The sequence below is a fragment of the Trichosurus vulpecula genome, chromosome 2 (assembly GCF_011100635.1).
Source record: "Trichosurus vulpecula isolate mTriVul1 chromosome 2, mTriVul1.pri, whole genome shotgun sequence".
NCBI lineage: Eukaryota > Metazoa > Chordata > Mammalia > Diprotodontia > Phalangeridae > Trichosurus > Trichosurus vulpecula.
The window spans coordinates 375,127,866-375,393,645 of record NC_050574.1 but is presented as its reverse complement, the minus strand read 5'-3'; the positions used below and the strand labels follow the sequence as shown (position 1 = coordinate 375,393,645).

The window sequence follows — 265,780 nt, the reverse complement described above, 5'->3', positions numbered from 1 at the left end:
AGTATACCGTGCTAAAGCACTTTACAAATTTTACCTCATTGATCCTTACAACAACGCTGGGAGGTAGGTACTACTATTATCCCCATTTTACAGCTGAGGGAACTGAGGCAAACAAGTTAAGTGACCTGCTGGGAGTCACAAAGCTGGTAAGTATCTGAAGCTGAATTTGAAATCAGGACTTCCTGACTCTAATTTTACCAAACTAATTTGCGCACACGTGTGCTTATCAGTGTGTAAAAGAACACAAATCATAGCCCAGATGAAAAACCATTAGGTTGGCTATGAGATCTCAATCTGCTTCACTCAGGGTTTTGTTATGTTTTCTCCTGCTCACTTACTACCATATTCCTGAAGTTTTTGAGCAGCCTCATTGTGTAAGTATCCTGTCTTTATAAGAGACACTTAGAAGGACAGATACAGAGGGCATGTGGTATATGATATCCTTGGGAAACCAGCCATGAACTGATCCAATCTCCTTTCATCCCCTTAACCAATTTCAATTAAGCCATCAGAAAGCCCAAAGTTAAGATCACTTCTAAAATAGTGTCTGAAGTTAGCCATTATGTAGTTTATTACAAGCTTAAAAAAAAAAACAAAAACTGACCAGTTACAAGTTTGACAGAAAACCTTTTTATACAAAAAATACACTTTTAATCACTTTTTGATTAACAATCAGATAATAACCAAATCTATTAACTTGCTGCTTTTTTTGTGGGGGGGAGAGGGGGAATCTTAAGTACCATAAAAATTTTAATATCTTAATATGATCTACATGTATTTTATGCATACCTTATAAAAGTAGTCTATACAAGTATTGAATTGTTCAAGAAAAAATAAAATAAATAAGTGATTTGAAAAAACCCCACATTTTAATTGAGAAAAATATGGTTCTGAATTGTTTATATACATATACATGCTGTCATGTGTAATAGAAACAGCCATCTCTTAGAAATCCCACCAAAATGCAGCAAACACAAAGCATAACAATGCGATATGGTATGCAATGGTATAATACTAGAGCAACAGTTCCAATTTAACCTAAAAATAATGAATATTTAAGTTGGTAACCTAAGAATGCAGTATTGCTAAAGAGATCACCCAGCAAACGTAAGAAGTAGCCTAAAGTAGGCTGCAAAGAAACTTAAAAAAATTAAAAATAAATAGAAAATCACACTCATTTTTTACAGGAAGACAAAAATGAGTTTCATGATTTTTATTAGATATTTGATATAATAAACCCTCTTATTTTCTGATACTTAAGCTTATCTATCCATATTTTTACACTTTAAAAAAAAAACACTTCCATAATTCAACATGATTGGCAATCTCTGCAGGAGAAAATCCTACTAGTGAAATTAAAACAGGACCAAAATGAAACCTTATAACCACTATTATTGCTAGCTTGTTTTAAAGAATGTTCAATTTCAGGGACAGGAAATCATCTAAAGGAAATCTAACAGCCATTTACTAAAGATGGTTCACAAAGCAGGCACTAATCTCAGTCATAAACAGGTAGATTAAAGTAAAAATTCCCAAAGATTCTTTATATAAGAAAGCTAAAAGGAAAACTTTCCATTTAAATTGTGGCACAATCCTCATTTTAGGAAAAAAAAATATAATTTGAGGGACTGGAAAGATTGCACAAAGGTCTGAGGTGATCAGAAAAGCTCTTGGTGAAAACACTTAAGTCCCCAACATCATCATAAAAAATATATGCAGACTTAATTATAAATACATTTATATTTGTAATACAATTTCTGGCTAAAGATCAACACCTTTCAGTATTTTTAAAAGTTATGACAAAGTATCCACAGCATTTGTGGAAATATTTGAGTGCATAGAGTATGTATTTTTTCCAGTAGGCATACATAGTACTTTAGTTTATTACTTTCTGTACCTTTACAAAAAGAATAATATTGCCTACATCTTGAAAACTGTACAACAGAAATACTGAGAAAATTGTTTCACATAAAATATATTTTACGTACTACTGATTTCATGCATTTGTTCAAGAACTTGTCCTAAAATTTCATCAACTACATCAACATCATAATTTACTTGCTGTAGATCTAGATCAGGCACAATCGAAGCCAGCAGCTGGCCCACATTAACTCGAAGGGATCGAAGTTTGAGGCTGCAAATACAGACATAAAACATAAAGGTATAAATCTTATCTAAGACTTAGACTAAAGTGAAATAGTAAAATGTGCGTTGCATATTTAATTAAACCACTATAAAAAATTAAGCCACTACAGAAAAATAAATTTTAAAACAAGGGAAAGCTTCATTTAAAATTTTGGAGGATCAAACATAATGACAGTTATATTTGAGTCTAGCAAAAATGTACGCATTTAGCAACTATAAGAAACAAGGGTTCTTAAGTTTCATTTTTCAAATACTAATAAAGAGAACACAATATTTTAAGTCCAGAGAAAATCTTATACAAATTAAAAAGATGGTTATTTGCATGAATATTTTGGCAAGAGTCAGTCTATCATTTATAAGTTACAGAGTAGCTCACAAAGATAAGATTCCAGATACCTGCACTCTTGACCATCTTATCAAATTTCATGTCTTCCCTGCTTTTTTTTTCTTCCTTTTTTCATTACCATGCCCCTAGGATCTCAATTCTTTTCTATTATGCTTTCCAGAAATAGCAAACAAGCCAAATTCTCACCAAGAACATATTCATTACATTCTGCACTTTTTGGCTAGGATGGCAAAATTTTTTAAGCACATAAAATATTTATATTTTACTTTTTCCCTAGCACCCTTATAGATTCTCAAATTTCAATAGGCCTATCAACAAAGGAGTAAGCCATATATGGTCTTAAGCAGGAATTCTCAACTTTTTTTGGGTCATGGACAGTCTGGTGAATCTATGGATCTCTCCCACGTGGGAGCAATTAAGTAGTGGAGTGCAGAGCTACTTCTACACAGCAAACTCAGCCACACCAGTGCTGCTCCTCCCGCAAGAACCACCAACCCGGACCATATTTTTTAAAGGAAGATCTAAGAACTCTGCCTTCAATTCAACTAATATTTCTTAAGTGCCAATGTGTAGCACCATTCTAGGAACCTGATCACATACATATGTCCAGTATTAATATATTTACTATACTCGTGATTTGTGCAAAAGGATAACAGTTTGAGGTGTTATCTTCCCAAAATAAAATCTGTTCATTTTAAGTGGAGCCTTATCCATGTGCCTTAAACCATAAGGCAGATTAATGTTGGAAAATTAGATATCATGGCAGGCTGGGGGAGCAAGATGTCAGGGATAAGGTTCCTTTTAGGTGCTAAAATTATTACACAGATAGGGAACTGACCTGGCATGACTATGGTTGGGATCAAATCCCACAAAAGAATGCCACAGCCCATTTGCAGTCCTTTTGAACCAGAGTAATGTTAATGTTACATCCATTAATTGCCATATTTGTCTAGTGGAAGATAGCCTTCCAAATAACTGCTTGCTCAAAGGGAATTAAAAACCTCTCTCTGGTAATCAATAAACATTTTTTACACGAATGTCTGTGTATTTCCTGGAAGGCCAGAGGACTAGGAAGGGAATGATGAAAAGGAAACAAAGGAACAAGAAGACAGGAGCAGAAAGTGGCCTAAGAAAAATTAGAGGGGTCCAAAAAACTACTTATCTCAAATATGACACTTTGCCCATACTGAAGAGTTTTAAGAAATATTTTTCTCAACCTATGGTAGAAAAGTTTATACTCCATGTTCTTAGAAAAAAGAATTATAAACTATTAATAAAATAATTTTAAAATACCCAACAGAAAATAATTTTCAAAAAATAAAACATTAGGAATGCTCCTCTCCTGTCACCTTACAGCCTTCAAAGTCCAATACATCCCATCTCTAGAAAGCCTTCCCTTACTGTTATGAATGATCAATAACCTCATCAATCTCTAAGTTAAAAATTTTCTTTTATCATTCTCAAAATTTTCTTCTAAATTCTTGGTTTTGCCTGCTAAATGAGATTCAAAGCAACCTGGGAAAAGGGAGAGTTTAAACATTATTATTTTGTAGCCTCTGCAATCAATCTATAGTGAAGAATGCCGGATCACACAAAAATTCAAAAGCTCCTGAATGACAGAGAAGAATCACTGGAGTATATATTTAGAACTGGAAGGAATCTAAGATTATCTAATCCAGGGGTGGGGAACCTGCAGCCTCAAGGCCACATGTAGTAGCCTTCTTTTAGGCCTCAAAGGCACCCTGCAACCTGAAGTGCCCTTTGACTGAAACCAAACTTCACAAAACAAATCCCCTTAATAAAAGGATTTGTTCTGTAAAACTTGGACTCAGTCAAAAAGCCACACCCAAGTCCCTAGAAGGCCACATGTAGCCCTGAGGCTTCAGGTTCCCCATCCCTGATCTAGTCCAACCCCCTTACTCTAATGATAAGGAAAACTGAAGCCCAACGAAGTGAAGTGATTGTCCAAGGCCACAGACAGTAAGTGGGAGAACAAGAATTTGAACCCAAGTCTTAGGATTCCAAATCCAATGACCTTTTTAGTTTAAGCTTGATGGGTTATTTGCTATCATGGCTGCAAAAATAAGACTTACACACAAATGTGTTATCTAGTAAAGAGGTGCTCATTATTACCTTTCCCTATTAGAATAACTGACAGAAGCTTCAATGTTACTAGTTGTTGAATCATCTGATCTTGTCATTTGCGAAACTGTGGCCTTTAGTTGTTCGACTTCAGCTTTGAGTTCTTCACATTGAAAGCCTATTTGTGTTTTTTCCATTTCTAATAATTCCACCTATCAGAAAAATGAAAATAAATTAATACTCTATTTCCATAACCAAAAATGCTATGAAGCACAGATATGACCAATTCCACAAAACTTCTGTGATCACAAAACACTAAAAAATTTTAGAAAGTGGTTAAGGGAAGAGGAATAACCTTCTATAAAGGAAGTTCAATAAATGCTTGATAAATTTGCTGACTATAAAATCTAAGCAAAAAAAAAATCAATTAATGTGAAACTCATTAAAAACAAATGTGATTTTGCTTAAGTCACGTAAGAGACAAGGAGGAGGAGGACGACGGCAAGAACTACAAGGGAAAGATAAATGGATATTATTAGTTTTTGTGGTCTTTGGCATAATAATAATAATAATAATAATAATAATACAAGAATAAATTTCCTATAGAACACGTTAAAGGTTTGAAGAAGTGTTTTGCAAATATTATTTTATCCTTACAATAATTCTAAGAAGTAGGTGCTATTATTATCCCCAGATAAGGAAGGTGAGGCAGACAGAAATTAAGTGATTTCCCCAGAGTCACACACTTAACAACTGAGGACAGTTTTTAACTTTGTCTTCCTAGGTCTAGCACTTTATCCACTGCATTAGTTATTTGTTTGCTTGTTTGTTTGTTTAGAGATGCACTTGCTAAATATAGTGACAAAGTAGCTTTGGTCTTTGTATCATTTCAAATTAAATCTAGAGCTAGAGTTAGTGAGCATTATAAGACAAGTACTTCAGAAATATATTAATGAACATCTACCATTATATTAATGATTTTAAATTAGAATAATGCCTAGCACTTTATATAGCTCATTATGCTCTAAATCCCAAATAACCATATTTGACTTTTACTGTTTTGTCTCTTCTTTATGTTGATTCTGTATCTTACCTCGTTTTTATACTGGTCTCTTTCAACACTGCATTTGTCCAGCTGTCTGAAAACATCATCAAGTTGCACAGCCATTTCATCCACTTCAGTTTTGTTCTGATTGCTTGAACATTTACTGCATTCCGCTTTTAAATTTTGCAAAGTGTTACAGTGTTCTGTCAGCTTTTCTATCTCCTTCAGAGTCTGCTCAAATTGAAATGCCATCTGATCTTGACTTTCAGAATTTCCATTAACACTTTCAAGTAAAAATGTAGCATCAGTTTCAGTTGATTGGTGACAAGTTTCCTTTTTCACATATTTATCATTCATCTCAACTATCTTAATTTCCAATTCTTTCACTTTTTCCATTAACATTTCACATTGTCTTTTATAATTTTCTTTTTCTTCACTGACAAACTGCAACTCATTTCTAAGTTCATTTAATTGGTATCCAATGTCACCTGCAGCTAGATCAGATACATTCAGGGCATACTGCTTTGCTTCAGCTTCTACAATGGCTTGCTGTGTGCCATCTTGGCCGTCCATGTCACCTTCAAGAGCTTCTTCCTTTTTAACTGGTAAATTTGGAACTTCAGTTTGTGTTGCAGCAGACTTCGGCTCATTGTCACATCCAGAATTGGATACTGAACTGATCAGTGAATTATTTACCTCAGAAGGCTCTCTGTCAGCAACATTCTCAGACTGAATATTACTTTGCTCTGTATGAATCTGTTCAGTTTTTACTATTGTAACATCAGCATCTACAGAAGGTTTGGGGGTACTGTTCTCTTCTAAGATAATCACATCATCATCATCATATTTTGTCATCTTTGCATTCGAAAGAGTCATGGCACCAGAAGATCTCCGTTTTAAGCTGGAAAAGGATAAATTGTTTGGTTGTATATGTGTGTTTTAAGATAAAATATGGAAAGCTTGTGTCAATTAAACAATTTTATTTAATGAATATCCGATCACTCTTACTGGACAATCTAAAGGTTTCTGCAAAAACTGCTTCAAGGATAATGAATTAATGTCAAATTACACAGGATTAGTCAAAAACTTAATGCCATTAAAGAGTAAGTCTCAGATACTGAAAAATGGAATGTTTTTTAAAAATTAAGGCAGCATTTTTAGAGGAGTCAATTTCCACAAATTCTTTTTTTCTTTTTTTTTTAAACAATTCATAGGCCTCTTACTATATTTAGAAAAATACTACTTTCTGAGTCAAATAATTATTTTGCCCAAGTATAACAAATTAAAGATGCAACAGTAAAAATTTAAAGATGAAATAAAGATTTTAAAGGAATCTGGGGATCAAACAAGTACACAACTAACTATATTTTAAAAAGCTGAAATCACAAAGCAGTGGAGCTGGAAGTAATTCTTAAACATCAACTAGATTAATCTTTTCTTTTACCAGTTGAAAAAATTGAGACCAAAGCAAGTTAAATAATTTTTCCCCAATTTTCCACCATGGAACTAGATCGAATGAGCCTTTAATTCAAATGCTGTAAAATGAGCTGGAGAAAGAAATGGCAAACCACTCCAGTATCTCTTTCAAGAAAAGTCCCCAAAAAGGGAGTCACATAGAGTCAGACATAGCTGAAAAGACTAAACAACAGCAAAATATGTGAGTATGTGTGCACACCCACACCCACATATGATTCTGCCATTTCCTTCTCCATCTACTCTACTTGTAGTTTCACTGGATCAGGAAAAAGTGGTTTTCTCCCTACTTCCTTCCCTTCACCTCCCCCTTCAACATGCTGGGTAGATTCCTTATGGCAAATTTATAGAAATTAATGATTTTACAAAGGTGGGAATGGATAAATGGATGTTTTGTGATATGCATCATTAGAGAGTTGATCCACAATGATGGGATCATAGATTTACTGAGTAAACTTCTATTTCAAATTCATGCAAAAAACAACCGCCCCTCATTGCCTGTGGCATCAAGTTCAAGATCTCTGATAACTTGGTCTCAGTCTACTCAAACTGCATTGAGAACCCTTCCCCCTCGGTGAGTTGGTCTGTGCTCCCCTCACACACCACACCTCTTCTTATTTCCATGTCTTTAGCTCACGCGGTCATTAGCAATCAGTCACACCACTAACTACCCAAACCTTACCCCATCCATAGAGGCCTAGATTAAGTCCCACATTTTCCATTAAATCCTTCTGTAGAACTCTAATTCATGTTCCTCTCTTCTCAACTATTATAAATTCTACACCACAAAATTGTACTCTATTATTCTTTACATATTTCTTGTTCTTAAATCTATTATTCCTAAATCAAGTTGCTAAACTACATGAGACTGTCTTAAAATACTTTTATTCCCTACAATATAAAGCACATAAAAAGAGACTGAATGGGTGTATATATGCCGACAAATCAGTCAACATATATACACACAAAATCAGGTCAAATATCATAACTGATACTAATTTAAGTATCGTGGTCTAATTTTATTGAAGAGGAAAGAAAACTTTTAGAAATTAAATAAATACTATGTAATTTGTGCTCATTATAAGATTTTACACAAATACAACTAAATATATCTGGAACTACTGTTGCCCAAAGTAGCAAAGAAAAGTTATTCTCATAATTAAGGAGAAAAACATAACCTAGTAAAAACTAACCTGTTGTTGTCAAGATCCAACGGAGATGACAGATGTGATCTTGGAATGCTTTCCTTCACTGGGATGGTGAAGTCTTTAATTGAAGGGACAGGGGGACTTTTCATATGTAATAATTCATTACAAGGCTGCACAAAGATCAGAATTTTCTTACTTACTATGTTACCACAATATAAAAATTTTTTTTAAAAAAAGGAATGTACTGGTTTTACATTTTTTTTGAAACATCACAAAACTATACGTATTAAAACCAAAGTTGCACATATTTCTCTATAAAATCATTCCAAACTATATTGGATTACCTGAGGGTTAAACTCCGGTCGTTTCATCTTGAATTTTTCTTTATCTCTTAATATTGGAAGGAAAATGAACAAAAATTAAAAATCTAAATGAAATGATCTAAGCAATAGTATGCCCTAACAACATATATGACCAGTTGGGCACAAAAAAAGGATAAGCAAAGCTTATCTAACTTCAGTTCCCTTCCTAGAAACAGTCACAATATCTACTAGTATAACAACATAAGATAAATTACTAAAGACTCAGTAACTTGGATTACACATATTTGGAATCTGAATTTCATCAAGGCTGGCTAAGTTCCAGGGACTATACCTAGCAAAAGCTGACTAGAAGGTATTGTCAAGTGCCTTAAAAATCTTATCAAAAAGGCTTTAAACCAAAAAAGGACAGGGGAAGGATAAAATTGCACTGTTTATTTACCAAGGGGGAAAGAATACAATAAAGGAAGAAGAAATGACAGCCTTCTAAGTTAAGCTATTCATTTCAAAGGAGGTAAAATCCAAAAAAGGAGCCAGTAATAAAATCTATGGCTCAAATGACCAAATACAAATGCCCAAAGTCTAGGGAACAGGTGAAAGGGAACTAAATAGAAGTCCTAACAAGAAGGGAAAAGCTGACCTCATAGATAAATAACAAGATTTTGGTAGAATGAAAACTTTGATGAGAACATGGCTCTGGAATGGGTTATCTCTTATTCAAAGACAGTCTATAAAAAGTAGGCAGAATAAAAATAGGTCACATTGTATATTAAGAAGGTAATTACTTTATTCAAGAAAACTCAGTAAGAAAGCATTTGGGTGAAGATCGATGGAAAGAGAACAAGAAGTGATTTTATCAGCTGAAAAATATCCTAAGCTTGGTACAGAGGCATGACATTGCAAGTGCATCTGCAAATATTCTTTCTACCAAAAGCTGAGCAGCTAATAACTTCATGTTTTTAAAAGTGGAGGAACTAACACAGGAAATTCTATACTGAATATGATTCTTACCAACAGGGAAGAGCTGAGTGCTAGGGTAGAAATGATGAGCACACTGGGAGAAGGTGACCGCTCCCTTCTACAGTTTGTGATAGCCTGGACTAGTCTGATGCGTACTTCAGATTTCATGAGAAAATTTCAAAAGGTTCCATATTAAAATTCTATAGAAGTCGACCCTGTAGGGCTGGGAAACTCAACTAAAGAAATTCTAAAGACACAAATGGAAAGAATTCCGATGCAAATGAAAAAAAATTGTCTAAGAGTCCAATGTGGCTGCACATGGAAATCACAAATCGATTCAGATTTTACAAATACTTGTAAAGAAGATAAAGAAGGCAGGTCAGAGAGGATGAATATAGAAGCATACCAGCCTTTAAAAATAGTACCAGGGATGCTAAAGCTTAGAATGAATGAGCTAAGGCTATCAAAGGAAGCTAAGAACAAAAGAAAAGTTTATTAAACTATACTATTGGGGAAAAGGAGGATGAAAAAAGGAATAAGACCACAGGGTGGAGTGGATGTTATGAGGATAGCTGACAACAGTGGAAAGGCAGAATGATCAGTTGTTAGTGTCCTCCCTGCACTTGACAAATTCATGTCACCTGAACCCTACAAGGTACACTTTGGGGTACTAGAAGAAATGGTGGCTATGACCCGTGAACTTTCTATTTGAATGTCACTGCATGCTCTACACCAGCAACCATGCCATAAAGAACCTAATCCTTTCAGCTCTGGAACTTCTATCCTGTTCTGATTGGTGAATGTTTCATATGGCTCAGTATATCTAGCCAGCTCTAGATTATCTAGATTTCTAGAAGCTCATTTTACATTTATGTGTATAGAAGCTTCTTTTATACAGAAGAACACAACAATCCTCCCTAACCTCCATGTTCTTTTCCAGCTCTGGTGTCACATCAAATCAATTCTCCTCTTTCTACTAAAAAGGCTCTCAATCCCTATGATTCCACTCACCATCCCTGTGACTGTCCAAACCAAATTCCCCTCCCCATCCACTGCTCCTCTATACATGTTGTCTTCCCTTTTTAGAATATAAACTCCTTGAGGGTGAAGACTATGTCCCTTTTATATTTCTATCGTCCATGTTTAGCAAATAATGAATACTTAATAAATACTTTTTTACTCATTCATGGGATTGTAGAAGAGTAAATGTTCTGATTTTCAAAAAAGGGAAGAAAATAGATTGCAAACTATGGACCAAAAAATTTGACCTTGATTCTTGGGAAGAAAATTCTATAACAGATCCTTAAAGATGTGATTAGTGAACATCTACAAAAAGAAGTAGTAGAGGTTATGCAGAATTAGCATGGCTTCATGCAGAACAGTTCATTCTACACCGAACTTATACTAACCTTCAGCAAGGTTACTAAACTAGTAGATGAAGGGAATACTTGTAGATACTGATGTACTCTCCCTATCAAATGGTTCCTTCCATATTGCCTTCAACATACCCAAGTCTCCCCAATCTTAAAAAAAAAAAAATCTTTATCAGACTCTACCAATCCATATTACATCTGTCCTCTTTCTCAAGCAAAATCCTACAAACTGTGTTCATTCACTACTTCCACTTCCTCTCCTCTCACCACTCTGTAATCTGACTTCTGACATTGAAATGAAATTCATCTTTCCAAAGCTAATCTTAAATGATGTACTCTGAATTGCCAAATCTTATCTTTTCTCAGTCTTCATCCTTACCAACCTATCTGCTGCACTGACACTTGATTTTCATGACAATATTCTCTCCTGGTTCTCCTCCTACCTGTCTACCCCCTCCTTCCATCATGTTTTCTAATTGTAGATGTTCCCCCCAGGTTCTCTCCTAAGACTTCTCCTATCCTACCCTTGATCTCTTGGTAACCTCATCAACTCATGTATCCTCTCTATGTAGATAACTCACAAAGCTATTTCTACAGTCCTACCCTCTGCCCTGAGCTTCAGTCTTCTATCACCATCATCATTTACTTACTGGACATTTTAAACCTGAATCCCAAAAACACCTCAAATGTAACAAGTCTAAAATTGAAATAATTATCCACCCCACCCCCACCCCAACACCTCTGCTCTTCCAAACTGTCTCATTTCTGTCAAAGGAAATTAAGATATGATATAATTAAGATATATGATATATCTATATGATAGATATCATATATCCATTCTCCCATGTCTATAATCTCAGTATTATCTAGGATCACTCAATGTTTCACTACATGTTTGATCAGGTGTCAGTCTAGCTTCACAACATCTTTTACATGTAACTCCTTCTTTCCACTCACAAAAGCATCATGTCTCACACAGATTATTTCAACAGCCTCCTAATTGGTCTTCCTGCCTCAAGTCACTCACTATTTCAAAGAGTCAATCCTATGCAATGTCCCATGCCCAAGTAATATTCCTTAAGTATAGATCTAACTATATGACTCCTCTCTTTATTCAACTTCAGTAGCTTTCTATTGCCTCTAGTATGAAATATAAACATCTCTTCAGCTCTTAAAGCCGTTCATAACCTGATACCAGACTATCTTTCCAGCCTCACTGCGCTTTCCCTCTCTGATCGTCTTCTTTTTATCTCTCCTATACAACACTACAACTCCCATTTCTATGCCTTTGCTCTGGACATCCCATATACCTAAATATGAACTCCCTTTTTACCTCTGATTTCATCCTTCTCTTTCCTCAAGATGCTGCTGAAGCACTACCTTCTGCAAAAAGCCTTTCCTAATCTCACCAAACTGCTAGTGTGCTGCCTTTCTAAATCACTCTGTATTTAAATACTTTATATTTATTAGTAATATATTATCTTTAATAAGGAATCAAAGAATAGTTGTTTATGATTCAATGCTAACATGGTAGGAAGTCCCTAGTGGATCTGTGCTTGTCAGTGGGAGGATCCATATGAACTGATATGGAGTGAAAAGAGTAGAACAAAGGAGAACAATTTACATAGTAACCACGGCATTCTAAAGACAACTTTGAAAAAATTAACAACTCTGATCAGGGCAGTGCCCCACCATTATTACAGATGGCCAATATTCAAGAAGCATGCTACCCACCTCTTAAGAGAAAGGTGACAGACTCAAAATGCAGAATGAGGCATATATTTTTGGATACTGCTAATGTGAGAATTTGTTATAGGGTTTTTGTTTTTCTTTTTTCTTTTGCTTCAGTGGAGATAAAGGGAAGGTGAGAGAATGAGAAAATAAATGCTTTTTAAATGAAAAAAATTTTTAAGAAAAAAATTTACAGATAGCACAACGCTAAAAAGGATAGCTAGCACACTGAATGATAGTCAGGACTCAGAGACATCTTGATAAGCTTGAGCACTGGGCTAATTCTAAGCTAAAATTCAACTGAGACTAATGTAAAGTCTTAGAAGCTTAGTTGGAAAAAAAAAACTTCCTAAGTCCATAATGCATGGTTAGACAGCAGTTGAAAATATCTAATTGTTTGAAAAGACAAGTCTGACACATCAGCAGTATTACACAGTAGCCCTTGCTAACACGATCTTGGGCTACGCTGACATGCATGGTTTACAACAGAGGGGTTATAGTCCCATTGTACTCTGCCCTGGTCAGATGACATGTGGAACAATGTTTAATTCTAAACACCATTTAAGAAAGGCATTAATAAACTAATGAGCATTCAAAGTGAGGCACCAAAGGTGGTGAAGTGCCCAGAGTCCATCATATAAAGATTAATTTAAGGAAATGGGTCACGTTTATGAAAGAAAAGAACAGACTCAAAAGGGACATGAGAGCTGCCTTCAAATATCTGAAGGACTATTATGGGAAAGAGATCATCATTGGACTTATGATGGCCCTAGAGGAAGCCATCGTTTACCCAGAAGCAATGAGTAAAACTTACAAAGGGCCAAGTTTAGACTTAATGCCAAGAAATATACTTCCTAAAAATCAGAGCTATTCAAAAATGGAATAGATTAAGAGGCTCAAAATTCTCCTTTACGGGAGATCTTCAAACGGAGGCCAGATGATTATTTTAGCATATATTATAGCAAAGTCTGATTAGACTAGATGGTTACCTGAGGTCCCTTCCAACTCTAAAAATGCCTAACTTTGTCAAATTAACTCATCTAAGAAGGAAAATTGGTAGTATAAAAAAATGATTCAAAGCACAAGTTCAAATTAACCTGATAGCAGTGTGTACACACACACACACACACACACACACACACACTTTTAAGTAAAACCACGTCATATTATGTAGAAGCTTCTAAGAGTTACAGTAGCCAAGAAATCCTTTACCAACTCTAAGATATAACAAGCACAGGAAGATGCTGCCACAATTCTCTGCCTTAAAGGTTAGTTGATGCTGCCAGCCACAGAAAAGACAAGAAATATATTCTTTATCAATTAATTACTTTTTGCCTAGAATAGCACTTTCAGTAGACATGGGACAACTTAGATTAATCCAAATATCGAATTTTCAAGTCCAACATTTTTCATGTAGCAGATCATAACAAACACTGCTGTGACCAGGACAGGCATTTAAATTTCTTTGTTATGAAGGCACTGGTATACTACTTACTTTTTTTTGTAGGTTTTTTCATATGTGGGATGCACCAAATCATCATCTTCAGGTTCTTCTGGTACAAGGCAATTCCTATTTAGAAAAGCATATGGCTAAAGTGTCAATACTGCCTTTTCACACATGTCTACCTCTATTGCAAAATGAAGTCTAAAAACTAACTCTACCTGAACTGTGGGTCTGGGTTCAAGGAGCAATACCATTTTTCAGGAAGGTGATCTATTCCATCTGGTAGTTTTCGCCATTTTAGGCAGGAATCACACTGAACCCATGTCTGGTCAGGCCGTTTCCTGTAAGATAACACAAAATCTTAGTGTGAGAAGCTGGCTAATTTTCCTCACAAAATGATGCTATTCTCTTAGAAATTTCCCCAAATTTTAACTAAACAATTTTAGAACAACTCAGTCAGGTGAAAGGTCTACCGAAGTGAAGAGGTTCAAAATACAGTCTATAACACTAGTTAACACCGTAACTAAGTCTGGAAAGGCTCATTACCACTAAGATGACTACTAGGTGATGAATCGTTTAGCCATGGCAAGCAAATAAAAATAGAAAATTGTCCTTAAGCTGTACATCCTCCTCTTTATTCCCAAAGTGGCAGTAGGAAAAGCAAAAAAGCAGTCAAAGAATAACCATTTTTAGAACACCTATAAACATTCAAGTGCTTTTTGGTACTCTAAATGAGAGACTTTTGTCCAATGACCAATAAATTGATACACTTCTGAAAGAAATGAACCACATCAGTACTGTCTGATAATAATATATGTGTGATATATAGTGATATATATGTGATATACATATACAAATATATAAAAATAATATATAACATAATAATGATATAATAATAATTCCAGATTAATGGAAAGTTAGCTCACTAATTTTTCTTGAAAAGGTGAATAAGAAAATTAGCAGTTAGTTTCATACTGTGCCTCAAAGGCAATAAAATCATTTCATGGGACAAAGCTACCAGTGATCTCTCAACTGCCAAATCCAATTGCCTCTTTCTCAAATCTCATTCTTCTCAACTTCTTGGCAGCCTTTAGTACTTTTGATACTCTTCTTGACACCCTCTTCATTCAAGGTTTTCAGGATAGCCACCACTCTCTCCTGGTTCAGACAGTCTTCTTTGCTGGGTCCTCATCTACATCATGTCCTCTAACCACAGGTGTCTCACAGGGTTCTGTCCTGTGCTATCTTCCCTTCTGCTTTTCGGACATCTCAAACAGGATGTCCAGGAGACATCTTAAACATGTCCAAAACGGAACTTTTTTTCCTCCAAATCTTTCTCCCCCAGTATCTCCACCTATCTTAATTTCCCTATTGGTCTATATAGAAGTCAAATTCATCCTCCCTGTCCTGTAGGCTCACAACCTAGGGGTCATCTTAAACTCCTCGATCTCTAACCCCCCCCTTATTGAATCTGTTCCTCTGACACTGCCACCACTCCTCTGCAGGTATTCATCACCTAAAACCTGGACAATTATACCTGCTTGAGGGTCAGCATGCCTCAAGTCTTCTCTTCATTCGAAGCCATCCTACTCCATTCAGCCACTAAAGCACTAAAACAATTTTCCTAAAGGAGAGGTTTTATAACCCCTCCTCCCCACTTCAATAAACTCCACCAGCTTCCTGTTGTCTCCAGGAACAAATACAAAATGCTCTGTTTGGCATTCGAAGCCCTTCATAACTGAGACCCCTCCTACTTTTCTAGTCTCCTTACCCTTTAGTCCCCCCATCACTTACTTTTTGACCCAGTTAACACAGGCATCCTTGCTGGGTTTTTTGTTTGTTCATGCTTTTATTTTAATTGACTTTTTATTTTAGTGTACTCACAGTAGTTGAATACAAAAGCAAAGCCAGCATGTTTCTCAAATCCTATCAGATCTGAGGGAATTTTGAGAAACAGAGAAACAATACAACCTAAGCTAGTTTTAAGTAATGCCAACTTATTTTAAATATTATGGAATTAAAAAAGAAATATATTATGTAAATATGTGCATATACATATATACATACACATACAGGCAGGTATACTTTTATTTTTAATTTATTATTTTTCAATTTTTGTTTAATTTTCAATTGCAAATTCTCTCTCTCCCTCTCACCCCTCCACCACTCATTGAAAAGGCTTTCTTTCTTTCTTTTCTTTTTCCTTTCTTTCTTGGTCTTCCCCTCTTCCCCTTGCAGTTTGAGTTTTTTTTTTTAAGTTAAAGGAGCCATCCCTTGACTTCTTAAAGAGGCCTAATCAATGAATGGGTGTTACCTCACTCAAACTGAGAACCTGAAAAGGCCTTGGCCTAAAGGGCCAGGGTCTCCCCTTGCCATCTCCAGTCATCTTGATGAATATCAGGTCACTGGACCCAGATGGCACTGGAGAAGAAAGTGAGGCTGGTGACCTTGCATAGTCCTCCCCCACTCAAATCAAAATCAACGGCAAGTCACGTTGTCATTTCCCTGATGTCATGGTCCTCTTTGAGAACGAAGGACAGACACAACTGCAAGGAGAGCTGCGATAGATATTTTTGTACATATTGGTTCTTTTCCTTTATCTTTGGGATCTTTGGGATCTCAGATCTAGCAGTGGTTTTGCTGGTCAAAGGGTACGTACAGTTTGACAGCCCTTTTGTCGTAGCTCCAAATTGTTCTCCAGAATGGTTGAACAAGCTCACAACTCCAGCTACAATGCACTGGTGTACATATTTATCTACATGCCTACCAGCATTTGTCCTTTTCCTTTTCATTCACATTAGCCAATCTGATAGGTATGAGGTGGTACCTCAGAGTTATCTTTTAACTAGGTCTATTTTTTCTTTTATATAGTCTGAGGAGTGACAGCTAGCTAGCCCAGCCTTTTTACATTGGCCCAGCAGAATAAAAAGATTCTGCTCCAGGCTACTATCTTAATTCTCTGTCTGCCTTTCTATTTCAAATATGTTTCTTGTAAACAACATATTGTTGGGTTCTGGTGTGTTTCTAATCTATTCTATTTGTTTTTATTTGATGAGTGAGTTCATCATGTTCATAGTTAAAATTATTGTGCATTCCCCTCCATCCTGTTTTATTCTGTTTATCCTTCAGTCTGTCTTTTAACCCTGTACCTCTGGAAAAGTCTGTTTTGCTTCTAACTGTTACTTCCCTTAATCTCTCCTTTCTAAAATATTTTATGGAACAGAGATAAGGAAAAACGGTTTGTAAAAAAAAACTGGCAACAATAAACTTTTGTTTTAAAAAAGGCAATAATAAAGCTCAAAAGAAAAACACTCTTTTGCCTCAAAAGGCAAGACAAGAATTTACATTTTTATGGATATCTTTTGTAGAGATATCTATTGTGAATTTTTTCTTCTTAATCATCAGTTTCTCTTCATATTCCAGGTACACTGGTCTTGTTTTCAGAAATACTTTTACAATTTTATATGAACAAAATTGTCAGATTTGTCCTTTGTATTCTCCATGAATCTCACTATCTCTTTCCATTCTCTGCTAGTTTTAAAATATGACCTATTATATAAAGGTGGTTTATCCATTTAAAGCTGATACCGTAACACACTGTAAAATGCTAGTCTAAAACTTTCAGCCCAACTTTTATTCCCTAGTAGTGCGTGTTGAATAGGAAGTCCTTCCTTTAGAAGTTACCATGTCTAATTCTTCTGACATTCTCTTTCTTATTTACCTTTTATTCCTGTTTTTCTCCTTCCTGCTTTATTTTTACCTCCCTAGAGATTTTTGCCATAAAATTATTCTGCCCATAGCTTCATTCATTCCTCTTTGGCCACAGACCATGCCCTACTAGGCCTTGGGGTCTTACTATTTCAACAGAGAGCACAGGTATGAGTCAGTTATGTTGAGATGATCTCAAATGGTACAGCATCCAAACTCTTAAAAGAAAAAAACGAATTAAAGGAGGAAAAAGATAGCAAAACTATTCTAGTAGGGTACCTCAACTTTCCCCTCTCAAAATGAGATTTTATGGCATTTTAGGAAAAAAATGCCATTGCAAAAGGCAGGTATGGACTAGAATATCCCCAGTTCGGAAGGAGTAGTTATACATTTTACACACACACACTCACACACACACACACACACACACACACACACACACACACACACACCCCATAAAGATCCAGTGATAGAGTACGTACTAAATCTCTGACTTCATTGCTAGAGAATAAAAGAATGATGAAAAAATTCCCTCTACTAGTGCAGGTTGACACCTTCTCTGCAACTTACTGTCTTAAGAGCAGAGGGAGGAAACCTTCAGCCTCGAGGCCACATGTGGCCCTCTAGTTTCTCAAGTGCAGTCCTTTGACTGAATCCAAAGACAGCGATACAGTAGAAAAAGCAACAGATTTGGAGCCAAAAGAGACTAGAATTCAGATCCCCTCTGCCAGTTACTAACAACGTGACTGCAGATAAGTGACAACAGCTAAGTCTCTGTTATTACCTACATCACAGGGTTTTTGTAATGACCAGAAGGGAAAATTAATGTACTTGGCAAAACATATATCAATTTCAGTTATTGCTTCTATAAATCATATTTCACCAAAATCTGGAAAAATCTAGCCAGATCTCAAAACCTAATGCTGTACAACAACTGAGAAGTTGTGATTATCTGCAACTCTGCAACACGAAATTGCACAGGAAATTACTTGAAGGTAAAAACTAATCAGAAACCAATTTCAAAGAAGGAAATGGAAAACCACTCTAGTATCTTTGCCAAGAAAACTCCAAACAGGGTCAAGAATAGTCAGACAGGATTAAAAGGACTGAACAACAAAAGAAACTGATTTACATCAAAAAAAAGGTTAAGCACTTATATAAAAGATTGGTTCAAATTTGGTTCTATAGAGCATTATAAGATGTTTATCAATGTCTCCTCTCCTAGATTAATCCTTATCAGGGTGGAGAGGCTTGCATTGCTCAATGAAACTATGAGCTATATTGTACAGGGTTACCCAAGGTAGACAGGTCATAATGGAAAGTTCTGATAAAAGATGACCCTTTGGAGAAGGAAATGGCAAGTCACTCTAGTATCTTTGCCAAGAAAACCCAATGGACCCAATGGAAAACCCAGCATTAAGATGATAAAAGATATGATACCAGAAGATGAACCCTTCATGTTGGAAGGTGTCTAACACATTGCTGGGGAAGAACAGAGGGTAACTACAAGTAGCTGCAAAAAAGAGCTGGTCCCAAAAAAGTAGCTGGTCCAAAACAGAAAGGAAGCTCAGCTGCAGATATGTCTGATGATAAAAGGAAAGTCCAATACTGTAAAGACCAATATTGTATAACAACACGGAATGGAAGATCTGTGAAATGAGGCAAGTTGGAGGTGGTCAAACAGGAGATAAAAGATTTACACATTGACATCATCGGTGTCAGTGGATTTAAATGGGTAGGAATGGGTGAACTTAATTCTGGTGATCACTAAATATAATACTGTGGGAAGGAATTCCTTTGAAGAAATGAAAAGGAGAGAAAAACAGTACTGGGGTACTGTTTTTACAAAAATGACAAAATGATTACATTTGAATCCAAGACAAACATTTCAACATCACAGGACTGATATGCTCCAACCACTAACGTCAAATAGGCCAAAGTTAATCAGTTCTGTGAAGACCTACATCTTCCAGAAATCACATCAAAAAAAAAGATGTCATCCATCACAGGGGATTACAATGCTAAAATAGGAAATAAAAAGACAATTGGAATAATAGGCAAATTTGGCCCTGGAGTACAAAATGAAGCAGGTAAGAGACTACTATTGTATCAAGATAACTCACTGGTCATAGCAAACACTCTTTTTCAACAACCCAAAAGACAACAGTACACATGGACATCACCAGACGGTCAATATTGAAATTAGACTGATTTGCAGCCAAAGGTGGAGAAGCTATACAGTCAGTTAAAACAAAATCTGGAGGTGATTGTGGCTGAGATGATGAACTTCTTATTGCAAAGTTCAGACCTAAATTGAAGAAAGTAGGGAAAACCATCAGACTATATAGGTATGACCTAAAAAGCAACCCTTATAATATGAAGTAGAAGTGACGAAGAGAATATGAAAGTAACAAAAAGATTTTAAGAGATTAGACCTGGTAGAGTGCCTGAAGAACTATGGACAAAAGATCACAATACTGTATAGGAGGCAACAACAAATAACATTCTAAGGAAAAAGAACAAAAAACCAAAATGGATTTCTGATGAGGCTTTGCAAATAGCTGAGGGAAGAAGGAAAATAAAAGGTAAAGGAAACAGGGAAAGATATAGCCAACTGAATGTAGAATTCCAGAACACAGCACAAAGAGACACTTAATGTTACCAATAACCATGATGGTGTAGTTACTGATCTAGAGCCAGACATACTGGAGAATGAAGTCAAGTGGGCCTTAGGAAGCATTGCTAACAAGAAGGTTGGTGGAGGTAACAGAATTCCAAGTGAACTATTTAAAATTCTCAAAGATAATGCTGTAAAAATGTCACACTCAATATGCCAGCAAGTTTGGAAAACTCAACAGTGGCCACTGGATTGGAAAAGATCAGTTTATGTCCCAGTCTTAAGGGAAGGAAGCAAAGGAACAAAGAATGTTCAAATTATCAAACAACTTCACTCATTTCACTGGCCTGCAGGGTTATGCTTAAAATTCTGCAAGTGAGGCTTCAGCAATATGTGAACTGAGAATTACCGGAAAAGCAGACTGGTTTTCTAAGAGGCAGAGGAACTAGAAACCAAACTGCCAACATTCAATTGGATTATGGAGAAAGCAAGGAGTTTAAAAACACTTCTACTTCTGCTTCATTGACTACACTGAAGTCTTCAATTGTGTGGATCACAACAAAATGTGGCAAATCCTCAAAGAGATGGGAGTACGAGATCATCTTGTCTCCTGAGGAACCTGCATGTGGGCCAAGAGGCAACAATTAAACCAATCAGTTGTTTGGTTTAAGATCGGGAAAGGAGTACAACAAGGCTACGTATTTTCACATATTTGACTTATATGCAGAGTACATCACGTGAAACGTCAGGCTGGACAAATCAAAAGCTGGAATAAAGGTTGGCAAGAGAAATATCAACAACCTCAGATATGCAGATGATACCACTGTAATGGCAGAAAGTGAAGAAGAATTAAGAAACTTCTTGATGAGAGTGATAGAGGAGTGTAAAAACCGCCTTGAAGTTTAACATTAAAAAAAACTAAATTCTTGGCAACTGGTCTCATCCCTTCCTGGCAAACAGAGGGAGAAGAAATGGAAGCAATCCCAGCAACTGCAACCATGAAATTAAAAGACACTTGCTCCTTTGGAAGGAAAGCTATGGTAAATCTGGAGAGCATGCTAAAAAGCAGAGACATCACCTTGCCAACAAAGGTGTACATATTGTCAAAGTTATGGTTTTTCCAGAAAAAATGTAGACTTTTTAAAAGTCCCCTGGACATCAAGGAAATCAAATCAGTCAAAACTTAAAAAAAAATGAATTCAGACTACTCACTGGAAGGACAAATACTGAAGCTTGAATATTTTGGTTACATAATGAGAAGATATGACTCATTAGAAGAATCTCTGATGCTGGAAAAAACTGAAAACAAAATGAGAAGGGGACAACAGAGGAAGATGAAATGGATAGTGTTTCATGGAAGCAATAAACATGAGCCTGGACAGACTTTGGGAAACAGTGAAGGATCTGCTGGCGTGATATGGTTCATGGGGTCACAAAGAGTCTTAACACAACTGAATGAATAAACAACAATATCAAGTTATTTCTAAATAATAGGTATTATGAACAATTCCAGTTCATGTATCATCATAAAGTATACCTTGGTGTTTTCACTTGTATATACTTACTGTATATCTTCAACAGGCAAATTCAGAGGATATTCTGCATTTTTTTTCACTTTCATTTCATTCCAATAATCATTAAGCTTTTCTCCCAGTGCTGCTATGGTAAGCCTAACAAAATAAAAAGAAACCTTCTAAAGATCAATAACATACATTAACGTAAAACTCAGATTACACCAAGAAAAAGCATTAATACAAGAATTATTATTAGCAGAGACCACAGAATTTTGAAAATCCCACATATTAATATTGTTGCTACATTCTATCAGAACTGTTTTTTTTAGGAAAACACTTCTGTGTTTTTGTTGCTTTGAACTATCAATTGACCGAGTCATTTGGGCAGGATCATGACGAAGTTACAAGAATACTTATTAGTTGCCTGGAAGTACAAATTAATCAGTATTTAAAGGAGCAGGTATCAACAAACATGTCCAATATTACTTCAGCAATGAAAGTTCCCTTCATTCTAGTCTTTCCTCTATAAATTTTAAAAGCTCAGATGATAGTAGGAAAAGAACATTTGGTTTAGAGAAATTACTTGCTAGCATCTAACTGAACATCAGCAAGAAAACACTGAAAACTCTTTTCTGAGCAACATGTCACTTCTGCCTCCCTGGCCCCCGAAATAATTGTACTGTTATTCTCTTCAGCTTTATAACAAACTGAGCTTTTCCCATGATCTAGTATATTTACTGAGAATTATATTCTAAATTATACTGTATTCGCTCAGGGTAATACCACAGGAACTCAGAAATGGCTATAGACCCACTAATGAAGTAAAGGGGATGTACAATTTGGTATTATTCTAAATTTCACATAAGAGGTAAGAGATAAGGAGCCGGTTTGTGATTTTATTGCTAGAAGAAATTCCCTGTCCTATAGGTAGGCACCATCTCTGTAACTTAAGAGTATTAGAAAGCTCTCTAAAGCCCTGAGAGCTAAAGTAACGTGGCTAGGGTCACACCACCATTGTATGTCAGAGGCAAGCCTTGAAACAAGGCAAGAAGGTTTTCCTGACTCCTAGGCCAGCTTTCTATCCACTACACCACACTGCATCTCAAATTTCAGATAAAACTTCCAATGAACACAATGAAAGCTATTTTAAAACAATTATACACTGATAACTGAAAAATTAATATTAGACTTTGTATCTTACAACATTTTATATTTGTACTTAAAGCTGCCTGTTTTAATAAAAACTTCCAGATTAAAATTCAGATGACATTTTAAGATTAAGGCAAATTTCCAAGTTAGGATATTCAAGGCTATGTTCAAATAAATGTATCATTATATATTACTAAAGCACGTTTCTATTTTTAAAAGTTAATCACATTTTAATTCTAATGGAATAAATTCAAAGACAAGCCTATGAAATTAATGCACCCTGAATTTCAACTAATCTTCAAAGAAACATAGAATGCAGTTAAAGAAGTGAATTCCACATATTAAAATTTAGTGTTTTTAACTGACAATCATGTAAAATATTAGAGAAAGTCCCTTAGGTTTAAGAATGTCTAATTTACCAATAGACCACTGCAGTAATGTCAAATTCTAAAAGTTCAACAAAGAGACTTAAAATCCTATCTAAATAATAAGAATGAGATTTGGATTTGTGGAATACTAAGTAATATCCCAGAAAGCAACCAGCAAAATAAATCCATGGCACAAGTAAGGAGGAAAATTTGACATTACAAGTATCTGAGGTTTTGTTAGAAGATGGAAGGGCTAGGTAAGAAAGAAGAGGAAAAACAGAAAAGGACCTTATCCTATACTCCACCAGAGACCTACAGAGAAACTACAAATGGTAAACTTAATGAAGTGCAAAAGTAGAGAAAAAGAGTGAGAAGATATGGTACCCTAAGGATCAGGGCAACAAAAGGGGTCTCTAGACTGCAAACAGTGAACACAGAATGAACTTGTTAGTATTCCACCTGTGGTAGGATTAGGTGTTTTAAGCCTGAGTCAAGCTTATTTAGCAAATAAAATTCATTTCTGAGATACTTCTTCTGTATATAGTTTGTACACCTGAAATTACCTCAAACTGATAACAAAAGCAAAGTAGATAAAGTCTAGACTTGGGAGTCAGAGAAAGCCTGAATTTGAATCTCACCTACCAGAGATTTAACCTGGGCAAGACATAACCTCCATTGGCTTCTGTTTCTTCATCTTCCAAATGGAGATGCTTTCCTTGTTCAAAATTCCTACAAATGTCACTTCAAATCATGCTGGGGTAGAGTGCTATCAGAGTTGATATAGGGGAACTATGCCAATTTGGACATCTCTCCAAGCTAAAAATGGCTTGGAAATAGAATGTTAAGTAAAATTGTTTCTAGGAGACTTGTGCCTAAAACACAGAATACTCTATTAATATTTTTTATTTAACACATCTAAGCTATATACATATGCTAGACTGTGATAATCTAGATAGGATAAAAGTATTATTCCCAGAGAAATCAGAGTAAGAGAAAGATCAAGACTAATTAGTTGTCTGATTTTGCATCAACACCACCATAATAATGGTTTTATATAGCAAAAACAGAATCAAAAATCAAATAGGAGACAAAAAAGGGTACTAGACCTTATTTCATTACACAGGAGGATCCTTTGGGAGACGCTAGGACTCTTCCCTTTTTCAGCCTATTTCTACAATGTTCCACAAAACCTATCCATCAGAAGAAAAATGGCAGAATTTCTATGCTACTGAGATGAAGAGGGGGACAGCTATACGTTTACACAGAACAGGTACTTAATATTTGTTGAATATTAAACTTGTGAGAAATAATTATTTGGATCCCTACTCTATTCCCATCAGTATTAATCAGTTTGATAGTTTACATAAATCATATGGGAATAGATAGCTTCTTACAGTGGGCCTCAAACTTTAATGTAATCTTTAGTGTAAACACTGCTTGTTTATCAAGTTATGAGACTCACTTGCACAGTCACAAGAATGCTGACAAAGACATCACTATCCTGTTTTACTCAAATTCCATGTCCAAACCCATCATGGGTGGAAGGCCTTGAAAAGTCCCCCAACTTATTTTTGTACCTCCATACCATTCTCTCTTGTCCAGCATAAGCAGGTGACCATCTTATGACCACTTAGTGATGCTCCATGCTTCACCCAACCTCTTCTCCCAAGAACAAGGTCATTTTTGGCCCTCAAGAGCGAAGTCTATCAACCAATGTATTTTATCATGCCTCTTTTGCATATTTGGGTATCAAACCCTATAAAAACAAGGTCCTGGAAGGAGGCAACTTAGATCATGAGGGAGATCAGGGGATCTACTTCACTGAAGGGGACTATGGACTGTTTAATAAAGTGCCACTGGCTCAGAGCTCTGCCTCAGTCTCTTTTATTGTAGGTTGGATGATTTTAATACCCACAAACTTACTGTTTTACCCATTTAGAAATGGTCAGTCTACAGGGACAGAAAAATTCATGACAAAAAGGAGGTATAGGTACCAAATGAGGAAAGTAAATGGTAACACCCTGATAAGCACTCTGCTATTTCCTGCATCCCAGAGTATGCATGTTTATCTCCCCTCCAGATAATTTTCTCCATCTTACTCTGGCAGGTTGGGGTCCTAAAGGGATAGTTATCCCCCTGCCCCATTCATACTCTGTGGCTCCCAGAGTCCTAAAACTATGAACATGAGCCCCCACTGGTATCTTTAATTTGTCTCTCACCAAAGAACAAAATTAGCTCAAAGCAGAAGGATTTACTGATAAATCATAGTAATAAGAGCGGCAGCAACAAAGTATCTCCCCAGGAGATCAATGGGAGAAGTGGGAGGAATTATTAGGACTTACCGTAGACTTCATGGAGAATATCCCATGACCTAGTAAAAATTTCCAATTTAGGATACAAAAAACTGAGCTAAAAACACAGCTATAAGAAACTTTTTCTAAGATATAGTTTAGATGCTCATAAAGAGAATGTAGTGAGTTGTGATGTACCTGTACTCATTTGTGTAGTCAAAATCTTGTTTATTGTGAGTTGGTTTTAGGAAGTTACACTCTATAATTCCAACTACGCCAAGACCCATGTTGTTTGCCTAAAAAAGAAAATAAGGCAAAACATAAAATAAAGCTTTGGGAAGGTAATGATTTTATCTACAAAATGCCAAGGTGGAAGAGGGTGGAAGAGCAACCCTTTAAAACCAGTGTGGTAGAGTGAAAACAACACTGGCCTCAAAGTCAGAAGGCCTATATTCAAGTCCATGCTCTGCTATTAGCTAAATTATATTACTTGGGGCAAGTCATTAACCTTTCTGGTTCTCAGTCTTCACTTGTAAAATAAAGAGGGTTTAACTAAGGTTACAATTTTAGAATTTCCAGTTAAACTTAATGTTATATTTTACTTATTAAAATCACTAGCAGCAAAGAATGTCCCAATATGGCCCACTAAATGGCAAGGTATAACAGAAAATGGTACTGTAGTAGAAAGAATAATAGGACTTCAAATCACAGGACCTAAGTGAAACCTAACTCCACCATTTACTCTACCTTGGACAGGTCAATTACCTACTCAGGGCCGTTGCACCTTCACATTAAAATGAGGAGGTTAGACTAGATCAGGGGTTCTCAACACTGTGCCACAGACCTGTTTGCCGGTCTGATAAAGTCTATAGAGTCCCTCTCAGAATGTTTTTAAATGCATAAAATGTGTAGGATTACAAAGGAAACCAATTATATTGAAAGATAGTTACCAAAACATTTTCTAAAAACGAGTTTATAGATACCAAGTTAAGAACCCTTAGACAACAACATGATGTCTAAAGTCCCTTTCCGGCCCTAAATCTATGACCTTAGAAGCCTAAAGCCCTTCTTCTGGGTCCATATAGTATAATGTTTTCTAATATGTTTTATATGATTGCACATATATAACCCACAATTGAATTGCTTGCCCAACCTTAGGGAGAAAATTTAGAATTCAAAATTTCTTTAAAAAATGAATGTTAGAAATTGTCATTACGTGGAATTGGAAAAAAATACTATTGAAGGAAAAAAAAGTTTTCCAAAGTGGAATGGATTCTTTGACCTCCAATATTGGATTATGGAAGCATAATCCTCCATCTCCATAATCCTCCATCCCCATAATCCTCCATCCCCATTCCTACTTTAGGCTACACATTACAAAATGATATTAGGACAATGATTTAATCCTTGGTCATACCTGGGTAAGAAACCTTAAGAGTTAAGAAAAGACTAATTCCAAAACAATTCTCTGAATTAAAGTTCAGGGAGGAACTCTGATCTCCTTAATAATAGAATTAGAACATTGGTTAAGGGCTAAAGAGGACTTTGATCCAATATACTCGTCTCCTGACCCCCAACTCCCCCAGGCTTGACAAAATTAAGACAATGAGAAGGAAAAAGTGTTTGATTTCTTCAGTTAATGGAAGTATGAACAGCTAGAAAGGTGACTCCTTATAGAAAGTAGGCAAAGAGACCCCTCTAGGGGTCTTAACCTGGAATCCATGAATAATGAAGGGAGTACATCAATAGATTTCATAAATCCATAATTTTTTCTTTATTACTGTGAAAATATTTCAACATAATTGTCTTCTTTTATAATTCTATGCATTTTATTTTAAGCACTTAAAAACATGATTCTGGAAGGATGTCCATAAGCTTTACCAGACTGCCAAAGGGGTCCAAGACACACAAAAAAGTTAAGAACGCCTACTCTGGGGTGTGCCAAAAGTTAAGTGACTATTGGACTGTTGGATGAAGCAAATTTTAAAACTATCACTTCAACTCTGAATCCTTTGTTTGACCTTGACTATAGAATTTTGTCTATTGTCTGGGAATGCTACAACTTATAATTCCAATATAGCTTGGGGGAAAGGAGGTTTTCAGGAGAAAAAGTAACTCTGATTAGCTGGACCTCTTTTCAGGCTAAGTTGAAATGTTTTCAATTTAAATGAATTTAAATTGTTTGTCAGGTTTGTACCTAAAATGAAGAGTACAGCATTTCCCCCTCACAGAATGTATTTTCACTCATGAACCTTGGAAATTTAGCAAAGAGAAGTAGGCATGATTCTTGTTCTTCACTTTCCCTTCTAGACCTCCCTACCACCACCAAATCTTCCTCTGTGGTTCGCTCCATTCAGATATATCATCCTATCCAGATCCTAACCCCTGTTATCGACAGGCTCCTAGGTTATTCATTCTCATACTCTAGTATACCAGGTTTTCAATCTCAGCTTCTACAATCTGCCCCTTTATTTCACTATAGCCATTCATAAGGGTGCTCATACTCTTAGTATCTCTCATCCGTAGTAGTAGTAGCAGCAGCAGCAGCAGTAATAGTAGTAGTAGTCATCATAGTTGTTGTTCAGTTGTTTCAGTCATGGCTGATTCTTGGTTTTATGTTTTCTTAGCAAAGATACTGGAGTAGTTTGCAGTTTCCTTCTCCAGCCAATATTACAGATGAGGAAACTAAAGCAAGGCAAATGGCTTACATGACCTGCCATGGGCACAGAGCTAGTAACTGTCTGAGGCTGGATTTGAACTCAGGAAGATGAGTTTTCTTGATTCCAAGCAGAACACTGTCCACTATACCACTTAGCTGCCTGTCCTAAGACCAAACCTTCACAGTCTGTAACTCTGATTGTCCCTTTAAGGTGATCATAACCTCTGTCTTTCCAACTGTCCCGGTAATTCACTTGTCCTAAAATTTGTTCTCTATCCTTGCCATAACGTCCATTTATTTACCCTACCTTCTTCCAGCTTTCTAAGGCTATAACCCCTGCCTCTGGCCTTACTATTGTCCCATCAAAACCTTTACGCTGTCCTTGACCCTTGAATTCCCTGCCCCATTGTGCTATTCCTACTCATTCTTTTCCAAACTCAAACCTTGGTAATTCCCACAATCCACCTTCTCTACTCCTGCTTGAGTCACACAATCATGCTATTAACTAATCTCAACTTGATCTCAACTGCTATACACTGATCCTCTTAACTCTTCTCTGATCAAGTTTCACACTCCATCAGGGCAACTGTCCCAAACCTCTTTTATACTTAAGCAATCAAGAGCATACTTTACCTCTTCCACCTGGATGGCCTCCCCCCATACATCACTGAGAAAACAGATCATATGTCTCAAACTCCTCTCCATGCCAGTTCTACATCTCAACATCATCCCCATCATGTTCTCTTTTCTCTAGTCCAAAAAGATGAGGTAATTTTTCTTGTCACTGCTATATTTAAAACCTTGTGCCTTTGATCCTTTTCCCTCAATTCCTCTGGGAGTTTAGCCCTTCAATCTCTCCACAATATTCAACCTCTTCTTATTCAACAGTTCCTTTCCTGTCACCTAAAAATAAGCCTAATATGTATTTTCCCATCCTTACAAACCTTTCACTTGATCTAATCAGTAGGATCACTCTACAACCTGTCCCCAGCCTTCTTTTCCCAAATGTCTCAAAAGTCTTAGTTTAAACTACAATAACTTAAGGTATACTATTTTTCCTTTTACTTAGAAGGCTTCTGACTGAAATTTATTACCTTGCAGGGAAAAAAATGGCATTTCCATTCCTTTATATAATCATAATTTTGATTGAAGCTTACGAGAGCCTAAAACTACACTAAGACTTTTGGGACATCCCATATATTACTTGCCTTTCTGGAATGCCCTGGTCAGTCAAAAAGTCTTTCCTCACACCAACTACTAGTGTCTTTCCCCTCAAAATTGCCATGTATTTATTTTGAACATACCAGGACAAGAAATGTTTTACTTCTGCCTTTCTATCTTTAGCACTCCGCATATAGTGCTTTAAAAAAATTATTATTGATTAAATGCAGTAATAATTTTCACATGTGACCCATTTACTAATCCTATAGCATAGTTGTTTTTATTTTTTTACAAATACTTACCTTTAGTTGACAACCAACTCTTTCATATGCTTTGATGAGCCGATTTTTGTGATACATCATTATCCCATAATGATCTTTGTTTCTGCAGTTAAATCCAAAGGTAATTCTTACCGTTTTAGCCTTAAAAAATTAAGGAAAATTCTAACTAGTAGCAAGTGCCTGAAAAATTCCTATACATATATTTTCCAAACTTACTCACTTGCAAAACAAACCAATAAAATCAAAAGCAAGCAAAAACCTTTCCATATGAAAAGCTTCCTTACTATGTCATGACTGAATTGACCAGATAACTATACTGCAAAATGGTCAATTTCAAAGTAACTATGAGTGAGTCATCAAAAGGAATCTAGGGACTAGTCTCTATACCCCATCTCTATCCTCCCCCACTTTTCAAGATTACTTTAAGATAAAGAATGCTAAAGTAGGGTAAAAATTGGGGAAGATAAGGTCTATTTCAAATGCTTTTCTTATATACAAAGACAGCTTGCTTAAATCAGAATTAAAACCCAATGATATCATTGCCTTTTCACGAATTTGAGAATTATAATTTTTCAAGTTGTCATTTTCCATAAAACTGTTGCAGAACCATGGCCCCTAGTTGATTCCTTTTGTAAAAAAAAAAAAAAAAAAAAAAAAACCAACATTTAACTTTCCTGTTACTTGAAATGTGTTACAAGATATAATCTTAGCTTGCCTCTATGCAATATAACATAATGGAAACTCAAAGGATACAGCTAAAAATTTGGGTCTGTAAACATCACGTTCGATGTAAGCAAGACTTTTGGAGACCAACTGTGTCTTCACTTTCTGTCCTCGTAAAATGATCTGCATTCTTGGTTTTAAATATAGTATACTGCAATAAGCCTGAAAAATAACAATGATTTCTATTTTAGACAAATAATAAACTCATATTTATATATCATTATTGATGGATTTAAAAATAAACAAACCCTTGTTGTTCACAGAAGGATTAGATGAAAACAACATCAAATATATTAATCTATAACTCTCATTTGATCTGCTTTTAGTGAGAAATAATCTTAATTCTTAAACTTAAAAATGAATGGGATTACTGTAATAAGCTTTTAAGGAAAAAAATTTCAACTTCAAAAGGACAAAATTTGAAAGCTGTAAATAGTTTTTTAAAAAAAAGCATTTTTCTTAAAAGCATTTTATGGTGTTCACCATTCATTTTATGTCTTTAAAACTTAAAATACACTGAAGAGTTTATTTTCAAATTCCTGATTAGTATTGCAAAATGTTACCTGTTTTCAAGTCTAAGCAAAAGTTTTACTGACAAACCAGATGTAAACATTTTCAAATTACCGACATTGATGAACTGCCAAGTAATATATACAAAATGAAGCATATTCAAATCACCAGTAATTCTTAGCATAAAAAAATTACATGAAAATATCTTAGCTGATACAAAAATTGACAGTTAAAATCTACTTTTGAACCTTCAGATCTACAAATTTAACAGTTCAATGATCTTTGTTTCAAAGTAAATTAACACATTTTCAAATTAAAGAATAAAGTAAATGTACTTTAATGCATCTACACACTTTCATTCATTGAAACATTCCAATGGGGGGGGGGGGGGTCACACAACATTCATAGGTTAATGGTGGCCAGGGATGGATTTTTGTTTTGGAAAATACAGGGGATGGTTAGTGGACTAAACTGACAAACCCTTACTGGGAGCAGTGGCAAAGCTGACTTGATCATGGTTCCAGGAAAGGTATTGGGGGTGGGGTGGGGTAGGAGAAGAGTGTTAAGGGAGGAGGGAGAGAAGATTAATGATTGTATGGAATTAATGGGTAAAACCAAAGAACTGGCTATGCGGTAGGGTCACAATTGGGGGTGGGGGGGAGACAAGGTTAGAGGGGGGTTCTGCCAGTAATAGCAGGCAAGGTGAGGCTCTTACCAGTCAGAGAAGAAGAGCCAGAGATTAAAAGGTTCACGTATCCAGACGTTTTTATGTCATTCAATATTTTTTGGCATTAAATAGCATGATTTTATTAAGAATAAATTTATTTTAAAATGTTTTTTTTGGGGGGGGGGGGTTAGTTACCCAAACAAAGAGCTATAGTGCAGACAAAAGAATTGAAAAAAGATTCAAAACAAAATGATTCAATTGTTGAAAAAAGATTATTAAAGAGCTCTGCAGATACCACACTTCATATCTGAGAGTACAGTGTTTACAACTACTGAAGTAAATAAAATCTTTATTGACTATATCAAAAGTATATTCTAATAAGGAAATGTAGAAAATGACAAATTGCCTCAACTTATTTATAGGCATAATTCAAGAGATGAAAATGTATTAACTGATGAGAAAAGATTAAAAGTAGGATAGATAGAAGCATCATTCCTCAAGATATATACCAATATAGTATAACAACTGCAAAGGAAACTAAACAAATCTTGGAAATTAAGGTAGAAGGAAACAAACACAAAAACCAAATCTCCAATAAACTAGATTTCTCAAAAATACTAATTTTGATTCCACAGCTACCAGAAGACTTATTATGAAGCAAAGTGTTCTTTAGTGGTTCTTAAATAGTAAGAAGAAAGAAGAGACATTCAATGCAAAGCTAAATATTTAATATTTTTTATTTTCAGATTCCTGATGTTAATAAGGAAGCTGGGCCAGAGGAGTTCAGAAATGGTGTTTTAGGATGGGTTTTTGTTTAATATCCTATCTGTTTTAATATTATGTTCATGGTACACTAAAGGACACCACCTACCTCTGGAATCCTCCAAATAAGCTTTCTTAGTAACTACTGCAACAAACAATGACACACACTTGGGATATCATTGAAGTAGCCTAGATAATCTCCAAGTTAATTTTTAAAAAATCAATAGATAAATTTTAAACTGTCAGATATTTATGGAGCTTGAGTTTATGGAGTAATTTTACCCCACATAATGAAATAAAAGCCTAGCTTATCTTATCTCACAATAACAGAGATCTAAGTATATATGTGGTCACATTCTTCATCTGACTCCAGCGTACCTCAAAAATTGGCTCAAAAAACTTCTTTCAGCTAAAGAAATACACCAAGTGTTCATCAAGTGTAATTAATAAATTCAATTCATGTCTAATAATCCCTATTTTTAAAAAGAAGTTTCTGAACCCCTAAAAATGACTATAACATTTTTACTATATATAAAGTTCATCATTCTTTCATAATTTACACTGTTAAACTTTTATTGGTTTTTCCACCACCACCACCACCACCTCCTATACTTCCAACATTTCCAGAATTCAATGAGGTAAATACATACCCTCAGGGAATAGTCACTTTCAGGGACAACTTGGTCCATTCTTTCTTGTTTTTTGTACCCTTTTTTCCCTGTTTCATCTAAATCTTCAGGAATTCTAATGTCATATTTATCTTTATCAAATTCAAATTCCGTTACTCCATTGTTGTCTCTGCATTTTTTTAAAAGAGAGAGACTGTTAGACAAGTTCCATTTTTCATGGTGAACCAAATGCAAACACAGATAGTTAAAAAAGTAATCAGAGTAGTAAGAAATAACAAGAATTTTTAGACTTTTAAAATTTATCATTTCCTGGAAACATTTTCAATAGGGTTTGGTTTGTTAATGTTAACTAAATCCTCAAAGTTTCAAAACTGTATTTGAGTAAGACCTTGATATTTCAAACAGTGAATACATATTTTAACATCTTAATTTCTCATCAATTAATCACTTACCTCCAAAAATAATGTCTCTGTGCAACGGCGATAAGAAAATAGATTACCCCCACACCCATCCTAAAACTTCAGGTTTATTTACTTAGTAACCAGTATTCCCTTTTTTTTTTATTCCTTTTTGAGGTTTAAGGACTAGTGGTTGGGATGGAAAGTGGTTAGCATGGAAAAGTGACTGGGAAACAATTTGCACAAAAAACATAATTTTTAGTAATTAGTCATTAATGTCCCTTATGAATTTATTTTAGAAAAAATGAAACTGTGATGGAGCCATAATTCTGAGTACTTTTCAGTGTACATCCATTTCTATATTTCAACTTTATACAATTAAGGATAAATTCAATAAAAGTACTATAAATATTTCGTTCAATGTACCAATAATTAACAGCTGATTTATACATTACCTCCTAAGATTCCAAATGATGATTCTCGTTCCTTTTTTACCCATAATAGCATCAAGTTCAGCCAATAATTTCTGTTCCGTAGAAAACAAAGAATGTTCCAGAATTGCTCTAAGACTGGCTTTTGACTCAGTTGAATTAAAGAGCTGTCGTATGTCCCGAGTTAAAGATTTAATATCATGAATATGTTTTAACAAAATGAGATCAATCCACTGCTTAGTAAAACAAACACTATTTCCACATTTTAAAAAAAAAATAGTTCAAACAAAAACTGAATAGATACACAGGTATTCTAGAATTAGCCTGGAATTTTCTAAAATAAGCCCATTTCTTTTCTGTAATTTCTAGAATTGCTAAGAATTTATGCATGGCTTAGCTTATGTTGGGGTATTTTTTCCAAACCAGTACTACACTTTCCCTTTTTCTTCCCTTTTAGATAAATAGACTTTACAAGTGCTACACTTTTATTTCTTTGGAATATGAGCATTCAATCATTGCAGTATTAATGGATGGTAAAATACCAACGAAAACACCATGGTCATGGCTTCTCCAAATACTAAGTCTTTTGAATTTTTTAATCTCACCTAGAGTTTGTATTTTTTAAAAATCAGATTAGTCTGTAAATATGTATCATATATATATTTAAAATGTGTTACTGGGTGAAATCGTAAGTAAATAAGGAGAGCAAAAAAATGTATCTGTCAGGTCTATAGATAAGGGAAATTTATGACTAAGAGACAGAGAGGATCACAGGAAGCAAAATGTTTAACTTTGATTACATAAAATTGAAAAGTTTGCTAATTCAGCCAAAACTGGAAGAAAAAAAGGAAACTGGGGAAGAAATTTACAGAAAGTTTCTCTTCTACAGGCCTCACTTCTTAAACATAGAGGGAACTGAGCCAAATCTATTTAAAAAAAAAAAAGAGCCATTTCCCAATTCACTTATAAATTGGTCAAAGGGTACGAACAAGCAGTTTTCAGAAGAAATCAAAGCTATAAACCTTCACATGAACATGCTCTAAAACATTATTGATTAGAAAAATGCAAATTAAAACAACTCTGAGACACCACTTATACCTATCAGATTGCCTAACATGACGGAAAAGGAAAAAGGACAAATGATGGAGGGGATGTGACACAAATGGGCTAGCAGTGGAGTTGTGATCTAGTCCAATCATTCTAGAGAACAATTTTGGAACATCAAACTGTGCCTACCTTTTGACCCAGCAATACCACTATTTGGTCTATATCCCAAAGAAATCAAAGAAAAGGGAAAAGGGCTTTTTTATGTACCAAAACATATAGATAGCGGCTATTTTTGTGGTGTCAAAGGACTAGAAATTGAGGGGATGCTCATCAATTGGGGAATGGCTGAACAAGTTGTGGTACATAATTGTGATGGAGTACTACTGTGCTATGACAAATGATGAACAGGATGGTTTCAAAAACACCTTGGAAGATGTATGAACTCATACAAAGTGAAACGAGCAGAACCAGGGGAACTCTGTACACAGTAACAGCAATACTGTAAAGATGATCAACTGTAAAAGACTCAGTTATTACTCAGATCAAGACAATGATCCAAGATAATTCCAAAAGACCTGTGATGAAAAGTGTTATCCATCTCCAGAGAAATGATGAACTCTGACTAAAGATAGAAGCATAGCTTCTTTTACTTTATTTTTCTTGTGTATGTGTGTGTGTGCATGTATGTGTGTGCGTTTTTTCTCCCACAACGTGGCTAATATGGAAATGTTTTAAATTACTTCACATGTATGATCGATATCATATTGCTTGCCTTCTAAAGGGATGAGGGAGGAGAGAGAAGAGGAAAATGTGGAACTTAAGAATTTTTTAAAATGAATGTTAAAAATTTTTACATGCAATTGGTAAATATTTAATGAAATAAAAATATATTTAAATTTGTGCTACCAACAGTTATATGAAAAGTAATTCATGTGGTATTTACAATCTGTTTAGTAATTTTCTTTTTGTAACTTAAATTTTTATATCAAAAGAATATGGTCCAAATAAAATCTTGTCAAAAAGACCACTTTAATTCATCAAAGAAAGCAATTTATACATTATGGCCAAGTTACATTTATACTAGGGATGCTTCAACAGTAAGAAAAACAATTGACAATAATTAATCATTAAGAACAAACATTCAAAAGGATATGGTCCTTGCTGAATGCTACTATTGGGACAACAACATGTTCTGCTTTTGTAGATTCCAGGTAGGTCTGTGACAGTAAGCCCACACTCATAGTTTCACCATTTTTGGTAAAAATAATTGCATCTTTACCTAGGCGCATTGAACCTGACTTGAATCCATTTCCATATAATCCAATTGGGACACGACCATTCATTGAAACTTTATCACTAAAGCCAAAACTGGAATCAAAGAGATTAAAAATATAAGTAAATATACATACTATTCATCAAAATTCAATACATTTCATACAAAGAGAAAATTAATAGTGTAGGAAAAGAGGTTCAAACCGTACTGAACAAAGTAACTCCTTGAAAATTAGAATCAGTCGGGGACCTAGGAGTGACTGTTTCAATAACCTAAAAAAAAGAATGAAAAAAGTGGAGAAGAAGAAAACACTGGGAGAAAATGGGAAGGGAGAGGAAGAATGGGGGAAATTATCTCACAAGTGGATGGGGGGGGGTGATAAGAAAAACTTGAACCTCATTCTCATCTAAAGTGGTTAAAGGAGGGAAGAATATATGTACATACAGAGATGGGCATAGAAAAGCAACTTAATGAACAGGGAAATCACAGAGAAAGGGGTTAAGAAAAAGAGAGTGGGAATAAGGGAGGGAAAATTAAAGGAGGCATTAATTAGATGCAAAACATAAAGAGGGAGTAGGTTTTTAAGAGAAAGTATAATACAATAAGACAAAGGGAAATAGACTTGTAGTTAAGTGTAAATGTTTAGTGTAAACTCACCCATAAAACAGAAGACAGTAGAATGGATTAGAAACAAGAATCTAACAATGTGTTTTTTACAAGAAACAAACTCTAAACAGAAAAATGCAGAGTTAAAATAATGGCTAGAACAAAAGCTATTATGCTTCAGCTGAAGTAAAAAATGCATAAGTAACAATCATTATATCAGAGCAAGTAAAAGTAAAAACAGACCCAATTAAAAAGAGATAAAGAAATATTTTAGTGAAAGGTAACAATTAATTGATGTCAATATTAAAATACACACAAACACAATATATGTGTATATATGTATGCATATATATATACAAAATGGCATTGCATCTAAATTGTTTTAAAAGTTAAATGAGTTAAAGAAAAAAAATAGTAAAATTATAACAATGGGTAACCTAAGTTTATTTCCCTCAGACATAGGTAAATTCAGCCAAAAACTAAGCAAAGTTAAGGATCTGAAGAGTTTTATTAAAGTTGGATATGCTATTAAATGGAAATACAAAGCAGTATGCATATTTCTCAGCTATGCATGGTATCTTCAGAAAACTGTGTATTATATTAGCACATCAAGACCTCCCAAATAAATACATAAAAGCAGAAAGATTAAATTAATGTCTCACCAACTATAATTCAGTAATTCAAAAGGATCTTTGATGTGAAGGTTAAAAATTATTTGAAAACTAAACAAGTTAAACTTAAACATAAATAAGTTAAACTAAAAGAATAGCCAACTTGAAGAACAAATCAGAGAAATAATAATTTCATTAAAGATAATGACAACAGTGAGACAACAAATCAAAATTTGTAGGATGCAGCCAAAGGAGTCCTTGTGGGAAAATCTGTATCTCTAAACACTTTCATCAATTAAAGACAAGAATAAAAGATGAATGCAATTGAGCATGCAACCAAAAATAAAAACTAGAAAACAAATAAATCTAAAATACTCAATTAAATGCCAAAATAGAAATAACTGAAAATCAAAGAGATCACCAAAATTAAGGGTTTTTCTTAACCTAATAAATAAAACCAGGAGATGGTTTGAAAAATAATAATAATGACTGATAAAAGTCCTAAGGCTAATTTAGTTTTTAAAAAAACCAAGCTATTGGTATCGAAAATTAAAAAGGAGAGTTAATTAATAAAGGAGAAATAAAAGCAATTATTAGTTATTTCTTCCAACTACATGCCAAGAAAACTGACAATCTAAATAAAATAAATGAATATTTTTGAAAAATACAAATTATCCAGATTAAAAGAATGGGAAAGAGAATACTTAATGCTTAATACTCTATCACAGAAAAAAGAAACTGAACAATCAATAAATGAACTGACACTAAGAAAAAACCCCAGAAACCAGAAGGATTTACAAGAAAATTCTATAAAACAATTGAGTCCAATACTTTATAAATGGTTTGAAAAAACATATAAAGAAGAGATCCCACCAATTTCCTTCTATGATACAAATAGTCTTGATATCTAAATCAGGGAGGCTCAAAAAAGAGAAAACTATAGTTCAATTTCCCTAATGAATACTGGTTAAAAAAAAAATTATATAAAGTATCAGCAAGGAGACTATGGCAATATATCACAAAGATCATACACTGTGCCAGGCTGGATTTATACTAGGAAAACAGGACTGGTTCAATATTAGGAAAATCATAAACACAATGACCACATTAATATAAAAAAATGATTATTTCAATAGATGCAGAAAAAGCTTTTGACAAAATATAATACCCATTCTGTTGAAAACACTAGAAAACAGAAAAATAAATGGTACTTTCTTTAAAATGATACCTAGTATATATTTAAAATTAAAGGCTAACATTACCTGTATTAGGGATATGCTAGAAGCCTTCTGAATAAGATCAACTAATAAAGAAACAAAAGAAATTATTAAAAGCTATTTCACCCAATCATATGCCAGTGAAACTGGCAGCCTAAATGAAATGGACAAATCTTTACAAAAATATAAAATGCCAAGATCGACAAAAAGAAATAGAGTAGTTTAATTGCCCAATCTCAGAAAAAGAAATTAAACAAGTCATAAATAAATTCTCAAAGTTAGGGAGGAGGGAATCCAGGGCCAAATAGGTTTACAAGTGGATTCTATCAATTGATAATATATCAATAATCAATATGTAATAATTCCAACATTACATAAGCAGTCTGAAAAAACAGGAAGAGAAAAAGTTCTCCCATAATATCCATCTAAAACCAAGAATCCTTTTACATCTTACTTTACCGCGTAACTTACTGGAAAGGCCTCTTATTTATCCTTATTACAAGTAATAGGGGCTCAGTACAATATGATATGCCAATAGCAGCATCTGGACGAGCTTATCATCCACAAGATTCTGTACTATTCTTCATCACAGTGCAAGTATCTTTGGCAAGCATATTACCTCCCAGTTTTGTGCTTCGTTAGAGAGTTTATAATTAGGGTGACCCCATGCCACGATGAAGCTTTAGAGTAGGATTTTGCAGAGAACTGTAATCAGTTTATGAAATTTATTATCCTAAAGTGATATACAATAAATACAGAATCAGAAAAGAACGACTGGATCTTTATCAGAAATGTGGGGCAAGCAAGAACCTTTCCTTTCATCCTGTGCTGCTAGGAAATTGCTGGGTAATTGAGCACACCTGCATCTGGGAGAATAACTAATGGTATATAGATAACGTATTTCCTTTAATTGTGCAAGGACAGCTAGTGGTAGAGAGATAACAAATTTCCTTTAACTAAAAGTGATTTACAGGACAGCTGAACTTTTAAACTTAACCCAGAGAGAAAAGCTGGGCAGTATAGGAAAGCTGAACTTTTAAACTTATAAATTTCTGAACTTAAAGGTAAAGAAACGTGGCTTTTGGCAGTTTTACAAAATGTTGTTGGTGACAGAGAAACAATTATGAAAGGGAATCAGAATTAATTTGATGTTCCCACTAACCAACAGGGAATATAGTAGCAGATATATTAAAGCATACACAAAAAAGGAGGGGGATTGGAATTAGAGATTAAAAGCTGTAACAAAGCTCAGAAAGAGAGCATTTCATTAATTTCATCAAATTTCAAGGGACTGACAAAGAATGAGTATATTGAGAAAATAGATGAATTGACACCACATTGCTTCTTCCAAAAAATTTTGGAGGAAAAAGTGTTTCAAGCAAAAATAGTAATATGAGGAGGAACCATTAATGGAGACAGAGAAAGAGCAATCAGAAGGCTAGGAGAACCTTAGAGGTGAGGTATATTCACAGGAGCCATGGAAGATGAAAGGGGAACTGGTCATTCCGTATAATTTACCATCAATAAATTCAAAGAGTAGTTTTTATAGATAAGTAATGAGATGATAAAACAGCCCTCTCTTACACAAGTACAGTTACAATAGTTAGATTGCAGTTGTAGTGGAACTTGGAAGATCTACCCTTGCCCTTGTGACACTTTTTCCTATGACTTTGATGAAAGGTATGGATGACATGTTTATAAAATTTACAAATGAAACAAAGTTGGCGGGGATAGCTAACATGGTAGAAGATAGGAGCCAAACTATTCTCCCAAGACTACAAAGCTGGACCAAATCTAATCAGATGAAATTTAACAGGCATAACTGTGAAATCCTGTTCTTAAGTTCCAAAAGTCAACTTCTTAAGCATAAGATGCAGAAGCAGTTTATATGAAAAGATTCTAGGGATTTCTAAAACTCAGTAATACACAGCTTCCCGGGAGTAAGTCTTCTAATTTTCCCCTTCACTTTAATCTCTGACTAGAAACCACCAGTTACACTTCAGTCTTAGCTGGTCACACTGCTTGCTGAAAAGTTTCTGGTAACTAATGTTCAGTGGTTGCCATTTAATTTCATCAAACCACATTCAACATGGTCCCCTGCAACTGTCATCTAAACAACTAAAGAGAGCACTCTGGGAGAAATCCAAAATTTAGGTAGGACAAAATTACTGCCTCAGGAGAAGTCAAAATCAATTTATAAAAGATGACACAAAGTACTGGATGAGGTTGTAATGTTAATACAATTTGAAGATCTTTCCCATGGAAGTCTGTCACATGAACCTGTGGTGGGAGGAGCTTGCTGAACAGGTGGAACAGGAAGGGGTGGAGTAGTAGGTTGGTGTGGGTCAGAGCTGGGAGAGAAACAGTGGGAGCGCGAGCTTGGAGAGGAGGCAGTCAGAGAGCAGAGCAGCTAGCATGGGTGAGAGAGGGGCATATTTGTCTAAGGGAGCTTGGTTTGTGGGAAAGCTGGATGGAAAGAAGGTAAGGCTTGGGGATGTTGATGCCCCCTGCATTGCTAATGTGTATAGATTTCTTTGTTGCTATGATGGATTTGGCTTTCTGCTGTTTGAATAAATGTTTTGGTTTCACCTTCAATGAAGAGTCTGTTATATTTTGTGATTCAGAACTATGCTGGCATATTCATAGCAGCCGTAGCCGCTCTGGGTATCACACTGGCACTACAGATGTCCAAAGGGAGAACCTAACAGAAGGATAAAAGAAAGCTTCATGGAGGTAGTGGCATTTGATTTTCTAAAAAAATTCAATAGACCAAAAGCAGGTATAAGGAGATTCAAGAAGTGAAGGCACAGAAGGAAGGGACGTGGAACATTTGGAGGACAGAGAAAACCAGTATGGCTAGAAATGTAGTATACGTGGGAATTACTAATATAAGATAAGGCTGGAAAAGAATGGTGGGGTTGAGAGGGCCTTGAAATCCAAGTAAAAAATTTTTTACTGAACTTTACTTGGTTGATAATGGAGAGACACCAAAGATTTCTGAACAGAATAATACCATAACCAGAGTTGTGCCAATGAGACATGCCTTTCTTGGGTAATTAAAAAGTGGAAACACAATAAAAGGTTAATAAATGCTTGTTGATTGACTAGCTATACTAATAATAAAATGATGGTCAAGCAGAGTAGAGTACTGAGGAAACAGGGAAAAATCAAATGAATTAGAGGGGTATCAATAGAGGCATCAAATACGAATGGAGAGAAGGGAATAACTGAAATGTCACTGGACCAAAAGATCTAAAGCTGGAAGATACCTCAGCAGCCATCTAGTCCAGCCCCCTAATTTTACAGATGAAGAAAGGAAGACCTAGGGAGATTATGGCCCAAGGTCATGTTATCAGGTGGGATTTGAACTCTTATCCTCACTCCAGAGCCCCATACTCTTTCCACTGTGCTGCCTGTCTCCCAATAACAATAGCTGACATAATCATAGAATTTTGCACTTTTGTTGTCGCCACGGTGGCGGTGGTGGTGGTTACTAAAGTGATGGATAGAGAAGAGTCAAAAATAACTTTGTAGACGTGGAAGAGTCAGAGAACTGACATAACAGAAATAGTAAAGTAGAAAGGAAAACCAAATTTACGTGAAAGATGAAATCTTTCTTGGACATAATGAGCTTGAGATGCCAATGGAACTTATAGGAGAAAATGTCCTATAAACATAAATTTGAAGATCTTTCACACCCATTAAAAGGCCCATGTGACCATGGTGGGAAGAGCTTGCTGAATGAGTGGAATTGGAAGGGTGGAGCAGGAAATGCTCAAAGGGAGTTAGAACCCTGGGACCAGAAGGACACAAGCAAGGAGTCAGCTAGGATTTGAGTGTTTGTGGAAAGGCCCCAGCAGGGGGGAAGGCAAATGGGATGGCAATGCCTCCATGCTGTGATATTGTGTCTTAAGTTCCTTGCTGTCGTGATGAAGTGGGCTTACTGGTTTTGGGAATTAGTTTGCTGGTGTCTGAATAAATGTTTTACTACTTCTGCCTTCTATATGGAGAGTCTCTTATATTTTGTGATACAGAACTACACAGGTATATTCACAATTATCATCTATGTTGTGATTACTGCCTTGTTGATATGGAGGTAGGGAAATAATGCAGAATTTTAAAAGGCGTTGAAATTGAAATTTGAAAATCATTAAAATAGATATGGCAGGTGAAATCATGCAAGCAAATGACAATATCAAGGGAGTAGAGTGAAGAAGATGTGGCCAAGGAAGCATACTTGGAAAAGAACACAGAAGAGAAGCACAAAAAATTGCATATTTCTGTCGCTAGTTTTTTGTAAGCATTATGTAATTGGGGGGGGGGGGGGAGCGCGACGCGCTCGCACCAGGGCAATTGGGGTTAAGTGACTTACCCAAGGTCACACAGCTAGTAAATGCGTCAAGTGTCTGAGGTCAGATCTGAACTCGGGTCCTCCTCACTCCAGGGCCAGGGTTCTACTCTCTGCGCCACATAGTTGCCCCCAAATTAGTGACAAAATTTGTCTCCCTACACTTTTTTCTCATGTGCATTTCAAAATCTCTTTTATTGATACTCTTCCTTTTTTCTATCACTACCCACTAACTCACCTTACTTTCTACCCTAAGTAGAAACTTTCCTTGTAACAAATACGTGCAATCAAGCAAAACAAATCTGTACGTCAGCCACAGTTCATACCATACCTGATTCTATAATTCTAGCCCATCAACTCTCTGCCAAGACACAGGAGGTAGGCTTCACCACTGATCTTTTGAAGTCATGACTGTCTTGCTTTGGTCAGAGTTCAGAGGTCTTACGAAGAATTATCATGTAAATAGTTTTCCTGGTTCTACTCATTTCACAACACATTAGTTCATAGGTCTTTCAGTAGTTCCGAGTTCAGCCTCTTATCATTACTTAAATCAAGATAATATCATGTTACATTCATTCCCTGATTTTTGTTTCTAGTTCTTTGCTATGAAGACAAAATGCTGCTATACATTTCCCTCCCTTGATGTCCTCTGATGATACAGAAAAATATTCTGAAAGAGCAATTAGATGAATGCATTATAAGAAATAATAAAGAATTCAACCAAACAAAGATTTATATGAATTTATGTGAGCAAGGAAACAAGGAACCAGGAGAATAATATGCACTCTGATTATGTAATGGCAAGGATGGGACTTTTTGTTGTTTTTTGTTTTGTAGCGCTTCTCAGCACTAAGGCAATCAAGTGCCTTTGAGTCTAGTCTTTGTTTCAATCAAGAGTCCTCCACTGGAGATAATATATACCACACCCTTTTGCTAAGTAGAAGCTAAGCTTTAGGCCTCAACATTTCGCTAAGTAGTCCCTAAGCCCCAGGGCCCTAAACAGGGTATATATGTTCTGAGGTTGGCATTTTGCTTTGGGGGCTTACTCACAGGAAGTGTTCATGTGATTTGGCTAGCCAAGACTCTGGGTAGCTGTTGGATCCACCCACCCCTACCCCATCCCCGCCCCACCCTGGCTTTGAAAATGCAGATGTTGGTGCTTCTCCCTCTGGTAACTATGTATGTAATGTCAGTCAGACAGCTAGAAGCCTGTCTGTTGATTTGTGTTTATTTGCTGTTTATATAATTTCTGTTTGCGTTTTCTCTGATGTTCAGGTTGCTGACTTTTCCCCCCTAAACTAAGTGAATGATATATGTATGTTTAATTAAAGAGAGTGTGTAAACCCCTTTAAAGTTCCTTAGAAAAGCAGATCAAAGAACCTGTGCTAGCAGCCCTTCTATATGCTGGTGTTATTGGCCTTACACAGCCACAGTTGCTGCAAGTAACCTTGTTATTACAGATTATCATAAAGTAAATGAAAAATAAACTAAAAGGAAGTTCAACTATGACTAAAAGTGATAATCAGTCATGTTCTTAGAGAATAAAAGACAAAACACAGTTCCCTTCATTTACTACAGAGGTAAGGGAAGAAGAATGTGCATTGTTTCACGTGAATAGAGCACAGTGGAATAACTAGTAGGTCTAGAGTCAAAAGACCCAAGTTCAAATCCAGCTTCAGACACTTACCAGCTGTATAACCCTGGTTTGTCTCCGTTTTCTCAAGTGTAAAATGCAGATAATAATAGCACCTACATACTAGGGTTTTTTTGAGGATGAAACAAAATAATAATTGTAAAGTGCTTAACATAATGCCTGGCACATATTAAGAGCTATAAAAACATTATTATCATCATCATCATCATCATCATCATCATCATCATTATTATTATTATTATTATTATTTCCCATATGTCTTCTTTTCCCCAGATTAAATGTCTCCACTTCCTCTAACCAGTGAGTTCCAGCAGATGTCTAAATTGCTGGAAGCCCTAAATTCATGCTTCCAGGTAAGTCATACAAATGTAAAATGCCTCTTGTAATTCCTCATTCTGCTCCGGTATTTTGTAACATACCCCTAAAACTTTATTTCTCTTCACACTTCTACTGATTCTCACCCAAGGGTTTTTCTCCACTATGATTCTCCCCTCAAGTTTCTGGGTTTCCCCAAATGACTATATTCCAAAGTTAACCATGCTATCTTCTCACGGATGAGATTTATATTGTAAAGAAATGTAATTTCCTACAAAATACCCCTTCTCAGTTATAATCTAAGATAAATAATGGACTGGATAGATCTGGCAAATATTTAAAACTTTACACACATATATAATATACAATTGCTCACAAATTCTCAAAGTATGTTTCAGACATCTAGCAAATGATCAAAATAAAAAAATGGAAGAGTTTTATAATTCAAGAACTATTCATGAAATGTTCTACATTCCATCAGCTCACTAAAAGATGACTCAAAAACATGATCTTTACTATAGTAAAACTATGCCATCAGAAGGCAAAAAATAAATAAATAATAATAATAATCTTTAGGTGTCCGATCTCTCTAAACACTGCAATCTAATCTGATCAAATAAAGTGGCCTCTGATAATATATTCTGAAATGTCTACGAATATAAAAGTCAAATAGAAACTACAGCAGCCAAGTTTGGTCACCTACAAATTCTTTGCTTCCTCAGGGGATCTCTTCTTCAGACTTACCTGCCTTCTGTTTGCCATTGTCCCATCAAAATCTGCTCTCAGTTAGCAATAGCTTAGTTGAGAACATGGGAACAGCTCAGTGTCTTCTACTACTACTCCAGGGTTATCTACAACCTTAACCCAAGAAATGACACAAAAATAGCAGGGAAAGTTACAGGTTAAAAAGCAAAGTGTCACATTTATGGATTTTGTATCACACTTTGAAACAAAAGACATAACCTAAGCCAAGAAACTAAACATACGAACTAACAGTTTCAAGGAATTATATACATTTTTACCCACCTTAGCATTTTGTATAACTTTTCTGAAGTCATGCCATTTCCATTGTCAGTAAATGTCAAGCATACGATGTCATTTATAACAGTCTTATCAATCCATATCTGCTTAGCATTCACATCAGGATCATAAGCATTATCTAAGAATCATCAAAAAGAGAGTGTTGTTTTCTATCAAGCAATTCATGGTTGTTGTTGTTGTATTTGAATCTAACAGTTGGTTAAGACACTTCAGACACTGGTTTAAAAGACAGTATTAATTTTAAAAAAGAGAACGCTAATTAAAAAGTTTAAAATGCTACATTTCCAGAAATGTATGACATGTAATCTTTAGCTAACACAATTTCTACAATAACTTTACATTAAATATTGACTACAGCAAAATTCCTATTATATTTAAAATTTATTAAAGGTGAGTTTTGGTAGTGGACAATGGTGGCCTGAATCCAGCGCTTAATATGAAACTAGAGTAACTAAACCAAAGCCACGGTACAAGAATATTTCAATCCCTTAAAGTGTTAGATTTGATCATGTGACAATTTATACTTTTGTCAAAAGGATATGGACAGAGGGAAGGCAGTAAAGGAAGCTGGCAAGTTGTTTTTCAAACAACTCATAGTACAATTACTCAAATTGAGAGTAATCAGTTGGTCACAGTTTCTGAGGGCTTTCACCCTTCTACAGCTGTCTCTGATAATAACAAAAATAAAAGAAAACCCAGGTTAACTGGTACAAAAATTTAACTTGTGAGAGAAAAATACAAAAGTCATGGAAAGAAAAACAAGATTATTACACTTCATTAAATAGCTCCACCTGGAGACTGTCTTCACCTTCACTGAGCACTTTGTCTTGGCTCTGGGTTTCTTAGTCTCTATGACACTATGTCACTATGACAGTCTAGAGAAGCCTACCCCTTCTCAGAATAAAGTCTTTAAATACTTAAAACTACAAAAGAAAATAGCAATATTGAAATATGGTTATCAACTTTTTTTGAAGTTTACAGATCCAGGTTAAAAACCTCTGCCGTACTTAGCAAGAATGTACTAACTGATGATCTAAGGTTCCTAATGTGGCCAGAGTGACCTTTGTTTTCTTTGAGTGACTCAGTTTATCTCATTGAGCCCTGCTGGGTGCTGGGTCTGCTGCTTCTCTTCCGGGGCAGGAAGCCCAGAGACCCATGCCTGGGAGCAGAGAACTACCTGTGTGATGATTCATGGGGCTGGCTGAGGGGAGGGGCCAACTCAAGAACCAATCAGCCCTGGTCATTCAGGAGGCGCTTGATGATGTCAAAAACTCTATAAGAGGGGAGAAGACAGCTTGAAGATCCCTTTTTCATTTCCAATTGGTGCGGCAGCGGTGGCGAGCGTGACCCTGGGCCAGCCCAAGCTCTCGGGCTGAACCTAGATGTTGGTAACTAGGAATTGTATTGGGTCTGTCTGTTGGTATTTGTAATTTATTTGTATTTTGTTCTGAAGTTCAGGGTGCTGGTTTTTTCCCCCAAACTAAATGAATGTTCTAAAGTTAAGGGTGCTGGCTTTCCCCTGAAGTAAGTGAATGAATCTGTATTTGGTCTGTCTGTATGCTGCCTGAATGCTGGATTAAAGTAAGCTGGTCAACCCCTTCACCGTGCTTTCCTTGTTTAAGCAGATAAAAAGAACCTATGCTTTCCCGGCGTGCCGGCAGCCTCCAGAGTGCTGGCTGTGGGTGGATCTTACACCCCCACAGAAGCTGCTAGCTTCTTGTTAAAACACCTAAGCAAAAAGCTCACTAGAAGAAAAGGCAAGGAGTCCTAGCCCAGACAAAAACTGTTGTCAAAAAGCAGTTTCACAAATGACATAGACTTTAAGAATTATCCAAGATAGCACAAAAATGGATGACAGAATAAGGATGGCACTTCCAAAAATATAAAGTGCAAGCTAAAGGGCAAGAAGAATTTGTCACTGATTGGCAAAGAATGTGCTATGTTTATTGCTTCTTAATATCGTAATAGCCACATGTACACAAAGTATAAATCAGTGTCTGTCCTAAAAGAGAAAGTGAAAATTTTGGAAAGAAACCTTCTACTCTCCAACTTAAAAGGGAGAAAAAAAAAGGTCTGACAAACAAAAAGGATATGAAGAGACAGTGAATATCCTAATCAGTATTGAGGTAGTTAGAAGTAGGAAGAATAAGATGTAAAAAACGGGAAAAGGTTTCTATAACATCTGTAGCTAAGTAATAGATAGAAATGTTTTTCCTGTAGAACAGGCCATCACAACATTCAGTCTGCAGGCACTGTGAAAGGATTTCCCTGAAAAGACATAGAGGAGATAAAACAGGCCTGCACAACATACTAGCCACAGGCCACTTTGGCCACATGTTATGCAGGCTGGCTGCATAGTATAAGCCTCCTAAAAAAGGACTGCCTCACATTTATATATCCAGCCCTTCATATAGTGTATGAATTGTTAACTGGTTGATCCCCAGAGAGGAGGGTTCTTAATTTGGGAACATGGATAGGGGCCATGGGCAGTTTTCAAGGGGTCCATAAACTTGGAAAGGGGGAAAAATCTTTATTTTCTCTAGGACCTAAATGAAATTTAGCACTTCCTTCAATAACAAATGTAGGCAACAAACCACAGTTGTATTAAGTTTCTCCAGACTGTCATGATACAAAAAAGGGTACGAGCCCCTGCCACAGAGGCAGGAACTGGATTGTCTGAAGTAGAAACTTTCTGTACTCCAATAAATGTTTGTAACAATCCACAGGTGCTGTGTGAAATCTAATCCTACTTAGAAAGTGATGAGTATTGATTACTGGTACCTTAGCACTAAACTTTAGCAGGGTATCATTTTGTCATCCTGAGAGAGCAAGGTCCCTCAATGAGCTGAAGTCTAAGTCTAAGGCAGAGATCAAACACATGGCCAGTACTCCTTCCCCCCAAACTAAATTAAAATGTAAATGGGAAATACTTAAAATAAATATACAATAGAAAAGATAATATTAATATGTGGTTTTCTAAATCAATATGAAGCCAGCAGGGACCTTTAAGTATGGTTTAGTGTCCCCATTTTTATTTGAGTTTGACACCACTAGTCCAAAGGAACTGTTATCATATAGCACCCAGTTTATTTAGAACCATAATTCTGTAATTGCTGAGCTACTATGATTGACCTTTTTTGAAAGATGTTGGGAGAAAAACAGAGGTACCATAGGACTAGAAAAGGGCAAATGTTCTCATATGCAAAAATGTAAAGAATACTGAATAATTATATTACTGAAAAATTATAAGCCCATAGGCTAAAGTACCTGGCAGAATTCTAAACACACTATTAAAGGGGTTGTTTCTGAGTATTTTAGAAAAGGAAGCAGTGATCATCAAAGGCCAAAAAAGCTTTATCAGAAACAGGTCATGACAAAATAAGCACATTTACTTTTCTGACAGGGAAGTAGGCCACAGGGAAAGGAGGCTGAATCTTGAGTCAGAGGATATGGGTTCAAATTCTAACTCTACTTACTAGTTTTGTAACCCTCAACAAGCCACTTAACCTCACTGGGTTTCAGCTTTGTCACCAGTAAAATGAGGAAGTGGGACTAAATGATCTCTGAAACGCCTTCCAAATCTATCATCCCATAATCCTAAACTGGCGGATCAGGATTTAGAAATTTAAAAAGCAGTATTTTCCATATTCATGAAAAGGCAAGTAAAGTCTTGTGGCTTCCTAATCATTACTATGACTCATCCTAATGCCTTCTGAACTGAGCAAGAATTTATTCTTTTTTCCTATCATAAAGTCAACATACTTCCTTTATCACCAGAAGGATAGCTTATTTTGAAATGAGAAGCATTTCCTATATAGACTTTTGGCAAAAGTGAATCAATCTTCAAACTATACATATGTATGTAAATTGAGCTTTCATGGAGTCTGTCTTGAGTAAATAAGCTTACAGCGTAAGTCAATAATGGAAATAGTTTTGGAACCTTTCCCCAGATTTCACTCACCTTGTACTGAGAAGAAGCAAATCTAGTTATCCCACTTTGTCTTTATGCAAACATATTTTAAGTTGAGTTTTCAGTCTCATTTATGAACCATTCCATGAGCTCTGCCATAAAAATTCATTTATCTAAACCCATGCTATATAAACACATATAAATTTCTTTTGTTAAACAGGTGTAAAAAAACCTATTACTGAAATTGCAAGTTACATACCTATTAGTTCAGCAACTGCACTGAAAGGCCACGTATGACTGGTAGAATTTGTATGCAAAAACTTTGGACACAGCTGAAACAAAAGAAAAAAGGAAGTTATGTACAATCTATATTTTCTCAAGTCTTAAACAAGAGCAATCTTTGGGGTTCTACGAATTTGAGTCAACTGGTTTCCAAAAACAAACAAAAAACCCAGTGTTCCTGACACAAATTTTAAACTATTTTAAAGGAACAAAAAGCCAGTATTGTCTCTAGATTAGAGTCCCTCTCTACTCATTTTTTTTTTTTTTACAAAATTGCATTAGGAAATATTAAAGGAATACTACAGTAACTTTTCCTACTAACCATGTACAAATCAATTCCTCACTAGAAGGGAGCTCCACAACCCTTTCCAAAGTCTTATGTACTAAAACAAACATGAAGCATTTCAAATTAGTGGATGATGGTTGAATTAAGTTAAGGCTTGTTAGTCTTTTTATGGACTTCCTCACTTTGAAACATTTTCCTATAAAGTTACTGTAGTGATTTAAGATTTGAACATTTTTCCTGGCATAAAAGCCATTCAAAGTTAAAGCACCACCTGAGGATGTATAAATCCTCTTATAGTCTATAATAACAACACATCCCCTCTTTTCACCTCTCAGAGCTCAGAGACCTGGGGCATGGGACCTTAGAAGTAATCTAGTCTAATCCATTCATTTTGTAGATAAACAAATGAGGTATACAGAGGTTAAATGAATTGTATGAGGTCGAACAAGTAGTGTTAAAGGAATCTGAATCTGAATCCTCTGATACAAAGTCCAATGGTCTTTCCAGTACTGCCTCTTAATGTTTTCTTTCCTAAGAGTTATCTAAAAATTACTTTTAAATAGATCCTTTTTTCCTTTTTACAATAAGCATCTTAACTTAAATTCTAATCAGATTTGATATTTTAATTTATTTTTGCATCTACCTATTTAGGTAGAAAATTACTGAATTGAGGCAAAAGTTGATTCACAACTGTTTTGAAATGGTAGATGAAATGCAAACTCAATCCAATTCATTTCAACAAGCACCTACAACATACAAAGTATTAGGATTTGGGCATACAAAAAAAAAAAAAAAGGAAAACAGTTCTTGCTCTCAAAAAACTTAAATTTTATTAGAACTGTTCAGAGCATGAAGATCCACAGTGAAATAAATAATAGCAACACCAAAGTGGAAAAACTTTCCAGACTTTTACCATGTTTTATAACTACCTCTGAATACCTTACATCAACATTAGCACCATATTGATTACATAAAAGTTTCTGATAAAGGCATCATTTCCTAGATATATAAGGAAGTGATTCAAATTTTTAAGAAGGGCCATTCTCCAATTGATAAATAGTCAAAGGAGAGTCAAAGTTGTCAAAGGAAAACATTCAAGATACCTACAGATATATGATAAGATGCTCCAAATCATAAATAATTTAAAAATGCAAATTAAAGCTACTCTGAGGTTCTACCTCACACTCATCAGATTGGCAAATCAATCAATAAATATTTATTAAACTCCTACTATGTGCTAGGAGCTATGCTAAGCACTGAGGATACAAAAGAAGACAAGACAGTCTAGATGCTCAAGGAGCTCACAATACAATGGGAAGGGAGATAACATGCAAATACATACAAACAAGCTATACATAGAATAAATGGAAAATAATTAACGAAGGGAAGGCTCTAGAATTAAGAAAGGTTGAGGAAGCTTAATGCAGAAGATGGGATTGTTTTCTATTTATCCCCTATATAGCATGTTTGTACATATTTGTTTGCATGCTATCTCCCTTCCCACAGTACTGTGAACTCCTTGAGCACCTAGAAGACAGGGAAGTCAGTAGGCGGAGTTGAGGAGGGAGTATGACAGCCAGAGATGGCCAAGGAGTGTCTTGTTCTGTCGTTCCTGAAACAACCAAGAGGCCAGTGACACTAGATCAGAGTCAGTAGAGGAAAATATAAGAAGACGAAAGGTAGGAGGGGGTTAGGTTATAAAAGACTTTGAATGCCATACAGAGCATTTTTATTTGATCCTGGAGGCAACAGGGAACCGCTGGAGTTTACTGAGGGGGAAAAGAGAATAACAAGGACATATCTGTGCTTCAGGAAAATCACTCTGGTAGCCAAATGAAGGATGGATTAGAGTAGGGAGAGACTCTGTGTCAAATAATTAATTTGACCCCTAATTTATTTCAATCATTATTATTCAATTAAGTGTGATTCCATAGGGGTAGTGGTTACTTTTATTATACGTGTCCATTAACATACATTAAGTCAGTCTGACCAGTTAACATTAGTATATATTTTACATATATTTAGAGATAATTAGATAAGGTTAGCTGGATTCATTTTTATACTCTTATATCAGGCCTGTCCAACCTTAGGTTTTTATTGAAACAATACACAATATATATATACATACATATATATATATATATTTTTTTTTTTTTGCTTTTTGGCAGGGCAATTGGGGTTAAGTGACTTGCCCAAGGTCACACAGCTAGTACTTGTGTCAAGTGTCTGAGGCCGGATTTGAACTCAGGTCCTCCTGACTCCAGGGCCGGTGCTCTACTGACTGCGCCACCTAGCTGCCCCAATACACAATATATTTTGATCTGCCATTTTAGTGAGAGCCCTGCAGTAGCTCAGCTTCATTTACTAAAGCATTTATGTAAATTTCTATGCTTGTAGGCAGGCTGCATTTTGGACAACTGTGCTCTTATATCATAAAGTTCTGTATATTAGGCTCCAGAGCCAAATGTAAGTTCACTTTAACCAAAGAAAGTGAACTAGAAGACCTTTACCCTTTTCTTTTTTTGGTTCTTTGGAAGGGACAAAATGCAGTCAAGGTGACCAAGCCCAGGAGTAGTAGAGATGCCCCATGTGGGGGAGATGGCTTAATGATATGGAAAGCCCAAACCCATTTATTTTTGTCCTTCCATTCCTCTACTGCCCAACATGGGTAAATGGACATGACCATGTAACCAATGGATGACCTTTGCCTTGCCATCCTATGACCATTACTATCTGCCATGAGCTCAATAACCCTAGGCTGAACTGTAGGTTCTCCTGGAGGGTCAAGGTACAGGTTTGTCAACCAATGAGATCCTATATTTTACTCTGCATTATCTCTGTATCATCTTACCACATACTATAAAATCAAGGCCCTAGAGAAAGGGGGAATCTCAGATCACGAGGAAATGCAGTCCTATTCATTAAAGGGGTCCAGGTCCTTTTAATAAATAGTTATTGGCTCAGACTTCTGCCTCAGTTTCTTTTACTGTAGATTGGACGTATTTTGGGGCCCACAACTCCAGGCAGGCAGTCCCACCAGAAGGCTACTGCAATAGTCCAGGTATAAGATGATGAGGAACCTATATCACACACAGAGGGCATATTCAGAAATGTTGCAAAGTTAAAATTCACAACACATGCTAAGTTCCAGAGTTAAAATAATAAATTTTTTTTGGGTTTCACAATATACAGAAAAAAGCAGAAGGAAGTTCAGAGATGGACAGACAAGTTGGAGAGTGTCAGTACTGCCATGCTAAATTTAATACTTAGGAAGACAACCAATGACAGTAGCAGTCTCCCAGATGGTAACTGGCAACATCTACATTATGAACTAGACATACTGAGGAAAAGTAGCTTCAGTACTCTAAGAAAAACCCAGAAAATAACTTATACCTGAGGGAAACTTCATGAGGACATCACAAAGATTTCCAGTAACCAAGAAATCTGAGTTGTCCTTTTGCCTTACATGTTCTTTTTCGTTTTTAATTAACAAATTTTTTTTCTCTTCTCTCCTTCACCTCCCTCACTGAAAAAAAAAGAGCACCCTTTTAACAAATATGTTAATCAAGAAACAACAATTCTCAAATGGATCATGTCCAAAAATATGTTTCATTTTGCATCTTGAGTATACCACCTTTCTGTCAGGAGTAAGGTTCATCATCATAAATCATAGATCATCAGTCCTCAGTAATCATGGTTGGTCACTGATCAGATTTAAGTCTTTCAAAGTTGTTTATCTTTACAAATTTATTGTACAAATTGTTCTCCTGATTTGCTAACTTCACTCTGCAAACTAGTTTTTACATTTACATACTAGTTTACATACAAGCATTCCCAGATTTCTCAAAAACTGCCCCTTTCATTATGTAAGGCACGATAGTATTCCATTACATTCACACAATTTATTTGTATTCTCTGACACATGTACCTCATCATTGTTGTATTTAAAGTCTATGCCTATTCTCCCCAACTCCAGATACTCTGTGCATGTGAAAGGTGCCCCAGACTTTTGGGAGACTGTCTTTGTGCTATTATGTGCTTAGTAAGTGCCATTTCTAAAAGTAATTAAGCCTGCTTCTTAATCAACAGGAAGTCCATGGGAGGTGCAGCTCCCTCAGGAGTTCTAGCCCATGGTGGTATCCTTACCTAGAACTCTAAAAGGAAAAAGTCTGACCACCACAAGTGGGAATTGGGGAAGTAACCTCAAAGTAAGTAATCCAAAGATGCTATGTAGAAAAAAGATTCACGGTTTCGTATTTACTTCTCTTTTTCTGTTCTTTGTATACAGAAAGTTCATGTTTGTCAAACTCATAATTTTTTGAAAGATTTATAAGCATGCATTTACATAAGAGGTGTCAGGGTACAGTGAAATGAGTGCTGTATCCAGAGTCAAAAGACCTGGGTTTAAACTTTGGCTCTACTGCTTATTCTATGTGGCAAATCATTTCACTTCTCTGGACCTCAGTTTCTCAATTTGTAAAATGAAAGGTTTGAACTATATGATCCTTAAGACCTCTTCCAGTTCTAAATCTATGAGCCTAAAATTTTTAAGCCTGGCATGAATTGGCAGTATTTTAAGATAATCAAGAGCCCCAGAACTGAAGACCTCATTCAAATTTTGGTCTGCCACCATGTAGTGACTTAATTTCTAAAGTGCGGACAGTATCTATATAATGTACTTCACAAGGCTGTTGTAAGGACTGAACAAAGTAATGTATGTGTGAAAGGACTATCTCAAGTAAAGTGCTTAATAAACTTGAACTATCATGTTTATTCCATCAACCAAGGCTTTCCATGAGACCATACTTTACAAAATCTAGACAGAATACAGTTTAGTCAGCCTTTGATTAGAGAGTTCTTTTTACTTAAATTCACACTATGATCTGTAAAGAATTCTGAAAGAAGTCTACATTCCAAAAAAACACCTATGTTAACTGAATTATACAATATTGTGCTCTCTCTCCTCTAGTCTCTCAATCCATGCTCTGAGGCCTCCCACCCTCACTCCACCAGAAAAAAAAAAAAAACACCCTCCAAGTGAAAGTAGAACATATAAGAGACCACTTCCACCATCTGGGGGCTTGGCTTGAGACTTCAGAACCCCAAGAGGAGCGCTTTGCCCCACTCTGCCCACCTGCCTATGTGTTCAGGCTCTGCTCTGGTAGTGTATGTCTGTCCCCATGTCATCCCTCTTCCTGTCAGTATCCACACCAGGGCCCCACGTGTCTGCCATCCCAGCCTTGTTCTTCCCCTCGATTCCAGCCAGGTCCTACATTGCTGGCCTAGACATGTTCCTCCTTCTGTTCTGGTTTGTCCCCATGAGTTCTTAAACCATCTGCTGGCCCCCTCCCTTCACAGGGACACAGCCCTGCTTCTTCCTGCCTCCTTGGCCACGTCTGTGGCAAATTCATATTACATAAAAATCTAGAGGTCTACTTACATAAAGGGATAACTGTCTATTTCTATGTAAAGCCCATTATTTCTCCTGTCGTTGCTTCTAATTTCTCAATTTCACCTCTGTCAAAGGTTAAGAAGTTAGGTCAAGTAAAATCAGCCAATTTTGTGTGAAAGATGAGTGAAAAGGAGGGTTAAGTTGTTAAGTATTTTAAGATTAAATTTGGATCTGGTTTGCTAATTTTATTTATTAGTGCTATATTCCTTGAGTACCTGTTAATAAAAACAGCAGGAATGGTGGCTCAGGAATATAATCCCAACTATCCTGAAGGCTCAGACTGGTAGATCTCTTGACCTCAGGAATTTTGAGCTGACACTGGAGGGGGAGGGGTATGGAGGGACACTGGGTTGCTTTAGGAGGGGTAAAATTGGCCTACATCAGAAAATAGAACAGATCAAAATTTCCATGCCTATCAGTAGTGGGATCAGGCCCATGAGGAGCTCCTCTACTTCAATTGTAGGCAAGATGGGAAGACCCAATCTTACTCATCTTCCTGAGTACAAATCTGGCCTCAGACACTTACTAGCTACATGACCCTCAGTCTCCTTATCTGTAAAATAAGCTGGAGAAGGAAACAGCAAACCACCCCAGTATCTTTGCCAAGAAAACCCCCTATGGGGTCACAACTGAAAAATCAATGAACCACGAAATTCCGATACATGGCAATTAAAAATAAATTTAGCAGGAAGTCAAAATGATTTTTAAAAATAATTGATTATTTACCAAATCTGTAAATTTCAAAAGGTTCTAGGTGCTAGTTGTCTCTCTGGAGAGCTTTAAGATATATATTTGTTTAGTAATTAGACATAGATTAGTGGCTAGAACTAAGTTCAATGTCTGCCTCTGACCTATACTACTGGTGTGATCCTGGGGTAGGAGCTCAAAGGTAGGCAGAATTGAGATACCAATCAATGAACAAACCTTAATTAAATGTTTACTATGTGTTAGGCACTTTGCTAAGCACTGGAGTACAAAAAAGTGACAAAAGTCTATATTCTCAAGGAACATATTTTCTGGTACATCCTAATAGGGAAGAGGTACACACCATACATACAAAATAGATGGAAAATAAACTTTAGAGGAGAGAAGGCTTCTAGAACCTGGGGGGACCTGAAAAGGCCTCCTGCAGAAAACATAATTTAAGCAGGGTCTTGAAGGAAGCCATATAAATTCTAACAGGTAGGTGTGTGCTTGTTTCACAGGTAACACACAGGAAGCAATGGAGTTTTGGAACTCCAGCCTCTAACAGGTTCACTCTTGATCTGGTCAGACAAGCAGACATCTTCCGAGGGGTTAATAATCAGCTTTATTCTAGCCCAGTCTTCTCAAAGGAAGCTGCTGATAATGGGAGCACTAGCTCCTACAGCATTCCCTAAAAACCCTTCTCACTCCTACCACCTAAAACTTCTATTTAAATTTATTTGTATTTAAATCTAAAATCACTATTTTGTTTTCAGTATATTGCAGCTTAGATGTTCTTAGTTTAGAATGCCAGTCAGCTTGAGGCCTTCATCACCCAAAAGCCTGGCTGGCCAATCAGAGAGGACGATTTGAGCCCTTCTGGACTGACATACCAATAAATCTCTATGAAGCTCCATGAGTGAACCTGAAATACTCTTCCTGTGTCAGACCCTACAAGACCAGATTAAGCTTGCAAAGACATCCTAAGTCAGGGGCACCTCCTTGCTTTAAGGCTTTATAATCTGTGCAGCCTAACCCAAAAGCAAGCTCAGTTCCAACTGTAGCTCCACATCCACCCATGAGAGCTCGAGAGAAATAAAAGCATGCATACAACCTAATTCAACTAAACTTAAGAACCAGATCTTGAAATCCCTGCATCACAAACTGAATTCAACTGCATTGTTCTCAATAAAAATACCTAAATATTTTAGTAAGACCAATACATGTGTATTGAGCAATAATATATGTAGTAAAAGCAACACATGTGTGTACATATATGTATTGCATATATCTGTACTGCTCTGACTACATACATATGTATGTATGTCCAAAAAAATTTTTTACTAAAGGGCTGTGATCAAATAAAGTTCAGAGTGATGGGGTGCTTAGGCCCCAGCACAAAGACCATTTCTCTGGCAATAACTCAGAAGTGGCCCCAGTGAAGCAAACTATCTCTTCCTGTTCAAGGTGACCTCTGTAGAATTTCTCTTGCATAAACAGGGCTATTTTATACTGACTCCCTCAGTCACAGTATACATTTCAGAAGACAAGATATACATCCACTCCCCAATCCATCTTGCCTAACAAGACATTGATTCTTGATAGACAGGATGGCCATTGGTTGGTTGACTTAATGACACTGCAGGCCTAAAAACATACCCCTCATTGGGCTCCCTCTCAGCTATGCCTCCACCCCATCCATTCCCAACCCAGGCTTCTCATAATGGGGTTTCCCATAGTAAACTCTGCACTAATTACAAAGATTGCATGTTCCTTTAAGAACTGACCACTCAGGGCAGCCAGGTGGGGCAGTGAGTAGAGCACCAGCCCTGGAGTCAGAAGGACCTGAGTTCAAATCCAGCCTCAGACACTTGACACACTAGCTGTGTGACCTTGGGCAAGTCATTTACCCCCAACTGCCTGCCTTCCCCCCTGCAAGAAAAAAAAAAGAACTGACCACTCCTTAATTCCTGTCTAATCACCTAATTAGCATCCTTGGCCCACCATTCACTGAATTTTTCCTATATAAGCTTTAGCATTGCCCTGCCCCCCCCCATCAGGTTGAGAGTTCCCTAAGGAACTCTGCCCACTTTATAAGCATCACAATAAACTTTTACCACTTGACTAGAAGATGGGTTGAGTCTGTGAATTCTTTCCAGACAACCCCATGACCCCAATAGTTTTGGGTTCCCTCTGAACCTCATCTAGAGGACACTAACAAAAACAGTTGCTGCATATAACTGACCTTCAAATTTTCCCCCTTTTTCAATGCTCTTTCAATTCTTCTGATGACTCAAAGAAGCATGTTATAGTTGACAGAGAGCTGACCTTGGAGCAAAGAACACTTAGGTTCAAATCCCACCTCTGACTTGTACTCCTGGGTAGCCCTGAGTTACATAATTTAACCATTCAGGGTTCTGTTGCAGCTTCCAAATTCAAGTTGTGAGAAGTTGTCAACCCTCCTCTACAGGAACTCCCTATACCAACTGACCTTTCACTACAACAGAGGTTCTTAACCTTTTTTGTGTCATGAGCCATTTTGGCAATCTAGTAGAGCTTATGGACCTCTTCTCAGAATTTTTTAAAATGCATAAAATAAAATGCAAAGGATTACAAAGGAAAACAATTCTACTGAAATACAATTATTAAAATATTTAGGAAAAAGAACCCTTGCTCTACAGAGAGGGCCCTATACCAATGAACCTGTCTCTACTACGGGGAGGTACCTAAACTTCTTCCTCTACAGCAGGGGTTCTTAAGCAGAGACTTATGAATGTTTCTTTTTTTTTCTTTAATTTTATTTATTTCTTTTTAGTTTTCAACATTCATTTCTATAAGATTTTTGAGTTCTAAATTTTCTCCCCCTCCCTCCGATACCCCCTTCCCAAGATGGTGTCCAATCTGATATAAACTACATATATACAATCATACTAAATAGATTTCCACATTAGTCATGTTGTAAAAAAGTATTAGAACCAAAGGGAAAAACCACAAGAAAGAAAACAAAAGAGAAAACAGTATGCTTCTATTTGCATTCAGACTCCACAGTTCTTTCTCTGGATGTGAATAGCATTTTCTTAAAAAATAGTTCAATACATTTGATCCTCAGAAGCACCTGAAAACGTACATGCTATTTTGAGGCATAGAGACATTAAGTGACTTGTGAAGATCAGTTACTATATGTCTCAGACCAAGTTTAAAATCAGGTCTTCCTGAACACTTCAAGTCCAGTGCTCTATCCACATGGGAGAGAAGTTTAGTATAAAATTTATTCAAAGGGATCATATTTGAGTTAATTTCTAGAAAATATTCTTTTCAATATTATCACTTTATTTTTGAGAATTCTGGTACAATAAGGCATCATTGTATGCATTTGGATAGTATGTGTTTACTAATTCACTAATTACTAAAAGCAAATTCAGGGATAATGCATTTTTACCAGATTAGTAAAATATTTTGAAATGAAATAAAAATGTTCATATGATCCCTCCTCCCAAAAAAATATTTTGATAATTTTATTTCAATGTAATTGTCTCCCTTTATAATTCTATGTATCTTATTATAGTTTAAAATGTTATACTGAGAAGGAGTCCATAGGCTCCAGACTACCAAAAGGGTCCATAACACAAAAAAAGTTAAGGAACCCTACTCTCCAGGGAGGTCTCTAGACTAATGAAATCATAGGTCCTGCCAATCAGATCCCTACTCAAGCAGAAAATCTAAATTGGGTGCTCCTTCATTCAAGTCAACAATTTGTTAAGAGCCAAAGTAAGCTTATATACTAAGGGGAAAGGTGGGGAAAGATTCAACTTGTATACAAACTTAAATACATAAAAAATTATTTTCAATACCAGTCTGTTCTAGCTAGATGGAACAGGATAGACAGGAAAGTGAGGCAATTGGGAGCAGAAGCCAATAAAAATAAACATTTGATTCAAAATATTAACTGTTATTCAATACTCAACCAATTTATGTGATCAGGTCCTGAACAAAAAGTGAAAAACATATGCTTAGTAGTGTTATTTTTTTCACAGTTTTTCTGATTTGGGAGGTGGGGGGAGTTATGTAGGAGGGACTATTCGCTAATTATGGATAATGAAAATAATAATAGCTCACTTTTATACAGTGCTTACTATGTGTCAGGCACTGTGCTAAGTACAGGGTGAACCTAAAGTCTGGACACATAAGAAAATTGACGGTAATGTGGAGCTATTTTATCGAGTTCACGTGAATCTTGCAAAGTGCACCAACTTTGCATCACAAATAATAGGAATCATATTGAAGATGTTATTTGTTAATATTCCAATTAAATAAAATGTGGTTGAAAATTTCATTAATTTCTTAAAAATATGTATTTTTGCCTGTGTCCAGACTTTCAGAACACCCTGTACTTACAATTATTATCTTATTTCATCCTCAGAAAATCCTGATAGGTAGGTGCTGTCATTATCCACACACTTTACTGTGGAAGAAACGGAGGAAAACAGAGGTTAAGTGACTTGTACAGGGTCACACAGCTAATAAGTATCTGAGGTCAAATGTGAACTTAGGTCTTCCTGATGCTCTATGTACTGCACCACCTAACTGTATGAGGTTAAATCAGTATTCCCCCAACATATACTGTGTTCCTAAAGATAACTGTCAAAGAGTATCTGAATAGGCACACAGGGCATTTTATTTCTAATTAAGTATAACACAGAATTCCAGAATAAATTCCAAGCTTGAACACACTTAATTAGTATCAAACTCCTGCATGTATGACTGATACCAAATCTAATCAAAGAGAGCCAATGGTTAGAAAAACAGATTTGTACGGTACTTTCTACAAATGTGAATGAATCATATGATTTAACTATAATTTAATACATAATTTAACTGATTTCCATGTAAACTATATGGAAAGCCAAAAATCAAGGCTAAAATTCTGGCATCATTCACCTAACTAAAAAGATAACCACATTTTTATTACTGAAGCTAAAATAGTGTAACAACAATGCTACTTGCCGCAACTATGGCTGCATAAGGCCAATAATACCAGCACACAGGAGAGCTATTAGCACGGGATCTTTGATCTGCTTTTCTAAGGAAAGCAACTTTAAGGGGTTTACAATTCACTTTAGTTAAACATACATATATCATTCACTTAGTTCAGGGGAAAAGTCAGCACTCCGAACTTCAGAGCAAATACAAACAGAAATTACCAACGGAGAAAATATCAATCTACAGGCTTCTGTCTAACCATAGCAATACATACGCAGCTACCAGAGGGAAAAGCACCAACATCTGTGTTACCAAAGCTGGGAGGATCCTTAACAGCTACCCAGAGTCTCGTCTGGTCAAATCACTGGACACTCTTCCAGTGGGTAAGCCCCAAGCAAAATGCTAACCTCAGAGTATATATACACTTCTTCAGGGTCAGAGGGCATCACAACCATGCAACTCAAACCCATGTGACCTAAGCAGGTCATCAAAGACTCCCAATTCAATCAAAGATTCTTGACTGAAACAATGGCAAGCTGGCAGAAACAAAGGCAAGCTGGTGGAACCAAAACGGTGGCTGGAAAGCAGGGACTTGCCTAGGGCTCTCCCCCAGGACCCTCCAAACATTGATGAAAAATAGCTCTGAACAAATTCTAGAACTGCAGAACCCACGAAATAGCAGAGGCAAGCAAGGCTCCAGCCGAGGACAGCCTGGATGGTCGCTGGGTGAGGTCTATCGTGCACAAAGCTGGGAGCAGAGCCCAGCGTGGGTTGTGCCCGGACCAACCAAACCAGGAGCTGGGCAGAACAGGCCCTAGCGCCCTGAATCAGTGGGCTGTGGCAATTACCAGACTTCTCAACCCACAAACACCAAAGACAACAGAGAAGGTTAGTAGGAAAAGCTGCAGGGACAGAGTGAAAGGGGGCACAGTGAAAGGAGTTCGTGGTTCAGCCATGGGGCTGGGGGTGCGGGCGGGGGGTGTACAGCTACAGAACTACAGCTGCAGTTGCTTCCAGCCCCAGGCCCACCTGGTGGGAGGAACTAAGTGGCAGATCAGAGCAGGAGTTCAGAGCCTGCTTAAGATCTGAGTCAGGTCCAGGTTGCTGGTTCTTGCAAGAGGAGTGCTGGTGTGGAAGAGCTGGCTGTATAGAAATAGCTCTGAAAACAACAGCACATCCCCTCAAGCTTGGAACAAAATACTCTTTACAAGCAGTCATAACCAGACAAAAAACTCAAGGGTCAAGTAGTTGGCTGGGAACATGGCCAAGCAGCAAAAACACACCCAGATACAGGCCCAGACTTTGGAATCTTTCTTTGGTGACAAAGAAGACCAAAACATACAGCCAGAAGAAGTCAACAAAGTCAAAGAGCCTACAACAAAAGCCTCCAGGAAAAACATGAACTGGCCCCAGGCCATAGAAGAACTCAAAAAGGATTTGGAAAAGCAAGTTAGACAAGTAGAGGAAAAATTGGGAAGAGAAATGACAAGGATGCGAGAAAACCATGAAAAACAAGTCAATGACTTGCTAAAGGAGACCCAAAAAAATACTGAAAAATACACTGAAGAAAACAACACCTTAAAAAATAGACTAAATCAAATGGCAAAAGAGCTCCAAAAAGCCAATGAGGAGAAGAATGCCTTGAAAGGCAGAATTAGCCAAACGGAAAAGGAGGTCCAAAAGACCACTGAAGAAAATACTACCTTAAAAATTAGATTGGAGCAAGTGGAAGCTAGTGACTTGATGAGAAATCAGGATATTATAAAACAGAACCAAAGAAATGAAAAAAAGGAAGACAATGTGAAATATCTCATTGGAAAAACCACTGACCTGGAAAATAGATCCAGGAGAGATCATTTAAAAATTATTGGACTACCTGAAAGCCATGATCAAAAAAAGAGCCTAGACATCATCTTTCAAGAAATTATCAAGGAGAACTTCCCTGATATTCTGGAGCCACAGGGCAAAATAGAAATTGAAAGAATCTACCGATCACCTCCTGAAAAAGAGCCCAAAAAAAAAACTCCTAGGAATATTGTCACCAAATTCCAGAGCTCCCAGATCAAGGAGAAAAATACTGCAAGTAGCCAGAAAGAAACAATGAGTATTGTGGAAACACAATCAGAATAACACAAGATCTAGCAGCTTCCACATTAAGGGATCAAAGGGCTTGGAATATGATATTCCGGAGGTCAATGTAGCTAGGATTAAAACCAAGAATCACCTACCCAGCAAAACTGAGTATCATGCTCCAAGGCAAAATACGGATTTTCAATAAAATAGAGGACTTTCAAGCTTTCTCAGTGAAAAGACCAGAGCTGAATAGAAAATCTGACTTTCAAACACAAGAATCAAGAGAAGCATGAAAAAGTAAACAAGAAAGAGAAATCATAAGGGACTTACTAAAGTTGATCTGTTTTATTTACATTCCTACATGGAAAGATGATGTGTATAATTCATGAGACCTCAGTGTTAGGGGTAGTTGAAGGGAATATCTATCTATCTATCTGTCTATCTATACAGATAGAGAGAGAGAGACAAAGAGACAGAGGGCACAGGGTGAGTTGAATATGAAGGGATGATATCTAAAAAAATAAAATAAAATTAAGGTATGAGAGAGGAATATATTGAGAGAGGGAGAAAGGGAGAGATAGAACGGGGTAAATTATCTCGCATAAAAGTGGCAAGAAAAAGCAGTTCTGTTGGGAGGGAAGAGGGGGCAGGTGAGGGGGAATGAGTGAATCTTGCTCTCACTGGATTTGACCTGAGGAGAGAATACCATACACGCTCAACTGGGTATCTTACCCCACAGGAAAGAAGGAGGAAGGAGATAAAAAAGGGGGGACGATAGAAGGGAGGACAGATGGGGGAGGTGTAATCAAAAGCAAACACTTTCGAAAAGGGACAGGGTCAAGGGAGAAAATTGGACAAAGGGGGATAGAATAGGAAGGAGCAAAATATAGTTAGTCTTTCACAACATGAGTATTGTGGAAGGGTTTTGCATAATGATACACATATGGCCTATGTTGAATTGCTTGCCTTCTTAGGGAGTGTGGGTGGGGAGGGAAGAGGAGAGAGAATTTGGAACTCAAAGGTTTAAAAGAAGACGTTAAAAAAAAAAGTTTTTGCATGCAACTAGGAAATAAGATATACAGGCAATGGGTCATAGAAATCTATCTTGCCCTACAAAAAAGGAAGGGAAAAGGGGATGGTGGGGAGCGGGGTGACAGAAAGGAGGGCTGACTGGGGAACAGGGCAACCAGAATATATGCCATCTTAGAGTGGGAGGGAGGGTAGAAATGGGGAGAAATTTGTAATTCAAACTCTTATGAAAAATCAATGCTGAAAACTAAAAATATTAAATAAATAAATAATGATTTAAAAAAAAACAAAGGCAAGACTCAGAGGCACTTGATTGCCTCAAGTGCTAAGAAGCACTCCAAAACAAAGGACAACAAAAAGTCCCTCTTTACTTGCCATTACAAATAGAAGTTACAAAAATGAGAGAATTAAAATGCTAGGAGGCTTGGTTTAAAATCAACAGATAGCCAGAGCATGGGAGTAATTTTCATAAGCTCTTGTTTTAAATGAATTATTACTTCACAATGCACTATTACCATCATACTGAAGAAAAACAATTTGTGATTTATCTAGTATGTTTTACACGTACAAATGAAATATGGAAATATAAGAAATTATATGGATAAATCACAAGTCTATACAAAAATTTAAAGAAATGCTATACCACAACTCAATGGCTATAGCATATGTTCAATAAGTCTATATAAGAAAATATAAAAATAGTACAAAAATGGAATACCCCACTTCTTGATGAAACATGCTCTCCACTTCCAGACAGATGAGACTAAAGAGTCCAGATTGAAGCATTTTTTTTCTTTTCTTTGCTTTTTGTTGGGGGGGGGGGGGTTGGGGAGAGCAGATATGACTAATGAAGAAATTTGTTTTACATGACTATACATATTTGTAACAGATTTTGTTTTTCTTGCCTTCCCATTCAGTGGAGGAAGGAGTAAAGGAAAAAATTCTGTGCTTTAAAAAAAATTTTATGTAATTTACAATTACCAAGAGGTAGTCAAACTAGTTCCTATTTCTTTTACCCATACAATGTGAAATGGTAAGGACTTGATGACATTGTAGCTAGGCCATACGAAATGAAGTAAATTAAACTATGCAGAATGCTCTTTTCCCCCCTCCAAAAAAAACCCCTCAATGGGTGGCTATCTGTACCCAAAAATATGCCAAATCATAGAAATACACAAATCATCATGGATCCAAATAAGTACTTTTTTTTTTAAAAAAACCCTCAAAAGTACAAGCACTGGTCTTGGGGGGAAAAGACCTGAGTTCTAATCCCAATTCTGACACTTGTGTGACAGACAGCAAGTCACAGTACCTCCTCAAGCCTAAATTTCTCTACTTGTAAGAGGCGGATACTATTCTCACAAATTCGTTGTTTTTGTTCAGTCAGTTCAGATTGTTCATGACCCCATTTCAGATCTTCTGGGCAATGATACTGGAGTGGTTTTGCCATTTCCTTTTCCAGCTCATTCTACAGACAAAGCAAACAAGGTTTAATGACTTGTCCAGGTTCACACCACTCCTAAATGTCTGAGGCCAAATTTGAACTCAGGAAGACTCTATCTACTCTGCCACCCAACTGCCCTCAGTGAGAAAAATAGTTTATAAGGAGTAAATGTGAACTACAATTACTAAATCGTATCCATATTATTTGAAATAGCTTTGGTCTACCTCTCCAGCACTGTAGATAATGGACTGCACTGCACTTTTCCCTTTCTACTTCTACTTCCAACAATCTTAATTTCTTCTGGAATAAGTTCCTGTGAATGGCTTCCAGATTGGTCATTATCTGCTAACTTCTTCTATTCAAGCTTTAAAAAGACAACTGAAAAAGATGCCTTCTTCAAAATGCAAACTTCAAAAAGTTCATTATCTTAGACCATCAGAGAGTCTACAATGCCAATTTCCCCTGAGGGCTTTAGTGTCAGGATAGAAACTGAAGAAACAAAGGTTAGAGTTTCCAGCAAATCAATTTAATAGCAAGGCTAGCAACTACCTATTGTAAGAAATGGGAGGAGGAGTTTTGTTTCCACAGAACTAAAGGTGTGCTTCCCTGCCCTCCCCACCCCAGCTTTAGCAGAGACCAGGCCTCAAGGTCGGTCAGGTGAGAGGTCACAGGCTTGTACACATGTGCATGCTTTTTGAGAAGGCAGTCGGGAATTAGAGAGGCCAAACACACTTGAACCAGTTCAAGCTTATCTAGGGTCTGGTCTTGGTCAAGAATCCAGGCCTACTGATCTGCATAATTTGCAAGTAGGGGAAGTAAAAGAATATAATTTAATCCTAAACTAAGACAAGGAAAATCTAATTGTAGTTGCTAGCCTTGCTATTAAATTGATTTGCTGGAAACTCTTAACCTTTGTTAGAAGAGGAAAAGAATTTGCCATGCAAATATTGGGAAGAATATTTTGTTTCTATATGCCAATCTTCCTTCCATAAGAAAAATATTCTGCAGAACAACAAATTGTGAAATTTAAATTTAAAACTTCAAATTCAATATGTACCAATAGAAGTGCGGTGGGGAAGTCTAGGAATTGAAGAAGATCTAGAACGATGGCTAAGATTATAGAGGTAAAAGGTGTTCTAGGCAGTCAAAATGACATCCCACCTAGGTCTTCCTACCTCAAATCACTTCCTTTTCCAATCAAGATAATCTTGGAGTTTATAGGTTCTTTCTTAAGGACCAAGCCTTAAACCCAAATCACTCAGGCCTCACAGACTGCCCAACAATAGGTCCCAGGCCAAGCCCTACTTCATTGATTGGCCCCAGATTGACTGAATGTAAATAACAATTGTTTCTGTTCCTGCCAGAAACCCCGAGGGTCTTCCCCTTCCAGTTTGATTTTTTTTCCTGGACTAGGTTAAAGAGGCCACATTTTTTTACTTTAGCTTTAAGTCACTCAATGGGTGTTTCCTCAGTCAAACAGATCCTGGATAAAGACCTTAGCTTTAAAAGATCTTCCACCTTATCTGGGACCATCTCCATGGTCCGGAGATGTATCTCGTAACTGGCCTCATGTGGCTCCAGAGGAGAAAGTGAGGCTGATGACTTTGCACAGCCCTTCCTCACCTAAATCCAATTCACTTGCATGTCATGGCATCACTCCATCATGTCACCATCCTCTTCAAGAATTAAGGACAAACAACAACAACTCTTTTCCAATCTATCCTCCAGACTGTGGCCAAAAACATCTTAATACCAAAGATACTACATCAGTCAGTACCCTGCTCAAAAACTGTCACTGGCTCTACCTACTACATAGAATTATTCTGAGGACCAAGTCAAATAAAACATGTAAAGCATTAAATAAAATGTAAAAGATAATAATGAGTGATGGCGGAGGGGGGAGAAGAGAGCATCAAGAAAATCTTAAAAATACAACCCGGAAGAATACAATATTTAGTTTGGAAAAGGACACAAACAAGGCAATTTTGTTACTTTCAAGTTAAATTTAATATACACTTTAAGAAAAAAAGACTACATAACAAAATTTCACAATTTCAGTACCAGTATCTTTTCTGTTCTTTGATTATTAAATGATTCACAAGAAGAAAATGTTAAAACATTTAAGAACAAAATGTAAATTGGTACAGAAATATGAAGCAGTATTAATGTTCAGCTTGTAGGCAGGTAGGACCTGGATTCAAACACCACTTATGACATTGATTGCATGGCTATGGGCAGGTCACTTGGCCTCTCTAAGTCTATGTGCAAAATGAAAATACCATTTCATATCACCTACTATCTCACAAGGTTGTAGTACAGCTCAGTGACATAAAGCACTTTACAGGTTTTAAAGTGCTATGTAATGGATTCAGTGGAAAGTTTATTGAAAGGGAGAGAATATCCCCTACAGTTACAGATTTAAAGCAGGAAGGAACCTGAGAAGTCAGAGTTCAACCCATTTTTATTTTGCAAAAGAAAAACGAAAGTGAAGAACAGAGAAGTTAAAAGTCTAGCCCCTGGTTACAAAACAAAGGAGGTGCAGAAAATAGCAGAGCAGGGATTCAAACTCCTTAGGATCCAAATCCAGCATACTTTTCTGTTGTGCCATATGGTTTCCCTCAGAGAACAGCCTATACATACCTGATTCTTCCCAAGTAGGGTCTCCTGAATGCTTAAATCTGCGGCAGGTCCTACCTTAACTGTGGTTGTTTAATTCCACTATCAACAAGACTAAGAATACTTTAAGCTAGTGAGCTGCCATCTGCTTTAAAGAGAGGAGGCAATCCTTTCAACCAAATGACCCATGGATGTGGATTGGTTTGGCCCAGGAACCCGGTAAAATGGACCCTGTAGATCTGAGGTAGTACTTTTAACAAATCATTTTGAAAATAAGCAGAAGTCTAGACTATAACACAGAATTACTTCTTTTTATCCACAACAACCTCAAATATCAAAGCAACTAAAAGCAACTAAATACCACAGCCTTTGAGTAGATCTATTTTATGCCATAATAAATTATATTTATTAGTCAATAAATAATGCATAACCCTCTTTTAAAAAGTTTGATAACTTTCATAACAACCTGGAAAACCCCACACAACATAATGCTGAGTGAGCGGAGCAGAGCCAGGAGAATATTATATACAACCACAGATATATGAATTCTGTGAGGGCTAACTCTGACAGACTTTGCTCTTCTCAGCTACACAATGTACAGAGCCAGCTCCAAAGGACTCACGATGGAGAGTGCTATCTACACCCAGAGAAAGAACTATGAAGTATGAATGCAGATTGAGGCACACTTCATGCTTGCCTTTTTCTCCCCTTTTTTTTTCTCCCCTTTTTTTTTCTCTCTTTTGTATTTGTTTTTTGGGTTGTGTTTTGGTTTTCTTTTTTGGTTCTGTTTCTTCTTTCTCATGATTCATTCCATTGGTCATAATTCTTCTCCACAACTTGATTAATGTGTAAATTAAAAAAAAATTAAAAAAAAAGTTTTATAACTACAGTTTTACTATTCCCTGGGAAATATCCTGAAGCTTCTATTAACTGTAAACTCATTTTAAAATCAAGTTAAAAAAAAAAAGCCAGAACTTCTCTCAGAGAACAAGATTTCAAAATTTGGAAAAAAAAAATATGAGTAGGTCCTGTAAGTAGGAAGGAAAAAGGAATCTTTGTTTTATCTGCACCTCTCATGACAGTCAAGATGACCTGAGTTCAAATCCAGCATCAGTGTGACCCTGAGCAAGTCAATTTAACCTGTCTGCCTCAAGTTTCCTCAACTGTAAAAAGGGGATGGTAAGGGTTGTTAGTCTCAAATAAGATAATCTTATAAAGTGCCTAGCACACATAGTAGGAGCTTAATAAATGTTTGTTCTCTTCTGTCCCCATAATAGCTGAAATTTACAAATGTTTAAGGTTTACAAAGTGATTTGAATATATTACCTCATTAGAGCTTCACAGTAACCCTATGTGACCATGCATTTATTAAGCACCTACTATGCCAGTATCAGGCTCAGCACACAGGGATTACAAAGAAAGGATAAAAATAACTCAGTCTCTTATCTCTAGGCTAGCAACTAGCAATAAACAAGATATATCTCTATAGATAGACTGATGATAATCTCGGCATTACAGAGGACCTGGAAAAGCTTCTTGCAGAAGGGAGAATTTTAACTGATATCTGAAGGAAGACAGGTGGAGAAGAGAAGGAAGAGTTTCAAGCATGTGAGATAGGCATTGAAATTGCCTGGGGCCAGGAGATGGTGTTCCGTGTTCGTGAAATAGAAGAGGCCAGTATCACAACACCGAAAAGTACTGGGGGGGAAGAAGGGGAAGGGAAGATGGTGTAAGAATACTGAGAGGGTAGTTTGAGACCAGGTTATAAAGGGCTTTAAAAGCAAAACAAAACTTTTTTATTTGATCCTGGAAAGGTCACGGGAAACCACTAGAATTTGCAGAATTGGGGGTTGATGACTGATTTATTTTGGTGGGACAGTGGAAATAATTCACCGGAAAAAGGCATCTGGCATACGCTAAAAAAGACTTGGGAATAATTTGGCTGGAGTCGATTTGAGATTTCGGAATCCTAAATAAATGCAGCGCCTCCGGGCAGCTAGGTGGCGCAGTGAGCAGAGCACCAGCCCTGGAGTCTGGAGGACCTGAGTTCAAATCCACCCTCAGACACTTGACACGCTAGCTGTGTGTGACCTTGGGCAAGTCAAGTTAACCCCAATTGCCCTCCTTCTCCCCCTCCGAAAACAAACAAAAATAAACAGATACATAAATAAATAATGCCGCGCCTCATTCCCTAGCTTTCTACACCAAAACACAGCTCAATCTATAGACTGCTCCGTATCCCAGTTCGGAGTAACTTGAAACACTACTTAACTTCCTCCAGCTTCTCAAGACTGACGCACGGGAGAGAAGAGACCATTTGACCAGGGCGCTTTTTTTGCCTAGGTGAGAGGCCACGAGTAAGGGAATTAAAAAAAAAAATAGAAAATACGAATTAGAATCAGGAAAACGTAAACAAGTTTCATATCTAGCGAGGGCCTACCCTTCTCGGCTTTCACTTCCCTAAACTCATAAGCCTCTTACCAAGGGCCCGCTTTTTTAGGGGTCTCCGGACAGAATGGCCCCGTCTCTCCATTGCGCCTTACCTTGTCTTCCCTCCCCACACACACCCCGGCCCCTCAAAGTCCAGACTGAGCAGGGGCGCCCGAGACCCGCCCTCCCGGAGTCAGAAAACTCAGAGCCCGAGGAAAGGAAATCGAAACTATGCAGCGGCGCGGCGCCCCGCCCACTCGGGGGCCCGGAGGCCGAGTAAGCCCGGTCCGCAAACTTGGCCGCTGCGCCCTCCCGTCCAGGGGCGCCCGGGGAAGCTGCTCCCGGGAGACGGGCGCGGACGTTCCACTCTCCAGTACGAGCGTCCCCCCGTCAAACCGCCAGCCTCGCTCAGACCCGCCCCGGCCAAGGCTTTCCCCAGTGCTCCGGGCAGGCCCACGGCCAAGGTGGAGTGACGAGCTGTCACCAGCCCCCGCCTCTGCCCTCGCCTCCCACACGCCGCCGTGATAGCTCACCGCGCTCAGCAGAATCCCGCTCTGTGTCGGTGCCGTCATCTTGGGTCAGCTACAAAGCCAAGAACAGCGTCCAGGGCAACCCGACTTGCAGTCCGCACCTACGCTTCCCCACCTACTTCCGGGGCGGAGCCTTTGGCTGAGACGAGACTCCTCCCACTCACTTCCCATGACCCCCCGCGTAGCTCTAGGAACGCCATCCCAGGACAGGTTAAATGAAAGGAAAGGGCAAGAAAATGGGCGGGGCAGCGCATGCTCATTGTGTAGGCAGAGTCTCTTTCCGGCTCTACCTTTTAACCCTTTCCTGCCTTTAGGCAAGGTGGGCCTGGGCTTCTAAGACCCAAGGCTTTTCATGCTGAGTACAGAAGTAGGGGATTAAGACCTTTGGCTTCCAGCCCTCCCTGTCATCTTAACCATGATTTTATAGCCTGATACCACCAAGTGACTAGAAAGGGCTTTTTTTTGAACCTGAAAATAATTTTCATTTTAAAAATTCTTTAAAACACAGTAATGTAAATATTTGTCATATTGCTAAATAATTACAAATGTTAAAATTGAATTAATTGCGTTCAATTTTAGTTGGTTTTGTTGATGCACAACTGATGGCGGTGTGAAAGAGGTTATGGACTAGGATATTCTCATGTATTGCAGTCAACATATGTTGTGTGTCGTAGTAAGAAACTGGAAGTAAAGGGAGCACTTGTAGATTGGGCAATAGCGGAGTACATGCTAAAAAAAAAGTGGTAAGGGGGCCTCAAAGTACCAGATCTCAAACTTTACTATAACATAGTGATCACCTAGAAATCATACAAGTGGGAAACGGACCCATATGTTCAAATATATTTATAGCAACTCTTTTTGTGCTGGCAAAGAATTGGAAATCAAGAGGATGCCCATCAATTGGGGAATGGCTGAACAAATTGTGGTGTATGAATGTAATGGAATACTGTTGTGCTATAAGAAATGAGGAGCAGACGGACTTCATAATAATCTGGAAAGACCTAGGTGATGTGATGCTGAGTGAGGCGAGCAGAACCAGAAGAACATTATACACGGTTACAGACACATGGTATCTGCGATGACTAACTTTGATTGACTTGGCTCTTCTCAGCAATGTGAGGTTGTAAGACAACTCCAAAAGACTCATGATGGAAAAGACTATCCACATCCAGAGAAAGAATTACGGGGTCTGAATGCAGATTGAAGCAAACTATTTGCTCTCTTTTTTTGTTTTTGTTTCTCTTTTGTTTCTTTGTTCTCGTGGTTCATTCCATTGGTTATAGTTCTTCTTTACAACTTGACTATTGTGAACTTATGTTCAGTGTGAAGGTATATGTAGAACCTATGTCAGATTGCATGCCATCTTGGGTGGGGAGGGGGGAGGAGAGGAAGGGGGAGAAAATTTAAAACTCAAAAACTTGAGGAACTGAATATTGTAAACTAAAACTATAAATCAAGTAATTGAGTAAAAAGTAAAATTTTTTAAAAACCATAGTAATCATCAGAATGATTTGGTACTGGTTAAAAAATAGATTAAGGAGTGGAGCAGATCAGATACACAACACTCAGAAGCAAATGAACATAATAAAACTGCTGGGAAAGATTGAAAGCCGTCTGGCAGAAATTAGATATAAACCAGCACCTCATACCACATACCAAGATAAACTCCAAATAGATATGTGGCTTAGAGGTAAACACATTATAGGAGGATAAAACATTGTACATTTTGCAGATCTGCATAAGGGAAGAGTTCATGATCAAACAAGAAATAGAGAGTATCACAGAAGATTAAATGGACAATTTTGATTTCATAAAATTGAAATGCTTTTTCACAAACAAAATCAATACAATTAAAACAGAGAAGAGATAATTAGATGTAGAAAAAAGTCTTTGCAGAAAGTTTCCTTAATAAAGGTCCCATATACATAAGGAACTTATTCAAATATAAAAGAATAAGAGACATTCCCCAATTGGTAAAGTAAAAAAATATGATCCAAGTTCTATATATTCTATATCTATATCTCTATCTGTATCTATATCTGTATATATATTCTATATATATCTGCAGAGTCCTTATGGCTCTGAAGAGAGGTTGGAATCTCTTGTACCTTCTCTCTTGACACTGTAAGCCAGAAACACTCAAAGGGCCCAGAGTGTCAAGATATCAGGAGACACCCTGTTTTCCAGAGCAAAGGCCCAGCAAACAAGCTGTGCCCTGAGCTTGGCATAACAACAATCCTTTGCCCTCACCCTCTGGCAAAATCACATAATTATTGTATTGCTTTGACCAGCACCAGGTGTTCTCTAAGCTCAGACAAGCACTGGACAAGCTTGGACAAGTACCCATGCTTCCTTAATGAACCCCTGCTATAAGTATTGAGATCTCCCCACACTGCCTCAGGTCACCCCACTAATCTGCCCCCTTCCTAGCCAGCTCTTTCCCTCACTTTGATATTAAACTTTTATTTCATTACTGATTTTCCTGTCTCCAGGCTGCTCTGTTCTGCTCCAACCATCCACAGGTTAGAGCCTGGTTCAGTCCGGTTGACAAGAGCTTAAAGAGAATGGAGAGGCCAGATTTTTCTTCTCTCTCTCTCTCTCTCTCTCTCTCTCTCTCTCTCTCTCTCTCTCTCTGCCTCTCTCTCCCTCTCTCTCCTTCTCTCTCAATAACTCTGCCCTGCCCTCATATAAGTACCAGGCATTGACCTCCACCAGTGGTGAGAGAATACCATAAAAACGGGCTTTGAGGCTTAGGTCATACTAATAACAAGACAGTAGTTCCAGAAGGGTCAATGGAAATGTGACATTTAAAAAGTTCGAGCAATATAATTTCTGGGTAATTTAATCATTTTATAAATAAGACTAGCATGTTAATAAAAGAGGTCAGTGGCACTCTTGAATGCCAAAGACAGTGGCATGGTACAATGCCAAAGACAGCCCATGGTAGTGGGCTCACAGTTTATATGCCCTTGGAAGAGCAAATATTCTTGAGGATAGTAATCAACTCTGATTGGTTAATGTAAGAAATGGGAGGAGGAGTTTTGTTTCCACAGAACTAAAGGTGTACTTCCCCCCCCCTTCCCCCCCCCCCCCCCCCCCCGCCCCCAGCTTTAGCAGAAACCAGGCCTCAAGGTCGGTCAGGTGAGAGGTCACAGGCTTGTACACATGTGCATGCTTTTTGAGAAGGCAGTCTGGAAAATTAGAGAGGCCAAACTCTCTTGAACCAGTTCAAGCTTATCTAGGGTCTGGTCTTGGTCAAGAATCCAGGCCTACTGATTTGCATGATTTGCATATGTTAAAGAGGGAAAGTAGGGGAAGTAAAAGAATATAATTTAATCCTAAACTAAGACAAGGAAAATCTAATTAACTTCACTTTTGCTTCTGTATCCTTATTATCCTATCTGTGTAAAGTGTATAACCCAGGAAAACTATGTAAAAAATAAAGATTGTAAACTAACTGTAATTCTAGCAGGAGTGGAGGGAATGGTTACCCCTGCTCCTGCAGCTGTATCAGTGTGAGTGTTCCCATGAGCACTACACCTGCTCTCTCAAGGAGTGTAATAAAATGCCTTCCTCTGCCCACTCTGGTCTTTGGGTGAGAATGGGTAAATCACATGGATCTTCCTAAGGTCAAGTGAAGGGAAGTAATGGGCAGTGGAAACTTGCCCCCGGCTTACTCCCAGATCTTGCCTTGGGGTGTCCTGTGATCCCCACTGCTGTGTTAAGAGGGCTACCACTCCATATTCCCTTGGGGAACCCTGTGGTCTGCACAGCCTTCTTAAGGGGACATCACTTGGGACTTCCAGCCCTGTCTCGGGAGCCTTGTGATCTTACCACCGTCCTAAGGGGCCATCACTTGGGTCCTCCTTAGGGTCTGACCCCTAGGAGGCCCTGTGATCCCCACAGATTAAGGAGGGGCTACGACTTGGTCTTCCTCTGGGAGTCCTGTGGTCTATACAGCCTTCCCTAGGGATTATCACAGGGCTCTTCCTCAGGATTTTGGCCCTGCCTAGCAAGTCCAGTGATCCCCAAAGCCTCATGTTCTCACAATTTGGGGAAGTCCAGTGATCCCCAAAACCACGTTTCTCGCAATTTGGGGGTTCGTCCAGGATTCTGAAGACCCCAGGAAGGGTGAGTAAGATAGGGCAGAGGGAAGAGCGCTCCCGCTTCACTGTTAGAGTGGTCCCACTGTCCAAGCTGAAAACCCCCTGGACGCTCTGAAGGACCCGAGACCTTATTTGAACAAGAAGAGTGTGCAGACATTTTCTTTTGGGTCTCTGTATCTGTATTTACAAAGGTGACTGCCCCCTTTGATTTGTCAAGGCGTCGATCAATCCTTCCCATATTTAAAGAGGTGATGAGTAAGGAGAAAAATTCAGATGAGAAAGAGAGTAAGGGAATATTAAAAATGTGGAAACAAAAGTTTGAATAAATGAAGAGGGGGAAATTGTAAGAAATGGGAGGAGGAGTTTTGTTTCCACAGAACTAAAGGTGTACTTCCCCCCCCCCCCAGCCCAGCTGTAGCAGAAACCAGGCCTCAAGGTCGGTCAGGTGAGAGGTCACAGGCTTGTACACATGTGCATGCTTTTTGAGAAGGCAGTCTGGGGAATTAGAGAGGCCAAACCCTCTTGAACCAGTTCAAGCTTATCTAGGGTCTGGTCTTGGTCAAGAATCCAGGCCTACTGATTTGCATAATTTGCATATGTTAAAGAGGGAAAGTAGGGGAAGTAAAAGAATATAATTTAATCCTAAACTAAGACAAGGAAAATCTAATTAACTTCACTTTTGCTTCTGTATCCTTATTATCCTACCTGTGTAAACTGTATAACCTAGGAAAACTATGTAAAAAATAAAGATTGTAAACTAACCGTAACTCTAGCAGGAGTGGAGGGAATGGTTACCCCTGCTCCTGCAGCTGTAACACTGTGAGTGTTCCAGTGAGCACTACACCTGCTCTCTCAAGGAATGTAATAAAATGCCTTCCTCTGCCCACTCTGGTCTTGAGTTCTTTGGGTGAGAATGGGTAAATCACATGGATCTTCCTAAGGTCAAGTGAAGGGAAGTAATGGGCAGTGGAAACTTGCCCCCGGCTTACTCCCAGATCTTGCCTTGGGGTGTCCTGTGATCCCCACTGCTGTGTTAAGAGGGCTACCACTCCATATTCCCTTGGGGAACCCTGTGGTCTGCACAGCCTTCTTAAGGGGACATCACTTGGGACTTCCAGCTCTGTCTCAGGAGCCTTGTGATCTTACCACTGTCCTAAGGGGCCATCACTTGGGTCCTCCTTAGGGTCTGACCCCTAGGAGGCCCTGTGATCCCCACAGATTAAGGAGGAGCTATGACTTGGTCTTCCTCTGGGAGTCCTGTGGTCTATACAGCCTTCCCTAGGGATTATCACAGGGCTCTTCCTCAGGATTTTGGCCCTGCCTAGCAAGTCCTGTGATCCCCAAAGCCTCATGTTCTCACAATTTGGGGAAGTCCAGTGATCCCCAAAACCACATTTCTCACAATTAAAGAAAATGAATATTACAATGAAAGGTGGACTATATTATTAATGAGGTCAGAGTTGGGAGAGCTGGTTTACCAAATGTGAATGAATTCACTTAGACCTTCTCTGTAGCCATTGGGAGCTTTATTGACACAAAAGCAGTGGGCTAGCCCTGGAAGAAGGACTAGCCAGGACTAGCAATTTACAGAAGGACAGGGGCTTGTTTTTATAAGGACAAGATAAGAGAGACAAGGAGGAAAATTTATGACCCAGGATGGGGGGTGGGGAGACAAGGAATTCCATGGTCCAGGATAAGGGGAAGTTTTATGGTAACTCAAGATAAGGGAAAGAGACTCCAACGCACCTTCAGGTTAGAGAGTAAACTAGGGGCTTCACAAAGTCAGCTATTAATTTTAACTCTTAGGCCACTGTTTGTATCCACATCTTTACCATGAGGGTCTTAAGGTATGTGACACTGAGCATCCAAATCTTAGTCAAAGAGACTTAGCAATTTCTATATTACCTGTCTGATGAAAGGGAAAATCAACATTTTCCCAGAACTGTCTGAGTAAATAAGATGAGCAAGAATCCAGTCATTACTACCTAGCCACCAGTGTCCTCTGGTATTTTCATCAGGTAAGTTATTGTTTCTGTTCAGTCAGGTTTCAGTTACGATACTCTTCTTTCTCCTGAGCATCTCTGCTGAATTGTTCTTTGTTCTGCTCATCTTCAGCTGTGTACCATCTTTAGGTCCTCTGTTCTCTGCTACCACCTTCTGGAGTACGACTGCTAAATAGCCTCTTGCCTGCAATTGAAGGGTCCAGAAATTTCAGTTTAGAGGTCATCTAGTCTATCTGAAGAATGCTATAACCAGAAAACAGAGCTTCCATCTAGAAAAAAAATCCTTCAAGAAGTGAGGAAGACAAAATTAAATACCCAGAAACCATATTGAAGATCATATGAGATTTGTCAACTGTTACAATAAAGGAGGAAAAATCTCAGAACACAATATTCCAAAAGCCAAAAGATAAAAGCTTACCACCAAGAATGATTTACCATGAAAGATTAGTGAAATAGAACAGGAGGCAAAAATGAATCTTATATGTAACAGACAACTTTTAAGCATATCAAAAAGGCCAGAACTGAGTAAAAAACTCTGAAATGCTAACACAATTGAGAAAAATGTAATAAAGGTACAGGTATTTGAAGAATTGGAAGAGACCAAAAAAAAAAAAAACAAGAATTCACTCATTAGCCTAAACTTAGAATTTCTTTTACTGTCTTTCATTAGATCTCTAGTCTGGGCAAGTCTTTAATAAAGATTCCCCACATTGGTTGATCTCTGGATGAGTAAGTAGAAAAAGGGAAAAACCTTGGTCCTGGTTCAATAATTAGTTATTAATACAAGAGAGAAACAAACATTTTTTTTCAGAAAGGGAAATGAAAGCAGTATTGGGACTGGGGAGGGATAGACCAGAGACAGATGGTAATGAGAAACCCAAGAGTGATAGTAGGGTAAATGGTGTTTTGCCTTGTATGATGATAAGTCTGAATCACAAGTGTTAGAGATGGAGGAGGTAGGCTCATACCATCTGATTAGCTAAGATGATAGAAAAAAGGAAATGATAAATGCTGGAGAGGATGTGGGAAAATAGCTATACTAATGCACTATTGTTGGAACTATGAACTAGTCCAACCATTCCGGAGAAAAATTTGGGACTATGCCCAAAGGGCTATAAAACTGTGCATACCCTTTAACCCAGCAATACTATTTACTAGGTTTATATCCCAATAGTTAAGAAAAAAAAGAAAAGGACTCATCTGTACAAAAATATTTTTAGCAGGTCTTTTTGTGGTGGTAAAGAATTGAAAATTGAGGGAATGCCCATCAATTGGGGAATGGTTGAACAAATTATAATATGTAATTGTGATGAAATACTATTGTTCTGTAAGAAATTACAAAGGGTATGATTTCAGAAAAACCTGGGGAGACATATCTGACCTGATGCAGAGTGAAGTAAGCAGAACCAGAAAAACAATATACACATTAACAGCAATATTGTAAAGATAATCAACTATGAAAGGCTTAGTAACTCTAATCAATACAATGATCTACCACAATTCCAAAGGATTTATGATTTTAAAAAAATGCTATCCACCTCCAGATAGAGAACTGATGGTCTCAGAATGTGGACAAAAGCATATTTCTTTTCCTTTATTTTTCTTGCTTTGGGGGTGGGGGGAGAGGGAGGAGATGAAGGAACATGACTAATGTGAAAATACATTTTGCATGATTTCATACGTATAGTGGGTATCATTTCTTGTCATCTCAATGGGTGAAGGAGGGAGAGAATTTGGAACTGAAAATAAAAATGAAACTCAAAAAAAAAGTTGGAGAAGGTATGGATCTGCCAGCCATAGGTTGGGAAAAACACCATTTGACTGGGACTTCAACCCTCAAAATCCTATGATTATGGAAAACAGTTTCAGTCCATTTTCTGTCAAACACTAAGTATGAAAGGATAGAACTACCAGGAAGGTGGAATTGGTTATCTGGATTAAGAAAAACCCAATCATTGGGCATAACTGAAGCCACACTTGGTTCTAGTTCCTATGCTTTTTCCCTGGATGATGGGATATGATGCATACCTGCACATAACTTCTGGTTAGGCATGGTGTCTGAGATTCTCTTCCTAGAAAGGGGTGGCAAAGAGTGTGAGGTCTCAATGCTAGACAGTTACGCTCTGCTTCTTCCAGATTTTCTTGCAGGCATGTGTTCATCTTCTATGATAATTAAGTTAGTTCAGTGCTGGAAGGTACCTTAGAGATATGATACCCTTCAACTCTTTCATTTTAAGCATGAGAAAATTCATGCACATTGTATAAATTTATGTATCTGTGCAGTAAAAGCCCTTGGTTATTCGTAAATGCTGTATTGTGTTAGCTGCATTTCATTTGTTCATTTAACAAAATTGGGCACATCTTGCTTGCAGAGTCCTGTGCCAGACACCATAGGAATAGAGAAATGAATGACATCTCCTTGCCCTCCAGAAGTTCACTGACACCCTGGGAAAATGATGTCAGCCATCTGTCATACACCCTACAAAACAGATAACAAAAGACCAAAAAAAGGCACTATTATCAAGCTAGTCAATTCTTTAATACTTTTCTCAGAGCAAATTAAAAAGAATGAAACAAATGATGACAAGAGCACCATGATGTATACACATCTGTGAGGTCTGTCCATGGCCTGAATGTAGAAAATGCAAAGCCTAGTGATGGTATGTAGTTAAATATGGGATAGAAGAAGCAAATAGACTGGGCAAGAGATGTGCTTGAATCTGATTGTGCAAGAGGCTGATGAAGATAGTTGATGATAATAACCTGAAATAATAATTCATCTTTGCAGCCTTTCTCCACCTTCAAGCTTGGAAAAAGAAACAGAAGAGTCTCTTCTCCTGGTTTGGAGTTGCAACCAAATAATGGAAATAAAGTTCATTATCAGAAGGTATGCACTGAACCTGAAAACCTGAGACTTGTTTACAGACAGTGAGAGAATTTCTGTCAGCCCTGTTGATCCACTAAACCTTTATTACTTAGCAAGTGTTAGGTTTACTGCCAGCACCATGATAGCTCAAGTTTGGGAAGAAATTAGTCACTCACAAGTCATTGAACAGCTAATAAAAGGAAGCATACTTTGCCTTAACAAAGCCTGATTACGCAACAAGAATGTATGACCATTTAGCTACTATAGACACAACACATCCGATCAGTGTAGCGGTTTGAGTGATCTTCAGGCATCCACCAGATAGGAAGGACACCAAACTCCATATGGTTGGGACTTTTTATAACTTTAGGTGACCAGGAATCTGGAGTTAATCAGGTCCCAAAGATAGCTCTATGGCCTTTTAGAGAAAACAAATCTCTATCGTAAAGAAATGGGGTGGGGGGAGGGGCGGGGATCTTGGTGCTGTCACAGCAAGAATAACTTTGGGAAGATAGCAGTACACAGAAACTTTATGCTCATGGGTTCTGTTCTTGGAGACAAAGTCAGACCTTTTGGATCTCATCTCAGATCAAATGATATGATATTTCTAAAGCACTTAGCATAGTGCCTGGCACATAGTAGGTGCTATATAAATGCTTATCCCTTCCCTTCATTTTCCTTTCCTTCCCTTCTCTCTTCTTTCTAGATGAATGTGAAGACATAAATCTTGGTTTCTCTCTCCTTCCTCCTCTGAAACAGCTTAAGGCATAGTTCTGGGTATTGCCCTAGGCTAATCCCCTGACCCCGCCTTCCTCATGATTCAGCATTCTGTATATTCTCTCTTGCAATTTCTTTTTTCTTGTTCTTTTTCTTGATTACTTTTCATGTTTCTCTTGATTCTTGTGTTTGAAAGTCAAATTTTCTATTCAGCTCTGGTCTTTTCACTGAGAAAGCTTGAAAGTCCTCTTATTTTACTGAAAGTCCATATTTTGCCTTGGAGCATGATACTCAGTTTTGCTGGGTAGGTGATTCTAGGTTTTAATCCTAGCTCCATTGACCTCCGGAATATAGAATTCCAAGCCCTTCGATCTCTTAATGTAGAAGCTGCTAGATCTTGTGTTATTCTGATTACGTTTCCACAATACTCAAATTGTTTCTTTCTGGCTGCTTGCAGTATTTTCTCCTTGATCTGGGAGCTCTGGAATTTGGCGACAATATTCCTAGGAGATTTCTTTTTGGGATCTATTTGAGGAGGTGATTGGTGGATTCTTTCAATTTCTATTTTGCCCTGTGGCTCTAGAATATCAGGGCAGTTCTCCTTGATAATTTCTTGAAAGATGATGTCTAGGCTCTTTTTTTGATCATGGCTTTCAGGTAGTCCAATAATTTTTAAATTATCTCTCCTGGATCTATTTTCCAGGTCAGTGGTTTTTCCAAGGAGATATTTCACATTGTCTTCCATTTTTTCATTCCTTTGGTTCTGTTTTATAATGTCTTGATTTCTCATCAAGTCACTAGCTTCCACTTGCTCCAATCTAATTTTTAAGGTAGTATTTTCTTCAGTGGTCTTTTGGAGCTCCTTTTCCATTTGGCTAATTCTGCCTTTCAAGGCATTCTTCTCCTCATTGGCTTTTTAGAGCTCTTTTGCCATTTGAGTTAGTCTATTTTTTAAGGGTGTTGTTTTCTTCAGTATATTTTTCAGTATTTTTTTGGGTCTCCTTTAGTAAGTCGTTGACTTGTTTTTCATGGTTTTCTTGCATCCTTCTCATTTCTCTTTCCAATTTTTCCTCTACTTCTCTAACTTGCTTTTCCAAATCCTTTTTGAGCTCTTCCATGGCCTGAGACCAGTTCATGTTTTTCTTGGAGGCTTTTGATGTAGGCTCTTTGACTTTGTTGACTTCTTCTGGCTGTATGTTTTTGTCTTCTTTGTCACCAAAGAAAGAATCCAAAGTCTGAGACTGAATCTGGGTGTGTTTTCGCTGCCTGGCCATATTCCAAGCCAACTAACTTGACCCTTGAGTTTTTCAGCAGGGTATGACTGCTTGTAGAGTTAAGACAACGATGTTCCAAGCTTGGGGTGATACGCTAGCTCTGCCACACCAGCACTCCTCCTTCCCCAAGAACCCCCAACCCGAACTGGCCTTAGATCTTCAGTAGGCTCTTCATTCCTGCTCTGATCCGCCACTTAATTCCTCCCACCAGGTGGGCCTGGGGACAGAAGCAACTGCAGCTGTATTTCTGTAGCTGCCCTACCGCCGCTGCCCTGGGGGCGGTGGCCAAACCGAACTCCTTTTTTCATTCTGTCCCCTGCAGCTTTTCCCACTAACCTTCTCTGTTGTCTTTGGTGTTTGTGGGTTGAGAAGTCTGGTAACTGCTGCAGTTCACTCATTCAGGGCGCTAGGGCTCGCTCCACCCGGCTCCTGGTCTGGTTGGTCCGCGCCACCCATGCTGGGCTGTGCTCTGCTCCCAGCTCCGTGCGGGATAGACCTCACCCAGAGACCATCCAGGCTGTCCTGTGCTGGAGCCCTGCATCCCTCTGCTATTTTGTGGGTTCTGCAGTTCTAGAACTGGTTCAGAGCCATTTTTTATAGGTTTTTGGAGGGATTTGGCAGAGGGCTTCGGCTAGTCCCTGCTTTCCAGCTGCCATCTTGGCTCCACCCCACCAGACTCCCTGTATATTCTCTCTACATCAGCATTATGTGCAAGGATCAGTTGCTAGGGTAAGGCATAAGTTTATTTTAAGGGGAAACGCCCCAGGTACCAAACAGCCCCACACCCTGGGTTATGGTGCTGCTATTCTGCTAGGTCCCTCCACTCAGACCATAGTTGATCAAATAGGGGTTACTTTCTGGGAAATTCCACCCCGTACCCTCTACCCATCACAACCTAAGAGGGCCACCCATCCTAGGAAACTGACCACCCTGTGTCACAGGATGGTCGCACCCCTGAATATCGCCATATTCCCAAATTAGCTCTGAGCTGATGAATCTAACCAATAGCTGATCTTTGCTTCTGTAAGCCATTGCTTCTGCTAGCGACCCTCTCTAATTACGAAATTGTGGTTTTTGCCTTTATAAGCATTGTAGTCCCTCAGGTCGGGGGCTGCCTGATTTGAGTGCATACTCCAGGTAGTCGCGCCCTTGATCAATAAATCCACACACTAAATTTACCTTGAACCCAGGTCTCGTCTCGCTGTTATTTTCTACACAACACTTCCAGAGTCTAGTAATCATAATCTTGGCATTACCCCCGACTCCTCAATTTCCCTCAGTCCATATATCCAATCAGTTGCCAGTCTTGCCTTTGGTCACTTCTCTCCCTCACACACCTATCACCCTAGTTCAGACCATCATCACCTTTCACTGAAATCATTGCAACAGTTTTCAAACTGGTCTTCTTCATTTAAGATACTCTCCAATTTAAGTTCATTCTGCACACTGTTGTCAAAGTAATGTTCCTTAAGCGCATATCTAACCCTGTCTCCTTTACTTAACCAACTCCTGTGGCTTCCTGTTGCTTCTAGGCAACAATTATAAACTTAGCTTTTAAAGCTCCAAGCCTCATTAGATTTCTTCTCCTTCATTCTGCATTGCAAACCAGCCTTCCTTTGTTATTTTCTTTTTTTTTTTTGAGGAAAAAATTAGTTTTTTTAATGTGTCTTAGTGGTTTTTCATGTACATGCTGCTTGATTGATGTCAAGGGGAAGATGCATGATCACAGTTCATTATGACAGCTTGCATTTTAAACAGATTCCCCCACCATGTCATCAAACAACTTTCCTTTCCAAGAGGAAGGTGAAGGCCAGAGAATAAAGGCTACAGACATAATGGAAGAAGTCAAAAGAGTTCCCAATGGGAAAAAAATGGACCCAAGTGCATGAACACAATTTGTCATTCATATTTGGCAGTGAGTTCCTTAAAAACACAAAAAAACCAAACATGACAAAGAATGTCTTTCAGTTCTTCTTAATAAAAATTTGAGAAACAGCAGCCCACGTAAAAGGAGTGAGTGCCAAAAGGGTTTTTGTCTTCCAAATAGCATTCCCCAAAAGAAGATTCTCTCCTCCCCACTCCTTGTCTCCAGGAAGCAGAGGGTTAATTCTTGGCTGAAAATTGAGGAAGGAGGGATAGATCTCATTTTATGGGTGGATGCAATCTGTTGCTTGATCAATGTCAGTTTCTTGTAGACATTTACCCTTCTTACTGTTACTATTTCTACCATAAAAATTATTAGAAGCATTCAAAATTATGACCATTGGGCTTCTTGACTTCCTGAAAAGGAAACTGATTTGAAAAAAGTGCTATGATGGGTAATTCTATTAGAGATAATGTCATAGTAGACAGAAGCCAAAAAACTCCTTAGAGCCAAGCATCAACATTGATTGCTTGGATCTAAATAAGTAGTCTGCTGAAGGGTTTATTTTAAAAACTTTAGAGCATCAAAGATTGATTTGTACAAACACACAAATAGATGCAGAAAATTGTATAGCAGCTGTTTCATTATGTAAAGAATAAAGTAGGAGGGGGCGGAGCCAAGATGGCAGCTGCTAAGCACGGACTAGAGTGAGCTCCGTACCCTGAGTCCCTCCAAAAACCTATAAAAATGGCTCTGAACCAATTCTAGAACGGCAGAACCCACAGAACAGCAGAGGGAAGCAGGGCTCCAGCCCCGGACAGCCTGCATGGTCTCTGGGTGAGGTCTATTCCACACGGAGCTGGGAGCTGGGAACGGAGTGGAGCAGAGCTCAGCCTGAGCGACGTGGACGATCCAGACCAAAAGCTGGGCGGAGGGGGCCCTAGCGCCCTGAATATGTGAGCTGCGGCAGTTACCAGACCCCTCGACCCACAAACACCAAAGACTGCAGAGAAGGTTAGTGGGAAAAGCTGCGGGAGTGGAAGGAGTTCGCGGTTCGGCTTCCAGCCCCGGGGGGCAGCGGAGGTGGGACAGCTACGGCTGTTGCTGCTTCTGGCTCCAGGCCCACCTGGTGGGAGGAATTAAGTGGCGGATCAGAGCAGGAGTGCAACAGCCTGCTGAAGATCTAAGCCCAGTCTGGACTGGGGGTCCTTGGGGAAGGAGGAGTGCGGCTCTGACAGAGCTGGCACCTCCCCCCCAAACGTAGAACATAGAACTCGTTAGTCTACAAGCAGTCATACCCCACTGAAAAACTCAAGGGTCAAGTTAGTTGGTTGGGAATATGGCCAGGCAGCGAAAACGCGCCCAGATTCAGTCTCAGACTTTGGATTCTTTCCTTGGTGACAAAGAAGACCAAAACATATGGCCTAAAGAAGACAACAAAGTCATAGAGCCTGCAACCAAAGCCTCCAAGAAAAACATGAACTGGCCCCAGGCCATAGAAGAACTCAAAAAGGTTTTGGAAAAGCAAGTTAGAGAAGTAGAGGAAAAACTGGGAAGAGAAATGAGAAGGATGCGAGAAAACCATGAAAAACAAGTCAATGACTTCCTAAAGGAGACCCAAAAAAATACTGAAAAATACACTGAAGAAAACAACACCTTAAAATACAGACTAACTCAAATGGCAAAAGAGCTCCAAAAAGCCAATGAGGAGAAGAATGCCTTGAAAGGCAGAATTAGCCAAATGGAAAAGGAGCTCCAAAAGACCACTGAAGAAAATACTACTTTAAAAATTAGATTGGAGCAAGTGGAAGCTAGTGACTTTATGAGAAATCAGGATATTATAAAACAGAACCAAAGGAATGAAAAAATGGAAGACAATGTGAAATATCTCCTTGGAAAAACCACTGACCTGGAAAATAGATCCAGGAGAGATAATTTAAAAATTATTGGACTACCTGAAAACCATGATCAAAAAAAGAGCCTAGATACCATCTTTCAAGAAATTATCAAGGAGAACTGCCCTGATATTCTAGAGCCACAGGGCAAAATAGAAATTGAAAGAATCCATCGATCGCCTCCTCAAATAGATCCCAAAAAGAAATCTCCTAGGAATATTGTTGCCAGATTCCAGAGCTCCCAGATCAAGGAGAAAATACTGCAAGCAGCCAGAAAGAAACAATTTGAGTATTGTGGAAACCCAATCAGAATAATCCAAGATCTGGCAGCTTCTACATTAAGAGATCGAAGGGCTTGGAATGCGATATTCCGGAGGTCAATGGAGCTAGGATTAAAACCTAGAATCACCTACCCAGCAAAACTGAGTATCATGTTCCAAGGCAAAATATGGATTTTCAATAAAATAGAGGACTTTCAAGCTTTCTCAGTGAAAAGACCAGAACTGAATAGAAAATTTGACTTTCAAACACAAGAATCAAGAGAAGCATGAAAAGGTAATCAAGAAATGGAAATTGCAAGGGACTTACTAAAGTTGAACTGTTTTGTTTACATTCCTACATGGAAAGATGATGAGTATGATTCATGAGACCTCAGTATTAGGGTAGTTGAAGGGAATATGCATATATATATGTACATATATATATATATATGTATATATGTATATGTTTATGTATCTATGTGGGTGAATGTGTATGTATGTATATATCTATGTGTATGTGTATGTATGTGTATATATATATGGGTTTATATATATATATATATATATATATATATATGTAAAAGAGAGAGAGCAGACACAGGGTGAGTTGAAGATGAAGGGAAGATATCTAAAAGAAATAAAATGAAATTAAGGGATGAGAGAGTAACATACTGAGAGAGGGAGATAGGGAGAGATAGAATGGGGAGGATTATCTAGCATAAAGGTGGCAAGAGGAAGCAGTTCTATGGGAGGAGGGGAGAGGGCAGGTGAGGGGGGAATGAGTGAACCTTGCTCTCATCAGATTTGGCCTGAGGAGGGAATACCATACATACTCAGTTGGGTATCTTACCCCACAGGAAAGAAGAGGGAGGAAGATAAAAAAAAATAAAAGGGGGGGGATGATGGAGGGGAGGGCAGATGGGGGTGGAGGTAATCAAAACAAACACTTTGGAAAGGGGACAGGGTCAAGGGAGAAAATTCAATAAAGCGGGATGGGTTGGGAAGGAGCAAAATGTAGTTAGCCTTTCACAACATGAGTATTGTGGAAGGGTTATACATAATAATACATGTGTGGCCTAGGTTGAATTGCTCAACTTCTTAGGGAGGGTGGGTGGGAAGGGAAGAGGGAAGAGAATCTGGAACTCAAAGTTTTAAAATCAGATGTTCAAAAACAAAAAAAATTTTGTATGCAACTAAAAAATAAGATACACAGGCAATGGGGCGTAGAAATTTATCTTGCCCTACAAGAAAGGAAGGGAAAAGGGGATGAGAGGGGAGGGGGGTGATAGAGGGGAGGGCTGATGGGGGAACAGGGCAACCAGAATATAAGCCATCTTGGAGTGGGGGGGAGGGTAGAAATGGGGAGAAAATTTGTAATTCAAAATGTTGTGAAAATCAATGCTGAAAACCAAATATGTTAAATAAATAAATTGCATTTTAAAAAAAAAAGAATAAAGTAGTGGTATAGCATCAAAAAGAGAAATTAAACTTTAAAAATAATTTTAAAGAAAACACACACTCTACAGAAAAGTGTACAGGATAGTTCATTTTTTGAGTATCAGGAGGTGGAGGGCTGGGAAATAGACACTTTTAGCAAATGAAGTTGGTTTCTGTCAGGCAAAGTGGACAATGACACTTGGCTTCTTTATATCCTGGTTTGTCAGTCTTTTATTGGCTTTTTGAAAAATACGATTAATGAGCCAAGATGGTGGCTGGAAAGCAGGGGCTTGCTTAAGTTCTCCCCCAAATCCCTCCAAACACCTGTAAAAAATGTCTCTGAACAAATTCTAGAGCTGCAGAACCCACTAAATAGCAAAGGGAAACAGGTCTTCAGCCCAGGATAGCCTGGATGGTCACTGGGAAGGGTCTATCTCACAGCGCTGGGAGCTGAGCACAGCCCAGCATGGGCCACACCAAGACAGACCAGACCTGGAGTCAGCCAGCTGGAACAGGACTTAAGGCCATGAATCATTGAGCTGTGGCAGTTCCCAGAGTTCTCAACCCACAAATGCCAAAGAGCAGGTTAGTGGCAAACTGTGGGATTGAGTTTAGTTTAGAGTGGTCCGGCCCCATCCCTGGGGGTGGTGGAGGTGGTGCAGCAGTGGCTGTGGCAGTAGCAGGAAGCACCTGAGGTTGCTTCCAGAGCTCCAGCCTCAGCTGCTTCCCGAGTCCCTGGCCCACACAGTGGGAGAAATCTAGCAGCGGATTAGAGCGGGAATACAAGGAGCACGTTGTGGGCACAGAGGCAGTTTCTTTTGCTGTGCCCTTCTTGGATCTGGATTGTGGTCCTGGTTGGTGGTTCTTGGGGGAGGAGGAGCACTGCTGTGACAGAGCCTGGGGTGATGGTGGAGTAGAAGTAGCTCTGAAAACAACAGTGCTTGGACCCTAAAGCTTGGGACAAAGTACTCTCTACTCTACAAGCAGTCATACCCTAACAAAAAGCTCGAGGGTCAAGTAGCTGCCTGGGAACATGAACAGGCAGTGAAAACGAACTCAGACTCAAACTCACACTCAAACTCAAACTCTAGATTCCTTTTTTGGTGACAAAGAAGATCAAAACATACAGCCAGAAGAAGTCAACAAAGTCAAAGAGCCTACATCAAAGCCTCCAAGAAAAATATGAATTGGTCTCAGGCCATGGAAGAGCTCAAAAAGGATTTGGAAAAGCAAGTAAGAGAAGTAGAGGAAAAATTGGGACACGAAATGAGAGTGATGCAAGAAAACCATGAAAAACAAGTCAATGACTTGCTAAAGGAGACCCAAAAAAAAAAAACTGAAGAAAATAACACTTTAAAGAATAGACTAACCCAAATGTCAAAAGAGCTCCAAAAAGCCAATGAGGAGAAGAATGCCTTGAAAGGCAGAATTAGCCAAATGGAAAAGGAGGTCCAAAAGACCACTGAAGAAATACTACCTTAAAAATTAGATTGGAGAAGATGGCGGCTGGTAAGCAGGGACTAGAGTGAGCTCCGTACCCCGAGTCCCTCCAAAAACCTATAAAAAATGGCTCTGAACCAATTCTAGAATGACAGAACACACACAACAGCAGAGGGAAGCAGGGCTCCAGCCCAGGACAGCCTGGATGATCTCTGGGTGAGGTCTATTCCACACGGAGCTGGGAACTGGGAGCTGGGAGCTGGGAACGGAGTGGAGCAGAGCTCAGCCTGAGTGGCGTGGAACAACCAAACTTGGAGTCGGGCGGATGGGGCCCCTAGTGCCCTGAATATATGAGCTGCGGCAGTTACCAGATCCCTCGACCCACAAACACCAAAGACTGCAGAGAAGGTTAGTGGGAAAAGCTGCGGGAGTGGAAGGAGTTCGCGGTTCGGCTTCCAGCCCCGGGGGCAGCGGAGGTGGGGCAGCTACAGCTGCTGCTGCTTCTGGACCCAGGCCCACCTGGTGGGAGGAATTAAGTGGCGGATCAGAGCAGGAGTGCAACAGCCTGCTGAAGATCTAAGGCCAGTCTGGGCTGGGGGTTCTTGGGGAAGGAGGAGTGCGGGTCTGACAGAGCTGGCACCTCCCCCCCAAACGTGGAACATAGAACTCGTTAGTCTACAAGCAGTCATACCCCACTGAAAAACTCAAGGGTCAAGTTAGTTGGTTGGGAATATGGCCAGGCAGCGAAAACACACCCAGATTCAGTCTCAGACTTTGGATTCTTTCTTTGGTGACAAAGAAGATCAAAACATACGGCCTAAAGAAGACAACAAAGTCATAGAGCCTACAACAAAAGCCTCCAAGAAAAACATGAACTGGCCCCAGGCCATAGAAGAACTCAAAAAAGATTTGGAAAAGCAAGTTAGAGAAGTAGAGGAAAAATTGGGAAGAGAAATGAGAAGGATGCGAGAAAACCGTGAAAAACAAGTCAATGACTTACTAAAGGAGACCCAAAAAAATACTGAAAAATACACTGAAGAAAACAACACCTTAAAATACAGACTAACTCAAATGGCAAAAGAGCTCCAAAAAGCCAATGAGGAGAAGAATGCCTTGAAAGGCAGAATTAGCCAAATGGAAAAGGAGCTCCAAAAGACCACTGAAGAAAATACTACTTTAAAAATTAGATTGGAGCAAGTGGAAGCTAGTGACTTTATGAGAAATCAGGATATTATAAAACAGAACCAAAGGAATGAAAAAATGGAAGACAATGTGAAATATCTCCTTGGAAAAACCACTGACCTGGAAAATAGATCCAGGAGAGATAATTTAAAAATTATTGGACTACCTGAAAGCCATGATCAAAAAAAGAGCCTAGATACCATCTTTCAAGAAATTATCAAGGAGAACTGCCCTGATATTCTAGAGCCACAGGGCAAAATAGAAATTGAAAGAATCCACAGATCGCCTCCTCAAATAGATCCCAAAAAGAAATCTCCTAGGAATATTGTCGCCAAATTCCAGAGCTCCCAGATCAAGGAGAAAATACTGCAAGCAGCCAGAAAGAAACAATTTGAGTATTGTGGAAACCCAATCAGAATAACCCAAGATCTGGCAGCTTCTACATTAAGAGATCGAAGGGCTTGGAATGCGATATTCCGGAGGTCAATGGAGCTAGGATTAAAACCTAGAATCACCTACCCAGCAAAACTGAGTATCATGTTCCAAGGCAAAATATGGATTTTCAATAAAATAGAGGACTTTCAAGCTTTCTCAGTGAAAAGACCAGAACTGAATAGAAAATTTGACTTTCAAACACAAGAATCAAGAGAAGCATGAAAAGGTAATCAAGAAACGGAAATTGCAAGGGACTTACTAAAGTTGAACTGTTTTGTTTACATTCCTACATGGAAAGATGATGTGTATGATTCATGAGACCTCAGTATTAGGGTAGTTGAAGGGAATATGCATATAAATATATATATATATATGTATGTTTATGTATATATATAAGTGAATGTGTATGTATGTATATATCTATGTGTATATGTATGTATGTGTATATATATATGTGTGTGTGTTTATATGTGTATATATATATGTAAAAGAGAGAGAGCAGACACAGGGTGAGTTGAAGATGAAGGGAAGATATCTAAAAGAAATAAAATGAAATTAAGGGATGAGAGAGCAACATACTGAGAGAGGGAGATAGGGAGAGATAGAATGGGGTGGATTATCTCCCATAAAGGTGGCAAGAGGAAGCAGTTCTGTGGGAGGAGGGGAGAGGGCAGGTGAGGGGGGAATGAGTGAACCTTGCTCTCATCAGATTTGGCCTGAGGGGGAATACCATACATACTCAGTTGGGTATCTTACCCCACAGGAAAGAAGAGGGAGGAAGATAAAAAAAAATAAAAGGGGGGGGGGGATGATGGAGGGGAGGGCAGATGGGGGTGGAGGCAATCAAAACAAACACTTTGGAAAGGGGACAGGGTCAAGGGAGAAAATTCAATAAAGGGGGATGGGTTGGGAAGGAGCAAAATGTAGTTAACCTTTCACAACATGAGTATTGTGGAAGGGTTATACATAATGATACATTGATAATTGCTCGACTTCTTAGGGAGGGTGGGTGGGAAGGGAAGAGGGGAGAGAATTTGGAACTCAAAGATGTTCAAAAAAAAAAAGTTTTTGGCATGCAACTAAAAAATAAGATACACAGGCAATGGGGCGTAGAAATTTATCTTGCCCTACAAGAAAGGAAGGGAAAAGGGGATGAGAGGGGAGGGGGGTGATAGAGGGGAGGGCTGACTGGGGAACAGGGCAACCAGAATATATGCCATCTTGGAGTGGGAGGGAAGGTAGAAATGGGGAAAAAATTTGTAATTCAAACTGTTGTGAAAATCAATGCTGAAAACCAAATATGTTAAATAAATAAATTTAAATTAAAAAAAATTAGATTTGAGCAAGTGGAAGCTAGTCACTTTATGAGAAATCAAGATATTATAAAACAGAACCAAAGGAATGAAAAAAAGGAAGACAATGTGAAATATCTCACTGGAAAAACCACTGACCTGGAAAATAGATCCAGGAGAGATTATTTAAAAATTATTGGACTACCTGAAAGCCATGATCAAAAAAAGAGCCTAGACATCATCTTTCAAGAAATTATCAAGGAGAACTGCCCTGATATTCTAGAGCCACAGGGTAAAATAGAAATTGAAGAATCTACCAATCACCTCTTGAAAAAGATCCCAAAAAGAAAACTCCTTGGAATATTGTCACCAAGTTCCAGAGTTTCCAGGTCAAAGAGAAAATACTGCAAGCAGCCAGAAAGAATCAATTTGAATATTGTGGAAACACAATCAGGATAACACAAGGCCTAACAGCTTCTATATTAAGGGACTGAAGAGCTTGGAATATGATATTCTGGAGGTCAAAGGAGCTAGGATTAAAACCTAGAATCACCTACCCAGCAAAACTGAGTATCATGCTCCAAGGCAAAATACGGATTTTCAATAAATAGTGGACTTTCGAGCTTTCTCAATGAAAAGACCAGAGCTGAATAGAAAATTTGACTTTCAAACACAAGAATCAAGAGAAGCATGAAAAGGTAAACAAGAAAGAGAATTCATAAGGGACTTACTAAAGTTGAAATGTTTTGTTTACACTCCTACATGGAAAGATGATGTGTGTAATTCATGAGACCTTTCTCAGTATTAGGGTAGTCGAAGGGAATATACATAAATATAGACAGAGGGCACAGGGTGAGTTGAATATGAAGAGATGATATCTAAAAAATAAAATAAAATTAAGGGGTGAGAGAGGAATATATTGAGAGTGGGAGAAAGGGAGCGATAGAATGGGGTAAATTATCTCACATAAAAGTGGCAAGAAAAAGCAGTTCTGTTGGAAGGGAAGAGGGGGCAGGTGAGGGGGAATGAGTAAATGTTGCTCTCCTCGGATCTGACTTGAGGAGGGAATAAAATATACACTCAATTGGGTATCTTACTCCACAAGAAAGTAAGGGGAAGGGGACAAAAGAGGGGATGATAGAAGGGAGGACAGATAGTGGGAGGAGGTAATCAAAAGCAAACTCTTTTGAAAAGGGACATGGTCACTGGCTTGGATCTCGGGCACACTGACTGGCAGGTGAGAGGTGGCTGCAGGAGTGGAGCTGTATAATGCCCACATGATGGACAAAGAATTAGAAGCTGAGATCCACCCTTTGAAGCATGATGACAGAAAGCCTTGGGGGAGTTTGGAAAACAGAACTGAAAAGGACAGATCTTTTAAGAAAGCACCTCCTCATTCCTGGTTTGCCCAGTACTGCACAATTGCTTTTTTCTTTCTGTTATTTACCTGCCTTTTTGTGGTATTCATCATTTCATTCATCATCCCATGTCCAGATCGGCCTATATTGGAAAAAATGTGGGAAATAAATTTTAACACAGCAGTAACCTATGACTTCATGGCATTTAAAGATACAAATGAACACACCATTCAAGATATTATTTTTCTTTATAAAGACAGAAACAGCAGCAGCAGTTTTAACATATCCTGCACAGATGAAGGTAATTTTGCTTGTTGGTAGGAAGAAGGAAGAGAACCTACAGTGCCTTCTCAGGCACTATTCTGAATAATCAGATACAAAAATTCCTTTCCTTTTTCTGGCAGAAACATTAGTTGAGAGAGTAAGTGTTTGGCACTGAGTATATAGGTTGGCTGAATTTGTAGGTAATGATTTTGGAGCAGTGTTTCTGCTGATCAGTTGAAGACATAAACCTGGAAAATGAGGAGGCATACATGATATGTTCATTTGACAAATGTTTGTTAAGTGTCTAAGGTGTGTAGATCAGTAATATCAAACTCAAATAGAAATGGAGTGCTGCTCCACTTATTGACTTACAAAATCACAAATTAACATTATCTGTGTTATGTTGTATTTTTATTTGTAAAATCTATTTGTAAAATAAAAATTCATGTTTATGTGTAAAAAAAAAAAGAAAAGGGACAGGGTCAAGGGAGAAAATTGAATAAAGGGAGACAGGATAGGATAGAAGGAAATATAGTTAGCCTTTCACAACATGAGCATCGTGGAAGTGTTTTACATAATGATACATGTGTGACCTATGTTGAATTGCTTGCCTTCTTAGGGAGGGTAGGTGGGAAGGGAAGAGGGGAGAGAATTTGGAACTCAAATTTTTAAAAGCAGATGATCAAAGAAAGGTTGTTTTTGCATGCAGCTGGGAAACAAGATATATAGGGAATGGGGCATAGAAATCTATCCTGCCCTACAAGAAAGTAAGGAGAAAGGGCATGGGGGTGGGGTGACAGAAGGGAGGGCTGACTGGGGAACGAGGCAATCAGAATATATGCCATTTTGGAATGGGGGGGAGGGTAGAAATGGGGAAAAAATTTGTAACTCAAAATCTTGTGGAAATCAGTATTGAAAACTAAAATATTAAATAAAAATGATAAAATTAAAAAAAAAAAAAGAAAAATACGATGAATACTCTGACATGCAGAATCGATACATCAAGGCCGCAATGTAACATCAACTGCTATTATCATCAAGGGTATTAACTAAAATATCTGAAGGTTTCTTTATTTTGCATCTGTCATCTGGATCATGATGTATGTCTTGGATAATTCAAGGGCGTCTGTGGAATGCCCAACATGCTCAAAGTTTTCAGTTGCATCCCCTCCAGCTTGCTCCCTTGGAACTTCTCCACCAGGATGGTCCTCCAGGAATTTGGTCAAATCGTAGACTTTGTAGTGCAAGATGAGCCAGGTGCTCTTGCTGTGGTTGTGCTTCTGGACCTCGTCCAGTGCATAATACTTCACCTTCTTGTCCCACTGCTCTGCCATCGCCACCCATGAAGAGATCCTGCAGCATTTCACAGGAACAGCAGTTTGGCCAACCGCTCATGCAATTTTGACCCTATACTTTCTCCCACCAACTCCCCCTCTGTTCTTCACTCATGACATTCATCTTCTGTCACTGCCTTTGCACTGGCTGAACCACATGCCTGGAATAGACTCTCTCTTTTCCTCCACCTCATAAGGTTCTCTTTAAGACAAATCTCAAGCATTATCTTCGGCACTAAGCCTTAATTGACTCCTTCAACTGCTAGTATATATTGTGTGTATGCATATATGTATGTATGTGTTGAAATTTAAGTAGTGACCCCCCCATTGTCTGCAATCTGAGTTGTTTTCTGGGTACTTGTTAATCAGTGTTGGGGAAGGCTCTGGTGAGGGCAATGTCACCCAGTCTGTAGCTTTTATATTTACTGTTGTCTAGTATGTAGCAGGTCATTACCTACCTGCTAGCCAGCAAGTAGAAGCCCACTCCCCTTATCTATCATCTTATTTCCTTGTTGTTCAGTCATTCAGTTGTGTCTGACCCTTTGTGATCCCATGGACCATAGCACTCCAGGCCATTCTATCCTCCACCATCTGTCAAAGTCTGTCCAAATTCATGCTCATACTTTCCATGACACAGCTATCTCATCTGCTACTGTCCCCTTTTTCTTTTGCTTTCAATTTTTCCCCAACATCACCGTTTTTCCCAATGAGTCCTTCTCATTATGTGGCCAAAGTATTTAAGCTTCAGCTTCAGTATTTGTCTTTCCAATGAGCAACCTGAATTAATTTCTTTAAGTATTGACAGATTTGATCTTCATGCTGTCCAAGGAACTCTCAAAAGTCTTTTCCAGGAGCACAATTCAAAAGCAGTGACTCTGCAGAGCTCAGCTTTCCTTATAATCCAACTCTCATAGCCACATGTTGCTACTAGAAAAACCAAAGCTTTGGCTACATGTACCTTTGTTGGTAAGGTGACATCTCTGCTTTTTAGTATGCTATCTAGATTTATCATAGCTTTCCTTCCAAGAAGCAAATGTCTCAATTTTGTGGCTACAGCCACTATGTTCAGTGATCTTTGAGCCCAAGAATATAAAATCTGACACTGCTTCCATTTTTTTCTCCTCCTATTTGCCCGGAAGTGATGGGACCGGTTGTCCGGATCTTGTTTTGTTTTGCTTTTTATGTCAAGCTTCAAGCCAGCTTTTATACTCTCCTCTTTCACCTTCATCAAGAGGTTCTTAACTCTTCTTCTCTTTCTGCCATCAGAGTGGTATCATCTACATATTTCAGATTGTTGATATGCCTCCCAGAAATCTTAATTCCAACTTTTGATTTGTCCAGACTGGCATTTCTCATGATGCACTCCGCACATAAGTTAAATAAATAAGGCAACAAAAGATAGCTTTGTTGTACTCTTTTTCCAATCTTAAACCAATCAGTTGTTCCATGTTCAGTTCTAACTGCTACTTCTTGCCCTTTATACAGGTTCATCAGGACACAAGTAAGATGATCTGGTACTCCCATCTCTTTGAGGACTTGTCACATTTTGTTGTGGATCCACACTATCAAAGGCTTTAGTGTAGTCAATGAAGCAGAAGTAGATGTTTTTCTAGAACTCCTTGCTTTCTCCATAAGCCAGTTGAATATTGGCAATATATGTGCAGTATATGCTTCACTGTTATTAAAAATGATGTTTTGCTCTTAAGATAACTATACCTCTACATGCTCGCCTTTTTTCTTCTCTTTTGTTTTTGTTTTTGGGTTTGTTTGTTTTTTTTGGTTCTGTCTCTTCTTTCTCATGATTCATTCCATTGGTCATAATTCTTCTCCACAACTTGACTAGTGTATAAATTAATTCAATGTGAAGTTATAAAAAAAAAATTTAAAAAAAAGATAACTATACCTCATTGTAATTTTTACTTGCCACACTTTTTAACATGTGTGTGTATATTGTGACATTTAAAAAGTTCGAGTGACATAGTTTCTGGGTAATTTAATCATTTTATTAGTAAGGCCAGCATGTTTGTTAATAACAGGATGGTCATTTGGCCATTTCTCTTAGATCAAAGACCCCTCGTGGCAGTGGGCTCATAGTTTATATCCCCTTTGAAGAGTAGGTGTTCCTGAGGGGTGAAAATCTACTCTGATTGGTTAACAATTAATAAGAGAATGAATATTACAACTAGAGAGTAGGCTATATTACAATGAGGGCCTTGGGATACATGACTTGGGTCATCCAAATCTTGGTGAAAGAGACTTATCAATTCTATATCACCTGTCAGACAAAAGGGAGAATCAACACTTCCCATACTTGTCTGAGCAAACACAATGAGCAGGAATGCACCCATTAGCCCAAACTTAGAATTTCTTTTACAATCTGATTAAATTTTGGCCTGTGTAAATCTCTGCCTCAGACTTCCCACACTGGTTGATTTCTGGATGAAGAAGTAGAAAAAGGGAAAAATCTTGGTCCCAATATGATAATTACTTATTAAATAAAAGAGAGAAATAATCATTTCTCACATTCCTCCATTTGATTCTATTGAGAGATGAAATCTCCTCAACGAATCACTAATTGACATCATAAACACTTCATCAAGCGTTATTAATTAGAGGGCTTATCATGGGTAACAATGTGAGGGAAAGAAGGGGGGAAATTAATCAACACATACATAAAACCAAAGGAGACAATTCCCTCTGTTAAGTAGACCTTACAGATAAAAAGTACATTTAAGACTCAGAAGTCTTATCTCATACAACTGTCTAGTTCATGAGACACCATCCAATGCAGCTCTCTGGTTTGAACGTGATCTCAGAGCAGTTTCCAGTTGACATACTTCTCTGGTTCAGGTCACTTGTAGAGATCTTCTTTTCTTTCTAAAAAAAAAATCTCCTACAAAATTGGTCTTAACACAAGCTTAAATTTACTTTGCCAATAACCAGGTCAAATAATATAAGTTAGCTCAAACCTTATGTCTCTATTACTGAAAAATCAAATTTGGAAACTTTCAGACCAGGGGATTTACATTTTTAGGTTGGCCAATTGTCATGTTGATACATATAGGAAACTCAGATACAAACAGAAAATTAAAACCCAATTTTTATACTTGGCACTGCTCATTCCCCCATTAGGGGGATGAGATTCTGCTAAGGAATTAATAACAGAAAACATTTTATAAGAAGATGGATTCTAATACAAAAATGAACTCATTTAAAAGTTGTCATATTAACTTCAATTATAGCAAAAGATGTTAGGATGTTATGTGTAAATATATAATTTAAGAGCAGCATTTATTACATGAGTTGTTTATAATAAAACATCTTTAACTTCTAGCCACGTTTGGATTAATAACCTCTAGTAAAAGTGGATCTCTCTTTAAGTCATTTACAGATAGTTATCTTAAAAGAAAAATGGCTTGTGGTTTAAGTGTGTTGCTGTTCTTTTCATTAACACAGAACTGAGATGGTTATAATATTAACTTTACTAAATAATAGAATTATATCCTGGTTTCATAAGTCTTTGCATCGTTGTCTAATTATTCCCTTTCCATTAAGAGAAATTAAAGGACTTAAACATATACAGGGATATATAACTAATAATAAGTATCAAGGCTAAATATTTAATTACTTAGTAAAGGACTCAAAATTCTAAGTGAAATAACTCAAATTATGTACCTCTATCTCATTATAGTAACTCAGATGTAGTTCAGCATTAACCTAAGAGATCTATTTAGTTGCATTTATACTGAGCACCTCACATGATTATAGATATTTGCCATAAAGGAAGAATCAGGGACATAGGGAATAATACTTCCCTAATTTCATGTCAATTCCAGGCAAAGTTTACATAGATTGACAATTGCATTGTCAGGCTTAAAGTCAGACAGGTGGAATATTTTCCATTCAAGAGGATATGTCATACTGGGGAAATTGAGTCAAGAGACTCCTACCCCCATGCCAAGTTTCATTCTCCCAACCTTTCCCATGAAAACTCCACCTGTAGTTCATAGATGTAAACTCCATAGGGTCGCTGGCATCATCAATTCATTGGTTCAATGGCATTTCTTAACGATCATACCTGGAGGCAGACTCAAAATAATACCAGTTACAATTATTTCCCAAGGTCTTAAACAACAAATTCCAATAATCAGAGCTTCAGGTGGAGTTAGCTCTCAAGGATCATAAATCCTAGATAATAGGTATTGACTATAATCTCACATTGCTAAGAGATTCATCACAGAAAAAAAAAAATCACAACTTATCTTGATATAACTAGTACTCATGGTAAGTAGATGCTTTTTCATCCCTAGGTTCAACATCACACAAATGATTTTACGTTAAGATGCTTAATAACAAACAACAGAAGACTTAGGATAGGATGTTGAAATCTAATAATCCCAAATTGTGTACAGAGAACAGCTTAGAGTTATCTTATAGTAAAACATGTTCAGTTATTAACCATGTTCAAATGGATATAAACATAGACTACTAATCTCAAAATCCCTTTAAACAATGGAAACCTCTTTAAGGTGACTCTTACATACTTTGCATGTATTTCAGTGCATGCTCTACACACAGGTTCTAACCTCAGATTAAATAACAAACAAAAGTAAAATCAGATTTCCCCTTAAGATAACACAATATAGCTCACAAGTTACTACTCTTCACTAACATAGCTGACTGTACTGAAATCTTATTTCTTAAAATAAAAATGAAAGAGGTTCTTGACTTTAACCTCACAACTTAATAGCTTTATATCTTTATTTTGCAAGCTTCTCTACCTTCATCTGATTATACTCATATAATTCTAAAAGAATGGGATACTTTAGGAACTAAATCTTATACATATGACAAGTTCAAGTGCTAATTTAACTCTTGCTTAGGGCATGGAATGACAACAAATTCAGATCAAAATAGCAGGATCTTTCCCACTTGCAGCTTATTATAGTAATTCAGATGCCTTAGTATTAATCTAATAACTAATAGATTCAGTATTACAATAACAAATTTCCATTGTTTGCCTATCCTGATAATAGAAATTTACTAAGAGAGTTATAAGCAGAGACATGGTTATTTTAACAGTATCAAAACTGGACCTCAAGAGTTACACTACTGTAAGTAGCCTACCATATGGAACCAGGTTTCCATTGCTAGAAATCCAGACAGTTTTCTTGTATGCAAAAGTGAATTAAGAAGAGTCCAGGGCAGCCAGGTGGCACAGCGAATAGAGCACTCGCCCTGGAGTCAGGAGGACCTGAGTTCAAATTTGACCTTAGAGACACTTACTAGCTGTGTGACCTTGGGCAAGTCACTTAACCCCAACTGCCTTGCCTTCCCCCTCCAAAAAAAAAAAAAACAGAAAAGGAAGAGTCCAATCTTAGTCTTCCCAAGGTAACCTCCTTATCTTATTTTCAGGGATAAATATTCACAAGCCTTGCATCTCAGAAGTCACTCCCACTGAGCTGCTGACTGCTAATGTTTTTCTTAAAGCTCTTATTTAAAGTCAGTCCAAGGATACAACAGACCTAAGAATTAAACTTAAAAAGAATATTCAGGGTCCCAAAAAAGCTTTCTCCTCAAATAATAAAGTCTCACTAATTACAGTAGATCTGAACATAGTTGTTATCAATAACATCAAATTATTGCAGTAAATTAGCTTACAAATAAAAGTTATCAGTCCTTCTATAAGTCACAAGTTTTTTACTTAAACATGTACACAAAAGATTTTTACTTAAGCATTTCTTCCTAAAAGTATTTCCCTTTCTTCAAAACAGCTTAAAATCTATCATGATGTCAAAAAGATAATCACTAAACTTTCATGAGGTAAATTAGTTGGAAACCTCTAAACTGATAGATATCTCTCTCTTATTCAACCTTAAAACAAAAATAAATCTTCAAAACTGGAATTTATCACAACTAAGTTGGTGTAAAATGTCCTTAAGTACCATAAATAAATCCCAAAGGTATTTTATAACAACAAAATAAATTCCTAATCGTCATAAATTCCTAAGCACCACCCTCCTCTAGTCAAAAGGTGTTTGCAAAGAGGATGAGATCCAGTTTTTCAAAGCCAAAAACATATTTAATTAAATGAGCCTTATGGTGATAACAAAATTTACCAGGCCTTTAAAAATTTATTCAGTGTCTTTTTCTTCCCTAGAGTGTAAATTCAACCTGGTATAAAATATATCACTAGAAATCAAGAAAATAATTACACTCTGGAATCCACATAGATAGTGAAAATGTGATAGACAGTTGGCTTAAAACCCTAGAAAAACAATAGTGGCCAATTGCTGTAAAGCTCCAAATTAAATATATGTGTGTGTGTCAATGTACATATATTTATATGTATGTATTTTATATATATATATATGTGTGTGTGTATATATATATATGTATAGATGTATATATGTTGATGAATTATGATTTTGTTATTAATCCACATGGTATGTGTAATGAATATAATAATAATTTAGATTTCTCAGAGCTGCCTTTCTCCCAGGAGATTCTGGCTTGGGAGTCAGAGGCTTAAAGTTATCAATCAGCCTCTTGACACAGCTCTCACAATCACTACATTCGTATGCCTATGAACATTAAGTGAAGCAAATCAAAGCCTGGAACCTGAGGACTGTTTCCACAGGTCTTGAGAATACCTGTATTGTCCTGCATTCGTAGACTTGTCATGGGAAACCACTGAGGCCCTGGAAATGATTGTGTTGTAATCCAGCTTCCCCTCCCCTTTTCCACTTGTGATTTATGTATATAAACTGGGCCTTCATTCTAGCAAATTGAGCTCTCCTTCTCAGGAGAACTTCAAAGGTTTGCAAACTTCATTCCACACTCTGAAACTGATTAATTAATCCACTCTTGATTTCTAACAATCTACCTCTGACCTATTGTTTCCATTCTCAGGTGAGAGACTCCTCCAGTAAAATTCAGTTAACTATCTATCCCTTAAAACAAAAAAAATCGATAAGAGTTTGTTAAGACTAAGTTGGTTCAAGATATATAATGACTTCCACAAGTAAACATGATAATAATATCTCCAAATAACTTAGATAATAATCTCATGGTTTTCATAAGTGTTGGCAAATAATTTTAGGTGAACTCCCTCTTGAATATAGGCAAAACTGGAAGTTTAAATTCTTAGATTGCAGTACTTCAGATTATTACAGCACGTGGTCAGCAGGGCTGATTAAAATGACCAAACTGCTTTCTAATCCATTTTTTCCTTCTTCTTTTAACAGTACAATTCTTAATCTAACAATATCCAGATTGAGAGAAGTTGCTTTTCTAACAGCATCTTGTTTGCCAAATTTCTAACAGCAATTGTTTGCCAAATTTCATAATATAAGAACATTTAAAAACATAACAACACAATAAACAATATTATATATTTAAAACTTAAAACAAAACCCATTACCAACCAAAACCATTACCAACTGAGATGGCCTCAATTCAATTAAATGAATTTTCAAATTATCTTACACAAAAAAATCATTCATCTCATCGCCATACTGATCACATCTAAATTCCATATAAAGTTATCAAATATGAAGCAATTACATCTAATTAAAGAAATAAAAACAATTAACATTATAATTTCGTATTACGTGTTATACAAGGGCTATTTATTCCAGGCATTTCATATTATGGATTCACTATTTCCAGCTGAGTCACTGCAAAAGATTTTAAAAGTGGTAGTTTTAATTATCACACTTAGCAGCACCTTGCTTATCAAATTTCTCCTAATTTTATGTAGTTGCATGTATTATATTGGCTTTCAAAACTCAAGTTACAAAATTTTTCTTTAATCTTTCAACCACATCCCAGACTACACCTTATTCCACTGATTTCTAATACTTCTCTTATCTGTCTTCCTCTAGTCTGCCTCTCTAAGGGAGAGGAGAGAGACTATCCCTTTTTAATTTTTAAAAGCATTGTAAGTTCTACTCCAGAATTCCTAAAATTCCTAGTGGCCTTCCCTCCTCCACAACCAGTCTGGGCTTAGGCTATGGTGAGGGTGAGACAGGCAGTCCCTCCTCTCCGTTGGAGAAGCAGATTTTCCTAAATCTTCCTTAAAACAAATTCTAAAGGATGTTAATGTATTATACACACACACAAACACATGGTTTTTTTTTTCTATAGTTTTGCCAGTCTCTACCTAGTCTTATTTCTCAATTAGGATTTTACCAAGATGCCCTTCATTACTCACCTGTCCCACCCTGGCACTGGCTTTTCCTTTTGTCTTCCTTTCTTCATGCACAGAAAAAAAAAAATGCCTGTTGTGGCTATTTAATTTCACTTTAGATGAATTTGAATTTCATTTCACTTGCCCATTAAAAAAAAAATCAAAGCTGGTTTTCTCTCTCCAGCCCTTGCAGGCCACAGTTCTGGGCCCCTGCGTAAAAAACAAAAACCAAAACGTGGACTTTTTACTTCAAGAAGTGCTCAGAGAATCCCTTCCCTGATTCTACCTGCAAAACTCAAATATTACCCTTTTAAACAGGTAGCCTGGGGTAGTCTCACTCTGCTTTTTCAGTTGCCCCCACCTAACAAATACACATCATTATCTTACAAAATCTCAGAGACAGACACAGACAAACAGCACCCCCCCACACTCACAAATACATAGAGTCTAAGTGACCAGAAATCAAAGTTGACATAGAAGCTGCTGTCTTTGCTTGTCTAAATATCTCTCTTAATTTACTTACTTTAAATGACATCAAGAATCTTTTAAATACCTAATTCCTTCAACACACCTCTGTCTGAAAACCCTAAGAATAAAGCTTCTCTCAAAGCCCTGTTGGAAAGAGTCTTAACCATGCCCAATCCTGACCTACTCAGAATAAAAATACCTAATTTCTTCCTCTGCTTAAGGAGTTCCTTTCACAAACACAGCTTAATTTATATGTAATGTGAAAGACTTGAAAGCAAGGATAGTAACTTTAGAGATTCTCTCAGAGGGTAATGACCCAGATTTCCCTTTTTGGAAACTCTATTCCTGAGAAAAAAACGTGGAATATATTAGTAAGCAATTGGATTTCATAAGCTGAAGTTCAGAGTTGTGCAAATTTTCCTGGAGGCCCTTTATTGTGTACACACACAGCTTTCGCCCTCATCTCCATAGAGCTTACCTCAGGGGATCTCTTTCAAGTAGACACATCTACTAGAAGGACGGCCCCTCTGCGAGACCGAAAGTTAGAAAGCTGCAGCTCAAACACTTTAAAGAGACAGAACACATAAACTTACCCAGTGAAAATAATTACTAGTAAAAGGGAGAGTCAGATCACAGCCAGAATCCTAATAGAGAACTCCCAATGGGGAGAAACTGTCCACATGGGCCCCAGGGGAGTTTTTTGTTAAGAATCTAGGGTGTAAGGCTCCGATGGCTTCATAGTTAGCCATAAACTTCAGTGTTTAAAAAGTTTGAGAGACATAGTTTCTGGGTAATATAATTATTTTATTAATAAGGCCAGCATGTTTATTAATAACGGGATGGTCATTTGGCTGTTTCTCTTAGATCAAAGACCCCTCATGGCAGTGGGCTCATAGCTTATATGCCCTTTGAAGGGTAGGTGTTCCTGAGGTTTGGCAATCAACTCTGATTGGTTAACAATTAATAAGAGAATGAATATTACAATGAGAGAGTGGGCTATGTTACAAGGAGGGTCTTGGGATACATGACTTGGGTCATCCAAATCTTGGTGAAAGAGACTTATCAATTCTATATCACCTGTCAGACAGAAGGGAGAATAAACACTTCCCACACCTGTCTGAGCAAACACAACGAGCAGGAACGTACCAGTTAGTCCAAACTTAGAATTTCTTTTACAGTCTGATTAGATTTTGGCCTGTGTAAATCTCTGCCTCAGATTTCCCACACTGGTTGATTTCTGGATGATGAAGTAGAAAAGGGGGAAAACCTCAGTCCCAGTACAATAATTAGTTATTAAATAAAAGAGAGAAATAATCATGTCTTATATTCCCACATTTGATTCTATTGAGAGATAAAATCTCCTCAGTGAATCACTGACATTGCCAACCCTTCATTTCTCAATATATACACATATAAATACACACATTTTGTATATATTTGTATTTAATCATTTATAGTTATTCTATACATTCTTACATTCTTACTTTTTGTCTCCTCCACTAAAATATGAGTAAGAAAATTTTCATTTTTATACTTGTATAATGAAAATAAACTTTATTATATTAAATAACAAAAGATCCAAATAGTTTTAGTCATTTACTCATTTTTTAAAAAATCGTTCTGTGGCAGACAAAAGCAGAAATCTATAGTCTTCATATGAAAGGTAATTACTTGGGTTTTCAAAAAATTTTAATAGGTGGCTTGTCCTCTGTATTTGAATTTAAATACATGCATTTTAAATATGTGAATTTAAAATATGCATATTTTAAATTTTTTGAAATTGAAAATTGATTTTTAATTCTATTGATTAAGACTTAACCAAGCCAGCATAGATTTAATGTTCTCTTTCCCCGTGTGAGTTTAAATCCCTTGCCCCTGCAAGTGTACTCAGGTAACTTTACATGGCTTGGATCACAATTCTGTTCTTATGCCTTGTACCTCCACCCTGGAAACATCAATCACCACCCACATTCTAGGAAAACTTGGCTAAAGATCAATTTCATTAATCTAAACTGTTGTAACAACTCCCATCTCCTGAAGACTACAGTACTCCCATTACCTGAGAACTGATCTCATCTCCCAATGATGTAATGGGGCAGAGCTGAAATGACACTTATTCCATCTCCTCACTGAAATGCATAGCCAATCAGAAGAAGACACACCTATGTTCCTCAAGATTTTGCTCTTTCATCTTGTTAATCTCTATAAAATATCTTATCATCCCTAACTGGGATCTTTGACTACTGAGGAACAATTGACCCCTTTTATTGGCAAATGCTGGTCTTGCTAATAAAGGGAACATGTTTGGCATTTTATTGCCTCAGTTTACCTTAATTTCTATAATGACAATTGATTTCAGAACACAATCATGCTTCTACTTATATAATATAAAACTGTTACTTTTTAAAATAGAGTACCAGATGGCTAACTGGGCCATACCACACTTCTAGGTAAAATATTTATATAGTGCTTAGCATTTACTCATGGAAAACAAAATCCACAGAGTTGTTGTAGCTTCTGAAAAGGGTGCAAAGAACAGTTTGAATGATATAAAGTTTACTCAAAGAAAAAAAATCAAAGGTGCAGCAAGTTATCAGGGCAGCAATGTAAATAGACCTTTCTACATGCAGTTTTCAGTCTCAGTGCTTTAAAAAGGAACGTAAGTCATTCTTAATTTCTTAAAATGCAAATCAACTACAACATCATCTTTTAGCACATTCTTTTAGACTTGGTGTTGTGGAGAGGGGAGAAAGAAAAGGGAGAAAAACTCAAAATGTTGGAACATTAAAAAATAAACAATCCATATGAATGATTTGAAAGTCACTAGAAGAATAAGCATTATTTGTTTTTTTATAAAGAAATGGAAAACTGGGGATGAAGTGGGAGGCTAGGATCTTGCATTCTGTTCTGTCTCTACCAAACAGTGTTGCATTTTTGCTCCCTGCATACATGGGTCCAATTTCTTTCTTTAGTTCTTTGATGATAGCTGTGGTCCTGAATACTTGCTGGTCAGTTGCTGCTACTGGGTGAATGCCACCACACCAGCAGAAGTAGAGTAGAGGCTCCCAGCAGGGTCAGGGAAGTACCAGGCATGTGGATATTCAAGTTGTTCCTATAAGATATGCTTGAGGACACAAACAGCTCCAGGGACTAGATTGTCCCTTGATACAAGTGTTACTGTCTAAGGAATGATAGGAATTCAAAACCTTAAAAAGAAATTGATAAAAGAAGTCCTTTTATTAAAAGAATAAAATGTTCCAATTACTAAAAATTATCTAGGGACAAGTTTGAATAGGAGATATGAGTAGAAATTGACTCTAAATAGAGGCTAAGAGCACTAAATATTGAGGGTACTTAATTATTCAGGTACTTATCTGTAAACATACTAAATTTCAAAGCAATTAGTATTGTCTATGTCTGATTAAGTGATAGAAAACTTTAGGAAAAAATTAACTCTACTCCCCAACCACTCTACTATCTTTTGACCTAGTGTAATGGGGGTCTGGAACTCTCTCACCTCCTGAGATAGGGTCTTTCCACTGTCTCTCCATACTTCTTCTGGGAGGATCATGATGATATGTAAAGGAAATTACTTAGAGAGATTGGAGCACTCATAGACATTCTACAATTGGTTCTGGTTGGCTAAACTGGTGGTGGTGGTTGTTGTCCTTTGTTCTCAAAGAGGATCAAAATGACATCATTATGTTAGAGTCAAGTTTCAATGTCATTTATTTAATATTTTTAGTTTTCAGCATTAGTTTTCACAAGAGTTTGAATTACAAATTTTCTCCCCATTTCTACCCTCCCCCCACTACAAGATTGCATATATTCTGATTGCCCCATTCCCCAGTCAGCCCTCTCTTCTGTCACCCGAGTCAAGTTTCAATGTGTCTTAACTGTGGCTGATCAGATCAATACTAGCTCAGAATGCTCTACCACAGGTTGGGCACAAATAATCCATGTGAATATTTGGGGATGGATTCTCTAAATCTGCACCTCTCACTTCTCTTTTGAGCTACTTCAATTTTGCTTTGCTCATAGAGCACAGCACCTTCTGTGATGTGGGCACGCCATGCTGGGCCGTCCTGTGCCAGTGTCTCCCACATCAATCAATAGTTCTTCAGAGAGACCTTGAGAGCATCTTTGTATTGCTTTTACTGACCACCATGTGAACACTTGCCTTGTGTGAGTTCTCCATGAAATAGTATTTTAGGCAAGCATATGTTTGACATTTGAACAATGTGACCAGCCCATCAGAGTTGCAGTCTCTGCAGTAGAGTTTGAATGCTTGGCAGTTTAGTTCAAGAAAGGACCTCAGTGTTTGGTACCTTATCCTGCCAGGTGATCATCAGAATTTTCTAAGACAATTCAAATGGAAGCCATTCAGTTTCCTGGCGTGGCGCTGGTAGACTGTCCAGGTTTCACAGGCATACAACAATGAGGTCAGCACCACGGCTCTGTGGACCTTCAGTTTGATAGTCAGTCTAATACCTTTTCTCTGCCACACTTTTCTTCAGTTCCTCCCAAACACTGAGCTAGCTCTGGCAATGCATGTGTCAACCCTGTCATCAATATGTACATTCCTGGAAAGTATACTGTCAAGGTAAGTGAACTTACCCACAGCATTAAAAAACTTTTCCATTTGCTGTATGTAAGGGTGGCGTGGTGCTGGCTGATGGAGCACCCGTGTTTTCTTGGTGTTGATTGTTAGGTCAAAGTTAGCACAAGCAGTAGAGAATCAATATATACTTTGTTACAAATCTTAACTAAAATCTCACCTTCTACAGGAAGCCTTTCCCTATCTCTCTTAAGTCTAGCATCTTTCTTCTGTTTGTTATTTTCTATTCATATATATATATGAATACATATACATATATACACACATGTATACATACACATATACACACACGCACATGTATACATGCATACACATGTATATATAGCTTGTTTATACATATGTTTGCTTATTGTCTCTCCCATTAAATTGTGAGTTCCTTAAGAGCAGGGACTTTTTGTCTTTCTTTATATTCCCCAGTGCTTATTTAAGTGTCTGGCACATAGTAGGCACTTAATAAATGCATATTGATTGACAGTAAGTACTTAATAAATGCTTGTTCTCTCTCTACCTCCTGCACCCCAAGCTGAGTATAACCATAGTTAGCATGGCCCCTTTGTTACCCAGTGAGGATGAGTCTTTTTTTTATTTTAGCATTTCTTTTGTGTGTAGAAAATAAATGCCTGTTCCATAACCTGATTCATTTTATACACTAAGGACTTTTCTACTCCCCTTTTGAGAAAACCCTAACCAGGAGCCTAAACTCAAGCTTTAACGAACCAAAGAATTGAAAAAAAGGAGCATCCCTCTCCCCCATAACTTAGCTAGGCTGCCCTAGGATTGAAGCTAGTATAGTCTGGATGTTGGGATAGAGAGCAGAGGGTTTCTTTAGGAAGAGGGAGTTGTTGATTGCCCCAATCTTTTGACCCCAAGGGACGTCCTCAATGTTAAGTTTATTTTGCATGGTATCTGTGGTTAAATTGGATAGGGAATGTATAGTGAGGAAACTCCTATCAATGATAGTCATAGTTTGTGATACTTTATTTTTCCCCTTTTATTACAGATATTCCAACTTTTTCTCTGAATGTATTTCTTTAATGACCAAAGACATGCAAACATCTTCAAATTTATGTAATAGTCTTACATAAATAATCTAACATGTGTTTATGTTAATCCAATTCTTAACATTTCTTTGCTTATGATTTCAGCAAGTAATACAGAGACAGAAGTATTACCTTCACTGATTTTACTTTAAAGCCTCATTATGGCATGGAGATGACCCTCTGGAAGAACTTATACCAAGCTGCAAAGACTTCATGTTAGGGTCTGATCAGATTGTACATCTGTTTTTCAAGGACTAGGCTACTTAAGTTTCAAGAAGCTGGCAGCAGAGGGATGGAATTTTAAGCTATAACAACTGAAAACCATTTTGTAGACTATGGTAGGATTGCAAAAGGTAAGAGGGATGGAAGACACACACTGATGTAACCACAGATCTTTGAACTATTGAAAAATCTGTGATAACCTCTTCAAGGGGGATAAAAAAGTGATGATTCAGTTACTTTCTACCACGCATTCAAGTAACATAACAAAAATGATTTTAATGGAAGTGGATTGAACAATTTCAAATATCTTCTTTGATTGTTGCTTTGTATAAGTCAGGTATACTCGCTTTCATTGAGTACTATTTTGGAAAATTATATAATGTCTGTCTTTAAAAAAAGTACTTGCATGAAAAATTCAAAAACTATATATTAACATGTTTTTAGAGAAACAGTACATTAGGAAAAAGCAAAAATATACCCACACGTCTGCACCACCAACCAAAAAAAGCTTTCCTTCATCTTTGTATTCTTTCTTCATATTGTAAATATGTGTCAAGAGCTATAATTTTTCTAGACATGGAAGTAACACTAACTTTTTTTTTTAATTGCATAAACAGAGTAAAAAAATCAGCCCTTTGATCTAGCTAAATTTAAAAGTCATTTTAAGGAGATTTTTCATGCCAATCAGAAATAAATTTTAAATTAACTTTCAAAACAGAAAAGAAAATAAGCTGACAGTGCCATACTACTCTTCTATACTAGGTCATATTCTGGTTACAAAATGTCACAAAATCAATGTAACACAGAGTCTTTAACATTCCAGCTTTTCCAGAAAATCACATTCAACACTTTCCTCCAGTTGTTTCAAGATCCTTGGGCCATCTGCAAAAGGAAACTCTGCTAAGGGAGATCCTGAGCACTCCTGAGACAGATTATTTTGAGTCTTAAAAGCACAGCTCAGAGTCCTGAAGAATGGCATCAGCTGCAAGATGCTGGATATAGAATGTTGGCGTAAAAGAGGGAATTCACACTTGATAGAAGTTGTCTCATTAGTACTGTTTATCTCCTGTAAACAAACCCACAAAAGTAAGTTATTTGACTTTGTCAGGACCTCCACACTAAGAATTTAGACCACATAAAAATTTTTAGGGTATGACTTTTCATGAAAATTTAATATCAACAATAATTATGCTTCTAATTTAAGTTCTAGGGTTATGTGAAGGGCTTTCCCTCTAGTCTACTACCACCTCTGGCAATAGTCTCTGGAGAATCTCTCTTTTTCCTGGCCTTCAGACAATAAAGTGGCTTCTTAAAGATGCCACACGCTCTAGTAGAAAGAATCATAAAGTCACAGGACCTCAGAGGTTTATTTAGACAGTGTATATGCTATTATTTAGTAAAGCTCATTTTGTCAATTGTCATATGGTCAATGAGTGGTCCAGGCTTGGGATTAGAACTACTCTAAATGAGATCACTGGATTGGTTTAAGTCAGCGTAAGGTTAATGGGGAATAAGATCTTCCCCGCCCATTATTAGGCCTCATGTGGAGCTCATTAAGGGAAGCTTGCTTGCCTGTAGGAAGGCTTACATGCCTTTTGCTCATTTCTAATTAGGCATTGAGCCTATTAGCTCAAAAAGTATATATTGTGAGATGTGAGCTTTTGTTTTAGGGGGCTCAGTTATGAGAAAGTGAAAGTTGTGATTCCCTGGTAAAGACTCTGAGTGGCCATATGTTCAGGACCACCACCCCGCCTTCGGAAGTAAAGGCTCTCTCAATTCAGTGGTGGATGTAAAGCTTTGATTCAGGCAGTAAAGCCCTGTCTGTTGGTCTTTATTTCTCTTCTCTATATTTTTTCTGTTTAATTAAAGAAGATCATGGACCCCTTCTAAGTTTCTTTCCTAGTAAAGCAGATAAAAGAACCTGCACTAGCAGCTATCCTGGGTGTGCCAGTATGGTTGCTGTTACAGTTAGGTTTGGTTTAAAGAGCTTTACCGTATCTACACTGTAATTTAGAAAAAGTTCACAATATACATTTAAATTTTAAAGAACAATTTTTTGCTTACTCCATATTTTAAGGTGAGAAGTTCCAAGATTCTAACAACATGTGGTTTGCACTCTTGATGATATTCCTCTAAATCTGAGAGAATGGGAGAAGTCTTTGTATCTACTTCTGGAACAAATGCCCATTTATACCTAGAAAAAGACAAAAACATTTGGATCAAACATTACAGTTCAGAGGCCATTTCTATGTGAAAATCATGACATATCTTTCATTGGGAGGGTAGAGAGGTGAAGAAAGAAGTTCAACTTTACCCTATGGTTTGTGAATTTAGTAGGATTAATTTAGTAGGATAGTGGTCTCTTATATATTTCAAGTTATCTGAAACTTGGGTTTTATGTTATAGGAAACTTGTGTTAAGTTTTGTTTGCAATTAGTAACAAAGTTGTAGACGCTCATATATTGAAACTACAAGCAATTTAAGTGACAAAAGTAACAGCTTTCTCTAAAAAATACTACATGTACCTAACCCCTGGTAAGTGCATATAACTTACATTTGAAATAAAGGCATCTTGTCTGGTGGAAAAGAAAGTGCTGTGTCCAGGAACTTGCAGGCTGATAAATACAAGATGAGTTCATTTGGGGATATCTCACTGCCATTAGCTCCTGAAGCTCTCATTCTGTTTACTTTGCTGTTGCTTCTGCACAATTTATGATAAAGGAAATGCACATTAGAAATTCAGAAAGACCCTTTAAGTAGGATAGTTATTTAAAATTTTCCATTTCCCTAGGAAGTTTTTTTTCGGTTCACAGTTTTCATAAAATCTGAGTTGGAAGGAAACAGAGAGGTCATCTAGTTTAACCACTACCTGAAACATCAATTCCCTTGACATTTCTCAAATATGGTCATCCAGGCCCCACTTTAGACCCCTGGACTCCTAGAGAATTCACTAACTGTTAATATAGCACATTTCATTTCTGAATAGGTCTCATTTTTAGGAAGTTCTATATATAATGTAGAAATGAAACTGAAACCTATCTCTGCAACTTCTACCAAATGCTCCAATGGAGCAAAGCAGAAACATTTTAATTTTTCTTCAATACAACTACTCTTTAAATCTTTAAATATCAGAAGACAATAGTCATTGCCCACCTTCTAGGGCAGACCGCAGGGATACTGTTACTTCCATCATTTTGAACAACAGCTTTTTAATGTGTCCCAAGACTGAGTTAATATTTCTGGCTAGCAAGTCAACAAGCATTTATTAAGCACCTATGGTGTGCCAGGTATTGGGCTAAGCAGTGAGAAAGCCAAGGAATGTAAAAAGCAGCCCCTGCTTTCAGGGAGCTCACAGTCTAATGGGGGAAACAACATGCAAAAAACTATGTACAAACAAGATATATACTGGATAAACTGGAGGTGATCAACAGAGGGAAAGCACTAGATTAAAAAGACAGAATAGAATTCTTATAGAAGGTGGGATTTTAGCTGAGATTTGAAGGAAGCCATGAAATCTTGGAGACAGAGATGAGAAGAGAGACTTCCAGGCATGGGGGACAGACAATGAAAAAGTCAAGAGATGAAGTGTCTTGTTCAAAGAACAGAAAGGAGGCCAGTGTCACTGGAGATCAGAGAATATCAGGTAGGCGAGGTAAGGTATTAAGAACATTGGAATAAGTAGGAAGAGACCAAGTTATGAAAGGCTTTAAAAGCTCAACAGAGGATTTTATATTTGATCTAGGAGGCAATAGGAAGCCTCTGGAGTTATTGAATGGGGGGAAGGGTGGTGGTGGTGGTGGTGGTAATTGCATTTTAGGAAGATCACTTTGGCAGCTGGATGGAGAATGGACTGGAATAGCTAGAGAGTTGAATCAGGGAGACCAACAGAAAGTTACTGCAATGGTCCAGGCATGAGGTATTGAGGGCTTACACAAGGGTGGTAGTTGTATCAGAGTAGAGAAAGGAGGTATATGAGAGAGAGGCTGAGAAGGATAAGGACTGAGAAAAGGCCATTGGAGTTGGCAATGAAGAGATCATTCCTTGGGAACTGGATGGAACACTTTTAGAAGTTGGAAAGCTGAGAGTTAAGAAAAGAGTGAAGATACAGGTTGTAGATGGTCTTCTCAAGGAATTTAGAACCCAAATGGAAGAGAGGTATAGGATGATAGCTAGTGGCAACGGGTATTTTTAGGATGGGAAACCATGCTTGTGTTTGTTGGCTGCAAGGAAGCAACAAGTAGAAAGACTGAAGATTAGTGAGAATGGGGAAGAAAAAGGGAATGATAAAAATCAGCTGAAGAAGAAGAAATAGAATGGGATCATTTGTGCAGATAGAGAGATTTGCTTTGGTGAGGAGAATCATCTCTTCAGCTGTGATGGAAGAGACAGTGAAAGAAAATATCTGGGTTATGTGAAATGAGGAGAAATGGAGAAGAGGGAGCTCCAGGTGAATGGTCTCAATATTTTCCAGTGAAATACAAGGCAAGGTTCTCAGTTGAGAGGGTGGTGAAGGGTGGTGAAAGAGGGAGATGTAGGAGGTAGGAGAGATAAAAAGGTTTGAAAAAGCCATAGTGGTGAGTGGGATAGTGAATTTATTAGGAAGATATAAAAAAAGATTGACTTGCTACAGTAAGGCCCCAGTTGATGCTGTATAACACAAATTTGTAGCAGACCCAGTTAATATGGTTTCATGATTTTCTTTAGCTTCTTTCAGCAACACGTAGAAGTTGTCAACCATTTACCAATAGTTTGGTTCAAAGAAACAAACAGAATCAATCTTCCCCTTAACTGAAGGTTCATCTAAAGAACAAACAGAATCAAGCTGTACGTGTGCATATATATAAATATATATGTATATGTATGTATGTGTGTATGTATATGTATATATACACACACATACACACATGTATATATATATATATACACATATATAAAACACGTGCTTATTTATTCTCATTAAGTAAGAGAATCATGCATAATGGAGTCAGAAAATAATTCTGAACTCATAGGGAAACAAGCTGAAGAAGACCCTCTATATACCTAGAGCAATTCCAACTCAGGATTCCTGTGTCAACCCAAAATTATGGTCTCCATATGTATTTAGCCATAAGGTGAGAAAGGAATTTCTTAATGGGATAGGTTGTAAATATAGTAAGAGAATGTCAAGGTGTCAAATTAAATTATAGGTCCAGGATGTCTATGTTTCTTTTATCATTGACAATATACATAGCATATCATAGCATAGCATGTGTCTATAAAATACCAAGATAAGAAAAGTCCCATTATTCAAGATAGCGTCAGCTTCAAGGTGCCTTGTCCTTGGTAGTCATAAACAGAAGAATGCTCCTAGTCAGCTTCATCTGGCCTGTAGTTGCTGACACAGAAAGTGGCATTTTGGGTTTACTCAGAGAGCAAAGCAAAGCATATCTGTTATGCCAGAATACACAAAGCATTATGGTAGGTTAAGCCCAGAGTGAGCCAAAAAAATATCTTTCTCCTGATTGGCCAATCCATCCAGGTTTTGGCCCTTTCTCAGGTGATGGGAGGTGTACAAAGTGAATGCAGCATGATGGTGGGAATATTCCAGATCTGGGGCTCAGATAGGATAAAAGGATTCCTCTGGAGCAAGGGGCTCCAGAGAAGAAGACTGTGCAAAGCTGAACTGGTTCACCAAAGAGACAAGATAGGGAAAGGAGTAAAGTATGACTAGCAACCAAAGCATATCTGTTATGCCAGAATACACAAAGCATTATGGTAGGTTAAGCCCAGAGTGAGCCAAAAAAATATCTTTCTCCTGATTGGCCAATCCATCCAGGTTTTGGCCCTTTCTCAGGTGATGGGAGGTGTACAAAGTGAATGCAGCATGATGGTGGGAATATTCCAGATCTGGGGCTCAGATAGGATAAAAGGATTCCTCTGGAGCAAGGGGCTCCAGAGAAGAAGACTGTGCAAAGCTGAACTGGTTCACCAAAGAGACAAGATAGGGAAAGGAGTAAAGTATGACTAGCAACCAGTGTGATGGCCTGGGAGAGAACTGATGGTTGGGGGGACTGGAAGTGAGAATGAAGAACAGGGTTTGGGGTTTTCAGGCAAAGGGAGAGGTAAAACAACCAAAGACTGTGATCAGATAAAGGAATTTCAGAGTTCACTGGCAAGATAAAGGGTATGACCATCTCTGTACGTAGTCAAGATTGGGTGGAAGAAGAGGTCATGGAAAGTGAGTAAATTGAGGAAGTGAGAGATCAGAGTGTTTGAGGGAATATTACTATGTAGATTAAAGTAAGAGCGCTAGAGTTGGGGAGAAGAAAAAGACAGAGTCAGACACTGAACTTGTTGAGTAAAGGAGAGTGTTCCGAAGGACAGTAGACAACAGTCACCAGAATCTTGACTGGGTTGTTATGTTTGTCCTTTATTCTTGAAGAGGACCACGATATCAGGGAGATGATGACATGACTTGCAGTTGACTTTTATTTCAGTGAGGGAGGGCTGTGCAAGGTCATCACTTTCTCCTCCAGAGCCATCTGGATCTAGTGACCACATATTCATCATGACAACTAGAGATGGCCCAGGATCCAATGGAAGACCCTAGCCCTTTTAGGCTAAGGCCTTTTCAGATTCTCACTTTGAATGAGGTAACGCCCATTCAGTGAATGCAGGCCTCTTTACGAAGTAAGTCAAGGGATGTCCCCTTTAATTAGGAAAAAAAGAAAAAAAATTAAACTGGGAGGGGAAGACCTTCAGGGTTGCAGGTCAAAAGAGAAACAGTTACTACTGACATTGGCTCTGAGGCAGGAGGGCCCAAAATATAGCCCTTAAGTGGACCTTGGGCAGGGACCTATTGTGGTCCAATCTATGAGCTTCAGAATGAAATGGTTTTAAGGTTTGGTGAAAGAAAAGAGAGAGAGAGAGAGAGAGAGAGAGAGAGAGAGAGAGAGAGGAATGAAGGAAGAAAGAAAGAAAGAAAGAAAGAAAGAAAGAAAGAAAGAAAGAAAGAAAGAAAGAAAGAAAGAAAGAAAAAAGAAAGAAAGAAAAAAACAGGCTATCAAAGTTTACCTTCCTTTGGAGAGGAGAAAGAGAGGGAGAGGACAAGCTGAGTTACTGTAATAGCAATTTTGATGTGAAGATATTTCCCACCCATTGATAGGCCATGTGACCTGCTTACATCACAGGAATCCTAAGTCACATGTGGTAGGAGGAACTTGCTGAGAGGAAAAGGAGAGTGTGTCACAGGAAATGCTGAGAGCCTTTATGGCTGTTAATGGCCATTTATGATAGAGTTGAGGTAAAGAAAGTAGACCTGTGATAGCTGTACTGTGAGTTTTTGGGTAGGCCCCAGCAGGGGGTCGGAGAGGTTTTGGGATGGTGAGGCTCCGTGTTGTGATACTGTGTTTAAAGTTCCTTGCTGTTATGATAAAGTGGGCTCACTAGTTGTGGGAGCTGGTTGCCTGGTTATGGAATATGGTTATCTGGTGTCTGAATAAACGTTTTACTTCTTCTACCTTCTATACGGAGAGTCTTTCATACTTTGTGATACAGACTACATAGGCATATTCACGGTTGTTGTTGATGTTGTGTTTATTGCTTTGCTGTTAACAGTTACCCAACTGGCTGAGTCTCCATTCAGGCAGCTCAGACTGTTCGCAGGTTGTTTGTCCTTCGTTTTCAAAGAGGTCCGTGACATCAGGGAAATGATGACATGACTTGCAGTTGACTCTTATTTGAGTGAGGGAGGTTTGGGCAGGGTCACCAGCCTCACTTTCTCCTCCAGAGCCATCGGGTTCCAGTGGCCTGATATTCACCAGGATGACTGGAGATGGCCCAGGATGCAATGGGAGACCCTGGCCCTTTTAGGCTATAAATATAGATTGAACATCAGAGGAGATGTTATTGAGAGACAGGGGTAGAGAGAGAACCTGCAAGTGGCAATGGAGAACATGGAGAATTCCAATAACTCCACCATGACCGGTAAGTCAGGGGTATAAACAAAAGTGCACTAAGTTCTGGAAAGGACAGCCAGAGATGCTTGTGTCATCAGGAGGGAGTCAGGTCTAAGGCGAAAGCTAATTTGTTACATATTGAGGAAGCATTCCATTTGAACAATGGCAACTGACAGGTTCTGAATCACTGGAATGGGAAGGGGATGACAGTGAAAGTACGTTTATTATTGAGAAATAAATTCAAGTGGACTATCATTGTTCATGAGGATTTAGCCTTCCTCCTGGAGTGGTTCCAGGGCCTGAGGCAATTGTGTGTAGCTGAAAAGCAGGGAAAGTAGAAGGAGGAAGTTGCCTCAGTTGGAAACAAGGCAGCTGCTGTGGAGTTGTAGACAGACAGAGAGGATGCCTGGATCACAATGGAATGGCTGCTTAGTGAGGATAGGAAGCTTTCCTGGGTAAGTCATAGGCAAGGCAGCTGCTGTGGATTTACCAGAGGCAAGTTTAAACCCAAATCACTCTGGATCTCACAGATTGGCCAATAACACAGATTGGTCAAGATCTTAGGCTAAGCCCTACTTAGTCAGTGATTGGCTTAGAATGAATGTAAATAGCGATTGTTTCTGTTCTGTTCCAGCCAGAAACCCTGAGGGTCTTTCCCTCCCAGATCTGTTTTTTTTTTTTTTAAAAGAGGCCACTCTGCCTCATTTTTTATTAAGCCTTAATCAGTGAACTGGCATTGCCTCAGTCAAACTAAGACCTGTTAAAGACCTTAGTTTGAAAAGCTAAGGTTCCCTACTGCATCCTGGGACATCTCCAGTAGTCCTGATCTATATTTGGCCATTGGACCCAGATGGCTCCTCAGAAGAAAGTGAGGCTGGTGACTGCACACCCTCTCTCACTTAAATCCATGCCATGTCATGGCATCATCACCTCCCTGCTGTCATGGTCCTCTTCTTCAAGACTGAAGGACAAAGCAGCAACAATCTGAGACTGGAGAGAAATACACTATCTAATATTAAGCTTACTTAAGTACTTAAATGGGTTGGAAGGTGGCGCAGTGGATAGAGTGCCAGGCCTGCTGTCAGGAAGACTCATATTCCTGGGTTCAAATCTGGCCTCGGACACTTACTAGCATGTGTGACCATGGGCAAGTCACTTAGCCCTGTTTGCCTCAGTTTCCTCATTTGTGAAAAGAGCTGGAGAAGGAAATGGTAAACCACTTCAGTATCTTTACCAAGAAAACCCCAAATGGGGTCACAGAGAGTCAGACATGACTGAAAAACGACTGAACAGCAACTAGCATGAATCGGTACCAGCCCTCATGTCCAGGCTCCTTATTACTTTCTTCTAATGCCCAAGACTGCTAGACCTTGATAAGAACCCTATAAAACACATCAGATTTTACTGATTTAGGGGAGAGGGTACTCCATTCCCTCCAGGGTCCCAAATGCTATCCAGGTTCCCAGTGGACTGTACTCTGTCTATTCTCCCTGATAACCCTGATGGGGTGCTTGTGCTTGGACCCTAGCCCTTGAACTACATCTCTCCCCAGCCCAAAGACCCTACCTCTGGCAATAACTCATAAGGGGGTCCTATTCAGGCAAACTATTTCTCCCTGTTACAAGAACAAATTGATCTCTGTAGAATTTTCCTTGTATGAATACAACTATCTTGTACCAGCAGAACTATCATGTACTGATTCCCACAGTTACCATATGCGATCCAGAGATCAAACTATAGAAGTCATCTCCTAAAGCTATCTTGTTACAGATGTAGATGTACGGACATACAGACGCTTTAGAAGTACCCCCCACCCCAGTAGTGAATGACACCTGTGCCCAAGGTACAGAAACTGTATGTCCACCACCTAATTAGCACGCTTGACACACAATTCACTGTACCTTTCATATATAAGCTTTAGCATCACTCCTGTTAGGTTGCTGGTTCCCTAAAAGAGCTCTGCCCACTAGATAACTACACAATAAACCTTTTGCCACTTGACTGGAAGACTGAGTCTGTGAATTCTTTCCAGACAACTCCACCCTGAACCTCAGTATTTTGGGGTCCCTGCACCCTTAAGACCGCATCAGCCCCTCCAATTTGTGACTATGTCCCCCCTCAACAAATCTGGTTTGCTTTACTCTTTTGTGTGCTCCGTGCTTCTTTGTACTGGGGTTTTGGTATTCTAAATCTTCTGACTATGCATTAAGACAACAGACGAGATATATACCTTTTTGCTAGACACATTTTTATTGTTTGCTGATTATAACTAAACTTACATTCCATTAAAATCCCTAGGTCTTTTCCACATTTTCTACTGCCTAATCATGTCTACTGTACGTGTGCAATTGATATTCTTAACCTAAGAGTGAGACTTTACTTTTATCCCTAGCAAATTTTCTCTAAGAATGGCTTAGAAGAAATTCTGCCACTTGCATTTGGCCATGTCCCTCAATAAAAATTTTCTACCATTAAAAAAATTTTAACCTATATCCAGTTTAGAAATAAATTAGTGTTCCATGGAAGATGAATGCATTTTAAGAAATGCATTAATAAAATTTCATAGTGTTAGATCTGGCCCATTGTTTTAGCTTAAGAACCTTATGAATACAAATCTGGTAAGCAAACCATCTATATCTTTATTTCAGTCACTGATTTAGAAGAATAATAAACAGAAAAAGTAAAAAGCAGAACCCTGCAGAACTCTACCAGACTGGTCATCAGTCTTTCAACCATAACTCCTTGGCTCCAAATTATTAAGTTCAACCGATCCACTTGAGTGGCCTATCATCCAGGGAAAAGCTCTTTACATCATTCACTAGTACAGCAAATTCTACAAGAGGTCTTGCTGAAGTCTAGGAATATAAATGCATGGTATTTTCTGGATCTATCAGTACAACAACCTTGCCAGTAACTGGTCCCTTGAAAAATATTTTAGACTGTTATAGTTAAGATTAGACTATACTGTTATTTAAAATTATGTTCATTAATATAATTGAAACATTATTTTCTCATGCCCAAATTTCAGCCAAACTGGCCTACTTGCTGTTATTCACACAAAACATTCCCTTTTCTATTTCCATGCTTTTGCCCAGACCATCCCCTATTCCTGGAATGCTCCCCCTCTTTTATCTTTGTCCCATAGATTCTCTAGCTTTTTTCAAAGCACACCTCAGATGCCACCTTCCCAGAGGAGGCCATTCATGGATTTCTCAGCTCTTGGTACTCTGCCATTCCCTCCTATAATTATTTTGCACATGTCTCATATGTGCTTAATCTAAGTATATAGATTTTTTTTTCCTCCCAGCGAAATGTAAGCTCCTTGAAGGCAGGGAATATTTTATTTTTATCGTTGTCCGCAGTGTTTAGCACAGTGTCTGGCACTAGCAGACATTTAATAAATGCTTTTTTAAAATGGAATCGAACATTATAGTACCATTTTTTCAACTGGTAGACTCTATGCCAGTAGCAAGTGTCGTGTACCTTCTTGGTATAATAAGAAAATTTTAATATATTTACAAGGTTGCATGCTTGTAGACATATTAAAATAACTTGTTTCTATGGCACCTTTTATTCTTCTATTATTCAGAGACCTAGGAAGAAGAAATAAGACCAGACTGACTAGTGTGTGTAAGTACACAGCTACAAAGACATTTATAAATGCTTACTTTGAAGATTCATTCCTCTGAATTAGATCATCTTCAAATTGTATAAATGTCTGAATCTTAAAAAAGAAAACATACCTTTTAGTGACTTTTTAAAAGCACATATAAACCCCAATTGCCTTGCCTTCCCCCCTCCAAAAAAGAAAGAAAGAAAAGCACCATATAGTTGTCGCAGTCTTTAAAAAAATTACACATATATGGCAGCAAGTATTTGGTGATTAAACATGATAAAGTGTTAATTTGTTTAAATACCTTACTTTTTGGCTCTTCAGGAATCCTAATCAATTAATGATCAACATATGTCCTTTCTCTAATTTAATAACCATGAAAAGAAAGTCTTATGAATTTGTGATAAAAATACTTTGTTAAAATGAAACAAAGTCAGTTTTTGAAAAATGTCATATTATAGTCATTTTCTAGAGAAAGAAAACAAGAGAGGAGAAAAGACCAGAGACTAAAAGTGTTGTGCCAGCTAGGCTATTACTACTTCTGTCTCATTCCTCTCAGATAAATAGCTCTTGAAACCCTTGGCCCATTTTTTTCCCTTAAAATCCTTTGCTTAAGGGATGCCCATCAATTGGGGAATGGCTGAACAAGCTGTGGTATATGAAGGTGATGGAATACTACTGTGCCATAAGAAATGGGGAAGATGCAGACTTCATAACAACCTGGAAAAACCTACACGACATAATGCTGAGTGAGCGGAGCAGAGCCAGGAGAACATTGTGCACAGCCACAGATATGTGGATTCCGTGAGGACCAACCCTGACATACTGCGCTTCTCTCAGCAACCTAAAGGGGCAAGGACAACTCCAGGGGACTCACGATGGAGAATGCTATCTTCATTCAGAGAAGGAACTGCGAAGTTTGAATACAGACTGAGGCACACTACATGCTCGCCTTTTCTGCTTCTCTTTTGTTTTTGGTTTTGGGGTTTGGTTTTTTTTGTTTTTTTTTTTTGGTTCTGTTTCTTCTTTCTCATGATTCATTCCATTGGTCAAAATTCTTCTCCACGACTTGACTAGAGCATAAATTAATTCAATGCGAAGTTATACATGACAGTTATATGAGACTTCATGCCGTCTTGGGGAGGGAGGGGGGAGGAAGGGGAGAAAAACTGGAACTCAAAACTATGTAGAACCGTGTGTGGTAAACTAAAAATAAATAAAGAAAAAAAAAATCCTTTGCTTATGTTGGTAAAAATCCTTCACACTTCTTTTCAGGGGCTTTCCCATTACAATCTACCTGAGATTAGCTCCTCTCTCTTTGACCCAAGCTTGTATTTTTAAGACAAATGTTTTTGCTCACCAATTCAGTGACCATTATTGGCCACAATGAAGTCAGATGTTGAGGAGATATTCTTAGCAGCAAAACTCTGAAAAAGAGGAACATCTGAGCAGCAACTATGGATGTCTGTCCAACTCTGAGATTCTCTGTCAGTCGTTCTGGGGAAAAATTATTAATATATCAGAAAAATATGAATAAAAATAAATGTTTTTGTTGCTGGAGCCCAAGGGCTTGCTGTTAACCTGGATAATAATATGTTGAAGCTAATAAATTAAGGGTGTACTAAATCTCGAGGTTAAAAATAACTTCTGAACCATGGGAAGCTAAGAATAAGGTGCTGAATTTTAGTCTTGGATCTTGGGGGTAGAGGGAAGGGAGTCTTTCCCAAATGAGGAACCGAGAGACCCAGTTATCTAGATGAAGGAACCCAAGGAGGAGAGGTGGTTATTTTGGAGGACACAAAGATAAGGAATATGGAACTCTGAAAGAAGAAGCAAGACCATATGAAATCACCAGAAAACCTAGTGAGCAAAAAGGAGGAACTAGCCAGACCATTGTCTGAACTGAGCCTGTGCAGGGGTGATGAACAACTAAGGTAGATCCTGCAGAAGGATTGTACAAATGTTTTCAGAGAGGGCCAAGTCAAAAATGGTGCCTGTGTCACAAGATGGGGAAAGAAGAGGAAATGGCTAAAATATACATTATGAATTTCCACTTTGGTGAGGAGGATTGGGAAGGGACAAGATTCTGGCTATAATGGCACAGTAAGTCTGTTCCATCACAGCCTACAAAAGGAGCAAAATATGCTTCAAGTTTCCAGCTAGAATCCAGGTTCCTCTATGCAGAGGAGTTAGAGTGACTGTACGACATCAAGGTTCCAAACAGGGAGGAGAGGCTAAAGAAATAACTGTTTTCTTCTTTATTTAATTTACGTGTTGGAAAAATAAAAATTCTAGTTTTTCTGTACTTAAGTATAATAAAAAGTAATCCTAACAAACTAACATACTTAACATTTTCTTAAATTAGTTTCATACAAAGTTAGATTTTATATTGGCACTTTGGATGGAAAGGAAAATGCTTTGCTGTCCCCTTCTCAGTTAGCTACTCATTTCCCACTCTTCCAAGATGGTATCATCTGAGGAGAGGTGTGATCACTGCTGTTCTGACCCATGCTGTGGTCTGTGGGTAACCACAAACATTCTTTTCCCTCCTGGAACTGTGACCAAGGTTACACATGCTTCCCTGTGGTCACATGCTCTAATGTGCTGGTGTTCCTCCTTGCCTTGGCACTATGATGAAGAACTGTGTACGGGCAGTGTGACTGAGTGCTGTACCCAGTGCCAGAAAAGTGTCCCCTGTATTCTCCTTCTTACTATATATCTGACCCCCTTACTCTTTGTGGGCTCAGACCTCCAGAAGCTGCTGCTGCCAATCCAGTGGCCTGCTGCTGTCTTGCTGGGGCACTGCACTCCACTCTCACTCCAGTAAGAAAGACCTTTCCTGCTGGCCTTCTAAGTTATCTTGAGCTGGAAAATGGTTTCACCTCCTTTTGTTGGTTCTGCCACTCCAGAATTAGTTTTGAGGCATTATTTTAAAGGAATTTAGGGGAGCTTAGCCTTGATTCCATCACCTTGTCTCTGCTTTTCCACTTCTCCCCATCATCCATTTTTAAATATTTGACTCCTCCACTTACACATTTCTTTCTCTAGCCACTCTCACAAACTTGACAAAATCAACGAATAATCTTTTTAATTAGGAGAGAGATCTCATACCCTTCTCAGTTCAGGGCCACAGGAGGCATCTCTATTGGATCAGAGCCCATTTCTACTAAAATAACCTGTTTCTATTAAAACCAGAGCCCAAGCTTTCTGTCTCTCTTGAACTACAAGGAAGCCATCATTTTTTGTTTTAGAAATTCTTTATTTATATAAGTTTGTGACATGAAGAAATTTCTATAAGTAAAAGCTGCAGATTTAAGCAAACTTATCTTTAGCTTAGCTAACCAAGTTCCTTACGGTATCTGCTGTTCTCACTGCAGTGATAATTCCTTCCTCTCAGAAACATAGATACCTCTTGGACCTGTTTAAATGCTTTACTGTTTTGTAAAATTCTCCATAATTCTACTCACATGCCTTTCTATATAGTTTCTGCTACTCCTGGGGTTGGTAACTCTCTCCTTGGCACTAAGCTTTTGCTGATTTAGACATCAACAACTCTATCCATTTTAGACCTCATCGGTCATCTAGAACAAATTTTTACATCTTATGTGTTTGACTGTATGTGCTGGGGAAAGGATATGCTGTATTCTTTCGTTTTATTGACAAATCTTGATGGATCCCAGAGTACTTGGGGGGACTGAATGGTGTACGTTTTATAGGTGGTCCTAGTTTCATTTCTCTCTTCTAGTAGCTGGTTAAGTGGAGCTAGGTTGTAAGTGAAGAAATATTAAAAGAAATGAAAAATCAGTCAGTGGTACTTAGAAAGTATCCGTGTATTGGGTGCTGGGACATACTGGCTTGGCAATGGATGTTGACTATGGATCCAACAAGTGATATAACTCACTGAAAGAGGATAGCAAGATATGAAAAACAGTTTATTTTGTATATGGTCAGACTTTTCATTCCTAGTTCATCTCTTTGCCTAAGTCATAGGATTTCTTTAGTATTCTAACTTCCTCAAATCAGTAGATTGGCATGGCTCTAACTTCCAGATCTTCCAGTCTTCTATCTGACCATATCCCCCAAATCTACTGCTTTCCGCTGGTCTCAGATGACTCTGGAGGAGACAGCAAAGCTAATGACTTTGCACAGCTCTGCCTCAGTCAGATCCAACCCATGAGCAAGTCAAGACATCATGCTTGTGATGTCATTGGTCCTCTTTGAGAACAAAGCACGAACAACAAAAACAACATTGTGCCTGGCACCCAGGAGATCCTATGCAGTACTAAGTAACTGTTTAGCGGCTTAGTTCTCAGAACCCACATGAGTATTTTAGCATCAGGGTCAAGTCAGACAAAGGTCATGCACAGAGAAGTGAGTTAAATATGTATAAAATCCTAAGTAGAAATCTATGATGAAAAAGCAGTCATGTTTGCATGACTTCACATGTATAATAGGCATCATATAGCTTGCCTTCTCAATGGGGAAAGCCTGAAAGGAAGAGCAGAATTTGGAACTCAAAATGTAAAGGAAAAAAAAACCCAAATGCTATAAATAAATAATTTGTGTTTTTGTCAAAGAATGTTAAGGGGTCCTCTGAGCTTGTATTTTTTTCGAGTTGCCATATTTTTTAGAAACAGTGGACCTAGAGTATGCAGGAGGCACTGAACATGTCAAGGACGAATTCAAACCCCACCCCTACCCTGAGATGACATAATTTGTAATGTTTGCACCCCAAGCTGGACTCCCTGTGTGTCCTTGGGAGTCAAGACAGGTGCCAGTCAGTGTGCATTAGGTTGAAAATCTACTTGTGTCGCTGGGACCTTGTAGATAAGCAGTTCCCAAGGGAAAAGAATGCTGCTTTTGCCATCTTAATTTTTCATGATTTTTCCTCTCCTCCATTCAGGTGGAGATTTCTATTTCTCCTCCTCTCTTTGTCATCATTTCATAAATATCCAAGCTTCTATTCAGATTGTGAACTCTTTGCGCTTGCTTAGTTCCACATACATATTCACTTCTCTTGTAATAAACGTAGTTTTCATGTAAGGTTCATGAAATTATGATTTCCTGTTGACATTTTGAAAAGGAAGAGGTAGTTGAGGATAATACACCTACACACACCTCTGTTGTCACCACATTGCTCTCAAAGTTCAAGGGTGTTGAAAAACCATTGAAACAAAACCAATCTTTTTCTTCCTTCCTGTTTAAATAGTTTTTGCTTCTGAGATAAAGGAAAGGAAAGTCATCTGAGAAGCAGCTAGGAGAAGTAAGTCCCCAGGAACACTACAGGATATCTAGACTGCTGAAGTATAGGCTACTTAGCTGAGAGGACGTCTAAGCCACTGTGGCCAGGAGCAAGGGGGGAGCTCAACTATTTTTTGGCCATCAGGATAAGCAATACACAGGGGTTTTGAAAAACCTTGGTGGCTCTGATATTTAGCTCAACTAAGTCTAAGGATAAACAAAACTCAAATTGCTTAGTCTCTGTAGTTTTTCCACAATATCTGGTCTCTGTAGCCCTCTTTATTATTTGTGTAAGGATATGGTTTTGCTTCTTAAGAGATTTTCTTACTGCAAGTGATAATCTTCCTCCCTCTGGGAAATGTAAATGGAACTGGTATGTAGATTATATGCATGCATATACACATTTATACATAGCCATATTAATAAATAATACTTTTTTTTTTGCTTGTTAGGATTTTTGTGTGGTAATTTATTTTCCCTCTCCATGGGACCTGGGGTAATATTCCCAAGGAAAAAAAACCATAAGTATCTCTACATATTCTGTTATTCTTTAGTAGAGAAAAGAATCTAAGGTCATTTTTCTGGCATTTGCTAGATAACCATATAGCATCATAGATAAGACCCTCCACATCCCCTATGTTAGCTGACCTTGAGTAAATCAGAGAATATTCCACTTTTATCCTCTCATATATTCCAGAATACATTTTATCCAAAGATCCTAAATCATAGTTCCTTAAGCAGAGGTGGCACATTATGACATCAACCACCATCTTGGAACCTCTAAAAAAGGAGGTAGCATGAATCAGAAAGAGAGAAACTCTCCTCTACAAAAATAAAAAGCTGGGAAGCTATGGTTGGAGCTGCCATATTATGCCAATCTGGAACTAACATACTACCGCATTAATTTAGAAGAGGATTTGGATGAGGTCAGTAACCCACTCCTGTGTCCAGCCCTCCTGAGGCCTCAGTTGGTCACATCTAATATCCGTTGTTAAATTTCCTTTGGAAATGTAAGTCTTGCATGCAAGGCTTTTCCCTTCCTTCTCTAGTATGGAACTAGGATGCCACATAATCATTCACATGGAGAAACATCGCACTGAATGAAGGAAATGAAATGGGTTGGAGAAATTCATCAAATTTCCTCTTCCTTAAACTAAAGAAACTACTTTCTTAATTGCTGTGTTGAGTATCTAATTTAAGGTCAAAATGAAGATTCAATCCTTCTGGTCATCTCTGCTGTTCTCATCTGTCATCAGGAGATAGTCTCCAGATACTGATGTGCTAGATGTGCTAAGTTCCATACCAGTCCGAACTTAGACCAGCCTAGTCTCAGGTTTGAATCTCTTTCTACACCGAGATAGCCCATAGAACCTAACATCATAGACAGGCTCCTTCCTGTATCTAACCTTGAATAAATCAGGGAACATACCAGTCCCATATTCTCATTCCTCTCAAGAAATTACTGTGCCCACAAATCTCAAAGTGTAACAGATAACATCTTGATCTTTATCAATCACTAGTCTAGAGCCATTGCAAAGGAGAGAGAATCTCTGATGCATGTCAGAGATGGTGCTTTTCCTATACAAAAAAGCAAAAGCTGATAAACCATTGTTGAAGCTACCACACCACTCCTCTCTGGGGAACAAATTTGGATGTAGATTTGAAAGCCCACAGGACCCCTCTTCTTACTCCACCTGGAGGTGAAGAATATCCTTTAATACAAATTTGGAAGGCTTATTCCTTCAGACTCAAATCTTGGGCTTAGATTTCCCTTTTTCCCTTCCTAGTACCTTCTCTTATGGGAAGTTATGTGGTAACACACATAACCCCTCATTTGGAGATGAATTTGTACCGAATGAATGAATTTTAAAGGGTAGGGGAAACGTCAAGTCTCCTCATTTTCAAATCTTTCCAACCCTAGGATCCCTTATTTCATGCAATGAGTGGCTCAAACCAAAATTAAAGTCGTTCTCTACAGAAAAACTAGCATTCTTACCTTGGATCAACGGAAGGTAGAGATGATACTGATCAACATCTCCACTGAAGATGGCAAACGCTTGGCGCTTTAGAAGCATGGCTTTCTGCTCAAAACTTGAAAACAATTTTAAAGAACTGCTTTGCATATCTAAAATGAACATGACAAATAACCAATACTTAGGGAAGCAATTTCCTGGTGAGGCAAGTTATATCATGTCATCGATAGCAGTAGAATTAGTAATAGCATCAGTGCAAAACCATAATTCAGTTAAACAAAGGCACATGCCTACCATATCTTTATTTATTGAGAGGTAGTTGGGGAGGATATAAGGACAGTATTAAATTCTCAGAAGTTTTGTTATTCTGAGAACATTACTACCTAAAGTTTCTTTTCAAGCTGAATATTATGAACTTTCTAAACACAGCTAAGTTGGGACATTTCAAGTCTGAGAAATGAAGAAAATGTCAAAGTAGTCTAGTCAATTAGGCTAGAATCTCTAAAAAATATATTACGCTTTTTAGTTTAGGCTTGGTTATAAAAAATTTAAGTAAAGATTCTAGAATTGGAGGCAAGATCCTATGTGTAAAACATTAAAAAAAATCTTTGAATAACATTATACTTACTCATTAAATCTTTAAACATTGTTTTTTCATGTGTCAGAAGATGGTCAATAATGGACCTCCAACTAAAGATGATAAAATAATAAGATTAAATGTAAAGCTGAGAATCTAATTAGAAGCATCAAAAATATTAATTTAAAACTTTTCCAAGTAAGATTAGTGAAGATACAAAGAAAAATAACATTTGTGAATAAAAAAAACAAAGCAAAAGTCACTCATTCTTTAAGACTATCAAACGGACAGAAAAGGCATTAGTTAAATTAAACCAAAGAAAAGAACATATGATTGGTAAATTTTTAGATTATTATTTAGATTATTAACTCTTGTCTTTTTCTGGAGCTTCCACCTTCATCCTCTTTATGATGCTTTTGCTTATTATAAAGCACAGAACTGGCGGTGCAGTTCCACTTGCCAGTGGTCTCTAAGGTTTCTTCCAGTTATAAGTGCAAGACGATTATATAGAAGACTATTTTAAAAGAGTCATTGAGACCCTAGAGGGAGGTCACAGGAGAGTTTAAAAGGATCTCAGAGACTAAAATACCCTGGAATATCATAGTTCTTCCTACACATGGCATCAAAAGCTAGATGGAAACTTGAAGGATTCCCTTTTACCAGATAATTTCAATTTATGTTGAATTTATTTGGTAGGTGTATTTCTTCCTCTTATGACTGAAGTCAAATCAACAATGTAGTGTTCCAGGTGCAAACTTCAGGCTGCCTTGTAACTTCCTCTCTTTAAAGCCACCTGCTATTCTGAGACTGACAAACATTCAGCTTTTTTTAAAATTCACTAATGGAGAACTATCACTTTTCTAGATGTGGGATGCCTGGAAGGAGTCAGAAAGGAGTGGATGAGGTTGGAGTAAGAGGTGAGATCATTAACATAAAAACCTACCTACTATATAAATAACAACAAAATATTGTGTGGATGAGAGACAAAATATGCTCTAAATATTATAATTACTAGTGAGCCAAATATCATGGTGACCAAAATTAAAACATTCTTTAGGAATAAAATGTTCTCCCCAATGGGACGAAATAACCCCTTCAGATAATAAAATAACTCTCATGCTATGAAAAACCAAATTTATTTTGTTAATTACAAGCAGCATGTTACAATTTTGGATTTATTTACTTTTAGTAGATATCACATTTATAGATGAGGTTTTCTTATCACTGATGAGATTATTTTGATTTAAAAGCAGTTATGGTATATTACATTTAGAAAAACATTTCTTACTGAACACAAGAAGTATCCATCTGAAAAAAACCAGGGTCCAAATATAACTCCAGGACTTCTTTTTTCCAGGCTCGTTTTGTGTAGGCATAACTACTCAGGGAGCTGAGTAGCTGGGCACCAGCTCGGAAGCTAGGGGTGTTGTAAGTACTACATGGGGGAGGGTGGGGAGAGGAAGAAAGGGAAAAAGATTGAGTTCAAAGACTTTCTGGAGAACAACAATTGATATATTTATCCACCCCTCCCCATAGCTATATTTTCATCCAAATTTGGAAGGCATGGTCGGGGATGGGGGGAGAAAGAAGAGAAAGAATCATCTTACCTGTGATTTCGTAAATAAGGAAAAACATAATACAGCAAACGGGAAATTAATGGCACAGCTTTCTCCTTCTCATCACTACGATAAATCACATCCAAGAGACATGCTACGATCTTAAGAAAAAAAAAAACAGCAAAAGGAACAAAGCTCCTACCACACATCCCAGAAATCTGTCATCTAAGACATTCTAACTGTAAAATTTCCAAGTATGACTTTCTGTCAATATTTTCAGTGTGATACAGTGAAAAGAGCAAAAGTCCTGAAGAAATCACTGCACTTGTATGGACCTCTAATTCCTCATCTGCAAAATGAATGGGCTAGATTTGCCCTTGTTTGTCTTCATTCTTGAAAAGGATCATGACATCAGGAAGGTGATACCATGACTTGCAAGTGAATTGAATTTAAGTGAGGGAGGGCTGTGCAAAGTCACCAGCCTCACTTTCTCGTCCTAAGTCTTCTGGGTCTGGTGGCAAGAGAGAGATCAGGATGACTAGAGATGGCTCTGGATGTAGTGGGAGACCTTGGACTTTTTAAGCTAAGGCCTTTAACAAGTCTCAGTTTGACTGAAGCAGTGATTAAGGCTAGGCAAGAAATGAACCAAGGAATGGCCCATTTTAGCTGATCAAAAAAAAAAATCAGTCTGGGAGGGGAAGACCCACAGGGTTTGTGGCCAAAACAGAAACAATTACTATTTACATTCACTCTGAGCCAAGGGACCCAAACAATGACCATGTGGGGCTTGGCCTGGGGCCTACTGCTGGTCAATCAAAGAGAGCCAGAGAGATGTGGGTTTAAGGGGGAGGGAGGGATACTGTTTAAAGTCCCTTTTCAATTCTAATATTCTCCCTTTTCAATTCTAATATTCTGTGATAATCTAGGTTACTTTTGAGGCTGCAAAGAAAATACTGATTTTACTTGACTGATTCAGGGATTTATGATAGTGTTCCATGGAACTTTAACATTTTGTTTGATCAGAATAAAGATATCATGAGAAAATTTCATTGATATTAAAGACTGGCAAAGGGTGGGTCACTCAGGAACCAAAACAACCATGGCATTGGCCACAAACTACCATCCCCGTGCTGCAGTGGGGGCCAAACCTAGTATTAGGTATTTTTTTAAGATCGTAGATTTAGAGCTGGCAGGTTTTCCTTTGAATCATATAAATCTATGAGCTGAAAGAGACATAGAAGCATTCTGGTTCAAATTTCACAGTTAAGTAGGTTAAGTAACTTTTCCAGTGTCACACAGAGTAATGATTGTTTGAGGTGAGGTTTGAACTTGTGTGGAATGAGTGAAGACCTCTCATAAAAGGGGACAAATTAAATAAATAGAAATAAGTAGGATAGTGAGTCCCATTTCTCTAATTAGATATTTTCCTTTCTGTAAAGCCATTTCTCTACTTCTCTCCTTTCTATAAGCCAAGCTAGTGACCATAATGCCCCCGAGAATAAAAATAGGACACAGGATGCTCACATCCTGTGTATTTACCTAATGGCGAGAGGCCTGAAAGAATGGTTGAGGTGAATAAGTCAGCAACCATAAAATCCTCTGAGAGTAAGGATAGGACACAGGATGCTCACCTCCTGTGTATTGACCCCAGGATAAGGGACCCTCGGCTCAGAAGAAGAATAGATGAAAAGCCGGAAAGCCAGGGGCAAGGTAGACATGAAAGACCAGTTAGGTATGAATGATGGGAGACAAAATGTAAGGGTGCTGGGGGATATCCGTCACAGATGTAAGGGTGATGGGAGGCATCTGTTGCAGAAGCAAGGGTGGTGGGAAAGGCTAGATTGCCACAGATGTGAAGATGAGGTAACCAACAACTGGCCTCTGCCTGTCACAGATAACCAAACCATTTGTTCATTGTCATTGTCATTAAGATAGATTTATCATTTCAGATGGATGGGAGAATGGGATAAGAATGGTGGGAAGGTTACGTCCATCACTTGCTTGTCAAAAATAATTAAAACTTTGTTCTTTGCCATTGTCCCTGGGATAGATTTATCGCATCCAGATTGTACCCTCAAAGCTTACGTCTTCAAGCCAAGAGGAAGGAGGTTGGGAGGGGGAATTGCAGTTAGGGACCTATATAAATACCCCAGTTCTCTGTGTCCAGTGCGCTCTGACACTGAGAGGTGCCTGGAGTTGCCCTTTCCGCAGGATCGTGAATAAATTTTCCTTTCTACTTTCACCTTGAGATGCCTCTGTTTTAATTCTTGGATTTGTAAATCTGTACCACGCAAACTCAAGTCCTCTGACTCCGGAAAGCCAGGGCTCATTCCATTCTACCGTGTTGCCTCTCCTGCCACAAGTTTGAGAGAGTTATACCCTTTGTAGACTATTCTGTAGTCCTATTCTGGTGTCTCTCACATCATTTCTTTCTTAAAGACTATGCCTCAAACTCTTGATCTACATCTTGCTACTGAAGCCAGATGGCTCTGGAGGAGAAAGTGAGGCTGGTGACTTTACACAGCCCTCCCTCACTTAAATCCAATTCACTTGCAAGTCATGGCATCCCCTTCCTGATGTCATGGTCCTTTTCAAGAATGAAGACAAACAACCACAACCACCTCAAGTTACAGATCCACTTATCCTCTAATATTTTTCTTCACAAGTTCCCCCTCTATTCTGTTCCAAAATTTTCTCTTTATCCTGGGAGTATTCCATAACCCAGGCAAACATTTTAAAGGTTCCACCAATTGTTGCAAAGCATTGTATGGTCAAATTAGCTTGGCAACCTCTAATTTAGGACAATCAGCCCCACTCTTCTCTAAAAAAAGATTCATACTGAGAAATCAAATGTCTTTACCTCTGCGAGGAGTGAGAGAGCATGCACACTGTACACTGAGGGGGCAGATGCAGATACCATTGATGAGGGTGCTGCTGCTGCATCTATATGTAAAAAATCATTTGTATTTTCATTTAGAATGTATATCATAACTTTGCAGTCCAAAAAAAATCACATAAGCTTGAGGTAAGTTAAAATCTTTTCACATTCCCAAAATAATTTTATGTATAACCTAAGACTTTATTGTTCATCTCTCTGATAATACATACAAATGCAAATAACTAAGAATCTGAATGCTCTCTGACAGATGGAATAAGGGAATTAAGGTTTAAAGCTAGCTTTTTCATGTTTACTTAAAAGAACATGTATTACCAGCATAGGCTGGACAAGATGACCCTCTGAGGTAATTTTCAACTCTGTAATTTTCAACAAGACTGTGTTTAAAAACTGGAGAGAGATGCCACTTTGAAGCCTCATTGTATATCTGGAGGCTTTCTGCGGTTTCTTTCAATTGTCACTTTGTTTTCTGTGTTCAGCAAACAAAATGAGTGGTTTTCTTATAATATGTCTCATTATGGTGGGCAAATTTTTTGACTTGTGTTCTAGGACAATCTTTAAGTTGTATCTTGTTTTCATGACCACTATGTTTTGCTTGTATAGATTTCATGTTTTCCTTTAGTGTTACTGCATTTTGCTTCTCTCTTTCTAAGTTATCCTTGACTTCTTTGCATTTCCCAGTCTCTCCTTTGTCTCTTTTGTGAGACTTGCCATCATAGAGTCAAGTTTTTCTATTCTGCCGATTCATTCTACTGTACAGGTCACAAATACAGGTTTCAAATTTTATTTCTTCAGCAACATCCTGCTATGGTTCTATTCTCTCTTAGGAATCCACAGGTTCTAGAACTCATCAAGCATTGATTCATTTTCTTTTGTCTTGCATTATTCATTATTTAGACGTGTTGGCTCTTCCAGTGGATCTGCAGGCCATGTTCTCTTCTGTTATCTTAACATATCTTCATCCTGTTGTTTTATCTTTTATAAGGGTCTTTAACTGAGTCTCTTACTCTAGAGATCTTGGATGATTTCAGTCTTTTTCCCCCCTTTATATTCCTCTTTTTCCCACTTTCTGACTCTTTTCCCTTTGATTGTAGTTTCCCTCAAAGCCATCTTAACCTCCTCTCATGCTAAGCAATTCACATTTCACCAGCCTCAGTTTCTCCCCAAACAACTTCTGGGGGAACAGATTTGGTCCTAAATGGGTGCTGGGATCTTTCCTTCAGGCTTAGTGGAGTCTGTCACACACACACACACACACACACACACACACACACACACACAGAGTCCTACCCCAGTTCCCTCTGTTTCACAGTTCTTGAGATGAGTACTATGGCAGCACAGACTGCTGCCACACTACTGCCGTAGCCACACTGGGAGGAGGGAGTGGTGGAATTGTGTTCTGTTACAAGCCATGGGTCAGCTTGTTCATCCTTGCCTATGTGGAGGGGGAGAGGAAAAGGGTGCTGAGAGAGCAAGTTATGGGTTATGGATTAGCCTTCTCTGCTGTTAGTTCATTCAATTGTTACCTCTTTGGGGTTCTTGGTGTCCTACACCATGAAGACAGCTAAAAGTGCTTATCTCTTAACTATGGTTCTTATTTTAGAGAAGTGTGAGAGATTGTGAAGATCATAGAAAATGTCTTGCTCTCCATTTCATTAATCACATGGTCTCCATCTTATTTTATGTCCAATATTTTAACAACATCACAGTGAGACTGTATATAGGTACTGCCCTATGCATCAGTATAGAGAGTACACAAACCAATGAAACCATGGCTCCAAGTAAATTTTAAAATGTTATATTTACTCAGCAAGACATAAGATTACAGGATTATAGATTTAGGGCCCAAATCTTCAAGAAGATCAAATACAACCCCCTCATTTTATAGGTGAGTAAGGCCCAAGGTTAAGTTTTATGCCCAAGGTCACACAGGTGTTAAAGAGATATGAACCCAGGTCTTTTGATTTCAGACCAGGGTGCTTTCCATTGCTTCTTGATATCTTAAACTATAAACTTGATTATAAAAGCTATGTAGGGACCAACTGAGATTGAGCAGTAGAAAGCGGCTGTGCAGCTCTAACAACTATTCCAGGTAAGATCTCAGATGAGTGCCAGACCAAGAAGTGATCAGTAATCAAAGGACTTTCCAACACAAGATCACAACCTATAGGCAAGTGACCAGGTCTGGGAAGGCTGGGATCTCAGAGCCAGTTTCCCGGGCATTATCATGTTGCTCTAAACCAAGAATGGAGATCTTGGAGCCAGACTTCAGGAGCAGAAAAGGGTCTTAGTGATGTCTCCCTAAATCAGAAAAGGGGAACTAGAAGCCAAACCCGAGGAATGAATGAGGGCCTGTGGTTTTCAGGCGCTAAAGAAGAGATGAGATTTCAGAGACAGAACCTAAGTGCAGAGTACTGAGGCACAGACTTGTTCCTTTCCAAAGTACACAGAGCCTACCCCTAAAAGAAAGTCCCAATTTTTGGAAGTAAGTATGGAAGAATAAGTAAAAAGAAAAGAAGAAAAAAGATAAAAGCTAGTATGTTAGGGATACTAAAGACACAAACCCAGAAGAGAATAACTCCAAAACACTACCTGCAAGCAAAGCCTCAAAGAGAAACGCGCCTTGATGACAAGATCAGTTGGAATTCCTAGAAGAAATGATTCCAGAACTAAAAAAAAGAGCTAAAAAGATATTAACAAAAGAAATGGCAGGGCTGTAGAAACGAGTTGGAAAAGAAATGAGAGGTGTTGAAGAGACTTGGAAAGAGAATTGCCAGTTTAGTACAAAAGATATAAAACCTTTATCCAAGTAATAGACTCCTTGAAAAATGGAAATGGACCAAAGAGAAGTAAGGACTACATAGGACAACAAGGAATATTAAAAGTGAAAAGGTTGAAAAGTTAGAAAAAAAAGATATAATTTATTTCATACTAAAAATAACTCAACTAGAAAACAGCATAAGGAGAGATCATTTAAGACCTTGGAATATCTGAAAGCCATGTCCAAAAAAAAAAAAAAAAAAAAGAACAGAGAAATCATAGGCCAAGAGTTTATGAAAGAAAACTGCCCAGAGCGTAAAGTGAAAAAAAAATAGAAAGAATCTACCTCCCAAAAGAAATTTCAAAATAAAAACTTCTGGGAAAATCATAGACCAAATCCAGAGCCCAAATCCAAGTCACATTAAAAAAAAATACTGTAAGCAGTTAGAGTTTAAGTGCTGAGAAAACCACAGTCAGGATAATACAAGATTAGCATCTAGTACTAAAAAGAAGTATAGTGCATGGAACATAACATCCCTAAAGACAGAAGATATAGACCTACAAGCAGGAATAATTTACCAAGAAAAACTGAGTAAAATCTTTCAGAGGAAAAATGGATCTTTAATGAAACAAAGGGCTTCCAAGCATTCCAGATGAAAACAAAAAGGTAAATAGAAGTGAACAATAAGGATGGAATTTATACGGATGAACATTCTAATGGGGCTAGGGGGAAGTAATGATACAAGTTTTCCATCAGACCCCTAATGTCATAAGAGTCATAGGAGTAGAATAAGATAGAAGCAGAATGGTTTTGTTATGTTTTGATGATATTAAAAGAAGTATAGGGAGGGGGAAAGGATACACTAGGGGAAGAGGGGAGGAAGGATTTGTAACTTATTATCTCATGAAATCAGGATGCGCAAGTGCATGTCTACATGAAGGAGAAAGGGTTTGGGGAGTAGGAATCACCTGAACCTCACAACCATTAGAACTGGTCAAATAAGAGTAGGAAACACATATACACACATCATTTGGTTAAAAAGTATAATCCACAACAAATGAATAAGAAATAAAAGATATTTGTAAAACTATTTTACCCAATTATACCCCAATAAAACTAATAGCTTAAGTTAACTAGATGAATATTCACAAAAACATTCAATTCCTAGATTAATAGAATAAGAAATAGAAGATTTAACAAGCCAATGTCAGAAAAAGAAACTAAACAAACCATAAATGAAATCCTAAAGAAAAAAACCACAGGGACCAGATGGATTTAGAAGCGAATTATAGTAAACAAAGAACCATTAATCTGAATATTGTGCAAACTATTTGCAAAAATAACAAAAGAAGTGATCCTACCAACCAAATTCCTTCTATGATACCTAAACTAGGGAGATCCAAAACAGAGAAATGATCACTCATACAAAAATTTTAACTAAAATATTAGCAAAGAGGCTACAAGTAATATAATATAAAAATCATATACTATTCCCAGGTTGGATTTATAATAGGAATGCAGTGTTGGTTAATATTAGGAATATTATAAACACAATTGACCATATTGATAAAAAGAACAAAAACCATATAATTACATAATACGTGGAGAAAAGATGGAGTTTGACAAAATACAATTCCTATTTCTGTTAAATAAAACAAAATTTTAGAAAACAGGACTAAATATCCCTTTCCTTAACACGGTAGATAGTATGTATCTAAAATTAAGAGCCAGAATCATATATAATGGAAATAAAACTAGATTCCAAAAAGGTCATGAAAAAGGTGAGGACGTCCATTATCCCCACTGTTCTTCAATATAGTGCTAGAAATGCTGGCTATAGAAATAAGACAAGAAAAAAAATTGAGGAAATAAGCATAAGCAAAGGAGAAACAAAACTAGTACTTTTTTCAGAGGACATGATGATGTTCTTAGAGAACTCAAGAGGATCAACTAAAAATCAAGTGAAACAATAAGTTCAGACAAGGTCAAGGATATAGTCAGTCAATAAGCACATATTATTTGCCTACTATGTCCTACACTAAGTGTTGAGGATATAAAAAGAGGCAAAAGACAATCCTTGTCCTCAAGGAGCTCACAGTGTAATTGGGGAGGCAACACGCAAACAAATATGTTTAGACAAGCTACATACAGGATAAGGAGAAAATAATTAATAGTAATAGATAAAATACTAGATAATATAAGATATACAATATTACAAATAATATGGTGTATATATATATAATATTATATATGATACTATAATAATACATGTAATAATAATAGGGGGAAGGCAATTAAGAGGAATTGAGAACAGCTTCTGGTACAAGGTGGGATTGTAGTTGGGATTTAAAGGAAACCAAAGATGAAGAGGGACAGTATTCAAGGCATCGCAGAGAGCCAGAGAAAATGCCTAGAGCTGAAAGAGGGATGTCTTATTCATGGAACAGCAAGAAGGCCAGCGTCACTGGATTGAAGAGTATGTGGCAGTAAATAAGGTGTATGAAGATCAGAAAGGTAGTCTTAGGGTGGGGGGACAGGGATGTTCAGAGGGGTAGGTTATAAAGGGCTTTGAATGCCAAACAATGATCTCATTTCATATTGTCTCCTCCACTATATGCCCTCCTTTATGGGCACTCTCTCTCACTTCAATCTCTCCCTGTCCACTGGTTGCTTCCCTGTAGGCTACAAGTATGCTCATATCTCATTCATCCTCAAAAAACTCTTACTTGATCCATCCATCCCCACTATCATGCTGTATCTCTCCTGCTTTTTGTGTCTAAATTCCTTGAGAAGAAAGCAAAAGCTTTCTTAATTTATTTCTCAGGGAAGACCAAGTAGACACCGCTCTAGCGTCTCCTGTGCTCCATCCTTCTACAAGGGACCCCAGAGAGAGCAGAGTACTGGGCTAAAATTATATTTACTCTATTAAATATTGTTAGTCTACAAGATGCAATTTTCAGGTTCAAGCTAAACTCCTAACGGCTAGTTCTTAATGGGAAAGGAGGGTCCCAAGCTTTATACTCAAGACTTGACTATTTCCCCACCCGATGCCCGTTCCACAAAGAACACACACAGAAAACAGGAAAGAAACCCACTTTTCCAAGTTGATAGCATAACAGAAATCAGAGTATGAAGGATAATATATACCAGACAATACAGACTGAAGGAGCTTTCCCACTGGAAATGAGGTATTTTAGCTCAATCAAGAGACAGCATCCCAGATTTCACCCAAATGGGATATTTCCCTGAAGCTCCTATTGTAGCAAGCTAGAGAAATGAATATGATGGCAATTGCCACCTCCTCTCATTGACGTCCTCCCATAGTCTCCCCTCGGCAACCTGAAGTTGGGTTGGCATTGTCCACCTTTTCTCTCCAAGATGGAAGCCAGAAGAGCCTGAAGAGAGGCAAGTGATGGAATTTCTCTTCTCTCCCTTCTTGCCAATTTGGCCCATGTAGGGGAAGGATACTGATCTCCACCAATGAGGATAGAGTCCTATACAAGTGGCCCTTTTAGCCAGGGTTAAATAAAGAACAGGACAGTGAAAGAAGACGGTGTTTAACACTAATGATGTATAATTGATACAATCTTCTTCCACTTTACCTGTCATCCAGTCCCCTATCACAGGTTCTTACCTTTCCTTTCTTCCTTTGGTTCCCTCTTCAAACACCCACACTCCAAAGATAAAAATTCTTCTGGTTTATTACTAATCCTTCTATGAATCAGACTTCTGTCTTAATCTCTACCTCTCCTCTGTTCCTGCCTGTTTCTCTCTTCTCTCTTTTTCCCAGTCAGTTTAAACTGATTTCTGCACCTAATTCTTTGTGTCTATGTGTAGGTGTGTTCAAACCTCCTTTGGTTCAGATACAAGTGAAGTTTATGTATTGCCTGCCTTTAACGCTTGCCTCCATGTTTGTATAGTTTTTTTGCACTATGATTATGTGAGGTAAGTTTCATCTCATTTTTCGCCTTTCTTTCCTAGTATATTCCTATTTTCCCTCTCTTTTCTACCTCCTTTTAAGATCATCAGAATATGATAAAATCACTCCCAGGCCCAATTTAGTCCCTCTATAAAGGGAAAGGAATAAACATTTATATGGCACCTACTATGTGCCAAGTATTGGGCTAAGGATTTTGCAAATATCATCTCATCTGATCCTCACAACAACATCCCCACTTATAGTTGAGGAAATTGAAGAAAACAGGGTAAGTGCCTTGGTCAGGGTAACACAGCTAGTAAATGTCTGAGGCTGCATTTGAACTCAGGTCTTCCTGACTCCAGGCTCAGTGCTGTGCCACCTTGCTGTCTACAACCCTTCTATGACATTTGAAGACATTCTGAAGAGATACTTGTTTCTTCTAACACTATTGCAACATAAATATTTCATCACCTATCATAGTCCCTTCCAAATGCTTAAATATAAGTGTACTTAACTTTTCGAGTTTTCTCTTCACTCCTATGTTTGTATTTCAAAGTATCTATAAGCATTGGTCTATTCATCAGGAACACTTGGAAGGCTGCATATCATTAAAAGTTCATTACTTCCCCACTCCAATCAATCCCCTCCCCCAGTATTATACTTAGTTTATCAGTTAAATTATTCTTCTCTTTAAGCTTTTATCTTCTCCCTTTTGAAATAACGTATTTCTATAATCCCTCTCCTTTCCTTGGTACTTGTACTCTTTCTTTCTGGCTTGCAGTATTTTTTTTTTTGATACCTAGATTTTGTCTATGCTGTTCCTGGGAGTTTTAAGGTTGATGTTTCTTTCAAAAGAGGTCAACAGTGGATTCTTTCTATTTTCACTTTTACCCCTAGTTCTAATAGGTCTGAGCAGTTTTAATTGAGCATTTTTTGAAATACTGTATCTACATTTTTTGTGGTCATAGTTTTCAGGTAGACTGATGATTCTTGGATTTTCTTCACTTTGACTTGTTTTCCATGTCATATGCTTCTGATGTGAAATACCTTACATTTTCTTAGTCTTATTTTTTTCAGACTTCAATTTTGTTCTAGCATTCCTTGTTGTCTCATGGAGTTATTAACTTCTAATTTCCGAGAAATCTGTTTCTTGATCAAAGTTTTCTAAGTTCTATATTAAAACTTTGGCTTTCTTTACTCAAGAGCTCTTGTTTCATTTATTTATTTCATTTTCAATTCTTGCCTCATTTCTTTAAGGAATTCTAGTATAGCTTGTGGAAAATCTATGATTTTACTTAAGGCTTTGTCTGTAGAAAAGGAAGAGTCATTTTATTCATCTGTGTAGCAAGGCGACAAGTGGATAGATCCTCTATACACCTACCGTGCAAATCTTCTTCAGTATCACATTCATCTAAAGAGATCTGAGGCTGGGCTTTCACTTCCAGGTTTCTGCTTAGCCAGCTAGTTTGTTCCAGAGAAGAACCAGCTATATTTCCCACAGCTTCCAGGACTTTTTGGGTGATGTCCTGAAAAGTAATCAAAGGGAATATAAGTGAAAAATAAGTTACTGGCAAAAAAAAACAAACCTTCAGTGTCCAAACTGGCCAGTCATATCAGACTGTACAACTGAGTTTTCAGTACTTTGGCGACTGAACTGTATACTATTGTGTGAAGATACTGGTTTTAAAACTTCTTGGGTACTCTGGCTTTTTGTTGGCAATGTGCTTCTCATGCACAGTACAGGAAGCAAAACTAAATTAAAATACAGATGGAAAGAAGTTACTACCCAATTATTTAATAATTTAGTCATGTTTTTGAGCCAAATATATAGCTTAGAAGAAAAAATCACAGCATAAAAAAAACACGGAATAGTAAAGAAGGAATACGCTATTTCAAATATCAAAAGTACCTGATAATACAGTAAGATGAATTTATGACCAAGAATTAATCAAGAATATTCAGTATGCTAGTAAAACAAAATGAAGCAAACATTAATTTAATTTAATTTGATATTTTAAGGGAATCTTTGGTAGAACATTTAAAGCTTAATGACCAAAAAGCTGGAGAAAAATTTGTTTCCTTTCTTATTTATGATAGATTTCAGAGGTGAAAAACTGGAAAACGTTATCTGCAAATTATTTGTGGTATATAATTTCTCTCTGATCTAATTAGAAGCAGCCGGTAGTATAGTAGACAGGACCTGGAGTCAGGAAGATGTGAGTTCAAATTCAGCCTTAGACACTTACTAGCTGTGTGACCCTGGGCAAGTCACTTAACTTTTATCTGCCTCAGTTTCCCTAAAGTGGGAATAATAATAGCAACTATCTCACAGAGTTGTTGTGATGATCAAATGAGATAATGTTTGTAAAAAATACTTAGTACAGTGTCTGGCACACAGTAGATGCTACATAGATGCTTATTCACTGTATCCTTCACTGCAATCTAAAATTAATATGCTAGAAGATGGATTATCATTCTACCTAAAATATTTCATAATTGATGACTGAATCCACATGAAACATTATATCCCACCCCCAAAGGCAAATCATTTTTGTAACAATACGATGTGGATTATGTGGACAGAATGGTAACAAAATGCTTTCCAATGAATATTTTCTGTTATAATTAATAGCAATGGAGGAACTTAAAATTAAGAGGATATGTTTTTCAAAATCAGTTTCTGCCCATGAGAACGCTATATTTTATGAGATACCCCGGCAATCTGTTAATGACAAAAAAGAACTTCTAGGCTAGTGGGTGGCTAAATTTTTCATACACATACCTGTAGGTCTTTCTGATCCTTCTTGCTTTCCAGGTTAGGCGTTCTTGTCACAAAATCATTGAGCATACTATTGAAAAACAATTCATTCCAAGTCAACAACATGAACATTTTTGCTGGTATGAACTATCCCCCAGTGAGAAATACCATGGCAATTTAAATAACCCGATTTGATACCTGAGGAGCAGAAAGTATCCAGGTGGTGCCAGGTTCAATTGTACAGATTCCTTTAATACTCCTAACAAGGAAGCAAAATTTTCCTGTAGAACTGAGACAGGGAGCCTGTTTAAAAAAAATCAAGATGTAACAGAATTCACAGAATATGGGAGGTTGAAGGGACTTCGGGGACCATTTAGTCCAACCAACATACCAAAAGAATCCCCATTATTATATAACTGACAAATGGTCTGCCAGCCTCAGTTCAAAGAATTACAGGGAGGAAAAAGTCATCGTCAAGACTAAATTGGATTCTTTGCAACTTCTATCCACTGCTCCTGGCACTGCCCATCAAGGCCAAGTAGTACAACTCTAATCCTTCTTTCACGTAACAGCCCTTTAAATACTTGAAGATAGTTGTTCCTCCTGAGTTTTTTTCTTCCCCAGGATAACCACTTCCAATTCCTTCAACCAATAGTCACATGACATGAACTCAAGGGTCGTCTTGAGTTACTCTCCTCTCTCTGGATACTCTTTAGCTTATCAAAGTCGTTAAGTCTAAGTGCTCAGAACTTTGAGAATAGCGGGATTATCATTTCCCTAGTTCTGAAAGCCATGTTTCTCTTAATGTAGCCAAAGACAGCACTAGCTTTTTGGCTGCTACATCATACTGCTGGGTCATTTTGTGCATATAGTCCACTAAAATACTCAGATCTTTTTCAAAGGACCTGTTGCCTAACCGTGCCTTCTCCATCTTGTGTAGTTAATTTTTTCTACCCAAATGTAAGAATTTATATTTATCCCTACAGATCTTCATCTTGGATTCTGACAATATCATACAGTGTGTTAGCAATCCCTCCCATCTTTGTATCACCTGCAAATCTGATGAGTATGCAATCTATGCCTTTATCAAAGACACTGATAAAACTGGTAAACAGCACAGGACCGAATACAGATGCCCAGGGCATTCCACTGGAGGTCTCTTGCCAAGTTGACATTGACAATCATGATAACTCTTTGAGTTGAGCCATATAACAAGTTCTGATCCATCTGATTGTATTAAAGTCTAGCCCATAATGTTCCATTTTCTACACAATATGAGATACTTGATCCATGACATCGTTTATCAAAGTCTTTGCTAGAATCTGGGTAAACAATATTCAGTAAACAAGCATGTTCCTCACTTACTGGCTTAACATTAGAGAGAATATGGTTAATAACCATGCAACAAAATGAAAAAGAAAGGTGGGGGAGGTGAAAAGGCTATCTGATTTATTTTCTTGTCCTTTACCCTCAAATACAATATATGCTCCACTATAACACAGTATAGAAAAAAACACAAGAACCCAGCTTAGCCTCTTACTACTGTGTTACCTAGCACAAATCAGTTCACATCTCTGGGCTTCTCTAAGTTTCTTCTTTTGTAAAATGAAGGGTTTGGATTTGATGAATGACAAGGTCTCCTGAATCTGAAATTCTAGTTCTAAGATTTCCATTCCTAGTTATCATGAAAAGCTATGCTGTTCCAATCCAAAATATAGTGATAAAAGACTATAGAAGACTGGAGAGGTTATGAAGGACTTAAAAAAGCGAAGTCCTTGTTTATGCAGATGTAATCACGACAGGAGGAAAAAAAGAAGCTATCATCTGTTCCAGAATCCTTTCTGAAAAAGTAAAATGCTTTTGTGGTACTTCAGGCCAAATGTCTAAAGAAAGTGGCTATGGAAAAAAAAAAACCTTTGTAAGATAGAGGAATATTACCTAAAGCCTACCATAAGGAATACTGGCAGACATATGGAAGTGAAATTTGACTGTCTAGAATGACACAAAAAACTGGCAACTACTACGTACCTGCTGAACCCAAATTATTTTTTGTGATCAGAATTAGAAGTATCAATAATGTTAGCCCAAAGGTCTATGAAGTATTAAGTCTTCTCTATCTTCACCAAATCTTTAATGGTACTTTTGTTAAGCTCAACAAGGCTTCAATTAACATACTGAGAATTATGGTACCACACACTGCATGAGATTACCCAACCTTGAAATCTGAATCACTGTACTTTACAAATGTGGTTATGGCACGATCAAGAAACAGAGAATTGCCGTGAGGACCAACCCTGACATACTGCGCTTTTCTCAGCAACCTAAGGGACAAGGACAACTCCAGGGGACTCACGATGGAGAATGCTATCTTCATCGAGACAAAGAACTGCGAAGTTTGAATACAGACTGAGGCACACTACATGCTCGCCTTTTCTGCTTCTCTTTTGTTTTTGTTTTTGGGTTTTTTTTGTTTTTTTTTTTGGTTCTGTTTCTTCTTTCTCATGATTCATTCCATTGGTCAAAATTCTTCTCCACGACTTGACTAGTGCATAAATTAATTCAATGCGAAGTTATACATGACAGTTATATGATACTTCATGCCGTCTTGGGGAGGGAGGGGGGAGGGAGGGGAGAAAAAACTGGAACTCAAAACTATGTAGAACCGTGTGTGGTAAACTAAAAATAAATAAAGAAATTTATTAAAAAAAAAAAGAATAAGTCTGCTTCTCACTGTAATATTCATTCTCTCATTAATTGTGAACCAATCAGAGTTGATTACTACCCTCAGGAAGAGCCACTCTTCCAAGGGCATATTAACTGTGAGTCAACCATCATGAGGAGTCTTTGGCATTCAAGAGTGCCACTGACGTCTTCTATTAATAAAATACTAGCAATATTAATAAAACTATTAATGACCACAAAAAAAAAAAGAAACAGAGAATTGCCTTGACTGATAACGCTCTTATTGCAAAATCTCTCAGTAGAGATGGAATCATCTATCTCTAAGACTTGATCCATGAGAGGTATACTGCTGGAAAGCATTTCAGAGCTGCCAACAATTTCCTGTGGTCCTTCAAATTATCTTCTTCATGGGATAGAATGAAGAAAAAGACTACATATCTCATGGAAGGTACAGATACTAGTAATTGAAAGACCAGATGAAAAGGCTTATTAGGATAATGAATGAAAGGTCTCTACCATGATTATTTTTCTAATGGCCTATTAATAAAAATTCTTGTGATAAAAACAAAACAAAAAGCCAAACAGGATTTTATATTTGATTCTAGAGGTAATAACTGGAAGTCATTGGAGTTTATTGATCAGGAGAGGGAAGGGTGACATGGTTAGATTTGCATGTAAGTAAAATCTGTTTGACAGCTGAGTGGAGAATGACTGGAATGGGGAGAGACTTGAGGTAGGAAGTCCAACTATAAGGAATCAGGAGTAAGTTAGACACTGAAGGCAACCAGTCCAGAGAATTTTGCTGTATTATCAGCATATGTTTCATTTAATTCAGCAAATATTTAAGTGCCTACTATGTGAAAGGCACTGTGTTAGGTCCTAGGGATATAAACAATCTAACAAGGGGGCAAAACACACAAGCAAATAGCTATGATACAAGCTGAAAAGCATGTTGGACTTTAAGTGAGAACAGAACTGAGTTAGAATACTGCTTCCAGGATTTAATAGCTGTGGGACCATGGGGATAAGTCATTTAACTAGTCTGAATTTTTGTTTTATACTTTACAGTCTCACCTGTATAAGTAATGATGATATCTTACAGGATTATTAAAAGAATAAAATGAAATTGTATGAAAAGTACATTGGACTATATAAATGTTATCTCTTATCATCACTATTATTAGGAGATTAGGCTGGAAAGATAGGCTGACTTCAGACGAGGGAGAGCCTTGAATGACAGAATCAGAAGATCACACTTAATTCTTTATTTCTTCTCCCAGCTTTGCTATTGACTTTCTGGAATTCAACATCATGCCTCAGTCAGTGTTTCACCTGTGAACTTGGCTCAGCACCTTCTCACCCTGGAACATCCCTTCCCCCTGCTGGCCACCTTCTTCCATTGGCGAATTTCTTCTAGGACCCTCTGTTCTGGGGACTGGCCCATTTGGGACTTGGCCATTTCATTTGGCCATGCTTTATTCTCCACCTAGATGTGCTTCTGACTCTCTAGACTCTACCTCCAGGCCTCAAGCTGCCTTTCCACCCTGGAACTTCCTTCAACTCCTAGGGCCTTCTCACCCTCTAGACTTCATCATCATGCCTCTGGCACATGCCTCCTGCCTCTCATTTTTCAGCTCCATTTTGTGTTATCTTCTGCCGTTAGAAAGTAAGCTCCTTCAGGGAAAGAACCGTTTTCTTTTGTGTTTGTATTCCCAGGGTTTAACAAAGTGCCTGACCCAGAGTAAGCCATTAATAAAGGCTTGCTGCCTGCCTTTATTCTACAAGAAGTAATGAGCTACTGAACATTCTAAGAAGAGTAATGCAAAAGGGAAAAATAAATAATGTAAGAACATTAAAAATGAATATTATATAGAGGACAATGAAGAGGTGGGGGGTGGGAAGGAAGTGTCTGTGAGGAGGGGGCAGTGAGCAAGATGCACCAGATAATCAATAAACTCTGAAGAACAACAGGATTAAAAGATATCAACAAAGAACTGTATGATGGGAAGAAAAGACAGACTGGTCATGCAGAGAGGGTGAGTCACAGCAGGTAGACTGCCAGATTGCTCCATTGATACTCTGAGAATGCCAAGAGAAAGCAAAGAAGGATCCTAACACATTAGACAGCCTCCCTGAGATGAACCTATGACAGAACATGGACAAAAGTCACACAGGATTGGAAGGCATGGATAGGTTACAATCTGTGTCACTGAAAATATCTTCTGAATCACTGAGATCAAAGATAAATCTCAGTATAAGGTAATTAATTATTCATTACACTGCTATCACCACTTTGCCTAAGCAAGGTCTTTTTGAAAACAGATTATTTTTTTAATAGATGGAGGAAAATCTGTAGATCCTGGATTAAGCACTTTCTCTGAGCTGAACATACCTTTTAAAATAGTCTTTCTATAACTAACAAACCAAAGTTGAAGCTCACATAAGATAATAGCTGATATTTTATGTTGTACTTTCTGGTTTACAAAGTGCTTTTACTTATATGATCTTGGGAAGGCTTATTATGTAAATAAAACTTTATAATAACAACTGCTCTTTTTCCCCTATTCTTATAAGTGGCATTTCTAATAAGCATTTTTATAGACATATTTTGTTATTGTCCATTTAAGGTCTTTTATTTAACTTATTTAGTCCTCAGTTTTCTCTTCCATAAAATAATAGAGTTGGAATAAATTTACTACAAAATACCCTTCAGTCACTGAATCCTAAGTTCCTTTTAAAAGAACACCATATTAGGCCAGGCCTCATAATAAATATTGCTTGTGTGTTAGCATATACGACACAAAGCTTAAGTCTCTAGTGAGGGAAAGTGAAATCATCTGACTTGCCTATGTTTGGAGAAGTAATGGAGATTTCATTTGGATAAATTCCAAGCCAAGACTCTAAATTAGGAAATAAAGTCATATTCACTACTAGATGTTAGTGTAACAGAATCTGTGATTAGGGATCACTTGATCAAGAAAATTACAGAAACTAAAAACTCAATTACCTTTGAAGGTAAGTGTAGCTGAAATGCAACACAGGGATATCCACTAGAGATGATTTCTGAAAATAAACACAAGAAATTACTGTTATTCAGAAGAAAATAGAGAAACAATTTTTAAATGCAAGGAATGTGACAGCCATATATCTTGTTAAATAAGAAAAATCACACTTCACTTATCATTTCATAACTGTTCAATAACCATATATTAAGCATCTATACAATATTTACGGTAAGACATTGGTTTCTTGATGCAGCTTCCCTGACCCCAACACTGCTTCCTTCGCCCACACAACCTGATTGGCCTCAGCTTCCTGGATGCAGCTTCCTAGTCTGGGGGCATAAAAGGTGCCAACCTTGTATAGTCAGGTCTTTTCAGACTTGTTGGGTGCTCCAGAACACATATGTCACTGCACCCTGATGACTGACTAACAAGACATGTTTTTAGATAGAGAGATGAAGGGGAACCTCACTCAGAGAAGCTAAGTGCCCTTATATCCCTGTTGAATATTCTTACTGTATTAGATTGAAGTAAACCTCCTCTTTTGTTAAATGTTGTGAGTGCCTGGTTTCATTCCAGCATCAAACTAACAGGGCAGTGGCTTAGAACCAATAGTGTGCAAAGCATTATTATGGCAGGCAGACAAAGACAAACAAAATATTCCTTCTTATAATGTAAAAAGGAGATCAAGAAAATTAGAAATATCAAGGGGACATTTCATGTAAAAATGAGCATGGTAAAAGACAAAAATGGAAGGGACGTAACAGAAGCAGAAGAGATTAAGAAGAGGCAGTAATAATAGATAAAAGATCTATATGGGAAAGATACTTAACATTACCTATAACCACAATGGTATGGTTACTGATCTAGAGCCAGACACCCTGAAGAATGAAGTCAAGTGGGCCTTAAGAAGTATTGCTAGCAACAAGGCAAGCAGAGGTGAAGGAACTCCAGCTGAGCTATTTAAAATCCTAAAAGATGATGTTGTTAAAGTGCTGCACTGAACACGCCAGAAAATTTGGAAAACTCAACAGTGGCCACTGGATTAGTTTACGTCCAAATCCTAAGGAAGGGCATGCCAAGGAATATTCAAATTACTGAACAATTACACTTATTATTACCAGCAAGGTGAAACTTCAAGGCTTCAGCAATATGTGAACTGAATATTACCAGAAGAGCAGGCTGGTTTTTAAAGAGGCAGAAGAACTAGAGACCAAATTGCCAACAGTCACTGGATTATGGAGGAAGCAAGAGAGTTCCAGAACGCATCTGCTTCTGCTTCACCGACTTCACTAAATCCTTTGACTGTGTAGATCACAACAAAATGTGGCAAGTCCTCAAAGAGATGGAAGTACCAGATCATCTTATTTGTCTTCTGAGGAACCCATGTGCAGGCCAAGAAGCAATAGTTAGAACTGAACATGGAACAACTGATTGGTTTAAGATTGAAAAAAGAGTATAACAAAGCCGTATATTGTCATCCTATTTATTTAACTCATATGCAGAGTACATCACGTGAAATGCCAGGCTGAATGAATCAAAAGCTGGAATTAAGATTTCTGGGAGAAATATCAACAATCTCAGATATTCAGATGATACTACTCTGATGGCAGAAAGTGAAGAAGAATTAAGAAGCTTTTTGATGAGGGTGAAAGAGGAGAGTGCAAAAACTGGCTTGAAGTTTAACATTCAAAAAACTAACATCTTGGCAACTGGTCCCATCACTCCCTGGCAAAAAAAGGGAAGAAGAAATGGAAGCAGTGTCAGATTTTATATTCTTGGGCTCAAAGATTGCTGCATGTAGTGACTGAAGCCAAGGAAGGAAAGCTATGGCAAATCTGGACAGCATACTAAAAAGCAGAGACATCACTTTGCCAACAAATGTCCATAGAGTCAAAGCTATGGTTTTTCCAGCTGCAATGTATGGCTATGAGAGTTGGACTGTAAGGAAAGCTGAGTGCCACAGAATCAATGCTTTCAAATTGTCATGCTGGAGAAGACTTTTGAGAGTCCCTAAGACAGTGAGGAGATCAATCAGCCAGTACTTAAAGAAATTAGTGCACACTATTCACTGCAAGGTCAAATACCGAAGCTGAAGCTTAAATACTCACATAACAAGAAGATGGGACTCATTGAAAAAAAGCTTGACACTGGGAAAGACTGACGGCAAAAGAAAAAGGGGACAGCAGAGGATGAGATAGATAGGGTCATGGAAAGGATGAACATGAACTTGAACAGACTTTGAGAGATAGTGGAGGCAGAGTGGCTTGGAGGGCTATGGTCCATGGGGTCACAAAGAATTGGACAGGACCGAATGACTGAACAAGAACAACAGTACATTACACAAATAAATGTAAGGTGATTTGGAGTGGGAGAGAAGCTTAATAACTGGGCTGGGTGGAAGGACGGAGAAATTAGGTAAGTCTTCATAGAGGAGGTAGTATCTGAGTTGAGGACTGAAGGAAAAGAAAGACTCAAAGAATTTAGGAGGGAACGCTTTCCAGGCATGAAAGAAAGCTAGAGTGAATACAGTAAGATGAGAATTAGGTTGTTGATTTCAGGCAACAGCTAACAGTCCATGCCCAGATCTGCAACTAGAATATATGAAATACTGATGGAAAGGCATGCTAGATTGTGAAGAGACTGGAATGTCAGGCTGAAGATTTTGTGTTTTATCTTAGCAGCTAGAGAGAAACACTGAAAAACACAGTGAGCTCTTTGTCTAAGTACGATTATTTTGGCAGGTAGGTCACTATAGTTTTGCAATATGCTCAATGTTTGTCACACAGAGATTGTATTATTCTTGTGACATCCTGCTGTGCTTGTGACATTCGAATACTCAATCTAGCCAGTGGGGCAATTCTCAATAAAAAGAAAGAAAGGTCATTTGCTGAAAGCAGAAGGTAGGAACACAGCAGAGAACTTGGGAAGAGGAGGTTTGGAATAGCTACTGTGGAGAATGAGGAAGAGAATCAGAGGTCAATAAAAAGATTTCTATGTAGGAATGAAAGCCGTTTGAAGTTAGGTGACATGAGCTTGTACTGGGGATCTAGTCAGCATGGTTTCTCATGAATTACTCTTGGAATATTTGGTGGCTTGGAAGACAAAATGAAGAAGACAGTATGGAAGGACAAGTTGGGATTGAGGATAAGCAGAGTGTAAACACTGGAAGGCCAAGGGTGCATGGTATCTAAGGGGAGAAGACAGTATTTTGCTGAATTATTTAACTATAGATTCAATTATAGTCAAGACTGTGAAGCTAAGACTAGAACAAGTGTGGTAAATTAGGAGAATAGTAGATTAATGAGGGACCAAAAGTTGTGATAAGGATGAATTTCATAAGCAAATTTAGGAATAAGAAAGGATAAGAAGACTGATCAGTGAGAGGTGAAACAGTTTTGGGTTATTGTGAATTCAAGATGTCTAAGGTAATATGAAAATGGTGGTTAAATGAGCTGAAGTCGATAGCCAGTGTATTCAGAGGCATCAATGTTAATATTAACTAAGAACAAGGGCAGGAGTTAGGGTAATGAGGCAGATATTGTACTCATTGAATCTGGAGGTCAGTAAATAGCAGCAAGAATCCAGAAAGCATAAAAACAAATGGATGGAGTGAAGTTTAAAGGAAGCCAGGTGGTTGAGCAATAGCAGTGGGAGAATAGAAGGGGCAGTGTGGAACAAGGAACATGCAGATTCCTGTTGTCTGAATTGTCCTGAGGACTGGAAGAAAAGAGCTGCCAGTTCTATGGTTCGGCAAAGAATGAAGTGGTGCTTTCAGGAGTAAATCAGGTTTCAGTGAACAATGGATGCTTTTAAGAATTGAGAGAAAAAGATTGTTCCAAAATTGAAAAAGATTCATGTTTCTGTAAAAATTAGTTTTTAATATGAAAGATAGCTCATACACACTCAGATGTTCTATAATGTGTTCTCACAATACCTTCATAATTTATGCGAATTTTAGCTTAATTAGAACCTTTAGGAGAAAGTGTCAAGCAACAGATTTAAGATTTGGTTTAACAACCAAATAGAATGTAATGAAAATTCTGAGTGTTTATTACAGTACTTTGATTGAAAACCACAAAATCCACAAACAAAATAGATTACTTACAGGGGAAAAATTAACAAGTAGGAATACAGAAAAGCTAAAATGATCCTTAATGAAATATTTTCACAACACTGTAACATTTTTCAGCACCTCAACTGAATAATGGAAACACTTAATGACATTAAATACCTTTCACACATGATTCCAAGAAGACATGAAATTCAAACAAAAGACATTTCTAGTTTGGACATTTTTTAAAATGCAGGATAATTAACTTGTCTAAGTTTCACTGTAAACAAAATGGAACTCTATGCCAGGGAAAATTTAAAGACAAGTTTCCAGAGATGACAGACTCCTAAACGTATCAGTATCATGTGCATTACCTCTTCTCCTTTGATTTGTGCTGGTTTCTTGACAACTTCTTTCACTAGGTACAATATTGTGTCAGTTTTCAACGAATTAAGTGAAGAAATCAAATCTACAAGAGTTAGCTGAGAGGTACTTGCAGCAGGGACAATCTGTAACAAAACCCAAGGGGCATCAGAACATATCCAAAAAAAGAAGAAAAAAGTGAAAGGGAAGGAAAGAAAAACTTCTTATTGATATAAAACTAAATAAATAACATGCTAATAAAATCCAATTATAGCTTCCTAGATGAGAAAGGTAGTTTTCTTTATCTCCTCAGTAATTGGTCCTCTGCATCTCAGACTATGATACAATGACCACTTGCCCTTTCTGGTGGACTGAATGGAACTCACCATATACAACTTCAAAACCCTCTAGTGATGACTAATTTTTCTGTATTCTGGTTGGTTTAAGGCAAATGTATGTCGTTAAATTTATGGCTAGTTTCTTCTTATAGGGAATCTCAGTTCCTTCACCAATTGTTTTAAGCTTAGTTTCTTTTGAGCAGGGGTTCTTAATCTTTTTTGTGTCATGGACCTCTTGGCAATCTGGTGAAACCTACAGACCCCATCTCAGAATGATTTGTTGAAATACAAAAAAATAAAATGTATAGTACTAAGAGGGAAATCAATTATACTGAAATGCAGTTATCAAAATATTTAAAAACAAAATAAATTCATAGACTTCCTCCTTTAGAGATATGTTGTTTCTTGGTGGTTAAAACCATTATCATGCAATTTCTCTGCATCATTACACCTCCCTCCAAAGGGACAATAGCAGATCGTCTTCTCTTCCTATGATAAAAGCCCTGACTAAGCTCCTGTTAGACTGCCACCCATGGTTCTTTCCAGGTTGAACAGCACCTTTAATTATCAGCTCATCTGAAGGCTGAAATGATTGGTTGAAATTGCTTATTGATAGATCTATACCTCCCAGGTTCTGTCAGTGTATCTTCCCAATCCTCATTCCCCAACTTCCAGTCCCTCTTCCCAGAGAATGGTCTCTCAGAATTTTATTACTAAAAAAATTGGACTAGGGACTAGACCTGAGATATCATTGATGTAACCAACTCCCAGATGAGGGAGCTCCCTCTATCAATGAACAATCACACCTTATCTGTAAGTATTAATAGTCTTAGATCAACACAACGACAACCACAATTCTGGAGGACTCAAGATGAAACTTAAGAAAAACACGCTAGCCAACTCCAGACAGAGCACTAATGGACTCAGGGTACAGACTGAGCCATGTTTTGGGAGCTAATGTAGGGATTTATTTTGCTTGATTACATATCTTTTTAATCGGTTCCTTTTTTCTTTGTTTTTTTCAAGAGTTCAGACAGGGAGGTGGGAAGGAGGGAATCTATACTTGAAAATAAAACTGAATTAAAGAAATTTAAAATAAAAAAAAATTAGTTTTAGATAGTTGCCTCTAGAACACTGAGAATTTAAGTGATTTTCCCAGGATATGAAAAACAATAGACATTAGAGGCACTTCTTCACCCCTCTCCCACGTGATGAGGTGGCCTTTTCCTCATCGAGTCTGACTCTTGCCCCCCCCCCACCTCCCATCCCACTGCAGTCTCTACCTGTACCAGCAATCCCATTCCTTCCCATCTTTTCCAACAGACTGCCTCCTCTATTATCCCCACTCTATCACTTTCAATCTCTCCCTGCTTACTCACTCCTTCCTTACTGCCTACAAACACGCCCAAGTCTCCCTCATACTGAAAAATTCTCACATGATCATTTCATCCCTGCCAACTATCTCTCTTCTGCCCCTTGTGGCACCTTTCCAGTTTTCTTGCATTTTATTTCCTGATGTACTCTCTGATCTACCATTACTCTCCTTGTTGTTTCACAAAAAAGACACTGTATCTCTTGGTTTTGGGCATTTTCTCTGGTTGTCCCCTATGCCTGGACTGTTCTCCCTCCTCATCTCTGCCTTCTTCTCCCTCGCCTGCTTCCTTTAAGTCCCTAACTTCAGTGGGAAGCCTTCCCCAACACTTTTTAATTCTAGTGCCTTCCCTCTTCTAATTATTTCCTCTGTATCTTGTATATAGCTTGTTGGTACGTATTGGTTTGCTTGTGGTCTTCACCCATTAGATTGTGAGCTCCTTGAGGTCCAGGATTGTCTTTTGCTTCTTTTTGTATCTCCAGTGCTTAGCAAAATGCCCAGCATATAGTAGGTGTTTAATAAATGTTGACTGATTGACTTGAGCCTAGGTCTTACTGGCTCTGAAGTCAGATCTCCACGAACTATGCCAGGGTGGCTAAGATTTTTTTTTATAGAAAATGTTTTCACATGGAGTAATAATACAGTTAATTATCATGATCAGTAAGAAAAAGGCCAGTATCTCAAGTTCCATTGTACAGTACTTCTTTCAGACAGGTTTTGACATTACTTCTTCCACGAATTATTTAGCTTTACCTTACTATGATGCTTGACTTTCTTTCTGCTCCACACTGCTGCAACTGCTGCTGTTAATTGGACCCCAAGCTGAATCCCCAGAGGGTTCAAGAAATCTAAAATTTTTTGTCTTATGGTCTAGAAAATAAAAAACGTTATTATATGGTAAATCATGATAAATATTATCTTGTGAAGATCTTTAAAAATTCTCTGCCATTGTAGGGTCTCAACTCTAAGAGATTGCTGAGAAACCCAACTCAGTCTCCTCTCTACTTCTCAAATCACAGCCTTGAAGATAATGCTGGAAATTGAAAACGGACTATCAGTCCAACGGTCCTGGGAACTTTTGTTTACTAATGTGGGAGCCCAGCAGAGGGGCAGCTATGAAAGAGAAAAGATCACTTCCTTTTTCCTTTCCTCTTTCACCCCAACAGATCTACTCTCAATTTATAAGATACAGCTAGGAAAACTCAGAACAAATGATGACTAAGCCCATTTGAGAGAGATCTATGTGAACACAAATACCTTGATTCCAGTTTTTTTGAAGATTTTCTAAAGAACTGGACATTACACAACTGAATTGTGATATTCTTTGTGATAACTTGACTTCAGTCACATTCATCTCAAATTTAATAATATGCAGTATCATGGCAACTGCAGATGCTTCTCTGACTTCCTGTAATATGGAATGATGATAGTTTGGCCTACGCACTAGGAAGGTTTAGAGTGCCCTGGACTATAGTATATTGACATAGCCATGATATGAGTACAATAAAAGAAATACTAACATTTGTTTAAACAGACTCATTTAAAAGTAATTCAACATCTTATACTGAAAAACTCAGAATGAATGCTACAACAACATAAAATTAATGGAGACTGCTAACTAAATATCCTTTAGACAAAATATTTTCTCTTTAGGGTTTCTTGCTTAAGGGAATTAGTCCTTGAAAGCTCAAGACCTAATCAAAGAAAAGACTATGGGAATACACTGAGCCAGGTGATTCCAGAATGAAGTGAATAAGTCCCTTAGAAGGAGAATAATGAGACAAAAAAAAACAATTAGGAGACGTGTTCCTGTGATTGGGAGGAGGGCACATTTAAAAGTCAGTTCAGGCACAAGTCAGAGTTGACAGGTCAGATGTGTATACCGTCTGTAGAGGTATAGAAGGGGAGGGAGAGAAAGAAAGAAACTGATAATGTTTTTCCAGAGCAATAATGACTCAAAGCAAAAAAAAAGTTAGAGAGAATTAGATTAATACAAATTCCCAGAAGCAAAGGAGGATTTATACCAGGAAATCCAGCTAGGCAATGAATAATCAACAGTGGTGGAGTAGGGTGGGGTGGTGAGCAGGATTGTCTAACCACTCCTGTTTGTCTCTACACTATTGTTCTTTCTCTGGGGATGATTGCTCCTCAACCGCCTCCTTCCAAGTCCATTTGTAATTAAGTACACCCAGACAGCTAGGTGGCTGGGTAGATAGATTGTCTGGAGTCTGGAAGACTCTCTTCCTGAGATCAAATCTAGCCTCAGATATTTACTAGTTGTGTGACCCTGGGCAAATCACTTAACCCTGTTTGCCTTAGTTTCTTCATCTGTAAAATGTACTGGAGAAGGAAATGTCTTTGCCCCAAGAAAACCCCAAATGGGGTCATGAAGAGTCGGACATGACTGACAAACAAATGAACGACGTCAACATCTAGACTGGCAAAGGTCTGTGTTTAACAGTGTTTATAAAGACAAAGTAAATGTTTAAAAGAAAGCTATGCAGTCCTGTCTGCAGCCAGAAGGAAAGGATTTAGACTTTCCACACAGAAGCTCCAGAGCGAAAAAGGGATACAGGATTCCATGTTGTATGTAGTCTATAGGCTAGGGTTGGGTTTTAGCAACTCTCCCAATGTTCCTTGTGCCTAATAGCAACACTTTCACAGATCGGGCCTCTTTTTTGGGGGTGACTTTTTCTCTCTACTGTTCCCACTTTCCCAACTCCACATGACTTCTCAAAGGATTCATGAGGTCAGAAACTGGTTCCTGTGTAGCCATGATTTCAGCCTGGAGTTTTAAAGATAGGAATAGGGGTGGGGTGGGAGGAGTAGAGTGGAGCCAAAAGACAAATAGTGTGGCCTATCATTGGCTATTGTATCGAATTGCTCCTTCTACTGTTCTAATGGAAGATTTACCACACAAACTTCAAGGGGAGGGGAGTCTTGGTCACTGGCTCAATTCTAATTCAGGGCTCTAAAAATTTTTTTTTAAAGGAGAAAAGCAATAAATCAAGAGAGGGAAGAAAGAAGACCAACATTTGGAAGTGTTTCTTACTTTGGTAGCTTTAAAGTAAACTAAAGATGATCCTTTTGAAGATCCAAAGAAATCAGCTTGTCTTTTTTGGGTTTCTTCTTTTCTAATTACACTCCACAGAAGTGACATGGTGTTAACAATTCGAGGTAGTTCTTCCAAAATGGCATTCTTGGCATTTCTCAAGTTGATAGGGTCACTTATAGAAGTTGACTAAAGAAGCAAAAATCATGTACATATATATATTATAAAGTACTGCTACTACACCCTCACCCAGAACCCCTTCCCAGTAGATATAAGTTCTTCATGAAGGACAGGCAAAGTTTCCTTTTTTTCCTCTTACCCACAGGCCCTTGTGCATTGAAGACACTTAATAACCAGTTTGCTTGCTTTGGACCCAGCTCCCAAGACAGCTCATGATCATCTATGCTAAGGTAAACCAGTGAGAAGAAATGATGTTGTTGCACACCCTACCCCACCCTCCCTCCATCTTTTTGCTAGCTGTGGCACAGTTAAAATTAAGATTCCTAGCTCCCTCTCCCATTGCCTCATCTCTTCAGTACCTGTTAGTACTGATGGGGTGCTTGGGTGCCTGTTCTTGGACCCCAATTCCAAGATCACATTTCTCCCTAGCCTCAAAACACTATCCCTGGCAGTTTCTACCCAGCCCAAGGACACTATGCCTAGCAGTAATTCACGAGAGGGCCCCAGCAAAACACTCATTTCTCTCCCTGGCACAGTAACAAATTGTACCTGTCTGAATTATTAGTTTGAACTGGCTTTGTACTGGCTCATAAAGATATTCAGTTCCCACTAGATTATCTATGCCAATTCCCTACCTCATTACATGCATCCTGGATTCCTCATTATGTACATCCTAGACTTTAGACATATGTATACTCCCTATAACTATCTTGTCAAATAAGACATTGATTAGTAGCACACTGGGCAATCCTCAGTCGGCCCTGATTGCTAGTTAACTTACTGACATAGCAGACCTAAAAACCACCCCTCCCTCTGAGGCAACCCCCGCCCCCAATGTTCCTTTAAGAACTCACCACTCCTTAACCACTTCCTAATATCACCCCACATCACCCAGTTAGCATATTTGGCAAATATTTTGCTATAGTTATCCTATATAAACTTTAATTGTACCTGTGTAAGGTCACAGGTTCCTTAAGAACTTTTGCTCCACTGAAAAGTATAAAAATAAATCTTTGCCAACTTGACTTAAAGAATGCTTGAGTCCATGAATTCATGCCAGACTGACCCTGTCCTGTACCCTGGTCCTTGAGGGGTCACTGAACCCCATTTAAACAGCATTGGTGCCATGTCAGCTCTGTCTAATGGCTCTATATAAGCTTTAGCACTCACTAGCTCTGGATTTGTGCTCATCCCACTACACATATGAGCCACCACCTGTGTGCTTCCCATAGGACAATGGAGCAACCAGGGTCACAGACCCTGTTGACATCTGTTCTCCTCATCTCCTCATTAGAGGTATCTTCTGTCTTACATGAATATTTGCTGAATTAAACATGAATTTGTAATATTCACAAAATGACTGGCTAAGATTAGAATATCTGTTACAGTGGAAAAGAATTCTCTTTTCTCTGAAAATAACTGATAGCAATACCATAACTATTGGAAACTAATTTACTAACTTTTAAAAAGTCATTTAAATGGTATGGGCAGGAATATTTTTATTTTGGTATAGAACCATGTGCGATCCTATCTTTTCCGCTCCATTCCCTGAGAGAGAGGATTTTCTTTTTCTCAATTGGGAGACTACATGATGAAATGAAGAAGGCAGTGGATTTGGAGTCACAGTGCTGGAGTTCAAAGACTTGACCTGCTGCTTTCTACTTGGATGACCCTGGGCCAGTCACTTAATCTCTCTGAGCTTCAATTTCCTTATCAATAAAATAAAGTGGATATTTAAGACCCTTTCCAGCTCTACACCTATGATTCTTACTGGGAGTAGGTATTAGAGCAGATGAACGTAAAGATAGGAACTATTTCTTTGATTTTATTGGTACGTGGAATTTCCAGAAGAGGAAGCTTCTTTTATCAATGTAGGTTAGGAATTTCTCATGCAATTTTTTTTCTGTAATATTTGCCATCAGCTGCTCTGCTTGGTTTTGACTCCACAGCATCATGCCTCCCCCAGGATAAACTCATCGTCGGGCATCTGATCATCTCGGAAACTGATTCGACTTTGATACTCAACGCCTTCTCAGCACCCTCAGTTGTCCCTCTCCTCTGAGGGCTGGAGAGAGGAGCAGTGAACTATTCCCAAAGGTTCCCTTTACAGAGGCTCGGTCTTTTCCAGCTTTAGTTACCATTACCCTGGGCCAGTCACTTAACCCTGTTTGCCTCAGTCTCCTCATCCTTAAAACGAGACGGAGAAGGAAATGGCAAACCATCTGTGCCAAGAAAACTCTAACTGGATTCACTAAGAGTCGGACACAACTGAACTGAAACTCTACTTGGTTTCAACTACCTGGTTCATGCCCCTAAATGGGGGTACCTCCTGGTGCCTCCCTTCCCTGGTGTCCCACCCCCAGCTTCCTTTTATGTATTATGTTCTCCCATTAAATTGTAAATTTCTTGAGGGCTTTTTTTTTTGTATTCCTAGCACTTAGCACAGTGCCTGGCACATAGTACACATTTAATAAATGTTTGTTGACTATTGACTATGAATTTATAGTCTTAGGAAGTTTCCTGGACATAAAGGTGTCAAACATGCTGCTGGCCAATACTGCTGAGTGCAACCAAACCAGATTAAAATGGAAATGGAAATATTTAACAACATAAAAATAAAATTAAACACAGACATTACATTTTAAAACTAAGTCCATCTGTGGCCTGCAAGGATCCTTATGTAAGGATTAGCGGCCTCTATTTCTATTTGAGTTTGACATCTGGGGCCTAGAGTTTGGTAAGTGACTTGCTCAGGGTCTTCCTGGCTCCAAAGTCTGTTCTCTTCCCACTGTACCGCATTGCCTCTCATCAAGGAATAGATATTTTAAAACGAGTCACAGTTACACATGATTTTTTATTCTTAATTTCATATTATTTGTGAAATTGAATGTGAGACAAGGGCTTAGAAACAGAGAATCTTAGAGTTTAAAAAACTCTTTAAACATCATTTTATTTAACCCCTTAGGTGATGAAGGAATCACGCATCTTTAGGACACAGAGGCAAAATGCCATAGTGGAGAGAATGCCGGGACTGGTACCAACTCCTGCTTCTAGGGTTTACTAGCTGTGGGACAATGGGGGAAAGTCACCCTCAGTTCCCTTTTTTTGTAACATGAGAATAATGGAGCAGCTAGTTAGTATAGTAAATAGAGCATCCGCCCCTGGAGTCAGGAGACCTGAGTTCAAATCCAACCTCAGATACTTACTAGCTGTGTGACCCTGGGCAAGCCACTTAACCCTGACTGCCTCAAAAAAAAAAAACCCAAAACCAATAATAATAATATTTGGATTACCTTACCTAATAGGACTATTGTGAGGCCCAAATAAAGTAATATATATATATAAAACATTATTACTAGCTATGTGTATTAATAGTTATGTACCTACAGTAGCAGTCAAATAGCTTCTGCTTAGTTACCTCCAATGATAAGAAAATGAACTACTTCATGACATACAATCAATCAATAATTAATCATTTATTAAGTGCCTACTACGTATCAGGCACTGCAGCATAAAAGCAACAACATAAATCATAGGTGTAAATAAAAAAAACTGTAAATACTACCATTTTTCTGAAACACAGACATAACCCAATGCAGAAAAGACAAAGTATCACAAACTGCCTTTTGAAGTCAGAGACAATGGTTACCATTTTTGTTTGGTTGGGTTGTTGTTCCAGGAGGCAAAAATGGCTGATAGTGGTTAGACCTTCCAAGAGAGTGAGTGGATAATCTGGAGAAATGTTCTCCCTCTTACAGGATACACTTACAGGAGACAGGATACATGGAGAAAAGGTAATAAATAGTTTTAAGAATTATGAAATTTCTCAGTATCACCGAAGATTCATTTATATGTTATGTTTTGAACTGATTTTTCTAAAGTATATATTGAAAATAACGTGTAGACAGAATTAAATCATGAAGAATATTAAATGGTACTTGACATGTACCTCAAGGTCTTGGATATTCTTAGAAGATGGTGGGACACTATTAATTCCTCACTCTCCTATTTCATCTCTCTCTGCCCTGACCCTCCTGACCCTCCCACCTTCACCTCCCTTCCTCTGACTCCAAAAGAGGTTGGGAATGTGAACCATTTTTGAGCTCCCCATCACCTGAGAAAAACCTGGATTGGCCAATCAGGAGAGAGACATTTATGACCTACTCTGAGCTTAATCTACCATAATGCTTTGCGCGCTCTGGCATAATAGACACGCTTTGCTTTGCTCTCTGAGTGAACCCAAAATGCCCCTTCCTGTGTCAGCAATTACAAGGCCAGATAAAGCTGACCAAGAGCATTCTTCTGTTTATGACTACCAAGAACAAGGCGCCTTGAATAGGACACTGTCTTAAATAACGGGACTTTTCTTATGTTTTTTTTTATGTTTATGTTTATATTATGTCACATTAATGATGAAAGAAACACAGACATCCTGGATCTATAATTTCAATTGACACCTTGACATTCTCTTATCTTATTGTATTTACAACCTATCCCATTACGAAATTCTTTTCTCACATTATGGTTAAACACACATGGGAGACTATAAATTTGGGTTGACATAGGCATACTGAGTTGGAATTGCACATTACAGCACATATATAGCCTGATTCTGTTTGTTTCTTCTTCAAACCTTTGGTAAGGTGAACCCCATTCTGTTTGTTCTTGAACAAACCTTTGGTCAAGGGGGAACCCCATTCTGTTTGTTCTTTGGACAAACCTTCGGTTAAGAAGGAAACTGATTCAGTTAGTTTCTTTGGACCAAACCTTTGGTAAATGGTTGACAGGAGTGGGGGTAGTAGTTATGGCAGCAAGTTTTTGCTTGGTCTGCTTGAAAGGTCATGGGGCTCAGGTCACTCAACTATACATAAACATTTTTGATAGGCAGCATTGGCAGAATGGAGAGATTTAGAGTCCAGAAATGTCATCAGAAATGTCTGGTCTTCCCTAAACATTTACTAGCTGTGAGATTACAAGCAGGTCATTTTTTGCCCCTCAGACACTAAGTTTCCACATTTATAAAATCAGGATAAATAATATCTGTAATACCCACCTCAAAGGATTGCAGTGATCCAAGTGCTTTGCAAACCTCGAAGGGTTATACAAATAGGAATTATTATTTAAAATGTGTTTTATGTCATTTAAAATTATTTTCCTTTTCACAACGATTCTATTAGAGATATTTTAATTTTTATTCTTATCCTACCGATAAATAATTATGGTAATTGATTTGCCATCAGCCCTAGCATTTGGTAAATAACTAAGATTAGAATTCAGACCTTGGATGTTCTCCTTTGACAATGATAAATTACCCATTATGTATATTAAAACAATGTTCCAGCTACAATCTATTTCAAATTGGCCACTCTATAGTATAGTCTATACTAGGGGGAAAAATTACGTATACTGGCACATCTTACCTGTTTGAAGACTTCACAAACTCATTCTCATACTGCCTGACCAGCTCGTCTAGATTCTTGCAGATCTGTACAACAAAAGGAGCAACAGTCCAACCTAATGATTTCCCAAAGTACGGTAAAGAAGATGTGACCAAACTAACCCAGGCTGAGTGCATCCCATAACCACACTCTGGTTGTAAACCTTTCACCACAGCAGAGATGAACAGTCCCTGAGAAGTAATTGGGTGAGGCTGTACATACTGCATGGCACTGATGGCCTCCTGAAATTTGAGGGTCTTTTGCCATTCCTTAGACAATTCTGACTGGTTTTCCAGTTCTTCTTGGACCTTTCCTAGATGGTGTTCCAAGATAATCAGGACCTGCAGGAGTTTTAGCAGCTCAATCTGCAGGGGATTCCAGATCTTATCCTGACCAAAACTAATCAGGCCTTCTTCAAAGAGTATCTCTTCTCGAGAGGGCTTTTTTTGATCTGAGGCAAGATGTTCATACTGCTTCCTATTACTAAACATGGAAACTGATAAAGAGAGGAGGACAAATTCTTGAACTTTGCACCTCTCTAGTAAATTCTGTATGAAGTCCACATTCTTCCCCTTAAATGACTTGGTGATACTGGTCAACTGACTCATTATCCGAATCAAGACCTCCACACTCTTGATCTGTACAGCTTGGTTGCCAAGTATGTCTTGGTGGGAGACCTGTACGTAGCATGGAAAGTACGAACGAAGGAAGCTCAGGCAGAGGTAAATAAGGAGCTCAATCAAAAGAGAGTGAGGGCATGTTGTGGGTGACTGAGTCTGAAGCTTTCCATAGAAACTCTGCCCAACCAAAGCTTCTTGGTGGCGCGCTAAGAGGTTATAGATGAGGTTCAAATGAGAAGTGGAGCTGGAATCCATGTTAGTCCTGCAAACTGCCTCAATGAATTCTTTGGGATTGGATTTGAGTATTGTCTCTAGCACAGAAAAAGCATATAGGACTCGTTTGGAGTCATAGGGTTGTAGGTACAACAGAATGTGTTTAAATAAAGCCTCAGTCATTGCCTGCTTTTCCTTCTGCTGCTTCAGTAACTTGGACATTGTGAGAGTCTGATCCACATCGACTTCCTCATCACTAGAGAGCGATTCTGAAGCTTGGGTCTTGTCTGAGTCTAATCGTACTAGGTTACGTTTGGCAACCTGAGATTGGAAAACAGATACTGGGGTGGAAAGCTTAGAATGAACTCTATCATGGACAGGTGTGCAACAGTTTTCTTCACTGCTCAACTCATGAGGATCCAGGGAGGGTGTTGAGAATGAGGAAGTATTTTCACTATCAGTGTGTCCTAAGCTTGTATCTGCTGATTCCGTGTGCTCACTGTTGTCCTGAAGATCACCTTCTGACCTGTCAGGGATGTCTGTGCAACAAGGAAAGTCATCATTATCATCTAGGTCATTTCTCAGCTGAAGCTTCTCCGGATCTTTCTCCACTTCAGCCCAAATAGCTTCCCGGTCAACAGTGGCAAACTGATTTAAGGGCAGGTTTTCACGAGAGCTACCTTCATGACGTTCAGGCACCCCATACATTTCTTTGAAACAAGCTTTTTTCTTGCTAAACCAATGATGTAAATCCTCTGGAAGTGAAGAGATAAACAACTTTTTAGAAGAACTGAAATGGCAGATAAATTAGTTCTGTAAAGAAGAGAGACTCACAGGACTAAAAGAAGTAGTTTATCTAATGGTCTACAAAACTGTAGAGTTGTTAAATTATTAATCATGTGTAGGAGAAATTACTATGAATATATTTTTTAAAAGTGCTTTACACACGTTACCTTGTTTAATCCTCACAACGCTGGAAAGTAGGTGCTATTATTATCCTAATTTTTACAGATGAGGAAACTGAGGCACAGAGATGCTAAATGACTGGACCAGGGTCACATGGCAAGCGTGTGAATGCATTTTTGTTCCCACAAACATGCAATTAAGATGACTGATCAATCTGTGCAGACAGTCCCAACCTACTGCACACACAGAATGCCTTCAGGAATTACCAGGACCTAATTTTTCTGTTGATCCTGCCCTCAGTGTTAGCATGATAATAGTGTCCTGGGTGGCCATTGCAATGATCTTGTTCCTAATGAGACTTTTTAATTGTGGAGGATTCTTCATAGCTTGAAAATCAACCAGCCCACAAAATGGACAAGACCCAATAGCTCCTCTTGTGTGTTAGATTTTATATGATGCAAAACGAAAACAGCTAACACCTTCAAGACCAAATAAAATTAGAAAACGACCAGAGCACTCTTAACCCAATTAGTACTATTTTTGCCTTTGCATTTACAGGATAGGATGGTATTGTTTTCATGAGCTACTACAAATTTTACTGTGATCTAATCTTTGCTTCCCATGTGGCCATCATTCCTATTTAGAGTATATTTGAGTAAATAATTTTATTCAGATCTTCCTAATTCCAAATCCTGTACTCTATCTACAGTGTCACCTAGCTGCCCCACCTCATAGAGATTTTTGACTAGACCTGTGACTTCATTGCTGTAGAGAATACCTGATGAAGAGCAGATCAGCATCTACAAAGAAACTTACGGTCTTAAAGAGTTGCTTGAGGCATTAACATGCTCAGGGTTACAGAGCAGGATCAAAACCTTGGTTTTTCTGACTCTGGGCTCAGTTCTCTACCCACTATGTCATCATCCTCGCTCTAAAGGGTCTGTTACTTTCTCATACATAACAATCATAGATAGAATTTTAAAGATGGAAGAACTTACTTCACAAATGAGGAGACAGATATGTTACCTATTTATAGAAGCTATTTTAACAGAGCCTTTATTTTTAATAGAAATAATACACTTATGTAATGCTTTAAGGTTTAAATGAAGATTCCTCACAAAAATCCTATGAGGTATAAAGTCTAATTAACTAGACTGTATGCTAATTTAAGATCTCTCAGTTATACATACCTAGCAAAACCTAGTGATTGACCAGCTCAAATTATAACCTCACACACCATCATTCACTTCATGGTGGTTTCCTCAAGTATTAAGTATGGTAACTAAGAGGGAAATTGTCTCATGAGCATTAGCCTTGACAAACTCAAACTTCAAGGCAGCACAGGGTCGTTGATGGGGGTTGGATTCAGGGTCAGATGCCCTGGGTTTAAATTCTAATTCTGCCTTTTGCCATCTGTATGCATACCTCTGGACCTTAGTTTCATAACATCACAGAATCAAAGACTTAGAGCTGAAAGAGATCTTAGGGGAAAAAAAAAATCCATCCAGTCCAAACTCCTCATTTCACAGATAAGGAAACCAAGTCCCACAGAAATTAAGTGGCTTGCCAGATTTGCAAATCAGTAAGCATCAGAAGTGGCATTTGGAACCTACAAATCCGATGACTCTTCTACTGTGCTATGCTGCTTTTCAACCAGAAAATGAGGGAGTGGGCCTCGGTGACTGCCAAGATCTCTGTAAGTTACAGGTCTATAATCATTTGGTTATGCCAGACCAACTAGTTTGTTCTGTCTAATGGTGTAACCTTTTGCTGTGTGGCTAGAAGTTCCATTACTGTTGACCTTTTCCCCTGCATCACCAGAGAAGGAGAAAGCTACTATTTTATTTTATAGAAGTATAACCCTCTCTGCTGAAGTATTTTTTTTTTGTCTATCAGCAGAAGAATCAGATTTTTCAGGAATAGCAGGAAGCAAGGAACAAAAGCATATTTTAGTATTGATAAGTGCTGGTGTCTTCTGATTTAAAAAACAACAACCTATAACCACTACCACTACCACTACCATTACCACTGCAATATTCCCCTAAGTTATTATGGCATAGTTCCTTTTCATAGGTTAATACTTGCCCTTGTCTGCCCATTCCAGTGTAGTTACCTGCTGAGTTTTTCCGCTTGATGCAGTGAATGGATATTCTCTGTGTCTTTGGGTGAAGCAGAAACAAGAGAACAGGTTCCAGGATTCGGGACACATCATTGAGGGAAAGGGCACGAACCAGCCAGCCTTGTGCTGCAGCACCAATGGCCTCATCAGAACAAGTCAGGCTGTCCAGTACTACAAACAAGGACCTGCAAACAAATTCTAGGAATTCATGTGTTGTGACAAAAAATGGAAATGCTATTGACTTATGCCTGTTGAAACACCCCAAAATAAAATACCTCATGCTTTCAAATTTCAACCCTTTAAGTATCTTCCCTAATGATGATCCTGCCCCCAAATCACAAAAATTAATTACTTTTTCCCCAACATTGAAATCTTCCCCTTTATAACAGAGAAAAAAACATAAGTGAAACCAAAAAACTCCATGGCCATGCCTGAAATCATTACATCACTTTCTGTAACTCTAGTCTCTCACCTCTCTGAGGGGGAAGGAATGCTGCATCATCCAACTACTTTTGAAAAGTTCTATACAGAGAAATATCAAATGTCAGATTAAATTTTTAAGCTACCAACTTACCTATCAAAGGAACGACTGTGGGATGTTACTCTGTTGCTTTGGATCTCTCTTGTTAAATGCCAAATTATGGAGAATCTAAATATTGCTTCCAACCTTGTTCCCTTGAAGGCAAGATAAAAGGAAATGAACAGTTTGTTTCAGCAGAAGAAAGCAGTATTTTTCATGACTTGAGTCCTAAATAAGAAACAAATAAGGGCAGGAGAACTGTCTTTCTACCAGAAGAAAATAAAATACCCATTATCTTTTTTTCTTTTCTTGCTCATTAAAATAGACTGGTGGCATGTGAAATGTGTATTTAGCACACAAGAGATTCACTATAATCAAAGTTAATGTCCAGACCTATATCTAGGTAGTCACAGTTCCCCCCATCCAGTATCAAAAATGAAAAGTTAATGCACCACTAATGAAGATAAAATTAGGGCAATATTTATTTACCCCAATTATATGCCAGCAAAACCAACCCTGTAAGTAAAATGGATGAATATTTACAAAAATATAAATCACTTAGATTAACAGAGGGGGAAATAGAATAGTTAAAAACAAATATGATTTTGATACCTAAACCAAGGAAAGAAAAAAACAGAGAAAGAAAACTATAGGCTGATTTATCAAATGAATATTGATCCAAACATTTTAAATAAAATACTAGCAAGGAGATTATAGCAATATATCACAAGATCATATAGTATGACCAGGTAAGATGTATACCAGAAATGCAGAATTCATTCGATATTAGGAAAACCATAAGCATAATTGATCATAAGAATAGCAAAAAACAACAGCCTTTATATGATTATCTCAATAGATGTAGAAAAGGCTTTTGACAAAATACAACACCCATTATTACTAAAAACACTAGAGAGCATAGGAATAAAGGGAGCTTTCCTTAAAATGATAAGTAGTATGTATCTAAAACCATTAGCAAGCATTATCTATCGTGGGGATAAGCTAGAAGCCTTCCCAATAAGATCACAGGTGAAGCAAGGATGTCCATTATTACCACCATTATTCAATAATGTACTAGAATGCCAGCTATAGCAATAAGAGAAGAAAAGAAACTGAAGGAATAAAAACAGGTAATGAGGAAGCAAAATTATCCCTCTTTGTGGATAATATGATGGTATACTTAGAGAACCCTAGAAAATCAACTAAAAACTAGTTGAAACAATTAATAACTTTAGCAAAGTTGCAGGAAATAAAATAAACTCAAATAAATCATCAGCACTTTAATATATATTACTACCAAAACCCTACAGGAAGAGATAGAAGGAGAAATTCCATTTAAAATAACTGCAGCCATTATAAAATATCTGGAAGTCTACCTGCCAAAACAAACCCAGAGACTATATGAACACAATTATAAAACACTTTTCACACAAATAAAGATAGGTCTAAACAATTGGAGAAATATTAATTGTTCATTGGTAGGCTGAGCTAATGTGATAAAAATGACAATTCCACTGAAATTAATTTACTTTCTCAGTGCCATAGTATTCAAACTACCAAAGAATTATTTTAAGACCTAGGGAAAAAATTTATCTGGAAGAACAAAAAGTCAAGAATATCAAAGGAATCAATAAAAAGAAACAGGAAGGAAGACGGTCTAGCAGCTTCAGATTTCAACTCTATTACCAAGCAGTATTCATCAAAACAATGGTGTGGCTTAAGAGAGTAGTGTATCAATGGAATAGATTAGGTGTACAATATGCAGTAAAAGGGGGAAGCTAGGTGGCATAGTGGATAGAGTGGTAGGCCTGGAGTCAGGAAGACTCATCTTCACCAGTTCAAATCTGCCCAGAGGCACTTACTAGTTGTGGGACCCTGGGCAAGTCACTTAACACTGCTTGCCTCAGTTTTCTCATCTATAAAATGAGCTGGAGAAGGAAATGACAAACTACTCCAATATCTTTGACAAGCAAACCCCAAATGGCATCATGAAGAGTTGGACATTACTAAAATAACTGAATAACAACAAAAACAAACAAACAGTAGTAAATGACCATAGTAATCTAGTGTTTGATTATCCAAAGATCCAAGCTTTTGAGGCAATAACTCACTATCTGACAAAAATTACAAGGAAAATTAGAAAAAAATCTGGCAGAAACTAGGCATAGACCAACATCTCATCTCACACACTAAAATAACATCAAAATCAGTACATGATTTAGACATTAAGGGTGATCTTCGTAAGTGAATTAGAGGAGCATAGAAAATTTTACTTATCACACCCATGGATAAGGGAAGAGTTTATGACCAAACAAGAGATAGAGAGGATCATGGAAAGTAAAATGGATAATTTCGATTACATGAAATTAAAAAGCTTTTGCACAAGGAAAAGTAACAGTCAAAATTAGAAGTAAATAAGGAAATTAGGAAAAAAATTTTACAACAAGTTTCTCTTCTAAGGGCTTCATTTCTCACATATATAGGGAATTGAGCCAAATTTATAAAAAAATAAGAGCCATTTCCCAATTGATAAATTGTCAAAGGCAAAGAATAGGCAGTTTTTAGAAAAAGTCAAAGCTATGAAGAAATACTCTAAATCATTACTTATTAGAAAAATGCAACTTAAAGCAACTCTGAGTTACCACCTTACCCCTATCAGACTGGCTACCATGACAGAAAAGGAAAATAATAAATTCTGAGAGATATGGAAAAATAGGTAGACTATTGCACTGTTGGCAGAGTTGTGAAATGTTCTAACCATTCTGAAGGACATTTTGGAACTATGCCCAAAGGGCTATCAAACTGTATATACTTTTTTACCCAATAATACCACTAGTAAGTCTGCATCCCAAAGAGGTCAAAGAAGAAGGAAAAGGAACTTTATGTATAAAAAAATATTTATAGCAGTTCCTTTTTGTGGTGGCAAATTGAGAGGATGCACATCAACTGGGGAATGGCTAAACATGTTGTGGTACAGGATTGAGATGAAATGCTATTGTGCTTTAAGAAATAATGAGCAGGATGATATCAGAAAAACCTAGGAAATATTATATGAACTGACATAAAGTGAAGTGAGCAGAACCCAGAGAACATTTTATACAGTAACAGCAATATTGTAACAATGAACAACTGTGAAAGACGTTCACAGTTCACACAGTTCACGTTCACACAGTTCACAGTTCACACAGTTCACAGACGTTCACGTTCACAGACGATCAATACAATGATCCAAGAGAATCTCAAAAAAACCATGACAGAAAATACTAACCCATTCCAGAAGAGAACTGATGAACACTAAGTTCAGACTGAAACATACTTTTAAAATTTTCTTTGTTTCTTGCTTTTATTTTATTTTTTTTTTGCAACATGGATAATATGGAAATATTTTGCATGACTTCATAATGTATAATTAATAATTAATCTTTCCTTTTCAGTGGGTGGAGGAGGGGGCAGGAAGGAGGGAGAGAATTTGCAACTTAAAATTAAGAAAAAAAGAACATTAAAAATAAACAATTTTTTTAATAGATCTGAGTTGTTCTTTTTTGTCCTGTCACATTCTTCTGGGAGATCCATGATCCCTAGGTTGTTTTTACATTCCCTCATCTTTGAGATTTATATGTTTTGCTCATTTGGCAATCATATTTTCTTTTAATATTCTTTTTTTTACTTCTCTTTTAGGTTTTCTTTCACTTCTGTGCACCGGCATTCTCAATCTATTTTTCTCTCTTTTGTTTCTTTGGTGAAGCTTCCCATTAGAGATTCAAGCTTTTTTTATTCTGTTCATTGTTTTTGCTGCACAGGATATAAATTCTGCTCCCATAATTCTCATTTCTCTTTTAAACCACTTAGGAAAAGCATGTTGTGATTCCATGGTCCTCTCAAATTTCACAGGGTCCCCTGTCTCATCAAGTGTTGAGATTATTTGGGAATTTCCTTCCCTGGAAGCTATTAATACAGGCAATTCAATTCAACAAACATTTATTAAATAAGCAGCATGTACAAATCATATGCAGGCTTCTTTCTAAAATCTTTAAGGAAGTATGTGAAGGACATAGAAGACCTCTTGAGAGTTCTCTAGAACAACTCTGACTGCCTATCAAATGTTGTGGAAACTGAGGAAGACCTAAGTGGATAAAAGTGGATAAGGCTCTATCTAAAAGAGAGAACCTAGAGAACCTAAGGAGAGGAGAAGTTGGCAAGTAATGGAGACTTACTTTGTCAGGTTCCAATAATGAATGGCAGATAATGTCTTCACAGATGTTAGCTGATGGTGCCAGGCAATGTAGCTTGTAGAAGAGTTCCACACAAGCGATGTGATGTTCCTGTGTGTCCTTGTTCAGCTGATTCCAGAGTACCTGTGCCACTCTCTGTAACAAAAGAATAATCCCTGAAACTTTAATTCTCTATTTAAAAAAAAGATTTAAACAGAAAAACCTTAGCTTTTACCCAAAGTTTTCATGAACAAGAACACATCCGTATAATATCGAGAGAAAAACACTATAATAAGTAGGTGCTGACATCACAACTTTCAAGCATAAAGCTGAAGATTTCTGGGGGTCTATAAGCATAATAACTCACATTCAAACCTCTGTACTTCCCCATGTAAGACAGTTCTGTTTCATTCTGAGGCCATAAACTGTATCCCAGTAAAATTTAGGCCCTGGATTCAAATTAGATATGTGTGTGTGTGCATTTGCATAGATCAGCACAGATATATCACTATTATCTGCAAAGTACATCCCAATATGCATGCTCTCCTGGTATTGTAGGTGGACAGCATCATTTTCACATGAGGACATTTTTAATGCTTTTAAAAGTCAAAGATTGCCTTGCTTAAGGTTCATGCAATATAAACATGAATGAAGAAATACCAAAGCTGTAAAGAATAAGATAAAACAGTATAGAATTTCAGCTAAAAGTAAAGCAAAATGAAGGAATAATTTTTAAATGAATGTTTAGATACTTTCCCCTAAAATGGTTTTTGCTTGTGATATATTTTTTAAAAGTAAAAAAGTAACTCCATAAAAAAAAAAGTAACTCCATGACATTTTAGTTTTTTAAATGTGGCACTAAACTATTTAACAAAAAGAAAAAAATTATAACGACCGTTCATGTTGTCTCCTGGAAGTTGACTGGTAAAATCAGACTAATAAGACAAGAAAATGCACACAACACACATCTCTCCTAATTCCTGTTTTTTCTCCAATTATTCTTGTAGTGACTCCAGTTAACCAGTTCCAAGCCATTCTTTCCATTCCATATGAGCTCTTCATATGAAAGGCAGGCTGATTGCAGCTACTTGCTATTTGGGGGTCTTATCATCTCTGCTGAATGACAGCACACACAGTAAAGTCAGAGGTGGAACTGATGCTAGATAGCTGCAGATGGGCCGTGGCATTAATCTGGACAGGTTATCAGGCTAAAGACATTAGGAATACTAGACCAACCAATGACCAGAAACAAATATAATAGAGTGGGCAGCATTGTTCTGGACTGGCAGCTGCCAATAAACCTCAGCTGCTAGGGTGATCGAGCTGTGAGACTGATTCAAACATTATCATTTCTCTCTATTTTTTCTAATTGTTTGTAGAGCAAATCCCAATGAGTCCCAAACACATAATCCCTTCCTTTATTATACAATTAATTATTAAGTATGAAATTAATTAATCAACAAGTATTTATTAAGTTTTTATTATGTGCTAGGTACTGTGCTAAGCATTGGGGATATGAAGATAAAGGAGACAACATATGTAAATATGAATATAAAATATAAATACAGAGCATAGGGAAGGTAACCTTAAGAACAAAAGGCACTAGCAGCTTGGCACAGTGCTTAACAAGCACTACTTAGCATACACTTAGTAGAAGCTTCTGGACTTGACTGGAGCAGGGCAGAGCAGGGAGGCAAGAGGGAAAGGAAAGGCCTCTAGGAGAAAGGTGACATTTCCACTGAGTCTTAATGGAACTCTGGGCATTTTAAGAATTGGAGGTTGGCAGCGAGAACATTCCAGGTATGGGGGAGAGTCAGTGAAAAGGCACAGTTACAGAGATGGAATAGTGTGTATGAAAGACAGCCAGTAAGCCAGTATGGCTATACTGTACAGTGAGTGGAAGGGAGTAGAGCATAAGAGGCTAGAAAAGGTATAACAAGAACAGGCTGTAAAGAGCTTGAAGTGCCAAACAAAGGGCTTCCTCTTTATCCTAAAAGTAACAGGGAGCCAGTGGAGGTGGTTGAAGGGCAGGAGGGTTGGGTGGCTATGTGTGCAATTTGGTCCAGCCTATGCTGAGACAGTAATGCCAAATAGAAGGTTATTGCAATTGTCCAAGGGAGACATGGGGATTTTTATGAAAGATGTAAAGATAGAAATGATAAGATCTGGCAACTGGCTGGACTGCAGAGTGAGCGAGACAGAGGAGTCAAGTATGACACTGAGGTTATGAACCTGGGTGACTAGAAGGACGATGGTCCTTGACAGTAACATGGAAGTTCAAAAAAGAGGAGAGCTGGGGGGAGGGGTTTAAAGATGATAAGTATTGTTTTGGATATATTGAATTTGAGATGACTCTGGAATATCCAATTCCTAAAGTCCAACAGGTGATTGGTAGTATGGGACTAGAACTCAGGAGAGAGACTAGGGCTGGATAAATAGATGTGGGAATCATTTGCATAGAGATGGCAAATGAAACCATGGGAGCTGATGAGATCAATAAGTAAAAGAACATAGATAGAAAAGAAGAGATGGCCTAGGACGGAACTTTGGGGGGGTGACATGATTGAAGATACAGCAAGAGTCTAAGAAGGAGTCATCACAGCTCCAAAGGACTCATGATGGAAAGCACTATCTACATCCAGAGAAAGAACTACAGAGTCTGAATGCAGATTGAAGCAAACTATTTGCTCTCTCTTTTTTTTCTCTTTTTCTTTTTGGTTTTGTGTCTTCTTTCTCATGATTTATTCCATTAGTCATGATTCTTCTTTACAACTTGACTATTATGTAAATAAGTTTAATGTGAAGATATATGTAGAACATATATTAGATTCCATGCTGTCTTGGGGGGGGACAGGAGAGGGGAAGAAAATTTGGAACTCAAAAACTTGTGGAACTGAATGCTGTAAGCTAAAAATAAAAAATCTAATTTATGAAAAAAATGGAGTTATCAAACAGGTTGGAGGAGAACCAAGAGAGAGAAAGCCACAAAAACCCAGAGAGGAGAGAGCATACAAAAGAAGGTGGTCTATAGGGTCAAATGATGCAGAGATGTCAAGAAGGATGAAAATGAAGAAGATGCCATGAGATATGGCAATTAAGAGATCATTGGTAACTAGTGAAAGAGCAGTTTCAACTGAATGATGAGGTCAGAAGCCAAGATATGGAAGGATAAGACTGAGGAGAGGAAATGGAGACACCAATTTGTGGATGACATTGTATAAATGAGTTTAGCCTAATACCTACACAGGAAGAACCAAGTGCATGAACAATGTCTATTTTGAAACTATCATATGTAGTAAGATGGATAGCTCACAGCTCTCATCCCTCAATATGCACATCTTGGGTAGATACTGCAAATGGATACTAAACTGGCCCCTGAGTTGAACAAGAAGAGCCAAGCTAGACTGTCATTGGGAAACTGTGCAGTTTTTTCAATCACTCCAAGACTCTCCTTGAAATCAATCGTCATGCATTTTGAAGTGCCTACTATGTGTTAAGTACTGTACTAAAACAAAGGACCATCTTTTCAATATCAATATTCTTTCAGTGATGATTCATGGCTGCAGGTCATAAAACCTATAGTCTCCAAGGAATTTAAATTTAAATTACCCAAGGAGTGATGGCAAGGTGCAAGCAGGCTACTACATGAAATAACAACTTACACTGAAGCAGTGTAAAGCCTATCACCAGAAGTGTTTGAGAAGAAAAAGAGATAGGAAATGAATAAGAAAGTGAGCTGACTGAATAGATAGGAGAAATTGCACTGTGCTTTCAGTGATACCCAAATGTACCTATTTAATGTGAATATTTTTAGGTGATACCATATACCTATGAATCAGGAACCCTACAATTTCTGAAGAAATAATATCACAAGTGATAAAAATTGAGGATCACCCAAAGGGCAATGAGGAAAACACATGGCGGACATGAGTATAGTAGACTATACCCATGAACATTTTTGTTCTATCTTGCCACTCCTGGCTCCTGTAGTGATGTCCCCAAAATTCAGATCAACTTGAACTCTTGATGAAGTAAATATGTGGTAAAATTTTCTTCATCACTTGGTGTGACATGATGAGTCAACACTCACTCTACTCCCCAAATTCAAACTCTGTTCAGCTTTGCAGGCATTTATACAATATTGTGTTTTTTCACATTAATTATTTTCAATAAACAAAAATCTATTTCCTCTCACTCTCCCCACTAAAAAAGAAAATAAAATCTCTTGTAATAAATATTTATCCATCTATTTCTGAACATGACCCCTGAGAATGCAAAGAACCCTTTCATTCTCTTCCATTATCACCTTATTCTATGTGTTTTAATTATCTCTTTTAAGATCTCTAAACCATAGTCATAGGGTAAAATTTATTTCCATGATGCAGCTCTGAGTAAATCAGGGCATCATGTTTACTTATGACATTTAGTCCAAGTTTTATTTTTTCCTGGGGTGGCTTTAGGATCAGTATTCCTATAAACAGAGGGAATATTTGGGAAGGTAGCACATTTATGATGTTTGTTTCAACACCATTTTTCCGTTGAAAACTCCCTATGTACCTAGAGTCTTAACATCATAATTCTATCCTAAAAGATTCTTTTCCAATCCTAAAATTTATATGCAAGAAGAAGAGTAGAAGAAATTATCCAGGCAATTTATAGTCAGAAAAAGGTGGGTGGGATAATAGATGGAGAGATCAGATGGCATGACAGAGCTCAAAGAATCACAGACTTCATAGGACCTTTCAAGGCCACATAATTCATATCTTTTCCACTCCACCTCAGTTTCACTTTAGGAAGAATTATCTAAAACAGATGAAACTTTATTGTGTTAAAAAAAGAAAACTTTATAAGAAAGGGATCTCATAATCTTGATGATTCATTCCTGTGTTCTAAAACTTCACTTGTTAAATTATTTTTTAGGTCAAACTCAAATTCTTTAATGGTGTAGCTTGAAGCTTATTTCTCTTATTAGTTCTTCAGAAAAAAAGAGAACAAAGAAATAGAAAATTGTTCTTTGTATAATAAATTTTAAGTATGATAACTAATAAGCCCCAGTTTATATTTCAAGCTAAGTAATTTCAGTTCCTTTAACCTTTCTTCAAAGTCACACATTATTTTAATATTATTTTAAAAGAAGTTTCATGAATTCCTTTTGTTTTTCTATCACAATAATCTCTGGATATAACTCCTCCAAAAACCAAATGAGCCCTCTTTTGCAAAAAAAAAAAAAAAAAAAAGAAAAAAATTTAAACAATACCAACAAACACAGTGACTTTGTCTGATAGTTTTATGTGACATTTGATACCCACAGCCTCATCTGTCTAGTGAAATCTCAATCTTTTAAAAAAGCTTCATCTGCAAAATTCAGATTGCAGTTTGAACTCACGTCATGAATGCTACTATTTTCACAACAACAGCAACAAACTTCTTTGAATGAACAGGCTAGAAGAATGCTTTACCCACATTCTAGGGTACACCCAAATTGAAATGTACCTGATAGAAGTCTGTCTTCTTTGCAATGACTTTTAATATTCCTGGAACAATGGGAGGAACTGTTACCATCTGTAACTTTCCAAAAAACGGGTTATGTTCAGAGATTTTACTCCGTTTCATCCTGTCTTCACACATAAGTGCCAGTGACTGAGAATGGTTTATCATCTCAAGCAGTGTGAAGATGGACACATTCTGAATATGACAGTCATTTACACAGCAGCAGATAGTCATGAGAGATTTAAGCCACAAGGGGAAGCTAGAATCACATTCTAAGATAAAAGAAGACAAAAACAAAAACAAAAAAAATATTATATTTTTTGGATTTCATAGCAGCTTAAAACTAACCATCGGGCAAACATTCAAAGCCTAGAGATAGCTAAGAGGCTACCCTGAAAGTTTATTTGGTCCATAGATTTGATATCTCTAGAGGGATAACAATCTACATTATATCGCCTGGGTTCAAAGAGATGTAGATGTGTTACACATAAACGTCTTCCTCTGCAGCATGGCATAGTGGATAGAAAGTTGGCCTTAGAGAATCAAGACATTTTAAGTCTGATTCTGACACTTAGTGACTATGTAATTGTGGTCAACTTGGTTAACCTCTTGATGGCTCAAAGATTCTAAGTTAGAGAAAGACTGCAGAACTGCCCTGATCGAGGGAATTTCCAAACCAGGGGTTCCTTGTAGCAGGGAAATCACATGTATAAATAAATATATGTGTGAGTGTGTCTCTGTGTGTGTGTGTATACACGCATACACACATACATATAAATGTGTACATGTGTATATATACACATACATATATGTATATACATCCATATATGTATACATACACACATATATGTATAAACCCTCACCCCCAGAACAAAAACAAAATCCTGTCATAACATACAAAGATCTACAAAACTCCGAAAGTCTGTGGCTCTCTAGGATTACAACAAGCAACATGGTATATCTGAAAGAGTCCTGAACTTGTAATCCGAAGACATGACTTTCAGTCTTCATCCCAACATACTTACTACGTTCTGATTCTAATTAGTCCTTTGAATGTTAGCAACCTCTCTGAGGTTTAATTTTCTCATGTGCATAATGGGAAAACAGTATTTGTGTTATTGGCTTCAGAGAATTGTTGTGAGGAAAGTACTGTATATCATAAAGACTACATAAATATGGACTATTATTATTTGATTATGTAATTACTTTTAATTGCCTTTTCCCTACTTATCACAGCTACTGAAAAAAAAAATAGAAAACCTAATACTAAATGTTACAATTAGATTCTCATTCATATTTTTTGGCTATTGAGGGTCAGGAGTAGCACTGGAGTTGGCTCAAATCCATGTTACATTGGACAAATCACATAATCTCTCTGGGCTTTAGTTCTTTATCTGTAAAATGAAAAGGTTAGACTAGATGCCTTCTAAGGTTTCTTCTAGCTCTTATCACTATGAAATGGTTCAAAACCTTTTCCCCTGCAAAAGTCACAAGAAAAAAACAAGAGAGTGATAGCAGAATAAAGGATCCACTTTAGGGGTTTGAGTGTTGAAGCTGGAAGTCAGGAAGGCCTTGATCCAAATCCTGTTTGAGACACTTATTATCACCACCCACACACCCCTTTCAGTGTGTCCTCTGGAAGGCCTCTTCCATAGGCAACAAACTTCCCTTCATCTTAAATCTTTTCTTTCTGTCTTCTAGCTATCAATGAAACCTGGCTCCCCTCCATCCCCAGATGACATAGCCTCCCTGGCCACCTTTTTTCAGTACTAGCTAAACCAGGGGTGGGGAACCTGTGACCTTGAGGCCACATGTGGCCCTCTAGGTCTTCAAGTGCAGCCCTTTGACTGAATCCAAACTTCACAGAACACATTTAATGACTATGTAATTGTGATCAAGTCACTTAACCTCTTGTTGGCTCAAAGATTCTAAGTTAGAGAAAGACCGTAGAACTGACCTGATGGAAGAAATTTCCACTGAATCCAAACTTCACAGAACAAATTTGGATTCAGTCAAAGGGCTGCACTCGAAGACTGAGAGGACCACACGTGGCCTCGAGGCTGCAGGTTCCCCATCCCTGAGCTAAACCTTCATTCATTCCCTTCAGCTCACTGGTTGGGGTGGGAGGGGAGGGGACAGTTTGAATGGTCTTTGTTTCCCACTGCCACTGCCACTGCCAAATTCTCCCCCTATCTCCACCACTCAGGACCTTTCCTCCTTCGAGGTTCATAGTATTCATCTCTATCACTAATAAAAATTCTGATAGTTGTTTATAGACCCTCCGGGTAACTTTTACTTCCTCAACAAGTTCAGGACCTGGTCACAATTTTCTTCCCTCCTTAACGCCCAGGCCTTCTCTCCTGCCACTCTCTCTTCTTTTCCCCTTCTCGACCTCTTGGTAAACCAATTCTACCCTGTACCCTCCAGTCCCTCACCCCCTTACCCCTCACCCTCTCACCCACTTCACCAACCCTCAACTTTTAATCATGACCACAATCTGCCACCCTCACTCCTACACATGAAGATTGAGAATACTCATGCAACCATTCTGACTGGGTCTATTCCAAATTTATGCTACACAATCTCATCTGGTTCCCCACAGTTGCTAGGCAATCCTAGTTTACTTCCCTCATCAACTTATTATCCCACTCTCCACAGCCATTCTTCCAAACCTTTTCATGTCTCTCCCTACCTTCTCAGCTAAGCAACACTTTCTCTCACTCTTTGCCTTCAAATACCTTACAATTTGGCACTCCGCCCAAACTGCTCCCTCCACAGTTATGAACGATCTCTAATCTAAATCAATGGCTTTTTCTCAGTCCTCATTTTCCTTGACCTCTCTGCAGCCTTTGACATTGTTAATCACTTTCTTTTCCTTGATACTTTTTTCTCTCAGGACACTCCCTCCTGGTTCTCCTCAGGCTGCTCAGATACTTTGCTGGAGCCTCATCTAGATTCTCTTCTTTAACTCTAGGTGTTTCAAGGTTCTTTACTGAGCCTTCTTCTCTTCTTCTTTGATCTCATTAGATCCCATTAATTTAATTACAGTCTCTATCCTAATGATTCTCCAATCTACTCATTTTGTCCTAACCTCTCTGCTGACCTCTAATCTTGCATCTCCAATTGCCTTACAGATATCTTGAATTGTAGTCCAGTAGACATCTTAAAGTCAATGGGTCCAAAACTAAACTCATTATCTTTCCCCCTAAAGCCTCTCCCTGCTCCTGCCTTTCCTGTTAATGTCAAGGGCAACACCATCCTCCTAATCTCTCAGGATCAAAACCTAGGTGTTAAACTCAATTCTTCACTATCTCTCATTCTCACTTCCATATTGAGTCAGTTTCCAAGGCTTCTCAATTTCACCTTTGTAACATCTCTGGAATATACATACTCCCTTCTCTCTTCTGACACTGCCATCATTCTTTTGCAGGTCCTCATCCCATCACACCTGGAATATTGCAATAGCTTGCTCATGGGTCTGCCTGCCTCAAATCTCTTTCTACTCCAATCTATTCTTCATTTGACCGGCAAAATGACTTTCCTAAAGCTCAGGTCCAACCATGTCACCTTACTACTCAAACTCCAGTGACTCTCTATTGCCTCTAGGATCAAATATAAAATGCTTGCCTTGGCATTCAAAGCCCTTTGCAATCTAGAACCTTCCCAACTTTCCAGTCTTCTTATACTTTGCTCCCTGACATGTACTCTTTAAGCCAGCGACACTGGCTTCTTCGCTGTTCGAAGGTCAAGACGCTTCATCTCTCGGCTCTGGGCATTTTCTCTGGAAGTTCCCCATATCTGCAATGCTCTCCCTCCTCATCTCTACCTTCTGGTTTCACTTTCCTTCAAGCTCCAACTAAAAATCCCATCTTCTACAGGAAGTCTTTCCCAACTCCTCTCAATTCTAGTGCCTTTACCTTTTAACGATTTCCTATTTATCTTGTATATAGCTTGTTTGTATGTATCTATTGACTGCCTCCCCATTAGATTGTGCGCTCCTTGAGGGCAAGCACTACCTTTTGCCTCTTTTTGTGTCCTCATTGCTCAGCACAGTGCCTGGTACATAGTATATGCTTAATAAATATATATTGACTGACTGACCTTGAGATCAATCTCCACTTCATCATCTCTGAAGCAAAAGCTAACAATGCCTCACAAGATGGTTATGAGGATCACATGATATATATATACATTACATAATATATGTAATGTATAATAATATAATATATTATATATCATGATATATAATAATATAGTGTAATATATGTAATTACGTAATTACATAATATACGTAAAACACTTTGTAAACCTTAAAATTCTAAAAAAAACTTTACTTATTATTCAATAGTGAACTTATTTCACAAATTATATCTTTCTTACCAGGTGCTTTGAAAAGAGATGTATAGAGCTGCTCTGTTTCTTCCTGAGAAAGGTAGACAGGGAAGGTGGAACAGTCCAGCAGAAAATGACAAGCAGCAGCAAAGGCTTCCCGGCAACCCTCGCTCAAATCTCCTAAGTCAATAATCACCTTGTAAATGTACCATTCCTCTTCCTCTTTTTCCTTTTTCTTGCCAATGCTATGGTTTGAAGAAAAGGAAGACCTTGAAGTTTTTTGCTTAATTGGAGACCCTCGGACTGTAAACAGATCTGAGAGCATCTGTTTGAACTGGGGCACTGTGATTGTCTTGGTTTCCCGTGAGCTTCTCTTCTTGCCTGAGTTTTCAACAATTGTGTCACTTGTTTCATCTTTGTCTCTTGTATTCACAGTTACTGTTGATTGATTTTCCTCTCCATGTTCTGGCAGCTGCACCCCAAAAATGTGCTTGTTGGTAAAGGTAGTAACCAGTTCCTGAATGGAGTGTAAGGTTTTCTGCATGCTACCATTTCTTTTCCAGACATCATCCTTTTCTGGAGAAATCCTAGGGATGCCTAAGTGCAGAGAAAGCTCTGGGGATGAAGCACTTAAGCCAATACCACTGTCTTCAGATTTAAGTGGAGTAAATGAAGCATTGTCATCATCATGCGCTACAACCTTTGTTTCTAAAGTTGTTTCATCACTTTTATCTATTACAGGATTCTGCAATGAAATAAAAAAAAAACATTTTTTATTGGGAAAATTCATAATGAAAGGATTCAGATTTAATTTCTATACAACATTAAAAAGTACACATAAGTCAAAAACATCTCTTGCCTTTCGGAATTGTAATTCTAGTCCAGGATTAGAATCTTTTTTTTTTCATTCATTGAATCAACAAATACCTATTAAGCACCTGCTGCTTTCAGAGTCCCTGGGGAGAATAAAGTTAAAATAAGGCAGAATCTCTTACTTCCTCAAGCTTATATTCTAGGAGGAAAATATACAGATAACTAGTTTTATATAACATTGTCTAAGTGCATGAAAAGTCCATGGTCTTTAATTGGAATAAAATGTCAATAATATGAAGAGGGATATTAAAGTGTTATAGCAATCTGCTTACTCAGTAAGGCTTTAGTCTTCTTTTTTAGAGTCAACCTTTCTTCCTCACACATACTATTGATCTTCCTCAAAGTTAGAAGCACTCAGCACACTGTGCTCTCTACAAAACAATTAAGTATCTGATTTCTTTTCTGCTTTTATATATGTAGGTTTAGATTTTCAATAAGGCTAGTATCTTTGATCAAACTGTCATGGTTATTTGACAAAAAGCTTGGGGAAAACTGGGAAGCAGTTTGGCAAAAACTGGTTTACATCCATTATTTTACATTATGTACATTATGTATCCCATGATAGAGTTCCTAGTGGATACTCAGATACATTAAGAAATGGATGGAAGTACTGTTCATATCTGTAGCTAATAAGGGAAACATTAACCAAACAAGGAACAGAAACCATAAAAACTAAAACAGGTAACTTCAGTTACATGAAATTGAACAGTTTTTGTACAAACAAAATCAATTCAGCTAGGAAAAGAAGGGTAACTGTTGATTGGGAAAATAATCTTTACAACAAATATCTCTGAAAAGGGTTTTACATCCAAGATATCATAGGATCACTAAGTAAAAGCTGTAAGGAACTTTAGAGGTAATCTAATCATGCATTTTACAGAGGAGGAAACTGAGACTTAGAGAGATTAAGTTACTTACTTATGGTCACAGAGCTAGTAAATGCCAGAGACCAGGTTTGAAACCAGGTCTTCCTGACTCCAAGTTCAGGATGTTATCCACAATGACTTATTACCCAAGGGATGATAATGATGATGGCAATACTAACAATAATAAGAACTAGTTACTACATGCCAGATGCTGTGATAAACACATTTCAAATATTATCTCATTTGGGTTTCTGGGTCAGGTGAGCAACAAGATGGCAGACTAGATGTGTCCTATGATCTTCATAACTTCTCAAACCTCTAGAAAGCAAATTATGTGCTAAAGATAAAGCAATTTTAGCTATTTCCATGGTCTATACACTCCGGATACAAATGAAAGCCAACAAAAACCCAGGAACTGTTGCTTACTGATCCTGAGCTCACTTAGCACCCTTCTCCCACCTCCCGTACCATCAGGGTGAGGCTGCACTAGCAGACTCTAGGACACAACACACAGGCTTCACCTAAAACCATTCCTGTACCTCATTTTCCCCTTCCTCTTTCTAGTGCTATAACTGCAGGCTATAAAATAAATCCTTGAAAACCAAAGGCATTTCTATATAATAACAAAACATATGGAGAAATAATAAAAGGGAAATTCCAACCTATTAAATAACTACAAAATGCATAAAATATCTGGGGATCAACCTCCCAAAGCATACAAGAGACTTGTATAGATTCAATTACAAAATGCTCCTTAAAGAAATAAAGAGCAAACTAACTTGCTGAAGGAATATTCAGTGTTCATGGCTAGGTTATGCCAATATAATAAAAACGACAATACTATCAACATTAATTTACACTTTTAATGCGATACCAATCAAATTACTAAGGGGATACTTTACAAAGCTTGATAAAATAACAAAACTCATTTAAAAAAGGAAAGATCTAGAATATCAAGGGAAATGATGAAAAGAAGTAAGGACAAAAGGGAAATAGCATTTATGGATAGGTGAACGATTTACAAATAAACAAGAGATAGAGAGCACTGTGAGGTGTATAATGGATAATTTCAATTACATTAAGTTAAAAATTTTTTGTACAAATAAAACCAATGTAGCTAAAATCAGAAGTAAAGCAAAAAACTGGGAAAAAATTTATAGACAATTTCTCAAAGGTCTCATCTCTCAAATATACAGATAACTCTGTCAAATCTATAAGTCTATGAGTCATTCTCTAATTGAAAATGGTTAAAGGATATGAATAGGCAGTTTTCAGACAAGGAAATCAAAGCTATCTATAGTCATATGAAAAAATGCTCTAAATCATTGATTAGAGAAATGCAAATTAAAAGTCTCGAGATATCATTTTATGTCTATCAGATTGGCTAAAACGATTGATGGAGAAAGTGACCAATGTTGGAGGGGATGTGGAAAAATTGGGACATTAATTCATTCTTGGTGGAACTGTGAACTAATCCATCCATTTTGGAGAGCAATCCCAAAGAGTTATTAAACTGCCTATACCCTTTGACCCAGAAATACCACTATTACATCTGTTCCCCAAGATGACTAGGGAAAAAGGAAAAGAACTATATGTTCTAAAATATTTACAGCAGCTTTCTTTGTGGTGGCAAAGAAGTAGAAATTGGAGGGATGCTTGTCAATTGGGGAATGGCTGAAGAAGTTGTGGCATATGTTTGTGATGGAATACTACTGTGCTATAAGAAATGATGACCTCAAAGATCTTAAAAAACATGGAAAGACTTGCATAAAATAATGAAAAGTGAAATGAGCAGAACCAAGAGAACGCTGCATACAGTAACAGCAATATTGCTTTAAGAATAACTTTGAGCGACTAAATCAATTTGACTTTTACAAATACCTAAACTAACTAAAAGGGGGGACAGGGTTAAAAAAGAGAAGGATAAGAGAATAAGATGGAGGGAAAGTCACAAGAAACTTAACTATGAAGAATATAATGAACTCATTCATAAAATGGAATAAAGATAACAGAATGAATTAGAAACCATGATGAAATGATATGTTGTTTACAAGAAACACACTTGAAACAGAAAGATACACACACATTTAAAGTAAGGAACTAGAGCTGAATCTAATTAATATGCTTCAGTTGAAATCAAAAAAGGCAGAGACAGTAATCATGATCTCAAAGCAAAAGCAAAAGACCTATTTTAAAAAGATAAATAGGGAAACTGCATTTTGCTAAAAGGAACTATAGACAATAAACTAATATCAGTACTGAATACTTATGCACCAAATGGCATAACATCTAAATTCTTAGAGGAAACCAAATGAAAAATAAGTTCACAGGAAGTAAAATTGACAATTTTGATTGATTACATAATATTAAAAAATTTTTATACAAAGAAAACAAAGGAAGCTAAAATTAAAAGAAAAGCAAGAAATTGGAGGTGGGGAATCTTCATAGCAAGTTTTTCTGATAAAGGTTTCATTTCTAAGATACGGAGGAAGCAAAATCAATGCAGACAAGATTTGAAGGAAAGCAGAAAACTGGGGAATTTTGCAGCAAGTTTCTCTGATCAAGGCCTTACTTCGCAAGTATATAGAGAACTGAATCAAATTGATAAGATAAGAGTCATTCCTCAAATGACAAATGGTTAAAGAATAAGAATAGGCAGTTTTCAGAAGAAATCAAATGAGAACAACTCTGAGTTACCATTTCATACCTATTAGACTGACTAATATAGCAGAGAAGAAAAATGGAAAATGTTGGAGGGTATGTGGGAAAATTTGGACACTAATGCATTGTTGATGGAGTTGTAACCTTATCTAACCATTCTGGAGAGCAATTTGGAACTATGCCCAAAAGACTATTCCCTTTTGATCCAGCAATACTACTACTAGGTCTGTACTCCAAAGAAAATTTTTAAAAAGAGAGAGAAAACAGAAAGACCTATTATGTACACAAATATTTATAGTAGCTCTTTTAGTGATGGCAAAGAATTGGAAATTGGGGAGATATCCCAAAATAATTACCTCAATTAATGGAATTCAGACTTGGTACACAAAAGCAGTGTCTTAGTTGCCCATAAAAGAGTTAACCAAGCCTTTAAAGGGGAGTACTTAATCTTATTTGTGTCACGGGCTTGTTTTGCAGTCTGATGATACCCGATTACCCCTTCTCAGAATAAAGTTTTTTAATAATTGGAGAAAATGCTAGATTTTGGTTAGAGGTTAATGAAAACAAAGATTTAACTTTTTCCCTTCCAAGTTCACAGATTCTTAGAAGAAGTTAAGGTTAAGAATCCCAGCTTCTCCTTATAGAAATATTTAGCCTGCGAGTGGTTGGTTTCCTTCCCTGAATACTCCTTAATCTCTTCCAATTCACATATCCTAACAAAATGAGACTTGCTGTAATCATAAGATATAACCTCCACATCCCGATCCTAGGGAAAGCAGGGGCTGAGGCCAAGATATTCCATTTTCCTTTGCCACGGCCATCTGTCCTCTCAGCAAGCTATGAGCTCACAGTCAATCTCATCAGATCCTGTTGGTTGTATCAAATGTCTTAGGCCAGGTACATGCTCCCCCTAAATGCAGATTCAGGATCTAAAGATAATGACTCAATGACAGGGGGGAACCCCCAAAACAATCTAACAACTCTATTTATAAATGTATACAGCAGCAAGGATATATAGGTATAACTCTCCACATTCCCTAAAATGAGGACATATCCAGGTCAGGAACAATAGCAGCCCACTTTAGAATAAACGGTTTGTTAAATCAGAAGAATTACTTTCCCTTCTTGATACCACTTTATATAAAATAATCTAAAAAGTGGGCCTTCATGCATTTAGCCTAGCCTCTGTTCTGGGTGTCCATGACTAAGGGCTATATACACACACCATTTAAATTATTAATGACATAAATTTGGCATTAATTCCTATTTATATGGACTAATTCCTCTTTATAAGGTCTGCTTTCTCTATCTCTGGGGTAAGGTGGGGCATGGGCAATTTCCCTCCCCCTAAGCCCTGTGTCCATCCTACCAGTCTCAGGGGTTAAGGAGCTGCTGGCCCATGTTGGCCCTTAAGGGACAAAATTTAGGCAGAAATGAAGAGCACATTGAAATTCTGGTAAGGCACTCCACATAGACAATAAATTGGGTCCAGAATTTGATAGAAAGAAACAGGCTAAATAGTATTTGGAAAATTGTGCGTTGATTTGAATGATTCTAAGCTGCTCTTTGACACAAGGACTCATTAAAATCAATATTCTTCTAATGATGCTGTGAATCAAAAAAGAACCCACCACTAACTCTGATCAAAATTGTATGAGACTCAACAGGCAATGAAGAAACAAATCGTGAGCGTAAGTAGATTGCAACATATTACCAGTAATGATTTACATGCAAGAATGGGCATAAAAAATTTCATCTAGAAAATGAACAGAAAAGAAGGTAGACCAGTAATATAGCTAGAGTCAAAAATAACAAATGGATGTCCAAGTGCTACCCGGTTAACCACATAATAATAAACAAATGATAAGGATGATGATGAAAAGGTAAATAAGCTGTACTGAAACTGGAAATTCATTATAGATAAAAATGTTGCCTAGAATGGCCTAGACATACTATAAATCCACAAAGATGCAAGGTCTGTGTTTTTAATAGATGTTGCCATACTGAAAATTCAACCTCCAAACTACATTGAAAAGAAAAACTGAAAATACAGACCAAGTGTAAAACATTCAATGTAGGAATTTAATAAGGTACATGTTTTTGTCATCCTATCCTGTCTTCTTCTACAGTTAAAAATGCTTTTAGTGAATGTACAGAAAATAAGCTTACATCTCAGTAAAATTATTTAACTATAAAGAGCAGTTATCTTATCCACTTGTGAATTGTCTGTATAACATTAGACATAAAAGAATAATAGGGGAATAGTGATTTTTCCTTATAGTATTTCTACCCAAACTTCATCAAAAAGATGAGAAAAATGAGATAATACAGATGATAATAAAATAATGGTGATACTGAGATGCTGCTGGATATAGCAAATATACCTAAAAGTGGGAGCTTATGAAATGTGGAATCAAAAGGCCCTTATGGGCAACATCAACATGGACTCAACTAACACTATGTTGGCAAAGAAGTATTGAACAAATGGCCAACTCATGGCTTGTTTACAGAGACAGAGAAGTTTATGATAACTATTCATGATGAGGCCTCTGACATCAGAAATTACAGAACATCAGTGTATCACAGACTTAGAACTGGAAGAGAATTTAATGGCCATCTCATTCCACAATCTCATTTTACAGATGAAGAAACTGAGGCCCAGAGAGGTTAAGTAACTTGCCTCAGGTCATAAGAGATAGGAAGTGACAAAGGAAGGTTTTGAACCTGATCTTGACTCCAATGCCCAAAAAGACATGATCAGCAGGCTAGAATAATATACCAGAATTACGTATCTTTCATAAGCTACTAGACAACATTATATACATACCAGAAATATAGCTCCCCAAAATATTTTTGATAATTCAACAAAAAACTGTACTAGAACTGGAGCATCATCACAGAGAGAATTGAAAAACAGCATGGTTTGCTGGAGAGGGCATGAGATTTGGAGGCAAAAAGTCCTGGGCTCAAATCCCAATTCTGCTTATGTAGAACACTGGCCAAGTCACTGAGCCTCTCTTGGCCTCAAATCAAATCAACTGAAGAAAAGTCTTATTTCTGGAATGTACATATTTGTCTCTTCTGTCTTTTAATCGGTTAGGTGGTTCATTGGATAGAACACTGGATCTGGAGTCAAGAAGACTAGAGTTCAAACCCCGCTTGTCATAATTGTTCGTGATAATAGGACTGCAATATGTCGTCATTTAGATGAAATGTCCTTAATCCCCAGAGAGGCATTTGGCAAAACAGACAGTTTGTACTTTTCCACTGTGAACTCTTGTGTCAGGCAGATAGCTTTTTGCTTAGATGAACTCTTTGACTCATTCTCCTGCTGCCTTAGTTAACATTAGATCCTCCCACCAGTTTATGGTCCTGATAAAGTAATTCCCTCTACTCGAGCTTCACCCAAGACTGGTATCAAAAAGGTCCCTGAGAACTTTTCCACTACATCTGGGTCTGATTAGAAATGCTTCCTCCCATATCTGGAACTTGTTCTCAACCAACCCCATTCTTAGGGTATATCATCTAGCTACTGAACCCCAACTTTGTGCATGTTTCCTCCATGATAAGTCTCCCTCTTGCTCACATTGGGTGAGTTTCTTGCATCCCTGAGAACAAACCTCTTTGTTTATATTGTCATACTGTGTTTATATGCTTTGCCTGCTTGCTGCAATGCATAATAATAAAACTCATGATTTTATCATTTTCCTGAGTACCACTTTTCTAGAAATTCCCAAACCCAGGTATGTGTTTTAACCTGAGCTATGTATTCTCATATATCACACTGTAGTTTCACAAAAAAAAGCATTCATCTGTAGGTTGTTGTGAAGACCAAATGTCTGTTATTGTTGTTCAGTTGTCTCTGACTCTCCATGACCCCATTTGGGGTTTTCTTGGCAAAGATACTGGAATGATTTGCCATTTCCTTCTCCAGTTCATTTTACAGACAAGGAGCTGAGGCAAGCAGGGAATAAGTGATTTGCCAAGGGTCATGCAACTAGTAAGTATCTGAGGTCAGATTTGAACTCAGGAAGCTGAATCTTCCTGATTCCAAGCCCAGTGCTCTCTCCATTGAACCACCTAGAAGCCCATAAGATCAAACGAGGTATTTATAAAGTGCTTAGCACAGGACACATAGGAGCTTAATAATTGCATGTTTCCTTCTTTCCCTTCTCAATAGATTGCAAACCTCAATCATTATCCAAATCTCGCTAACCTTCAGGCATTCCCTACACCTCCTTGTTCCTTCCCTGCCTTTGAACGTAAACTTTCACTAGATTCTATCATTCTGTCAGTCTCTTGTCTCTCGTTTCTCCCCTTTGGGCTTTCATAACACTTAATCCTGCTTTTCCTCCTACATATCTAACCCATCCTCAGTCTCCTTTGCTAGATTATCATCAATATCATGCCCCTTAATTGTGGGTACTCGCAAAGGCTCTGCCCTAGACCCCCTAATCTTCTCCCTAGTTACACTCTCAGTGACCTTATCTGTTTGCTTGGGTTTCATGTTCATTTCATTTCTGATGAATCACACATCTATGTATCAGTTTTAGGCTCTTTCTCGAGCTTCATGCCTTCATCACTAATCACTTAGTGGACATTTCAAATTGGACGTTCCAGAGACATCCCAAACTTAACATATCCAAAACTGAACTCATTCTATTTTTCCCCAAACAAGCTCTTCTCTTTCAAACTTCCCTACTTTGTAACTCTTGCATGATTCTTGGCTTCTTACTCTGTCTCATCCCACACCAGTGGCCAAATCTTGTCACTTCTACCTCTATGATATTTTCTACATCTGATCCCTTCTTGCTACTCACCTACTTACCACCTTCCCTCATTACCACTCACCTAGATAACTGCAACAGCCGCTTAATTGATTTCTCTAATCTCTCCTCATTCTACTTGATCCTCCATACTGTCATCAAAGTGATTTCCCTTATGCGCATATCTGAATATGTCACTCTCCCATTCAATAAACTCCAGTGGTTTCCCATTGTCTCTATGATCAAATATGAATTCTTCTATTTAGCTTTTAAAGCTTCTTATAGGTAGGAAAGTTCATAAAGTCTTAAGAGCCAGAAAGACATGAGTTCACATCCTAACCCCAAATGCTTATTAGCTGCGTGATCCTGGACAAGTCATATAAACTCTGTTTTTCTTCATTTCCTTAGCTGTAAATAGCACCCATTTCCCAGGGTTACTGTGAGGATCAAATGAAATAACATTTTTAAAGGGCTTTGTAAACCTCAAAGTGCTATATAAATGCTAGCTTTTGTTATTAAAACCTTTTACAATTGTCCCAACCAATCTTTTCCAGGCTCATTTGATACTACTCCCACTCCTGAACTCTGTGATCCACGGCAAATCCACATTATTTCTCTTCCTCAAATATGACCCCCTATCTCCCTTCTTTGTGCCATTGAACTGGCTGTCTCTCATGCCTGGAATGTTCTCCCTCCCCCTCCCTGCCTCACAGAATCCCGCTCCAACTGCTGGTGTCCTCACTCTCACAGTTACCCTCCATTGAACTAATTTGAATTTATTCTGTTTAGATTTATTTCATACATTCTTATATACATCTTTGGTGTTTCACCCATCAGACTGTAAGTTTTTTGTGAGCAGGGATTAGTTTATTCATTATATTTTTATTTCCAGTACCTAGCACAATGCTGGTCACATAATAGATAATAAATACTTGATTGATGGTATTAGCAATTAACATTGTTAGTCCATATAGAATTATTGTTACTTGTTTCAATTGTAGATCTTGGTTGGAATATTCTGTAAACTCATTTAATTTTAAAAACATGCCTTTTTACCTTCAAGTGATGTACCTAGGTTTGAAGGATAATGCAATTTTAATACCTGTTTTTCTACATGTGCCTGAAATTCTCCCTTTGTCCATGCTCTCCCACTCCTTTCGGTGCCAGTTGCCCCCAGAGGTTCTCACTCACTCCACCACAAGAAGACTTTTCAGATACCAAATCCTCCAGGCCTCATCCAGTGTAGGGTCCTCCTCTCCCTTCACTCATAGGAGCATTCATGAGTGGAGCCCCCTTCCACTTCCAAAGTAAGGCCTCCTTTCTTTCCTCCCCTTTTCAAACATTCCCCCTCCTTCTAACCCACTCTCCCGGGCTCTTCTCTTTCTGAGACCACAGAGGTCATCCTCTCCTTGTCAGCCTGTGCATCACTCACTCATCTCTATCCCCCTGCCCCCTTCTCCTCCTTTTATGTATTCTCATATGCTGTAATGCAGTTCCACAACAGAAGCATTCACCTGCAGGTTAGCTATCACCAGTTCTGTTCATAATGCTTCCTGTCCACCTTTTCATTGCTTTCTCTACCAGATTTCCACCTTCACCCTTGCCTCCTTGTGCATCTTTAGAAAGACGTCTCTTACTGGTCTTTCTGTCATGCCTCTGTTGTTGCTGCTGCTGTCCTTGCTTGCTGCATTTAAGTTGTTTGGGGTGCTTAAGAAGCATATAATCTCTTCGGTTCTGGTTGTCTTTCTAAATTCTTCTTTATTATTGTTTCTGAACTGAATTCTGTTTTTTTTTCCCCCAGAGTGGGGAAGGCAGGACAGTTGGGGTTAAGTGACGTGCCCAAGGTCACATGGCTAGTAATTGTGTCAAGTGTCTGAGGCTGGATTTGAACTCAGGTCCTCCTGACTCCAGGGCCGGTGCTCTCTGAACTGAATTCTTAAATTGAATCTTACATTCTTGGTTATTTTTTCCTCTCAATATATCCTAGACAGAACTCATAATCTTTCCCCTAAACCCTCCCCCCACTCCTACCCTCTCTATTACTGTAGAGGTCAACACCATCCTCTCAGTCACTCAGGCTCACAACCTAGGTGTCATTCTGGACTCTTCACTATCTCTCACTTCCCACATCCAAGCTGTTGCCAAGGTCTATTGATTTCACCTTTACAACTTTTCTCAAATATGCCCCCTTCTGTCCTGACACTGCCACCACTCTAGTGCAGGTCCTCATCCCATCATATCTTGATTACTGGTGGAGCTGCCTGCCTTCAGATTCTTGCCCCACTCCAATTCATCCATTGTTCAGCCATGTATAGTGATTTTCCTAGAATGCAGGTCCCATCTTGTAACCCATCCCTATTCAGTAAACTCCAGAGGGCTCCCTACTGTATCCAGGAGCAAATACAAAATGCTCTGTTGGGCATTCAAAGCCCTTCATAGCCTAGCCCCCTCTTCTTCTTGCTTTTCACTCTCCAATACATACTCTTCAGTTCAGTGACAGACCTCCTGGCTGTTCCTTGAACAAGATACTCTTTCAGCTACACACTTTATCTCTGGCTATCCCCCATGCCTGGAATACCATGCCAGGAACCCTGAGGGTCTTTCCCTCCCAGTTTGATTTTTTTTTTGAGTTTTTGATTAAGGGAGCCATCCCTTGACTCACTTCTTAAAGAGGCCTATTCACTGAATGGGTGTTACCCCACTCAAAGAGAGAACCTGAAAAGAACTTAGCCTAAAAGGGCCAGGGTCTCCCAAAGGGTCCTGGGCCCTCTCCAGTCTTCCTGGTAAATATTAGGCCACTGGATCCAGATGGCCCTGGAACAGAAAGTGAGACTGGTGACCTTGCACAGCCCTCCCTCACTCAAACCAAAGTCAACTGCAAACCGTGTCATCATTTCCCTGATGTCATGGTCCTCTTCAAGAACAAAGGACAAACACAACAACTGTCCCTTTTCCACTCCAACTACTGACCTCCCTGGCTTCCTTTAAGTCCCAACTAAAATTTTACCTCCTACCAGAAGCTTTCCTCAACCCCTCTTAATTGCACTGCTTTCCCTCTGTTTATCTTCTATATAGCTTGCCTTGTATACATTTGTTTACATGTTGTCTCCCTCAATATATTGAATTGTCTTTTACCTCTTTTCTGTATCCCCAGTGTAAAGCACAACGCCTGGCACATAGTAGGTGGTTAATAAATGTTTATTGATTAACTGAGGTGATCTATGAATTCTTTAAATTTGGAATTTCATTTTCTATATTCAGAAGTTATGGATGGTTCTTTTCTATTATTTCCTTCACTATTAAGGGTTTTTTTTCTTGTCATGTTCTTCTGGGAGACCTTTCAGACTGTCTCTAGGTATCGAATCTATTCCTGCTTTTTTTCCCCTCCCATTATTTTACTTACTGCTCACTTCTTACTTTCCCCCCTCTGACTGTGTTTTGCTTGGGGACTGGTTTCAAAGTTTCAGCTTCCTCCCACACTCGGCAATTCGCAGTTTACCAACTAGGTCTCTGCTCCACTTGACTTTTGGGTGGTCAGAAGTGGTTCTATCTGGAAGTTGTGCTCTTTCCCTCAGGCTTGGTAGAGTATTGCACAGCGGCCCGCATGTAAGATGTCCTGTCCTGGTGATCTGTCCTACTCCCTCTGTTCTCTGACCTGGCACTGGCAGTCCAGTCTGTTTGCCTCCTCCTTAAGTCCCCACCTCACCGGTAATTCAGAGCTTTGCACCACTGGCCCTTCCAGGTTGCAGCCCTCAGGAGGCTTTTGTTCCTGAAGGGCTGTGGCCAAGTTGGCTGTCAGGACCTGAGCAAAATTCTGCAGCCTGGATTGGGGGTCTTCAGGGCACTGGAAAGAGGACAGTAGGAGTGGGATTTGATGTAAGCCTGTGTTGGTTCCTTGAGTATGCTAGTGCAGCACTTGCGGCAGTGTGGGAAGAAATATCATGGGAGGTGATAGGAGTGCCGAGTGAGCTCAGGGTCAATGAGTATCAGTTCCTGTGTTCTGGATTTTTTTAACCTTCTTTTGGAATCTGGTTGTTTTAGAACATGAAAACAACTGAGAGTGCTTTCTGTTTGGTGCATAATTTCTGTTTTGGGGAGATTTGAGAGGTAATGGAGATGGAAGAAAATATCTAGTCCACCATCTTGTTACTCACATGCCCTGGAAGTTCTCTCTAATTACTTCTTAAAGTATAGTCTCTCTGGAATTCCAACTAATCTAAAGTTTTTTGCTTTATCTTCTAAGAATGTTTTGTCTCACCTGTTAATTTTTTTGAATTGTTACATTCTGGCCTTATTCTCCTACTTTATTTTCCTCAACAACTGATCTTCAATTAACTATATTTATACTTCTCTGCTTGTTACTGATGTTTTAATTCTCCTATGTTACTTTGTATTTTAAATTCTTTTGCCTCTTCTTGTAAAACAGTTTTTTTTACTTTGATGCATTCATTATCCAATTTGCATTATCATTTGGTATTTCTTACACAAGAAGCTACATAAAGGCTAGAAAGAAAGCCTCAAAGCTAAGAAGATCTGGGTTCAAGTTTTCACTCTGACACATACGGATTGTGTATGGGATTCTGGGCAAATCACTTAACTTCTCAATGCTGTGGATACTTCTCTGAAGGTATAATTTGGTTGTCCTCCGTGACTGGAATCCTATCCCTTCTATCGCTACCAAGTTTCTTTCAAATCTCAGCCAAAGTCCCACCTTCTGCACAAAGTCTTCCCAAGCCCTCCTTAATCTTAAAGCCTTCCCTCTGACACTATTCTCATTTACCCTATACATATTTTGTATGTACATAGTTGTTTACATGTTGGCCCTTCCATTTGATTGTGGGGGTATTTTATTTTATTTTAATTGTAGTTGAGGAGATACTTATTATTCTGCTAGCCATTGGGGAGGTATGCAACCCAAATAATCATACTGACAAAGTGACTTGGGATATAGTTAAAAGACAGCCCACTTTAGAACATTCAGAAAGTGCCCTGACACTGAGTTTTAAAAAGTTTTCTCACAAATTGTTAACTTAGAAGGTTTAAATGTATGAACTAAACTAGTAATTTAGAGTTGCAGCTGTTACAGTAACTTAGCCCTCTTCTGCGTAAGAATTACAATGTTGTTTATCACATGATTCCACTTGACAGGAATAATATAAAATAGAAAGCGTTTGCCCTTTAAACACTTTACGGGCTTTCCAAAGTGGGGAGGTATGAAACTACCCACATGGTAAATAGGTTTAATCTAATGTCGAAACTGGCTTTAACAACAGAAAGCCTGGTTCTGATTACTTTGTATATAAAATATGACCCTTTAGGAAGTCTAACAATGCATGAAAAATACACATTTGGTTAGTTGATGAGGTACAAGATTAATCTTACTGTGTGAACCATGGTTCATGTTTAAAGCACACGGATTGGTTTTTTTATTTTCTTTTTCTTTTTTCTTAAAATATATTTTTTTCTTTTTTATTCCTATTTTACAATGGCACTTTAAGTTGTTTTTTGTTATTTTGCCCCAGTAGCTGGTATGATAAACATTGCCACACCTTAAAAGTGGGCTTAGGATGACCTTTGTAGCTTCCAGTTAAACCTACTACCTCTTTAGATACGTAGTTTTATTTTACAAGTAAATGGAAGTATGAATAGAAATGGCAGAAAATAAAGACCAGCAACCAATTCTTGTTTTTGGTGGGGTGATCCATTAAAAAGTAGATTATTTTCCCTATAACTTTTCATTCCCTTGCCTGCCATGCACAGTCTCATCTATAACCTAAACACCAAGTTCTATTCGAAGTACTGAGTCAGGAACTCAATACTAGACCAGAAATGGCAGTTTTTAGATGCCAGACTATTGTACCATCTATAAAATTGGGTCGAAAACATTTCTTTTTTTAAATTCTCATAAATTTTTGGATTTGAGTCAGTTGGATTGGTTTCTAGCATCATTACTGCTCTCAAATAGCTTTGGCTATTTTACTCTTTGTGCTTGATTCAGCTTTCAAAGAAAGATGATTTAAATTAAAATGAACAATTCTAGCAATTAGATGGCAAATCCCACAAGATTATAGAAAATTAACCCAAACTGATGCACATTATAGGTGATCAATAAATAAATTAAAAACTGGTAATCCCACTTGAAGGATTCTTTTTCCACATGCTTACGTGTTGTGCACATTACATCTTTCATCTCCTATTTATTGATATTCCTGCTTCTTACTTGATTCTCTTAATGATTGACTAGTCCAAGACTATCAACCATTTAACAGCTGCTCACTGTGTGTTTAAATTTTATTTCATCCAATAAAATTGGTGAGGTGGCATGAGATAGTGAGAACAGCATTAGACTAGGCGTCCTGGGTGCTAGCCCTGGCTCTGCCACTAAAAAACTGCTTTCTGCCTTTGGGCAAATAATTTTATCTTTTTGGCCCTTAACTGTCCAATTTACATACCAAAAATATCACTTTGCCTAAGGGACAGGACTGAACCAGAGGATCTCTTAAAATCCCTTCCAAATCATACAAATCTATGAATCTGTGAGAAAAAAAATTATATTGAATAATTTTTCAAGGTCTAAGTGTAATACTTAGTCTCCTTTTTGATAACTGTACTTGAACAATTAAAAATACAATTATAATACTAAACCAATTCAAAAAACATTTGATGAGCACGTATTATAGGTAAGACAGTGTGTTGGATGTCACTAAAGTTCTTAAATGCCCCAGAAAACTCCATAAATGGATAAGGTCCATAAATGCCCCAGGAAGACCATAAGTTGCTAGATAGTCACTGTGCATTGGGTGAGGGAGTTTCCTTACAGGGGCAACAAAATCATGGTCTAGACTCTGTTTTCCCCCACGCCCCCTCAAAATTATCATACATAGACATCATAGACATTCATACATATAGAGAGGTAACATGAAGTTAAAGTGTTAAAAATTTCTGGAATTCAGTCAGGATAATTTTAAAGCCAACTTTCCCTCAAAAAGCAAGTTCCTGGAAGGAATTATCTGGATAGTTGGTCCAACTTCCAACCTCATTTTGCTCATACTCATTAGCACATATTTTATTTATCTGATAGTATCTTTTGCATGATTTTTTTTTAACAAACCTCCAAATGAGACATAAATTATTATTGTCTGAATTATCAACAGAAAGATATTCCAACTGTATGCTCCAGAATAAAACTTATCAAAATTCATCATGCCTCTTTCTCTGAGAACAACAAATATAATCTATATAACTAAATAAAATTTAAAAAAATTCAATCTGGGAAGAAAAGAAGAAATATAAGAAATAAAAAAGTAGTTTTAAAAAGGAAAAAATGTGAGGGTCATACCAAGGAATAAGTATCCTCAGTTTTCCTTTCTCATTCCTTTTACTACTAGCCATTATAAAAGTTAAAGGGAAAAACAAAAGAAACAACACATTTTAAGTAAGATGGCATTATGGTCTACATACATATATATGTATATGGATATGTACATACACATGTATGTAGACATAGCAATAGTGAATGTCTTGAACATTTCTAGCTGATGCCAAAACTAATGTCATTAGTAAAGTATAATCTTTCACAAATTATGCTTTGCTTCCCTGGAAAAATGTAGGCACCAGGAAAATAGTTCTTTGTTTCTAGCAGAAACTCTAAATACTTTTTATACATGTAAAGTAGAAAACACTTTTAATATGGAACAATTCATTAAGAGTTTTTCATCAATAACTGCACATACCGTATTTTCACTCTGCGTCTCAATATCCAAGTAGGACGGAGGCATCTGCACTTTGTTAAGCACTTTGAAGCAAGTTTTTAAGGTATGGGTAAGTTCGGGTAAGGTTAAAAATTCCAGTTCTTCATAAAGGCACTGCACCATGTAACTGAGCATCTGTGGGAGATACTGAGTCTGTACCTCAGAATAAAGTTCCTATTTTTAAAAGAGGAGAGGGATAGGCTTCAAAATGTCATCTCATATAAACTTATTTTACTAATCTGAATAAGCTTCACATTAATTCCAAAAAGCAGAACAAAAGATAATTTTTTTTTCTTTTCTTTCTTGAACAACTCAACTGATGTTTTATTTGGTTACTTATTTAATCACTCTTGTCTTCTTTCCCAACAAAGAGAGCAACATGTGACAATTTTCATTTGTGAAAAATTACACAATTATAATGTTTTAATTAGGAAATATGTCTATTTTGTTCTCTTTACTCACCGAGTACTGCAAATACTGCATTATTAGGATGATGTTCAATTTGTTTTAATTTCATGAAAGCACATTTAAAATTGGCTCAAAAGTTATAACCCACTTGTAAGATAGATTTATACAGCAAGTTATCTACATCTACTTTTCACATATAAGGAAAAAAGATGATGAGTCCATGAATTTATATATTGCACATGATTCTTTTTCAAATAAGCTGGCCTCTAAAGAGAAATCAAAAGACAACAGCAAGCCCTGAATAATCTCTTTAAAAGTTTGTCTCTCTTACCAATGGAATTACATCAAGGAGGAACACAAGCAATATACAAAGTTCTGAAACTGTGGGAGAAGTGCTGTTTTTTGTGAAGGGATGGCTTACTTCCATGGATCTGCTTCTGCCACAAAAAAAGGGAAAGAAATTATTTTTTCAGATATGATCTTTAGTATCTTGAGACTTTAAAACATTTAATTTTCTTCACATTAACTTCAAGTGCAGTAATAACTTCTATGGTTCTAACAACATAGATTCTAAAGAACGGCTAACCATTCATTAGAACCTAAAACTAAGGAGTTTAGGTGGAACAGTACTAGCTTTGGCAACAAGGCAAGCAAAGTAGAAACTTCAACTTGACAGATTCAGATCCTAGAAACACACTTTCAAATCTTAGATCCCAGAGATGATCGACATTTTCATTTTAACTCTGTAAATTATTTGTTATTCAGAATCCTACAGTTTCAATAGAGAAGCTTGACTAAGATAAGCATAATCTGTCTTTCATAGGGTTATACCCTTCCTACAGTGAAATTCAATACTTTTCTTAAAACAATACTCTTGAAGAGCTCACAGGATAGATACATAAAAGGTAGAAGGGATATTTGGAAATCGTTTAATCCAATCCCTTCAATTTTGCGGAAGAGAAAACTTAGGCCCAGAGTGAAGTGATGTTTAAAGTCACATAGTGAGTTACTATGTTAGAACTATGACTAAAACTTGGGTCTTTTGATACCCAAACCCAGTGTTCTTTCCAAGTTCGATGAATCACTAGGTACATCTGACTTGTCCCAGAGCCAGATGCAAATTTAGTGATTTCCCTGCTACTAAATATCCTGGAATGGACAGTACCATCTATGAATTCATTTTGGAAAGATGACTTTGCAGTTTTGACACAGAAACAAAACAAAGAAGTGTCCTAACCTGAAACTGAGACCATTAAAACCTTGATTCTGATGTGTTTGGGTACAGAATTATTCTGATGAGAAAAACAGGGGCCCCCCTGCCCAAGGCAAATAGACTGGTCAATAAGATGAGATTCAAATAGGCTGGTCAATGAAATACTGAAATTAACAGGGGCACCTCCGCCCAGGGCTGAACAATAGAATAATGATATGCCTGGAAATGCACAAAACTCTGAGCTTCTGCCCCCTTGCCTACAGGTCCCTGGTTACTTCACCTTCCTGTCCCTGATTACCTCATCTTTTTGTCTCTGATTACCTCATCTCCCCTGCCCACAGCAGGTTTTCCTCTGAAAGAATCCGTAGCTTCTCCTGGCTAGCTGTGACCTCCCTTAAGGAGGAGCCTGCTTGGTGTGTTATCCAGAATAAATGCCTTTACTTGGAGACAGCCTGAGCGAATTCTTTTGAGACAACACCATGACCTTATTTTCTCCAACTTCACTCCTCGTGTGACAAACACATTTTATTTCCTTCTGCAGCAGTTCGGTTATGAAAATTCAGCATAAGTCACAATTAGAGCCTGAACCATTTATAATCTGATCACTCTGACCACCCCAAAAAGTTTTAATATGGTTCATTTCTCTTCAATATCCTTTTATACTAAACTGTATGATTACCTGAAGCAGTCTTCAAAACATCGAGTCATATAATCCCAGATGAAATCTGTACTTAGGGAAGTAATTAGAAAATTCACAGTTTTAACAATCTCAGAGGCATATCTGTTTTCTTTTATTGCACTGCGGAGAAAAAAAAAGGAATGTATCTGTGAAAAAAGTTAATTTATTGTCTTCTAAAACTATCATTTGTTATGTTGAATGCCTCTCTGGGAGGGCTCAAGGAAGGAGAGGGGTTACTGGGGGAAATTTGTTGATATAAAAAACCAAAAGATATCAATATTTATTTTTTAAAAAAGTTTAAATTAAGAGACTATCCTAGACCTGAAATTATGTTATCCTATAAAGCCCCTTAGTTTACTATTTTTATAATTCTTTATTCCTAAAGACCCAATGAGGTGATTTCTGAGGAAGATGAATTTAACAAAGTCCTCATGGAAAAAATTTTCAAAAAGAGAATTTTTTCAACACATATTACATATGAAGAAACTATCTTCCACAACCTCTAAGAATTAGCATGAAAATCATCCTAAGTATTACTTTAGTGACTGAAGAGAACTCATTAACAAAGTGAAAGCTCTCAGCACAGTCATAATTAGTTAGGTCTCTTAGAGTTGAAGAGAGTTAACATAATTTAACTCAAATGCCAACTCTCATTGAAGAAAAAGGATATTAAGGTTAAAGAATAAAGAGCTTCTTTTCCCTTAAAGAAAACTAATTAGAAATTTTTGAACACGATACATAACTAAGCAAATTTATTACTCATTTCTTGAAAACAATTTATTTTTCATCTTCAAGTCTATCCATCACATGACCCTCCCAAAATAGTGACTGTTATTCAAAATTTTGTTTGATTCACTTCTCACAGTGCCTTGCACATGGTAGGGATGTAGCAAAGTCAAAGAGGTGGGAGATGTTCAGAGAAGAGCTAGTAGGGTAGTTTGACTGAAATATAGAATATATGAAGGTGAGTAATATGAAATAAGCCTGGAAAATTAGATAGGAGACATATTTTGGAGGGCTTTAAATTAACAAGCACTTATTAAGTTTTAAATGCCAAGCTAGGGAGTTTTACTGCCCAGAGGCAATAGTTCACTGCTACAGATTTTTGGGTGATAGTCAGACCTGTGTTTCAGGAGTATTAATTAAGCAGCTAGGTGGCTATACTTATTTTAGAATCTCTTTTTCTTCCCCAAATCTCTTCACTCCTGCTCTCTCTTTAATTTTTACATATTGTATACACACACGCACACACACACACACATATGTTACAACATATCATATAATTATGTGTTAATAATTATACATAATACATTATATGTTTTATATACATATCTATATCTCCTCACTCCCTAGAGTGCTATATGACCACCTTCAGTTTTTATAATTGGTTCATAAACAATATTAGTCCTATGATTTAACTGAATCAACATCACTAGATCCTCTATGTCCGCTCTAATTCCCTATAAGATTTTCCTACAGTGAGTATTCAATAATGTGGACTTTTAGAATGACCTAACATATTCCATCTGGGAAAATGAGATTTTTATAGAAGGGAAGTAGAGAGAAAAGTTGTGCTATTTTGTCATCTGGTCATGTCTGATTCTTCATGACCCTGTGGCACATCAATATTGTCCATGGGATTTTCTTGACAAAGATACTAGAGGGGTTTGCCATTTCCTTTTCCAGTGGATTGAGGCAAACAGAGGTTAAGTGACTTGCCCAAGGTCATACAGCTAGTAAGTATCTGAGGACAGATTTGAACTCAGGTTTTCCTGACTCCAGTGCTCTATCCAACAAACCACCTAGAGAGAAAATTTGTTGTTTGGTCATTTTTCAGTCATGTCTGACTCTTCATGACCCCATTTAGGGTTTTCTTACCAAAGATACTGGAGTGGTTTGCCATTTCCTTCCCCAGCTCATTTTACAGATGAGGAAACTGAGGCAAAGAGTGTTAAGTGACTTGTCCAGGGTCATAGAGCTAGTAAGTGTCTGAGGATATATTTGAACTCAGGTCTTCCTGAAGCCAGGCCTGGCACTCTATCCACTGCACTACCCTGAAATATTATGATGTAAAGGGGAAAAGACTTTCACCAAAGGAGGAAGCATATTGTGCTTTGGAATCAGAAGACTTGTGTTCTTATCTTAGCGTAACCTTGGGCAAGTGTTTGTACCTCTTTATCCTATCCCAAGTAATGAAGGGGTTAGACTAGAATGCTTCTAAGGCTCCCTTCCAGCTTTAAATATAACTATGAAAAGAAAATGAAAGGAAAACTCGCTGTCATACCTTGTAAGTAAATTTCCACTTTGAGTGTAGCAAAGCTTAAGTTCAATCCCAAGAGCATCTCTACAGTAAGAGTATAAGGCTCTGATCACTTCGAGAAATAATTCCCCAACAACCTGAGGCCCTGAAATTGAAAAAAAAAAGTCAATCCGCTAAGCTAACAAAAGTTAGTCCAATTTCTTACTCATAAGTTAAACATTCACAAACTGTACACTGTTATTTGTATGAAAAGAATAATTTTATTACATGCAAACTTTGTACATATTTCTCTTTAAGAAAACTTTAGATGTTGGGAGAAAATTGGCTTAGAAAGGAGAGAACATGAATTGTTGATAATATTTTTAAATTGCTTAATTACCAGCATTACTTCATATGAATATATACTTATAGGGCAATTTCTCATTCTGGATGATCTTGATCAAAAGATAACATACATAAAACTGACCCTCATGATGACAACCCCAATAACATATAATTGAGCTTGACACTCTTTAGCAGGATTATTTTTCAACTCCCAAACCACCAGACACGTACCAACACATACAATCTAAAAAAAAAATGGTCAGCACACAGGATGAAAATGAAAATTCTCAAAGAGAGGTGAATGCATACATAAAAGATATCTATAGAAATAATCAAAACACATAAATTAAAAAAACAAGGTCTCATCCTTTTTGTTTTCTCTACGGAAAGAGATACTTCCTTCCCTATGAAGAAACAATATTTTAGTTACATGCCAAGTTGGTGAATACTTCCACTAAGTTTTCCAATGTTTTTATATTTCTCTAAAGACTTATACCATATGGTACCTCAGCACCACATACAGAGAACACTTTATAATTATCTTTAATTTAACAAGTTGTCCCAGGTTGAGATGGTCTAGAAAGTCAAAGTCTAGAAAGAGCATACCACACAAGGTTTGCCAATGAGTAAAACACATGATTGTGTGTTATCCGGAACATTCACTCATTTTCATCATATGTAGACTCCTTTGCTAGACGAAACCATGATTACTCATCAGGGTTATAGGCAACATGAAGCAAAAGGAAAATCTGCTTCGGCTATCAGAGAACTAAAACGCGAGTGGGGAAAAAAAGCTTCAATGGGTACAGTTACTACTAAGGAGCAGTGGAACAGGGTTTTAAAGACCAGATGCTTTATTTACATTTTCCTTTTGGTTAACACTGAATCTGCATATATCCTGGCATCTTCAAATAAAGGTTACCTTTGCAAATATCTAGTCTCAGCTAGGCTTATTTAAGGTTCATTGCTGAGTTCTGGAAAACTGGAAAATGAGAGAAAAACCTTTTTAAAAAAGCAAACAAAAAACCCCAGTTGTCTTGGGAATATTCGTAATCATAAAATGATACTTGGGTCTCAATTTTAAGAGTCTTATACTATACTTGAATTAGGGAATTAATTCCTCAAGCTGAGAATTCTGGTTTTCTTCTGTTTTTCAGATTCAGCGACTATAAGTAGTTTACTAATGACTGTTGAAAAACATTGTGAATACTTAACAAGAAAATGTCAATAAGGAAGAGATTCTGCCAGAGAAGAAAGGAGGCTCAAGTGTTATCAAAGATTTAATGAGGCTTAAGTAAATATATATTACTTCAGTGGATATTCTAGCAAAACGGGTAAATATACCAAGGTCTTTTCTACCATACTTTTTTTCCCTTTTTAAGGAAATTATTAAGAAATAATATTACTTTTGTCTTAAGTCTTTTTTGGAGCCATCTGAATGAAATAAACCTAGAGAACTGCCTAATCTGAAATCCATAACATCCTTATCAAAGACCTAAATAATTTCTAAAATGAAACAAAGTCAAAGTTCAGGGAGGAACTCTGATCTCTATGGCCACAGTTTGAGGGTGGTGACTGATGAGAATATTGAGGGGATTGGGACAGCAAGTGGTTAATATGAGAATTGAGTGAATCACACTGACTCCATCTTGTGACGACTCTAGAGCTAGCTCAGTTCCCTTTCTATCTAATTATGGGTCTAGTCCAACTTCGGTCTTGTGAAAAAAACTTTATTCAATTGTGGAAATTGTGAGAGGACTTTGCTGTATGGTTTGAACCTAGCCCTGAAAGCCTGGGAAGCTGAACTGCCTCTACCTGCTGCTTAGAGACCTTTAACTAAGGACCTGTATTACGCTGACCAGAAACCTAGTCAGATTCAAAGATCAATGCAAGGGGTTTTCTCACAATCATACATCTCAAGCAATTCATACGTCTTATCTGACAACTGGCCCCATACTGATCAACAGGCATTGTTTCTAATAGCTTTGACTGAACACACTTTATCACGCAATATGATTGGCTTTATCATACAATATAATTGGCTTGGAAATAAAGTTATTCAGTCAATCAGTTATTGTTTCCATGTCCCTTTGACTGAATACACTTGGCGGGGGGCGGGGGTAGTGGTGGTATAGGATACCTCTTTTTTGATTTCAGGGAATTGCACCTGTTTGCTTCCCCTCTCCCAGCTTGGAAAGTTAATTGGTCTTATTCGATGAATTGGTTTTAACGTATAAAAGTCTATCTCCCTCTGTATTCGGGGTCCAATGCCGAAGCTGAGAAAGGTAACTGATTTGTTGGGTAATTGGCAGGCATTGCTTAATTAATCAATATGCTTAGAAGCTCAAACCTTTGTTTCCTCAGTCATTTCATCTTTCACCTATCACACTGGACAAAGGCAGAAACTCCTATAAAACCAATTAAGAGCAGTATCTCTCTTCCTCTGCCTTTGACCAGTTAGTTGAATTGGTTTGGAAAGATGATTCTCCGTAGCGCATTATTGGAGTTATTATTGTTTTTAGTTACTCAAAAATTCAAATCTAAACTTTGTGCCTTTATTTAGTCTTGACAGTGGAACTTTCCTTTTTGCTCTTGATTATTCCAAAATTTTAAGTAGAAATGGTTAGGTTAGAGTTTCAAAAGGTTTAGGTTTCAAAAGCAGTTCTATTTCACATCATTTTCAATCTCTCTGTCTCTTTCTACGCTAAGACCTAGATACTTAATAAATTAGTTTCTGACAGGTTTGTGCCAACCAAGTAGAATATGTAATTTTTCTTCTAAAAAATTAAGGAGTACAAAAGAAAAGGCCTTGACAAATGAGGTTCATATTTTATCTGCTTAAAAAATCAAATTTATGGACTTCAGTTACTGAACACAGATTCTTAAGCTGTGATAACAAGACATCATGCAATATGACTGATAACATTCATCACGCTGATGACAATTAGAGTTCATAACAATGACCCTGAAGTATGGGAAGATCCTGAAGAGCCTCTGAATCAAAGAAATATTAAATTATTTTCAACACAATTTTAACATTAAAATACTTTCTACTGTATTACCTATTTCAGGCTTGTCAAGGAGACTAACAAGAATACGGAAAGGTTTCAGGTAAGCTTGATGACTTTCTTCAAATTCAGAGCTGGTGAACTTCTGATGCAAAATTTCCATCAATGCCTAATTTTAAAAAAATAACATGTTAGAATACTTCATACCAATGGTATAAAAGTTTAAAAGATGTTTTTTTCTTTTTTAAGGTGGCTATGTGGCACAGTGAGTCAGGAAGACCTGAGCTCATATTTGGCCTCAGACACTTGCTAGTTATATGACCCTAGGCAAGTCACTTACCTCTGTTTGCTTTAGTTTCTTCAACTGTAAAATGTAGATGATAACATCACCTACCTTGCAGGGTTATTGTGAGGATATGAGATAATATTTGTAATCATATTTAAGATAATATTTGTAAATGAGATAATATTTGTAAAAAGCACTTAGCACACAGTACCTGGCACAATGTAGGCACTATAGAAATGCTTACTCCCTCCCCTCCTCCCCGTTATTTTCAGGTTATTTTAAGTGTTGTAAAATACTAGTAGATGCAATAAAAGATGTTGTAGACATAGTCCTGCAGGATGTAGCAAACAAGTTGGGGTCTACCAAGTATGGATATGAAGGTGTGCCTACAACGCTGGTATCAATCGACTGGTACAAATATTTATTAAGTATCTACTATATGCCAGGTACTGTGCCAGGTGCTTCAAATGCAAGAACAAAGTATGAAATTATCCCTACTTGCAATAAGCTTACACTCTACTAGGAGAGATGATCAATACATATAAAAATACAAGAGCATAAATATAACATTAATAAATGCATGTGTAACACAGTAATTAAATGTATAGCAAAATTTAGTAGAGAGGGCACTAGCAGATGGGGGAGGGGTTCAGGAAGGGCTGGACACATGGACAGAACACACATGTTTTGCCGAGGCTAAGCAAAGGAAGCCTACTGATATCTCAGAACAAACAGCTCTCTGAATTTGGAATTTGGAAAACTTTGGGCAGAAATGCTCCCCCTACCTCAACTAAGAGGTCTTTAGAATATTTTTCAAAGAAATAGGCAGATTGGTCTTCATAAGATGTTGAGACGTTCAATTGAGGCACAAGAGTATTTCCTTTGATATCTGAGCCTACAAATGAAATAAAAAACATTGGTTCAGAAAGGAGTTTAACATAAAATATATAAAGCAAGACAATATCACATAATGTGGGGCAAGATCGCCTTCTTCTAATATCTTTTTTTGGTGGAGGGAGGGAGGAAGTCAGGGCAGTTGGAGTTAAGTGACTTGCCCAAGGTCACACAGCTAGTAAGTATCAAGTATCTAAGGCCTCATCTGAACTCAAGTACTCCTGACTCCAGGGATGGTGCTCTATTTACTTCGCTACCTAGCTGCCCCTCTGATACCTTGTAATGCAATTTATCCTAGAAAAAATGAGAATGGAGCAATAGAGTTGGAGTCTCGTGTTAACTCTTTCACTGATTAAAAAGTGGTAACAGTAACAAAGCATGGCTTAGATAGAATACCATTTCAATCTACCTCAACAATCTACGCTTATTTTTTGCACTGACATGGACACATTTGGTTCTGTTAATGAGAACTTTTATATACAGCAGGTGTGTTCACTAGTCCCCATCCAATTAGCTATTAGACATAATAAAAATATTGTTCTTTGAGTGTTTGTATACTTACTAGCTGTATGACCCTGAGCAAGTCACTTAACCTCTGTTTACCTTAATCTAGTGGAGAAGGCAATGGCAAACCACTCCTGTTATCTTTGCCAAGGAAACCCTGTGGACCGTATTGATGTGATACGGACCACGGGGTCATGAAGACTCAGACATGCCTGAACAACAATAACCTCTTCAGTGTGTGTGTGTGTGTGTGTATGTGTGTGTGGTTGTGTGTGTAGTGGAATAACATTTCCACCCAGTATTGATACCAAGATTTAAGACAGGCTGGCTGCCTGTCAATTTAGAGTGGGAACAAAATGTGATGTTCTAGGCGGCAGCTAGGTGGCGCAGTGAGTACAGCACCGCCCCTGGAGTCAGGAGGACCTGAGTTCAAATGTGACCTCAGACACTTGACACACTTACTAGCTGTGTGACGTTGGGCAAGGCTGCCAAAAAAAAAAAATGTGATGTTCTATTTGCCACTTTCTGAATTACTGTTTAGAAAGTAATATGAAAATCTGCAATAATATTGGAACCTGCTGTTGCTACTTTGTAATAGGTAAGATGCCAACCAATGAAAATCCATCCATATCCTATGCTTTTATAGTCCAGAAAGCAATCTTTACCAGATATCTATGGAGTGACAGTGTATTGTAGTGGGTAAAGGGTTAGCTTTGGAACCAGGAAGACTTGAATCCAAACTCTGCCTCTGACAGACATTAACTGCATAACGCTGAGCAAGGCACTTAATTTCTTGGAGTCCTCAAAAACTTTCTAAAGATCATAAATCATAGATGAGCTGCTGATTTGCCATGGTGAACGGAGTTTCCACACTGGGAGCTCTTCATACCTATCAATTCACAGATCTGGATACTCCCCTCCAACCCCCACCTACACACTATGACCTATCCTATACTAATGTTACACATTATTGTGGACTAAGGCTACATATGGCTTAGCCCAAGAGGTTCAAGGTTTTAAAAAAAATACAACAGGCACTCATGAACCATAAAATTCAATTAAAAACCACATTAATATTAAAAGGGCACAATTGAAGAATAAAAAAGGTATTAAAATACAACTCCTGGGGCAGCTAGGTGGCGCAGTGAGTAGAGCACCGGCCCTGGAGTCAGGAGGACCTGAGTTCAAATCTAGTCTCAGACACTTGACACATGTACTAGCTGTGTGACCTTGGGCAAGTCACTTAACCCCGGTTGCCCTGCCAAAAAGCAAAAAAAAATAAAATAAAATAAAATACAACTCCTCTTCTTGAGTCACCAGATTAAAAAAGTCAAGGAAACTCTGGTAGGCAGTGGTATTTCAGAAAAAAAAAATCTCTAATGACTTCCTCCTTATCACTTCCCCCACCCTCCTAGGCTAATCTTTTATAGTTGAAGTTACCAGGTGTAGAGAGGGGGGAAGGGCTAAACTAAGGGTCAGGGCAGAGGACTCACCTAGACACAACAGCTACATCTAAGCTCTGGGAGTCAATCCAAGCTCTTACTGTGTCCCACCCCTTGCTGACAAGGGCCCAAAATGTTCTGGAGGGTTTTTTAAGCTTAAACAACAATCTCAAAACAAATCTGAAAACTGGGAAAGAAACTTTAAAAACAAATTATACCATAATATATAACAATGTGAAGTTATTTTTACTAAATGGTTTTGAAGGGATGTTGGGGCAGTTCACAAAAATATTCTAGGATAAAATAATTGTGATGGCCAGGAGCAGCACCAGGAACATCAGGTCCATTGAATGAATAATATACATCCAATTTTGTCCCCAGCTCCTATCATAGGTCTAGACAATCTGAATTAAAACAGTTAAATCATCACAGACTTCTTGCATGCAACCCACCCAAAGGTCTAAGTGGACATTGGGACTCTACTCAGATTATAGCCATTCAGTGTTCCCAGACCCACTAGCCAAAAAACTCCCCCTCCCTAAAAGCCTCAATGGGAGATGATAGCAAATTTTATTCCCTTTAGACACACACACCTCCTGGAGTGTGGGGACCCCTTTTCACTTTCATCCTGGGACTTAAAATCACTACCGAGCATGACCAGTAACACAAAAGGGTCATACCCTTAACCTTTCAATCACCCCAAAATGTATTACAGGGTGTTCCTAAAGTCTGGACACATAAGCAAAAATGCATATTTTCAAGAAATGAAATGAATGAAATTTTAAACATTTTATTTAATTGGAACATAACAAATAGCACCTTCAATATGATTTCCATCCTTTGTGATGCAAAGGTTGATGTGCTTTACAAGATTCACGTGAACTCAATGCAATAACTCTGCATTGCCGTCAATTTTAGTACATTCACTCTTTATGAGTTCAATCAAGTGTGTTGCATCTGTGATTTTCATTGAGTACACCCTCTCCTTTAGCATACCCCAGAAAAAGAAGTCAAAGGGGCTAAGGTCTGTTAATATTCCAAACATTTCAAAATATGCATTTTTGCCCATGTCCAGATTTTCAGGACACCCTGTACATACAAGTTCAAGAATTCTGAAATCGCCTTATCTAACCATAATCTATTAGTCTTAAAACTCTCCCTTTGCCTTCCCCTACACAATGCGACTCTTCATTCTAACCATGACCTCCAATGCCTTAATCCCTCAATTCTCTCCTAGGCCACTTCTCCTGCACTAGCCACTCTCTCATCTTCTCAGTCTTGACTCCGTGGTAAAACAATTCAACTCTACACTGTCTTCCTCTTGAATCTCTAGCCCCCTTGTCATAGCACTGATTATGCCCAGCCAAGCCTCAGTCTTGGATCACTCCCACCCTTTGTTACCTTCACGCTTACACATGTGTTGCTGAAAGAGGATGGAGACATCACAACCACTGTGGCTGGATCTACTACAAATTTATGTTATATAATCTCAACCTGAACCTCACTGCTGTTAGGCAATCCTACTAGACCTCCCTTATCAACTCCCTACTCCACTCTCCACTGCAGCTCTTCCTAACAGTTTCATCCTTCCTCAAACCTCTCATGGACCTCCATCCCCATATTCTCTCTGCTGAGAACCTTGCCTCATATTTTACAGAAAAAAAACTGAAGCCATTTACCACAAACTCCCTCTTCTCACCTATTCCTCATCTCCTATCACTTAGGGGCCTTCTGCTACTTTCTCCTCCTTCACCCCTGTCTCACATGATGAAGTGACCTTTTACTACTTGTTCAAGTGATCTCATTCTATCCCATCTCCTCCAACAGATGCCCATCTGTCATCCCTGCTCTTTCATTTATTTTCAATGTCTCCCTCTCTCCTGGTTCATTTCTTACTGCCTACAAACATGACCACATCTCCCCTATCCTGAAAAAACAAAACAAAACAAAATCCTTACTTGATCCTTTCATCCCTATTACCTATCCTACTTCTCTTCTGCCCTTGTAGCTAAACTCCTTTAAAAGATCATCTACAATAGATGTCTCCCCTTTTTCCCTCTCACTCTCTTCCTAACTCTTTACAATCTGGCTTCCAACCTGATTATTATTATTAATGGATCCAAAGTTATTAATGATCTCTTAGTGCCAAATCCTGTGGCCTCTTCTCAATCCTCATTCTCCTTGATTTCTCTGCAGTCTTTGACACCGTTGATCACTCTCTCCTCCTCTATATTTTGGGAACACTACTCTCCTGGTTTTCCTCAACCTATCTGATTACTCCTTCTCTGTCTCCTTTGCTAGATACTCCTCTAGTTCATGCTTTCTAACCATAGGTGTCCCAGGGTTCTATCTTGGGTCCTCTTCTCTTCTCCCTCTATACTACTTCACTTGGTGATCTCATCAGCTCCCATGGATTTAATTAAATTCTGAACTAGAAACAGCTTACTTCAATTTTTAAATAAAAAATTATTACATATTATTCAGGCAGTACCTAGCAACCATGCATAAAATCTTCGGTTAAGAGACATGTCTCTCCTCAACAAAGTCTGGGTAGCAGCTGAAAGTATCCGAACAACATCCGATCTGAGCAGTGGAATGGCACTTGTACTGGAGTCCTAATAGAAAAAAAAGAAAACTTTTCTGTAGATAATTGAAGAAAACAAATTCCCTACCTCTCTGAATGAAATTATAAGCAAAATATCAGAAACTTTATTTCTAAAACCACTTCTCAAAAGTAGTTCATATTTGAAATCAGTGTTTCAGCATTGGAAGGGACCTTAGTGGTCCTGAAGCTCAAATCCCTTCCAGATAGAGAAACCTATTCTACTATATCTTTAAGGCATCATTCAATGTCCCTTCCAGATAGAGAAATCTATTCTACTACATCTTTAAGGCATCATTCAATGTCTTAACAGGAAGGATGAAAGAAAACAAGCATTTATTAAGCACTTACTATGCGCTAAGTACTTCACAAATAGCTCATTTGCTCCTCACAATAACCTTACTATATGCAAAGAGGTGTTAGGTAATAGAGGTATAAAGACAAAAATTAAATAACCCCTGACTGGGGAAATACAACAGATACAGATCCATAAATACAATGTGATTAGAAGGAGAAAATACTAACAACTGAATGAATTAGGGAATGCTTTGCAGAGGAATCTGGCCTGACTGACAAACAGAAGCTAAGACTTCTGAAATGTAGGCACTATGTAAATTCTAGCGATTACTACTACTACTACTACTACCACTACCACTACCACTACCACCACTACTACTACTACTACCACCACTACCACTACCACTACCACTACCACTACTACTACTACTACACACTCTAATCATAGGAGGATAAACCTATGTGGCTATATGGAAGCATGAAATGGAAAGGCTGAATATAGGGAACAACCTGTAGGCCAACTGAGCCAGAATATAGATAAATAAAAGGGGGTGATATAAAATAAGGCTAGAAAGGGAAGTTTTGATCTAGATTTTGAAGGACCTTAAATGCCACTAAGGAATTTATATTTTATCTTAGAGGCAACAGAGAACCATTCAAAGTTTTTGATTTGGGAAATAACACCCATATCTATGCCACAGGGAGATTATTTTGGAAACTGTATGAAGGATGGATTGACCAAAGGAATGACTGGAGATAGGGAGAACAATTAGGAGGCTGTTACGATGGAATCATCAGAAGTTAATAAGGATGTGAAATAGGGAAGTAGCTATGTGAGTGGGGAAAAGGAAATGAATGCTAGAAGATGTTGCGGCAGGAACACTGATAGTACGTGGAAATTCCCTAGCTATGGAGGAGAAGGAAGAGTGAAGACTTAAGGAAGACTTCGAGATTATGAACCTGATAGCTAGAAGGAGGGTAGTACCTTCAACAGAAATGGAAATTTGGAACAGAGATGCCTTTAGAGGAGAAGATGATGAGTTTCATTTTGGGCATGTTGAATTTGAGATGCTTGAGACAATGAGGGAGAGGTGGCAAGCAGGCAGTTGTTAATGTAGAACTAAATTTAAGAGATTATGTCTTGATATGAAAATTTGTGAGTCATTAGTATAGAAGTAATACCTTAAAAATGGCAACAATTGAGATCACTAAAGGAAAAAGTAGAGAGAAAGTGACAAGAAATCTTAGGACACAGCCCTGGGGATACTGACATTCATGGGATAAAAGAAGAAAAATAAAAGAGACCAGGAAAGACTGGTCATGTGGATAGGTGGACAATCAGAAAATTTGTACCTTATGGGTTGGGGAAGGACAGTATATTCAAGAGAATGGGGTAGTTAACACAAACACATGTATATACATATATGTGTGCATGCATTTACATATGTACGTATGTATGTGTGTATTTATCTCCATCTATCTAGGGCTCCCTATCTCACTCAGGCTAAGAGTACAGTGGCTATTCACAGACTTGATCCTACTACTGGTCAGGAAAGGAACTATAACTTACTTTATTTCTAACCTGGACAATCTAGAGACCCTCCTCCCCTTCACCCTCACCATGAGCTCACCATATTGGCTACCCACTTAAGTGTGGATATCCAGTCAGGGGACCCTACTGCAGTTTAGAACTTCTGTGCTCAAAAGATGCACAGACCTCACCCTCCCTGGTAGCAGAGATTACAGGCAAACAGTAACATGGCCAGCAAGAAAGGCGGTTTCAAGATGATAATAGGTCAGAAGTCACATAGGAGGGTCTGAGAAGTAATTGGATGGTGAGTAAGTCAGGTCAGAAAATACACACAACTCTTTAATAGTTTAACAGCAAAAAGGTAGATAATACCTTGAGGGGATGACAGTCAGGTAAAGATTTTTTTGAGAGTGAGAGAGATGTGAATGTGATTTTAAGCAGCGGTAAAAATGGTAGCCCTAAGTAGGCAGAGAATAAAGATGACAGAGGGAGTAGTTGATGGGGCAAGCTGCTGGAAGGGATGAGATGAAGCGAATCAAATGAGGAAGTTAGCTTTGGTAAAGAGAAGGCTCTCTTCCTCAGAGACGAGAGCAAAGGAAGAGAGGATGGGTGAAGAGGTAGAAGCATTCTCAGGTATGGAATAGAGGAGATGATGGCGCTCATGATAGATGTCCTCAACTTTCTCAGCAAAGTAGGAAGTTAAAGAGGTAGGAGCAGTCCTGAAAGGAGGGAAGGTTCAGAACATCACTGCACAAAGCAGGGATTGATTGGGGGGAAAAAAAACAAAAGGACTGCTGTGCAGAAGTCAGAACCTAGGTAAGGAAGAGTAACATAAATCTGTAGCAGAACACACTCAACAGCTCAGGAAGAGGAGAGGAAAAACCAGAGAGTAGATGTTAAACAGGGGTGAGGATTGGCAGGATGTAGGCAAAAGGTTGACAGATTCAAAGACTGGTCAACTTCTTAACTATAGGGACAAGACTGAAGGCAGAGAAGTAAGGCAGTGATAACATACTAGGAGAATAAGGAAGAGTATGGAGAGAGGGTAGGCCACAGGAAAAAGATAATTTGCTTTCCCAACCTGATTTCTTTGCTCTGACATTCAATGTCCCTGTCATAGTGTGGCTTTAATGTAGTCATGTTGTCTATGGTTTTAAATCTTGTACAAAATTCATTAATTCATTTGGATCCTTTACTAGACATTAGTGGGCCGTTCCAAATGCCATAAAACACAATCTCGCATTCAATATTTGCTTTGGAACCTTCATCTCTATAAAATGGAAGTTTCTGCTGGTCTGCTTAAGATCATAAGTAGCAACTGTTTAAGTAATTTAACTCTCTTCAGTTAAGTAGAGCTACAAGGACTCTGTTTGAAATCTATTGTTCTTTATATTTCCTGGGTGGGGGTGGGGGCGGAGGGTGGAATGCTTCAGAACCAAACAAATAACTTACCAGGCACGTGTAAAATGGGAAAAAGAAAAGAACTATTTCCAAATTGTTTCTCTGTACCAGAACATTAGAATCCAATAATGATGCACACAAAGATTTCACCTGTAGATGATAAAACACCATATTAAATCTATGTCTTCAAGACATTTTGTTACGTTATATTATTTTTGTTATATTTATGTTATTTTCATATTCCATATATAAATAAATATATAATAAATATATAACTAATAAATGATTCAATAAATAATTTATGTTGTTATTTTATGCTATTTTTATTTTGTTATATTATATTATTTTTATATATTTATACATAAATGAACTATATAATAAATATATAAACAAAAAATAAATAATTTGTTTTTGTTATGTTATTTTATGTTATATTTGTATTTGTTATGTTATATTATTTTTATGTTATATTACATTATTTTATATGTTTATATATAAATGAAATATATAATATATAAAATATATAAATAATTTATATATTTGTTATGTTATTTTTATGTCATATTTATGTTGTTTTATGTTATATTTATTTTTATATTTATGTTGTGTTGTATTATATTTATGTTATGTAATATTTCTGAGCTGTTAAGTTTTGTTTTATCTGTGATTGAATTGTTTCTTTGACATCTGTCTTCTCACTCTCTTCAGATACCTTTACACTTTCATTGCCCCATGTCTCATTCCAGCCCTTGTTACCTAATAGCATTTTGAAATGAGTGGTAGGAAAGTCTAATTTTAACCCCATCACACTTCGGACAAACAGAAGAGAGCGCAGCCTCCCTGCTGCCTCCAAGAACAATACAGAATATTACTTGTAGAGGAGCATGACCTATGTTTTTCTCCAGCATAGAGCACTCCTGGTAAAACTCCCTCCATCAAGCAGGCCAACATCTGCCCTGACAATTTCCTGGGAGCACTGAGAAATTAAGATATTTGCCCATGGTCACACAGTAGGTGAAAAATACTTGTGCTACCCGCTGCACAGGATCATGAGGACAATGTAAAGCAGTATACATACACAAGCGCATATTTGGTTTGGACCAGTGTTTTCAATGATGTTGGAAACTCTAAGTGTTGAAACTCCCTGCTACCAAAGGAAATCAGTAATTGGCCAGTAATTTATTATCGTAGAGTTTTTGCTGGGACACTGAGTGGCTAAATGACTTGTCCAAGGTCACAATGATAACATACGATAGTGACAGAACTTTAGCTCAGGTCTTCCTGAGTCCAAGGCCGTCCTTTATCCACCATATCACACTGACATATCAAAATTCTGAGGGACTAAGTTCTGGGTATAAAGGATCAATTTATTAATTAGACTGGCCAGTAATCATTAATATTAATAATCAAATGACACAGTATTAAAACTAATTTTCCTCAGAATAGATAAATATAGATACATCTACTTATATATAGTTATCAACATATATACATGTGCATATATACGCATTTGTACATATATGTATAGACACATATCACATGCACACACGTATGTATTTACACATACACATGTATAATTGGAAATTTTGGACATTATTGGATTACATTTAGAGTCTTCTCAGAGTAATTATTTAAAATCAGACATTCCCTTAGGTGTTTAGTTTGTTTGTTAAAGAAAAAAATAGTTATATTATCACATGTTCTCAGCTTACACTCAACAAAATAAAACTGTTATTCACCCCACAATGACTTATGGAACACTTCCATTTCCCCTAATGCTAACTTATTTCTCTACTGTTCATTTTCAAGAGCTTGGATGGGCAATCTGCATGGAAAACAACAGGCAAGAAACAGAAGCAGAGATCAATACCACTCCAACCCCTAAATCTCTTCTGAGAAGTATAATGAACTTACCGTGAGTTGGTAATCGGTCCCCAGCATATATGTCTGTTCTTGGCCAGGCAACTCTCTTTGTATGTGGCTGACTATAAAAAGGGATGCAGGGAGCCTTATGGATGGACTCACCACAACCGCTCCCCACAGCGCAGTATAGAATGCGTCTTTGCCAACAACAAGGGACAGCCTCAGAAGCAAAGCATCTGTTCTGTTACAAAATCATAAAACTATTATTAAAGATTTCATTCTCTATATTTTTATTCCATATCTATTCTGATTGTGGCATGCCTTCTGGGATAATCCCCCATCATGTACATATACTCTAGGGTTTGGTCCCCAGAGAATGACTGCCATCTCGAGTTCTAGCATAATCCTGTGGGCTTGACTTTCCTCTGAAATTACCTTCTATTTACTTTATATATCTTATACATACATAGTTATTTTCATGTTGTCACCCTCATTAGAATGTAGGCTCTTAGAGGGCAGAGACCATGGTTTTTGCCTTTTGTGGTATCTCCAGCGATTAACACAGTATCTGGCACACAACTAACATTGAATAAATGCTCAATGACCGAATGAGTTACTGCACTTTTAATACTATAAGCCAACAAGTCCCCACCACTGTGTTCTCCTTAATAATCAGTCAGTAGCCACAATTAACTCTTAACAAAGGCATTTAACAAGAAGGCATAGTAAAAACAATAGCAACAAAATATTCCCTTCTACTTTCATCGACCTGGGGCAAATACACAGGGTCCATAGGAAAAATAGGCTCAAACTTAGAGTATAATGGTAATGAGGAAGAACGGGTATAGAATACATATGTGGCAAAGGTAACTCATAACTTCTGGAACTGTAGGGCCTTTTTCTCTCTTGAGAGATTCTTTATGTAATTCTCCTTTATTGAAGCATTTATTGATTGCTTAGCTAGGTTCCAAGATCTGCTCTTCTTCAAAGTTCAATTGTCAACTGCCAATAGTTATAGAAACCCAGTTCCCGCATCAAAAAACTAAAAAAATAAGAAAGACAGTAGCAGTATATAAAATAGTTATCTGCTGTCTCCTCCCATTGGTATGCTAAATTTTCTTTTCTTTTAAATCCTCCTTTATTTTTCCCTTGCAAAAAATAATGACCCAGCAAAATTCCTGGTTCATAGTGATCCACAGATAATAGGCACTTAATCGATATTAGTTGAATTCACGGTAATTCCACACACCAGCTTAAATCCTAGGATAGCAGAACACCACTGTTCTTCAAGTTTACAAGCTCTGCCTAAGTGAAGTCCCTGCTAGCTCTCAAGAGGGACTTATTCCTGAAAGCCATTAAAAAAAATAAAACCACTCATTGCTTTGAATGAGGATTTAGTGTTGGTGTTTTTAATTTTATTTTCTCATTCTTACTTTTTTGGGGGGGTGAAATAGAATTGGCTTGCGCAGCCATTATATGAAAACTTAGAAGAAATAACAAGCATTCCTAATACGGACAACAGTCAGGTCAGTTAGTGCAGGTATTTTCCATTTCTGCTTTTTATCATACTTTCTACATGTGTGTTTTATCTTGTCTACTAGATTATAAGCTCTTTGAAAGAAGTGGCAATGTCTCCTATCAGTTCAGTACCTAGCATAGTAGTTAGTACATAAAAGGGATTGAATTTACCAATAATTATTGGAAAGACCTTTCTAGGCCTTAATTTCTTCATCTGTTTGCAAGTCCATGTCCCCGGCTACCTCCCTAGCTCTCAGGATGGTTCCCCTAGAAGGCAGCTATCCCAGGTTCAAGGCACTCTATGTGTCTATACTACTAACACTATAACTCACTAGCTCTGACTGGTGAACTTACCTTTAATAATCAGTCAGCAGACAGAACTAGGCCAAAGCAAAGGCATTTATTGGGAACAGCAAGGCATTTATAAGAACGGTACCTACAAAACATTTTCCCCATAAACCTAGGGCACACTCTCCCACAATTACACTAAGCATCCTTAAAGAGAGTGGGCACACAATTAGAATACATTAGTAGGGAGGTACACACATATCAAAGTCAATGAATACTTCTGGCACCGTAAGGCACCAATGTCCTTTCGCTTCTCGTATTATCCTCATGCTATATCTCTTCCAGGAAAATTGTTCAGCCTGTTTCTCTGTGCCTGTTCCTTTCTGTAGCTCAGTTTCTGAAGACCAAGGCTTGCTCTATTCTCAAATCACACAAAGACACACTCTCCAGAGCTGTCTCCTCACTCAGCTCCTTGGACCCCATTCTCTGTTGGGTTTACTGTCTCCTACTGGGCAAGGAATTCTAAAAGATGTGGCTAATGCGGTGGGGAATGGAAAGAAACCTCTCTTCCCAGCTCCAAAAGGTGACATTATTCCTTTTCAAACACTGGGTACTTCCACTGTTGGCTCTCTTGTCTGCTGCCAGTGCTCATACACCTCAAAGCCATCTCCCATATCCTCTCACTCTTTAGAGAGCATGTCTCAATTTTGAAAGGGCCTCCAAGAGTGTGGCCAATTCTGGGCCAACAGATAACTAGCTCCCCTCTTATTCCACAAATTTTGTTTGGGGTAAAAGGATGGGTTTAAGATCTTAACTTGTTGTCTTTATTAGTTGCCCCAATCTCATCAACAAAAGTACAAATAAAATGTCAATGAGGCAAAGTATTTGAAATGCTTTGAAAAGGAAGAAATACAAAAACATAAAGCATATCATACCCTTCCACCCCCATGTGGCTCCAACCTTCTCCTAAGAAAACCTTAGTTTTGAGTTCTGTGCGACAATGGGAAATCTGGCGAGTTCTGGATCTATGATACCATTGCCTTGTTTTCCCTTCATCTTAGTATCCTGACAGAGTTGAAATAAGGAAACTGCTTTATAAACTGTAAAGTGGCATTTTCAACCTATGGTTTTCCCTTTTGATTACTTTTAGGAATAAGGACTGTACCTGTAAATTTACTGGTATAGGGAACTGATGGAAACTTCCTCTACCATACCAGGTCAGCACCTTCTCTGCAACTTAGTCTTAGCTGCCTAGAGTTCTGAGAAGTAAAATGATTTCTATAAATTGTGTTTATGAATGGTTGTTTGCATGTTGTTGCCTCTTACCCTGAATTAGACTGAAAGCTCAATGAGAACAAGGAGTGTTTTTTTGGGGGGGGCCTTTCTTTGTATTCCTAATGCTTGGCACAATGTCTGGTATATAGCAAGTGCTTAATAAATGCTAGCCAACTGATTCCAATAATATCCACCCTTGTATAGTGCTTTATATTGCAAGTTTTATTATATTACACCCTTTTTACAGATGGAGAAAGTTAGGCTTAGCAAAGAAAAAAAAAACAGCTAACAAATATTACAGCTATTATTTAAATCCCGTTTCCTGAATCCAAACCCTACACCATGTATACAGTTTATACAACACAGTTGAGAGGAAAAATGAAGTGCTTTTGCTCCTCCTACCCCCAAAAGACAATTCTACTTCATGGCAGGAGAATATAAGATGTGGCTTCCATTACAAGTTACTGTTGATTAGGTACAAGTCCTTACCTGTCATAAATTTCTGAGCCCTCCTCTAGGCCAGGCAGCAGCCCAATAAGAAATGCCTGAAGACTCGGCAGAAGCAACTTCTTCAGTGGAAGAAAGTATTTCTCATACAGACCAAGAAGGACAGGCCTCACTGACACTGCTCCATTTGTCAGAAGGGGAAACAAGCCACAACTGAGAGAAAGGAAAAAGGAAAATATCAATAATACGTCCTCATCTGAAAATTTAATATGCTTTCTTGATAACAAAATAGAATTTCAAAAAGCAAACCTACCTGTAAAGGAACAAATCTTTGGCAAGCCATTTTGTCCCTATGATTTTGAATATGATTTCATAGGTCTCTAGGGCTTTCAAATGTACTCCACTAGGCAAAGCTGGATGCAAACACTGGGCTAATCTCTTACTGATAATGAGACGTCTTGGTAATAGGGAATATGTCAGATTACTTTGAAGAGCCTGTGAAACAGGTAATACACAAAAAAGATGACTAAGTTAAATGTAAATCTGACACTCATCTAGAACGCTAACATGAGGAAAACAAGCAAATTTTTTCCCACTTAACAGTATTTTTTCTAGTTATATGTAAAGATAGTTTTCAACACTCACTTTTATAAGACTTTGAGCTTCAAATTTTTTTCTCCCTCCCTTCCTACCTTCCCTCCTCTCAAAAGATGGCAGGCAATCTGATATAGACTATACGTGCACAATCACATTAAACATATTTCCATGTTATTCTTATTGTGAAAGAAGAATCAGAACAAAAGAGAAACACCATGAGAAAGAAAAAAAAGAGAGAAAACAGTACGCTTTGATCTGCATTCAGACTCCACAGTTCTTTCTCTGGATGTGGATAACATTTTCTGTCATGAGTCCTTTGGAATTTTCTGAGACCATTGTACTGCTGAGAAGAACTAAGTCTATCAAAGTTGGTCATCACACGATGCGGCTGTTACTGTGTACAGTGTTCTCCTGGTTCTGCTCACTTCACTCAGCATCAGTTCAAATAAGTCTTTCTGTGTTTTTCTGAAATTCACCTGCTCATCATTTCTTATGGAACAATAACATTACATTCATATACTACAACTTGTTCAGCCATTCCCCAATTGATAGGCATCCCCTCAAATTTTCAATTCTTGGCCACCACAAAAAGAGCTGCTATTAATATTTTTATAAGTGTGGGTCCTCATATGTACAAGAATATTTATAGCGGCTCTCTTTGTGGTAGCCAAGAATTGGAAATCAAAGGGATGCCCATCAATTGGGGAATGGCTGAACAAACTGTGGTACATGAAGGTAATGGAATACTATTGTGCCATAAGAAATGGGGATGATGCAGACTTCATAACAACCTGGAAAAAACCTACACGACATAATGCTGAGTGAGCGGAGCAGAGCCAGGAGAACGTTGTGCACAGCCACAGATATATGGATTCCGTGAGGACCAACCCTGACAAACTGTGCTTTTCTCAGCAACCTAAGGGGCAAGGACAGCTCCAGGGGACTCACGATGGAGAATGCTATCTTCATCGAGACAAAGAACTGCGAAGTTTGAATACAGACTGAGGCACATTACATGCTCGCCTTTTCTGCTTCTCTTTTGTTTTTGTTTTTGGGGTTTTTTTTTTTTTTTTTGGTTCTGTTTCTTCTTTCTCATGATTCATTCCATTGGTCAAAATTCTTCTCCACGACTTTACTAGTGCATAAATTAATTCAATGTGAAGTTATACATGACAGTTATATGAGACTTCATGCCGTCTTGGGGAGGGAGGGGGGAGGGAGGGGAGACAAACTGGAACTCAAAACTATGTAGAACCGTGCGTGGTAAACTAAAAATAAATAAAGAAATTTATTAAAAAAAAGTGTGGGTCCTTTTCCTTTTTTATGATTTCTTTGGGATACAGACCTAGTAGGGGTATTGCTGGATCAAAGGGCATGCAGAATTTTATACCCCTTTGGGCATAGTTCCAAATTGCTCTCCAGAAAGGCTGGATTAGTTCACAACTCCACCAACAACACATTAGTGTTCCAATTTTCTCAACATTTATCATTTTCCTGTTTCATCATATTAGTCAATATGATGTGAAGTGGTACCTCAGAGTTGTTTTAATTTGCATTTGTCTACTCAATAGTGACTTAGAGCATTTTTTCAAATGACTATAGATAGCTATAATTTCTTCCTCTGAAAACTGCCTGTTTATATCCTTTGATGATTTCTCAATTGGGGAATGACTTGGATTCTTATAAATTTGACTCAGTTCTTCATATATTTTAGACATGAGACCTTCATCAGAGACACTGGCAGTAAAAATTGTTTCCCAGCTTTTTGATTTCCTTCTAATCTTAGTTGCATTGCCTTTATTTGCACAAAACCTTTTTAATTCAATGTAATAAAAATTATCCATTATGCCTTTCATTTTGTTTTCTGTATCTTGTTTGGTCATCAATTCTTCCATTCTCCATAGATCTGACAGGTAAACTATTCCTTGCTCTCCTAATTTGCTCATGGTATCACCCTTTATTTCTAAATTATGTACCCATTTTGGCCTTATCTTGGTATACAGTAATACAAGCAAGTTTTTTAGCCTTGAGTGCCACCACCAAGATTAAAATAATACCAATGTGCAGAACTTAGTAGAGAAAAAAACAAGCCACTACACAAAAGGGGTGTGCAACAAGGGAAAATTTTATTATTTTTGATAACTGTAAATATTTTTAAATCCAGAAACAATTTATCTCTGTGCCTATGAGTGTTTTGCAACCATATTTAAACAATATTCATATAGGGTAGCCAAATGGTAGAGTAAAGCCATAGTAAAAGCCAAGTAAACCCAGCTGAACTCTCCCAACATTTCCCGCCAAAGAAGTTTAAAATAATTCTCAAAATAAATTTTGGTGCGGTAGAGCCAATAAAAGGTCAGAGGGAGACATTTTTTCCAGCTGAAGACAATTCAGGTGGTCTGTAGGAGAGGTCTGTAACAGCAGAGTGGGTGCAGGCCCTGAGTGCAAGAGGAGCACCAGAAGTGGGTCCTAGAGGCAGCCATGACAGCAGCAGCAGGGGCAGCAGCAGATTGGGGAATTCTTGGCCCAGAGATGGTAAGAGGGTAAGACAACTGGTCAGAAAGGGGACATTTGCTGGCACTGAGTGCAACTGGCGTTGATTGGCAATTCTATTACCCATAAGCAGTTCTGAGTTGCAACTCCAAAACAGAGAGGAGTGCCTGTGATCTGTTAGAACAAAGCAGAAAGCCCTGGTTCCAGATCCAGGGCCAAGAGGAGCGCTGGTACTTGTGGCTGAAGGAGAGCAGGGCCCCCTCCTAGATAAAGACCAGGAGAGTAGGGATCACACCTCCCTCAGGATAACACTACCTTAGAAATACTGAAAACTTGCTGACTTCTAGAATTAGCTCTGAAAACAGCAGCACAAAAAAATCCTAAAGTTTGGCACAGTGTCACCCCCACCCCAGAGCCCAACTTTAAAACAAAGTTCAAGGTGAAGAAATAGGCTCAGAAGATGAGCAAGCAAGCAACAACAACAAAGAATTTGACTATAGAAAGCTACTGCAGTGGCAGGGGAAACCAAGACATAAACTTAGAAGACAACAATGTGAAAACAGCTACCAAAAAAAAAGCCTCAAAGAAAAATGCTAATTGGACCCAAGGCCAAGAAGAATTCCTGGAAGAGTTAAAGAAAGAGATTAGATTGGTAGAAGGGAAAAGTTGGGAATGGAAATGACAGTGATGTAAGAAAATTATGAAAAAGACAATTAATAGTTTGATAAAATAGTCACATACACAAAAATACTGAATGAAATAACATCTTAAACAACAGAATTGGCCTAATAATAAAAGAGGCAAAAAAACTGACTGAAGAAAAGAACTCCTTAAAAAGTAGAATAGGCCAAATGGAAAAGGAGGTACAAAAGCTCACTGAAAAAAATAATTTCTTAAAAATTAGAATTGGGCAAGTAGAAGCTAATGACTCAATGAGACTTCAAGAGACAATAAAACAAATTCAAAAGAATTTAAAAAAAGAAGAAAATGTGAACTATATCGTTGGAAATACAACTGATCTGGAAAATAGATTGAGGAGAGAGAAATTAAGAATTTAAGAATTATCAGACTATCTTAAAGCCATGATCAAAAAAAGAACCTAGATAAAATATTTCAAGAAATTATCAAGGAAAAGTACCTTGATATCTTAGATCCAGAGAGTAATATAGAAATAGGAAGAAACTACAGATCACCTCCTGAAAGAAATCCCAAAATAAAAACTCCCAGGAATACTATAGCCAAATTCCAGAGCTCCCAGCTCAAAAAGATAACATTGTAAGCAGCCAGAAAGAAACAATTCAAATATCATGGAGCCACAGTCAGGATCATACAAGATTAGCAGCTTCTACATGAAAGGATCAGAGGTCTTGGAATACGATATTTCAGAGGGCAAAGGTTGCTCTCACAACCAAGAATCACCTACCCCCAAAAAGTTGAGGATAATCCTTTAGGCAAAAAAAAGACATTTGATGAAATGGAGGGCTTCCAAGCATTCCTGGTGAAAAGACCAGAGCTGAATAGAAAATTTGACATGTAAACAGAAGATTTAAGATAAGCATAAAAAGGCAAAAATGAAAGAATAATCATAAGCGGCTCATTGGAATTAAACTGTTTATATTACTATATGGAAAAATGATACTTGTAACTCCTGAGAACTTTATCAGAGCAGTTAAAAGCAGTTTAAATAGACTAAGGGCATGGATGTGAGTTGATTACGGTAGAATGATCTCCAAAAAAAATTAAGCAGTGCAAAGGCAGAGGTGAAATGGGGAAAATTTTCCCACATAAAAGAGGTGCGCAAGAAAGAGCTTTTACAGTGAAGGGAGAAAGAGAGAGGTGGTGGGCAATGCTTGACTCTCAATGTGATCAGAATTGGTTCAAATAGGGAAGAATATAGATACAGATATAGATACACACACAGCTGGGTATAGAAAGGGTAAAGGGATCAGAAATATGGGGAAAAGGAATTACAAGGGGAAGGGATGGACTGGGAGAAGTAGTGGTCAGAGGCAAGACAGACTTTTGAGGAGGGACAGGATTAAGAGAGAGAGAAGGATAAGGGAAAATGGGATAGAGGGAAACACACAGTGATCATAACTGTGAATATGAATGGGAAGAGCTAACCCATACAATGGAAGTAGACAGCATAATGGACTGGAAACCAGAATTCAATAATGTTGTGTACAAGATATGTGGTGTACATTTGGGACAGAAAGACACACACAGAGTCGAAATGAAGGGATGGAGAAGAGTCTCTTTTGCTTCAGCTGAAGTGAAGAGGTCAGGGGTAGCAATCATGATCTCAGACAAAGCAAAAGCAAAAATAAATCTAGTTGAAAGAGATAATCCGGGAAACTACATTTTGATAAAAGGTACCAGAGACACCAAAGTAATATAAAAAAAATTTATAGCAAGTTTTTCTGATAAATGCTTCATTTCTCAAATATACAGGTTACTGAGTCAAATTTATAACAATACAAGTCATTCCTCAATTGATAAATAGTCAAAGGTTATGAACAGGCTATTTTCAGAAGAAGAAATCAAAGCTACCTACAGTCATATGATAATGCTCTAAATCACTATTGATTAGAGAAAGTCAAATTAAAACAACTCTGAGGTGCCACTTAACAGCTATCAGAAATGACAAATGCTGGTGAGGATGAGGGAAAATTGGTACATTAGTGAACCGATGCAATCATTTTGGAAAAAAATTAGGAACTATGCCCAAAGAGCTATAAAACTGTGCATACGCTTTAATCCAGCAATACCACTACTAATTCTGTACCCAAAAGAGATTTAAAAAAAGGAAAAGGACCCACATTTATGTAAATATTTATAGCAACTCTTTTTGTGATGACAAAGAATTGGAAATTGAGGGGATGCTCATCATTTAGGGAGTGGTTGAACAAACTGTGGCATATGATTGTGATCGAGTACTATTGTGCTATAAAAATGACAAAGGGGGTGTTTTCAGAAAAAAAAAACATGGCAAGACATATGAACTGATGCAAAGTGAAGGGAGAACCAGGAGATCATTGTGCACAGTAACAGCAATGTTGTAATGATGTCACCTGTGAAAGACTACTCTGCTCAATATAGAGACTGATCTAAGATAATTCCAAAGGACTCACAATGAAAAAATTCTCTTCACCTTGATGGAGAGAATTGATAAGCTGAGTACAAATTGAAGTATAATATTCTTGCTTTATTATTATTTTTCACAATGTGGCTAATATATAAATATGTTTGATGTTATGGTAAATATGATTGATATTATCATATTGCTTGCCTTTTCGGTACATAGGGAGAGGTGTGAGCAGGGAAAGAATCTGAAACTCAAAATTTCAAAAAGGACAGAATGTTCTAAATGAGTACTTAAAAAAAGTATTCCCATGTATCACGTGTTGGACTTAGAATCAGAAAGGTCAGACTTCAAATCCTGCCTCAAATATCCTCTAAGCCTCATTTTCCTCACCTGTAAAATAGTGATCATAATGTGACCTACCCCACAGGGCTGCTGTGAGCTCAAATGAGATAAAATACGCAATGTGCTTTTATAAACCTTAAAACATGATACAAATGCAAACAATAATCATAATAATGGTGATTCTTATTATACAGAGAAAGCTCAAAGCTTCCATCAGACACCTTCCATTTCCATGTCTGCACAGCCCACGTCCTCTGTGTCCCCCATGTCTGGAATGTCCTCCTCCCTTCTCACTTCTGCTTCACAAACTTTCTCAACTTTTCTTTCAAGACAAAGCTTAAGCACCATCTTCTACACGGCTTTTCCCAACTCCTCCCAGTTGTTAGAGCCTTCTCTTCCTAGCTAATTTGTATTTATTTGTATCTTTTCTCTTTATATTTATGCTACATTTATATATGTACTTCTTGTCTTCCCTATAAGAATATAAAGTCCTTGAGAGTAGGGATTATTTCATTATTTATACCTGTGTGCTCAGTGCCTAGCATGGTTCCCAGAACAAGGCAAATACTTAATAAATTGCTTAGTGATTGATTTCAGTTCTGTCTTCTGTAAACTGAGGGGTCTAAGTTCCCTTACTGCTCGATTACTGATCCTATCTACAATCCTGGGTCTTGCTTGGGCAAATATTAAGATTAGTTTATGGTCTGCATACACACTTACTAACGGCAAGAGAAGCCATCCCAGAAGCGAAATGGACGACAGGAAAATTATAGGATCATAAATTTACAGCTGGAGGAGACCTTTAAGGTCAGTGAGACTAACACCTCATTTTATAGGTCAGGAAACTGAGTCAGCTGAGAGAGGGCCATCTGATCCTCAGTACTTTAGCACTCTATTGACCACTCAGTTTTAGATTAAAATTTTACTGTACACCATTCACTAAACAGGTAACTCACAACGTAGTGACTTGAAATATCCCACCAATTCCATAGAGAGGTATTAAATGTTAAAAATAATCCAAAAACCCCTAACGAGAAGTAGAAAGTTTCTATACTTTTAATAATTATATATGAAGCTATTAACTTACCTATTTTGTGCTTTGTTGCCCAGCTTTCTAAGATCTTAAGATTTAGAAGGAGAAGTGTCTTTGAGGATCACCTGGTCCAACCCTCATTTCACAGATGATTTCCAGCGAGATCAAATAATTTGCTCAAGGCCACATAGGCACCAATAACAATAATAATGGTAATTGACATTTACGTAGCACTTTAAAGTTTTCAAAGTGCTTTACATAATTATCTCATTTGATACTCATAACAATATTGAAGTAAATAATGCAGGTACTATCTGCATTTTAAAGGTGAAAAAATTAAAGACCAGAGAAGTTAAATGATTTACCATTGCTCATGTAGCTAGTTATCAGACAGCGGATGTGAACCCAATCTAGCTCTCTCTACTACTTTATCTTGTGCTGGAATTCAAACCCAGTGCTCTCTTCTACTCTATCAGCCAACTTTTTAAATACACTCATTCTGTCTTGTGTAAAGCTTGACCTCTGGATCCTTTTTATTTTGTTCCACTTTTTCCTGATCTACAAACTGAACTAGATAATCACTAAGGTCCCTGGCAGTTCTAAACCTACGATTTTGTTGTCTAGTATTGTTGGAGCCATGCCACACACAGTTTGTCTTTATGATATTTTTATGATACTTTCCATATGTTTCCAGAAAAGCAAACAAGACCAAAAAAATCAACAAGTACTTTCTTTAGGTATACAGGGTGTTCCAAGTCAATTTTAAAGCATTAAAGGTCAAAATTGCACTGAGACCCTTGGGATATCCGTTATGTAAATGTACCTCTTATACTTATGGTTCTTTTCAATGTTCCCTGACTTAAAATGTTAAATCCAACAGCACTGCTTTCGTATAAGGGATTTCCTTAAAAAACATTTATCAGCTAACTTGCTTAGGACTCTGATGATCTTTGTTTTCTTTCTTTCTTCTTAGGGAAACAGGACTGAGGATAGTTCTGATATGTGATTTCATTATTGTAAGGGAACTCCTAGTGTGGAAATTTCCTCCACCAATGCCGATGATACATGTCACAAACTCATCTATAACTGACAGTTTTAGAGTTGCATGAAGTATTTTTGTTTTTGGAGGCAATCAGTCCAAAGTCACAAAGCTAGTAAAGTGTATGAGCCTAGATTTGAACTTAGGTCCGTGCTCCTGACTTTTGGGCTGGTACTCTGTCCACTATGCCATTTAGCTGTCCCACTACATTAAATATTGAGAGGTTAGATATTAGTTAGTGTCAGAATCAGGATTTGAACCTTGACTCCTCATCACCTGCATCTTAGCCCCTTGAAAAGATTTTATTTTGGATTTGTATCTGAACACAGTCCTGAGGCATCTGCAAGGATTTCTAGGGCTTCCCCCACCACTACCACTACCACCCTGGCAAAAAAAAAAAAAAAAAAAAAAAAGCCAGGTCAGGTTTATGTGGTATTGAAAAAGCCAAGAGAAGGGATATCTTGGAGGAAGGAGATACATGGGAAGAGAAAAAAATTGAAGGAGATAAAAGTTACCATACTATCTTCATTGTAATGAAAAATCACTTAATGACACTGAACTTTGTTCAAAGAGCTTTTAGTGTGAGAGAGAGGATCTTATTTGGGAGAAAAGGAAACTATTCCTTGGCTCAGTTTTGAAGTCATGACAGCTTGAGGGCAGAGGTCTTTTTACTTCATTCTACATTGGATAAATACAGTGGTTTTCATATTCCTGGCATGTTCTTTGTAAAGGAACTAGCAGACATTTAATTAATGCTTGTTGACTGACTTTTAGAAATGTTCCAGTGTGATTCTCCAAGTGTGGTCCTTTCCTACTCAATGGGAGGGGTAGGGGCTGAAGGGAAGGAAAGAATTTGGAACTCAAATTTTTTTTTAAATGTTAAAAAATTTTTAAATTAAAAAATAAAAAATAGTCCCCCCCCCCCAAAAAAAAGAACCAATAATGATATCTGTAGTTTTCTGACATAAATTAAAGATGTATTTGTTAACTCACTAGTCTCAAAAAACAAAAATAAGAATAAAATCTTGCTGTTACTTTGTGTGAGGCTTTTTATTAAGATGAGATAGAGCAATATGGCTCCTAGGATGTTCTGACTCATTTAAATGGTTCTCAGACTGGAAATTTGAGACTCACTGTTCTAGAGGACAATAGCAGAAGTCAGGGGCTCAAAATTGTATCCTCTGTTAATCTTTATACTAATGATCCCCAATCTTGTTTTAGTTGTGATCTCTTAGTTAAGTATCTTGTATTTAAACACTTTAAAAAACAAATTGGAGGAATGTTAAATTTTCTTTAGGTAATGACAATTACAAAATTACAAACATTAAATAGTAATACCACTGCTAAGCATTTCCCACAGGGAGATATTGATTAAGAATAAAAAGGCTCCTTATATAGCAGAATATTTATAGCAGCACTTTTTGTTGTAGCAAAGAACAGGAACCTGAGTAGTTGCCCATCGATTAGGGAATGACTAAACAAATTGTGGTATATGGATATAATGGACTACTATTGAGCTGTAAGAAACAACAAATATAATGACTACAGAGAATCATGGGAAAACTTGCATGAATTGATGCAAAAGTGGAGTAAGAAAAGCCAAGAAAACAATATATGTGATAACTACCACAATGTAAATGGAAAGAACCACAACCAAAAAAATGAATGCCACAAAATTACAGACTAAATTTGGTCCTTAGTAATAATATCAATAGCTAACATTCATATCCCACCTTAAGGTTTGCAAAATGCTTTACATATATTATCTCATTTATTGCCTCATTTCCTGTCTTAAAAAAGGAAATATGAAAAGACACCTTCCCCCACTACTTTACAGAAAGGATCCACAGAAGAATGCAGGTCTTTTTTTTTTAAATCAATTTTGCTGATTTTGTTCTCTTCCTCTTTTTATTTTTGTCTTTTAAAAAAAATCTTTATTATATGGGATAGCTCTCTGGGACAGGAGAGGGAAATTATTTATGGGGAAATGTAAGAGACATAAAAACAAAATATATAAACAAAATCATTTTTTAAATGAAGAAAACAATATAAGTAATTCTTAGGGACTATACCTCAAGTTCCTCAAGCCCAATTTGACTTCTAGATGTATATATCTTACTCTAGTCTCTCTCCTGAGCTTCTTTCCCACATCGCCAACTACATTTTTATTGATAATTATTCATTTCATAATAATAAAAAAGCTAGGAATTTTAAGATGTCGAAGTAAAGAGAGCATGCATTTTAGGGATGAGAGGCACTTTATGCAAAAAAACAGGCAACAGAATGGATGTCTGAAAAGGCATCCCAAACTCATGTATCCAAAATAGAACTCATTATCATTTGCCTCAAAATCCAGTCCTTTTCCTAACTTCAATAATTCTGTTGAAGAAATCCTTCTAGTTACCCAAAGTTGGCAACCTCAGAGTCATCTTTGATTTCCTTTTTCTGCCTCAATTCCATATTTAATTAATTGCCAAATCTAAGTTCACAACAGCTCTCCTATCTGCCCCCTTCTCTCTACTCACATCACACCTACCCTAATTCAGGCTCTCATATCACCTTTTGCCAAAGCATAGTAACTCATCTCCTTGCTTTGCAGTCTCTCCCCTTTCTAGTCCACCACAGCTGCTAAATTGATATTCCTAAAACACAGATCGATGTCAATGACAAAATAAACTGAAAACAGTTTAAAAATGGAGTTGGTTTGGTATGGGAATCAAGAGAACCAATTAGATTCTATCTCAGGAACACTGACTTCATCTTGTGCTGCCACATATATTCTTTTTCTTGCTGTTTTTCTGCAAACCATCCACGGGAAACTAGATGGTATAAGCCATCTATTGTTTCATAAATGCAGGCAAATCCAGTCAATCAGCATTTCTGAACCCTGAAACCTACCCATCCCCATTCCAACTCAAGCAAAACTCACTCTCCCCCTCCCAACTTGGATAGCCTCTAATTTTTCCTCCAATTAGAAATAAGATTAGCTAATTTTATATCCTGTTTTGTATTGTGGTTGTTTTCTTTTAATTAATTGGTCTATTTAATTAACTGCTTTTAATACTCAAAAATCTGTCTCACTCTGTATTCAGGGTCTTTGGGCTGACCGGGGAGTTCACTGATCTATTTATTATGGCTGTTTTGCTAATACATCATATAGCTTGGATTGATTCCTCAGTTCTTATTAATTACGCACCGCAACTCCTTTGTACAAAAAGCTTCAGTGGTTTCCTATTCTTCTAGGATCAAATAGAAACTCAGTTTGGCTTTTAAAACCCTTACCTTCTGGTTCCAGTCTACCTGTCCAGTTTTATCACAGTCTTCCATTTCACTATGAACTTATAGATTCAGTCAAATTGGCCTATTTGCTGTTTCTCATAGATATAATTCCATTTCCTGTCTCTTTGAATACATAGAGGATCCACTGTGTCTGAAATACATGGCCTCTTCATCCCTGTAAAGAATTCCTAGCTTTCCATTAAGAAATTTTTTTTATTAAGAAATTAATAAATATACACAAACATGAACATTTCAATAGTGGAACAAAAAACAAAAAAAGTTTGCAAATGAAACTGGCTAGTGAGTGACAGAGCTGCCAGTTGACACCTGTTTCTGTGTAGCCTACACAAAGTCAAGCCCTTCTATGCTCAATCTGTGATCTCTTCTTGCCCTGGGACATAACCTTTCCCTACATTAGAATGCTGTGCACTGGCTAGACTGTCATCTGTGCCTGCAGATCTTTCTGTCTGTCTCCCTTTGCCAACCAGTCCTGGAAGCTGACTCACTGTGATTTTTTTTCCCCTGGATTTTCTGATCAGGATGCAGTTGGGTGCATTTTCTAGGTATGTGGGGGGAGTTGGGGAGTAGAGCTCAGCTTTACTTCTTCCTGCTGCTCTGCCATTTTGCCTCTGCCACCTTCACCCTGTGCACACCTAAAATTTATCATTAGTAACTGTAAACAAAGGCAGACATGCTATGAAGCACAGGGCGACCTAGGATATCAAGAAAATGCATGTGTGTCCACAAAAATCATCAGCCTTTCCACACGTTACAAACAAAACCTGTCAGAAAGAGATGAGAAATCCCATTTTAAATAACAAAAAAAATATATAAATAATTTGGAAATCTACTAACCAAGATACAGAGAGGACTTATATAAATATAACTACAGAATATTCTTTACAGAAATAAAGTCAGATTTAAACAATTGGATAGGAATTAACTTTTTATGGTAGGGCTATGCTAATATAATAAAACTGACAGTAACAAAGTTAATTTAGAAATTCAGTGCCATGACAATCAATCTACCAAAGGATTATTCTATAGAAATAGAAAATAATTGTGACAAGATTCACCAAGAGAAACAGAAGCTCAAGAACCATAAAGGAAATTAAAAAAAAAAATGAGAATAGGGCCTACCAGTAGATCTCTACTTTATTACAAAACATTAATCATCAAAACTGTATCATGCTGTCATGTCATAATTTGGGGGGTTTTTTTGTTTGTTTTTTGGAGGGGGGGAAGGCAGGGCAATTGGGGTTAAGTGACTTGCCCAAGGTGACACAGCTAGTAAGTGTGTCAAATGTCTGAGGCCGAATTTGGGGGGTTTTTGCTGACATTTTCCATTTTTTACCTGTTGGTTAACTTCTATCCATTTTTATGCCTAGATTTCCTTGGGGGGTGATTTTCCTTACTTGAGTCTTTTGCCAAGCTTAAAAAAAAGTTTTTACCCTTCACCGCTTCTCTCTGCTTTATAAAGTGATACCTCTCATAATTTTCATTCTTTTTTGTAACCTTTGTACCTTTTGCGGTAACCTTTGCTTATCTTTCTCCTCTCCACAAATAAGTGAAGGGTTTGCTGACCAAGGCACTTTTCTGGTTGCTTTGTTATGGCAACTGATTTATATGAGTTAAGCTTCTATATGAAATATTTTTTGTTTGTTTGTTTGTTTTGTTTTGGGGGGGAAGGCAGGGCAATTGGGGTTAAGTGACTTGCCCAAGGTCACACAGCTAGTAAATGTGTCAAGTGTCTGAGGCCCCATTTGAACTCAGGTCCTCCTGACTCTAGGGCCAGTGCTCTACTCACTGAGCCACCTAGCTGCCCCTATATGAAATATTTTTTAAAACTACGTGGTTTCCTATACATTACTAACAAAACTATATGGTGATGGTTAAAAAACAGAAAAGTTGATTAATGGAAAATATTGGGTACATAAAATCCAAAATCAAAATCAATTAAACACAGTAGTTTAGTATGTAATAAAACCAAAAACCTCAACTGGAAGAGTAAAGGCTACTCTTCTACACAGATACACAGACAGACAGACAGACAGACAGACACACACACACACACACACACACACACACCTTTCTAGAAAAGCTAGAAAGAAGACTAACAAATTAAGCTTAAATCAAAACTCAGACCATTTACCAAAACAAAACAAACTCTAAATGGATATCTAATTTGGTTATCAAAGTTCCATACCATAAACAAATTAAAGGAGAACAGAATGTAATAGCTTTTACAAGTACAGGGAGAAGAGTTCTTGACTAAACAAAGATTACAGAGGATAAAGGAAAATAAAATGGACACTTTAAAAATTCAATTTTATTTTTATTTTCAGTTCCAAATTCTCCCCCTCCAACACCTCTCTCTACCCTACCCACTAAGAAAGCAAGAAAAACAAAACCCATTAAGAAGATATATATAGAAGCAAGGATGTCCATTATCATCATTACTATTGAATATTGTACTAGAAACGCTAGCTATAGCAATAAGACAAGAGAAAGAAATTGAAGGAATAAAAACAGGCAATGAGGAAACAAAACTATTATTTTCTGCAGATAGGTTAGCATACTCAGAGGACACTAGAAAATCTATTTAAAAAGTAGTTGAAACACTTAACTTTAGCAAAGTTGCAGGATATAAAACAAACCCACATAAATCATTAGTATTTCTATATATTATCAACAAAACGCAGTAAGGGAAGATAGAAAGGGAAATTCCATTTAAAATAACTGTAGACAGTATAAAATACTTGGGACTCTACCTGCCAAGACGCACGTAAGAACTATATGAATACAATTACAAAATACTCTCGACACAAATAAAGATATATCTAAATACATGAAGAAATATTCATTGTTCATGACTAGGCTGAGACAATAATAAAAATGACAATACTATTTATATTAATTTACTTATCCAGTGCCATACCAATCAAACTACCAAAAAATTACTTTTTAGAGCTAGAAAAAATAATAACAAAATTCATCTGGAGGAATGAAAGGTCAAGAATGTTAAGGGAATTAATGACCCAAAAATATGAAGGAAAGGGACCAAGCAGTACCAGATATAAATCTATATTACAAAGTGGTAATCATCAAACATTTGGTACTGGTTAAGAAATAGAGTGGTTGATTGATGGAATAGATTAGACACACAATGTACAGAAGCAAGGAGCACAGTAATCTAGCGTTTGATAATCTCAAAGGAGTCAGGTACTTGGCAAGTGATTGGGAAATTTGTGGACATTTTGACCTTTAATACCATTCACACACAAAACTTTGAGGAGGTGAACATGTAGTTGCACTAATAAGATTTTGGGGGTTGAACAAAGAATAGGAGTAGAAAAACCTAGAACATGGAGCTGGTAAAGACATTGGCAAGGTGATGTTCTATTAGGAAAAAAAATGACTTAACTTATCAAAACCTTTCAGAACCACTGGAAGAAAACTAAAGTTAGTGCCTTCCTGCTGACCTAGGGAGGATACTGGCTCTACAGGAAGCATTGCAAAATCGGTTTCTAGGACTTCTGTCCAACAGAGAGGCCTGAACATACATAGGCAGGTCAGCTCCCACATACTCCTGCCAAAACCTTAAAAATTGTACCAGATTAAATAACGGTCAAAAATCCAATGAAAAACTACAGTAAGTGACTTCTTCCAACCAGGACTAAACAATAAAATAGTCATAAAACCATAGAGGATAAGTAAAGGGGGCCCACAGGAAAGGCCAGAACTACCCTAGGCAAACAAGCTAGAAGCCATCCACTCCAGGCACAGACACTGATTGCCTACAAAATTATATATCTCAAGATGGCAAGGAAAAAGGCCTCCTCTGAGAAAGCCATTCTATAGGTCAGAAACCCAGAATGTAGATCTTCAAAGGCACCAGGAACAGCTGCCAGTCAGATCAGAGTAATGGTGACAATGAGGTATCCTAAACCAAGGGACTTCAAAGCCCCCAAAACTCCATCCAGATGCCAATAGAAGACCCTGAAGATCCAGTCTTGAAACCTCAAAGATCTAGGAGGTCCTAACACCAAGGAGATGGAAGTCAACACAAAAACATAGGGGACCCAGGGCAAGACCAAGCAAAGCTGACCACTCCATCCAAAGGCACAGCAGGGAGCTGATCTTATCCCTAGACCAAAGCCCCAGTTCAGGAGATGAATAAATCAAAGAAAACACCAACCAATATAAAAATTATCGTAGCTCTGTTAAGCCTCAAAAAAGGAATGAGTAGAAACGTAACAACTGCAAGCAGAAACTCAAAGGAAAAAAACAGATTTTCTACAAGAATACCTAGAAAAAATGATCAAGAGATAAAAAATGAAATGAAATTTAAAAAAGAAAACCTCTAGAGGAAAGAATTAAGAGAAAAAAATAGCCTAGAACATAAAGTCATATACCTTACCCAGATAAGTCATAGACTTCCTGAAAACTAGAATAGACCATTCAGGAATCATCACCTTCATGGAACAGCAAGAAACAGAGAATCCAAAGATTGAAAAGAAAAAAAGAAGAAAATGTCACTATCCACTCTCAAAAAAAACCAAACCCAACAAAACCCTGACAACCTGGAAAAGAGATTAGAGATATATTTTAAGAATCATTGGCCTCAGAGGTAGGTTCAAGATGATGAAAATAGAAGAAGCAATGAGTCTAGCTTCCCACTATTCCTTCTCTACAATGATTTAGAAAATATGCCAGACAGAATTTTTATCAGGAAAACCAAGAAAAATCTCAATGATTCATTTTTCCAGCCCAGGGCAGCTTACGAAGATTGGCAGAGTGGTCTAGAGTTGCTGAGAATACAGTCTGGCCAGGGGTACCCACAGGGACAGAAAGAGGGCTGAGATAGGGCACCAGTGTAGGAAGCACCAGGAAAGAAAGAGATTTGAGGGGTTCCTAGGATGAGCACTGGATACAGGAACACATGTTATCTGGCAGCTCTGTCATCCCTTCTCCAGTTCTAGGTCACAGATCCAGGGTGGAGAGAATAAGTAGTGACTGTACCAGCTAGTACTACATAGAACTAGCTATGTACTGAGCAAGGAACAAGTACATTAAACAAACAATAGTTGTCTGGCTCTGATCCCAGGAGGAAAATGGTGACTCACTTCTAGCCTTTAGCCCGGAAGGTAAGCCTGAAGTAGAATAATCAGGGTACAAGTCTCAGACTAAAGGGGAACCAGCAGTTCAGTTGCTCTGAACCCGCAGAACTTCCAAGTGGGCTAACAGTGACTGAGCCCAGCAGAAGTCTCTAGGAACTCTAACCAAACACGAGTCAAGAGACCCAAACCTGGGTCAGAAACTTGGAGAGCTCAGATCAAGAAGGCTGTGAACACAGCTCTTCTCTCTGGATCACACACTTCAGGAGTGCTAAAAGCTTGGAGGCAACCAGACTGAACTGTGAAAACAGAAGAAGGATGAAAGAGGATAGAAGCTCAGGCCAGACATCCTCCCCTAAGAGTGCAGAGCTTAGCTCTAAGTTAAAGTCCAAAGTCAAGAAGTAGGCTGGAAGGATGAGCAAACAAAGAAACAAAAAAATCTGTCATAAAGAGCTACCCTAGTAACAAGGAAGCTCAAGACACAAACATAGAAGAGAATGACTTGAAAATATCCGCAAGCAAATCCTCAAAGAAAAATGCAACTTGAATAAAAGTCCAAAGATAATTCCTAGAAGAGGAAACTTTAAAAAAGTTTTAAAAAAGAGGATTTTAGAAACAAAATGAGAGCAGTAAAGAAAAAAAATGAAAAAGAAGAGCAAGCTAGGGGAGAAACATATGACCTAGTGACACTAGCCTCCTTTGGGTTCCCTCCTTTTCTTGGCCCCGGGCATTTTTTCTAGTTGTCCCCAATGCCCAAAATGCTCTCTCTAATCAACTTTACCTACTGGCTTCCCAAGCTTTCTTTGAGTCCCAACTTAAATCTCATCTACAAGAAGTCTAGTATCTTCCCTCTCAATTATTTCCTATTTATTCATCCTATAGCTTGTTTGTACAGGTTATTTGCTTGTCTCCCCTGTTAGATGGTGAGGTTCTTGAGGGCAGGTACTGTTCTTTTGCCTCTTTTTGTATCCCCATCATTAAGCACAGCATAGGCACATTAAGGCCTTAAAAAATGTTTATTAACTGACTACCTAAAGAGACTCCTAAAAAAAGGACAGGAGTAAAAATAGAAGAAAAAGTATAAGAGAACAGAATGGTGGGAAATTCATAAGGAAGCACAGACAGGCAGGGCAGTTTTAAAGAATTGTGTAGGATGTATTGTTCCTTTTTTTTTAAACAAAGCAAGCAGTATGAAATGGAGTCAGATTTATATTGAATCCTCTTTCTGTATTCTGCTGTGTGTGTTGAAACAGCTCTCTTTTTTTTGGTGTATGAATTCAGAATTTAATATATTTCTCCCCCCCAAAATATGAAGTTCACAGAATGGGAAGTTTTTTCTACTCAGTGACTTTAACACCATTCCTTCTATCACAGGTTTGGGGCACATGAAGACCAACAAGAAGCTTCTGGCTGCACAAGTTCTCTAGCAAAAGGTCAAAGTAAATGTCATACAAAAAGTAGCTAAGTAGCAGGCTCAAATTGGCCCCATAGGCCTATCCCAAAGCATAGTCCTTAGGGTGGCCCCATACCAATCTCTGTTAGTCATTCAGTCAACAAAACATTTATTAAACACTTACTATGTGCACAGCACCTTCCCAACCCCCAAGTAAAAATAGGCACTGTCAAGTGAGACAGACAGGGAAATGACATTATAAACATAATGAATAACCAATAAATATTGGAGGCTAGACTTGTATCCAGTTCTTCCTGATTCTGAGGCTGGCTCTCTACCCACTACATCATGCTATCCTGAAACAATATTAATATTAAATGTATCCTCTATACATCAAACAATGTAATATCTAATCTAACTAAAGTGCAAAAATCATTGTATCTTAATGTATACTTCAGGCAGTATATCAAAGAAGGAAAGTGTGAGACTAAATAAATGTTAGAGGGAATGAACTTGATAGACCAATGGTAATTAGAATGGGAATCTTAAAGGGTATATTTATCTTCAATATCATTTAGAACCTTAAAAAAGTCTTATTGCAAAGAACTCATATTTGTGGAAAGAAACAATTTTTGAAGGACCATGATACAATAAAACTGTAATCAAAAGGGAAATATTAAAAAAAGACAGAGACTTAAATGAAAAGTAAGTAATGAGATCTTAAACAATGAATGGGTCAAAAAACAAATTGTATAAACAATATAAAAAAATAAGTTACGGTGACAGAAAAAACCAAAATACATATAAATAAAATAGTACTTGGAAAAATGTATATTCCTGAACACATTTTTTTAAAGGGGAGTTATTGAGCTTTAAAAAAAAAAAACCTAGAAGACCAACAAATTAATGAACCCAAAACAAGCACAAAATAAATTTTGAAAAAATCAAAATGGTGGCTTCACAAAGTGAACAACAAAAATATTGAACTTATAAACAAAAGAGCTGTGTTTTTTAAGACTAAAAATCAATAAAACATTGGCTAATTTGATTTATTTTTAAATGAGAAAGCCAAATTTTTTAGCACAAATAGTAGAAAAATTTACAATGAATAGAGATGAAGTTATATTAAACTGTCTCACCCAATCATGCGCCAAAAAACTGAAAACAATGAAATAGACAAAATATAAAAACATCCAAATCTTATCACTCAATGTCTACAAGACGTGGAAAGTAAAACTGTACAGCATTAAAATAAGTGCATTTTAATAAAATAATAATGCTCCCCATAAGGATCTCTATCTTATTTGCTATTCTGCTGACTTTCTTCCCTTTTCTCAGTTCTAGCTTTGCCTTGTAGTAAGGAACCCCAGAAAGAATCAGACACATGAGAGCACAAACATCCAGAGGGTTATCTCATGGCCCATACAGCCAAGCTGTTCAACCCTCTCCCACAAAGGTCTTTTGGAAGATAAAATGTACAGTCTCTACCAGGCCCGTACTAAAAGCTTTTCCAGAACGTGCTTTACTTGTAAAACCTTTGGAGATAGTGTTACTTCAAGTGACAAGGGGATGATGGACTAAAACAATTAGTGAAATGAATAAATGCTATTCCAAGGTAAAAAGAATTTTTAAAAAACCATTTGTTTTCTGCTCAGTATTACAGTTTAGACTAGATAGAGTGTGACTCTACATATGATAAAAAGAAACTTAGTTGTGGTCACTTTAAAAAGATTACTTAATCTTACTTAATCTAATTAAATAGACTGCTCAAATACCTTATTGAGTCTACCAAGTGAAGAGATCAGATCTGCCCATTCACTTGATGATTCAAAATTTCTTAAAGCTTTTTCAATCACTGAAGAATAATTTCTGTATCTGTAATCACCCAAAAGTTCTTGCTCTTCTGGATCCATTTTACATTCTCACAGCAGGAGAGGAACCTGAAGCCAACAGAAAAAAAAAACAAATAAAAACAAATGTGCACATATTATATATCTAATGGAAGAAAATAAACTCCACAAAACATTACCCTCTATAAAACATATCATCATACAAAAATTACATCCATAAATACCATTTTTCAGAAAATTTTGCTTATATTTAAAATTATTTTATTAACAGAAAGATTTATTTTTGGTAACTTGGCAATGTCACCAATGGGATATTATGGCAAGCTAGCAATATGAAATGAACATTTTTCTCTTGTCCCTTTAAAGCAAAAAAAAAAAAAAGCCAGATAAAAAAATAGGTCTCTCTGCTGTTGACCGTATATTTAGCAACTTAAGTTTTATACTGGGAAATAATTCTCTAAGATTTAGCTAATAAGCTGCAGGTGGATTTATGTAGGTAGATGAAATCACAGATTCTTGACATAATGATATAACTGGAGACTGAGAGCAATATTTAATGCTCAATCCATTTTCTGAGAAAAAGGGAACTTTGAACATTTGCAGCATTTTGAAAGCAAAAAGGCATAAAAACTATTTTTTTAAAAAAGGACCTAACAGGGAATGGAAGGCTTAAACATATAATATTAATTAAACCAACAGTTACTTGAATGTGCCAATAATGCCTCTAACCTACAAATTTCTCACTCTTAGTATTTCTAGGATCTACGTACCTTCTCCTGCTATTCTTTCTTTTTTCTGTGTCTTTAAAATTACTTCCCATTCATCCTTTCTCTATTAAGTTTCTATAATCTTTTTAGAGTCTACAGAATGACTGGAGTAGCATAGAAAGCCATAGCGCTAGTGAGCCTGATCTTCATGCCACCAATAAATGAAATATTGTCATTCTTCTCTCCAGATTATCAACTGGTAATTTTTGATATCTTATATTTATAATGTTGCACTGATATTATTCTTTAATAATATCCCTCTTTATATGAGCCTGTATATTCATTCCAGCCTGGGTTTTTAATCCTTGATTTAAAGGAAAGATCTTTTTAAATAACCAAATTATTCTAAAAAAGTTTAATAGGACTATTCTTCCAGCCCTTACAAAAATAATATATTTTTTTTGTTCCTTTCATCCCTTTACCCAATCCTATATAATTTTCTTAAGCACCTAAGGATATCTAACTGTTCCAGCTACTTTAAACACACACACACACACACACACACACACACTTCACTTAACTTAAGCCAGTCACTTCCTACAGATGAAATACCACGTGAGGCAACTGCTATATTTCTTGGCTATAGCCCAGAGTAACCAAAAACCAGCAATAATGGGTAATATACCCAAGAAAACTGATGCAAGTGGCTTGTAGATCCTAAGCAATTGCTTATGGAGAGGATCAAGCAGATGCAACAGGTCATCCAGTAGGTTGTAGCAAAATGTTTATTGACATTAAAAGGATTTAATCAGAGCCAAAAACATCTAGAGACATCAGAAGCAGTAAAATGGCTCTGTGAAGCCATGATAAGCTATAGGGCTCTGATTTAATTTGGGTGGTGACAGAACTGAATTAGAGAAACTGAGAAGAGAAAAGTCAGCAGAAATAAATTAGTATGGTGAGAAGAAAAAGTATGCTTGTAGAAAGTGTAGGCAACAGCCATTGAGAAAGCAGTGGTTTTGAAGCAACTGAATTGGCTATGCAGCTGTATATTTTTTTTCAAGAATTATTTATCAAGACAAGCTCAAACCAGGAAAGGTTGGGACGGGTGGAGATGAGCACAGCACTGTCAGTGGTAATTTCAGAAACAAGTCAGTCAGTTATATTTGACTTCAGCATTGACAACTGAAAGACAATAAATGCTAAAACAATGAAGCTGTAAGTAGTGGAAACAATTACTTTACAAAGTAACTTTTTGATTGAGATTAGAAATTTGGTGGCAGAGACTGAGCAGTCAGTAAGTCTGCTATCAAGTATGTAGATAGTATTTAAATCAGTTACATCCACCTCATAATTGAAAAAAAAATTTCCCCAAAGTTTCTACCATTAACAGTTCTTTTTAATGAAAATTCATTTCTGTCTATATTATTTTAAAGTTAATTAGTTGATTGTTCTAGCAATAAATAACATAAATAAACATATAATAACATGTAAATAAACAACTATTGTAGTTGTTTCACTTCGAAGCAGTAAAAACTGCATATTGCCATGTATTTATGAACTAACAGAAAATTGTCGTTTAAGTCATTCACATAGAAATTTAGAAATATTGAATCAATTCAACTAACATTTATGAAGTGCCTTGCAATAATTAGGAAAGAAAACCTCTGCAAACACATTTACTAAAAAAAAAAATTCTCAGCTCTGATTGTGACATTAAAACTCAAATTACTGCAGGACTAACGGTGTCTTCAGGACAAATAGTAGGTATTTAATAAATGTCTGTTGATTGATTGACTAAAAAAATATGTAAGGTTGTGGGTATTCTGAGCTTGGGTCCTTTAAAGTGCTAACAAAACTAGCTGAAAATAATTTAATTTTTAAAATAGCAGCCACAACTAAATGGCTTGGGGTGGAGGAAAAAAAAGTCATTACCTTAGATAAGATACTACAAAAGTTTTTTCTAAGTCGAGGTTTATTTTTCATAACAGTGTAACACTAAGCAGTTTGGGGGCCCAATGGGCAGGTCCTCAGACACTGTTTGCCTCAGTTTCCTCATCTGTAAAATGAGCTGGAGAAGGAAATGTCAAACCACTCCAGTGTCTTTACCAAGAAAACCTCGAATGAGATCACAAAGGGTCAGACAAGACTGAAAATGACTGAACAACAAAAACATTAACACCTCCACAATCTCTTTGCTCAGAAGATTGTATTATGTTGGATGGAGACATAAATACTGATTAAAGTCAAGGAGCATGTTTTAAGGACAGAATCTTACAGACCTCACTGTTCAGGGGGGGACCTCTTAAAACATCTAGGTCTTCGCTGGGCAAAGGATTACTCCCATGAATGAACACACACACACACACAGCCACTCAACTTAATGTACTCTTCTACTTGCCAGGTGGGCACGCAACACTTATTAAGGGCTTACTATGTGATAGGCACTAGGCTCTCATCTTTAACATTCCTGGAGAGCAACAGTATCACCTGGAATAAAGGGACGGTGGACGATTTGTCTTTTGAGGCCCAGAGATTAGCAACAGCTGTTCTTCCTGACACTTAAGAAGAGGAAATATCTTCAAGGCACCTCGTTTCTTCCGCTATTTAAGTACAATGGAAAGCCGGAAGGGATTCTTCCCTATCGGCTTCCTCCTGCAAAGGGAGGCTAGATTTGACGATGAGAGAAATCTCACTACCTCAGGCATTTCTATTATGGCAGGAAGGGAGCATGAGCCGCCTCTGGAACCCCCAGTGGGAGAAGGATGGGTCCCCAAGCAAGTGCCCCACCCTCATCCCAAAGGCTACGTAGGGTAGTTTCTAACTAGGCGGGGGTACCGAGCCAGCTACTGCACTGCAGCAAACAATAGGAAGGCTGCCTACCTAACTCACGGTCCCAGCAAGAGGAGGAGGGCTTGGAGAGTTGAAAAACCTTCAAAACACGCAACTTCTCCGGAGGTTGTTACAGAAACGAATGCCAACAGCAATCTAGGGGAAAGGAAACCGCCCAGTCTCTCATCCAATTTCTTCTCTCTCTAAGGCTCCACCACTGCGCTCACATAGATTCCCCAGCGATCCAATGGGGAAAGTCCTCCGGGCGCAGGGGCGGGCACGTACCAAGGGTAGCAGGAGGCGCTCGCCTATGCAGCTACTGTGGAACAGGGGAGGACCTACCGATTGCTGCCTACCAGTCTTCTCTTCCTTCCAGGTGAGACTGCAGCTGTAGGCGGCACTTGCTGCGTGTACGCCGAGCGAGAGACAAAGAAGGTGGCTAATGCTGTTTGCTTCCCCTTGGAGCTGAGAAAGTGGAATGTCCGAAAGAAGAAAAGAGAATAAGCTCTTTTTATGCCTTTAGTGAGCGGCTATCATTTGCTGTCATTGGGGCGGAGAGTAAAAAGCCAGAGCTACACACAAAGAAACTAACCGGAAGAGCCAGTTTCATACCCCAAAGGCAAGCCTGCTTGTCATCTGCTCCTCCTCCTTCTGGAGGATCTTAAACTCCCCTAGCACTAGAGCTGCGGCAATAGAGGGAAGGTGGAAGTGCAGAGATAAGGTATTTAAGTGTTGGATTCTTATCATTAACAAGAAAAAGTCACTTTTCGATAACCAAAGTTTTAGCCAGAGTTCAATGTTCATCCGCAAAATTATTAGGTGCAAGGCAGGCACCTTTGTCTTTGCATATATCTTGCCATAATTTGCCTCAGCATTTCCAAAAGATGGATCCTAAAACGAGCAAAATATAGTAGCGCTAAACTACTTGCCCGCATTTGGGTTGGGTAGCCACTACTCAGGATCTAGGAGTAACCCCGTGGTTCTACAATCCTAACACTGTATGTAGCACCTGGATGATTCGCATTAACCCAATAGACAAACCCAAAGGAATTTACTAAGATGACAAAACAAATAAGCAAAAATCCCCAACTACAGTACGTTGTATGTATTTGTGAGAGACTGCAGTTTAGGAAGAGTGGTTTCAAAGTTAGAGTACATTGGTAGTGGAGGCACACTTGTAGGATACATATGTGAGAAATAAAACACAATTCCTGCTATTTCGATGTCTGGAAAACCTTTCTTGTAGAAAACGCACACATCTGTTGCGTGCAGCATCTTTCCTGGTTGTGTTGCCTAGATTTGCTGGATCTGCTCCTCACTCTACTGAATCCATAGCTGGTGCTCTTCTCTGCTTCCAGAGGTCCTTTTGATGAGCGCACAGTCTTTGGGAACCCCCTTGAATCAGGAATACAGTCTCTGAGAGCCCTCTTGAACTGTCCTTGAATCTTCCAACTAGATCTGGCCTTCCCCTAGGGCCATAAGTCTTACATTATCCTTAGGCCCAAATCTTTACCTAGCCTTGCCCTTTATTGTTCAGTTACTTCCCACCCTTGATACTATCAATATCCATGCCTTCAACTACTTCTCACCCTTAATTCCATTCTCTTGGTTCTTGGACTCTGACCTCATCTCTCCCTCCTTAGACTCCTCCTCAAGACCCTCCCTGAAACCCTCCTCTAGTCACCCCAGACCACCCCTCAATCCCTCCTACAGTCTTTGTGTATATAATCTCCATCTTGACTCCATGAAGGTGCTCAGGTTCAATCTAGCTCAACTCAGATTCAATCTAGCTCAGCTTAGATTTAGTCTGGCCCGTGTAGGTATTTTGGGGTCTCGAGCACCCCTAGAAACCTATGGTTCCCTTACCATCATCATTTTTACTTTAGCCTCTTCATTTTCTCTCTCTCTGCCTTGCTGTGTCTGTGTCCATCTGGAGTGTATTGTTTTCCCCTCAAAAATGCCTCAAACTCCCTCAAAGACATCAACTCTGGAGCCGCTGGATACGTTAATACCCTCTAGATTAGTCACTACCGGCTGCCGTTCATAAACGGATAGCATAGGAGAGAACTCCCATTGAATCTGGCCCGCCTGTGGCGTCACAAAAGGTGGGATTTCTTAAGACAACCCATTATGGTGAATCCCTAATAAACTTTGTCTTTTCCCTTGGCTGAGGAGGCTTGAGTTGAATTCTTTCGGCAGGACCAGGCGTGTCAGTATTTTGGGGTCTCAAGCACCCCTAGAAACATGGTTCCCCTAATAATCATCATTTTTTTTTTACCAAAAACCTCTTCAGTTCTGTATTTGCCTCTGCATCAGTTCATATAAGTCTTCCAAAGTTTCTTTTAATTTTCATATTTATTGTGTTTGCCACGTAATGGATTGAGTAGTGATGTAATGGATTATTGCAACGATCCATTACATGTATATACCACAAGTTATTCAGCTGTTATCTAACTGATGGGTACCCACTTTACTTCTAATTCTTTACTACTACAAAAAGCGCTGCTATATTTTTGCCCTGCTGCCTTCCCCTTTGTCCTTGACCTCCGGAGGTAAAAGAGTAATTACAGCTGACTGACACTTTTGGTATAGTTCTGAATTGTGATCCAGGATGTTTGGCCCAATTCACAATTCACCAGGAGAGCCCACAGGCGGGCCAGATTCAATCTACTGAGCTAGATTGAACCTGAGCACCTTCATGGAGTCAAGATGGAGATTATATACACAAAGACTGTAGGAGGGATTAAGGGGTGGTCTGGGGTAACTAGAGGAGGGGTTGAAGGAGGGTCTTGAGGAGGAGGAGTCTAAGGAGGGCAAGATGAGGTCAGAGTCCAAGAACCAAGAGAATGGAATTAAGGGTGAGAAGTAGTTGAAGGCATGGATACTGATAATATCAAGGTTGGGAAGTAATGAAGGCATGCATATCTATAGTAACAATAGAGGGCAAGGTTTAGGTAGAGATTTGGGCCTAATGATAATGTGAGGCTATAGTGTCCAGGGAAGGCCAGATCTAGTTGGAAGATTCAAGGACAGTTCAAGGGGGCTCCCAGAGACTGTATTCCAGATTCAAGGGGGTTCCCAGAGACTGTGCCCTCATCAGAACCAAGGAAACAATTTACATAATGACTGCAATAATGTGACAAGAGGGGGAAAAAGTTTTGAAAGTCATGAGAAATTCAGAGGATAGCATGTGTTGTCATACATGGGCAATGTATTGGTTTTGTTATCAGAATTTCTTATTTTTATTTCCTTTTATTAATATTTATTATTTAGGAAGTTACTGAGCTAGCTAAAACCTGTCCCATGCGATGTGAAAACTTACTTAAGGCCTCAAAAAATTCTCAGATAAGAAGCCAGAAGAAGCATCCCATTTGTCCCTGACTCCTTGGTTATCTTAAAGACATGTAAATCTCTCCTCTTAACCAGTCCCTTATGAACTTTGTAAATGTAGTTTAATCTACAACCTGATTTAGCTTATCCATACAGTCTATTTAACTAGGTTTGTTTCCTTAGGGGAATGGTGATTCTATTTAACAAAATTTGTTCAACTTTTATGACATTGAAGGAAGCAGGGGATTATGAATCTCTCTCTCTTTTTAAAACTTTTACAATCTAAAAGAATGTACAAGATTGCAATATGTAAAAGAATTATTTCTCTACTACTTTGACATAATTTTGTATATAGAATCCTGATTTTTGTTCATTTTTTTTTCCTGAGGCCTAAATCTGTGTTTAAGCATAATAAAACTTAGGTTTTTTGCATCGAAAATTTCTGCTTTGTGGAAGATCTATTTCCACAGTGATTACCTATCATATGAACTCAAAAAGATATAGCCACCATAAAAGTTTGATTTGCCTAATTCTACTTCATTGTAGTAAGGTGGAAGAGGAGGGAAAAAGTCATTGTAAAGTGATGGTTGTATAAAAAGCTACATCAATAAAAACTTATTTACAAAAATGTCTTGCCCTTTTGGAGCCATGTTTTAGTCACATATGATATCTTCCAAGTTTTAGTGATATATATGATATCAAATTTCTTTCCTCTTGTTAATATCTTATCAATCTTGCTTGTTCAAACTTTGTGCATTTGTAAGACCATATATTTTATTTTTGGCTTCTGGTATTTTGTCTCCTGTGAATTTCTCAGCATCTCTACTGTTATTCTTCAATATAAAATATAATTACTCTGTTATATCAAGCCTAGTGCATCTATGTAGGCAGTTGCCTCCCTTCTCTTTCCTTTTCAATTTTAAAACCTTCTTTGATTAGATCTGCAAAAATGCAGGCAAATAAATTATTATTGGTTTATTAGGTACACTCCATCCCTACTTGTGAGTACAAAAGCCCATCATGTCTATACTTTAAGCAGAAATCCAGATCTAGTTCTTAAACTGTTCACATCCTAAATCTGTCTTTCTTTCTGAAACTTTTTTCTTTGATAAGCAGCAATGATGAAAGCATCACCTGTGTTTCTTCAGTTTCTTGCCAAAGACTCTATTATAGTTGCCATGGCTTTCTAAATTCCTTTGTACACTGTCATTTGCATCCATGTGATTCATCAGAACTAGGTACAATCAGATTTAATAAGTTTCTGTCATGAACAAGGAAGCCTGTGAACCCTTTTATTGTTATTACCAGGTTGACAAATAGCTACCTCATTATCCCTCAGCAAAAGATCACCAATCATCATTCCTTTATTTTTCCTATGGTTCTCATTGTATGATCTCTTACTTGATAGCATTTGTACATCCACAAAAGCATTCACATGAGGCCAATCAGTTGCTTCTTTAGACTCCAGCTCTTTCCTCTTTAGTAAAAGACTCATATTTGTTAATTATATAGCCCTTGTAGATTTATTACCATGGAGACTTGATGGACCAGAAGTGTCTTCCTGTAGAAGACCAGGCATTACCCAGAGCTCCCTGTTTCTGTGGCATTTGATTTTGAGGGTGACCAGAGAAATGTCAGGCACATGAAGTCTAGAGAAGAGTATGTGTGTTCAGGGCACAGAATGAGAAGGGAGAATGAGCACTGCTCAGAAAAATCCAATTTGGCTGCCACCCATATTTACCAGCATCCATTCCTGCTTAGTAGAATATGTGGGGATGTAGGTTGAGAGGAGCAGAAGGCAGCAAAGAAAAAGCCAGACTAGAACTGAAGTGCTCAAGACACATGAGCAAAAAGAGGGCAGAGCAGAGGTGGTGAGCAGATATGGGTGCAAGTGAGAACAGGAAGAACTAGAAGACCTTGGGGGTTGGTGAAAGGTACAAACCCAGGTCCCAGTACCTGCCTTCCTGAAACACTAAGGCAGTAATAACAATGTAGATGATGATTGTCAAAATGCCTATGTAGTTCTGTAATACAAGGAAAATTAGGAACCCCTGAGTAACCCCTAGCTACTGACAAGCACCCACAGAAAGAATGGACTCAGATATCTTTGGCATTTAGCAAACCCCCTGGGACTCCATTGAAGAGGGTTTGGGGTGAGGGGTACTCGACACCCCAAAGTACCAACACACCGGGTCCTGCCAAAAGAATTCGACTCAAGCTTTCTCAGCCAAGGGAAAAGATAAAGTTTATTAAGAGTCAGCCAAATAGGCCTGCCCCAAGAGATTCCATCCCTTGCAAAGCCTGTAAGGAAGGTGGGCCAGATCAATCTGAGCTAGATTGGATCTGACCACCTTCACAGAGGCAAAACAAAGATTATATACACAAAGATTGTGGGAGGGATACTCCAGGGTGGGAAATAGCTGAAGGCTACATGGAAATGACAGACAATAGAGGGCTAAAGTAACAGAGCTAGGGTATAGATATTTTGATCAGGATTAAGGATGGGAAACAGGATTAAGGGTGGGAAACAGCTGGACAATAGAGGACTGGGCAAGGTAGGCATTTGGGCTTAATGGTTATAGCCTCAGGCCAAGGCTAGATCAAGTGGGGAAGATTCAAGGAGAGTTCAAGGGGTTCCCAGAGACTGTGCCCTACCACCATGACTCCACCAAGGAATGTCAATAGATAGGACCATCCCACTGAAGGATAACCTGGCAGACCCTTTCTAGCAGATATCCCTGGGGCTCCGTGACTCCACCAAGGAATGTAAATGAGATTATCCCACTAGTACTATAACCTGACTGAATCTTTTGATCAGCCAGGACCTTTGTTCCTGTTCCCCCCACCCTGTACCCCACATATCCTATATAAGCCAAGCTGTCACCCCAACACATTGCTATTGATTTGTGGTGCAGTACCCCAATGGCCTCCGGCTAATCAATTCTCCACTTAAAACTTATACTCTGTGGTGTGTCTCGCTCGCTTCTGGTACAACATTTTGGAGGCCCCAGCAAGATGAGGCGGTATTACGTGTTACCGCCCTGGAGACACACACAGAATTCTGGACCTCAACAGGGAGTCTCTGCCCCCCCCCATCTGATGAGGGCACAGTCTCTGGGAACCCCTTGAATCCTTGAACTCTCCTTGAATCTTCCCACTCGACCTGGCCTTGGCCTGAGGCTATAACCATTAAGCCCAAATGCCTACCTTGCCCAGTCCTCTATTGTCCAGCTGTTTCCCACCCTTAATCCTGTTTCCCGTCCTTAATCCTGATCAAAATATCTATACCCTAGATCCGCTACCCCAGCCCTTGATGGGTTGTCATTTCCATATAGCCTTCAGCTATTTCCCCCACCCGGGAGTCTGACCTCATCCTTAAGTCCCTCCCTAGACCCCTCTTCTGGTCACCCCAGACCACCCCTCAATCCCTCCCACAACCTTTGTGTATATAATCTCCATCTTGCCTCCATGAGGTTGGTCAGAACCAATCTAGCTCAGATTGGTCTGGCCCTCTTTCCTTACAGGTGTCGCAAGGGGTGGGATCTCTCGGGGCAGGCTTATTTGGCTAACTCTTAATAAACTTTATCCTTTCCCTTGGCTGAGAAAGCTTGAGTCGAATTCTTTCGGCAGGACCCGGCGTGTCGGTACTTTGGGGTGTGGAGCACCTCTCACCCCAAACCCTCATCAGATCCACCTTCTTTCACTTCAGAGGGCCAGCTCCTGGGGATTTGTTTTCTAGGACTCTTATGTGGAGTGATGGTCTCAGAGAATGGGCTCTTTGCTGACCTGTCCCTTTTCGGCCTATGGAGAATTCTGGTTTTCAGACCTCTAGAGGTAAGGTTTTTCTGGTTTGGTTTCTGGTTTGGGGCTAGCCATTTGGGTCTCTGTTATCATGATAAAACCTGACAAGGCTGTGGTACAGAGATAGGGGGGCTGGGATGCCACCCTTCTTATTGGGGTGTGGGAAGATTGGGGTGTTTTACTTGAAGAGGGGACCTGGTTTATTTTCTTTCCTCTGAGGGGACCTGCTTAGCCCCAGTTAACTCATGCCACTGGTTATCTGTTTTGTGTTGGGTGTGGGAAGATTGGGGTGTTTTCCTTGAAGAGGGAACCTGGTTTATTTTCTTTCCTCTGAGGGGACCTGCTTAGCCTTCAATTCGATCCACACCATGAATTTTGTTACATTTTGAGTTTGTCTCTGTTCGTGTGTCTATGTCAAAATTGTGAAACGTCGTTTAAAAAAAAAAATCTGAAACATAGGTGATGAGGGTTTGGGGTGAGAGGTGCTCGACACCCCAAAGTACCGACACACCGGGTCCTGCCGAAAGAATTCGACTCAAGCCTTCTCAGCCAAGGGAAGGGATAAAGTTTATTAAGAGTTAGCCAAATAAGCCTGCCCCGAGAGATCCCACCCCTTGCGACGCCTGTAAGGAAAAAGGGCCAGACCCATCTGAGCTAGATTGGTTCTGACCAACCTCATGGAGGCAAGATGGAGATTATATACACAAAGGTTGTGGGAGGGATTGAGGGGTGGTCTGGGGTGACCAGAAGAGGGGTCTAGGGAGGGACTTAAGGATGAGGTCAGACTCCCGGGTGGGGGAAATAGCTGAAGGCTATATGGAAATGACAACCCATCAAGGGCTGGGGTAGCGGATCTAGGGTATAGATATTTTGATCAGGATTAAGGACGGGAAACAGGATTAAGGGTGGGAAACAGCTGGACAATAGAGGACTGGGCAAGGTAGGCATTTGGGCTTAATGGTTATAGCCTCAGGCCAAGGCCAGTTCGAGTGGCAAGATTCAAGGAGAGTTCAAGGGTTCAAGGGGTTCCTAGAGACTGTGCCCTCATCATAGGCAGCCAGAGATATCAGGCTGCCGCTAGGGAAACAGACCCCTTTCCTTGTGGCTCCCGTTTGGCCAGAGTGGAACTGCGGCGGGAATGGGTTAAAATTTTGGCAAATTGTGGGTTTCAAATTGTTAAAAAGTTTGGAAATTGGTTAGTTGAATTTGGGAAGAAAGAACTCCTGAAACTGTAAATCCATTCCAGGAGCTCACTCTTGCTGAAAACACCTCCTCCCAACGAATGCCTTCTGGCTAAAACCTCCCTTAAAGTCTTCAGTGGAACTCTTGCATTTGTCTTAGTCCTGGATTCCCTTAGATTCAAGTACAAAAGAGGTTTTTGGGAGTGAGCAAGGGGGGGCAGTTTACTTGAATTACAATCATTGAGATCTTTTCCCTAGGGTTGCAGTGAAGGTTAGAGCAGTTAAATCAAACTCCTCTCCTCCCAGATCGGATTAGAAGAGAATGCAGGAGTACTATAGGAAAAACTTAAATCGCCCTCCCAACCAGGCCAAAGGAGGAGAGGGACAGAAATTCACAGACTGACAGTCAGTCCTGTGCCCCTGAGTACCTTTGTACCCCATCCTTGTGGTAAAGTTTAAAGGTAGAATTTGTGAAAGAGAGAGATAGAAAACCTGTATAAGGAATTTAGGGGGGTTGTAGAATAGCAGCTTGAGACTACCTGTCTAGTCAGGAGTCCATGTGCTCCTGGCCTCACCCTTCCCCCACCCTCCACATTGAAAGGTTATCAGAGCTGAAGCTAAAAGGAAACTTGTAAAGAAATAGGGCTCCTTAGTTAGTGCTTGGAAGGGTAGGCTCCTTGCCCTCAAGGGGCTGCCAGGCCCCACCTAGGGAGGGGCCCTTAGAAAACTAAAAGGGATTTTTTTCCTGCTCTTAAGGACCTTATCTTCCTTGGGAGTTCAGAAAAAAAAATCCTTTTAGGCATTTTTGTATAAGATGAAGCTTGGAAAAAGTGGGTGCAAAATTAAGTTTCTCTTTCTTTCATAAATCTATTCATGGCCAGGCAAAAGTTCCTATACCTGGGCCAGAGGTAGTGGTGCTGAAGAATATACAGCTAAATAAAGTGTATTTGGGATGTTAATGTATTAATATATGTGATACATGTATTTATATATTAATGCATTAATATATAACATCAGAAGTCATAAGACCAACAATTTCTATATTGTATCTGGAAATGCAATTGATGTCATCTGAAATTTATTGTTTCTGTATTTCTAAAATTATACTGTATTTTAGTCTGAGTTTGATATATATGAATTGGATGCTTTTAAATGATGTGACAAAAAGTTGGTAATTTTAAACTGTCATTTGGTTTAGAAATGTATCTACCCAGCCTAAAATGAGTAGTTCAAATTTTACATACATAATAATGTTTAGGGCATCGTTACATTTCTATAATATAAAAATATTTTGTTAGAGGTGCATTAGGTTAAGAAGTTGGACAATTGCTATAACCTAAAAATTTATCACCTCCAAGTTTTGTCTGGAAGTTCAGTTGAAATTGTTCTTGTTATAAATCAACTATTTTGTTAAAATGTGGTTTTATAAACAGTAACCTTTTTCTTTTTCAATGCAGAGAGTATTGGGCCTTAGAAATTAAAATGTTACCACTAGGGGTTATGTATCAGATTTGATTTGCTTATCCAACTCAGTTATGATCACTAGATTGGTAATTAATTGGAATCTGTTTCAAGTTTTAAATACATGATAATTGCTTGTGGTGTACTTATTTCTAAATTTGTTATTATATACAAATTGGTTAACATCGCATTACCTGTGCTGTTAGAGAATAATTTCTCTTATAATCTGGATGTTGTTAGATTAAGAATTGTACTTATTTAAGAAATTGAGGTTGTTAACTGAACCGAGGATGTTTAGATATTCAATCTTGTGAAAGTTTTCAGAGTAGAGGGATTCCTATAGACAAAGCTTTTAAAAGTCCTGGTAAACTTTATCATTGTAATAAAAGCTAATTTAATTGGGTCCATTACAACATCTTTTTGACTAAAGGATTTTGTGATATCTAGAAATTCTGTAATAACAAAGAATTAAGTTGTTATAATACCTTGAAAAATATAGGGGTATGATTTTCAAGCCTGTATCATCTAAAGATGTATTTATGTATGTTAATCTGGAGGTTTATGGACTAATTTGTGAATGAATCCAAATGTTTAAAGGTTATTTTGCTTTAAGAAGGGAAAATACTTTTGAAAAATGTTCTGTAAAATCTTTTTGTATAATTTTATTTTTTTATTTTTTTTGTTTTGTATAATTTTAGAAGGCCTGCTGAATTTCCACCTGTAAGCCAATTGGTTGCAGTTCAAACCTATTGTGAGTTCTCGGAGTTTCTGGGTGAGAACCTTATTAGAATTATTAGAATTGTGATAAGCAGGGACTAGAGTGAGCTCCGTACCCGAGTCCCTCCAAAAAACTATAAAAAATGGCTCTGAACCAATTCTAGAATGGCAGAACCCATAGAACAGCAGAGGGAAGCGGGGCTCCAGCCCAGGACAGCCTGGATGGTCTCTGGGTGAGGTTTATTCCACGCAGAGCTGGGAGCTGGGAGCTGGGAACTGGGAACGGAGTGGAGCAGAGCCCAGCCTGAGTGGCATGGACCATCCAGACCAGAAGCCGGGCGGAGGGGGCCCTAGCGCCCTGAATATGTGAGCTTCGGCAGTTACCAGACCCCTCGACCCACAAATACCAAAGACTGGGAGTGGAAGGAGTTAGCAGTTCGGCTTCCACCCCCGGGGGCAGCGGAGGTGGGGCAGCTACAGCTGTTGTTACTTCCAGCTCCAGGCCCACCTGGTGGGAGGAATTAAGTGGCGGATCAGAGCAGGAGTGCAACAGCCTGCTGAAGATCTAAGCCCAGTCTGGACTGGGGGTTCTTGGGGAAGGAGTAGTGCGGGTCTGACAGAGCTGGCACCTCCCCCCCCCAAACGTGGAACATAGAACTCGTTAGTCTACAAGCAGTCATACCCCACTGAAAAACTCAAGGGTCAAGTTAGTAGGTTGGGAATATGGCCAGGCAGCGAAAACGCGCCCAGATTCAGTCTCAGACTTTGGATTCTTTCTTTGGTGACAAAGAAGACCAAAACATACAGCCTAAAGAAGACAACAAAGTCATAGAGCCTACAACAAAAGCCTCCAAGAAAAACATGAACTGGCCCCAGGCCATAGAAGAACTCAAAAAGGATTTGGAAAAGCAAGTTAGAGAAGTAGAGGAAAAATTGGGAAGAGAAATGAGAAGGATGCGAGAAAACCATGAAAAACAAGTCAATGACTTGCTAAAGGAGACCCCAAAAAAATACTGAAAAATACACTGAAGAAAACAACACCTTGAAAAACAGACTAACTCAAATGGCAAAAGAGCTCCAAAAAGCCAATGAGGAGAAGAATGCCTTGAAAGGCAGAATTAGCCAAATGGAAAAAATAGAAATTGAAAGAATCCATCGATCGCCTCCTCAAATAGATCCCAAAAAGAAAACTCCTAGGAATATTGTCGCCAAATTCCAGAGCTCCCAGATCAAGGAGAAAATACTGCAAGCAGCCAGAAAGAAACAATTTGAGTATTGTGGAAACCCAATCAGAATAACCCAAGATCTGGCAGCTTCTACATTAAGAGATCGAAGGGCTTGGAATACAATATTCCGGAGATCAGTGGAGCTAGGATTAAAACCTAGAATCACCTACCCAGCAAAACTGAGTATCATGTTCCAAGGCAAAATATGGATTTTCAATAAAATAGAGGACTTTCAAGCTTTCTCAGTGAAAAGACCAGAACTGAATGGAAAATTTGACTTTCAAACACAAGAATCAAGAGAAGCATGAAAAGGTAATCAAGAAACAGAAATTGCAAGGGACTTACTAGAGTTGAACTGTTTTGTTTACATTCCTACATGGAAAGATGATGTGTATGATTCATGAGACCTCAGTATTAGGGTAGTTGAAGGGAATATGCATATATATATATATATATATATGTTTATGTATATATATAAGTGAATGTGTATGTATGTATATATCTATGTGTGTATGTATGTGTATATATATATGTGTTTATGTGTGTGTGTGTATATATATATATGCATATATATATATATATATATATATATATATATATGTAAAAGAGAGAGAGCAGACACACGTTGAGTTGAAGATGAAGGGAAGATATCTAAAAGAAATAAAATGAAATTAAGGGATGAGAGAGCAACATACTGAGAGAGGGAGATAGGGAAAGATAGAATGGGGTGGATTATCTCGCATAAAGGTGGCAAGAGGAAGCAGTTCTGTGGGAGGAGGGGAGAGGGCAGGTAAGGGGGGAATGAGTGAACCTTGCTCTCATCAGATTTGGCCTGAGGGGGAATACCATACATACTCAGTTGGGTATCTTACCCCACAGGAAAGAAGAGGGAGGAAGATAAAAAAAATAAAAGGGGGGGGATGATGGAGGGGAGGGCAGATGGGGGTGGAGGTAATCAAAACAAACACTTTGGAAAGGGGTCAGGGTCAAGGGAGAAAATTCAATAAAGCGGGATGGGTTGGGAAGGAGCAAAATGTAGTTAGCCTTTCACAACATGAATATTGTGGAAGGGTTATACATAATGATACATGTGTGGCCTAGGTTGAATTGCTCAACTTCTTAGGGAGGGTGGGTGGGAAGGGAAGAGGGGAGATAATTTGGAACTCAAAGTTTTAAAATCAGATGTTCAAAAACAAAAAAAGTTTTTGCATGCAACTAAAAAATAAGATACACAGGCAATGGGGCATAGAAATTTATCTTGCCCTACAAGAAAGGAAGGGAAAAGGGGATGAGAGGGGAGGGGGCTGATAGAGGGGAGGGCTGACTGGGGAACAGGGCAACCAGAATATAAGCCATCTTGGAGTGGGGGGAAGGGTAGAAATGGGGAGAAAATTTGTAATTCAAACTGTTGTGAAAATCAATGCTGAAAACCAAATATGTTAAATAAATAAATTTAAATTTTAAAAAAAAAGAATTATTAGAATTAATGCTTATTGATAGAAGCCTTGAGAGGGAGATTGAAAGCCCATTCAATGTCTTATTCAAGTTTTTTTTTTTGAGTGAGAAGGTTTGAAAGGACAGTCTGAATTCCTTACTCCTCCCCGCCCTTAGTTTAGATAAGAAGAAAAGAATTTCACCTTAGCCCACCTGTCAGAAGGGAAGGAAAGGGGAGGGGCAGCAATAAGAGGACAGTAGGGGTCAAGAAGCCTCCAACCTGGCTTCTTAAATAAACTGATAAGATTAGACTAAGACTTGAGATGGGTTTGGCCTGGTAGTTTAATTAGTGAAGTCTGCCATCTGATGGAGAAGAACCCACCCTCAGGGGGAGATGGGATGGCAGATCTTTTTAATAAGTGTTCCCTTTTTTAGAATGAGTTATCACGAAAAACAAATCCCCTTTTTGTGTGTTAAGAAGCTGGAATGGGATTCCAGTATACACAGTTATGACAATGAAAGTACTAGCTTATGAATTGTTTTGTCTTATGGTTGAAATGTAAAGGAAGACTGAGTACTGGGTTTGAAAGATTTGGAAAGGTAAATCAAGGTTGAGGGAAAATAGGAAAGGCAGATAAGAAAGTTTGGGGACAAATGGGGGTTATCTAAGCCTCTCTTGTCCCAAGAATGATAGTTTCAGATGGTCAAAGTAAGTTGGAGATGAGTGTGAGGAAGTATAGTTTCAGATGGTCAAAGTAATTTGGAGATGAGTGTGAGGGAGTATTTAGAAGATGGAAAAGTTATGTAGCTTGATTTGATAATTATTAGCTCAATAAAATTTGGGCAGTCTTATCTGAAAGATATTTATTTGCTATTTAAGATTTTATGGGACTACAATTTAATATTGTCTTAAGCTCTGATTACAGGACTAGGTCACATGAAGCCAGTAATGGCATGGCAGGCATTGCAAGCTGAGAACTTGAAAGGTCTGTGCCTGTGAAGAGGTAAAAGGGTGAGAGGTGCTGGACACCCCAAAATATTGACACACCGGGTCCTGCTGAAAGAATTTGACTCAAGCCTTCTCAGTTAAGGGAAAAGACAAAGTTTATTAGGGATTCACCACAATGGGCTGTCTTAAGAAATCCCCCCTCTTTGTGAAGCCTGTTTCCACGAGCGGGCCAGATTCAACCTACTGAATTAGATTGAATCTGAGCCCCTTCATGGAGGCAAGATGGAGATTATATACACAAAGATTGTAGGAGGGATTGAGGGGTGGTCTGGGGTGACTAGAGGAGGGGTTTAGGGAGGGTCTTGAGGGGAAGTCTAAGGAGGATAAGGTGGGGTCAGAGTCTAGGAACCAAGAGAATGGGACTAAGGGCAGGAAGTTCCTGAAGGAATATCAATAGTATCAAGGTTGGGAAGTAACTGAAGGCATGCATGTCTAAAGTAACAATAGAGGGAGATATTTGGGCCTAATGATAATGCGAGGCTTGTGGCCTTAGGGGAAAGCCAGATATATTTGGAAGATTCAAGGACAGTTCAAGGGGGCTCCCAGAGACTGTATTCCAGATTCAAGGGGGTTCCCAGAGACTGTGCCCTCATCATTCCCCCCTCAAACAAATAGGACCCAAATTCTTTTGGGGTCAAGGACGAAGATCTCAGCTTCTGAAACTGCTTCCTGCTGGCAAGGGGTGTAGAGCTGGCTTGATGGGTCCAGTTCAAGGGGTACACAGTCATCTGGAAGTTGATGGCTTGGAGCCTGGAGGAGACAAACCTGGCAAAGAGGTTAAGCAAACAACAGAACAGACAGTACAGGAGTACAGAGAAAGGACAATATCCATGGTGGGAATTAAAGATGACTATTTCATAACTAGCTCTCCTAATCACTTGTTCTGTGTACCACACTGCTTCAGGGTTCAGGAGTGTGTAGCACATCCAAATTAGGTCAGGAGTGTCTAAGAGCAAGTCCTCAATTGGAGTGGCTGTAGCAGCCAGAGTATCTAATTGTTTTAGAAAACAGCAGTCAGATCCTAAGGACTGGATTAGGATTCCCAAAGCCTGTCCTCTCCTTTCATCAGCAGAGTGAGTGAAAGGTTTTTCTAGATTAGGTAAAGCTAATGCTGGAGTGGTGGTCAGTTTAGTTTTCAAAGTCCCAAAAGCTTGTGCTGGGTAGGGGCCCCACTCTAGAGGGAGTGAGTCAGGGCCTTGAGTGCCAATTAATGGTTGCAGTCCCTCCCAAGCCTTGGGCTTAATTGGATATTGAAGGCTATGGAGGGGAACTATGGCTGGGGTGGGCAGAAGTAGCTTGCCCAGGAATTCCCTCATCCCAAATAATTGGCTCAACCTTCTCCCACACCTCTGAGAAAACATGGGGAGGTCTGGTAAACAGAGGGAAAAGGGAGTTATGAGGTTTAACTAGAGAAAATTTGCTTCCCAATTTCACCATCAGGTCCCTTCCCAAGGGGACAGGGTCAGAGAAGGAGTGTTCAGACAACAGATCCTTGATGCCCATGACCTGATGGATCGAGGGGCATGTGGGGCCAGAGCAATTAGTTAAAACAAGAGAACATAGCCGGATAAAGTGGGTAACCTTACCTTCTGCCTCGATTTTGCCCAGGGCTCGGTGAGAGAGGTGGAGAAAGTGGGAGCACAGCCAAGCCCCAGGCTTTCCCCTCCTTCGGAGTCTTGAGAAGACTGGAGGACAGGGTGCTGGGAGGAGGCTCTACCACTTTTCCAGCCTCGGGTACACCTCCAATGTCCCTCCTGGTTACATGCTGGGCATGGTCCTGGAGGTGTGGATCCTGGAGGCTTCTTCCAGGGGGGCGCCCTAGAGAGGGCACTCCTTAGACCAGTGACCCACCTTGTGGCATCGAAAGCAGGTTTCCCCACTGCCCAAGCCAATGGGCTTCCAAGGGGGCTCCCTGGAGGGGTGCTCCTCGGGTCTTTTCCTGGCCATGGCAACAGCCAAGAATTGAGCGTGTTCTCTGTCTCTAGCTCTTTCCCTGCGTTTTCTTTCCTCTGCTGCAACCAGGTCTCTACTGTTGAAGACTCCAAAGGCCGTCTCCAGAAATTGGGCCTGAGGTGTTTGGGGTCCCATTGCCAATTTCTGCAGTTTCCTCCTAATATCTGGGCAGACTGATTAATGAAATACATGTTAAGTATTGCCGCCCCTTCAATAGGATCAGGATCCAAATTTGTATACTTCTTAATAGCTTCTACTAGCCGGGCCTGGAAAAGAGCAGGGTTTTCCTTTTCTCCCTGAGTAACTTCCCTAATTTTTTGAAAATTTATTTGCTTTTGAAATGCAGTTCTTAGGCCTTCTATCAGGCAAATTATCATATGGTCTCTCTTTTCTCCATCCTCACTCCTTTGATAATTCCATCCTGGATCACTAGTGGGAGCAGCAGCTGTACCTGGGGGATATTTTATGGGGTTATTGCTAGCCAAACAATCCCGAAATTTTTGGGCATGTTCCCAGATTCTCCTCTTCTCCTCAGTGGTAGGTACTGCCATGGGGGCAGGGCCTGAGGCTGGAACCTGAGTAGGGGTTGCCTCGGGGGTAGGGCCCATGGTGGTAGATACTGCAGGGCCTGAAATAGGGGCAGGCTGTGAGGCCAGAACCTGAGTAGGGGTCCCTTCAGGGGAAGGGGCCACAGATGGAGGCACCGCAACAAGACCGTTGGCTGGGACCTGAGCAGGGGTTGCCAAGGGGGCAGGGGCCATGGGAGGAGATGCAGGGTAGGAGACTCGGACTGTGAAGGAGGCAGGAAAAGAGGAGGGTTGCCCTACAGGAAACCAAGAGAAAGAGGAGATGGCTGTGGAAGGGGGAGCACAGGAAACATAGGTGCTCTGAGGAGGTTGGGGAGCAGGAGGAGGGGCTGGGGCTGAAGCCCTGGGGGCCATAAGGAGGGGGTTACCCAAAATGTCCTGTTGACCCCCATTGCCCCTTTGTGGGGGGGCTCTAACTATGAGCATCTTACAATCTTTTCTGAGAATGGAGTTCCGAGAGAGCTCCATGAAGGTCATTATGTGAGGAATTTCTGTCCATTTTCTTTCTCGCTGACAATATAATTTTAACTGTAAAAGAGTATTATATTGTAAAGTTCCAAAATAAGGCCACTCTTCATGGTCTTCTAGGCGATATTGTGGCCAAGCAGTATTGCAAAGGAATATCAGCTTTTTCTTTTTGAGTTCTTTAGAGAACTTAAATTTTTTCCAATTTTGTAAAAGACAGCCTAAGGGCGAATTTTTGGGAATCGAGGAGGTTTGACCCATTGTGAGCACAGGGGCTGGAAATCCCTTCCTCTGCAAGGAGGATCTGGGAGTAAGCCTCAAAAAGGAACAAAGCAAGACAGGAAAAAAACAAACACAAAAAGGTACCTGAGATTTTCCCATTCCCTAGCGCTGGGAGAATTGAGAAAATTGGGGCACACTTCCGGATAGGGCGTCTGTCCTTGTCCTCTATGCTTCAGAAGGTGTGCCCAGGTCCATGGCCTCAAACATAAACCACTGGACCAAGAACCTGAGAGCATCAGGCTGAGTCCAAGACGGCGAACAACTGTCTGACCTACTGGGGACCTGGGGAATCAGGCCCGAAAACACCTTCAAAATGCTTGGAGAGCGAGAAAGGGTTTGGGTTAGGGAGAGGCTTACCTTCCAGTCTTGGCTGGAGAAGAACTTGAGATTAGCAGTCGTTCCCGGCCAACGCACCATATATGAAGAGGAAAAAGGTTGAGAGGTGCTGGACACCCCAAAATATTGACACGCCGGGTCCTGCTGAAAGAATTCGACTCAAGCCTTCTCAGTTAAGGGAAAAGACAAAGTTTATTAGGGATTCACCACAATGGGCTGTCTTAAGAAATCCCCTCTCTTTGTGATGCCTCTTTCCACAAGCGGGCCAGATTCAACCTACTGAATTAGATTGAATCTGAGCCCCTTCATGGAGGCAAGATGGAGATTATATACACAAAGATTGTAGGAGGGATTGAGGGGTGGTCTGGGGTGACTAGAGGAGGGGTTTAGGGAGGGTCTTGAGGGGAAGTCTAAGGAGGATAAGGTGGGATCAGAGTCTAGGAACCAAGAGAATGGGACTAAGGGCAGGAAGTTCCTGAAGGAATATCAATAGTATCAAGGTTGGGAAGTAACTGAAGGCATGCATATCTATAGTAACAACAGAAGGCAAGGTTTAGGTAGAGATTTGGGCCTAATGATAATGCGAGGCTTGTGGCCTTAGGAGAAGGCCAGATCTATTTGGAAGATTCAAGGACAGTTCAAGGGGGTTCCCAGAGACTGTGCCCTCATCACCTGGGAAAAGTCTTGAAGACAACCTTGGACACCGCCTAGGTAGGATCTTCCTGACTTTATTTCCCAGCTCTGCTATTTCCTTTCTGAAAAGGAAAGTCCCCACCTCGTTACACCTAAGCCCTGCTTTCAGCACCTGGTGACTATAAGATTGGCTATCAGATATGACTCATGCCTGGAATCAAACAGAGCTAAGGAAGTTCTTTCCTTCTGTTAAGATATAGTCCCTTGTTTCTTTCATAGCAAATTTAAATTATCAAGAAGTTTTGTAAGCACTATGCTAAATCTGTTAGGTAATAGATAGATGAATATTGAAATATCTCTGAGTTATTATAATAGGATGATACAGGTATGAATAGCTTACAATTTTAACTTATGTTCATGACCAAATAAAACATTGAAATAATATAGGGATAACATCCTCCAGAAGGGGAAAATGATTAGGCAAAGCAAATAAGGCAAAGATGTAATGTGGTCAATGTCTAATAAAAGGAAGGGATAGCGAATTTTGAAAAAGGCAATCGGATCAGATTGATTCCCCTAAGAATTATGTATAGATGTGTATGATTGGCTCTAAAAATTTATCAATTCTGGAAATTTGAGCTGATAAGTGTGTTTTGGTAATAAGATCTTAAAATTGGATGCTAGCACAAGAAAATTGTATAAGATAATGGTACAAGTAAAAATATATCCCCTTTGTAAAGTATCTGTAAGTTATAGTAAGTTAAAATTGTCTGAGAATTTCTAGATCTGAACCAGAGAAGCAGAACTCTGTTTTACTATCAAGGGACCAGATAACTATAATCAGGCATCTGGGATTTTAAAATACTGCTTTAAATGAACATTGTGACTATAATTTAAAGTTACATTTTATACAAAATGTGCAATTAATTGCTGGAATTGAATCAGAAACATTTTTAGCTTTGTTAAGAACGGTTTGTGGACTATTTGTAAATGCCATCAAACAGACATGGCATGGCTAAAAGTTTATGATGTTATATATGATTGTCAATAATGATTGCATTACTTTGTATGGTTCAGGTTTAAGTTTTCTTGTTATCCAATTTATGAATGTAAAACATGTGACATGCAAATCTCCCCCTCTATTGTAAGTCATCTAAGTAATTGGTCTGTATCTGACCCAACGTAATTGTGCAGTTTGTGAATTATGGGAAGAAAAAAAAACCTTTATTGTAATTGTTTGGACTCAGCCCTGTGTGGCTGGGACCTATGTTGTGTTTATTTTCTTAATCATCAAATTACATGTGTTCTGGGAACCCCGTGTGAGGAGTGGACATCTGGGCCTATAGGAGACCTTGCCCTGCAGTTCCAAGAGCCTGAGAGGGACAGCACCAGATGTGGATGGCTTTCTCACGGGATCCGGAACCAGAACCTGAGCAAAGACCTGGTTTTTACCCTTCTGCGTCCTTGTGTTCCCAAGACTGTTTTTCCTGAATTTTTATTATGTTCCCTCTGCTTACTTACAATTAGTTTACAATTTCTGCCCATCCCTGGGGATGTCCAAATACAGAAAAGGGAAAACCTAACTCCACCTAAATAGGGATTTTAGAACTTCACCCTGTAGAAGATAGTTTTTTCCATACCTTTAATTGGTCTTTAGGCAAAACTTTCAGTTTGCCTTTGACCAAAAGGGGGAAATCTGGAACATTTTATACCATTTTTTTAAATTTCTGGAGTGCAGTACCCAGGGAGGCTCCTTGGACTCTCCTTGAGTCTTCCAACTAGGTCTGGCCTTCCCCTGGGGCCAGTGACCTAGCATTCCTTTTATTGTCACCCCTGCTTAGCGTTTTGGTTGGCCTCCTAATTTTATTGCTATGCCCCATCAGGTCGTTCCTTTTTTTTCAAGGATTTGAAACCCCCAATGAAAAAAAGTGGGGAATGTAATAGAAGGAAAATTAGGAACTCCTGAGTAACCCCTAGCTACTGACAAGCACCCTCAGAAAGAATGGACTCAGATATCTTTGGCATTTAGCAAACCCCCTGGAACTCCATGACTCTACCAAGGAATGTCAATAGATAGGACCATCCCACTGAAGGATAACCTGGCAGACCCTTTCTAGCAGATATCCCTGGGGCTCCGTGACTCCACCAAGGAATGTAAATGAGATTATCCCCCTAGTACTATAACCTGACTGAATCTTTTGATCAGCCAGGACCTTTGTTCCTGTTCCCCCGCCCTGTATCCCCACATATCCTATATAAGCCAAGCTGTCACCCCAACACATTGCCATT

At 38.1% G+C, this 265,780-nt stretch overlaps 2 protein-coding genes and 1 pseudogene across 2 annotated transcripts; all 3 read right to left on the bottom strand.

The window, feature by feature from the left end:
• Window positions 1-614: 614 nt before the first annotated feature.
• On the bottom strand, window positions 615-71,870 carry MORC3 (MORC family CW-type zinc finger 3). Its single transcript, XM_036745478.1, has 17 exons — window positions 71,767-71,870; window positions 50,217-50,289; window positions 46,033-46,165; window positions 36,136-36,350; window positions 33,960-34,107; window positions 33,128-33,275; window positions 30,569-30,700; window positions 29,837-29,956; window positions 25,913-26,010; window positions 21,958-22,062; window positions 14,286-14,408; window positions 14,119-14,193; window positions 8,584-8,629; window positions 8,285-8,409; window positions 5,667-6,519; window positions 4,625-4,785; window positions 615-2,134 (listed from the first exon to the last, which is right to left on the bottom strand). The coding sequence occupies exons 1-17, from the start codon at window positions 71,803-71,805 to the stop codon at window positions 1,981-1,983; spliced, it is 2,748 nt and encodes a 915-aa protein (XP_036601373.1). The 5' UTR covers window positions 71,806-71,870; the 3' UTR covers window positions 615-1,980.
• Window positions 71,871-95,176: 23,306 nt separating this feature from the next.
• On the bottom strand, window positions 95,177-95,517 carry LOC118840010 (annotated as a pseudogene).
• A 14,921-nt stretch (window positions 95,518-110,438) lies between these two features.
• On the bottom strand, window positions 110,439-245,486 carry DOP1B (DOP1 leucine zipper like protein B). The gene is made up of 37 exons (XM_036744782.1): window positions 245,419-245,486; window positions 241,463-241,627; window positions 221,623-221,804; window positions 221,352-221,522; window positions 217,833-218,022; window positions 215,970-216,068; window positions 212,579-212,702; window positions 208,033-208,142; window positions 207,016-207,130; window positions 203,654-203,774; window positions 201,370-201,489; window positions 199,809-199,914; window positions 199,052-199,243; window positions 182,201-182,897; window positions 177,824-178,092; window positions 172,334-172,486; window positions 168,174-168,274; window positions 167,594-167,784; window positions 163,724-165,329; window positions 161,953-162,067; window positions 158,124-158,312; window positions 155,825-155,941; window positions 153,373-153,507; window positions 148,950-149,005; window positions 143,459-143,563; window positions 143,285-143,351; window positions 141,884-142,028; window positions 133,787-133,869; window positions 130,978-131,087; window positions 130,659-130,805; window positions 129,422-129,483; window positions 128,817-128,945; window positions 122,940-123,076; window positions 121,635-121,690; window positions 112,584-112,730; window positions 112,094-112,223; window positions 110,439-111,095 (listed from the first exon to the last, which is right to left on the bottom strand). The coding sequence occupies exons 2-37, from the start codon at window positions 241,598-241,600 to the stop codon at window positions 110,841-110,843; spliced, it is 6,870 nt and encodes a 2,289-aa protein (XP_036600677.1). The 5' UTR covers window positions 241,601-241,627; window positions 245,419-245,486; the 3' UTR covers window positions 110,439-110,840.
• Between the last annotated feature and the right edge of the window lie 20,294 nt (window positions 245,487-265,780).

Bases quoted from the DNA above. Each gene is read 5' to 3' on its own strand.
- MORC3 (XM_036745478.1), bottom strand. From the start codon at position 71,805: ATGACGGCACCGACACAGAGCGGGATTCTGCTGAGCGCG. The intron at 26,011-29,836 runs GTAAGTATTTGT...TTTCTTTTTTAG, and splicing joins GAGTTGGTTGTCAACTAAAG to GCAAACAACATGGGTCTTGG. The intron at 4,786-5,666 runs GTAAGATACAGA...TTTTTCTGATAG, and splicing joins GAGACCAGTATAAAAACGAG to GTGGAATTATTAGAAATGGA.
- DOP1B (XM_036744782.1), bottom strand. From the start codon at position 241,600: ATGGATCCAGAAGAGCAAGAACTTTTGGGTGATTACAGATACAGAAAT. The intron at 199,244-199,808 runs GTAAGAGAGACA...TTTTAAAAATAG, and splicing joins TCCTTGATGTAATTCCATTG to GAACTTTATTCTGAGGTACA. The intron at 153,508-155,824 runs GTAAAGCTAAAT...GTTTTGTTACAG, and splicing joins AAGTCAAGCATCATAGTAAG to ATTGTCCCTGCTGCAAGTAC.